General features: G+C 40.6%; 3 protein-coding genes across 12 annotated transcripts; 2 read left to right on the forward strand and 1 right to left on the reverse strand.

Moving 5' to 3' along the window:
- Window positions 1-29,956: 29,956 nt before the first annotated feature.
- PIGN (phosphatidylinositol glycan anchor biosynthesis class N) lies at window positions 29,957-136,871 on the reverse strand. 7 transcript variants are annotated; one of them, XM_055704642.1, is made up of 29 exons: window positions 136,775-136,871; window positions 120,819-121,078; window positions 116,760-116,881; window positions 115,495-115,593; window positions 110,594-110,700; window positions 104,513-104,637; window positions 103,152-103,282; window positions 99,224-99,340; window positions 94,484-94,524; window positions 92,497-92,556; window positions 91,328-91,420; window positions 89,403-89,458; window positions 75,147-75,225; window positions 72,695-72,877; window positions 69,258-69,394; window positions 68,130-68,229; window positions 67,908-68,000; window positions 66,427-66,518; window positions 60,822-60,933; window positions 54,759-54,867; window positions 51,013-51,115; window positions 48,442-48,544; window positions 46,831-46,917; window positions 44,186-44,241; window positions 43,638-43,713; window positions 42,254-42,327; window positions 39,300-39,342; window positions 37,602-37,654; window positions 29,957-30,360 (listed from the first exon to the last, which is right to left on the reverse strand). In XM_055704642.1, exons 2-29 carry the CDS (start codon window positions 121,043-121,045, stop codon window positions 30,237-30,239), a joined length of 2,802 nt encoding a protein of 933 aa, XP_055560617.1. In that variant the 5' UTR covers window positions 121,046-121,078; window positions 136,775-136,871; the 3' UTR covers window positions 29,957-30,236. The 7 variants fall into 7 exon arrangements, 6 of the variants coding, with proteins under 6 accessions (XP_055560617.1, XP_055560619.1, XP_055560622.1 ...); XM_055704643.1 differs by lacking the exons at window positions 29,957-30,360; window positions 136,775-136,871 and adding an exon at window positions 30,367-32,980; XM_055704644.1 differs by lacking the exons at window positions 39,300-39,342; window positions 136,775-136,871.
- Window positions 136,872-137,054: 183 nt separating this feature from the next.
- RELCH (RAB11 binding and LisH domain, coiled-coil and HEAT repeat containing) lies at window positions 137,055-216,049 on the forward strand. 4 transcript variants are annotated; one of them, XM_055703873.1, is made up of 29 exons: window positions 137,055-137,745; window positions 152,639-152,728; window positions 160,926-160,997; window positions 161,106-161,161; window positions 161,280-161,393; window positions 163,214-163,417; window positions 163,509-163,600; window positions 164,598-164,906; window positions 169,282-169,357; window positions 169,732-169,827; window positions 177,235-177,347; window positions 181,357-181,447; window positions 184,370-184,441; window positions 185,254-185,394; window positions 186,076-186,240; window positions 187,113-187,260; window positions 189,984-190,140; window positions 190,698-190,821; window positions 191,891-191,939; window positions 192,374-192,453; window positions 193,223-193,329; window positions 193,913-194,012; window positions 198,355-198,437; window positions 199,365-199,428; window positions 201,046-201,184; window positions 202,154-202,270; window positions 203,251-203,339; window positions 207,810-207,880; window positions 214,247-216,049. In XM_055703873.1, the coding sequence occupies exons 1-29, from the start codon at window positions 137,250-137,252 to the stop codon at window positions 214,365-214,367; spliced, it is 3,636 nt and encodes a 1,211-aa protein (XP_055559848.1). In that variant the 5' UTR covers window positions 137,055-137,249; the 3' UTR covers window positions 214,368-216,049. The 4 variants fall into 4 exon arrangements, with proteins under 4 accessions (XP_055559848.1, XP_055559849.1, XP_055559851.1 ...); XM_055703874.1 differs by lacking the exon at window positions 198,355-198,437 and adding an exon at window positions 199,100-199,182; XM_055703875.1 differs by lacking the exons at window positions 198,355-198,437; window positions 203,251-203,339; window positions 207,810-207,880; window positions 214,247-216,049 and having other exon boundaries at window positions 137,058-137,745.
- A 7,787-nt stretch (window positions 216,050-223,836) lies between these two features.
- Window positions 223,837-254,046, forward strand: TNFRSF11A (TNF receptor superfamily member 11a). The gene is made up of 10 exons (XM_055705478.1): window positions 223,837-224,192; window positions 236,696-236,777; window positions 237,233-237,358; window positions 237,911-238,054; window positions 239,175-239,268; window positions 239,640-239,734; window positions 240,607-240,714; window positions 242,628-242,680; window positions 244,257-245,085; window positions 249,264-254,046. Exons 1-10 carry the CDS (start codon window positions 224,133-224,135, stop codon window positions 249,641-249,643), a joined length of 1,971 nt encoding a protein of 656 aa, XP_055561453.1. The 5' UTR covers window positions 223,837-224,132; the 3' UTR covers window positions 249,644-254,046.
- The last annotated feature ends 21,847 nt before the right edge of the window (window positions 254,047-275,893 follow it).

Consider the following 275,893-nt stretch of genomic DNA (forward strand, 5'->3'; position numbering starts at 1 on the left):
TGTTTGCATAGGGTGCAGCAGTGGCGGCTAGCGTGAACAGAGAAACTCAGCTTGTTTGGCTCGTTTTAATAAATACAAGTAAAAGAAGTTTCAGCAATGCACAGGAAAGAAAGAGGTTCAGTCTTGGTCCAAATGTGAAGCAGAAAGTAAAATTACTGCTCTTCTACACGTCTTCTAATGATTCTGACTGATCCTCAGATCTGGACACTGACTCAGTTCCCAGCACATGTAGCTTTTTTTTCCTGCCAGTCCCACCAAAATATTTGCAGTCACAGGTTAAAGTACCTTTTATTGGTTTTATAGTGCCCTGTGTATTGCTGTAGAAGAAACAGGATTCGAGTCAGTAGCAACTACGTGTTGCTGAGCACAGAGCAAATTCCCAGGGTTTTTTATTGGATTTCTCTACCTGGTACTAGGCAAATAACCCAGGGGGATGAAAATTGCTGTAAAGTCCAAGAGGAGCAAAAGTTTCACAATATATAGCTGGCCCAGATCCAGCAGGCAGACTGGAGGGCTGCCAGGCTGCCATTCCTCAAGTAAAGACGGCTGGAATCTGTAAGTCGGGTCCCAGCAGTGTGAACAAGTTCAGGGCGATTAGCTGGCAGGTTGCTGCAGTGGGCTCCAGAGTGGGGAGGAAGGGTCACATAGGTCTGCTGAGTAGGTAGCAGAAGGGCAGGGAGGAAGAGCACACCGAAGAGAAGTGAAGAGAGAATCTCCATCTGATCAATGCACAGAAAAAACACCTTGCTTTGACAGAAAGAGGCATGAAGGGATATGCAAGTACTCAACTAAATGGTCCTATCTGCCACATGTGTAAGTGGTCACAACAGTACCTGGCTTAAAACAAGGGCTGGAAAACTATTAAAACAACAAGAGCCCCAACTTAAAATTTTATCCTATGCTGACATTTGGCTCTGTAGTTACAGAGGAAACACAGAAGAAGGATTTTGGTGGAAACTTTCTGCAACATATCTTGTGACTTGCATATTACCTGATTTTCTTTTGAAGGATGCTTTGTGGGGGAAGTGGGGGCAATCATCCTACAAAGCCTCATCAAGGGTAAGAAAGACCATGAAACTTGAGCAGCAACATACTCTGAGACAAAGTCATACAGAGATTTGAGAGCAGCCATAGATTCATTACCCTGAACAACTGAGGCATCCTGTCCACGCCGCAAAATATCACTGTTAAGAACTACACTGCCAGCAAGGACAGCCTACAATGGCTGTGGTGGAAGCTGCTTCCCCAACGTGCTACCTTTTCATAATGCTGCTTTGGGGTTGACCCAGAAATCATAGAATGGTTTTGGTTAGAACCAAAGAACTTAAAGATCATCTCGTTCCAATCCCCCTGCCATGGGCAGGGACACCTTCCACTAGACCAGGTTGCTCCAAGCTCCATCCAGCCTGGCCTTGAGCACTTCCAGGGATGGGGCAGCCACAACTTCTCTGGGAAACCTGCTCCAGTGCCTCAGTACTTTCACGGTAAAGAATTTCTTCCTAATACCTAATCTAAATCTACCTTATTTTAGTTTAAATCCATTACCCCTAGTCTTACTGCTACAGGCCTTACTAAATAGCCTGTCCCCATCTTTCTTATAAGCCCCCTTAAAGTATTGAAAGGTCTGTATAATGTCTCCCCAGAGCTTTCTCCAGGCTGAAAAACCCCAACTCTCTCAGTCTGTCTTCAGAGCACATCTTACCTTCACCTGCAGGCCACTCTAGGAACTACTATGAAATATAAGTTTATCAATTCTAGAGATATGGATGTCAAGCATGAGCATCTGGAATAAAGAAATTTGAGAGTGGACCCCTATAAACTGCATTATGAGATATAAACCACTTTGGCATTTCCTGAACAGGATGAAGAATCACAGCTGAACTCCTATGATGAGCAGTTCTGGGGAACGTGAAAGAAACATCTCAGGCCTGGGCAAGAAGGGAAGTGCTGTTTTTCTTCTGAGGTTTTTCTACAAACATTGCTGAGCGTCAACAGCATGGTAGGTGTAACTGAAAACAGGCTGGTTAAGTAGACCAGCTATTTACACTGGGATAACAGCAAGTTTATGCTTTCAATCTGTATAATGTTGCTGTGGATTTAAATCTCAGCAAACAGCACTCTCCCTGTGGACGGCCTCCCAGAGGTTGACTGAGCCACCTGTGGGGAAGCAGCCCCTCCCTTCACCACAGCATCTCTGGCTGTGAAAATGAGGCTAATAAGACTTGTAAAATATTCTGTGATCTCCAGAGGAAGCGTATAGTGTAACTCTGCACCGAAGAATTGTCAGCGAATAAAACATGGCTTTTCTGTCTCACTCGCACAAAGCCTCAGGCCTGTATATCAAGTTTGTATGTTCAGTACAAAGGGTAGCAAAATCAGGCACACCAGGCTCAATTGCTTTTTTATCCTTCAGCCCAAGGAGCCCCCAGGGTACGCATGATCCAGGGTTTTATAGCTCGGGGGTGTGGTGGCTGGGAAGAAGAGTACAGAGTGTGCTCTCATGCTCCACTTGGATCTGCTGGAAATCACCACTGCCTAAATCAGGCAGAGCTTGAGCCTCATCTGTGGCTCACGTTGCCCTCTCCAGAAGCCACCAGGTCTCCAGACAGCTGCCATCACACTGGAGACCAGCTGCCCGAAGGGCCAACCAGGGCTGCAGCACAGCAGCCTCCCCCCGGGGCTCCTGCCCTCCATCCTCACACCTCCTCTCTCTTGCTGCAGCCAGGAAAAGGGGCAGCAGCAAACAGAGGAGGTACAACCTTCCCCAAACACCATGTGGGGGAAACTCCACACTAGCTGTTTGGAGAGGAACACTTTTAGCCACCCTGTGTAGCAGACACCCAGAACAAGGAGACAGGAGCTTCTACCTACTGCCAATGCAGTGCAAATTGTAATGAGAGGTAACTGTAAACTGTGGAGTTTCCTACCACCTACAGGGAACTTCTAGTAGTAGAGAAGTGTGTGCGTGTTTCTGCATGAGTATGTGCATGCATATGCACGTGTGCATATGTAGTCTAGTGATGTTATTTACATATTCCCAGGAACATGTACAGTGACAGACTCCATTGGCCCTGCATGATTTATAACAAAGGAACAAATTAATCCCTACTTTGACATCACACAAGAGAGCAAGACAGAGTAACAAGGCAGCTCTGCCTAGCCGAGCTCCTAGAACAAGTTCATAAAACCCCAGCAAGTCAAAGCCTTGCTGATCAAACCAGAAGGTGGGAATTCCTTTGAAAGGTCTGAGCTCAGTGCCTGCAGCGCCGAGCTGCCCACAGAGACCAGGAATTGCTTTTCACTGATGAATTTCACAGAACCTATTCCTTGATAACAAGGGATACCAGCAGAGCACGAAAGGAACCATATTTTTTCTAATTTGTTAGCATCTTTGGAGAGGTTTGGGGAAGAGCATGTTAATGGTCTCATATAAGCACAGTTCCAGCCAAGGAGACCGTAAGACTCACAGCCTGCTTGGTGTGAGGAAAACTAGGTCTAAACCTAACCTGGATGTTCACTAATTCAAGTCACATTCTCACCAGTGATGCTGAAGTTCAAGTGTACCTCTTCCAAGTGCAATTGGATCAAGTTAGCATGGCACTTTATTATGCTGTCATGTTTTCACACCACTTGCTAAGAAGCAGATGCAATGGGGTGATGGTAAGCTTTGGTTAGGTTGAAACAAAGTAAATTCTAACTTGGAGACTTTAAAAGGCAAGAAGATATAAAAGAGAAGCAAGACTTCCTTGAGAAAGGGATGATGTATGGATATTGCAGTGTCAGGCTATGTAAACACAGCTGCAAATCTCCATGTAGAGTCAAGCTGCTTTATGGGGTGTTTATTATACATCTAGATGGATATCTCTTTATATGCTTATAGAAAACAAATATCCACATAAAACACCCTTCTGCAAATGCTACACAGGCTTCTTCATCGCAAAGAAATTGTAACAAGTGGGGTAAGGGAAATGTCTAATGTAATATTATGAAGCACTGAGATCTGAGTGATGACTACAGACTAGCCATCTCGATGAAATCAATGGCACTTACGTTTACATGCATTACAGTCTAACGTTAACACAGCACTCCACATTAGCAACAGCAAAATATCTGCTACAGTTCTGCAAGCATTGCCACTGTTGGGTCCTTTACGCAGCAGCCTGGGGCCATCAATCATCTGCCAACATGCCAGTCAATGCACAGGAAAGACAATTACTAAAGCGGGTTTCATTAGACATACAATAGATTTTGGCTATAAAAGAAATGTGGAGATAAAACTAAATAAAATCAGATGGTTTGGCAAGGGATCAGTCTGGTTTATCAAAACATTTATGGACACAATACCTCGGCTTGCTTTCTTGCATGTGGTCACCAGGGAAAGAAATGTGGCTGGGGGGATAGCGATAGGTAACAACTGCTATTCATGACAAGATCTGATACCAGACTTTCCAGCTTTTTACCAAGCTCTGTACAGATTGCTCCCAACTTGTAGCCAGCAACTTAGCAGACTATTGGTTCTCATGTTTATTTTCAGCCAGACCAGCACCTGCATCTCCAGCTACATCATCTTTTGTGCCAAAACAATGAGGAGGGCAGGAACAAGTAGCCAAGGAAGAAAGGCATATCTCCTTTACAGTGACTCTTCACAAAACTATGGCATGAGCTTTTCAACCAAGCTTGCTGTTCACTTTCCCCTGTACCTTGCATCACACCTATGAATTCCAGTATTGCCTGTACGTACCTTTCCTCTCCAGCTTCCATTTGGTTTGGGTTGGTTTCTTTCACAAGGGCTATATATCAGCCAGCAAAGGCTAAGCTAGAATGAAAAAAAGGAATTGGGCTGTCAAGAACTGCAGGTAGGGACTCACCTGCTGACAAAGATCCAACTGAGAAAAATGTTAACATCCAAAAGAGCCACTGAGGACCTCTCTACTCTAGGACCAGCACATTCTAAGTAAAGGGGATGCTTTTAGCAGATCTCTTGCTACCCCCTGGGCCCCATGGAATAGGAACAGTAGGACATGGAGGACTGAAGATGCAGTCGTGTCTGGCTCACTGGTGGACAACCTCATGTAGGTGGCCAACTATTGGTGCTAACCCAGCAACACATAGGTGTTTCACTGACCAGCTTCTTATCGTGCTACAAACTGCAGACACCAATCTATCACAGCATGTTTCTCCAGTATAGAGATAGTTGAAGAATTTGGAAAACAAAAGGGAAATTAGGGCACGCTGCCAAAATAGAAAGCTGAGGCGATTATCCATAACCATCTATTGGAGGAAACCGAAACAGCAGAGTATTTATGTAGGTATCTAGCATCTTTTGCATAACTATCAGAGACGATGGCATTTGTGGGTAACTGTTACTCTTTCTGCATTTGTTTTCTGTATTAAAAAAATCTAACTTGCTAATCACGTGGCTCTTCCTCACAGTCGACTTCTCACTGTGATGACTAACAAGACATGCCAACCACCACGACAGAGTTTCCCTTGAACTAATCCAGGCCCACACTTGACGTTTTCAGCATAGCTGCAGCAAGCAGCTCCATTTACAATTTCTAAACAGAAGTTGTGAGATGTAGTAACACAATTTTGCACTCATTATATATTTTGTTTAGGGGACTCATATAAACTGCCTCTATGTCAGCGGCACTTCACCAGCAGAGTGCTTCTCATGGAGACACCTTGCTCTAGCAAATGTATTCCACTCCTCCTAGCTCCAACAGACTTTATCAGATGAGATAGGAGTTACCTTACTTATTTATTTTTCCTCTGGGCAGGCTTAGTATCCAACAACCCAGAAACTCCTTCAAGGACAGTACAAGGCAGTTTGCATCGTGGACATCTCAGACATTCTCATACCATTCCAAGTGGGGAACGGCAACCAATTCCTCCCCCAGCAAAAATGAATGATGTAAGCTGTTTCCTGCTTTTCTCTCCCTCCGTGTTCTCCCTGTGTGGGCAGCTCTGGGGAGTATGTCAGAAGGTGCAAGTTGTCATGGGAGGAGGAGAAGTGGCATTTCTCACAGCTGAATTTTTGCCAACATGAGCTGAGGTTCGTGAACTCACTCAGCCTCTGGCCCAAGGCTAAGTTCAATTGTGTCTGAGGTCTGATGAAATGCTTTGCATTGCTCTAATATCAATTTTTATTTCAGCTGAGGTTTTTTTCCAAGGCAGGAAACAGTTCCTCTGCCTGACTGAAGAACAGGCTTTGAGCTGTGTTTGCCAATGTATCAGAGAAGGGATTTGCTTTGTTAATTTCCACAAATACCACGTCTGTTCTTCAGGCATAATAAATGTACAGAAAAAAAGCTTGATCCACCTAAGGAACACAGAAGTTCTCTTCATTGTGTCCATTTGAAGTGATCAATATCCTGAACTTTAGGATTTTGTAATTCATAGCTAAAATTTTAGTTTAAAAGATACTTCTGATAGTAGATGACTATTCTAGGAGACAAAAGTATAAGGAGATCTAAGGGCTAGAAACTTGGCTTAGAAACAAGATACAATTTATTTCATTAATCACAAACCATTGAGAGCAATTAGCTGCTAGACCAAACTACCACTGAATAATAAGAAAAAAGTCTTAATTTCTGGATTCATTTAATTAAAACTACATGTTCCTCTCTAAGGCACACTGTAGCTCAAATAGAAGTTACAGGACAGAAGAAGAAATTACTCAACAAAATGCTATGACCTGCATTATATAGGTCAGGCTGGATGATCTAATAGTCCCTTCTGGCCTTAAATCCTATGAATTATGAATCTAGGGTGCTCTCCTTAAAGAGTTTCAAAAAGCTTTGCCAACACCAGGGTGCAATCCACTGTCATATTGTGAGCCAGCTACAGCATCACTTCAGCATCCCAAAAGTCGTGTTATCTGGGTTTTATGGCCATCTCTAAAGGGATGAGCTCTACCCATTAGGGAATTAAATATTTCAGAGGAACAGCTACCAGACTTTACATGTGCAAGATTTCCCTTTTACAAAGCGAGAGCGAGGCAGAGAGGTGTTATAAGCTTCCCTGGTCCAAGGGCCTGCAGTCTTGCAGGACCTCTGCCTTCCATGCTGAAGCACCATGCTAACTTGAGACAAATGTCTTGATGTGACCATAGCAGAGGCAAGGTGACCTCAGCTAATAATATGGTGGTGAAATCGCCTCCAGTTTTTTTCCCCTAACTGAAAAACAAGCTGACCATCTGCCCCACCTTTCTGTATTGCAGGCAAAAGACAGGGAGCAAAGGTCTGAACACTCCCAGCTTAGATACTGCTAAAACAGCAATGTGGCAAGGCAGCACATGCTCATGTGAACACACTGACACCAGTATTAAAACATATATTGCTGTAGTGGAGGAATAAATTATGAAGAGGCAACTTTCAGCTATGCAGGAATGGCTTGTCTTAGTTGTAGACCAGTGCAGCTGTGGGTTGAACTTTGTTTTATGAAAACTCAGCTCAAGTTTTGGGAGACTTATCTGCCTTCACACAGTAACATGCCAAAGGCTGGCTCCAAAGCAGCCTGCCTCCAGGAGGAGATGGACACTTTTGTGAGGCAGGGAGCCTGAGCTAGCCAGCCAACCTGGCAGAGAAAGCCTTGTTGTTCCCTCAGCACCCTCCTACCACCAGCACAGCAAGATCCCCCCGGTACCCAGGCCCAGCCCATGCTCTGCAGCTTGACAGGTCTGGCTGGACCCAGGGTAACTTCAGCAGAGGAAAGGGAGTGCCTGCACACCACACTCCCTGGCACAGCAGATGTTCCAGGAGTGCAGCATGGTGTGCTGAGCCATGATCAGCAGCCCTGTCTAAAGCATCCAGCTCCCACCTGAACCACGCGATGCTACTGCAGGGCTCTGGGGAGAAGGATTCACCTCTGACAGTCAGTCAGGCCCAGGAAGCCCAAAGACCTCCAGTGAGGTAGTGTTAACATGCCTGAACCCAAATGGTTTCCAACATGGAAGCAAGAATAGTTACAGAGGCCTTTTCTGCCGGGCATACCTTTCAGATAAAGGAGGGCTGACTGCTCACATTTAAACTTTAATAGTGAAACAAGCGTGTCAACATCAAGGCTTGGAACAATTGTAACCATGCACATTTCTAAGGGAATCTAATCGCTGCAGTTATCAGAACTGCTGAGGCAAGGTTTGAGAGAGGAGAGCAGGGAATGATCCCAGGTCCCTGCTCTAACAGAGAGTGACCAGGCTGCTGCTCATGCCTAAGTGATTTGTGCAAAGCCCCTCAAGGCATCTCTCTCCATTGCAATCATCAAACCACAGATCACTTATATATAAAAGCAACCACAGAACGGGCCCAAGTGCTTTTCTGTCAAAGCCTGATCCAAACCTGCTGAAGAAGACATCACCATTAACTTCAACAGTTTTCCAATCAAGCCTATAAGAAGTGTTTTCTAATACACTACTGCATTGTCCTTCATGCCCTTTCTCTGCCTTAGCAATCACATGGCTTTACTATGCAGTTTTATTTTGACCTAAGGTAGCATTTTCAGTGGGCACTCCTCATGTGAGCAAATGAACAATTTAACAGGCTGTTGATTTGCTGTTGCTCTTGTTAAATAGAACAGAGAGAGCACCCTTGTTTTTGTAAAGCACCACTATAAAAACCACAGCCAACAAGAAAAAGTTAGGAACCTTTTGCTCCGATCGAAAAATTTAGCCTTAGGTCTGCTATGAACCTTTCTGTAATCAAGTGAAAAAGTGGGCGCAAAGACCTTTGCTTCCTTGCTAAGCCTTTTTATCTGTTTTTGCTGAGGACTCCTTGGTTCTGGAAAGGACTTCATCCCATTTCTTACCCGTGGCAGACTGCGCTAAGGCTATGTTACAGGATGTATGCAGGTATGAGGCAGGCAGGAGCTATAAGCACTAGAACATCGGCTGCATCTTCTGGGACAGGGTTTAATGGTTCCAAATCATTGTGCTGAGATTCTTCAAGACTTGGGAAAATAGATTAAACATGATAATAAAACATATACTGAAACAACTGTGCTTCTTTAAATGAGGAAGAAAACCACTCCCAGTTCAAAGGCATATCTTTGTCTTGGTTCCCCATGGTTCCCTGTGCAAAGAGGGGGGGTCATGACCAATATTCGTTCAGAGCAATGCGCTGAACTATGGATTCTGAAAGGCACAGCTACCACAATACTGGAGCTCTATAAATATCTTAAAATAAAAACACATGGACAGACACATATAGCTGAAGGACTTCATACTTCAGTGGGTATAACCACAAAATACCAAAATAATTAAATTCGTCCCTCAGAAGTCTTGAAAACAACTGGGTCAAGTTTCTCTATTTCATCCCCTCCTATTTTATAAAATAATTACAATCAATGAATACACCCAGTCTGTGGAAGCAGAATTCTGCAGCTCCCTCTCTTTTCTTTCTGCATCCAAAAAAGCGTGCGAAAGAAACAACAGCTAAGTCTGAGCACAGTTATGTCTGCAATACGCCACTGGCTTTCCTCCATACAGCTCCCTTTAAGTCAAACCAGCTGATTAGCTCCAAGATGCCCATCTCTGTAGAATCTTTTCCCACAGCCAACAAAAAAGGGGAATTGCTTTTGCGGTTGTCTGAACCAGAACAGTGCTTCTGGGATTGTTTCATGCTCTTTTCTGTGTAGAAGAGTCAACATAATAGTGCAACATGACAAGATGTTGATCCACAGTGCCAAGACAACTTGCACACTTTGCATTTTTCCTATTAGAGATGCATCAGTGATTCTGGAAGGGAAGAGGGGGAGAGGAAGAGAGAGAGAAATAGTACAGAACAGTGAAGTCCAGCCCCAAACGCCTTTGTGTCTTCACGTTTGCATAAAGATAGAGCATTACAAGATGATTTGTAGCATTCAAGTGTTGTAATAAATGTGGTCCTTTAATAAAAATATTTTACCAGGAAACAAACAAACAAACAAACAAACAAAACCAAAAAAGCCAACAGACCAGAAGATTACAAACTGCATAGCTTCCTCAACTGCAGACCTTATGCTAAGATGAGCAACAGGTAAACAATAAAAACAAAACCTTCTTTGAGATGCTTTCTCCGAGCTTGTCTGGGAAATATTCCCCCTAGATTGCAGTACCAAAAATCGTGAGTTCCATTTTTTTCTCAATACCAGGAATCAAGAAATGTTGAATTATGAAAGTTTTGAATGCATTTTCCAAACTTCATTGTTATTCTGAACTTAAGAGTTGATTTTAGACTAGTTTGTCCAGGCTGTTTTGATTTTTAAAATATTTAAAACCTCAAATAAATGGATATCCATGGAGTTGACGTTTCTGAAAACACATTAAGAACTACTACACTAAACACATGCTTCCCTACCAGGTAAGCCATTTGAGTTAGATTTTAAAAGACTGACCCATGAGCATGAAAGGGGCAACAACCTACTACCAATGCTGTCATCCAGCAAGTGGATCAAGAAAGAAAACTCTGTTCAAGAGAAAGGACAAGAAAATGCCCTGTCTGAACGTTGTGCAGGATGAACCTTTTCATCTTCTATACCAGGCTTTCACAAGGGAAAGAGGTTTTGTACTTTTTCTCTGTACCCTTCCAAATCAGGGCTCTCCCCAGAGCCAACGCAGGGAGCTGCAGCAACTGCAAATGGGCCTCATTTGCTGTGGTTCCCCTCCCACAACAGCCTTCTGGTTGGGTCCTCAGTCAGGACTCCCAGCCCTGCTCTAGCTCCCCCCTCCAACCCCAGGGTGCTGTAACAAAGGTCTTTGAGCCAACCTGAGCATCCGGGGTGACTATTCTGGACCCAAGCAACCAAGCAGCAAACCCATACTCGGGTTATCACCCACCATCCCAGGCTTCCTCCCTTGCAGCAGAGCATAAGGGCCACCACTGCCCTCCATCCCGTTTGCACCCCACAGGGGAGCAGGGACTCTAGAGAGGCTTTGCAGCCCATCCTATAGCATGACCCCAACCTCATAGAGAGCCCCCATGCCTTCTCACAACTCTTGAACCCTTTTAAACTGCAGTGACTGAGAAAGGGATTGCCCATTGCGGAGGAACCCCCTGCCCAGGACAGGCCTGTCTCCATGCTCCAGCATGCACAGATCCGTTCAGTCATAAGGAGAAAATCAGTTTGTTTTCAGCATCATTGTAAATGCATTGTGAGATTATGGGGAAGGAGGGCAATATGATTTCTAATGGAAATTAGCTTAATTTTAAGTTAGAAACATTAAAATAGGGTTACCCTCACAAAGTATTGGCATGTAACTGTTAGAAAAACTACTGCTCTGCTGTTTTAAACAGTCAGCTTAAAACCTCAAGGCTGATAAAAGAGTTTGCTCTCCATGCTCTTGTTTTCAAGTAGATAATAAAAAGAAGATATTTGGATTGACTTTCCTCCCCACCCCCCCATGCATCAAAAATGTTGCTAAATTGCATCATAGTATTACTAACCCATGAGCTGTACTGTAGATGTCTGCTCATAAAGGTCCACAAAACCCAACTGTTAGGTGACAACCTATGCCTAGGGCCCTGGCAAAGATTATTAGCTTTACCATTTAGTTGGCTTTCTGACAGAGAATTTTAATCCTGTGAATTATTTTTAGAAGGGTTACATCAAGCAAACATGCACATTTCAGAGCTTCTTTATCATCTATGAATCGAGCCTTGGCTGTAAATTATGTTCATCCCTACCTGAGAAGGGCAAACATATGTATCTATAGGGATATGCCAAATGAGTCCTTCAGACCCATCTTGACAATTAATCTCATGGATTTACATCCATTATAAAGATGCAGTAGAAAAAGAGCAGAAGGTCACAAGTTGCTTTCCAATATAAAGTCCTATTTTGGCCCCAGCCCAGCTTTACCAAACGGGACTGTTAGCCTGAAATCTGCCAGGCATGCTGAGCAAGTGACAGAAAGCATTTTTCAGCAAAAAGAAAATTAATCGGAGGCTTGTTTTTTGGAATACATCTCAGTGAAAAGTTACCCTCTGTTGTGGACTCTGACTTATGCACTGAACCAATCAACATTTTTGCACAGAAACTTTCCTACAAAAATAGGGTTTTTTCTGATAAAAACTTAAATATAGAAACTAAGCTAAGGAGAGCTACTTTTTCAGATAGAAATAACCTGTCAGCAAAGCATTTCCTCTTCAGCTTTGCCTTTCAGTTAAAAGTGTTTTTCCCAGCTACTTTATTGAAGATCATAAAATGAACTCTGAAAAGGCTGGGCTTTGGGGAAGGGCAAGGCTTTTTGTTATAATCTATCTGTCTATCTATCTATCTATCTATCTATCTATCTATCTATGTAAGAACAAAGTCAATAAGATAATTTCTCAGAGAAAAATTGTTTACACTTTTTACCAGCTTTTTTTCAGCAGAATTTCTGTGACTTTCTGGTTTTGCTGATGGTAATTAGCATTTTTATCACTTGGTTTCACTGGGGGCAGGGCTGGGAATAAGGGAGATGTACTTTAGGCATTTCCCATCTAATGCAAGGGCTTAATCGAAGTAACAAAGTTAGGAGCATCAGCTCTCTGCAGCCTCAGTAGAGGGCAGCCAGCTGTCCAGCCACCTCTCCATAGGGTTGCATCCATAGGACCACTAGGCAAGTCCTGCGGACACCTTTTGGGGGTGGAGAGACAGGGAAGTAAAGACTGTGTGTGCACACTCACACCCATCTTTATGTAAGGATGAAATAGGCTTCGCAAATACGGCAACTCCTTCCTCCTTGGGACAGCACATTAGCCCATGCCTTCTCTTTCAAGGCAGCAAAACACCATCATCTTAGCAGGGGACCACTGAGCCCTGAACACTGCAGGGCTGGAGAAGCAGCTCCTCAAGGCCACCAGCCAGGTGCTAGAGGTCCCTCACTTCTGTGGGCTTGCATCTGCCAAAGATAGTGATGTAGAAAAATTGCTGCAAAAGGTGGCAACATGCTGCCAAAAGAAGCATGGCAATGGGCACTGGATTTGCCCTTCATCGGCTACGGGAATCCCACCATCTCTTTCATCTCTTCTGTGGCTGGTTGAGGTGGAGTCCAAAAAAATCTAATAAAATGGGAGCCAAGCATCACACTGTGTTGGGAACTACATCCTCTGATCACCCTTTGGTCATGTTTATGCATTTAGGCTGTATGCAAAGTTTGTGGCAAGCTATCAATTATAAATCATAAAAGGAACTTGTATTGTTAACATTTCTCATAATATATTATTTATAGAGTCACACCACAGTGTTTTCCTAAGTAAAAGCATGCAGCCTGAAGCCAGGAATGAGGTAATTACTTGTAAAATAGAAATGTAAACTTAGTAACCTGAAAGGGGGTTGGGGGAAGAGAGAAGTATATGCTTTCTAACAGAGCCAGGTCCCAGGGGTAAGTCATAGGCACCAATAGGCAATCAAACAGGAAGAAGAGAAAGTTTTCCTATGAAGGAACACGGCAACCAGAATAGTTTCTCTAGTGGCCACCTTTAAAATCAGAAGAAGAGGTAGCAGAATATGCCAGCCCCAGGGCCAGCAGCTAATGAACCGCCCCCAAAAGCTAGGTGGGTTGCAGAAATAGCCAAAAATATATTAAAAGCTAAGTACAATATTAATAATTCTTTTCTTTTGTTAACTTTATTCTCACATCACACACCCACAGCCCTAAGTAAACATCCTTTATCCTTCAATCTCGTCTAGTGAAAATGCTGACTGTTGAGTAACGTAAAATAAGCAGGGCTTCCATTCCTACCAGGGTGGAATCAGAGGATTAGTGTGCTTTTGCAACAAACAATAGCTGAAAAAAATATTCCTGGAGTATCACAAAAGCAGGAGCACAGACCTCCGCTTAGCTGCTAGGGTAGAGAGGAAATCCCCTTCAACAGCAGCTGGACATGGGAGCCCCTCTGACACGCAGCAAGAGAGCAGGAAGGACCCTGAGCCCAAAGGGTATCCAGCAGATACACTAGCGGCTTTGAAAACCTTTCTGGCTCATGATAAAAGCCACATACCAAGCCCTCCGTACAGTAAGAGCCCACAACATGTACCTGAAGGAGCCCAGGCAGGAGAATGAACACTGGAACCTTCAGGAAGAGACTAACTAGCAGGGCCCCCAGCAATCCCACCTCCTGGGCTCAGGAGGCAGACCCTCATCCCCCAGCTGCTTCCCCTCATTCTCCATCTCCTCTGTCTAAACAGGCCACCTGAAACCCACAGTCCAGGGGCACCCCATTTGAGTGCCTCACAACCCAGGAGGGGTACAACAGACCTATTTTGGCCAGACTTGATTGAAAACCTACATGCAGCAAAGCACTGGCAGTGGGCACCAAGTGTTGCGTGCATGTAGGAGGGCTGCTTTGGCAGAGCGCTGAGAGCAGGGCTGTGGTTCCCATTCCCACATGCAAGTTGCCCCAAAGCAGTGACTTCCCCTCCCCATTAAAGCTCATCAACTGATGAAATTCAGCTCAGCATGCCCACTGTAGGTACCACTGTAGGAACTGACATCTAGTGAGGCCCTGGTCTGTAGAATGAATCCTGGTTTCCTTTACAGCTCCAAAGACAAATCTGCTGAGGTTTGGGATGGGGGTAGGGACGTGACATCAACATCCTGAAATGTTTAAATAAATGGAGGCAGCAGGGTTTTGAAGCACTGCTTGTTCGTCTAGAGGCTTTGCCAAAAACCCAAAACAAATCAAAACAAAACAAAAAATTCCCTAAAACCTACACACACACACAAAAGTGTGACCTTGCGACTTTTTTATAAAACTCTGCTACATCAGAAAGTTTGAACTATGAACAGCTGCTTTTACTGCCTACATCAGTGGAGCCGGGCCGGGCTGCCTAATCCTTGGGTAGCAGTGTTTATAAATACTGTTCAGACAGGCAGGTTGGATCAGATTTTCTCATGAGCTCATTCAGAGCGTTTGGCTTTCATGGGCAGGCACGTTGTTATCTCTTTTAACTGCCAGCTTTGAGAGCCAGCCACAGTTTTCAGAGTCAGTCCTGGGGAGGAGGAGGTTGCAAAGGAGAATAACTTTCATCACAAACCTGACATGGGTGAAGCTGTGACTGGATTGATGCCACTGGAGAACAGATCACTCGCTGTCAGGCAGAGGCCGGGCCATTTCCAACAGGTAGCAACAAACCTGCTGCAGAGCCCTGGGCTCTTCCCGGCAGGCGCAGGCCCCTTGGGACCGAACTGCCCCCGGGACACCCTGTTTTCACCCTGGGAGGGGGGGTGTAGCAGCAAAGGATATGGAGCTAACCACCTCCCACTGCACACCGGGGAGCATCCCAGCACCCTGGCAGCCAAGGAACGGGGTCTTCCTATTGCAACACTTTACTCTAGAAACACCAGTGGGGGAGGACAGTCAGGATGTGCGTATTTGAATGTGGGCTGCTCACCTTGCCATAGAAGCTGGGGTTGTTAGCACTGACGGACAGCAGTGCTTCCAGCTGGACCTCCTGGCACAGTGGTTCCTGGCCCTCGGGAGTTTTTATCCCAGCAGCACAGTCGGTCACCTCCATAGAGGGCTACATACCCTTAGGTAGACGGAAGCATCCTGCAAAGAAAGGATTTACCTGCCATAGAAACAATAAAATGAAGATGCAGTATCAGCAGAGCTTAAATATAGGAGGATGACTAATTAGAGCATAGTTGTAGATGGCCTGTGCCTGGCAAGAAAGTGTTAACCCAAACCTTCTCTGCCAGGACACACAGAAAATTTCTTTCAGTTTTGCTGCCTTTCTGTTGATTGTTACAGAGGTGTTCACTGCAAAGAGATAACAGCAAACACAAGGCGGCAGCCCTGGGGAGAAATTAATCCATCATAAGCAAAGCAGGAGAAGTCCTGCAAGAAGAGCAGATTAAAGAGTGTTTTGAACAACATGGCGCAAAGCCCGATGCCTGACACTACCTCAGTGCTTCCCCCTGTGCTGTCCTCACGCCGATTGTCATAACAGCCGTCATAGCCGTGGGCCACGAGCTGCCGTTCCTGTCAAAACACATTTCGTGGCAAACTTGCTGTGGGCATTTGACTGATGTGTCAGAAGAGCCCAGAGGAGCAGGAGGGAGGTGACATTATTGCTGCAGCGGAAGAAAAAGTGCAGATAACGAAAATTGCAACTGTGTCAACAGTGCTGCTGAAGAAAGACTTTTTCCTTCCCACGTTTCTATTCCTTTAAAAAGAAAAGCAAACCCCAAAGCACTGGCAGAAAGTGGGTTTTATGGGAGCCTACTGAAACGCGCATCCAGCGTGAAGCCATTTGAGCTCTGCTGCTGTTAAACCCAAGACACCCCTCAGCGAAGGATGCTGGGCAAAAGGGACTTTTCAGGCATTTTCTTGTGTGTCTTTCCCTAGGGTGATCTCACTTCATGGGTGGTGTCAGCCCAGCTGAGAAAAAAAGATAGAAAAAACCAGGAATTACAGCTGGGCATGTGCTGAGGAAGGGCCGGTACGTGGCAGCTGCCCAGCAAGGGGCCGAGCAGCAGGCCCAGCCCTGCCGGGAGCCTCTCGCAGCCACCAGGCCCACAGGGGACAGAAGCTCCTTTTCTTTCTCAGACTCCCTCAATCCTGAAAACAAACCAAAGCTCAGGTCTTCAGGGCACCCTGCTGACTTCAAGGGAGTTGGGAGTGAACAGTGGGGTGGGCTTAGTTTTGACCCATTTGGATTGCCAGGCGCAGAGGACTGCCTCCCCGGTGGCGGTATTTGCCAAAAGAGTGGTGATTTCTACCAGGGGGCACAGGCTGTCTTCAATCTGAAACCGCCAAGGGCTGTGATAAGGGAGGGGAAGGGTGGGCAGAGAGAGGCGATGGTTATTAGCTGGTGTCCTCAGGAGAGAAGCCTTGCTCCATCCCTCTCTGCCTCTTTCTTGAAGCCAATTTCAGCTGAATTCAAAGGCATTTCAGAGCTATAAATCTCAAAAATAACTGAATTTCTACAAGGCTGATGAGACATAGCAGTATGGAAGAATAAAAAATCCCAGGGAAAAGCAGGCGTCCAAGACTGGGTGCAACTGGCCGGTGGGTCAGCAAATGCCACTTGTCCAGCTGTCTCCTGCCTGGGCACCCAGGGGACAGGGGCACAGGCACAGCCTTGCCCAGGCTCCGCCAGGTCTTCTGCTAAGGGGATGTAACCTCAAACAATACAGGATGTTCCTGGGGAGGGGAAACAATTTCTAGAATTATTTTCTGTGACTGATTTCCTTGATGGGGGATTTCTGTACTATAGATACAGACTCAGCATCCAATTCTGCAGCTGCAGTTTGAAGGTGCGTAATCTAAGCTGAAAACAAGCTCCCTGTTTTCAGGGGTGATGGGGATCTGTCATCTACATTACACAATCACAAAGTTTTCTGCTCAGGGTTGCATACGGTTCTTCAGTGACTTCCAGCTACAGCTGCAGGCTTGATGCAGTAATATCTGGTAGCTGACCACACTGGTCCTTTGACCCTTAAAATTAATTCATCAAAAAATGACAGTAAGGTAATCACTTTCAGTTATAACTCAATAGATTTCAAACGATATCAGACAGAATGAATACTCATCAGTTCTCTTAGTCTATTGATGAGATTACAAGCAAAAAGTGGGGAAGAGAACAAAAATTCCTTCACCTTTGCTTGTGTATCACAAAGGAAAAAAGAAAATGAAGCAAAGCAAACAAACAGATGGAAGCCCTTCTTTCCAGAGCCCGTTTTACAGATTCCTGAAAAAAAACCCCAGCCTCACAGGGATCTCCATTAAAAGACAGATTCAGTTCCTGTCACTTCTGACATGACTTACAGAAGTAACGCAAATTTGGTTTGCTTGAGGTTCTCTAAGCGTAGCTGGTGTCAACAGTTCTTACTGAGCAGTAGGGCATTCTTCTTTGTGAAAAAATCAATAAATATTTAATTCATAAATGTAAGAGAGTTGATGAGCAAAATACACAACTAATAAAGATAAATGGCTTTCATACTTATGAAGACTTCTTATTAAAGAGTCAGTGGCAAAAGTGTCCCTGCTGGGCAAAAAGAACAAAATAAATTGTGGACTTTATACTGCAAACACAGCATTTAAAAAAAAAAAAAAAAAGAAAACAACGTAACAACGTTAATGCATCATTAAGGTTGAGCATTGAAATCTACAGAAGCCAGCACAAACATGAAGGAAAATTCCTGCAGCAATGTTAATTGGGACTTATTGCGGACTGTATTATTGATGATTGCATACATTCAGTTGCATAAACAAATTGCCAAAGCTGTACACAGCTGGAATGCAAATGAGGGATATGCAGCCATGTGGCTTCTCCTACACTGAAACCCTCCAGGTAATAAGTGCAGCAGCAGGTATAGCTTAAGGGTCACCTGCAGATAGACACACACACATGCATATATATCATGTGTAGAGACATAAAGCAAAAAAACTCCCCCAATCTACCAAATCTTCAAGATACATCTCTAGTTGTTTGTGTTTATTTATTTGCAGGCAAGTGAATGAAGACTGTGGCTAAAAATGTATTCCTTTAGTGCATGCATAATTTAATTTGCTTCATCTGTTGTATCTGCAAATGCTGAACCATGACAAGAATGTAACACTCCTGAAGTTGTAAAGTACTTCTGTTTAGTCATTTCTATGGGCAGATGAAAACTTTCTGTTATTTCATGTCCCGTATTGCCAATAAACCCGCAGCTGAGCTAACACGCCCCAATCCCTATGCCTGTTTTCCAAAGCACAATGTCCTTGGGACATATTCTCTAAATTGCCTACAAAGGCTTCTGAACGACACAAAACCAGCCCGCAAAAAGACTGCATCCACCGTGGCAAGCACATACTAGTGCTATGTTGGAAAGGCGAGCATCCGTCTTTGCTCCAGCAAGTATCATCGGACTGTACCAGCACCAGATGATCAAAACCTGGGGAAAGGCATTTAACTGATGCTGGTGTGTGTGTGTGCAGGTGTATTATTTGCATTACTGCAGTTCCCAGACCCCAATGGAGATTAGATTCCTGCTGCACACAGTACAAAGGTAGCGGTAGGAAATTGCCCCTCGTGTCCAGGTAGGCTATTAACCTTTCAGAGAAGGGGTAAAGTGTGGGTCATCTTCTCGATGATTCCCATTTCATGTGGAAAGTACTGGTGTGGACTGTACTTCCTATTGAACGCTGTGGATTGCCATGGGAATTCTGGTGTCATGATGTTTTGTTCAACCCAAAATCAAGTGCAAAAAAGTGATCACAGACACTTCATCACATTGCACAACGCGACAGAACCCAGAGCTGCCAATTTCCCCAGTAGTGCTTTCCACAACTAGGCAGTCTCTTCCCACTTTTTGTGCCTCCTCTTTTATCAGAAAAAAATAATGGAATTGCTCATACAGTGTTGCATCTTCATTGCTACTTTTGCTTCCAACTTCCCCAGCATCTGAGCATAGGGTGAAACAGACAGGGGAGACATTCTGCTTAGATGATTTAACTAATCTTATGCAAATGTACTTGGCAGTCTTGGTGCCCAACGTGCTTTCACCTACATAATGGCTAAGCCAGTGAAATGTTGCTTTTCCCAATATAATAGCATTTTTATGCATTATTCCTTAAAACTTTTTGTGCTCACACGCTGAAAAAACAGCTCCAGCTGAGGAATAACTGAAGTCAATGTACTTAGACTCTGTCCAGGTAATTATGCATCCTCCTCCCATGCTAGCTGAATAGAGTATGACAATAATAGGACACCATTAACATGTCTACTCCCCACCCCCCTTCTTACTTTTGGCATAGGGAATGGAAAACTGCAGTTAAACATTTATCATTACATCTATTCTGGCTTATATTAGACATACTGCTTGCCTGCATTATCTTGCATTTGAGAAGCAGGAAGGATTTTGCAGGCAAACCAAAACATAGAACAACTGGTTTAAAACAGAAAACAATAAACTTTCCTCTCCTGCTATTAATTTCTGTGATTGACTGATTTCTGAATTGCCTGAATCAAGAGGAAAAGAACAAAAAAGAAGACTATATATATAGCTTCTGTCAGTAACAGAAGCAAACCGAAACCAGTCCGTAATGGTAATGGAAGAGTTGTGAGCTCCTCTTCTACACCCCTCACCCATTCTCATGTTAATTTGCCGGTGATAAAATCCACCCCAGTGTACCTTTTCCTCAAGGAATTAGGATTGATTATGAAAATTAATGCTAGCTATTTTTCCCCTTTTCACAGCCAACCAGGTGTTGCTCCTGCCCACGCTTGTATGAGTTGACCAATATACAAGGAATTTTGTGTCAAGGTTGGGATTTCAAATCTGACACCACGGGAGCTGGAGGATTTAGCTGGAGGCAGGGCTATGGGTTGCATATGAGAAGACAGTCAGCTCATCACCTCAACCAGAATCATTAACTGGAAAAGCTGCAGCAATGTGGCACCCGTAATAGCATACCAGAAAGCTACAGCTCGCATATAGGTCCAGTATAACAAACTTGGCTTTAAAAAAGGAATGATAATAGACTTTAAAAAAATGTAAGCACTTAACTTTTGTAACAGCCAGTCTTTTAAATTACACTCTTGAGAGAGCATTTTGACTGTTGATCTATCTACAATTGACCTTCTGATCCATTGGCTTCCACAGGCTTTAGGAAATTCCTGGTGATTTCGGTGGTTGTTGGCTTATATCCAAGATTGATGCATTACAGAAGCATGAAATCTATTTTGATGCTTTAAACAGATACGGAGAAAGCTCCAGGCTCCCCTCCCCTCTGACTACAAAAATATGGCTACTTTCATAGTAGTTATATGTCATTCTGTTTGATCATAGCTCAGTGTCTTTAAAGTTATTTCCATTAGGAGGAGAAATTGCTGAGGGATTCAGGTATTTTTATGCAATCTTGTTGATTTTGCAAAGAAGCAAAGACGAAACAAAAACCTTGAAGATAGTTTGAACCAAATCAGAGATAATTTCTTTATAGTTTTCTAGTCTACACTCAAACCTGTAAAGAGACTTTACATTTCCAATTTACATTTACCTGTAAAGAGATCACATTTCCAATTTCTTTCTGTCTCCAGGACTTGCCAGATCTTTTTTTTTTTTTCCTGCTTGTTTCCTGGCTACTCTGGAAAATACACACTCCAGTAAAAGTATCTTATTCTTTAGATCTAAATTTGGGCCCTAGAAGAATCTTTTCATCATTGTTTTCTGTTTTTTTGTTAATTATCCAGAGTCTATACTTTCGGGAACCGATCCAATTTGTTTTTATTCCAAAAAAGATTATCATCTTCCTGCATGTCTCTTGAATGAAAGACACCATCACACAGACACGCTTTAATTAAGCTTCACCCAACCACCATGAACTTTAGACACATTTAAGAGAGATGGTATCAGCAAAGGTAAAATAAAGAAGAAAAAAAATATTATGGAGTGCTTGAATGAATGCCTCCTGAACAGAGTAGCCATTGCTTTCAGGCATCTGCTGGAGATGGAAGTGGTAACCTGAGGAGCATGTGTTTCTGACAGTGATGTAAGCCCAAATATTCTCCTTTAGAAGGGACAAAAGGAGAAAGCAGTGGAGTTCACTTCTAGCTCTAGTTTCCTAAATTTCACTCAGGCACACAAAAACATCCCCATGCTGTTACATGGAGTCCAAAACCAACTTCACCAGAACGACCCTGATTTGGACCTTCAGCTTTTTCTTAACACTTGTGGTTCAGAGCAGTTTTTTCCACCTCCAGCTACAGGAACTTCCAAATAGACTAAGAAAGTGGCTTATGGAGAAGCAAAGTTACTAACAGGATTCCTGGTGGGTACTGTGAGGCCAGCGTAAAATGAATGCTGGAGAAGAGTTGCAAGTTACTAGGAAATGAAAACACCGTTTCTTGGGATGTTGGGGTTTTTGGCTTTTTTTGGCCTAATTCCATTTCCAATTAAGCCATTTAGTGAAAGCAATATTTGGCCAAAACAGAATGAGATTTTCATGAAACAACAATAAAATATTTAGTATGTTTATGTTCCCCAAAATTAAAAACAGAACAATATGTTCTGAAATGGGCAGACTAGATTAGTCTTTTGCTGGACTACCTCTATTTTTGCCCTAAGTCTGAGGAATGCTAGAGCAACTGACAGCTGCCACTTCATCAACAGGAGCGGGGCATGCTCCATCCGTGACGAGCTCTTACCTGTTTACAGTCCTACTTACTGCTGCCATTCTGATTTAAGTGTTATACAAGAAAGTTTTTCCCTTTTATAAGCTCTTTTAGCCAGACTCTTGTCCTCCAGGTCACTTAAGCACATATTTAACTGAAGTGCATGAGCAGTTTTTTGAACTTAAGAGAGGACCTGACACTGCCCCACCACAATCGGCAGAACCACATTGTTTGAAGTTAAGCACATGCTTAAGCGCCCTGCTGGATTTTTGCCCAAACTGTCAAACTTTTACAGTTAATCATTTATCACCCTGCTTATGTGCTAGTAGTTATGCTTCAGTGTGCAAATATGTAAATTACTTTCATAAAGCTCCATACACCAAGCACAAATAATGCTTTCTCAGCCCTTTAAAGGAGTTCTCTGGCTGTGACATCTCAGATAGATCAAACAGCACTTAAAACTGCAAGAAAGTTACTTCTCCGTTAATTGAACAGAATCATTGCTGTGTTCCTCTTCTTAATAGCAAGGCGCATTCACAGACTTGCAAAATAAACAGATAAATAACACCATTTAGCTCTAACCTGACAAGTATCACACATTCTGCCTTTAGGAGCATGTACATCGATCTATCTTACACATACTGCCACTCCAAAACTGAGAAAGGGAGCAAGTGTCAAATGAATGATAAGAATATTTGCAGATTAAGTTCAATAACTGCCTACAACGAGGGTACTTGCAATGTATCACAAGGTAATTCTTCCAAACACAAGTGACCATTTTTCTTCCCCTCGCTATGCTTAATTGCTGTGAGCTATAGGGGAGTAACCTGCACTTACCTGTGCCCTGTTGCTTTGTATTCAGAAAGCTCACAGCTCCTGTGATTTTTCACAAAGAATTAAAATTGCCATGAGGAAAGATATAGTTACTGCTATTCAGTTCCAATACATTGTATTGAAACGGCAGACGGCAATGGTGCCTTGCTGAAATAGAGCCTTAAAACACAATTAGTTGCAGTTCTGTAGATTGGAGAGCCAGTTACTCTGCGCTCCTGCCCGCGGGGCCTTCCATGCATCCACTAATGAAAAGGCTGCTTTTCCCCAAATGTCAGGTAGTTTTGCAAGAAATGTGTACCAGGAAGAGAAAATGACAGAGCTCGTTCCCTTGCTCTGTAGAGCAATTTCTGTAGAAATTTATTCTCTGTCAAGGAAACTGCCTGAAAAAAAAAAATGCAGTCAGCCACTTTTTCTAAGAGGAAGCTTGAACACTTCTCAGATTGAGTCGTATTAAAATGAATTAATGTCGACAGCTGGTCTCCCAATCATTAACTGGAAAAACCCAACCCCCAAGTTTTAAGTATCATTAAAAAAAAAATAAAAAGTCCTAAACAAACAAAAGCAGCAAACTAAGCAGACAGGCTCCCCCAAATACACCAGCTGCCATCATGACCCACTGAACAGGACAAAACTCGTCCCCTGAACCATCCTGGGCTCAGGTGCTGACTCTGCAAATGCTCCCAAGCTTCTGCTGCAGAGCCAGGCTGGCAGGTCTGGTCCTGGGCCACCCAGGACACAGGCGGAGGAGCAAGGCTAGGAGGGACCCTCCAGGGGAACTGCCAAAAGCCACGCTCATGGAAAAAATCTTAGGCAGGGTTCACTGCATGACTGTTTTGGGACTGGCAGGGAAATAAAGCCCCAGGAAATGGAGGAGCTTGGAACGTTTTGGAAGGCTTGTGTTTGATTCAGGTCCTGGATAAAATTTGGCTGTCATCCCAAATGCTAGGAGATTTTCTTCACTATGTGACTCTTTAAAGATGACATGCACGTTTCCTTTCTACTTTTAGCCATAAATACCAATCAACTGCCAAGTTACATCAAAGGAAGTAAGTTTATAGTATTTTAAAGGAAATATAATGTGTTAATGTAGGTTAGAAGAGATACAGGAAGATACTACTTGTATGAAAAAATGCATGGCTGGGAAATGGATATTTTCCTTTCACAGCAGGTCAGATATAACAAGCTTCCTACCAAAAGGCCATGAGGGAATATACTCACTCATTTCTGGAGATCTAGCAAGATGGAGACACAAACATCCACGCAGCTAAATATAGCTCTGGATAGCAGTGCTTTGTACAGTAAGTTCTAATGTCTCTTAACTTAATATGGAAATTGATATAAAAATAAAATAACAGTATTTTCAGAGTGTGTCTCTACTTGTGTGCTCACCAGGACTCACGCCACCAAATTTGAGCCCCCGCTGAAATAACTCTGCAGTTTTTGTCTTGCACTGTCTCACAGGCCAAGAAGACAGAATAATCACGTCCAGCACAAAAGGCCACACATATTGAAATATATAACGGTTACCCCACGGAAAGTCAACATGAGAACTGAGAACTACACTTGTCCTTTAGCATTTCTATAAGAGTGATGAGCTAAGTTTAATTAGAGGAGTTCAGGTCTCGGTCAGAGATTTCCCCTGCCCTAAATGCCAGTGGTTCAATTTTGCAGTATTTGTTACTGGACATGTGCACTTTGGATCAGCTTGTGGTTGCTGAAGCTTGGGGTCAGGCTTGGGCAGGTACTGCTGGAGCAACACTGCAAATGGTCCCTGAGGAGGAAGAGGAGGCAGCAGAAACAGCAGAGAGCCATGCTACTGACACATGGCTTTCTTGTATTTCTCCTCCTATCTTGCTTCAAGGCAAAAAAGGTGGACGTGGGTGTGATTGCAGTTGCAGTGACTTAAATTCCCCAGGCCTGACTCTGCACTATCTTGTTCCTTGCTCAGCCACTGGCCCAAGCACAGGGTGTGCAGGACTTGGCAGCCTGTATGGTGGATCACAGGGCAATTCAGGTCAGGAAGGACCTCCTTGCAGTGGAGGTGACACCTCAAGAAGCAGGGCTGTAGATGGCAAAAAAATTCAGAGTGTTAGTGGGCTCCATCACTAGTTGTTTCCCATTGCAAACACATTCAGCTGGGGATCTTGGTGCAGTGCTTTTTCTCTCTGAGAATGCACTGGATGATACCCAGCCATTAACAGGTTTGTCAGCAGTCCTGATCTGAGTGAAAGGTGAACCCATATGTCAGCTTCACCTTATATAACATTAAAGGAAATAAAAAGAAAAAAGGCATTTGCTCTTACAACTCAGATGGAAAAGAAAATGCAAACAAAATAAGGTGTGTCGTCCTCTGTTTCCACTTGATATTATCTACCTTCAAAGTTAGAAAGTTATGAAGCTTGCTGCCAAGTAGAAGTCAATAAACAAACAAATGAATTAAATAAAATATCAACAAACTTGATTTCAAAGGTCACGGGAAGAGGGTAGTGCCATGCCTTCGGCCTTCTTCCTCTTTTCATTCCTCCTCAAATGCTAAAACTGTGTGTCCTGCCCCAGGACAAGGAGGGAGCCCTTGCAGGAACCAGTTGAATTCAAAGCCTCTTTAAGCTGATGAACTGAATTCAGCCCTGCCCGTCCTTATTAACACAACCAGTCCAGGAAAGACTAATTGAGGAGAGAGCTGTAAATAATTTGGGGATCACCAGCCACTGTGACAGTCAGTTCCAGCTCACCACAAGCCCTGTCTCATGAACAACTAGGGCTGACCTGGGGCTGTCCCCCACACACGTGGCAGCACTGCAAGATAGGTTCTCAAACCTCCCCCAGCCGTGGCAGCTCACAAAGTAGCCGCCCAAAGACAATACACAGGGGGGAAAAAGTTTCTTGACTTCAGGCTACATGAAGCCATGTGATGATGGAGAAAGGGGCACCTGGAGCTGCCCCACCCCTGTGACACAGAGCACACCCCAGAGCAGGTGCAACACAAAGATGTTCTCCTTTCCCCACCACAACTGTACTCCCCCCGAGTATTCTCTCCAGCTGGCTCCTGCTCACACACCTCACATCTATCAGGATGCAGCAACAAGCCTGGCACCCTCCATGCTCCCATCCTCTTTGCCAAAGGCATCCGAGAGAAGTACCCTCATCACCCCAAAGACACAGGAAAAGGGACTGCAGGATTCATGCATTTTGAAAAGCGATGAGCATCGTGCCCCTACCAGTTAGCTGGGGTGGTGGAGCTGAAACGTCTTTTGTGTTCTAGCTTGGCCAAACCAGACACTGCGGTTCAAAGGCAATGCTAGAGAGCAAGGTTTGGGTAAGACCATGAATGTTCATTCATATCTTTGTTCTCATTCAAGAACATGAAGGCTGTAGCAGCCTTACGACAGCCACAGCATGTACTGAAATTGCCAAAGCTTGTGAAATCTGAATTAATCTGTGAGGGGGAAGGGGAAGTCATTTAGTTTGAGTCACAAGAGGTCTTGATACAATCTAAGCTTCATCACCTTTGAAGAAACAGCTCACTCCCTGGATGGATGTCAAAAGGCTGCGGTGTACAGCCTTGATAACACAGTAGCAGAGAACGATTCTTAGTGCTGAACATTACAAGATTTTTGTATCATCTGCTCTTCAGTACGGCTTCTCCTGAATTACAGCACCTGATGGGCACTCCAGGTTAGCTCTTTGGGGGTCCCTGGCTCTGAAAGCAAGAAGATATAAGCTTTGCAGAGGTTTTTACACTATGAGTATAGCTAAAAAAAATTGTGCAGCCCATGGCATAAATAACAATATTGATCTACCTGCCTTTCCCTGCCTGAGATTTTCACTATCTGGAGCCTCACCTGGTCTAGCAGTCAGAGTCTGCAACTCTGCTACAGGCGCAAGAAGTTAGACAAGAGGGCTTGGGGTAACTCTGCCTTCTTGCCCTCAGCAGAAAACACAGGGGCTGGGTGATACCTGCACTGGCCTGCAAGGCTCTGCTGGCTCAGAGCCTCCCCCTTTTCTATGGTCCGTGTGCTGTCTGGACCTCGTGAGCAGACATAATGCTTGAAGACCCACAAGCAGAGGAAAGGAAAGCTTAAGCTTAACTCAACTGAGTACAAAATTTTATTCCTTACTTTAGCTCCTAAGGTTGGGCAGGACTTTTTATTGCTGATGACATTTGTTTCTGGAAAGGAAAGGAACATGCATCGTGGGAGGAAGAGCTGACTTTGTCACACACCCCATGGGGCTGCATAAAGTAGCTGAGTGGGAGAATTTTTGACACCTCCCTGTGCTGGAGTAAACCCAAAAGTTTTGGCCAAGACTCTGGCAAGAGCCTCCCCTGGGGAGACACGGGAATAGCACAGCCAATCCTGCCTCTCCATGAGAGCTGCTCTCCAGCACTCCTGCGGCCTCGGCTAGAAACTGAATTCACAAATGGCACAGAGGGACCAGCGGGGGAAAGAGAAAGGTCATCTAAGGTTGCTACCACTATGGCCCAACCAAAGCAAACAGCAAACCAGAACACACGTCTGCAGAGCAGCACTGGGGAAACAAGAATACATGCGTTGCAAGTGTTCTCCCATGCTCATTGTCCCCTTTCTGCTCTTACAAGAATGGATGCAAAAAACAAAGCCTAGACTGTAGAAAGACACTGCAGAAGCCATAAGCAGGAAGAGTAATTGATGCAGGTTGTACTTTGGGATGCCATTTCCACTTGCCTGCATACCAGAGTATGTGGATTATTCCTACTACCATAGATGAGCAGCACCAGCTGCAGTGGGGTGAGATGCTGTCTTACCACAGGGAGCTGGTAATAAAACATGAGGCTTGAGCTCCTCTGCATTCTCCTGGGCAGCCTGCAGCACCAGACAGTACATACCTCCAGTGTGTTCACTTAGTAGGTAGGACATCCACTTGGTCTCATCATAGATAACAAGCAGTTTTGACACACTTGTAGAAGATGTGCCTTCAGGGTGGCAGCCCTGTGGGCTCCACGTTCCTATTTTTTCAGTCAGTTCCTTCACATCACATCACACCAATGCCAGCTGTTCAGCTGCTCCCATCAGTGAATTTGCTCTACAAACAATAGTTTGCAAAGAAATCACTCTAGCAATGGAGGTTGGGATGCTCAACGGTACAGCTGCCTATAGTTGTGTGTACTGAAATTATTGTGGTTTAGACAGAGGTCTCAAGACATCAGCTAGTTAACACAAAGCTGATTATACAGGACCTGACAATGACACAGTACACCATCGATACTTGTAGACTGGGGTGGAGGTGGGGATCAATCACTCTCCACAGCAGAGAACCACTGGATCTAAGAACAAGTGCAGCAGATTCCCGTGCCTACGCACAGTTTCTGCTGTAGCAGCAACTTTCCACCTGCTCATAGCTGCTCCTTGCCTTGGCTGTACAGTATGACTACCAGCAGTGGACACATGCCCACCCTTCTGGCATGCAAGTCTGCGGGTATAGCCCTGTAACAAATGTGAAATATCTTCTGCGACTGAGACCAGCTGTGCTAGCAACATGCCCAGTAGGACCACCAGACCACTACCTAGTGGAAAAATGACTCCCTCTCCAGCACTCAGACACTCTCAAGAGGTACTCTAAAGCTGCACAGATGACTACAAGCCCATGATATGGTATTTTTCTAGCACTCAACAAGCAGATGGAGGTTTGTGACTGGTTTCTCTCAGCCAAACTTCCTGCGGAGGGATGACTAGTTTCCAGAGCGTTAAACAGACTTGTGACCACAGCCAAATGCCAGATGGCTGGAAAGAGTATTGGAACAGCCCTCATGATGAATGTCTAACCTTGGCTGGCAGCATCACGTACCGTATGTATCAGCTCCCAGATAGGAAGGCCTGTCTGCATGTTGGGTGTGAGTCACAGGGATATTACACAGCACAAGTTTTAGTGATGCTATCATACAACAGGGTAGAAAGAAGAAATTTTTTTCTTTCAGTCACTTCCTTCACTGTGCAAACGGTTCTACTTCAAAAGGCCCTTTTTATTGATGGTGTAGATGGAAAAAGCTGTTTCAAAGGCAGGACACCTAGCTCCGTGCAGGCCTTCGGCTGAGCAGGAAATACAATTTTTGTGTAATTCTGGAAAGAGATGACTTCAGGGAACGATGAAGCTTTGAGGTGTAGGTGGGTACTGTAATTTGTGCTACTTCATCAGCCGCGAGCTGGTGGTACGGAAGCTGCTGCTTGTTGTTGGAAGGGCTACAAAGTTACAAGTCTGTCTCAGAGCCTCATGCAATGGATTTAGTTACTAGGTCCCCCGGGGAGCACACAACAGCAGACAGAGCCTCTCAAGTACCCTGGCTCTTTGCTCTCACTTGTAATCGGCGTATAACCAGGGGATTTGTGTCTAGGTTTGATTCGTGGTGCAGCCATTACCCAGGCTGATGCTTGTAATCAGAAGCAGAACACAACTGGAAAGGCAAACAAGGAAATAAAAGGAAAAAAAGCCTCTGAGTGGCATCACTATGCAAACCACCAACTCCAGCTGCAGTTTCACGACCTCTTTATGCTGACCCAACTCTGGGCTGCCACTGACACAATCGGCTCTAGCCTTCCTGCCTGCCCTGAGCCAGATAAGGGAATCTGAATGCTATTTTATAGTTCTTTAATCAGGTTGCTTTTCATTGAGATCAATTACTTAAGCTGGTATACTGTTCAGCCCACCCAAGCACAGGAGGCAGGAGGAGAGGGTGGTCAGTAGCAGCAATTCGCACTGAGGTTACCTAAAAGCTGTTGTCTTACAGCACCAGCCTCCCAGCACACCAGTCTTAACCTGCCTCAGCATAGTCTCACATGCGCACCGACACAGCTTGCAAAAACCATGGCCAGTTTCAGAGATATTCAAATGTGTATGCCTCGTCAGCTACATACAAATCAGTAATCTGCCCAGACTGATTTCATTTGTGCTTTTAGTCTGCGAGATGCTTATATGAGACATGAAATGAAGCTAGGACTTTGCAGACTCCTAATGAGAGTGAGCATGTGTGAGACAAGCTGGCAGACAAATTATAACAAGAAAAAAAAACCCAAAGATAGTTGCCTAATTATTTTTAAAATAATTTTGTTGCTGCTTTTATTTTCAAGGAATACGTGCACTTGAAGAGTAAGGCTGAGGGTTTTTTAGCCCCACTGATGTCTAAGTGGCAATCTCCAAATGCAAATTTCAGTCATAGGACAGCATTTAATCTGTATAAGCAGAGCACTCTAACCCCTGGATGGGATTTTGGCACTCTTGTCCATTAACCTGTATTTACATTTCAGAGGTGGAGGTTAGTTCAGAGGAAGCCTGAGGATGGGAACAAGGCAGGAACATTTATCACTTTATCACGTGGAATGGTGCTTAGTCCTTCTGGAAAGTTCAAGTCTCCGTGTAGTTAGCAGCTGGGCCAGTCCATTCATCAGCATCATAAATATGGTCAATGACATCACCAGCACATAGTGGCTAATGCTGCAAGAAAGAGAGAGATAAAAGAAGTGAGAGAAAAATGCAAATTTGCAGAGTAAAAAAACCCTCTGACAAACAACCCCTTGAATATTTTTTTTTCTTTTTAACTAGGCCTAATTATTTGCCATTTTACATATGCTGTTCCTGAAAGACAACCATTATAGCAGCACTATCGTGTCAAAACCAAAGTCTGTGGCAAAATAAAATGGTGGGGTCAACAGAAAGCACAACTGGGCATACACGAAGTAAGAGGTACTGGGTGTATTTTTCATTCAAGGGGGTAATTCAATGTATGTGACTGAAACCATTGCAAAACTTCTGTCTGCTGTGGACTGATAATGCAGAAACTAGGGAGAACTCACCATCAGGTAGACATTTGTTGGTAGTAAGACAACTCAGATATGTCAGCTGAAGTGCAATTTTCTAGAGAAAACACTAGTCAGGTGATGAGCAGCTTTAAGAAAAAAAACCCAACTCTACTTTTTCACTCGACATTTCTAAAAATTGAGGATTTCTCTGCTGTAGTAACACATGGTTTCAAAGAGATTAAACAAATGAGTTCAAGAGTGGCTAATAAACACAACATAAAGATGCAGGTTCTGAGTTAGGAAGTCCTTAAGTCATTAATGATTAAAAGGATAATAAGCAGAGAGCTTGTTCTCCACTTGCTCAAATTGTGGTACCCCATGTCCACTAGTGTTAGAGATGGGCTATTTAGGGTCAGACTGAGATTTGACCTAGGATATACAGCACCCTGTGTTAAATGTCTGAATCAAACTGCTGTTAATGTAAGCCACTAGCCATTAAGAAATCAGAATTTTTCCAAATCCAGTGACATTTCAGGCTAGAGTTGCAGACGAAACACTGCTGCACCCGTGTCCATCGTGTATCCAGTGTGGCTGTTTGTTATTTTCCTGGGACTACTGAAAATATTGGCATTCTGACACGAGAGGTACCCGTATCTCCCCATGCACCAGTACTCACTGTTTCAAAGCAGATGGCTCTTTAGGACAAGTAGCGTAATTTCAGACCTATGAAGTCTGAATTTAGTCACAAAAAAGGATTGCAAAGAGCACCTGCCAGTTTAATGACCTAGAATTTCTGCCAGAGGACTCATTCAGATTGAAAGTTTAGCCATGGAACAACAGTAAAGCTCATAATGCTGACGCTATCAATCCTCACAACCCTGAGACTGTGAGAATCCTGGTGCTAGCCTACCACAGCTTAGCTCTGTGAAGTACAGAAGCACCAGCTCTTAACAAACCTGGGCCACAAACCAACGCGAGACAGTAAAAGTAATCCAAAAAGTTCACTAATGAGCAGGAGCTCTTCCACAGCTGGATACCAGCAACCAAAGGAGCTGAGGTCTAACCAAAACAGATGAAGAACACTGAAAGGGACTTGACTCAAGCTACATGATTTTTCTGTTTCTTAGTCTGACTAAACCTTCTCACAATACCTTGCTCAAAATACATCATTTTAAGAAATCAATTCTAATGTGAACAACTCATGGTTTAAAATATCTGACAGGAACCATCTTTCCTATGTGTCTTTCCTATAAGCATCTCCCCCCTCCAGCTCTAGCTAAGCAGAGCAGCATGCCCATGAGAGCCATATTCCTGCCCTGTTTCTGTGGGGAAGGTGTAAGATGACCCAGCGAGGACCTGAAGTCAGGCACAAAACCTACTTTCACCTGGTCAGTGCACTTCAGACTCCATAGTTCATGGCATATATACAATAACAAAGATAAAACAACTCCCTTAAGATCTGCCCTTGAAAGTCCAGCTGGGTGTGTTACAGGTTCAGTTTCAGTTCCCCATGGGAAAGAACATGTTGCCAACTGAAAGTCAAACCCTTGCTGCAGTTATCTTCATGGCATAACATGCCCCTGGGGACTGTACACACACCACAGGTACAGAAGTTTGTGTGGCTCTTAGGGAACAGCCACTCTGGTAAATGGGTGGATGGCTGAACGTCTCATGCATTACTGGCAACACCCCAGTTTTCCTCCTCACCAGGCACCAGAAATGTATTGTTTTTCATATAAGTAGCAACACCACTTTTCTTCTAGCTTTCAAAGAAAGCTTGAATGAGAAATCTGAAAATCAGAAGCCAGATCAAGACCCTGCCTTTATTCCTACAAACACCCTGAGACAGTCACCAGAGGATTAGCAACTTGCTACCATCAACATGGTCCTTAGGCATCTCAGTTCCTGTCTACGCCAAAAGGAGCTTTTCCAGATGTGGGTGCTAATCAATGATTTGGGGGGCATAGAGAGGGGCTTTCTCAAAGGAAAAAAGTCTCTACAAACTCTGCTTAGCCACCTACCAGTCGAGGAACAGGGTCTTCTGTACTACTGTAAAGAAGAGAGTGCTGCACACATTCCTGCATTGGTATAGCGCAAAAGGCTGAATAGTTACACTCCTTTATTAAAACATCAGATATTCGGAGTAAAGAAACAAAATATAAAAAAATAAAATGCGATAGGAGCACAATTAAAAACAACTTCAGTCTACATGTCACAATTACAAACAGCCAGCATCTCTGGGGCTATCAGCAACTGGTACTGCAGTACCTGTAGGCAGCTCTGCTTCGTAAATTAGTTCTCAGGCTGGGGCAATGCTGTAATTAAACAAAGCAAGCAAGACTCTTAGAGGTATATGCCACAACAGCAGTGGGAAAATCTTGATCCCTATACAGCCCAGAACTGTACCCTTGACTGGATCTGCAGTTACAGTGAAGTAGGCAATTCTCAAAACAAGCCTCCTCCATCAGAAGGCAAACCTGAGCTGACAAGAGAAAGGAGCGAGACTCTAGGTTCCAAGCAAGTTAGATCCATGTGGAGGAAGAAGAGACATCAAACAGATACAAGAGAAGAGCACAGTAGGGCACAGTGGAGCAATGCTTATAAAGGATGAGATAGGCAGGGACAGGTAACGGTAGAGAAGAGGTAGCTGGTGTAGAGGATGATGGATGATCTAAGGTGAGGCTGCACTGTTCAACAGAAAGGTGAGTGCCCTATATATAGGCCAAGGTTAACAGGCAAAGCTGGTGCTACAAAAATTTTTTATCAGGGACGAAGACACCTGTTTCAGTGGCGAGGAACCAAAAGGAGAACATATGAGGTACCACCATCTCCTGTCTTTGCTTGTGACAATGTACATTGGTGGGAAATACTAATCAAAGACAAGAAGAATCAAAGACCAGTAAAAAATGAGGGGTGGGGGTGGGGGTGGTAGGAGGAATCAATCTTGCTCCAAAACGTGGCTTTCTCTTAAGACAGCCTAATTTTTAAGATGGCAGGCAGACCTGATTAGAAGCTGAGAAGACAGGAAGATGGAGTAAGTTACCAAAGCAATTAAGAAACTTGAAATAAAACAAGTAGAACAAAAACTACTCGTGCAAGGACTTGGAAGAACACACTCCAGAAGAGCCCAAGGACCTTATTTCTATGTGACATGCGACTTTGAACTGTGGGATTGTTCCCAAGCATGCACTGAGACCCTGAATTTAGATTCTGAGTTTGAAGGCTCCTGCATTTCCAGCCAGGATCCCACATCCTCTCCCCTCTGTTTTACACAACACAAATCACAAAGCACATCACTCCTGGCTCCTGTTTTAGAAATTGTTGGCAAACACTGTTTTCCTCCTGGTTACAAATCTTGGTTTTAACAGTCAGACCTAGAAGCCTCAGAATCCCAAATGTGAAATTGATTCTGTTATCCTAAAACCTAGAAAAAATCAGTCTCCTATGCTTTATCTATGTCCCCTGAACTTTGAAACTGCAGGGTAGTTAAGACTGTATCTTTTATCTTCCAGAGACTGCTACAAAAAGAGAAAGGAAGTAGTACAGTATGTGTCTGTATAAAATGATATAATACTATCATAGAAAGAAGCTTCAGGGTTTATCTTGACTATCTGAATATACAGCTATTTACAAATTGCATATACTGTAGAGATACAGTAGGCTTTAAAGGCTATATCTCTCTATCTATAGAGATAAACGAACCTTTTAAGCCATAAAGAAATCATTTTAGTGACAAAGAAGCCAGAAAGCCAGCTATTCCATTTGTCTGTTATTCAAGAATAAAAGAATCTGTCAGAACAAACTTCTCATGATCATGTAATACATACTGATACATCAAAAATAGTAGGAAAACTGCATTATTATTTTTACAAAATGTAATGATGTATTCTTCTAGGGCATATGATGCAATTTAGGGTGACCTCAAGATATGCAGGTAGAGGGTAAGGTTAGCAGATCTCAGAAGCTTGCATAAGCCACTGCTTGACTTCTGCATTCACTGCAAGATTATTATCGTGTTATTGTATCAAAACAATGAAAAGCACTCTCTGAAAAACAAGTTCACATTGATTTTGGCATGACCATTAAAAGAAAAGGGGCTTTAAAACTTTATAAGAAGCCATAAATATTTATGGTAATTGATAATTCACTGAGAGGAGGGAATCAATGGTGCATTGATAATTTGCTGAATGTAGTAATACAGGACTGTATGTTGGATCTGATGTTGCTCAGCATTTCATTAATAATCTGGAAGAGTGGGAAAAGTAGAAATCTCTTTACATTCAAAGACAATACTTAAGCGGCGTGTTGAATTCAGCAGGGAGAATAAAGACATCACATTGGCAGACATGATGGCAGTAAAACGACATGTAACGTAGTTAAGGCATGGTAGAATGAGACATAAAAGCCAGGAGTTAGGGGTGAAATAAAAACAAAAAAATGAAATATGTTAGTTCAGTAAACAAACCCTATTTCCAGACAATGAGAGAGATCCATTAGGAAAAAAAAACATTACCACGAAAAAAGCAGTGAAGGTCTGGGTTTTATTGCAAGGGATTTAAAACCAGCTCTTACACGTGAAACTTCTGAGCACTGCTACTGGAAAACCCAAGTATCGCCTAATGAGAGTTTCCTACTGAACCTGCACATTCTTAGTAAGAGAGAGGACAGAAAAAAGTTTTGAAGTGTGGTAATTAGAATCCATAGAAAGCTATCACCACAAGAAAGAAATATACATCAGAAGCTTTGCAAATGTGGCACATATACCCCCAGACTCTTGACAGACTTTAGAGGAATTAATCTTCAAGGAGCAATTAAATAGCTGCTTTTGCACCTGTGATTTCAATGATGTGGTAACTAGTAATATAAAACAAACCCTGGTAATTGAGCGTGCACACACACTTCCTATCAGTGTCACCAAAAAAAAAAAAGAGAAAAGCTGTCCCTAAGGGTGCACCTATTCGTTCTGTGAAATCCTACACAGGTTTTGTTGAGATACAAACAGCTGGAAAAAACCAGAATCGTTATTTCCTTAACTGACTCAGTCTTCTTGGGAAAACTTTAGCAACACCTAAAATATATTTTCAGACCTTGCTTGTCAAAGGAACAGCAGACGACGCTGCAATGGGCATGCCACAGAGCTGTCACTGCAGTTGCAACAGGAGGACAGGAAAGAGCCATGTTAGTATCTCTCTCCCACTGGTTTTGGGAATCGCCCAAAACCCCATGAAGCTCATCTTCCCTTTCAGGAATAAACAAACAAAAAAATGCTCTGCTGTTGCTTGCTAATTTTGCCAGGCTTGGGGATCACACCATTAGAAATCTGCTCAGAGGAGAAGGTTCAGGTGCCAAAATATTGCTCATGATAGATAAAATAAGGACCACTGCAGCTCTGTTCCTATGGCTTCATCTATTTTCTTATGCAACCTAGTCATTTTATCTTACGTGCATATACACACATATACAGAAAACATATAAAGAGACTACAATAAAACAATGTAGGTGGCAAGGTGCTCAAAAGCGAAGTAATGACAGATTTAAGGCTGCCTGAGCATTATGCACCATCACGTTAAAAACTAATCACAAATTACTCTTGTGAAAGGATTTTTTCTGTGCTTTTTTCAGTGCTTTCTTCAGTGCTCAAAACACACATGGAGAGGCAGAATTACGGTTGTACATAATGAACTCCCCTAAACTCTTCAGGATAAGGCACATTTCCAGCTGAAATGAATCCAATGATCTATCACCATTGTAGATCTCTATGCTATGAAGATCATATATATCACAGAGGAAGTTTCTGGGTACTTGTAACAGTTTATATTTTTGCTTGCTAACTCCCAATTAGAAAGCTTCTTGCCCAGCTAAACAGAGCTTTTCTGAGGCCTTTAATATCCTTATTAACCTGCACAGGAACTCATGCCAAAGGATCAGGCCACCTGATTTATCGTAAACTGACCACAGCAAGGAAGTGTGATGTTAAAGTATCGCTTCCACCATTTGATCTAACTGTATCTCTCCCCATTAGGAACCTTCAAAATGTAGCTACAAGCAGGAATTTGAACCTGCAAAGAAAACAGACAGAATACATGTGTGCGTGTGTGTACATGCATGCATACACTGGAGGGAACAGCACAGCTCAGCAAAGCACAGAGTAAATATAGACTAAACAGAATATTAACAGTGGGTCACTATTCAACTTCTGTTTAAATAACAGTGTCAAGTGACCAGACTGGCTGGATTACTAACAACACATTCCCTGCTAAGCTTATTACAGCACATTATCTATTTCCACAACTCAGAGAATGTAAATCTGAAATGTGTATTCCTTGTATTTGTTATTTCTAGACTATTCACAAATAAGACTGCACCTACTCCATGATGTATGCTGCGGACGCCTGTATGGCTCATAAGGCAAAACAAATATTCTCATTTTAGCTGTGATTTCTATGTTTAAATGCTACAGATTTAGTCTTCCCTAAGTAGGGGAAGGATAAATGCACAGCTCTTGGTAGCTACTAACACATTTGCACAAAGTTCATTAATTCACAGGGGGCTGTATACAGGGGCTTAACTAGATTCAAGACAATTAACAATTTTGATAGATCACTATTTTAACAGCAATTACAACAAATTCAAATGCAAAAGAATAATTAAATTTTTTTGGTGTAATTAATGTTTTTTAGAAATCAAATCCTGCTAACTGTATTTCTTGCCATGCTAGATTCATTACTCCATGTTGTTCTGACACAGATTTTAAGACACAAGTTTTGGCTTAGGATGGATATACACATATACATGTGTGTGCACACATGTTGTGAGTACATGGAACATCAGTGAAACATTACAGAGCCTAACTGGAAAAAATTATAAGAGTAGGTAAACAACAACATTAACCTATGAGCTTTTTAAAAATGCAACGAAGGCAAAAAAATACTGTACCTTGTTCCAATATCCAGCCAGCTTCCATGATCTTTAACCAAAAAGAAAAAGTGCTAGGAGAGAAACCAACTTTCATTAGTACATCAGCATCGCACAATTTGAAACACAAAATTAAAAACCATGGTTTCAGGTTGTTTAATTGAAGTTTCTAGTTCTTCAAGTAGAACAAAGGCAAGACCTTTCTAGGAATGCTCATTTGGACCAAAGTAAAGAATAGTGTAGGAGCCAGAAACAGATTTAAGAAGTTTCAAACATAAACAGCTAAAGATGGACTAAGTTCTGTCAAGCTGGGCTTGCAGGAAACAGATGACCAGCAGAGAACATTTTCAATAAGAAAAACCAAGCCACCTTATTGTCTGAAATAATGGGAACCCAAATAACGCCTAGTGCCAAAGAGAAGGCTGCATATTGTTTTCATGGAATTCCAACACAAACTTCTTTGGGCAGCTTCGACAGTTCCGTACCCATAAAATGGGAATAATGTTGAGAGAAGACAGCACTTGTCTGTTAATGGATGTCCCAAATTCTAGCGGGTGGCCACACTGACTCACAACCACAAACCAATTCTCTTTTTTTTTTTTTCCTGACAACTTTCTCATCTCTTGATATATACACACAGCTCCTGCAAATCAAACGCCCTTGGTAATATTTTGTTTTGTACACCAAGTATGTATTTGCTAATTGTTTTAAAATATTTAGACCAAAATAGGAGAATACATGAGCTGTAAGAGATATGCTGGGGTTAGACTGACTTTATTAGTGAAATGTTATGAATGTGGTTTATTGGTTTTTTAATCCTCTTCCTGTGGAAGTTATCAAAAGAAACAACTGAAAACTATACCTTCTCCATTTCTCACTCTACAGACAAATTAGTCTTTATTTATTCACTGTTTCTCCTATCAGGTGAGATCCACAGATCACACCGTACAAGGAAATCACATTAGGAATGCTTACTCCAAAGGGATGAAACTAAAACAGAGTGTATGAAGTAAGAACACCAGCTCTACATGTTGCTTTGAAAAGGTTTGTTTACCTTGTGATACCCAGTGGCATTGCTTGCTGAATTGAAAACAGTTTGAGGGGGCAATGAAAATGTATTTTTGATCTGTAAAAATTATGTTGGGGTATCATTCAGCTTCGGGTTGTTTCAGCTAGTTTGGTCTGTGGACACAAGCCTTCTGAAAACAGCGATTCCTAACAGCTTACTACAAAGGGCACAAAGTGACTTTTCAGATGTTGTTGGTCTCCTGGATTCTGACAACTTTAACAGCACTGGAGGGTAACACATTTCTCCTTTTCCTCTCTTTTTCAAGGGAAGGTGGGGTGAATAAAATGTTCAAAATCCCTGAAAAATTAACTAAACCCTGCACATAGCTAAAACTGAGATTCTCATTTAAATTCTTCCCAGGAATTTGATCGGAAAGGACATGAAAAACTCAGAATCATAACTTACTGCTTCATTTTTTTCTCTTATTATTAAGAGAATATTGCTTCTTCAGAAGCATTAATTACATGAAATTCAAAGAGTAGCGATTGGAGGAGTTTTATGCTCTAAATTATGCTAGGATTTCAATCCAATTCACTGCCCTAGTTAGAAAAACTTTGAAGTCTGAACCAAATTCAGATCTCTCTAGATGGAATTAGGAGAACCCTCTGCTTCTTGATCTTACTTGAAGAGAATGTGCAACAACAACTTACCAAAGCCATAATGTCTGAAATCACAAGAACAATGAGGAGGAGGCTGCAAAGAAGAAGGGGGGGGGGGGGGGGAAACAACACCAGACCATCAACTTTTATTTATGGACATATTTACAAAGTTTATTAAAACCCCCATAAAGACATTAAAATAAGATATGATTTCTTGCACTTGCTTTTCAATCGTTTAGATACATTTCAACGTATTAGAGAACAGTTAAAATACACAACTAGGAAACCTGCCACTTGTAATCCCACCCTGAAATATGACATGAAAAAAGACATTTCACATTAACAGAGTTTCAATTTTGCAGCAGAGAAACCTAAAGCGAGTCACTTCTTGGAGAACAAGAGCATCTTACAAACAGCACCTGCCAATTCCTGATACTGGGAGCTCATGTGCCAGTTAGACCAATATATAAAGCTGGTTTAGAAGCTTCAAGATGGACTCAAGAGTGAGCAAAGCTGTGTGACACAGGCAGACAGATACCTGAGCCCATCAGTTCTATCCTGATAACCACTCTGCTGGGTAGGGAGGCTACTAAAGGAGGTGCTCGCCCCTGGCTTCCAGATCTCTGGGTGCCTGTAAGCTGCTCTGGGAACACCCAGCATTTTGATGGCATGCTCCCGAACCCACAGGCCTCTCCATCAGGTGGCAGGTTACTTCTGGGAAGTAGGCTGCAGCCAGTAAAAGGAACCAGAGTGCAGCTTGCAGAGCTATTTTTTCCCCCCATTAACCTAATCTTCTTTTCATTAAACTAAATCCTAAATTACATGAAAGCCATTGCTATAACTGGTTAAAACTAGTTTCTAAGTTAATGACACAGAAGCAATGTTGCAAACAGCTGACCCATTAACAGAAAAGTCTTTAACTAGAATACAGTTAATTTATCAGTACTACCATCATAAACCCATGAAGGTTTTTTTGGAAAAAGTCCTGCTGCTGCATTGCGCAAGCATGTACTGCGGGGACACCCATACCAATGCCTCCTGATGAGGAAGTTTCTGATATTACCTACTTCAACTATACTCCATTAGTAAATAAGGATGCAACAAACCAACTGTATCTCAGGTGCACTGAAAGGCTTCTCCACTTGCCTATGGCTCAGACAGGATGCTGCAAATCTTGTAGTGCCTAGGAGGCACTCAACCAGAGGGCTATTCTCACAGGTAAACTCCAAGAACATATTCTGACAGAACATTCCCCACAAACAGCAAAAAAAAAAAATACTTAAGTCTTCAATCTAGAAATGGAGAGTTTAGGACCAATTTGTCCAAATCACAAGAATCTACTTTTTGCCCTTCTGCACTGCAGGAAGCCTTTCACAGGAGAAGGACAACACTAATTTCAGAGCACATTTATACACTGCAAAGACAAGATTGTCCCTTGTGATGGCTTATTTTATTTAGCAGGGGCAGCAAGAGCAATAAACAGTGCAGCACAGACTTCAGGATGCGCTGACAATCAGAGCACAACCTCTCCAGGGATCCTGGGAGCATCTTGTGGTTTCTGCCTTGTTCCCAGGCTGATACTGTGGCAGCATCACTGCTATTGTTACCTCAGCACAGCTAAATGAAGGCGGCAGAAACACCAGCTTGAGTTTCAACCACAGCCTCATAAAAGCAGCACAGATGTACTCGTGTCCCCTGGTTTAAGAAGTTGATACCATTTCCCCACTCAGATGCACGTTCCATAAAAGCTTGCAATATCACCAGCACTGCCAAGGCAAGCATTCACAAGTTGGGAAATGCTGACCTTTATGATGTCCAAGCCCTAGAAATGGAAGTCACTAGCTGGTTTTCTGAGCAACCCCAATTCCTCAATGCAGCCCTGCTCTTGTATAAGCCTTAGCAAGGTGGACAAATACCCTCCCTTGGGGGTGCAGGGACAGCCCAAAGCATGCTGCACACAAGCCAAGGCAGAGAAGGTAAAAGGGATGGTGTCCCTTGTGCTGCTCCTCAAACAAGACAACAGATTTGGGGCTGCCCTGTCCCTTGCTAGTACTGGGTGGCAGTGTGTAAGGAGACAACAGGCAGGATGAAAGCAAACAGAAAGGCAGAGGGCAACACATGGAGCAAGGGCAGCTTCCTCCTGCTCAGTTGAGCAATATGCAGGACAGAGTCCCTGCGATCCTCCTGTCACCGACAGCAAGACTTTTGGTCTACCCCACACAACATCCCACAGTGACAGACTCAAAATCGTGTGGCTGACTGGGACCTGCTCTGTCTCAGCACCATCTATAATCTCACACGATGAGCAGAGGATTCAGTCATGTGCACTGGGTCTACTGAAAGGGGTAGGGAGCGGGGAGTGCTAACAGTTAAAAAAAATAAAAACCCTGAGACAGTGAAAAGCGTGAGGGCGTTTCAAATCTGGATACAGCAGCCTGCAAGGCTGGGCACCCATCCCACATCTTCTCTGAGAAGTCTTTAGAGATGTGGAAAGGACTGGCAGCCATCTAGTCCTACTGCAAAAAATCTGTAATACTGAAGACATGCAGGAACAACTGCAGTGGAAGGGCATCTAGCCTGGTTTTTTTTTTTTTTTCAAATGCTATTTGTGGTGAGGTCAGTGCTACAAAGCTATAAATTGGTTACATTATAAATGGGTTATTTTAAAAATAATATACTGTAGGTAAAGATGCAATATAAAACAAAAATCAGGCTTTAAATTCTGCTCATTTTTCTACATTATGAAGGAAAAAGTGCTCCTGTGTATTGTCAACAAAGAATATTAAATATCTGATTGTTTCAGACAGGGCCAATGCTTCCATTTATATTCATTTATCACTTAGAAAAGAAGTCCTGAGCTTGCAAAAAAACCTCAAAATTTAATAACAAAAGTAACAATTTGATCTACTTTTAAAAAAAATTTTGATTAAGATCTGACAACTCTGAGTTCTTGCAAAATACATTTGAAACCCTTACTAATACCAGAAACATAGCATTTACTGTACCTCTTAGAAGATAACTGTGTTGTGACTTGAACAGCTTCAAAAGCACACGATACCAGAACAAAGGGGATTACAACCTGTTCAAAACACAAGCTACATTTTGGTTTATAGCCATATTTACAAAACAACCTGGCAGGTTGTAGAAACATTTTCCTGCTTTTGAAATTAACACAGAATGTGTGTTTTACAAAAATAAAGTATTGGCAAGAAAGGGTAGAAACTCATTTTGCAGGAAGCACACTTACTAAATGAATAAAATCCCCCTTCCATGGTCATAGCTGAACTGCAGTGAAATAAGCCATGAGGCAACACAGAAAACTATAATTAAAACACATTAATGATCCTCACTTCATTTATCCAGTTTAGCACTAGTGATAAATGCTTCAACAAGGCTAGAAGACAGAACAATTCAGGTCCAGTATCTCAAGTGACATGTTGCAGAGCTCCAAGTGTAATGGGACAATGTCACCTCAACCACAGAAAAATCTGAATATAGAATATATTCATTAAAACAAGGATCATACTGCCCCCCCCCCAGGGCAAGTCAAGCAAATGTAAAAAATTCAGTAAATTAAGAACAAAACAAACAAACAAGTTAGAAACAGGAATGTTGCCTTTTTCTCTTTCCAAAGTTGACTTGTAATCCTTAAATTAGTAGTGTAAATGCATTGCTAAAACCTGGTTTCTCACATCCAGAAGGTCTGCATTATCAACTTATGTCCTGCAGTATAACACAGTATACCTGTAACTTAAATCTGCTTTCTCTGGGGCACAAGCAGAAAGGCAGAGGAAATACTGCTTATTTTAGCAATAATCCATAAATTCCACATCTCCCTTCCTGTTTGCCTCTTTACCCCTCTGGCAGACCCTTTACTCAAATCTTAGGAAAGAGCTCCTACACCTTGACTGCAAACAAGTGCAATCCAACCTTTGACAGATTATTAAAAAATATAAAAAATAACATTAATCATACAATGATAACCTAATCAGTAGAGCATTCAAAGCCTGTACTTAATGTAATGAAGATGGAGCTAATAGAATAAATATATCCTCAATGTTTCTGTAGATATTACACTATAGGGAAAGCTTATAATTTCAAAAATAATTTAAGTCTTTTCAACATTAAAAATTGGCATTTTAATACAATAAACTGATCTAATGCAGTTACATTATACTTCCATGCACTTCAGCTTCTCTCTTTTGGGAAGCAGAAGGATCTGTCTCTAGAAACACTACAATGGCTGAAAGCTTCACACATGGTTGGGTGGCTAATGAAGCTCAGATACATATATATGTTTTTGTAAATTGCAAAGGAACAACTGCGTGTGCGATACATTATTTATTAAACAGTTCTTTGAGCAAATTTCACTAAGGTAAGATTACTAACCTTCAGCACAAGCAAGCCTCCCATTATGAAGGGACTGAACACAGTCAAGAAACAATAGACAGAAGCAGGATCAAAACTAGAGAAACATGAAAAGAAATTACAACGTATCATTGAAATGGCATTTCCCATTAAAGAAACCACTGTAACACAGCGGGCGTATACACATTTTTAAACAAGGCTTCTAACTTTCTCTTCTCTCACTCAAATATTAAATTAGCAGGAACTGCATACCTCACTTTTCTTTCTCAACAGTTTTTCTCTGCTCCTGTCTTGCAAGATGCCACACTGCTGGTGAGCAGCCGAGCTCTCTCTGCTCATGCTGCCAATAACTTCTAATGGAAATTGAGACAACCTCGTAACCAACAAGCACAGGCTCTTAAGGAACATGTTACAGAGAGTGGAAACAAAGTCAGTTATCGTTATTCTACTGACTATTGCTTTAATTCTGCTGCTGTGATTTTTCTAACTAAATTCATGTTTAGTACACTAACTGCAGGAAGAACCCTGTGTTTTATACCCTGTATCTCAAATCAATGAATAAAATTTACCTGTTAACAGAAGCTATGTTTCCAGTGCCAAAAAAGGCTGTCACTATGAAGAAAACCTAGATGTATTTAAGGAAAATACATGACAGAAATGGTTGCAGTAAGACAAATGCCGCAGTTTCCCCCCTTCATTCCAATTTACTTTCCAAATCCTATCATGAAACTACAAGAAGCTGACCCGCTATTACAGCTTTACACTGCATTAAGAACCCTGAGGCATTGTCTAGCTCTACCCAAGATTTCACACACGACTACACCAATCTCTTAAGTTTTTAAAAGACAGAGACTGCCTGGATAAGATCTTAGAGCCTGTCCTGAGGTCCCACCAGAGAGGTGCAGCTTTTTTTTTCTTGGCCCCTCAGCAGCAAGATAGGAACATCCCTGGACCACAATCCCAGCTGCACATTTAAACACACATGCTCTTGCAGAAAGTAACAACAATGCATGTGTACTGCACACCAAAAGAGATGGCTTTATTGAGGGACTGACTGTGGAAGAGGTAATTGGCTATGAAAGAAGCCTAAAGGTTCCTAGGCTATCCCGCCCATAGGTTTGTTGTCCAAAGGTTATGGCAAGTCTATCCACTCCAACACGGGACTCCCAGGTTTTTTTCCTTACTTGAGGGAAGGAGGACAACACTTGCAGTACCTGTATAGCTGGAAGGTTTTGGATAAACCCTACCCTTTCCATCTAGGTACAACACTTGCTGCTCTATGGGCACATGAAAGATATTATTCTATGTCCTGAGCTCCTTGGGGCTCCCTGTAGCTCCCAACTCTTTGGACAAAAATGGTTTTTAACTGCTTTTTTTGCATCACGCAGAGGGTTAGTCAGTGATGATGGCTGCTGTTGCCAGAGCCCCCTCTGGTCCTTCCACTCCTGTTAGAGCTCCTGCATAAACAACTTGCTACCAACTGTTCAGCAGAATCATTGGGATTCCACATGCAATCTTTTGGAAGGATTAGGTCAGCATAACTAAAGAAATTATGCTTCCCAAGAGTATCACATCATTTCAAGTTTAGTAACACAGCAGTCTAACAGCACAGCGCAGTTCTGCCAGTTAAGGTTTATAAGAACAACAGTTCTGCCATAAAAGCAAACAAAAAAAGCCAGTAGCACATAGGTCTAATCAAAATGCTAAGCGTAAGCAACGCGAATCTTCTTCTGGAAGATCAGGGTATAAGGTCTCAGCACATGCTGACTCTGGGGCCCTGCATAGGAACCTAGAGACAATCTTAAGATATATAGCTGACAAGGTCATAGTTGCAATGTGACTGCTCTACCAGAAAAGGTTTCTCTTCTAATACTACTATTTCTAAATGTGAAATTGTGTATTTTTTCAGGAGCTGAACAAAATACATCGAAGTGTTTCAGATTAAGTTGAGATTAAAGTAATGCTACATTCAAGTGTTAGATTGAAGTGGTACTGTGTTGGAGTGTTAAAAAAATACAATTAGATCGTTTGATTTTTGTTTTGGCTAATTTTTAGCATCTGACAGACAGCAGCAGCTTTACCAAAAGTTAGCTTATTTTTTGGCAAAATAGCAAATGAAATAAATTTACTGCAAGGAGTCTCATCTGTTTTTCTAAAGGAAACACACAAACATTCAACTCCTGGCAAATTGTTCTGCCTCCTTCCTTAGCGCTGAACTGTCTTCTTAATGAGGGATCTGCCACACTTCCTCTGCTGCAGATTCCCAGCATCCAACAGCATTGTCCCAAATTCCAACAGCACAAACTCTGCGACTGTGTTCCACCCTCTCAGCTTTAGTTATTCTACAAACTACAATGCCTGCTTTTGCAGGAACCAGTATTGACAGACTCCCTCCCTAGCTCCAGCTACAGTAATCCACCTGCACTAGAAACCTGCATGTCCCAGACTGGGTCATAATTTCTCTCCCACTTGCATACCCATCACCCTTGCTGCCAAATACATCTCACTTAGCTGCAGTCCCATGATGGAGGAGAAAAATGACACCATCACTAAGTCTGTACAGTGTTATAAAAAATAATCAGCTGTAGTTTCAGTTATAGTAATGCAAAGTAACTGCTATGTTAATGAACAAACAACTCTTCCCTACAAGCCCATATAATTTCTAACAGCAGAAACCATGTGTGATATAAATAATTCTAAGTCAGATACTGGGAACACATTTCACTAAGAGTCTACTGGAACTCTCCTTATCTGCCTGGCCATGGCCAATGCTTGCCCCCTAACATAATCTTCCTAACACGCTGCCATACTTTAAAAATGAGAACATGAGAATAACTTCAGTCAGTATCACCTTTTCTAACTGATTTGTGAAGCTTGAATGAGTTCCCTCCAGCCAAAATGTAATACAACAAAACCAAACTGAAAACAGGACGTTTCAGAAGGAAGTCTACCTCAGCTGTAATGGTCATAAGAGACCAAATTTTGAAAAGGGGCCAAGGAACCAGATTCTAAAACAGTGCAGTTTATACTGAATTTTTTACTACTTTATCAAAAAAACATAATGTACAAGACCATTGCCTTTTGAGCAAAATTAGTCAAATCATCTTCACCAGCTCCCGCTTTCCAGTGGCTACCAGGCTACAAATTTTGATTGCAGGGCCTTTTGAAACAAACCCATCTTTTCCCTGGAATACAGCAACCGGCAAAAGGATACAAAGAAGTATGATCTGCGGACGTCATCTAGGTGGAGCTGTCGAAACCGAGTTATATCAGTGGCATAGGCAAAGTTGAAAACAGCAAGCTGGAAAGACAGCAGAAGAAATTAATACTGACTATCAACTGATTTACTTTGATAGAGCCACCATATTTTTACTGCCGTGAATGGGAAATAAACCTACTTCCCTATCAGCTGTTATTAGAGTAGTATTATGATGAGGACTGCAAACCTTTCCCATATTTTCATGATACTTTAATGAATCTGCTGGAATATTGTACAAGTGAGATGATCCAATGAACACTGGAGCTTCCACTGTTATCTACACTAAAAATGAACCTCTGTGCCTTAGACTTACCATCATCTTCTTTCATCATAAATATTCCTCCTACACACATGCACTTTCACTGCTCACATGAGCATGTGGATAAAGACCCACAGAAATACAAAGACTGTAATTATCCTCAGCTGACTTATGTAGCAAGTGAGAACACCAAGACATTCATCTCCTTCACTCAGTTCTCAGCACAGTATCACTTGACCTGAAGAGAAATTGTCTTCATGGAGTTTAAGAGGTCAATGAACTCCTTTTCACCAGGGAAAAGATCCAAGTAACAGACATTCAACACTGACAACATTAATTAAAAATAATCTTACAGAGAACTGAGCTGGATTTTGTAATACAACATTTACTTTGTGGCATATGTTAACGGGCATCCTAGAGACGATCTTTCTATCCGAAAAACGGGAAGCAGGGATAAGCGTTATTGTTCCTCTGGCCACCTCCATGCATCTGTACCAAGGTTCTCTGTGACCTGCACCACGGACAGCACATTTGGGAGAATCAGGAGCGAGCTGTGCAGCACACCTGCCTGGCTCTGAGCACCCAGGCAGCTCTGCAACCAGCACTTTGGATCTAACCGAATCAATGGCATAGCCAGTTTGTTAAACCCTTCACCTAATCTAAATGCTAAATAATAGCAGTGTGAGCAGCATGGGCTTTGAAAATTGCTGACAAGATACTAAATTTTAAGGGGAAAGAAGTTGCGGTGATGACAAAACTCCCTCTCCAGGCAAATCCGAGAAGGTGCTAGTTCCAAGCTAATCTCTGGCTTGTTGTTTCTCTAATCAGAACTAAAACTCTGTCCTTGAAGAAGGAATGGCAGGACAAAGTCAAACTTCAGATTTCTGGTATTTCCTATGGGTTATTTCAGAAATAAAATTATTTCTTTTCAGCCTCTCACTCATGGTTCTGCCATCAGAATAAAAAAAGTACAGTGACGTTGTATTTATTCTGAAAAGCTACCATGCCTTACGTTGAATTAGCACTACACTTGGTAACAGAGTTTTGTAGCCTACAGAACATACCGCTAAGTCAAACTGATTTCCTGCATTTCTAGAAATGGCTCTGATGTGAAATATCTTCAATAACATAAATGTCTCTTACAAGGTCATATTCCTATTTCATAAAATATCTGATACTGGCTTCCCAAACTTAAAGGAATGCAAAGTGTTGTTCTGTGAAAACCACTCAGAATATTTATTACACCCTCAAGGAAAAAAAGAGATAAAGTTGATCATTAACCTGATATAGCTATCTGGAGCTGTTACCTTTGATTTGCCTGAAAGACCATAGTGCTGAAGTGCTTCTTGCTCCATATTTATCCACACAAACATCAAACTAGACAGCACCAGTGGAAACAGAGCTTCATACCTGAAGAGTGCATAATAATCATAGTCAGTGCAGTCACTAACAACTATTTAACATCAAATACTGACATGCTTCTTTACTTTTTTCTTCACACAAATTATATAGTAAAGACTTAGTGGCATTCTCACCCTTCTCTCCCCATTTCTAAGGAGCACCCACAGTTGGCTGGCCAAAATTTGAAGTCATACAGTAATTACATAGTAAAAGTAGGAGAAACAGAGGCTGCATCAGCTTTGTCATGTTGCACACCCATTTTCTCACTTGATGGCTACCACAAAAATGGATGAGGGCCCTCTGTGTCATGATTAACTTTAACAAAACTGGGATAAAACTAAAAAGAAGCACGGGAAAAAAAAAGAATCATATTTGGCACCCATTTTCTGCAAAATGGAAAATTTTATAAGAGCTACTTGGAACTGAGGGGTTACAGTCCAGCCTAGGCAGTGACTTGTGTTTCTTTAGGTCCTAATCAAGCTCATTCTGGTGATCTCAGTCTAGTTCCAAGGAGAGAGGAATCTGTTAAATACAAAGAACGTTGCATTTCACTGAAGAGTCCTTTTCTTCATTATATAGCAATTCATTGCAATAGCAGCACCAAGGCACACTCTAACCAAGGCTGCTAAACTGTGCTAGCTACACCCCCTGTCTCAGAGGAGTACTTCTGGCTCCAACAGCACTCAGACAGAGCAAACTATGAGTGTACTTATGTGAGAGATTAAAACCCTTAGATAACTTAGGGGTGTAGATTGTCATTGAATAATACTAATTTTTCCTTGTCTCTACATCTCAGTTGCAATTCACAGTGCCTCTCAGTTTTGGGTTTTTTTTCCTTTCAGGGTAAAATTATAACATTGACACTGACTGTGACACTAATAGTGACAAGACTTTAAATTTTTGCCTTCCCCCCTCTCCCCGTGGACACACACTTACTTTACTTGTCTTAAACTGAGAAAACCATTGCAGTTAATCTTGGTAGTGTTTCTGTTGTGCCTCCCCAACAGTGTAGCTACAAAGCAGTTTCAAACTGGAATGATACATTTTGGATAGACATTTCTGCCTTAATTATCAGAATGACAAGCAGTTAAACACGAAGACAACAATGGTTGGGTTGTCTCTAATGAAAGGACCTGCAATTCTCACAACACTCTACACTTGCCTATAAATTTAATGTCTTCAACTGAGTCAGTGACAAATGGCTGTATGCAACCACGCTCTTCAGCTGGCATCAACACTTCCACTTAATTGCACCCAGAGAGGTGCTGTAATTATGTGTGCAACACAGTAAGTTATCATTACATGGTATAACAGAGCACTGAAGACAGAAACACTGGATACTCCTGGCATGGAGCGCCTTGTTTTTGCAATGATTGGTTGTTTTGGGGTTTGTTGGTTTTTTGGGGGTTTTTTTGTGTGTGTGTGGCTTTTGTTTGTTTTGTTTCGAAAGAATTGTTCCAAAATTTGTTGGGTGTCTCTGATCATTGTAGGAAGACAGTAGAGAGCTGTCAGTGTTTAAATGGTCTGGTCCAGGGCCAAAATACAAACAGGGAGGTTGCCAGCCTCAGAGAGAACAACATTCATACTTTATCCAATAGCCAGGACTAAGAAGGTTGAATGTAATAGTGTGTGTGTGGACAGAAGTAAAATTAAGATCAAAATCTTAGTGGGGAAGAGGGAAGGGGAGGCAGGATATTTAAAATAAAAATAAAAATTAAAAAATGTGCTTCATCCAAAATGAGAGTATCCGCAAGAGGCAGCGATTGCAAAATGTCTGCTGCAACATATTTTATACCACTAAATTTTCCAGTGTAATTAAATCCAGAGAATAAGTGGGAGGGGAGGCGGAAGGAATGGTTCCTATATTCCTCATTAAGTATGCTCTTAAGAGATACTGAGTGTAGGAAAAAAAATGGTTGGCTGACAGCATTTTCTTCATTTACAAGCTCTGAGGAGTTGTCTTTCATCCAAAAAGAAGCAAGCCCTACTGTTTATAAGGACTAGCATCCCTTTGAAAAAAATTATGTTCATGAAAATCTCTGTGAATAAATTTCCCCCTCATTTTAGGGCTACCTGTTTCCTGTCACATGGCATTTTAGCCATAACTAGATATCAGCGCTGAGCAGCTGGGAAAGAAGTTATTTCCTTTTGTTTGCAAGCAGAAAAGCAAATGCTGAAACAACATAAAACAAACTTAACCATTGTGTTACTCTGGTGCAAGATTGAATACAAACCCTTCCAGTCACAGTTTGGTCTAGCTGAAAGGAATGTGAAAAAACCAGTGTTTATAATACAAGGAGGAATATGGAAATACCCCATAAATTTTATTTAGGAAACTAAGCAAAGAGATAAATGGTGAGACTACAGTTGGAAGCACATTACACTTTTAACAAAAATGTTCATGAGATTCAGCAGTTTGATGTTTAGCCTTTGATTTCCATCTGTCAGACCAATCAAACAGAATAAGAGAGAAGTACCCTGTGCTGAGGAGCAGGTAGGTAGACATCAGGGAGAGCACTATGCTGAACAGTCGCTGGAAGAGAAACGTGGGGCTCAGTAATGGCAGCACCGAGGAAGAAACTGCAATAAAAAAAAAAGATCCATTGGTCACTACGTGCAAAACATTTCGACCTTAGTAACAAGACAACATTCTTCAAATCTTGACACTTTTTGTACAGAAACTCAATACCGGTCATATATGCCCTTCTGTTTTCAGAAGTCACTTTTGCTAAAGAAAACCCAATGTTTGGAATGCTTAATATTTATCAAAAGTAATTTCAGTTGTCTATCATTTTAATTCCCTGGCTTTCTACCTCACAGCCTTTACAATTTCTCATGAACTGATGTCAGTAAGTCCTTCAGAAGATGCAGAAGCACTACCCCAAAAAATAGTCAAGTTTGACTGTTTAATACTACTCTGAGAACCACTTACTATGGCCCTGATGACCTCTGGCCATCAGTTACCACAGTTACAGAGCCACTGCTCCATTGGATTAGATTAGGAAACCTGCAACATTTTGAGGTGTAACTGAAAACACTGCTAAGTAAAGTACAGAAACTATCAACTTATTAGCTTCTCTACTTGAAAGTTTTAAAACAGGAATGTTTAAGGAACTACAGGGGACCTATATGTGATGATTCGTGCCTCTTGACTTCAATGCGTAATGCATCTCTCTGACACAGGTGTGGGATTCTTAAGAGTTACATGCTGCTCCTTAGTGCAGTCCATTGCTCAACTGTCCGGTCAGCCCCAGTTAGTAGAGTCTGTGTTGCCCCTAAAGAGATGACTCCAGCTAGGAAACTTCTGCAGGTGAGGACAGGGCCCAACAGTTTGCAGGAGGTAAGGAAAATCGGAAAGAGAGGAAATGGGCTACTGGAAGAGGGAGTAAAGAGGAAGAAAAGCAGAGGAAAAGTGGCCAGTGCTTGAGGCGAAGAAAGGGAGAAGGAAAAGCATTGTTGTGAATTAGTCTTTAAACCCGATTTTTTTAATATGAATTTTGTATGTGTTTATAAAGAAGTGCGCTGACAAATAACATTGGTGTGATTCTTCGTTGTAGTATAGCGCCCTCATTACTGAATCATTCAAAGACTCCATCAACAGCAAGTCATAATTATTAATCACTCTATTAAGGAACAGAAATGAAACTATAATATATGGAAAGTGCTCACTTGTGCTTACTGTCACAGTAGAAATTAATATTTATAGTAAGCATATCATGCAAGAGAGATGAGTCTGTTTCTAAAATCCGTGGTTAGTATGTTTTACTTCCTGGCTTTCAGCCTTGGTCACTGCTACAATTACAGAACAAGTGACTTCGTTTCAAGGGTGCTCCAGCCTTTCAGCATCACCTGTAGCTTTCTCTACTTGAGGCTTGAGGGCCCAGCTCAAGCAGGAACTCCAGGGATGTCACTGCAAGTCAGAACGGCTAGAAAGCAATTCAGCATGGCAACTGGCCTCTGTGAATGACACTCAGCATATCAGAAGTTTATCACTTTCTGAGCGCAATCACAGATGAGAACAGATGAGTGGCTGGTAGGTAATAATTAGCCTTTCCCCTCCATCTCTGATGTGACACATCAGGTATTAACTATCAAAAGGCCTGCAGGTTTCTGGCTGACCTATACAAATTTCTATGTGTCCCTCCCACCCAGTTGTGACACTAAATTCCTCAAAATTTGGCAGGTTGCTATGATATGTTTTAAAGTTTAGATCAGTGGAAATCTAATAAACATTTATTTAGAAATATCTCTTAACATAAAGATGGTTCTGAAGAACATGGGAAGAAGCTGGACTAACTTTATGCCTCCTGGTTTTACCTCTACGTTTGTGCTTAACATCCAGTGCATGAACCACACTGTGTAACACCTAAAGCCAGCTGGACACAGGCCTGCAGAAACTTACCCATCACTAATTATCTATTATTGTCAATAATTATTTGTTATGATATATAAATACTGATAACTGTGTGTTTCTGGTTATATGAATACACACAGAAGTGCGTAATGAGAGTTCAGTAAGCAACAGTGCCATTCTTCCAGAACTAAGCAAAAAAAAGAGGAGTTTGACCACCTGTAATGCCACCAACTTGGAAAAGCTACAGTAAAGCTTGGTACCTTAGTTCTTATGGTGCCATATTTGTGGTACACACTAGTGACAAGGCAGATGCTGGTTGTGGTTATGGTAGTGACATGGCACTTCTCTCCAACAGGAGTACTGAGGAAATGTTTTTGGATGCCTTAGCTTTTTACTTGCTTAGTTCTGTGTTTAATTATTTAGAGCAACTTCAGCAAGTACATAAAGCTCCTACCCTGTATATCACATTCACTTAAAATGATTACTTCCAGTCTGAAAGACTTTGCTAAAATATTCAATACTACTGTGGCAGCAAGTAGACTTTCTGGGTATATACAGTTTACTTCACTGTTAGCTTTATTTTTCATCATAGAAACATCACCCACAGCAACGAGAATTTCTAATATACTTTTTCCTCATAACTTTAGACCTCTCTGACTGCCCAAATCATCTTAGATGAAAAATGTTTTTTTCTCACCCTTACACAGGAGAGAAAGATAACCTTTACCCTCAATTCCTGCTCCAGTAAGCCAAGCAGGACATCATTGATTTCATCGACTTTACAACTACAAAGAATTCATCACACAGAGATCCCCACTTAGCTTAGTAGCCTACAAAGAGTTTAGAAAAGCACGATGGAAAGTAAAATGCTCCGAAGACACCTGCATTACAAAGACAGCACTGCTCACACACGCACTGATCACAATCAGTTGTATTAATCTTGAATCCATTTCCTCAAACTGAAGCAGCATTCTAAAACTGACAAGACTGGCTTGAGTTAAAACGATGTCACCAGTCCAGGTCTGCACAAGACATCCAGCAACTAGATAAGAAGAGTCATAATTCTTCCATTAAGCTATGCTAGAAGTAAAGACCAGGAATTTAAACAAAGAGCTGCCATCAATCTTTGCATGGGATACGTTTAGCTCCAGAGCAAATCCCACGTTCCAGATCACTCAGGGATAAATAATGCTTAATATTTTCTAATGGAACCCTACAGAAATTATTTTACAGCTGAGATATGAAAGGTATTGGTTTACTGTATTCCACAAGCGCAGTAGTAATTACATTTGCTCTGTTTAATCATCCTAAGATTTTAATTCTAGTGTGGTGAACAATCCATAGATTTATGGATTGTTTTTTCCCTTTAATAATTAGGTTATAACACATATAAAACATAACATTAGCATTATTAGCTCACAGGTATTTTGCAAAGCAGCTCTGAAGAACACTGCCATACCCCAACGGTCTCTGCCATCAGCTGCAACTTCAAGTTTCTATTGAAATACAGCAACAACCTTTCCTCACTTCCCTATGCTTAACTGGATTGCTTGCAGGACATCTCACATCACCCTTATCTGGCTCCAAGTGAAACAAAAAGGGAATTTATACCACTACATCCCTAAAAGGGGTCTTCCAGAATACCCAAACCCAAAAGATAAAGCTACTTGTAAATCAAGGTTGTTTGCATTCTATTACAAACTTACTTTAGAAGACTTTCTCACACATTCCTCAAAAATCCTCACTTCGGAAAAAATAGTGAAGTCACTGAAGAACTATTAGTCAAATAAAAGACGTGTCATCACTCCCACCCATCCCCGAACCCCACAAACTATCAGCATACAAGTTCAGGAGGGAAGATGTTCTCACCTAGAGTCATCCAGCTAGTAATCTGATTCAATATAGGCAACCCCTGTTTGCTCTTCAGACTGTCATGGGTACTGCTCACAACATATGTTGAAAGCGCAATACTCAACATCTAGAAAGAAGAAATCAGACAATGAAACACAATGTATGGATCTCTGCCAGCTCATACTAAATATGTAAATATGCTTTAGAGTTGTATAAACACCTCATCTGAATCAACGTAAGAAAGGAAGTCTGATATGTAGTGTTGAGTGTTTTTAGTTTTTTACAATTTAGGCTTTTAAAAACTTCCTTCTATGCTTTTATTTTTATTATTCTTACTGTTTATTTGTGCTATTTTTAAACAGTTTAAACAAGTGCCCTGGATCACTGATTTGACATGACAGGCTCTTTGTCAAGAGTAACTACTAAAATGCTTGAGTAAACCACAGAAAACATATGTTGCACTGGTCCTCAAACAGCAGCCACCAAGAACTAGCAGAACCTCTGGCTTTGCTGCAGGATCAGGTACAGGGTGGAGGGGGAGTAGGTAAGGCAAGAGCTTTGCATGGGCAGAACAGCTCCTGTAAGAAAAGACAGCAGCAGCAGAGCAGACTGGAGGTGGATTTTGAGAGATGGAAAGAAATCGCAGTCTTAGCAGACTGTTCAAATGAAAATGTCTGAACCACCTCAAGCAAGGCCCTCTGCCTTGGAGAAGCAGTCCTTTTTTCTTGACTAATTCAAGAGACACCATTCAGACATCAAATGGGTGCAAAAAACCTTAGGAAAATTACCTTAGTTATTTTTGAAAGATTACAATTATCCAAGAAAATACTTGAGTCAAGCTTCCAATTACTGCTATTTATTCACAACTCCGCAGTTCCACTAAAAGGCAAATCAAGCATGCACAAGTACTTTGCCATTAGAAGACATAATTGCTGTTGTGGCTTTTTGAGTGCAAAGAAGCTACAATGTTCACATCCATCACTTTTTACCACATGAATAGCTGCCATTCCCCTGCCAGATGAAGTGATACCTAGCGGTACCTGCTCAGAGGATATACTTAGCAGTCAGCATCCTCTTTTGGCCCAGTTTCACAAGTGTTCAGTGTCTGCTGCTTCTATTTAATTTCAGGCCACAGGAACTTGTCACCGGTATTTCTGCGTGACATCAGTAAGATAGGTGAAAGCATTAAGCCTCCAAAAGCTCAGGGAATTGCTTCCTTCAGATCTCTGATCAGGTCTCTTTGTGATGCTTTTGTTGTATTCAGGCCAGAACTCTCCTCTTTGATACATCTTTTCAATGTCTTTAAGTATCATGAGCTCTGGTAATCCCTCCTGCTATCCCTTGGTCACTGGAGAAGTCACTCTGCACTCACCTTGTGTCGTCTCCCATAATACACCTTGTGCCTTGGAAGACTTGTGATGACCTGGGCACATTAGTAGACCCAAGTTACTTCTTAAAGATTTATGTTAATTTCCAGGGAAGGAAGGGCTCAGCATCTGCTTTCGAGACTCCCGTGTTCATAGTTTAATTAATGTTCAAACTGTTCTCAGCTTTCACCAACAACTCCAGGACTGTGGAAAAGCACAGAAGTAACTCGGGGATGCAAACTGAGGTCTTCAGCTAAGAATCTGTCTTCTTTCCCCCTTCACAACCTTCTTCGAAGTTAAAATCTCTTATTTGAAGAGATTGTTCTTAAAACACATTAAGAACAGGCCTCTGAGAAACACTCATCCATAGGTCACAGCTACAAGAGGAAACCAAGACTGACATCTGCAGTCCCAACACCTTTTCACCAGCAGCTTTGGCTGCCCTCCTAAGCATCTAATGTAGCCACCCATAGAGAGAACAGCAGGAGAACCAGCATCACAGGCTGGACCCTATACAAGGCTGGCTGAAAGCATTCTTCCTGTCTGCTACTTCCACTAATATGACATGGATTCCTACTGTTTATTTCTCCTCCAAATTCTGAGAGGAAAACTAATAATCTGACCACCTTGGATCCACACGAAGTTCAAGTCTCCTGGGCATAACGTGGTCCAACCCTATCAACCAATGGAAACCACGGTGTTTTCAGTAGTGCAGCAGAAACTGGGCTTCACCTACGAAACTGATAGCAAAGAGAAACTGGTGTTTGCTCCAGCAAAAACATTAAGTTGTACAGTAAGTACTGCATCAGTCTAGCTGATAGACTGATTACGTTCATCCTGTTTTCACTATTCCTGAAGCCTTAATAACTTCTTGAAGATCATCAGATTATTTAGGTTGGAAAAGACCTTTACGATCGTGGAGTTCAACCATTAAGCCAGCCCTGCCAAGTCCACCACTAAACCATGTCCCTAAGAACCACATCTACATGTCTTTTAAATATCTCCAGGGATGGTGACTTAACCACTGCCCTGGGCAGCCTGCTCCAATTCTTGACAACCCTCTCAGTGAAGAAATATTTCCTAATATTCAAACTAAACCTCCCTTGCCTCAACTTGAAGCCATTTCCTCTCATCCTATCACTTGTTACTTGGGAAAAGAGACCAATGCCCACCTCGCCAGAGGACAGAATTAGCATTAACCAAAAGACAATTCTCTCCTTGCCATAGCAAACAAAATACTGAAAAAAGTGTTATTCCTGATTTAATGATAACAAGAGAAAACCTGAGAAAGTTTTTACAGTTTTCAGAAACTGAGGGTGTTGATTAGTATTGCCTGCCTCAGGCAAACAGTACATGTATCAAAAATTCAAAATTAGGTCTAAACATAACTGAAGGTTTTGTAGCAGAAATGTAAATTCTGCTACAAGTTACTCAAGCTTGCATGTTTACTTTTTAAATTGTCTTTATTTATATACTTTTGCAAAAAAATCTTTTTTATCGTGCTGTTTGGTTGTCTGGGACTTTTTTGTTTCTTTAAGGCTAATGCCCATGTTGGAATATGTAGTGTGTAGGTACAAAATCAGTGAATAAATGAGTAGCCTGTAAATGGCCTCTCAGATCCATACAGGTATGTGGTTCGTACTCGTTTGCTAAGGTGTACACTCTGTCCCATCCGTGGAGAAACCAACACAAAAATACATAGTTCAGGATTGGATGAGAGGGAAATTACCTTTTCTGTGAGGGACTACATGCAAACTGGTAGCTTTTTTGCCTGCTCCAATGGTCTCTAATAATTCTGGTTTCTTTTTGACCAAAAGGAGAGCAATTAATGTAATGGAACAAGCTTTGTTCCTTACCAAGCATGATATCTTCTCTACAGGCTAATTCCCAGATGGAAAAGGAAGCTCACTTGGACAATAAAGAAAGTTATCTTCAGAAGAGAAAAAAAGATTCATCGGAAGGACAAAGAAAAGCCTAGGTGATGCTGAATCCTTCTTTTTCTGTGACTGAAATAGGAAGAAAACTGAAATGGGAAGTGTCATTATTCATATGCAATTCCAAAATAACTTGTGAAGAACGACTCAGGGAAATAAGAACTACTTGAACCTTTGGGATATATTATTTGATTTCCTGTATGAAAATGGATCTCATCCCAAATGACCAGATGCAAAAATTTGATGTGAACTGAAATAGAAGATTTAAAAGAGGGTTCTTGCACACAGACACTATCAAAACAAAGAGGAAAAGGATTTAAAAAAAAAAGAAGAAAAAAGAAATACAAGTCAAGGAATCCCAGTCAGAGATCAGAGAAGCTTGGCCAGATCAGTAGGCTAAGAGGTAACAAATTAGAAACACCAGCTAGTCCTCCATTGTGTAATTCAAAGGCTTTTAGCCAGAGCTGAACCTATAAATGACATTAGCAGAGTGGCTAAGGGAATCCCCAAGGCAAACCATAACTAAAGAGTGTGAGGAAAGGACACCACATTTTCCCTTCCATTTCAGTCAATGCTTGAGAGGAAAGTGGCACACAAAGACAACAGACCTGTAGCAAATTAACCTATCTCCTTATTCCCCAAAATGAAGAACCGTTAACCAGTCTTAGTTTCCTGCCTACAAAGGAACAATGTAAAGAAAGCTTACGTGGAGGGGAGCTGCAAAACCTGCTTTCAAGAAATCCCTTGTCAGATGTAAAGCAGGAACCTGACAGTGTGTGCTTGTGTATATGACTGTCAGTGCCCTGATCGCTGTCTGTCACTGCAAAATTGGTATGTTTCGTTTCATCTGACTAGAGGATTCATCTCACCCTTAAAACTGCCTGGGAGTTGTAAATCAAAACTGATGCACTCAAATTGCTCCAAACCAGCATCTCTTAAGATTACCCCCTTCCCTGTCCCCACTGAAAATTCCAACTCAAAAGAAAAAGCAAAAGGAGAATAAGAGACTTCCGTTGCCTAGAAATACTAGTCTTCTGACAAACATTTCCCTTTTGTATTCCTGTTTCAAACTAACTAAATGCAACCAACCTAATCTCAAAACAAGTTATTTATTTAGAAACACGTGTAATACCTCTGCAATGTTCTTTAATAATGTCCCCTACCAATCTTTTCCTGACTCAGAGCATGAATGGTGGATCCCATGTTTTCCATTCCCAAGTAAGCTTCCGAAATAAAAGTCTAATATGATGTCACTATGGCAAAATATTTTCTGATTAAGGAGCAATTTGAGGAGCTTTACGATCTTAAATGTTGGGAGAAAAACAAAGACCTTATTCCCTGAACAAGCAAGCAGAACATTTTCATCTAATTAAGTATCTCAGGACTCTGTGTGTGAATTTCCTGATTCTCTAAAGTTGGCTCAAGAATAATCCAGCATTACTTTTTGAATACAGACCTATTTCATTATTGTGATCATTTGTGAGCTTCTCCACAAAGTCACACCACCTGAGATGCTGCAGCAGTTGTGTGGTGAGCTGACGTTGCCCAGCTGCCCACCCAGCTGCTCTCTCACTCCCCCATCCAGTTCAAGTTGTTTTCAGGCATTCCAGTGAGAAATCTACTGCTGAGTATATGCTGGAAATACCTGTCCTGAATGCTTAGGAAAGGAACTGATACATCTTTTCCACGTGTAAGCTGGAAAAGTTAAGAGAAATCACCACCACGCTATACATGCATGCATGCTCAGGTATTCATTATTCTTTCAGCATTCATTATTCTTTCCCCTCCTCCTTTTAACCAATTTGAGCTCCATGCCTGAATCACTAATATAATGAATACATTGCTTGGCTCAATAAGAAATTCCAGCACTTACTAAGTCACAACCAATAAAGCCAGTCCCAAAATAAAACCATTATCTTGTAATAAGTTAAAAAAAAAAAAAAAAAAAAGAGGACGGCAGACATGCAAGGTATTATTAGAATCTTAAGAGCTCTCTAGAACTTAATTAGCACCTACTATGAAAAGATCTACCTACTTCATGAAGCTATAAAAATTCTCATCTTTCATCTGAAAGAAGATCTAACCAACAGAAAAGCAGCACAGTATCAATCTCACATTGTTATTCACAGAATCACAGAACGGTTGGGGTTGGAAGTGACTTCTGGAGATCATCTGGTCCAACCCCCTGCTAAAGCAGGTTGCACCGAATCATGTCCAGGTGGCTTTTGAATGTCTCCAGAGCAGGAGACCCCACAGTCTCTCTGGGCAGCCTGTACCACTGCTCTGTCACCCTCAAGGTAAAGAAGCTCTTTCTCACATTCAGAAGAACTTTCTTGTGTTGCAGCTTGTGCCTGTTGCCCCTTACCCTGTCACTGGGCACTACCACTGGAACAACCAGAAACTGGAAAGAACCCTCTGAACCAGCTAGCCTGTTCTTTAGCATGCATGTACAATTCCTGCAAACATCACTGGAAGTTACATACACAGACTGAACACAGGACAAACTAAGTAGAGCATCAAAATGTGTATGCATGTCTATGTCTCAATACACATAAATATGCACAGGATGAGTTTTTGGGAACATATGATGATGACATTTAAAAATGCGTATTACTATGAGCACATGGTCCTCCTGAAATGGTCAAGAGGAAAACTCTTAGGAACAATCATTTTCCTCTTGAAAATTGTGGCCTTAGTAGGAACACATTCTTAGAAAGTATGTAAAAATTTGCATGTAAAAACCCTCTAACATTCAGAATTACTGAAAAGTAGCAACTGACCTGATAAAAATGTACTTTCAGATCTTCATTATTTTTGTACTTATTTCCACTTTTACAAAGAGATGTCAATGAGAAGCAAGAGATCAAGAGAGTCAGCAAACCAGTTGCTATTCTGTAAAAACAAACAAAAGAACAATAAAATCCCAGGAAATATGAAAAGGTTCAAGAAACTTTCGTAGAAATGCTCTTCACAAAGATTAAATCATTACAGTGTCAAGACTTCATACATTAAGGAAAATTCAACATCTAGCTTTAGAAATCCAATCCAGAATCAAGTGTGGGTGGTTTTAGTTTGTTTTTGTTTTGTTTTGGGGTTTTTTTTGCGGGGTGTTAGTGGTGTTGGGTTTGTTTTGTTTTGTTTGTTTTATATAAGCTTGCCATCCACATATGCAGTTATGCTCTTTTCATGACAGTGGCAAAAAGAAAAAAGTCTCCATTTTGGCCAATTGTCTGATCTGTCGCCCATTATTTTTAGGTACTTTCAATGACCTCCAAATGATATTATGAACAAAACAGTAACAGTGAACAGTGATCTAAAGTTAGTGGCTTCAAGGTCCGTCAGGTTTTTCATCTAACAGGGTAATTGCATCACCACTGCTATCAAATACATAGCTTTGGTTAAATGCAACAGCAAGACTAACAAGAAGACTGTTACTCATCACAAACGCAGGAAAAGAATGCCTGCTTGGCATTATTGAGTAAATTGCTAATTATGACACTGTTCCAAAATAATAGACAAGATTCCCTGGAAGTTCAATACTAGTATCACCTCCAGTTGTCTCCCTTCAGTCATCAAGCAAGCAGAGGGACTGTAAAGGCATCAGCAGTTTTTGTGTGTATTTCTCTGCCACGCTACAACCTTGATATGGAAGCAGTCAAACCACCCAGTTCTTGCTTCCACTTGTCCCTTGGCACCGCCATTGAGAGACTACTAACAAAAATATCTATTTGTAACTACTCCACTCGTGTTTTCTCAGACATAACGCAAAAACGCGCCAATACCACATATTCAGTAAAATAAGGCTATATAAGTGTATCTCAATAGTAATTTTCAAGTAGTGACCTAACCAACATAGGAACACGGTTGCAGGCTACTCACAGAATGAAGGCTGGAAGGTATCTCTGGAGATCAGTCTAGTCCAACCACCTGCTCAGAGCAGGATGCTCAGGGCCATGTCTAACTGGGCATTGAGTAATTCCACTGACAGAGACTCCACAGCCTCTCTGGGGAACCCGTTCCAGTGCTTGACCTCCCTCATTATAAAGAAAGGTCTTTTCTTATATTTAAATGGAATTTCCTGTATCTGAACTTTTGCCCATTTCTTGTCTCTTCACTGGACACTGAGAAGAATGTGTTTTCTTTACTACTCTCCCCAAAAAATGTATACATTGATAAAATCCTCCTGAGTCTCCTCTAGAATAACCAGTTCCAGCTCACTCAATCTCTCCTCCAGGATAAGCAGCCCCAGCTCTTGCTTGCTCTTCTGTGACAGATGCTCTAATCCCTTACTCATGTTAGTGGCCATTCTCTGGACTCGGTCCAGTATGCCCACATCTCTTTTTCTGGACAGCCCAGAACCGGACACAGCACTTTCAGACGCATCTCATCAGGGCTGAGTAGAGAAAAATAATCACCTTCATCATCACCCTGGTAATGCCAAGGATACCACCAGCCTTTCCTGCAAGGGGCACATTGTTGGCTTATGGGCAAACCAGTTGGTCCCAGCCTGTCCTGGTGCATGGAAATTATTTCTGCTCAGGCATAGGACTTTGCACTTCCCTTTCTTGAACTTCATGACCTTCCCGTCTGCCCATTTCTCCAGCCTGTTGAGGTCCTCTTGAAGGGCTGCATGTCCACCAGCTGCATCAACGACTTCTCCCAGTTTTGTATCACCTACAAACTTCTTGAGGGTGCAATCTGTCCCATCATCTAGCCAGCAATGAAGACGTTAAAATAGTATTGGCCCCTGTACCAACCCCTGCTGTACACCACTAGTGACTGGTCTCCAGCTGGACCCTGTGCCACTGATTACAATCTTTTGAACTTGACAGTTGAGCCTGTTTCCAGTCTACCTCACTGTCCACTGATCTAGCCTTTACATCATCATTTTGTGTACGAAAATGTTATGGAAGACCATGGTGGTCTATCTCACTCCTTTCCCTGGGCTGCTCTATGCTCTCAGGAATCCCCATTAGGCCTTAGGCTGTGTGTTACGAGCTGGGCAGTAAAGCATCCCTGAACCGTACTAGTAACTAGCACGCCGAGGTGGGAAACTATCGTCTGTACGAGAAGCGTTCCTTATCTGCACACCACCAACACCTGACAACCTTGAACATCCCTTAACAAGTTTGAGAATGCTCTTTATTATGACTGTGAGTGGTACGATACCACTGTCAGTGGAATTTAAAAAAAACCCTCCATTAATTACCAACTCTGACTGCAGCCAGGACAGAAAGTTACTGATGACTAAAGCCAACCATGTTCGAACCTACAAGCAGCAGTTGTAAGTGAGGCCCTTTGAGTTCTCCTGCAGTGGGCTGCAAACAGCATCTGCCTCTAAGCGGGATGCCTCTCAGAGCTCACAAACTCCCAAGTCTGCGATACCAGGAGGACTGTCACCAGAAGCTGACAATAGAGCTTGAGCTGATTTTCCTGCCTCTCAAGGCTCAACCCTTTGGCCGTTGAGAAAGGCAAAGGCATTCGATATATTTCACTGAACCTGAGGGAAACTTTTAACAGGTATATATACCTTTGTACATATATCTCTATACTTCTATTCCTTTGTCTGTGTGCATGTGTGTATGAATTTAGTAACCTGATATTAAGTATAATAAAAGTATTACCATTGAATCCATAGTTAAACCACTTCTATAATTTAAGTAAATCCTATTTGATTCACTTTATAAATGATAAATAAGTAAATGATTAAGTGCTGCTAAAATCCTATGATCATCCTTAAATTGTGAATATTCCTTATATCTTTTAGGCATAAACTGCTGATCAAGGCTGAGATTAGGATTGGATCTAGCTGCACCTAAGCTCTGTCAAGAATTTAGAAAGCAAGGGGGTCTGCTCTGAACCTCATGACTCAATGGGAGGGTCTCCCTTGCCCTTTTACATCTTTACTCAGTGTAAATCATTCCAGCTTAATTTTAACTCGACTCTTCTTTGTGTGGTTTATCTATATACTAAGTAACAGAGTAAACGTTGCATTGAACTTTGTGAAGTCGCACTCCCACAAATTCCTATTAAAACCATTTTGCTCGTACCTTTGATGGATTTTCTAAGTGACTTAACCTAAACCACTTGTTCATGACAGAGAATGTATCAAAATCCTTGCTGAAGTCAAAATAAACAATATTCCCTGCTCTCCCCTCACTGGGCCAGTCTCCTTGTCTTAGAAAGCTACCAGGACGGCAAAGTATAATTTCCTCTTCATAAATTCAAGCTGACTACTCCCAATCACCTTCTTGTCCTTCATATTTAGAAATGGTTTGCTTCCACGATTAGTTGCTAAAGTAGCTTTCCAAGGATTGCGGTGAGGCTTACTGGCCTGTAGTCTCCTGGATCCTCTTGCCCTTCCTGAAAATAGCAATGACAACATCTGCTTTCTTCCAGTCCTCAGGATCCTCTCCCACCAGCCATTGACACAACTCTTCAGATTATCAGTGACACTGGTCAGCTCCCTCAGCATTCCTGAGTGTATCCCATCAGGGCCCACAGACTCATGCATATCCAATTCATTTAAGTGTTCCCTAACCTGATCCTCTTCCTCTAAGTTTATGTCTTCTTTGCTCCAGGCTTTCCCGCAGGTCTCAGCAGTCTGAAGGGTGGGATTCCTGATGGCCAGTCTCACCAGTAAAGATGGAAACAAACGAAAGCCTCAGTCCTTTATCACCAGGTTCCTGTCCCCATCAACAGCAGGGCTATATTTTCCCTAGTCTTCCTTTTGCTGCTGCACGCTGTATTGTTGCACTTTACATCCCATACCAGATTCAACTCCAAGAGAGCTTTGGATTTCCTAACCTATCCTGCATATTCAGACAGTGTCTCTATGTTGCTCCTGGGGCATCTGACCCTGCTTTCACCTCCTATATGCTTCCTTTTTATGACTGAGTTGAATCAGAGGCTCCCTGTTTGTACCATACAAGTTTTATTAATGTGATGAAGAAGCCTTGATGTGAAATACAGTGCCACAGCTCAAGAACAGATTTAATAAATGCATCCATTTCTCACTGGCACTCTAAACTCTTCCTCCTGTATCTTCTGTCCCAGCACCTCCTCATCTTCAATATCCTGAAGCGTCACATATACATATATTTTAATTGTTCCTTCAAAACTTTTTAGCGTCAGAAGTCCCTTGCCAAGATTCAGACAGGCACAAACTGTTCCAGAGGTACAATGTTTTATTAGAAAAACAAAGAGAAAGATGTGCAGCTTGGTTAAGGTGAATGTAAAGAAGTGTCAGGGAGGAAGATCTCAAGGTAATTTAATTCCATTTTTATTTCTAAGCTGTGCTAAAATGTTCTAAATAATAAAAAGAATGCAGTTTGGACCAGCAGAAATATATACACGTGCATATACAGTTGATATACAGCTGAGAGGCTGTAATACAGTCAAAGCAAGTATGTCCTAATATTTCTAACATGCCCAAGCATCAAGACTAAGAAGGGTTTTCAATAGCTAGATTTAAATCACAGTGGAAAATATTGAGGCAGAATGTCAACAATTTTGGAAATACTAGGGCTCATAATTCTACCAGCAATCATATATTACTGCTCAAATCCCAGATTTTACTGAGGATCAGGTACCCTGGCTCTGATGGGGCACACCAGGCAGCAGCAAGAGCCGTTGCAGTCTAGGTCAAGTCTCCCTCTGCAGTAACTACAATGAGAACACAAGCCCAGCGCCTTCAGGCTAACCACCCGGATTGCATCCAGATATCAGAGGATGCTTGTATAATGAAAGGGTAGCTCACAAGAGGAGAGGGACAGATGATAAAGATGCACATCAACAACTGTAGGAAATCAGACAAGCAACACCAGAAAATGCAGAACAGAGAAGTGGAAGTCGAAAAAGAAGAGACAAAAAGAGATGCCAAGGAAGAAGAGAGATCTGCCTGTTCTATTTGTTCTGTTTTCCTTAATATCTCTAGGTGCAAAGTGCTATTCAAAGGCAGACTATTTAAAGTTAGATGGAGGAATTCAGAAAGGTGCTGTCAAAGAAAACTGCTTTTGAATAAATGTTCTTATTCATACATGTCAGTGCTATTTAACATGTATTCAACCCAGTGACGCTCCTCCTTTAATTATGACCTTTATTTTCACGTAAAATTTGCAAATTTGTTATTCTGAGAAATGTCTCTCTCAAAAAGAAATTACAGAATAACACAAAGAGCAAACGGATGTGGCAAAAGAATTAAAAGTCACATTAGTGAATAACAGAGGTCTTTATAATCATGTTATTTAAATTCTGAATTTCAATACCTGTCCCAGCCAGACTTCAATAATACCAATTCCTCATATCTATACATCAAAAGGCAGCCTAAATTTTGAATATCAAAGAGGGAAATAAAAAAATTAAGGAACAAAATGAGATTCTTACACCAGAGGAATGTTTGGTTCTCTTCCTACAACAGGCATTAAAGGAAATATTGCCAGGAACACACAAAGAAGAGTCCAGATCAATGCTCTTGTCTAAAAGAAGAACAACAAACAAATGGGATTTTTTTTGGAGGTCACATGGACAGACAATTGTCTAATCAGAAAAAAATACTTCAGTGAATTACTAACAGCTACTAGCATCTCCCACAGGCAAAAAAAACCCTGCATCTATCAAGAGTAAAATTAACTGAAGAGCACAGGGCCATTGGTATTACACCACTTTAATAAAGAAAATCTCATTTACACAGCTGTCAAAATCCTATCAAAGACAACGAGAGTTAAAGCTAAGCTTATACTTAAAAGTACTTTTTCAAAGCCTGGCTTTCACAGATGTTGCAGTCACCAGGAAGATGATAAGTAACCTTATGGAGGAAAGGAATAAAACTAATCTCATCAGAAGTCTGCAGCAGCTAACTAACACCTGCTCTCTGGCAATATGGTAACATTTTCCAGTCTTTGAATCTGAATGCTATTTGATTTAACCACTGTAACTGTTTAAGTAGTTCTCTAAATTCTTTGCTAGGAGGAAAAAACCCAAACCTATCCCAGGTAGTTTATTCTAAACACATTAAAAGCTATATAACTTGAAGTTTTCAAGCTCAAGTCAGATTCAGATTCCTGAAAGGAAATTTTCAGTGCTACAAAACATCTTCTGTGTATAATTAGCTTTAAGACAAGTTACTTGATTACTCAAATAGAATTTTAAAAAAATTTAAACAAACAAATACAAGCCTCTATATGCAAGACTTAGCAATTTTACTCACTTTTTTTTTTTTTTTTAATTAAAATGTTAACGTTACCCCAGAACTCTAGGTTTTAGGTATCCTGTGAAATAAGAGATGTTTGAATAAACTAATGCAAGAAATGTCTCTTATATTAAAGGTTGTGCCACTTCACATCCATATCTACAAAAGTGAAGTTTTTTCCTAGGAAAAATAATACAGAAAGGTAACTCTGAGGAACAATGTGTGCCAGCTGATTGCAGACAATAATGAATTGAGAAGTGTTTTTCAGTTATCTTCAATTTTTTTTTCAATAAATGATCATATTACTTAAATGGTAGCACTTTCACCAACTATGCATGTCAACACTTACGTCACTGACAATTTGATAAATGACGTGCATTTCATATGATTTTAAGTCAATATTTTTTTAGTTATCAGTAACAACAGAAAACTGATAGCTAACTCATAGCTACCCCAAATTCTTAAGTCGTCATATTACTTATCTTGTATAAGAGATCTATCCATATCATATTAAACTGCCTTGCCTTGCTACATGATGCTTAAGACAGAGATTAGAATAAAGCATAAGTGAACAATAATCTAAAGCAGCATTCCAAAGAGACCAGCTCTAACATCCTAAGATGCAATCAGCTATTAGCCTTCATAAATGCTCTTTTTAAAAAAAGCAATACAGTACCTTTGCTTGAACCCACAGCTGCGTGACCACTGGCCAGCCAGCAAAGACAAGAAGACCAACAGTAAGTGTAGAGCGGTAGAAAAAGCTGAAGACCTGATACAAAAGAAAAAATCCAACAGAAGACTGAAAAATAAGCACGTTAATAAAGCTTAAAATTCCCCAAACAGGTTGAATGCTAGCAAATGAGATACCCTGTTGATACATTATGGATAAAATACTTACGAGTATTTCAATTCCCAGTGTACAAACCAAGAAGAATCCTATAGACCGACCAACATGAAGTGACAAGAGATTTGCGGCAAGGCCTTGAATAACTGGAAGTCTGTTCAAAATGATGGAACAAGATAATGATTATTTTAAAAAAACAGAAACGCAGGACTTTACCACTGAAGGGCAAGGAGGGGGTCAGAGCATAAGAAATGTTTCAGATGTGGCTGATCCTGCCTGCTGTTCCGAAATAAAGCGGGTGATGGCCTGAGGCTCCTTCTGCCCAGCTTTACTTGATATAAAACCTACAATAAAACCCTCCAGGTTCTTCCCTCCCATTTCTGGCACATCATTGCCATTATTTGGACAAGTGTCAGATTATTCTTTATCTAAATTGACTCTGAGTTTATGAACATTTTTGGTTATGCTGTGCTTAATGTCTGTCATAACTGATGAAACATTCAAAGCTTGTGAGAGGAAAAAATCCCCAGTTAGCTTTTCCAGTGTTTTACGAGGCAGCTCATTATCCAGCTGCAGTTGGTCCCACTTTCTCTGAATAATACAGAGTATGGTATCTACAGAATTGCCAGTAGATCAGGTAAGTTACAGGAAATCAGAAGGTTACAAGTATTTTTGGATTTGGAGTAAAAGGAGACCCAAACAAGACAGATTTGTCTCAGTATCAGAGCACAATCTTCAACATGATTAGCGCATGTTCTCCAAAAGCAGCTGGAGTTCAGCGTACCTGACACTTTGCAGGATCAGACTACTTCAAAATTACTGAAGCAAAGGAACAGTCTGTCCCATCTTACAAAAGAAGTCAGCTCCTACAGGTTTTTGCCCAAGATTTTAGCACCCTTTTGCTACAGTTCCAAGAGTACTAAAACATTTTGTCTAGGAAAGACATTAATTTATTTTCGCTAATAGAAAAAATACCTTCTAGAATAGGCAGCTGTATCAGTCAGGCTGGAAACTATGTCAAGTGAAATATAAACCAGAGTCCTCTGGAATGTCTTAGGAAGGTTAATAAAATTATATCTAAATCTTTCTCCCAAACTTATAGGAAAAAATTAATTATCAACAAAAAGGAAGCACAGACCTGGTTTTATAAAATTTTTTTTGTAAAATTTATTCTTTACTTACTCTTTCACAACTGCATACCATACTGGTACTGGCAAGAGACAGTATATGTAGTAAGTCCAAGGACATGTTTGAATCAACAGGAAAAAAGCTATTATCATTCCAACAAAGGCAAAACCGTAGAAAAGAACAGTAGATTCCTGAAAAACAAATGGTTGGACAAACATTCCTGAAACAGCAATAAAATGTTTCAAACTACACACTATTTTCCATTTGTTAGTTACACAGTAAAGCAAATGTTATTTTAACACAGCCACTCAAGCTGTCTTGTACCTATTTACACAACTCTGGCTGCTGTTTCCAGCCAGAGGAAAAAAATAAAAAACAACCAACAGTGGGATTTGAAGATCTAATTCTAAGTATGTCTCTACATAAGGTCCTGCAGTAAAATCTGCACAGGCAAGGCACACTTGTACAATCTGGAAGTCCAATGCACGCAGTGTTTTTTATGTTCAATGGGTACTTGAAATCCATTGGAAATCAGATATGCTAAGGGTCTTGGGAAAAAGAACTCAAATTTAGATTCTAAGAAAATACTTCGATGGTAACCTTTTGAGTTCAAGTTTACAGCATCAAAACATTTAATGAAAATTCCATTAGCACATGTTTCTCCCTCTTCCTCCAAACATTTGTAAAAGAACCAATTAAATTAAAAGATAAAGCATTAACTCCTATCGGGAAAATACAAATCTTCAGAATCTAGGGTCAGTTACTGAAGCAGACTTGCAATCAACCTTCCACAGGAAAGACGTCCTTACTCAAATAACCTACAATTCCAAAATACAAGAGAGGGCTATTGTTGCATAGCACTAAGAGGCTCCCAGCATAGCTAGGACTATTATTATATTTAATCCCAACCTACAACACCAGCTTTAGGCTTTTCTAAAAAGGAAAAATAGATAAATAAAGATATGAGATTAGAACATTCTCCCTACCATGTACTCAAAGAAATATGTTCTCAGACTGAGAAAACTTTAAGGAGGAACCTCAAAGAGAGAAAGGAAATATTTAAAATGGGCAATCTCAGCCAGGTAGGCTAGTCCTTAATCATCACGTAGCAGCAATCTCTTGTTTGTGCAAGGAGGAGTACTGAACAGTCACTCTGCATTTGCCTTTCACTTGGTCACTGAACTACTCTTCCTTATTTAGGGACATTCAATTATTAGAATTACTGCTAAGGGAAGATTATGTACAAATTTTAAACAAAGGCAGCTTCAGTGACTGAGCAGTCTTTAGTGTATTGTGTAGGTAATGACTGAAGACACGGCTCTATATGAACGTCTGTTTCTTTGAAGGAGTTATATAGACAGATATGTGACTATGTTAAATATGCTGAGAAGCAAAAGACATTCAATTCAAAAAGACATTCACATAAACAGGTTAACATTTTTTCTCCCCTCCTCATAACTGACATACAACTGCCTTGATCTAAACTGACAGCAAATGCAAGTTCCAAATGATTTTTTAAATAGAATTTATGCTGATACGCCATTAAAGAAAAAAAGTGTCACATACAAAGCTGACCTAATGCAATTTGTTTTTATTGGTTTTATTAGTTTTAAATTTTATATTTGCTGACATATAGAAAGAATGAATATGCATAGATATGATACGCACACAATATAATTTATCATTGAATGAGTAAGCACATACAATCAATATTTCATTCTGTATAGAGACATAAATATTAGAGTCCAATAAAGTTGGTCATGCACTCAAAACGGAAACCAGATTTGCATTTGCTGTGGTTGTTTAAAAATAGATTAAAAGGTTAGGCTGCTTGCTAAGCAAAACACCACACTACTCTAAAAGAAAAAGAATATTCATATGCAGGATAAGCAGCCAAAAACTTTTGAAGATGATAGATACAGGATATGCAGTTTCATTTTTCAGAGGCTCCTTTCAGATTTTATAAGGCTGTGCTTTGCAGAAGACTATTTGTCAATGGTAGATTGGTTTCTCAGCAAAATTCTTTAAGCAGCTCAAATATTAGGTATAATCCAAATAACTTCCATAGTTGAAGCACTAGCCTCACACCGCGATTCCCTAAGTATTTAGGAACACTAAAAAAGGTTTCTACAGAAAAAGGCCTCTTACTAAAACTGAGGAAAGAAAGTCTATAAACAAAGAACTAAGAAGCCCAATTATTTTTCTACCAGTGTGACTAGCATAAAATTTGTCTTCAACAAGCAAAATCAATATACCAAATGAGAATGTGATGTCAACTAAAAATGTGAAGATTTTGCTTAATTTTGTTACTAATATGCCTGATATTCCATCTACTTATTGTAACTATTTTGTCCATATCTAACACAACTTGTATCTTGGATTATTTCTTCTCAGTTATTTGATTAAAGAAAACGTAAATCATGTAGTACAGCACTTATGAATATTTTCCATTTCAATTTTGTTTGATCATTTAAGGCCAAGACTATCTCATTTCAGTGAGTAGTAAAAACCTCAAGATAGTATGATAGGAATTTTCTCAGATTAATATAGTGAAGCCAGTAAAGATACTAAGTGAGGGCTCACTCTCCTCTATATTACCAAATGAAACAATTCCTTTTATTCTGAAACAAATTCTTGAAGTTTGGGAGCTTTCCCACACACACACACACACACACCCCACAAGGCTTTAATCCTTCTCTATTGAAATGCTAGCTTTTTGCCTGTTCAGCTTTTTGAGGTATCTCTTTTCCTGATGAATGACTGAAAGTAAATGAATTTCCCATGGTTTTGTACTTTGTGAAAAATCAAGCCATGATATCTTGTCAAAAAGAGCTTCCTTCATCTTTGACATCTACTGTTGCACCCTTACAAATCACACAGAGCAAGAAAGCAAGCTGACCTGTGAAACCACAGCTCACCTTTCTATTAAAACAGGTTATATGCTTTAAAAATGCCATGATTGGACTGCACAGCTTCTGAAAACTGACTTCACCATGTCAAAGAGGACAGGAATAAAATAAATTACACGCTCATGTTTTGGGGGCCCTACAGTAAAGAACAAAAATCAAAATGGAACCTTGAAGTCTGTATTCTTCCAAATAAGTATTATTACAACAGACTGCTGACTTACTACAATTAATGCTGAAAACTGACTTCTGTTTAAAGACAGATCCTCTAATAGTTTTAAATCCTTGTGTATGCTTACACTTGCATTAGCATCTAGTAAAATGCAAAGCTATGGGAAGGAAGAAACTGAGAAAGCAGTATTGCATACTCAGACTTACACAGCTTAGGAATACTGATCCTAATAAATGGACCAAACAGTAACACTGTGTAGGATTACATTAGCTAGACAACTCCACAGCTTGCCAGTTTCTACATGTAGTCAAAAGAAGTGGAAAGTGTGCAATTTGTCCTGGACAGAGAGACTGAGCATACACGTAATGCTGAAAACTGATAGAAAAAAAATTCATTGCATTTTTGTGACCTACCTTATTATGAGTCTGGACAGTCTTGGTCAAATTGGTATGGGTCTTGATAATCACCAAAATCACATAAGTTGTCCAGCCCACAAAACTCGTTGCAATACTTAGACCCAGGAACAATCTATCATAAGTATGGTAATACGACAAGCCTTCCAGAGAAAGGTTAATCAGGGTTTTGCACAGAGATACCTAGAGGCAGACAGACAAAACATACAAGCAACAGTTTAGAACAGTGTAGAGCTCCATTCCGCAAACTGACCTAACAGGAGCTCAAGCAATTCCGCCACTCCAGGCACGCGCATCTTCTCTGCACTCAGGTATACTGGTGTGGCCAGCACCAACTGCTGGCAAACACACTGCTTTGGACTGCTGCTGGACATAAAGTCAGCCATCACTTGGCTCCTTCACCATCTTCCCTGGCCGTGACAGTGGTCAGATGGTGAAAGCTACACAGATAGCACACCTTGAACATGACTGCACACCACATTGTTTCCCACAAGCATTTGACCATCTTTATATATTTTTTTTAATATATATATATATATACACATATATAAATTACAGTATAAGTGACCCCCCAAAACCCCAGTCATGTGCTTCTGGAGGGTTACAACATTTACACAGGAAGACAGCTATGGATGCACCTGAAACGCTGTCACACTCCACAGCCTGAAACACCCTCTCTTGCTGGTGTTTGATGTCCTCCACTTCAGTACTACCTGATATCCCCAGCTTTCTGCCTAAGCACCAGAGGTGAATTAAGAGACTGAAGCAGAGCCCCAGTTTCATTCACAAAGCAGCTGCTTGGGGCTCAGGATGCAAATCATCTGGACACAAGAAGGGCTGTACGCAGTTTAATCACGGGTCCCCTTACTTAGTACCTCCACTGGGGAGACACCATGATAAAGACAGTGGGCTTTCCCATCATCAGTGTCTTTCCTTACACAGAGGTGGGCTGACCCCTGTGATTTACCCAAAAATGGGAAGCTCAGCTGTGTAATTTGTGGTCACAGAAGATTCTCTGGTGATTAAAAGATCTGTAAGGTAGAGTATAATAAGAAGTCGAACATGTGAGACAATGGTTCTTCATACGTCCAGGTATCTAGGTGGGACTTAGAAAAAAATAACAGAAAAAGATGTGTCAGCTACAGAAGAGAACAAAAGTCTGCCAATGAGCAAACTCATCCAAAATCACATCATTCCTGAGGATAACAATTATGCATATTTGCAATACAAAGAGCTGTGGAGTTGAGGAGGCAAAGACTCATCTATACTTCAACAGTTGGTAAGGCACCGACCTTTCTGCGTTGCGATATAGGAAGGTGAGGATAACCAGGGCACAAGCCCTCTGTTAGTGATCCAAGAGTGAACTTGAACACATAGGGCACTCAAGTGAACAAGGGGTAAAATCTATACATAACCAGCAACACAAACTTGCAGATTCTACTGCTGAAATGTATAAAATATCTCCTATAAGTAAATGTGTGACAGTCAAACAGTAGTATGAGGAGACTAAAAAGAAAACCTGCTCCCACAGCAAAACAGATCCATTGATTTGAACTGGGCTATTTCCAATTTACAATGAGGTAAATAAAAAGGCATGAGGTATAAAATAGACTCAGCTGTCCTGTGCATAAAATAGTAATTTATTACCTTGAGAAACATATTAGGGAAAAAGAAAAGCTGAACCCCAACATATAATGGAATTATTCTTTGATGCATCTGGCAGGTTAAATGCAATCAAACATATTCAACTTTTTCATGTAGTTTTTAACACAAAAGTCAGTGACCAAACTAAACCTGTTAAAATGAAAGACGACTTTGTATCATTTAGCTCTACAAATTATTTCTGTGAATGTCAGAATACAAGCACTGGTGAACTACACCCATCGAGTGCCCTGTTACGCAGTGAGTGGTAGCAAATGCTTAGGAAAGTAATACTGGAACTGGGAAGCACAGAACAATTTCACATATGACTTCCAGTCACTGACAAACTGAAATGTGAAATTAAAAACAAGAACAGCTGGTTCAGGTAAAAGAAGAAAATAAAGAATGGTCTAGCTGGTGGAGCAAGACATCGTACTTTTTTTCATGCCACTAGCAGCCTAAGAAGTGTGAACGTGAGCTACATTCCATAGTTTCTCTCTCAATTTACCCTTATCTACAGTGGAAAATAAAAACATAACGCTGTGTGTTAGTATACCATGGAACAGTAACAAGCAGTTTAAGAAGCATGAGAAAAAAATACAGCAAGCCAGTATTATTCATTAGAATTGATGTCAAAATGAAAAATTTTATATTTACAGTGGGATTTTATTTGTGTTAGAGATGTGCATCACTAGTAAGGAAAAAAGTTTTATTTTCCCATTTCATTTCAAGTCAACCAAATTAAATATTTACATATAATAGAAGTTTCTGTAAGAAGTTTCTAGAAGGCATATAGCAAAAACAGACTTACCGCTTGATCGTACTTCTGCTGCTGAATATATAGTCTTGCTTTCTTTAAAAAGTTGATCTGTTCAGAATCAGAAAGTGGTCTGCACAACAATATAAAGAGATAACATTTCTTTTCACAATCAGAAAAAAATAACTTTGTAATAAACAAATTACTCTGGAATGAAACATACAAAATATTCTGAAGTTTATTAGAGGTAATTAGGTAATTGGAACTAATCCATTCCTCTACATTTATCTTCACACTTCTGTCAACACTGCTGTTGTCTAACTTATCCCAAGATTGTTGCGTTAAGAGACATTTATGTAGGTGTTCCCATCTAATACTGCTGAAAGTCATCTCGCTTGTGCATTATTATTGACCATCACTCTGGACAAGAAGCACTGCACATAAAATAATTAAGCAATTTAACTGATTTGATAAATGACTGTAAGCAGTTCATAAGGCTGTCAGCATAGGATGAATTGTACAGGTTCCACACTAACAGTAAATGATGCCTAACAATCTTCTCTTAAAAAATAAGCTTGTCTCCTGTTCCACAGGGAGTTGTTAGCAGAGTCCCCAGAGCAGGGGATAATGCAGATACCTGGCTACACCAAGGTCAGTGATAAAAATCTCCTTCATATTAATGAATTTGATGATCAACCTAAAGAATTGCTACAATTCTTCCCTTACAGAAAGTAGCAACGCAGAGAAACAAGCCAGTCAACCAACCTCCACCAAAGGGAGAAGAAGGCATTTTTCCTGTACTATTTTGTTTTCCAAGGAAGACAGCACGCCAGGGGATCCCAGGCTTACCTTGGGCAAGTTATAAGCCACAACACAGTTACTGTCACTCTAGGCACCACAGGCAAACTATCAATAGGTCACAACTTTCTGATAGCTGATGAACAGCAGTTTTCCTTCACGCCTTCCACAACACCGCTGTAGCACAGCACCATCTGCTCAGCATCCCCAGCACATGATGCCTCCCCACCACCGCTTCCCTCACACACGCTCCTTCACATGCCTCATACACAACCATCAACTTCATGTCTCAGGCTGTGCCAAATCAGGACCAGCCCTGGGGTCACCTATTATTTAAAATCAAAAGGAATCACCTGAGCAGTCACTCAGGTGAACCACAGGGGCATGTCTTGATCTTAGGCAACTACAGCATGGAAATGCTCGTTCCTGCAGTTCCCAAACACTTGGGAACCACTTCTGCCTACAACCCAGAGGCAGCTGATACATCAACAATACAATCTTTTAAGCCCTGAAACATATTAAAAGGATTCTGTGCCTGAACAGCATGAATTTTTATTAATAACAACATCCTGGCGTATTTTGACACTGTTTCCTTGAGTTCAGAACACAGCAGTATTATAGAAAAGTCTTCTAAAACATAGGATAATAGCAGCGGCAATGTGTCTTTCTTTTGAAGAAGAGTACATGAAATAACAGTATTAAAAAATGTTTGATTCTCTTCAATCTAGAAAAGAATCAATGGATGGTATCTATAAACAGGTAGGAAGAGAGAGGTCCTGTCAAAAATGAAGGAAGAAAAAGATGATGACAAGGTAATGGTGTTTGATCACCTTAACTTTGGGTGATGAACAGAGGATTTTAAAAAACAGCTGAAAAATAACAGAGTGAATGTTGGTTGTTCCTGCGCTGTCATGACACGTCCCTATGAGAGGCAACCTTACAGCTCCACAGACCAAGGGCTACCAGCATGCAGCCAGCAAGTGCACCCCGAGGCTGGTGATGACTCAAATTAGAATCAATTCTTCAAGTAGGTGAACCAGAGCCAAGTACTGTCACCAGGAAACTTGTAACCCTCAAGTTTGCTAATTTTTTTGGCAGAGGAAAGGGATCAAAACACAAAACCAAAGTGGGAGTTTTCACCATGTTGTGGAGATCAATGAGGACAAAAAAGTATCTTAGTTTTGGGAATAAATACTAAGCAGCTTTATTTAGAACATAAATACACCCAAGATGTTCCTGTGCTCACTGTCCCATTTTTACTGTTTTACACATACTATTTTCTGTGGATTTTATTCTTGTCACACTCAAAGCAAATCTTTACCAGGCTAAAATTATCTTTTGCTTTATATCTTTAGTCATTTAGCTATAAACCCCTTAATTATCTTTTTACTCTCTATGAATCATTTTATTATTAATGAACAATAGGTTTTACCTATTCCTTCTTAGATGACAGCACCTGGGATCTCTGTACATGGATGGTATAACAGAATAAATGGGGTTTTTAAAGAGTAAGGCTTCAGTAAGTCAAATGCAGGAGGCAATTATTTCATCAAATGAGGTTACCATTAGCAGGTGCATTGTTAATTTTCAATAGCTAATACCGTACCACAAATTTTACCTTACTTCCTTATCCATGTTTTTCAAGATGCTGAATTTACAATTGGCTACAGATTGTTTTTGCAAAATTTATGAATTCCACCAGAAACTAATGACTGTTCATATCAAAATGCAAATGCCATCCTGAATGCAAGGGCTAATCATCATCTTAAGGTATTTCTTGTACCTGTATTAAGCAAAAAACCTCAAAGAAGTGAACAGAGAAATTTTTATACCTCACATCAGACTAGAAAAAAAGAGAGTTACCAAATACGCTGGTTATCTCTTGGTTAGGCAATGGGTATAGTTTGCCATAAGCAGTTTATCACCCACTGAGGACTAATTCACTTCCTAAAGCTGACACAGTAGACAGGAGATTTAAAAAGAGCCCCTTGCTAGGTGTAGCAGTAAGAGTAAAAAGACAAAGCTAAGCCATGAGAAGCAGAAAGTTGCCTAAAGAAAGAAACCAGGAACTTTAGAAATGGTGATTCTATAAAACCTACAAGACTCACCAAACAACAAAATCACAAGGAAAATTTCAGTCTGAGAAGCTGAAACTTGAACTATTCTTGGTACCACTTAAATTTTAACTTAAATTCATTAAAAAGTTATGAACACAAGACAGGTAGTGTTAGAAATGAATAAACTGATCAGTTATTTCCCTCTGGTTTAGTATGCAACATGCTAGAGGCAATACTAGTGTGGCACTTAATGCACACATCCATGCAATTAGTATTAATAGTAATGAAGTGAATCTACGTTATCAGAAAGATGCTGAACTCTATAAAGAAAACTAAGGTATGTATGTACAAGCTCTCCTCAGCTATCCATCACCAATCTACCAAATTCAGGATGAATACTCTTGACTAGTAAAATCACAAGTATTTTTCCATAGCACAAAAATACCTGTCCTGTTAATGAATAAACATACACAAAGAGAACTGTCAGAGTTCTGAACTCTGTCCACACAGTCATTTCTTGAAAGTACTGCAAAACACATGCACCGTAAAGTGTAGTACCCTGAGGTTTAACTTAAAAGAAAAAACAAGAGCTCTATGGTCACATATATTATAAACAGACATGCATTCACAGTATCATCAGAATTCCAAAGACTTAAGATTACAATTCCTCACAGAAAACGGTGGTGGTTCAAGTACAGTAATTTCTTTTTCCACGATGGCTATCAGAGATCAACTTTCTCATTCCAGACAGAAATCACAGCTTCATCCATGAATAAATATAATTAATTATGAAAAAAAAATAATTGGGCTAATCATGCAAGTGCTTGTTAACTATCCCTTCTGAGATGTTAGCTACCCTTGTCATAAGTATACCTGACAAAATTAATCTTTCCAGCACATCATTTACGCTTCATATAAGCTAAGCTATTTGACAGCACTAACAACAAGGCTGTGATGAAGTACGCTCACCACAACAATGTCAAGGGGACCTCTCCTTGGCCAACGAGACTTGTTTGTCATCACACTACATAAATTACCATCCCCAATGGCATAGGTAGCATGCTGTAGTCACACCATGAAATAAAAATCTTGGAACAGAAGGAGATGGCTTGCAAATAAATCTGTATCCACCACTGCTAATTTCTTAAATGTTATTATGCCTGGTTATTTGGGCAATGATTTATAGTCATTTTATCATACAGCAAATTTTCCAGAATTCTAGTATAAAAAGTAACCCTCTAGGACCTGTAGTAGTTTGATAGTTATTATTGCCACCTCATGCACATCTACACCCATCTATCACTGCCTGTTCACACATCACACAAGAAAAGTACTGTGCATCCTACAACCCTTTAGGAGTGGCAAGATTTGAAGAAGACACAGTGATGACTTTTCTATGACCCATATCCAACAGCAAATCAGAAGCAGCTGCTCAGATTTCAGTCTTCTGACTTTTCATATTGGCTGTCTTGGGGATGGGAAGAAAAGGAACAACTCCTGTCAATGCAAAACTAAAAAAGCTAGAGGTTCAAGGGATGTATATCCTTATCCTCATGACAGTCCCAAGATGAAGCAAGACCACCTGAATAAAGCCTGCTAGATTTTGTATGGATTACTTTCTCCAGAACACCACATAAAAGGCAGACCTTCTCACTTGCTTTGCTATAAAATTTTTAATTCCAAAATCGTTAGTAAAAGAGGCATCAGACTGCCACTGTACAAACAACTCCAGCAACTTCATCTGCCAAAAGGCTGAGCAATCACAGGTTCTTGTCCTCTTCTCCAGAAATAAGAACTCTGGCACCTTAGTGACTTGCAGCCTGAAAGAAATCCCCCAGGTCAACATTGCTCCTCTCGCCACGAAGCTCTTCCACTGGCATCATCCCCCAGAGCCCAGGGCTTTGCCACCAACCCACGTCCTCCCACCCCTTGGACACTGAAGGGGGCAGGCACCGGTGCCTCTGCTGTCACCACGGGAGAAAACTGCCAACAGCAGAAGCAGCTGAGCATGTTTAAACTCTGTTGTCACCCATCCCTCTGTGAGAGGGTCGTATGAGGCTGGAACGATGGCTTCCAGTCCAGCAACTCTGCAGTCAGCTGAAACGCTCAGTACTTCCAGGATGCACTACTACTGCTTTGATCCACATCACTGCTGCCAGCAAAATATCATCTTGAAAATGCAGATGTAAGACTGGCCTGATGTTTTTGCAGGGCTGCTACTCAGAAGTTACACCAGTAATCAAACAACACTTTTCCAAAACTTTTTTTCAGAGTAGAAACAGGTTTCAAAAACAAAGTCAGTCTCCCATGAGAGCTGCCTTCTTCAAACATTCCCAGCATACAACAGAAGCAGCACCTCAGGAAGCGCCAGGTGGGTAACAGCGAAGTAGACACACAGACCCTGCATTGAACACTATTCGTTTAGCAGAAATATGACTGCATGCTTCTTCCTGCTCCACACCAAATTTATCCCGGTTAGCAACCTATGAGTGCAGAGGCTCGGTATTAATCACAGCACAATCACAAACTAGCCCAATTTTGTCATTCTATCTTTTCTTCTGGAAGTTCAGTGCACAGCCTTGTAGGAGCAGAATGAAATGACAATCTAAAACCTTCCCAGTTCTCCATCAACAACAGAGAATCACCAGAAAGTGAATCTAAGTGATGTAAAGTCATGAGTTCATCCAGCAAAACGTGGCAAAATCCATCAAATAAATATTTCAAAAATCGGAGTCTGGAACCATGATGTTTACTTTCTGTTGAACTTGCTGGTGCAGTACAGAGTATGTGATGCTACTGGGGGCAACGATCAGGAAAAAATGTGTTACGGTTCTACAGACTTTATCACATTACATATTTACATGAACTTTAATAGACAAAGCTGATTTTTCCCATTTGCAAAACGTGTTCAATTCCAGTTCTTTAGATGCGCCTACTCAAAAGAAAGAATTTTTACTGCATCTGCCAAAGACAGACTGAAAACACATACTGCGAGATGTAAAGACAGTCCTTCGCATATGTTTTATTTTTTATCAGAGTGACATTTCAAAGATTGAACAATTTGGTGGGTAACTCAGTGATCCTTAACCTATTTAGATGGCCTGACTTTTAATTGTTTACAAAAATATTTTCAGGTAAGCTACTAAAACAGGCAAGTCCTACAAAACCCAATTTTCATAATTCATAAGCAAGATGCATGCAGTTTACAGATAAAAAAACATTACAGTGATGTTTTTAGTGTCCTAAAGCTGGTTTGGGGTTTTTTTGTGTGGTTTATTTTTTTTTTAATTTTATTTAAGAAAAGGTACTCCGCAAAAACCTACATTAAAGGTTTTATTATGTTTTCTTATAGCCCAGGACCCTCAATATTCCCTCTCCCAACCTGATCTACTCTTTTCTCCTGCTGTTCCACTGCCAGGAGTTTTCGTTCTGGAGTGTCTAGATTTCAGTGGGTTTCTGTGTTTCTGGATTTTCTGAATACCATGTTAGACTGTCAACCAGTCAATCTAGCTGTAGGGTTGTACTCTGTTATCTTTGCAATGTTTTTGCTTTTAAGAACCATTTAAAAGTGCCACTGCATGTATCGGGCACTCCAAAAGAAAGAAAAGGAGAAAGAAAGTTCCTGGTTTAAGTTCGAGGGGTTTTTTTTTTAAAGCACAATGAAATGAAGGGAGGGGACACACACATCTGCAGACCAAAGACAGCGAAAAGCATCTTTACTGACACATTGCAAAACCCCACACTAGTACATGTATGCTTTTGTACTCAGATTCACAGACATGCAAAGGAGGAAAACAGCAGGACATCAGTGAAACCACTGGAAGTGGTCTGACTGCTAATGGCCTAACCCTGGACTGTCAAGTCCTAGGAATTAAAATAGCATTTTAATTTTCAAAAATCAGTGTCCCTGATGCAGCATATTTGCATATTCAACAGCAAAGGGCCTTAGGATATTTATGTAAATCCTTTAGATAGCAGAGATGAGAGAGAAAGGAGGGGGGCAAGCTAACTGCCAGCTGCCAGTTCACTGAACAGAGAAACAATTAAGATAACTGGGCTGCACACAGCGGATTTTGCATGCAAACTACTATGGCACGAGCTGCAGACAACCAGAGGCCAGGAGGGAGGAGGTCAGCTCTGAAGCAGTCCCTCGATCCTGCTCAGAGGAACCGAGAAGCTAGGCGCAGGGATCTAGCAGGGGCTGGGGTTTTGCCTGAAGGGCCAGCAGGACACCATGCAGCAGCCTTGGAAAGGGAAACTGCTAAATAGGGAAGATGAAGATCCTGGAAGGAAAGGAAACGCACCATTTTAAAAGTCTGTTCTGTTTTAGTACTGCAGGAGGATGTGCTGACTCTAAACAATGACATACCTATGTAAGTTAACCCTCAACTCTGCAAAATGTGCGATGACTTATGTCATACATCGAGCCAGATCTGGATCTCTGCAGTGTTGTGACTACGTAATGTTATGCCACAGGTCCTCTTCTGCTCCACAATCCAACGTGCCAAACCTAAACCATAGTGACCATTTTGCAACCAGCTGCATCTGGAGCAGGCAGCTTGTGCTGTGTTTGGGCAGGGTACCTCACAGCGGGGCCCCACGGCCACTAAAACACATTTGGGCAGGCCCTCCGCACCCGTCCTGACCAGGAAACCATCGTCCATCAAGAAGTCAGTGGTCCACGTGACAGTTAACCTGAGTAGGTTAAAAGGCCTGGCCTGACCAGTGTGGCTTCAGGCTGTGCTACACAAATACCTTGGCTGCCGGACAAACCCTTGTAGTAAACCCTTTTGTACTACAAAAGCTTATAGTAACTGAGGAGCCTGCAAGCATCTCCCACTCCATACCAGCGATTATGCTGCCTACCCACCCTCGTATTTATCTAGAAGCACAGCAGGAAGTTCTCACGTGAACCTCCCTTCTGTTTAACAGTAGAAGTGATCACTAGAGTTGATTTCTTGCAAGAAAATCATATAACAGCTTGAATGACCAAAAAGAGGGAACCTCTCCACAGACAGGATCTGTGCAGCATCATGGGAAAACCCATCTGAGCTCCATCTGAGGCTGCACAAATGCAGGGTACCCAGCACCTGAAGGGACATACCATTTACTTGCTATCTATATTCTTATTTCTATCTGATTAAAACAGCTGGTTTATTAAGCTATTTGTTATTGGGCCTCTCTTATCAAGATCCAGAAGGGGCCACGCACTGCCTCTCTTACACCACGCTTCAGTGCAATCATCCTCTGCCCATGCCATCCCATCACCTGCCTGCATACCCCCACTCACCCTCACTGCATGAAGCCTACAAGTTCCAAGAAAAAGCCAAAGGGATTTATACAAGGAAATGGAGAAATATGCATAAAACTTCTGATACTTTATCTTAGACATTAGCCTCTTAGCTCCTTCTAAAGGCCTTACCTACTTGATAGTAAATCCAATTATGCCCAGTCATCCCACGCAGAAGTGTGGGGTAAGCCTTTTATGTACAGACTAAAGGCTCCTGAGCATGCTGCTGAAACTCAAGACCAGTGGGATGCCTGATTTCTAAGAGGATTGAATCCTCCCTGAGTAGCATTTAAGAGAGCGCTTCAGACAAAGCCCATTCAGTGAAAGAGAAAGTGACATTTTTGTCAAAGAACATGCATTTTATAGCACAGGCATTGATTTCTCCCTAAAGAGATAATAATCTACTATACAATCAGTTTTGTGTGGTTTGGTTGTTTTTGTTTATCGGTGTTTGGTTGGTTGGTTTTTTTAATATAAAGCCATTATTTCCATTTGAGCACTTTTGTCTCTACAGCACTGCATTTTGGCTTTTTGTTCACATGTATACATGCAGGTTCCTAAAGCCAAAGGTGGAGGGGAGAGGGCTGCCAGTCTGCCTCTCTGACACCACCAGGCTAAAGGTGCCCATGCTGGCCTGCTCGTACCAGCTGCCCCAGAAGCAGGCTGATGCCTAGATTCCCACCTGATGACACAGTGGGGACTGAAGAGGGGAAAGGAAAAAGCTGGCTGCCTTTCCAGGGTTCCACTAGAGATTGACAGAAGCTGCTGTCCCCTCATTCTTGACCACAGGATAAAGGGGCAGAAATGTCTTCCCAGATAAACCAGTGCTTTCGCTAAATCAAAGTTCCTCTGCAGACACAAAGTATTCTGACAAACGGACAGGGAAAGTAACCACTGTCAGAAATACCCTTCCTTACTGCAGTAGCTTCACTCTTTCCTCCTGACATTCAATCCTTAATGTTTGCTCTTCTAATGCATTATCACATGTATCACAAATATCTCGCATACTACCATTTATTTAAATAAATGCCATTTTATTTAAACAAAACAAGAACAGGATGCTTCAAAGGATATACTATGTTTGTTTGCTGACATCTTAAGGAATCCCACCCCACTTAAGGGTGGAAGAGCAATCACTTGTTTCACTTTGCTCCAAAATGTCAATTTTATGGAAATACCTATTATTTAAGTCTTGAAAGGCCATCAGACAGAGGGAACAATGTAGTGCTGTACCTCCAGTCATCAGAGAAAGGAAGAAAAGAGAGGTTCTTGTGCACATGGCATTTCTTTGAAGTTGCTGTACATCTTCAAAGACACTCTATGTTACGAAAGAGCCATTTTCTATCATCACGACAAATACATGATGCGTAATTATGTTGAAAGACTCAATCTACATGATTGATACTTCTTTGCACCAAATCCATGCAAACGTTTAAAGGAGTTATACCTCAATTCATATTGGAGGGCAAAGGGAGTTACATTTTCATACAGTGAGGGAAAGGCACATTTTTACTTAACAGCTGTACACTGCACATTAAAAATACAGTGACTTTCTACACAACTATGCAAGTTCCAGCTTGATTATACACCAAAAATAAGTATTTGAGATGACTAAAATGCAGCATTCGAACCATGAAGTTACTTTACAAATGCAGCATCAAGATGGTATGGGATTTTTCATATGAGAAGATACAAACTTGACTTTAAATAAGATACTTAAGCTGTTTCCTCCCAAAAAAACTCTTATTGATATAAACTTCAAGACATTCAATATAAAAGCACAGTTAGTGGAAAGCAAGCACTGATTATAATTCAGCTGCTCATCTCTGGGTTTTTTGTACATGGTGGCTCTTAAACTACTGCTCCCTCCTGCCATCCTACTGTGAGGCACCAGAAACTGAACAGCTGGAAGCACAGTCTTCCCTGAAAGTACCGTATACACCAGGCATACACAAAAGGACTCGTGTGCTTTTGTGTAATTTAATATCTTAAATCTCTTGTACCTGTTGAGATAATCAAATTGCATTAGCTGGTTAAGAGGATTTTAGTGCAACACTGATGTCCAATCTAGTCACCTTACTACACTGTCCTCCTGCTACTCCTTGTAGGATTACTTTCACAGCCCAGAGATGCCAGCTTTGGGAATGCTTTTACAACAGTAACATCTGGCCCCTTGGCATGCTACTCTTTGAACTGTGCCAGTTTGGCAGTTGCCTTAGGGTCCATCAAATGGTCAGAAAGCTAATAAGATAGTTCACTATTCTGGACATCAGTTTTCCTCAGTCAGCAACCTTCAGATTTGCACTCACTCCTCCTTCAAAGCATCTGGCATCTTGGTATCTGCTTTTCTTACACATAAAGGTCAAAGAATTGTGCCTATGTCTCAGAATCCTGCTAAGAAAAGCCTCTAATTTTGCTAAGTAAATAATTTTTGAAAACATGTCTTTCATGGCTGGGGAAAAAAAAAAAAGGTAGGAAGTGGAAGGAAATGGGAAGGAAACTAATTTCAGACAGCAAATCCCTTCAGGTATCCAACTGGAACTGCAGATAAGCATTCTAATCAAGTATTCGATATCAGTAAGGGCCACTGTTCTGCTCTCGTGCATTCATTCCCCTCAGAGCAGGTTGTGCACCTTGCCTTGCAGAATCAGCAGACACTTGCAGCTGAGTTCTTTCCAAAATGTATTCTCCACAGTTTCATAGGTAGTCTCAAGATATGCTTTTACATAGATTTGTTCCTTGATGAAGGCACTTTGACAAAATGAAAATGGCATTACTGGCAGCCAGACACATCCTTATTAATAGATAGAGCTCTCCAGATTCTAACCTGCATCAAACCTGGTCAAGCAGACACTATTGAAGTTTCTATCACACACCACAATGATCAGCTCCATCCTCGTCCTCATCATTACACACCTGACAGGTGGATTTCAGCAAAAGATGCAATTTAGATCCAAGGAGGAAAGGCAAATGACTAATGGCCTCCTTCATTTCCTGTCCATTGTGCCAGCCACACTTCTAGGGATGAGATTCCCCGTAGAAATCAGAAGCCTTATATCAATTCAACATACTTTCTCTGTTGCCAACATTGTGTAAATAAGGAGTCAAAATAGGCTTGTTAACTATACACATACATATGTATATGAACTAGCTTAATGCTTTCAGTGCAATATATTCAACATAAAACTTAAACACTGGTTTTTAAGTCATTACATCTGAAGGTTATGAACAGTTTTCTAGTCACTTGGTAACAAAATACCTGAAATACAAGCTTGGAAACAGGATTTCCCCCTCAGAATATTAAAACAAACTTTTAAATGGTATTTCTGGCTGAAAAATTAAGTTGAGGTTTTTGTTAATTGCAGTTTCTACAGAACATGTTATTTGTGAACATATTCTCCCCTCCCCAGATAAATACACCTTCAGTAGTAATTGTATCAACTTCTCTGGAACCAGAATGTCTCAGTCTGAAATTTTAGATTCAGGTTTCTTCTCGAACTGATAACCACATTTCTGTTACATAGACTTTATTATATTATATAATTTAAGTAATTTAAGAAAAGCAGTTCTTGTCTATATCTTTGTTAATTTTCAGGTTATCAAGATACTGAAATATACATAAAATCTATGATGTTCCAAAACAAATTTTTTTTTATTATTATTTCTATGTAACTTGATGGTCTCAAAGCAGTTCAGACGTGAATTACACTTCACTAACCTCCAATAAACTAGGAAGGAATAAAGCATTATGCTGGAGCACACATTTTCTGAGCTTCAAGTTACAGATTTCAGGCACCAGAGGGATTAAAAAGGATGTAAGTCCTTTATACAACTGAAATCAACGAACAGTGGTGGAAGAAGCTGTTTGTCTGAATGAAAGAGCAGTGGTGCCTAAGGGAAACACAACATAGAACTGTACTCGGCAGCAGCAGAGAGGGCCAATCATAGATTAACACAAATTAGTGGATAAACCTGCCCTTAAACCTCGGCTGACCAGTCGCAATAGCATATAGCAGAAATGCAATCTCCGTACCATTACCAATTACTCTGAAATGTAACACAGTATTCCAAGAGATCTCTTGCTCCATACACAGGAGCAAGCTGTCACCAACTCTGCCTTTTTAGCTTCTCCTGAAAAAGGTAAATAAAAGGGTATAGAAGGGTACAGTTACCTACCACCAATGAAAGTGTTACGGTAAAGCCAACAGAAGGGGATACATGCCTTTCCTTCAGTATCTCAGTCTAATTCAGGCAAAATTTGTTTGAAGAGCCAACGAGGGTGGCCTTACACTAATGTATCAGAACATGACCTGCAGCTGAAGCTCCGGCTTGTGACTGACACACATTCAGTCACCACCACGAGGAGGAGATACATCTGTAGACAGCTACCTCAGGTTTTCCTTCAGTTCCTGCAAACTGGGACACTAGGAAGTTACTCGTCTGCTTAAAAATAAGTTGGTGTTCCACCATTTCATCCCAGCTATCAGTTTCTGGCTAGACAATGCACCTTGGTAGCTTCCCAGACATGGGCCAAGGTTTGAAAGTCAAGGAGAGCTGTGGAGACTAATCAGAACTGGCCAAACTCCCCTCCCACCCAGCACACTGTAGTTGAGTATTTGCATTAATGTCTGACCAGCTGTTGTATGCGTCTTTTTCTGTTTTGTTAGAGTGAAGATGCAACATGCAAGCAGAGACACCTTTTGTACGGTAATTCACACATCCAAGGAATTATTTTGGTTTCATATCAAAACCTTTCCTGGAAGGACCATTAACCCAAAGTCTGATTCAGAAAACTTTTAAGAATACCTAAAGAAAGTGAAATAGATTTATTTTTGCAATGGACCATACCAAAGTAACAACATGTTCATACCAAGTTTTAATCATATTTTCAAAGTAATATGTCTCAGATATTTCCACATTTTATCATATGTTGGATTGTTTGAAAAGAAAGATTCAGTCTGTAAGGCAACAAATAACACTTAATTTAGCATTAAGAAAAAACACATCCTATTTTACAGAATCAATCTTTCTTGGGGAAAGGTAAAACTGAAGTAAGAGCTGTGAAATCAGACTAATAGTCTTTCCCACAGAATCAAAGATGACTGACCATCCCTTCTATATGGCATTTTCATTCCATACAGATCAGGAAATTCTTTGATAATGCACCTATCATTCTTAATCAGAATTTGATCTAACACACTCATTACGTGTCCAAGATTGACTTGACTTGTGTCTCAGACTGTCTTGGTCCTTTCCTTTTGAAGAAGCTAGTGGTATAAAAATCACACAGTAAATCTCTGTTCAGAAAAACAGCAATCTTGTTTAGCGATTAAACATACTTCTCAGGAAGAGTTTCGAGTATTTTTTACTACTGCTATGATTTAAAGACCTTAATTAACATCTTTCTACTTCCCAAAGGAAAACCGCTACTCTCTGTGAGAAAGCATTTTTGGAGCACTCCACAAACTGAAAGCAGAACTGAACAGTACAGGTGCACTCATAGCAAAGCTTTCAAAACCTTTAGGGCGAAAGAAAAAGGAAAAAGCAGCTTTAATTGGATAATACTGAAGGGTGAGCAGGTCAGTAACAGCTGCATACACTAGAACACAGAGCTGGCAGGTACAAAAGTCACTACAGAGACTCCTTCATAGCCCTGGAAACACTACTAGGTAGCACAAATTCTTAAGATTTTGATCTTCTTTTCTGGATGAAAGGCCTTTTGTTTGTTTTTAATTAGAACTTATATCACAGAAGAAACAATTTAGTTCAATGATTATATACATATAAACAAGAACAGATTTTATTTCCTGACCCTACAGGGACTTACATCTCCCAAGGAATTCAAAAGGAACATAGGAAAAAAGAAAAAGTGAAAACTATTACGCAGTCTCTATATAGCTATATTGTCAAAAAGCTTAGGCAGATAACCCTTAACTGAAAACTAAATGTAAGGAATAGATTTACTTTTTTTAAAAAAAAATCTACTTCTAAAGAGAATTTTTAAGTAGAACTTAACTGCATAGAGTTCTAGTGCAAAGTTTCACAGTCAGATAAACACCATAATTTAAAAAGACTGAATGGACTAATTTCTGTTGTTGTATCTCAGTGAAATACCAAAGTGGTAAGACAAATCAGGTAAAATATATATAGCTGTTAGACACTTACTTGAATGGTGTGAACAGAAATGACAGTGTGGTTTCCTTTTTCTGACTCATCTTAACCTGCATAAAAAACCCCACAACATTAAACCATTATATGCAAGTTGCAATAAGACTAAAAAATGTATCAGGAATTAAACTAAAAACTACAGAGAAGTTCTAAGACTTTGGAAAAGGAATGAAATCACGCTATTAATATACTGTCCAGGAAACTGGGTGTTATACTCCCATATGTGTAACTCCTCTGAGTTCATGGAAACCCAGACCTGCTCTAGAATAGGTAAAATAAACCACTCCCCAGCCACTGATTTTCATAGAAGGACTTCTACAGGTTGCAAGATAAAGGGAAGATATAGCCAGAAGTGCTACCAGATTTCAGTGACAACCTTCCTTGATAAAACCAGTATTATTTATGCCAGACAGGAACTAGTACACTGTGACAACACTGCTGAAGCAATGCTGTTAGATCGATTAACCTGCACATGGATAAAAATAGAAGGCTTTGATGCAGTCAGAGCCACTTTGCCCAAGGCCCATCAAAACATCTTTAAGGTCTTCTGCAGCAGCCTGACTTAAGTTTGACTGTCAGCCTAAAGTGCAAATAGGAATTTTCCAAGCACATTGCTCCCAAAACCTGACAGCTTGAAGTAGCAACCCACATGTCTCATCCTATCCATCCAAGGCAACGTCCTCTCCGGGGAGTGCAAACTGTGGTCAGGTCAGTCCATCACAGGAAAAGTAAAAAGCAACTCTGTGTGTAGCCAATGTGTTGCTACTGCTTCAGCAAAGAAACTTCATACACAATCATTCCAAAACAATGCCAGAAACAAACCAGCCATCAAGGAAATGGATAATTTAGCACTAAAAAATGACAGAATAAAAATAAGAAGGGGGGGGGCAGAACTTTGTTCAAATAATCCCCCAGGCACCAGTTAAATACTGAAAAAGACCTGAGTCACATCCTTAATTCTTAGAGCAGAAGTCTTCCAACTCTGGAGGTTCTATCAGCATGCTTCAACTTCACATTTAGCCCACCAGCCACTTTCCCCGCTACATATCAGTTTTCCACCACAGATTTGGAAGGAACCCTGCTCCTGACACTGCCAACCTGGTATCCACACATTTAGGAACCTGGCATTCAAGGGACAGAAGGTACTGAAAGTACTCATCTCTGGCAGGTGATCCCATGCCAGTTCATTGTTCCACTATCGTCACATGAATTTCCTGACAGGGCAACAGTTCTTGCATGGCTCAGCTTTCTGTCTGTGGAGAGGATGGCTCTCCCCCAGAGCATTTCTATGTCTTGCCAAAACTGTGATTTGGGGATTTTGGACTGTTTTGTATTCTACCGTCTAGTGAAACAGAATGTTTTTTTGATTGGACCGCATATGTGTTCTCATAATGTAATAATATCCAGCATTAGATGAATCAAGACAGAGAAACCAGAGATAAAAAACATACAAAGCAAACCAACAGCATTAGCTAAAAGTGAATTAGGCCACTAATTTAATTTCTTTAATGGACAGGTGCCTGTTACCTTTTTGATCTGTTAGTGTACTGATCCTGGCTTAGAGCCTTATCTCCCAGACCCTGTTGAAAGGTACTATCTCCCTTTTCAGTTATCAGCACTCAGATTCTACCTACATACTGCAAGTAGGTTTACATTAACAACAATAAACATCAGCATTTATGTTAAGAATCAAGAGAAGTTACTCATGCTTCTTACAAAAAAGGCATTTATATTAAAGTCTTTCAAACTCCTTCAGATAGGGCCCACAGCCAGTCAATTGACTTCACCCAGCATCCGTATTAATTTTTAGTCCTTTGAATTACAGCATGCTATACATAGCATTATGTCCTAGTATAATTACTTTACACATAGCAACAATTATTAGCCACAGAAATATTTTTCTTTACCCTATGTATAGTTACCTTAAATTGCTCAAGAATCTGAACAGCATTGGTAAACATGCTCTCCGCTTTGAAATGATCACTATTGTTCAGATACTCCAGAGGCAGAGTTCCCTGGAGAAGAAAAATACACACACACATATATAAAAAAATATAAATTTAAATGAAGACACAGGAATTTCTCTTAACAGAATCACAGGCCATATGAGCAGTAAGAATACGTCAAATGACTTCTGAAATAACTACTGTAACTCCTTTGAAAATACTCTTCTCAAATCATTTCTAAACATCACAGGAGCTGTTTACAATATCCCAGTTTGTACAGAAATGCAAAAAAAGTAAATAACAGAAGTTGTTATTAATCTATATACTACGTAGTAATACAACCTCAACCCCTAATCAGAAGCCATTTTGGAAATACCTAAAAGTCTTCTATCCAAAGCCTTGCCTGGGCTTGACTCGCCCACTACTCGTGATGGGAAAGCAAGCAGTTCCCACCACCCTGTGTTGGGCAGCTTTGCTCACATGAACAGCAGTGAGTGTAGGACAAGGGGATAGAACTTGGGGAAAGTGTCCAGAAGACATATTTCTGTAAGTGCTCTGTAAACGTGAAACCAGCAGCATGACAGCACACTAATAAAATGCTAACTGTCAATTAGATATTTATGAGAGAACCTTTGGACTATGTCATAATATAAGAAAGAAATTCAAAGAGAAAGCCATCTGACAAGTGAGGGCACTCACTGCTCACTAAATTAGAGGCACAAAATACCATCTGAAGAAAGTACGCCGATTTAAACAAGAAATAATTAAACATTAAACTGCAGGAACCAGCTTGTTTACAGACTCAGCTTTCATGATCAAAACCAAGTGTTATTCAAACCACATTATATTTTTACCATCCCTAAAAAACAAAGTAACAAAAAACTTTTATGCAGCTCAAGAGTATGAGGTTGCAGTTTATAAAAGGATCAGCTGCCTTTCCAACTGAAAGCACTATACAATATACAAAAAAGATTGAGTTTATACTCTAAACAGAAGACACATACACATAAAGCTAAAACTATAAGCAGTCTCCATACCCTATAGCACTTTTCCAAATCTATAATCTTTCCCCTCACATGCCTCAACACCTTTTCCCCTATGGTGAGCAGATTCCTGTAACATGGAAAAATGTTTGTACTCCTTACCACAGAATTCAGCGGGAAAGGCACACCGATAAGGGAAGCCATCAGTGGTGCTATATCAGCCTGTGTAAACAGAAGCATTCCCATTTTAATATAATTGCAGCCTCTAGAGCTAATAAATTTAGTTTAATTTTAATATATCTGCATCTGCAAAAGTAAATGGTATATAATACCATGAAGTTATAACATACAACTCTACTTTTTTTATTTTTTTATTTTTTTTTAGTTTCTAGTAGTCATCATGGCATGATTAGATTCAAAATGTGAGGCTACTACTGGTAAAACTTCAAAAATACATTTAGTTCAAAAAGCAAATAAAAACATCCACAGTATTTATTCACAGGAATTCAGTAGCTCCTTCACGGCACTCAGAGAGGCACACCACTTTTTATGATTATTTATACCACAAAAAGAATTAATTTCATATTTACAGTTTTAAGCAGTACACAAAATATACTACTCTTCACAGCACTCCTTATCCACAGTGCCAATTATTCACCTTCTCCCCTTCAGAGGGGGATTCTGCACTTTTGTGTCCAGTCAGCTCTCAGGAAGGGCCCTTCAATCTACACTAAGGCATCTCATAAAATAAAGTACCATTACCTTCTGCTTGTGATAATAAACACTGCCTCTTACCAGGTGTATATTTTCCTTTATTACAAAACTATGCACCAAAATTCTTTGGTTCTCCAGCATAAATCTGAAGAAACTACACTGAAACCACAGGCACTGCTCCAGCCTCAGATCTACTGTGCAGAAGCAGATGCCGAACCATTATTTGTAGAGGACAATGTATATGTAGTGTAACAGTAATCAGAAGTCTAGTTTGCTATTTTTACTCATAATCCCACAGGTACTACAGGATAAAAGCTCTGTCTTTGGGGACGCCATTACCCAGAACAAAGCAACACTTGAGGCTCTTCTATAGTGTCTTAAAATTACTTCTCCATAATTCCTGCCGCCCTTGAGAGGTACACTGATCTCTAATTTTGTACCAGGGCTTTTCTGAAAGCAGTTGATCCAGAACATTCCCAACTTTAAACTTCCAGCATAAATTTATTTCCCTTGTCTGAGCAGGTTTGGAGTCTGCTATTCACATATTGGGCTTCACAGGACAATAGGAAGTAAGAAGCAAACAAGCTTCAGGTGTACACATGTACGTGTTATCATCATGATTTTAAAAAAAAGCTTTGCTGATTTACTATCAAGGATTAAGTCATCCTTTTTTTTTTTTTTTTTTTCTTCCTTTACTGTACAAATTGTCTAAATTGTTAAGTGGTTGGGCCATAATCACAGACCCTGTGGGAAAAACACACAGTTTAACAGTATAGCAAGAATTAGTTTTGATTCAGTAATGACAGCAACTTCTGGAAAAAGTGACAAAATACAGACATTGAAATAGATGGCTCTTAAAAATTACACTGAACATTCACATGGCTATCTTAAGAGTAGCAAAAAGCATATAGAAGGTGCTCACAAACTTGGGAAACATGGTCATCAGACCATGCTTCCTCTGTGTTTCACTGGACACCTTCATCAAAGATAATTCGAAGGTGTAAACTCAGCTCCAGAACATTTTCAAATCAGAAAGAGGGAAAGCATCACAAGTTACTTCTAAAAGTTTGCAAGAACAAAACCCACTCTGAAAACATGCTAGATAAGTTATTTTTGGGTACCTGGCACTGAGTTTGAGTAGTGAGGAGCACCTGGCACAACATACCACACTCTTTATGATCACTAACCAAAAATGGTGTGATAATGTACCTTCAGGAGGAGAAGTTGTACGTAGCTGTCACAGGTGTTAACAAGCAATTTAAACTTTTTCATATTAGGTTGGGTATGGATGTGATTCCTATAACTCTCTAACACATTCCAGGAAAATGCTACATCACTGTGATAATTCATTTGAATTCCATAATTTATTTTAAATCACACAAGACTCAATTTAAGGTGAAAAATAATGTGCTATTAAATTAGGTATGTTTGCTACCTGATTGACATCCAGCCTCTTCAAGTTCTCCAGTTTCCATTCTGCAAGAAATAACAGAGCAAATGAACAGCTAACCTACACAGATTTGAAAGAGATAATTCAGTTGACATTTAACGTCTTGTTGCCATTTTCTGTAAAGTGTTGTTACTAAAGAAAATTATAATTTGGCTTTAGGATGCTAACTCAAGAAGGGTTATAGATGGAACTCAACAGGCAGAAACAATAAAATGCATTCATTTCAGTTCACATTTTCTTTTATCCATCAGAATAAATTACTGCCTGCAATTGTGACCCAGATCAGTTGAAGGAAGTCCAAGGTTTTTATTTTTTTAGCACAGTATAGGAAGTGATATATTACCTCCTGTGCCAACCAAAGGATTCAAAACTAGGTTTAGGAGAAGGGCTGTTGAATCTCTTCAATAGTTTTTAAAAAAGGTTAACCCAAGGTCCCAAATATACTGATACAGAGTGGTACAAACATACTTCAGGTCTGCCATAAGCAATACCTGCCAAGAGCGAACTCAAGGGAAAAGTTCAACAATTTGGCAGCCAGAACTACTACAATGAAAGCAGAGACAAACAAATATACAAGCCCCTAAAGCTATGGTGTATCATATAAAAAGCTGGTTCAAAACTGTATTTTCCCGCTCTCCACTAGCCTCTAAGGAAATAATGAGGAAATTGCCTGTTTTTTGTCTGGGGGTGGAGAGTTATTTAAAAACAGAGTTTAGCAGAGTTTGCACTTTGGGTTTTTTTATGTCTTTTCCTAATGTTTAAATTCACTGCCCCACTACCCACAAAGATAAGCAGGAAAAAAATACAACAAGAAAACCCCAAAGATCCAAAGAAGATGACACACAGGAAAACACAATAGGGGCTGAAACAAACTTGCTGCTACAGTACTTAACATCCTGTTGATGGCCTACCTAGGACAGATCTCACTCAGTACAGCAGTAAAATCATTGGGGGCACCTACCCTCAACTTAGGAACCAAACTTAACGTTAGCCACAGGGGTATAGCCACTTTCCTCAGTACACACGGAAAGCTAACCGGGGCGCTCACCACCCTGCTAACGCTGCTTGCCAGAACAACGCTGCTGAAACAGCACGGACCAAAGCAAGGGTCTGCCTAGCACTTCAGACCATCCACAGTGTAGCCATGTTACCCAAAATATCCTTTGGCTTCATGTGAAGTGGAAGTTTAAATACAGCAGAAACAGGCTTCATGAAAAATACAGGTAAACCATCATTCAGAGGCCTGGCTCAACATCAATTATTTTCTCCAAACAGGCGTTCAAATCCTAAGACCACACCACTCTTCCTCCACCTTTTGATACACGCTGTCTGTGCCAGCCCCAAACCCGTCTCAGCTGAAAACAGCCTGAGACAGGAAACATCCACATTTGCAGTATTGCACGTACCAAACGCGCTTTTAGCAAATTGTTCACACCACTGCTAACTCTGGGGGTCTGAGCGCAGGCCCACTGTTATTTGGTCCCAACAGAACCCTGAAGAGCAGCCACGTACCTTAACAGCAGCAAGACATATACTTACAGCAAGTTCCCATGGCAACACAGGGGCAGCATTATCAGCATTAATCATGAATTGTGTTAAACTCACACAAAAATGAACAAGTTTGCTTCCTTTTGCTTCCCAGAAAAGGAAACGGGTTTATATTTCTAGAGATATAGACTCTCACTCATATTTCTCTTATACAAAAGGAAAACAAACAATGCATTAAGTAACATTTTCCTATGAAAAGTGTTGGAAAACTGTCTATACACACACAATATGCTTGAAGTAGGAAGAAACTGTAGGTCTGCTAAAGAAACGTCTAGATTTGTCAGAAGCTTTTACATCCCCCTTTCCCTACGCTGATAAACCCAAAAGGCAGAGCTGAAAATGTCCACCTTGGACCAGGAGCTGCAGGACACCGAGCCCAGGAGCTCCCAGGGACTGGGATCCACCTGCAGACTGGCCAGCCCAGGCTGTACTCCCAGGAGTGACGTGCCTTGGGTGCACATGCTGCCCACACTGGTTTACAATTCCAGCTGACTATCTAGGTTTCTGATACAGTGCCTCACCACAGTTTTCCAGCTGCTCGATAGGCTTCTTTTCTTTATCCTGCAGCCCGCTGGGCAGTCAGATGTAAACAGATCAGGGGAAACAGCAGGGAAGCACCGGGTCAAGAAGAGGCTGAAGATGAGGCCACACGAACCAAAGAAAATCTCACATAAAACCTCACAGAAGCAGTAACACTGAGCTCCCTCAGCTCCAGCTCCAGCAAGGCAGGCTAAGCCCCCTCCATAACAGGAGTGTGCACAGATGGAAACAAGCACCCCACACCCTCCTGCTGCAGAAGGCCATGCCTTCACTTAAAAGCTTCTCTGGACTTGTGCCCCAAGGCCACCCAGCGGGGCCTGCGCTGAGGAGATGCAGAGCAGCTCCGTATTCTTTCTTTCCTAAGAAGGGTCAAGACAACAGTCAAATGGGTAATACTACGCTGCCCACAGATGCAGGGCTGCCATCGCAAATCTTTCCGAGATCATCGCATGGGCAGGCCCGAGGGAAGCTAGAGCACAGGTGAAGGAACTGATGAGAAGGCTGTCATCCCAGAGCAGACACTGTGCCTTTCTGGCCATCCAAGGAGCATATTAATATTTCCCTGACAATTTGGACAGACTAAGTCCTGCCTGGTGGCACCACCTTTGGGGGTATCAACCCTCAGCAGCAATGATGAGAAGAGAAACAATTCACTGGCTGCCTACAGCCTTCTTGCACTGAACAGAGCATAAGAGGTTTGTCAGCATTAGAAATATTCTGCTGTTTCCATGAACTTTCAACTCAGAGAAATTAGAAAGGATTGTCAGTAGGTGCAAGAACTTGAACATTGGTGCATGCAAACTCAAACAAATATAAGTCAGATACCCACATACATCAGTTTGGAAATCACTCTCCTGCACAGTCTCAGCTGCATTTGTATGGAGCATGAAAGGCAAATTCAAAGACCTTTTCAAGAGATCTCTTTTAAGCATCTTTTCTTTCATATGTTAGCTTTGTGAAAATATCTGGAATTACAGCTTAATAGAGTAGCTAAATTGTACTGACCTGCAAAAGTGCCAAGTTTCAACAACACTTTTTAATTTACTTTTCAGCTACACAGTCTACTAGAAGCTATAATGTACTACCACAGAGATAACAGTCACTTTTTAAGAAGATACTTATTACTCAAATAGAGATTCAAACTCCCAAGATACTCAGAGAGACTTAAACCTCCAACAGAGATTACCCCTAGCAATTAAGAACCTGTAAAGATAGTGTCTAAACAGACCAACAACATGCTTGACAGCCGGAAAGCTACAGTGCACAGGCAGAACAAAGGGAGGTGTTCCTGATTTTTGCTTTGGGGTGTTTGGTTTTTTTGTCTGGTTGTTGGTTTGGTTTTGTGGTGGTGTTTGTTTGGTTTTAAACCATCAGAAGGAAAATATGAAGGGAGCACAGAAGGGTGCAGACACAGTCTGAGTCTGTCTTTTAATAAAATACACATTTCCTAACAGATCACAGTCAAAAAGCTTGCTGTTTTGTGTACCTGGAAGTCAGCTCAGCACTCATCTTTTCTGAAATGCTCTCAAACCATTTCCATCATTACTTGAAGTCAAATGCCAAGGTTTGCACTAAAGCTGGTGAGAATCAAGGAAACCTGACAGCTGCAAAAATCAACTACTACAGATCAGCCCTTAGAGACATCAAGTGTCCTTACAAGTCTAGCAGATCAGTCATCACAGACACAAAATCAGTTGGTTTTACTCCATTTTCTATTTTTTATTCTACAATTAATTTTAATTTTTATCAGAGATATCATAGTTTTATAGCAGCAGTTAATCACAAAAGAGTAAAATATTAGCATGGTCTGTATCCGAGAAGTCCTGTTTGTTTAATCTGTTACCAAATACCTTCTCGAGAGCAAGGTGGGGTTAAAACCTCAGGGCTGAAGTAATTTTTGCTGTGCTGTCTTCTCTAATGTAGCTTGACAAATGATCCAATAAAATAGAAAGTCATTACCTCATTGATCCCGAGTAACAACCCAAGAGATTCAATGCATCTTAAACAGAGCAGGCTACAAGAATGGGGCACGTGAAAAAGGAAGAGCTTGCACACTTTAACCACACACGGTTCTAGAAATCCATTGACATTTCAGTAAGCCCGTATTTATAACATTATGTATTTGAAATATTAAAAATTAATTCTTTTTAAAAAAGTTTACTCTTCTTAAATAAATTATAAAGTGGAAAGATAACTCTAAAGAGTCAGTTTTTCATTAGAATTGTTTACATTTCCACAGCAGCTGCAAGGATGCAAGTGAGACAAGACAGCCCCTGGAAAGTCCCCATGGTTATAGTGCGAAACCAGTAAAGACTCTTAAGATACGTCAACTTATCACGTTTCTGTACAAATAGCTTTTAACCTCTAAGTCTTCCTAAGAAAGTGTGAATAGCCTCCTGTACCCAAAGAGAGAAGGTCTCCAATTCCACGATTAGAAAATAAAATCAACTCTGACATTATCTACCCAATTTTGCAATATCCTCCATAGGCATGCCCTGTCACCTTTTCTTTCCACACCATACGAAGCAAGTCATATTTACTGTAATGGAACAGAAGTCAGTGAAGATCAACAGGTGTAATGGTTAAACACCTCCCTTCCCACCAAAATCTTCTACTTAAGTGTTATGCTTTACCTACCTTGCAAAAAGTTGTCTTCAAAGAATTGGGATGTGACTTTCTGTGGATAATTCACGCCAGCACCCCAAACAATCAGTGGTGTTAAAGTTTCTGAGGGATGACCAGCTCCATGGGATCCTAAGATACATCACACCAAAAGAAGTGTAAAATTTAAGACATGAATATACAAACATGTACTACGTTCTTGTTAAAAATATACATACTAAAATCCTGTTACAGACAACCTATTTCAATTTATTTATATGCTTTTTTTACACTCCTAACAATAAAGGCTAAATTCAAGTTGCAAGTTGGGAAATCTGTACCATTTAAGTCAGGCCCACAAAGACATAGCTTTGTGTAATAAAAACCCCAAACCGGTAACATGAAAGCCTCAAGGTGTAGAGGACTTATCTGCTCAAAACACACACACATGCTTAACCAGAGCATCCCATGGAAACAAGGGATGTTTGGGGTAAAATTAGTCATGTGCCCAAAATACACGGAACTGATCTCTGAACCCCAAATAAGGATTAGACTTCCTTTTCAAAACCAGGAGACAATATGCATTGCAACTGTCATTCTTTCCCCAGTGATACAATTTTATTTTTAAGGTTTTAAAGCCTGGTAACACACCCCTTAAAAATTGATAAACCATTACTTCCTTCCCCAGGGAAATTAATTCCCTCCAAATTAACCTATCAGCAGCCAAAAGGAGGAAGCTTTAAAAATATAATGTCTCAAGAGGAGCTGCATTTAAGCAAAAACCACACAAGCTTCAAAGAAACGCTAGCCACTGAACTCCGTGGGTGAGGTACCACAGCAGTGAGATAACCCCGTCTCAAAGGGAATGACATTGTTATACAAACTCTACGTCAGTTACTGCACTGATTATACATTTTCCTTGTATTTGCATAGACACACACTCTTCCCTCTGTGTGTGTATATATTATAATAAATATGCAGGACAGAGAATAACACGTTGTTTTAAGGACATTTTTTTCTTAAACAAACCCAAACAAACCACAAACTGGAATTGGGTATAAAATTAGGAATAGCACTGAGGCTGTCCAACAATCACTATGGCAGACCTGAAAAGCCAGCTTTGCTTTCTTTAAACAGCCCTAAGCTTAAAAACATACAGGTCTGGGAATAAGATACCCGGTGTTCAGAAATCCCTTGAAAGGCACTCTCTGGGCTCAAAAGCAGCAACAACTGCTTTTCTTTGCAGAGCTTGGGAACAGAGCAGACTGAGACAGTGCTTCCTCCATCTTCCAGGCGTCAGCTACTTCTTTCTACTGCATGCAGGAGGAAAGAGCAATTTTTCATGAGCTCTCATTTTAGCAGAGCCACCAGTACCATCAGCATTTCACCGAGACTCTGCCTCCATGAATACCTAAAGGCAGATAAAGCTGACAGAGGCAGCTGTATCCACCCTCACCCTGGTATTCAGCCTGATCTGAACTATAAGGGGTGGTGGTGTGTGTGTGTAATTTGGTATTCAGCTAGGTCAGTTCTCCTGTTCCACCTCTCAGCACCCTCCAAACACACCTTTTCAGGGGAAAGGAGGGAAAGGATGCTGCTTAATTTCCTGTTCTCTGGTCCCACCTACCACACAGCAGGACTTGTGCCAGGATAGTAGCAGGAACAAGTGGCCAAGATGAGGGTGGGTGTGGGACCACTTATGTTGGTGGTCAGCAGTTCCACCCGAGATCAGCTTAAAGCAAAATCATGGAGTCAGACTGAGAAAGCAAGTGGGTTTATTGGTCTTTGCGGTTGTTGGCACAGTTTCTTTGATTATGTCAAGTTCAGAACATGTTCTCTTCCCCAGTAGGTTCTCCCAGCCGTTTTCATTTCTTATGTGTTTTAAAACTGGTGCACATCCCATTCTGCAAATAATTGCTGAAAGACTGCAGCAGTTGCTGATACTACAAGGTCAAATAAAAGCTACTGCACTAGCCTTCAGACTGCTGGCTACAGGCCTGAGCATTATCTCTGGGTTTGCTCCTGGACTCACTAAAGCCAACTTTAAAGTTATTAACACTTCTGGCAGAAGATCAAGCTTTTTCTTTGAGACAGAAAGCCAAGAGAAAACTATGACAGACCAGTGGTTCTCGAAGCCTGAAGAGTTACTCCTATCACCTTTTACTCCCCCTTCAAAGGATCCAGTACATGAGAACACCCCGACAGCTCACGCTGGAAACAAGGAAGATCAACAGCACCCTGGGATGTGTCAACAGGAGCACTGTCCAGCAAAGGGATTATCCTCCTCTACTTAGTACCTGCAAGACAACTTCTAGACACTGGATCCAGTTTTGGGCCCCTCCAGTACAGGAAAGATATGAACCATCTGGAATGAACTTGAGGGGGATGGAAATTGGTCAAAGGAGCACTTGTCTTGTGAGGAGAGGCTGAGGGACTGGGACTTGTTCAGCCTGGAGAAGAAAGGGCTTTGAGGAGTGCGTAACAGAGCATCGTGCCTGTACCCCTCTGCAAGGGAATTTGAAAGAGGACGGAGCCAGGGCCTCACTGCCGTTCGTAAATTGAAACAAAGGAGGTTCAGATTGCAGATAAAGAAAACCTTTTCCTCTCTGAGGGCAGGCAAGCAGCAGAGCAGGCTGCCCAAAGGGGCTGTGTAAAGCTCTACCCTTTGAGGTTTTAAAGGCCCTGCTGGATAAAGCCCAAGCAACTGTGTTTCATCCCAAATTTAATCCTGCTTTGGGTAGGTGGTCAGAGCTCCAGAGGTGTCTATCATATATATAAAAAATATGTACCTATAAGCACTCCTCACTTATAAAAAAATTATGAAATGATTACTTGAAACAGAAAAAAAAAATTGCCAGAATTAAAATTTTATTGCAAATGGCAGTCAGCTCAACAGTAAACAAAAACAGTAAACAAAAAAAAACCCAAACACCAGACTATTTTGCAAATGAGCAGATGGTAATTAGGCTCATTTTGAATAAATACATGAATATTTTTGTCATCTCTGATGACAGACAAAGTTTGCATCCCTAGCATTTAAAAAGTTTAGGATTTCACACACAGAATAAGAAGCTGAATTTTGCCAAGCCCATGCCTGAAGCATCCTTAGTTCAAAAGTATCAGTTAGGAGTTACAAACACATGCACAGCATTGGAAGAGGGACTTAACACTTTCATTGGCTGCACAAAAGGACAGGAGTGTTCTTAAAATTCTTGAAAAAAGAAGGAAAAAAGATGGTCTAAATTAGTTCACTGCTGTAAACTCATCTGCCCTGAATCTAGTTACACCAAAATTGTCCCAAGTCATTTGGCCACTGTGCTCATGCCCTTTGCAAATGCATTCTGTGGGTACCAGCCTTGCTGGCCACCTGACTCGCTCTCCTTTCCTGCACTCTCAGCTGCTCTGCCTAGTTTCCAGCACCAGTGTCCTCTAGAAAGAGCACACAGCAGTCCTATCCTTTCTGCTGGGCATAAAAGGCTAAAATAAGCAAAAAGATTCCCCCTCCAAAGTTTTTCACCAGCTCCTGAACAGATTTGCCACCTTTCCCAGGTGCTCCAGAGCACCAAAATGAAAACTGTATCTCCCACATGGGCTGGAACAAGACAAACTCTGCTGTTGGCAGCCAAATAACACAATCTCCTCTTCCTTGAGCTGGTTTTCTGCAGGAAGGCTCTGACAGAGGTAGTATTCAGGTCTTTTTATCGCTACTAGCAGCCACTAAGGGAGTTAAGCTTTACTCAATTTTCTTTTTTCTGTCCAGCTATGCAACTTAGCTGTCACAGGGCTGATGAGGGTCCCTGCAGCCAATTAACCATTTCCTAATTTGCGTGGGTTTTACATACAAGCAACACTTAAGATATCAAATCAAAGCAGGGGCTCCGAAGCTTCCAATGGGACAGAGCTTTAATTACACTCCAGATACTCACCTATAAACTCAGCTGACTCAAGATTTAAAAATACTCACCCCAATCTGTCATTCCATGATCAGAAGTTAAAATAAATGCAGTTTTCCCATCATTTCCATAAAAACTGTCAATCACTGAAGCAATTTCTTTTATACCCTCATCAACTTTTTTAATATTCTCCTTGTATTCCCTAGGAGAATATGAAAAAAAATGTTGTCAGATTCAAAGTGGCTCTCTCACTCGGTATAAAGCAAGTTATCAATAGTCATAGAATGCCCAGTCCTTTGGTTATAGACAGCTTTATCCTCTAGAGAACCTTAAGATAACAAAATGAATCCTAGATGTAAAATATCTCCTCCTCTAAGTCTTCTGTGAGATACTAAATTGCCACAGCACACTTCGAAGGTTCCTGAAACTACAGTCTCAAATGGATGTTTATTTTTATTTCAAATCTGACCTGTCCTTGGCTGAAGACTGTAATCATATACAGCTATCAGGCAAGTTAAGGAGAGTATCAAAACTAATGAACTCTGGAAAAACTTAAATGCCTTAAATTGTGAGTTTCAAAAATTTAAATTTAATTCAAAAATTAAGCCAGTAACTAGATAGCAAAGAAAGATCTCACCATGCACAGACTGTTTTGAGATGATTCTCAGAGCATTGTTGAACAGAGGCTAAACCAAAAATCTGTATTTTTTCTAGAAAAAGTGACCATGATAAACTTTCAGCCAACTAATTTTCTATTTATTGCTGGTGCTAAAGTCAGTTTAAGAAGTCTATCTTCAAAAAATCATAACAAAATGAATGACACATAAGGCAAGTATGAACTTTGGAATGATGTGGGAAATCAAAGGAAAGATTTTAAAAAGTATGCAAGGATCAAGAGAAAGACATCCTACATTAAAGCATACAAGGAAATGAAAAAAAGTTTTCAAATAACACACTTCAAGATGAATTGGTGATGAGTACTATTAATCTAAACTCTTCTCTTTGTTCAAGGAAAGCTAAAACATAATTCTGGAACTTGCAGCCACTATTCCTGAGCTTACTGAATTTATATTCAACCATACCATTTCAGCTACAAGGAATCCAAGAACTGTTTTCATTTTACATTTAAAACTCTAATTTCTTACATATCCTCTAGATTATATGTTGACTATAACTAAGACAATCTGCCAGAAATCAGACTTGAGTACAGGAGTATAACCAGAGCAAAAATCTGTCACATCTACAGGCGAGACCTGAAAAACAGAAAATCCCACAAAATTCAGAACATAGGTAATCATGGTGACATATATGACCTATTGTAGAAACCCTCAAGACTGCAAGTCTTGTTTCAGGCTCGATAAATAGCATTGATAAAGAAGTTACTGTATGCATTTAAAAGTCATGAGAAAGATATGCTTAATCTCTCAATTACCTCGAGTTTGGCCGATGAGCATGTCCATTTGTGTCTATGCCTAGCAAATGCAGGAATAGAACAACTTTCTCTTCATTCAGTGCAGAGAACAATGTTTGATTACTTCTGGAAGAATTAAAGAAGCTCTGTATGGAATAAGCCATTAAGATATTAAACTGTACACAATGGAAAAAGACAATGGGCAGCCTATTAAAACTGAAATGCAGCTGTTTTCATGTCAAAATACCAGTAGTTATCAGTTAACAAAAGAGAAAGATTAATTACTTCCCGATTTACTACTTAGGAGGATAACTACCATCAGTATAGTCAGTTCAAAGTTTCAACTTATCTAAGGCAACACTCTTGAAGTTGTAGGCTATTTTTGTTGGGGTTTGGGGGGGTTGTTTTGGTTTTCTTTGGATTTTTGAGTTTCTTTAGACAGAAATACCAGATAAATGCATATCACCCCTTCTTTGCCTCCTGTATAATCGCAACGATGAAGCACTCCTAAGCACCACTAGCACTTTACATTTCCATTGATTTATCAAATTCAAGCCAGAAGCAAAGGTCTCAACCTTGCTTTGGAAGCAGGTTCTGCAGGACTGAGCTGCAACTACAACTTGTTTGCAGAAACGAAATTAAACCAGAACAAGTCAAGATACGCTTTACAAATACATGAACTACAGACCATACATCTGCCTTGCACATGTCCTACTTAAGCATCCCTGAGGCAGATGCCAGGGGAGGATTTTTCCCTCAGATTGAATAAGTCTTGACATGGCTACTCTGTGTTAGACCAGCCACATTAGAGCAATGCAAAATGCAGGCAGACAGCTATTCCAACATGATCTCCTTAGTAACAGCACTGCTCAAGGGAACAAAGTTGGGTAGGGCTTTAGTTCAAAGAGCATCCAGAGAAGCCTTTAGTACACTAATATAAAGGAAAATGTCTTTGAATTTCACACAGGAGTCCAGGGAAAATGCTGGTAGAGCCAGCGAACCATTTCTGCCACCAAAGGGCAGAGCAGTCCACCAGATACCTGTGACAGCAATGGAGCTCTTAAAAACTAAAGCTCAAACCTTGCGTAAACAAAAGTCACTGTACCCAGAGGAAGACTAAACTGGCAGCAAGTGTATCACACTAAACTGTGTCAGGAAACCATGGCAGTACACAATCCCACCTTTTATTCCCCTTGAATATGCACAAGCCAAATGGACTAATGTTTGCACACTCACAGCTTCAGCTCTTGTCCAAACAAAATCATAACCAAAGTCCAGAGATATTTTAAACAAAGATACAAGAAAAAAAGTCTGATCACATTCAATAGCACTATAATTATTTTTATGGAGATTTCCATGTCCCACAGGGGTCTGTCCACCTGCACATATTTGACCACAGACTGAAGAAGCCTTCCAGAGCACACCAGTAATTTGCAGGATACAGTATAATTATGTTTTCTTATTTTTAATTAAATAAAAAGAAACAACATATCAAAACAGACGAACAGGAAAGTCCCGAAATTAAATCCTAAAATGTAGATAAACATTAGAAGATAGATATTTTTCTACTGTGGACTGATTAGCAAATGAAACTGTTGTAAAGAAGGCAAAGCCTGAGCTTTTCCTCTCCCACCCAAGGAGTCCCCACAACACCCCAAAACCACCCCACTCGCCCAGCCCCAGCCACCTCGTAACCCAGAGCAGCAGCAGCCAGAGGAGCTTGCCCAACCTGTGGCTAATTAAGAACGAGATGATAAAAGACAAGTGTAACTAAGATGTGGCATCTTTTCCCAAAGCAAATAGTAAACTTTATCCCATGGAACATTTTTTAAAACGGTTTACTAAAAAAACCCACAAATAGGAAGGTCACCACAAGGAGTTATCTTTCGCTGATAAAGGTGGTGAGCAGGACATCAAACAGCAGGGGCAAAACCCACTTGGCTTTGCTCTGGAGATTGCTGAACCATCTGCCCAGCACTATCCTTGTATCTCTTCATAACCAGCTAAAGGCCTCTTCTTTTTGGTACACAGTATTCAAAAAATTTGAGACCTGCTGCCACTCAACACTAGTTTGTTTCCAAGCCACCATTATATGTTAGCTATATCTTTCTCTCTCCATTTTTGTTTCCCTTTTATTTGCTCTATTTAGTAATATTACCTCCTTTGTATATTTAAGCTGAACGCCTCCAAGAAGTTTCAGAGACAGGAGTAAACAACAAAGAGGCTGAGAGAACTCAGTTTATCCAGTCTCAAGAAAAGACAGCTTAGGAGAGATCTCATTACTGTCTACAACCATCTGCTACTGGCAGGGTGAAGAGAAGATTGAACCAGAGGCCCTTGGTGATGCGAAAAGGGGAAACTCAGTTTGAAATGTGGGAAACTACAGTAAAATAGGCTTCTGAAAAAATTTTAAACCATGACTGTAGCCAGATACCAGAACAGGTGCTCAAGAAGTTGTTGAATTTCTGAATTTTTGCCCTTGAAGATGCTCAAAACTTGACTGGGCAGGCTGCTCTAACTGGACCTCCTTCATGCAGGTAGTTGGACTCAATGACCACTACAGCTTTCTTCCAACCTTCTTTTTCTATGATTCTGGCAACTTTTCTATGATTTTCTGGCAACTAATAACAAATAATTCCCTGGCTACAACTGATAAGCAATTTACTAAGATCAGCAATAAGTTTCCCATTAAAACATTCATAGTTACCTGTGAAGTTAATTATAATGTAATACTAACTAAAATACTACAAGAAAAGTTTGGTTACAACTATGTGAAATCTTTCAGTATCTTCTCACTCCTTGGATGGGAGAAAGCAATGGAGAAAAAAAAAAAAGACTACCTAGAAGGTCTAGCAAAATAATGATTTGCCAATGTCTGAACAAAATATGGACTCCATAGATGTTTAACATACATTGTTGGGGACTGTTTGTTCCCCCAAATAAAGCCCTCCATGGAAGCACAATCCTTTAGTAGATCTGATAAACGGTTGCTGATGCATGGATGTACAGGAAGAAAGAAACCAAATAAACTTTCTCCTTTCACAAAACTCCTTCATACATAAACCCTGGACAATTTAGTTAAATTGGTTGATTAAAGCTGATTTGTGCCGATGAAAAAGTTTAAATATTTATGCCACTTTATAGATGTAAAATAAATGTAAAAAGGCATGATAAACATATATATGCCAGGTTTATATCAACTGAGCATGCTCATGCACAAGACTCCTACACTAAGAATCTAAAATAAATCATTCAACCATTGTGCTGCCAGTTAGAGCGGAGCTATCCGTATTGAAATCCATTGGCAGAAATAAACATCACGTTGTGGCAGTGTCTGCAGAGCTTCAAAGTTTAACATCAGTTTTGGACTCCAGCCCCCAGCCTGCACAGAAGGGAGAGTCTGAACGGGGCCAAAGGAAGAATGAAGTACTGTGTTCAAAATGAAAAAAAGAAAAAGAAAAAAAAAAAAAAAAGCATGCCATCTGCACCTACATATCCATTTAAATCAGAAGGCATCAACTGATTATCTTGAGCATATCCTAACCTGTGGTCATAATAAGTTGTGGTTAGACCATTACTGGGACTTACCTCCAAGACTACTTAAGTTCCTAGAACTTTAATAATTTTACCCACCAAACAAAAAAAGAAAAAAGAAACCCAAACAACAAAGAGTTCTTCTTTATAAATATATATATGTCTTCTAATACTTAAAAAACCAGAAATGCATTAAAAAAATTAAAAAAGACCATATTTTTCCTGTTACTTAACCTAGACTCCCAGTATTTTGCTCCCTAATTTTTCTTTAGCACCGACTCAAAGTATGATCTAGGTAAAGGTTATTTAACTGAGGATCATTAGGCCACATCACACTAATTTACACTCAGCCCCTTAACTATTCTGAAGGCTTCTAAAAAACCCAAAACCAAAACAGAACCAAAAACCAGAAAAAAACCCATAATCAATCAGCTCCACACCCATCTGGATCTCCAAGCCACTCCCAAGCTATTACCACACATTAAAATCACTGACTTTTAACCCAGCTGCAGATATAAACCCCATCCAGCCTAGTTTATACTGAGTTTATTCTAAGTTCCCAAGAAAGAACTAGGATCACCTTGCACCACGAGCAGACATGACAGGAATTACCTAATATCACACACATGATATCTACTCATGATTTAAGCAATCTGCTTCTGATCCATACAAATAAAAACTCGTCAGTTTCCTATCTCCTGACCCACTGAGTTATCATTAGTTAGTGCTTTTTAAGAGAATGAGCAACTTCAGGGTGGCAGCACTAGTAGCACAAACATTAGTTAGCTATTCTCTGTTTTATCCCCATCTTTTTTGGGGCAGAGGAAGCGACAAGTGGCCTTCATGATGCTTGGGACCTGCTGACTTCACAGTAGAGAGGGAGTACATGTTAGTGTCTTTTACTTCCTTAAGAGGCAGAAAACCAGGGACCACCCTGCCCAATAGAGTTAAATGATATATTGTTAAATATTTGAGATAAAACTCCGAGGAAGAAAAAAAATGCAGGCAAAGCAGAATTTAGATTTCAGCAAATTGACATTGTTAGTTCTATATAAACTCACCAGTATAGCTGAGAGTTGTTTGGGTTATAATAGCAGAATGACTCAAGTTTCATGCTCCTGAAGCAACCATTGATGTGTAAGTGAAGAGATGATTAATGGAATAGGTGTTTTTACACCAGTCAATCAAGTCCTATCCATTCACAGTATGAAATTTAGACCGGCAAAATAAGCCTTTAAAATAATGGTGCTGGCTCCAAGGAAAAAAAAGTCATCAGTAATGACATATATATTAGATGTACCATTATAGTCTGAAAGAAGAAATGCCATTAGGTGTTTCGAAGTAAAAGAAATATAGTACCACCCTTATATACCTGTGCAGCTCCAAATGACAGCAGGTCAACCTTAAGACAACAGCTACTTAAGTGCAATTGACAACCTAATTTGATTTGCATTATTCGTGTACATTACAACACAAAACCTGGTAAACTCACACATTCAGGGAAAGCATAGCAGTTAAAAAAAGTACATCTTTTCACCTGCAAATCACTTTCTTAGAAAATAAGCAAACTAAAATGAACTTTTCCACCCTATGTCACTGTTCAAAGCAGATCCACGCCTGGCTTCCTAATATATATACTGATTTTGTTTATCGATTTATTTGGCTTTATATTTGGTTTAATCTGATTTATGCTAATGTTAATGCACAGAGAGCAGAGATCTTGTGGAAGAAGTTTTATTAAGTCCTAAACTCCATTAACATTGTTATGAGATCCAAAAAGTAGCTCACCTAATTGCTCCACTGATACAGATATTTATACACCAATACTCACTATCAGCACTTCTTAATCCAAGACAAGCGAGGTAGCATGGAATAATGTGAATAATCAGAAACTGTGTGCCTTGGACTATTAATACTCACAGTGACAGTGGCACAGAAAACAGCGGTCATGAGCCAGCACAGACCTGAGTCAGCTGAGCACAGCACCACATGAACAAGTTACATCGCTTCAGGGCCTAAGCTGCCTCCCACCCCAAAACCAGCCATAATTCCTCCAGCCGTCACAGCATAGACAGCATGACCCACAGCAGATAATGAGCCATCAGCTACGTGCATCAGAACCTGCCACACTGTGTAATTATGGCGGGTACAAGCCTGACAAATTTTAAGTCATTAATATTGTCTATTTCTTCCTCATAATGAAGACTTACCATTTCTGCCACGCCGTAATACTTGTTATAAAATCCTTAACTAATCATATTCAAGATTTTAAACGGTCTGTAGTACTCCTAGAGGGGTTTCAGATTATATGCAAATTTAAGATAAAGAAAAGCCAAGAATGTTTTCATGGGTACTTTATAAATGTTGGGGCTTTTATTAGCATTGAATGACAAATACTTCCTCTAAGCTTCCATTACACTAGTCATGGCAATTGATTCAAGCAATTTTTAATAATGACCCCAAGCAATGTGTCTTTCAAAAAATTTCTTACTTTCTAGTTCTATGATAAAGTTAACATCCAGCTGTGCTTTTTTATACACAGGTAGCATACAGAGATTCTCTGCTCACCTTAACATGATCAAAAACCCACATGTCAAGCTTGGCTGCATCTTGCGCTCCGAAGTCTTCACTTTCCGCTGCATAACAAAATGTATAAACATGATCCCCAGTAGCACCTGCAAAAAAATACAGATGGAATAGGAAACAGAGGGAAGTTTTCTTGCCTTTCTCATAGTCAAAAATACAGTAATATTAATGCACCGGAGTAGTAGAATGGCCTATCAAGAATGACAATCCTGAGAGAAGTCAAAGAAGTTCTCTCCTTATTTTAAACTTCCCCATAATTTATGTTTTTCTGAAGCCTGGATACCATTTTAACACATTTAGCTTATCAGCACCCCAGATGAATGGGGAACAATGTTATTCAGTATGCCCAGGTGAAGAAATAAAGTATGGAAAAAGCAGACAGGAGTAGAACAAATCCCAGTGAAAGCAAATTAAATAGAATTTAGTTTTGAAACAAGGAATTTCACTGAGCAACTTGTAACAGAGGAAGCTACACATTAAGAGCCTTGTTTGAACACGTGTTTTGGGGGGGGGGGGGGGTGGTGTCTTGTTTAAGAAAATGTATTTAGCTTTTGGTTGCCAAACTGAATCATACAAGATAATGCCCTATCAATGAGACCTTTTAAACAGGAAGATATCATACACGACACATAAGAAAGGCAACAGGAGGGATGTAACTTGGTTACTGTACATCAGTCCTAGAGGCACAGTATTGAAAGCCAAGCAGACAACTTCAGAAAGACAATATTCAAAGTCTGCACCTTTAAAACATGGATTCAAAATATAAAAGGGAAAACTACTGGACTATGTTCAGGCATCAAGTACAACACAAGGGCCACTGACATGAAAACACAGCATCTGGACAAGGCAATTCCATTCTGCACGCACTGTCAAGAGAGCAAAGCAGACAAGGGGGTGGGGCGGAGATGAAGACCCAGAAGAAAGTAAACTTCTGAAGTCCTGGAAAGATCTGAAGTTCAGCGGGGTTTAATGAAATAATTTAGTCAATGACTGAGCTGTTACAGCTCAGGGATTCTACTGTGACTATGTAAACTCCCAGAGGAGAAAATGTTCTTCAATCAGTTGATGGCTAGGGAGACTATAACCAATTTGCTGGATGTCGCAATTACATAACACAGTTTTGTAAGCTTCCAGGCTTGTGAATGAACTAACACCCCAGTATAAGGGAGCTGTTTAACCATGATTACGTCCAAACCCACACAAGGAATGCAGGTATTTCAGGCCAGGAAGATGAAAGCTGGCACAGATTTTCTGGTGCGACTCCCCACTGTCCCCCAGGAGATGTTACTACTACTTATAACCCAGAATACTCACTGCACTCTCACAGTCTGAAAGAAAAGCAAATATTTCCAGGCATTAAAAAGTGAATTCAGGAGTTCCAGCTGGTGGATATATGAGTTCAAAAGAAGAAATAAGCCCTGGCTATCACTGTCAGGATGACTGATGGTCTAAGAAGGTACGCTGCTGTGCTGTTTTTCTGCAGTGTCACAGCAAACCCAAGAAGACCTGTCTTTGAGAGGTGCCACAGCAAAGAAGCCAAATGAAAGCATGCAGTTTGCAGACCAGGCAAAGGAACATACCTACTATTTACCCTTTTCTAATTTCTACCAGAGCAAAAAGAAACCAACCCACCCAACCCTGCACTGCTATAAAAAGAAACAATGGCAAAATGAAGCCACACTATGAAAGTTTTAGAGCACCTGCATAGCCTGTAATTTTTTTTTTTTAATAAGAAACCCTACTTTGCAAACTGTTACAAAATATGATTTCTGTTGTATGAGAGGTGGTAGACAACAGTATTCCCAATACTTTAAGTCTGTGAATGAGGAAGCAAAGATGGGACAGAGAAGTAGAAGGAACCCAGAGATGAAAACCTTCAGAAGTGAGCACAGAGCTCTACTGGGTTTAGTGCTGCCATTAGGCTAAGGAAAATAACTGGAGGTGCCAGAAACTCATACACCAGATACAACCTATTCCTACTGCATACCCGTCTGGCACATCATCCCACCCTCAGAATCATTATTCAAATATTAGGATCAGGGACCAAGTTATCACCCTCTTACAGTAAGATTTACATCCCGTGGAAAGTAAAGCTCTCACTCTGGTAGTGAGGCAGGTCCCGTCTGACAAGTCTTTCATGGATCAAAGCCAAGACCAGCAGGAGACCTTTGCTAGCAAATTTTGCAGGCAAAAAAGCGGGGTGGGGGGAAAGAATGAAGGCCGAGAACAGTCAGACACCGAGCTGACAGAGTACAGGCATCAGAGAACTGTCATCAAACACAGCCAGCTGAGGAATGTGAGAAATTCTGCATTTTTCTTGGTGTGCTGTAGGAACAAGAGGAGACCAAGCCATCTGTCTGTCCAGAATAACCCTGGCAAAAGTTTGTCCTGTTGTTCCCATGGTCTTGACAATACCCTTCTTCATACTCAAGCTAAACCCTAGCCTTGCTGCTAGTTAAAATGACAGAGAAAGGGAACCTGTGGAACAAATGGCAACCTGGGTGCAATGGACTAATATCTACCTCCGTTAACAGAAGCAACAGCCTCAGCTCCTTTCTCAGCATGGCATTCAACACTGGATTATACTCCAGCCTACACCCATGACAAATGTGAACTGGACTGCTCACATCAAATCTCAAATTCTGGCAAGCCTCGAAGCAAACCTCAAAATTTTAAGGAGCATTCTGGAAAGAAAAGAGGCGTTTTCAAAGTACATTATTTTCAGTTAATTTCAATGTCATAATCTAAAAATATCGAAGAAAATAAGGTTAAAATTAGCACACTGAACTTGTGTAACTTAAGTAAGTTCAACTATTAGAAACTAACTCTTTTTAACCTTGCTTAAGACTTCAGTAAATTGCACACCAGTTCCAAAGGCACTTCGGACATTTTCTCAGACTAAAACGCTAATCACACAGTCACTGAGATGCCTGATAAATTTAGATTTCATGCATACCTATTTTGATATTGAAAGAGAACTGTGAGCATTTTATTTACCCTCTCTATAGAATCCTCAAACATTTCACTGAAATATTTCTTTTGTGACAAGAAAAAGACCTGAAGAACATAGACAATGACAGGATTTTTCTCTCCTTCCCAAAACCCAGCAAGTATTATATACTCTTTATGCATCATCTGATGGAAGCAGTGAAACAGTTAATACAGTTCTGAACATTTTGGCATGATAAACTTCTTTTTGGTCTTTGAGCATGCAGAGGCTGCTGAGCAACACCTGAAACATTTAAAGGGCCTCCAAGTTTATTTTTGTTTTGTTCTTGGAAGAATTGATAAAAGAAGAGCCTGTGACCTCACTAATTTACAACATGGAAAGAGCAACAGAAATTAAGCTATGCTCCCCTATCTCCTTTTTGGCTTTTTTTGTAAAAGCAAAGAACAAACACTTGATTCCATTCCCTTCTGTATTATAAAACTTCTCTTCTTTGGAAGAAGGGGGAACACCTTTTTCTACTGCAGGAAGTTAATCTACCTTTCCATCATGAGAAACTACGACTCATTTTCCCATACAGCATCTACTTCTTGGATACAGTGCTGCACCAAACCTTTCTCAGTTCTGGGGATTTCCCTCCCCCTGCAAAAGAAAGCTCCATTGTTGATGCTACTTAGAACAAACCATATCAAAACACACAACAAGAGTATGATGTTACCCTTGCACATCCCTCCAGATAACATCAAAGCTGATTCCAAGTCCTCTGCTTATCTTCTTACTCAAACAAAACTAGTAGAAGGACAGGGCTCTGGGAAATTCTTAAATTCCTCAAATATTTTCCCAAGAACATATCTCCAAAAATGTAAATAATCTGTGCAAGGGCAGTGTACTACCTTTCCCCTCTCCCCAGTCACCATCACAATATTCCCAAATACAAGCTGTAATCTGAGGTCATGGGAAATTATCAAGAGATATTTTTACATCTTACTACAAACTCACGAGGCTCAAGCAAAGAACAGAAAACGGGGGCACAGGGGAAGGACTATCAGGAGGAGGGGAGAAGTTCAGATTGGAGTTCAGAAAAAGTTCAAGAATCATCATGAGAAATATGATCTACACTTTTCCTAAACCAGTATAGATTCTACTCCTACCCTATCACATTTCTCTGATTCACCAGTGCCAATACTTAGAACAGAACAGCAGCTTATGCCCCTAGCTTGTCACCTTTTCACTTCAGACTGTTTTATTCCAAGATTATGGGAAAGCGTGTATATGCCCTCATTCTTCCAAGAACAAAACAAAAATAAACTTGGAGGCCCTTTAAATGTTTCAGGTGTTGCTCAGCAGCCTCTGCATGCTCAAAGACCAATTGCACTGGGGTGACAAGACTAACACACTGCACACGATAGGAAAAGACCTCATCTTCATGAATAGTACCAGGCAGTCCCTACTTGCATACAGTTCTTGTTTTTACACATCATTGTTCTGGAGTGGAAGCAGGATAACCCGCCAAATCTACTTCTCCAGCTCAGACACTCAAAAAGCATGGCTGCAGTTCTATCACCCAACTCACTGGGAGTTGCATGTAGAGGAAGAAAAACCCCAGCTGCAGGCTTGCAAACAAGAGCTTTAATTTAAACTTCAGCTAAAGAAAAAATATTAGGTCCTTTTAACCAACAGCACGCATCCTTCAGCACGCTGATAGAATTAGGTAAGTCCTGTTTAAATGGATGAGTAACAGATAGGGATAACCTCTTTAAAAGCGTGCTTCTTTCTCTCCAGCCAGTCTTGAATTCACAAACTAGGAATCAGGTATACGCAAACATACAAACTGGAAATACTTGAATCACCTTCTTCCTAAACTCAAAAATTTTAAGTGTCTTAATTTTACTACCTGATAACTATGCGTTACAAATTCACAAAATTTAAAGCTTACCTTTTGCAAACATTGGCAAAATATCTGGGCTTCCCCAGCTCCAAGTATATTTACTTTCATTGAAGACAGAGTCAAATTCCACTGGATTCTCCTTCCATCCTGTTAAACAAACACACCTGGATTTAAATGAGGTTGCCAGAAGATCTCATTGACTGCTAAGTGTGATAGTCCATGCAAAATGGTTTCTTTAGAGTTTTTGTTTGTTTGGTTTTTGGGGTTCTTTTTGGTTTTAAGCTTTCCTTACATTATTTCACAATGAACACCACTTTGCAAGTCTTGGTTTTACCTCCATTTCAAGCTGTTTGCAATTAGTCCCCCATCCATTAAGAAGCGAGCTGAAAACTTAGGCCAAACTCATTATGCAGGGATTCAAACAGACAAAACACACAGCTGGTTTACCTTCTAAACAGCTAAAATTATCCTGAATTCTAAAACCCCTATTGTCTGAACTCAGCTTTTAGCATTTTAAGCAGTAAATTACACACTCATATATCCTATGTCCAGCAGTCATGTTCCACCTCATCACAATAAAACCTTCAAGATCTTCCATTTCCATGACAAGGCAGCTGACAGAAAAATAGAGATGCTCTTAACAGCAATTCCTGCCAATGCTGCATTTGTAGCAGATGTTAGAAAGAAGAACCTTTTGATTAGGAACATGGATAAGACCAAGTAAATTCCTCTTACACCCACCCCCCCACCCCCCACCCCCCAAACCAACACACAGCATCACAAGTCTTTGGGCCTGGAAGCCTGGCCAGAGGAAGAGGACCACACAAAAGACCAAATCAGTAAAACAAAGGCTCATTCCACATTATTAACCACCAAGCACACAGGACACAGTGAGCTCTGGACAAAGAGCATACTTGGGTTATTTTGCTACTGATTCTCCAGCTTAATCTAGCAATGGTTCAGCTAAGACACTGCAGTTCACTTCTGTTTGCAGCATCTACTTAGCCATCTCCCATTACATCCCAAATGATAGTTAAAAACTCTGTTGCATGAAGATGTCAATCCATAAAATACTTCTGCTTTTACACTCAGGGTGCTAAATTCTACCATGTTACAACACACTAATTTGCATAAGCTATTTTCACAGCTATCAATAATGAGTGGGAAATTCATCCTAATTTTTTTTTCCCCCCATATAATCTCAGTATACAAACCACTATGCAGATATCTATAAGGAATTATCTAGAAACCCAGCACATCACCAGAACACCTTACTGTGGATGACAGTGTTCAAAGCTTTAGGACCAGCATACCTTTAGCAACTGCACTGACATCTTCATAAAATCCAGCTATAAGCGCAACATGCCCTGGCCTGGATTCTGTTGGGACCCGGGTGTGAGAGATTCCCCAGCTGCCATTATTCTCTAGAATACCCCTGAAAACAGGATACAAGGCAGTTAATGCTTATGACTTCTTGAAAGTACAATGAATTGCAGATAAAAAGTGTGACAGGTAGACGTGAGGCAGGAAATGCAAAAAACCCCACCACAACAAAACAACAGGCTAAACCAGATTTTCACTACCACCTGCTGTGCAGCAAAACAAGCGGAACATTAACCTGCAAGTAGTTCTATATTGTAATGCCCCACAGAGAACATTAGTATTGTGGCCCATCAGCACTACTAACAGATGAGTTTAGCTCGTGTTCTAATACACTTAAAATTAACATACCATTTTTTTCTGCTGCTTTCTGCTATAATTTTTTCTCTCCTAACAGATTGTTTCTGCATGGTGTTACTTTTCCTTCTTCTTTCCATTTAGCTTAAAAGTATCTAGTTCAATCTTCTTTACTCATTAAATATGCTCAATTATAATTAGGTCTTGTGAACATGCCTACCTTTATCTGTGCTGAATATTGGAAGCCAGCACCAAGAGAATTTAAAAACCACATAAATCTAAGGTGCAAATCATTTCAGCAACATGGAGAAAATTTAAGTAAACCTTGCATCTTTTGCAATCACACCAAAGTGAAGGAGAATGCCTTCTCACCACATACACAGAAATTGTCTAGGGATTATGCACATACAATAGTTATAGCAGATAAAAAGCAAAGAAAACAGAGGACAAAGCCCAAGGGTAAGAAACAGCCTCATAAACTACTCTCATCTGCTAAAGATATGAACAGCTGGAGCCTGTCGGAGAGCAAGTGGTGAGCATTACCATATGCTGTTTTCTTGTCTCCATCTTCTGAAATTCACTGCCCACTGCCAGAGCAAGGGGAGAAATAAAGAAAAAACACAACCCAAAACACGCCAGGACATACCTTATACTAATGTTTAGGAAAAAAGCAGCAGAATCTTCTGAACAAATTCAAAGCGTTTTTTAAGATACAAATTACTGGGAAACTGTATTTTTGTTGTCCATTATAAAAATACAGCAAATTTTGTAGCTTATATCAGATGTGTTTTAGCCCAAGTTCATGCTTTGTAACTTTAACAGAGATTTTATACAGCTGTTAATTACAAGATCTGTACACTCAGCTCTAAATATATTTCTCACTAATGAAGTAAGAATCAAACCACAACCTAAAATGTCAGGCTCCACTCTAAGCTTGCCAGATTCAGTTTGCTACTTGTTTGGGGTTTTTTAACTCACCCTAGATCTCACATTGTCAGGCCTACTTCAAAGCTCACAGGTGTATCTGGAATAGCCCAAATATTGCAGTGAAAAATATAAAAGGTGATATAACACTCTTACAAATTATTTCTAGCTCTCATCTCCATTAGGTTTTAAGACAAGTTGTACTTAAAAAAGCATTAATTTGAAAAGAGAATTTAAGTATTAAGATGATTTCTAATTTATTCTCAATGAAGACACTGATCAAAATGTATTTCTCCACCAGCGTTAGTGGAGGATTTAAGACAAAACCAAAACACTTTTGGCCCTCACACTTAATTGTCAAAGCAGGTAGGAAATTTTTTTAATTAGAGTTTGATTTCTATTGAGTTGGAAAGTAATCCTTTACCTTTTCTTTTGTGGGGCTATACTGCAGGATCTGAAGTCAGCAATAATACATACCAAGCAGAAAAAAATATAGCTAGATATTGTCATTTACCCGTTCAAAATTCACTTAGCTATTTTGCATTATTTCAAAGCCTTTTACTCAGAAGAACCATTAAAAAAAACTAATTTCCTTGAAAGTATAAACATTAGCTACCCATAATAACAATGATGAATATGAATATGATATAGTAATACAGCTGAAACATGACAGGCAATGAAGAAAACATCTTCCCCAAAATCAGCACCACCACCACAGCAATTCAGACCACCTACCATCCCTCACAACTATCACAACACTGCTGAAACAAATATTCTTGAAAAAAGTCTGTGTAAGAGAAGAGACTAGGTACTTAGCATACATCAGCCAGAAATCTGCTCTAAGCCTAATGGATATTTACTATTAATTTTACATACCTACTAAAACTTTGCCTTATTTATAGCACATTGCTACAAGAATGGTTCTTGCTCATTTAATGATAATCTTTCCTTGTTAACACCACAGTAGTTCCCAAAGTGCTCCACCTGGATGAGAAAAACTATAAAACAGTTAAGTGCCAACTGTTCAGTCCCTTAGGAATCAATGTGCAAAAAAATGAACTTTACATTAAACTGCATATACTTTGGGTTAATATTACTGAAAAAGGAAACCTCAAAAATTAACTTTGTGGAATAAAAAGTTTCCAGCAACCAACATCTCATCTTGTTGACCTGTTTATAAGTTTAACTGGCAGAAGTTGTGTAGCTCAAAGAGTTAGTGACAACGCACTAAGTCTTTTCCTTCAAAATTGCAGCAGTACATGTAATAGACCTGCAGACAGGCCCTGGGCTGCTTGACACTCCCACCTTTCAGAGGGTATGACATGCCGCGTTTTTTCTTTTCATCATCTCTCACTTACACACGTTCACACACTTATGTATTTATATGCGGAATGAAAGACAATGACAGAAATACAGATGGCACTTCAAACCTCTACTGGCATTGTATTTCACTAGGTGACCTACAAGCACCTTTGCTTGTTACGTGGGAGTTCCCCTCCATTCACTCAGGTCCTTTCAGTGCATGTGACCATGTTTTACTTCTACAGATTTTGAAATATGAGGTTTGTAATTCCAAAAACAAGGTAAAACAGAGACAGCAAAAGTGTAAACTTCCCAACACTGGCCAAGCTAACACATGGTTTAACTTTTTATTTCTAGATAGGTGTGATAACGCTGAATGGCTGAAACCGAAAACCTCGTATCACTTAATGGCAAAAATATCCATTAGTAGCTTCCTGGCCACTACCCACCGCTGCTTCTAGTGATGGGGCCATTACAGCATTCACACTTTGTTCATGGTGCAAGAGACCAACAGTTTTACTGCTAGAAGAATCTGCTCTGGAGGAAGTGTGAAGTCCACTGCTAAAAGACAACATGCAAAACTCACACTGATGTGGCAGACATCTGCCAGTGGCAGATAGCACCTTACAAAAACACTAACAACAGGGGAAGCGGGTACAAATAATCACATATAAACTGCCAAGTGCTGTAGCAAGGACTCCTCAGATTTCTGTAGCAGACTGCAAACACCCTAATGGCTTCAGATGATTGATTATCTGGGTTTGCTCTGACATTCAAGCCAGACCAGAGCTATTATACTAAAATACTCTTATTTAATACTGTCCACTTTTTTTAGTCTAAGAAATTATTTGTCTTATGATGAAATAATTATCTTGATATAAGGAAACAGGGAAGGTTGGTGAAAATTAGTTTTAAGCACTCAAGGATATGACTTTTAACATTCTTTTTTGACAGGATTAGTTTTTCACAATCTTACACCAAATCATTCCATTAAGCAATCAGACACACACTAGAGAGCACAACGAGGCAGCAGGGTCACGCGTGCAGGAAGGGTGGAACAAATACAAAGTGGCAGCCTGCTGTTAAATCCATTCAGGCCATCTTCTTTAATCACTCCTTAGAAGGCTTCATCAGTAGCTCAGAATTATAAAACAAGCACATTAATGAACTACTACTCCAAATCTGAACATCCAGGAAGCAGTTTAAATTAACGACTCTGTTAGGCTTCAGAATTGATACCATGCTGATGTGAATGGAGGAAGTTCACACTCCTCTCAATAACTGGCTAGCTGTAGTTTTCAGAGGACAACATCGATTGAATTTACTCTGTTCATGGTTGACCACCAACTCAAATTCAGGCATTTCTACAGCTGCTGTTGTTCCTCTTGTTCTCTTTCCAACATTATGTCTATAGAGCTGCCTCCAGAAGCAAAAACTTCTGGATCAGTAGTGTTTTCAGACTGACTTACCGCAGGTAAGGTGCTTGTGGTGTACCGTTGCTGTTTAATTCGTACAATGAATCTGCCCGCAGACCATCAGCAACAAAGAGTACAAGACGTTTTGCCGGAGGTGGCAGTGGAGTCCGCTGAGGAGTCATACCATGAACCAGGGGAGAGCTGAAGTAGATGTCAAAAATGGAGACCAAGAACACACAATGCACAAGGAGACCAGCGAGTATGAAGACTGGTATAGCCATGGTAACACCAGGGTGGCAAGGCAAAGTCCAACACTGAGAAGGAATGAGAAGAATAAAGTTAGGCAGATCAGATTTGCCAGAAACGGTATTTATTTCATTTGTAATAGAATGGGAGTACCGCAGTCACAGTCATTACCCAGGATCCATACCCAATCTCTGCTTTCAACAAGCTTTTTCCCAGCAGTTTTTGTCAAAAAAGTCACTGCATGACTAATTCAGACTTTCAGATAGTCATTATGTCTCCGCAACTCATCTCTAATATTTAGTGGGGTATCAGATGGCTTCAAAAGACCTTTGAATCAAGCCAGTTTGTCTCATATTCAGCAGGTTTTTGTTACCTACATCAGTGACAGAAGACTCTGACAATGTAACGTCTCTGTGAACATACTACCCTCTACCGGCTGATTGCCTGACAGTGCTGAGGTCTGTGTCAGCAAACGCAAGCCAAACACAGCTAGGGAAAGCCATCCTATAGCAGACATCCAACCCAAGTTGCTTTTCCTAAATTTACTATCAAGTCTGGGCTCATCGTATTCTGCCTAGAGACAGAAAATTTCTTTTAAAGGAATAAAGATGCTCTGCTGAGTGCAAAATACTATTCCTCTGTGACAAAACAAGTGACAAAAGCACAACAGCTGAAGAACTATGTTTCATGAGCAACGATACTCCCTTTCCGAATGCTTTTTTTACCCTGTCATCCTCTGAAGTCAGGTTAGATAAAAAAACATGCTTAATAACAGTGGAAATTTATGTGTCTGCCGTGTGTACTGAGGGCCTCGTATGATGTCTGCTGAAGGCAACACAAACACATATAGTAGGTAAGTGTGGGATGTGAGACAGAGAGGCTCAGTTCTGACAAAGTACTTAGTGCTGTCCAGGCTGCTGGATTAGTTATTTAAATATTAGCTAATTACCAACCTTAACAAAACACCTCCACTCACCAATTTAGCAACAGATGTTCCTAACAGACTGGAAGGTTCAGATATTCAATTACCTATGTAAACACACACTCTTTAGTTTCAGAACCTAGATAGCGCTTCTAAAGGACAATATATAAGTATATCCTGTTCCTTTGAGAATTCCAGTAGCCGGACAGAGACAGCCACCATGCAGTAAGACTATTATTCATATCAAATAAAGAAAGAAGGTTTCACTACAACATAACCTTAACTTTGATCAAAACTCTGAAAGATATTTTTTAAAATAAAAAATTTAAAGGGCCAGGAAAATCAAAGAACCCCCACACACACCCCTTACTAACCCAAAGAAAAGTTAGATCTGTATGCAACTTAACCATAACTTCCAATTCCACCCATTTTCCCTACAGATGCAACAAATCATAATCAGAAACATGAATATAGTAATTGCTCATTTTATAGATTTGGAGAGAAAAATCACATAACAAGATAGAGATAACTAAATACAACATTTCAAAGAGACACATAGTAGTCATACTTAAGTGATCAAAGAAAAACTTTTCATTAATAAGGAATTTACAAGCTTCTATGTCTACAAGTGAGATTCTAACACTTGCAGTATTTGTAAACATCAGTATTTTTATTTTTTATTTTTAAGCACCCAGGGTTCCTGCATGAATTTAAATACATGAAAACAGTCACAGAAATACCATTAAGTTCGATGCCAGACCTCATTTTATCTAATCAGTTTTATTTTCCATAGGGCTTTTTCTTTTGATGTTGTTGTGTTTGATGAGAGAATCCAAAATATTCATGCCTTGAACTGATGTGGCTAAACAACCTACTAAACAAAGCAGTTACTTCGATCAGATACTTGCTGTTGTATACTCCCAGTGCTCCAATTTATAGCTTAACATATTCTAAATTCTAATTAAAGTAGTAGTAACCTAATCTTTTTTCAGTACTAGCTATTTCTCTTTGCTTTAACTCTCTCCGGGCCTGAGCTCTTTCTTGCAGCAGAGTGCAATCAACACAATTCAAATTTAATGCCATCTTAGACCATAGTGATCTACAGAATTAATTTATTTTTTTAATCACACTTCCTTTTGCAACCACAGTTTGACTACACTACTCTAGACTATTCATCTGGGCACAACATATTCAACTGTCCATCACCATCAGATGATTTCAAGACAGGCAGCTCCCAGAGCACCTGCTTCTGCCACATCCCTCATAGCCCCTCCTACTGCCCCTAGCTTAGCTTACATTGCTCCTTTAACGCATGACTTTGTGCATCATCACTGTGACATAGAATTGTGAAGATTATCCTATCCTCAGGCTTACAAATACTTTCCCACAGGTATAAGTGCATCTCAGCTGAATGCCAGAATGGCACCTGGTACCCTTTCTGAACAGCAGTCTTGCTTTCAAACTACTAAACTATTGAGTAAGGTGTTGCAAACAGGCACTCGTCTGTGGTTAGGGAAGGCTCCAACTCAAAGAACAAAGTTTAAATACAGTCAACAGCAACTCCAGAGAGGTACCAGTGACCTTGTACACATCTTCATCTTGATCAAGTTACAACTAAACTTGGTCTTTGTCAGCCCAAAGTGCCTGAAGTTCACTTAAGACAGCTGATTTGTGAAATACATCCTCTTCAAACATCCGAAGTATCATCAAAGAACAAAGCATTTTGAGTAACTGATTTTCATTGGGAAAGGAAATTCTTTATCACTGTCTGTGTTTCTCTGGGACTTCCAATCCAAAGCACCCATTCTAGTCCTCCAAGACCAGGCTTTTTTGGACCCAACTTTCCACAGGCCCATCTATGCCCATCTCAGTGTTACTTTCTCTCAGCATATGCTATGCCACCTGGAGCACATCCCCATTTCTTCTCAGCCTGCAATACTGATACATATTTGACCATTGAGAAAGGCAAAAGAAAAGCAAGCTGGCACATGGATGACATTTTTTGCAGAGATCCCCCTTAAGAGATGAACAACGCAAGCGGGAGAGATCTGACAAAGCAGAGCAATGAGACTGTATCAGAAAAGAACGACTGTGCACTTAGTCCTATCAAACACAGATGATGCTCAGGGGAAGAGCAAGGCTTGGGTCCTCAAGTGCAGCATTAAGTTTCTGTTTTCACCCATGATGTGGAAACATTTGTTTGCTTAGAAGTTATGGCAACATGAATCAAAATGGGCAAGTTAGTTTTCCAGAAAGTTCTTCCTAGGGATGAAGACAGCCAGAGGGATCCCCTAGGCATGCTGCTTGTGACAGACACTGCAACCGCCGTATGTATGGACCAGGTTCCGAGGCACCCTACTGCAGACAGAACTGTAACAAATATAACACATTCAGTTGTTCAGATTAACTGAATTACAAAATTACTTATCAGAAGCCTGACAAATATTAACATCTGGAAACAGACAGACACAGATATTAATGAAGTATTCCCTTTTTTAGAAAGGCCTTCACTAGACTCCTCGGAATTTACAAGTACCCTGGTCTACGATACAGGTGGAAGACAGCTGAATGACAGGCTGAAATGGCCCCATTCCCATATAAAAAACAGTTTGCATTTTGAGAAAGAGCTTGTCTAAATGATCCATCACTGTGAAGAACCAGGTCTCAGCTGATAATGGTTTTTTTACCTGAATTGCTACCAACTGGTACCTCACACAGTTCTTTTAATGAAAAAAAGCCAGCAAGACAGGAAGTCAAAGAAATCAAAATCAGCTGGTTTATTCAGAAGTCTTTATCAGTTTGCACCTACGCAGGCAAGAAAAATGAGGGTGCAAAATAGGTTAAGGCTGACAGCACTAACAAAGCCAGATCACCAGCATTTTGCTATCAACATTTGATTGTAAACTTCTGGATTTCAAGTCTTAGAACGTATATCCTGCAAATCAGAGGACAACCCTCTTCCCTAATTTGGAATGCCAAAGTCACTTGAATTCACATTTGCAGGTATGTGAGCTTCTTAAACCTAGGAACCTTTCTTTTTATTGTGGAACAAGATAAGTTGTCCATTTATTTCTAGCTACTTGATATGAAGTCTTTAGTTCAATTATGTTGTTAAGGCATTATGTTATGATGTTAAGGCAACAAAGAAAAAGACATGTCTTCTTGGACCACCCACCCACCCCTCGGAACCCTACTATTGAAAGTTGATTTACCGTGGATCACTGAGCCATGAAAGGTAATTACCATGAATCACTGAGCCATGAAAGGTAAACCATCAAGGAAGACAGTGAAGGTAAAAGATGGACCTCTGGGATTTGTGAATAGACCTCTGTAGGAAAGGAGGATCCATGCTAAATAGCATTTATGCTGTGTAATTGCAGCTACAAACATTTGTGGCATGAACAGAAAAAGAAGATGGATCCCACTTCAGGTATAAATTGGAGAGTTGTGGTCATCTCTCCTCTGTTGCACTCTTGCATGAGGGGCCATTGACATGGAGAAGGAAAGCCAAATATTTATCTTGAAAATACCCTTTTCCTTACAAGATCTGGACACGATCTTTATGAGTCAGAAAAAGGAGATCTAGGAAAAACAAGAGATGTGGAAAAACTTCAGAGTAGATCTCCTGGGACACCTGGGGTTTTTCTCCCTATGGTATGCTCTAGCATTACACCCTTTTTTCCCCCCACCCGTTTCCAAGAAGAGTGGAATAATCAGTTGATCTGTGTTCTCAAAGATGCAATGTAAGGTCTCAGACTCCAAGTCCAAGGAGAGAACATCACTTAGCAGTCAATACAGCTCCCACACAACCGACACAAGAACAGCTGGAACTAGCTGACAGCACCTCTAAATTTGACAATGCACAGATCTTCACCCATCCAAGTCCTCTGCCATCCAGAGATCTCTTCCACTCCTCTTTTCCTCCCCTTTTGTGCTTTTGCATCACCGTTTGACAGGAGGGTTCAAAAGCCATTATGAATCTGCAGGTCCAATGGGGGAACCAGAGGCTGAACAGGGTCTCATAGATGTTCTGACAGGCCTGTCAGCATCAGGAGGAACTGCAAATGGAAGCATCAGTAGCAAACTCCTGGTGCCCAGAAGCCTTCTGACATGCTTTTCTGGCGGGAAGAGGAGAAAGTAGATAACCCAGTAAAATTTGAGCGCTCAGACATGCCTCAAGCCTATAGTGTCTACTCTCATGCCTTTTAGGCACAGAGCTAGCACTGGGTATGCACCTGCCCTAGTAGGAAACATGCTTATCTACACAGTATTTCTCTGTATCGCACATGAGATACAAAAATTAAATCCAGCTTCTATGGGATACCACACAAAGGAGAAGAGAGAAAAAAAACCCAACCCTGCCAAGTCCTTTAGTTTTCTCCCCTCCATTACAGAGGTCACCATAAGCAACTTTCTCCATAGAGCCTGGTGCTTGACAGTTCAAGGCAGAAACCTCACAAGGCATGCTAAAAGGAAGAAATAACAAGGATAAAAGGAGAAATGTGGATTAAGCACTAGCTTATAAGAAAAAGCAAAAGCCACAGCCTGTCAACAGAAGAAAAACAGAAGTACATTAAACACATACACTTTGGAGGACAAGGCGCCAGATCTAAGTATTTATTACTAGTGCAAAAACATCTCTGCCCTCGGGTGCCTGGCCATCCAAAAAGTGGATAAACAGACTGTCACTTGAAAATATATCTTACATCTTTCTGTCAAGAAAACTTAAGCCAAGGATATCACAGCATTTTTTGTGTCCTCTGATACTTTCCCAGGCAATCCCTTAACAAGTGACTTAGCGTGCTACCTTCTACAGTCCTTTTTTTCACAAAGCAAAATGTGAGCTTTGCCTAAATCCTGACTACATTATTCTACTATACTCTGTTAAGTCATTGCCTATCACACAAACAGGAGAGACAGAAGCTTCTAGTCTTGTATACAGAGGAGCATGTTGCAACCTATTTGCCACATGCCATTTCTTTACTGTCCATCCAAACATATCACTTGTTAAAATACAGTTCAGACAGCCAATTCACCTCCTCTACAGACTCAGTCCAATGAGTAAACTATGTATCAGATCCAGATCTACTCTTTCTATATTTTTTCTCTTTCTGTCACCACCTCCTAGACAAAATACAGAGCCAATAATGACACTGTCCAACCTCCAGCATGTCAGAATTTAAACTACCCCAATAAGGTATTTTTGGTTCAAACAGTTTGGAGCCAACAATACAAAGCTGGTATGGATTCTTAAATAAAGACCCTTTTTTGATCCTTAGCAGAAAAGTATTTAAGATCCACCAAGCTACTCGCTGCTTGTTAAATACAAGTTGTCCACGTGAACAGAGCAAATAGAAAATTAGCACTGCCCTGGCTGTGCCAGGGACTTGAGCAGACTTGACAGCTTCTCACTTTATTGGATGTTGTACACAAGCAGAGAAGAGAGCAAGCAGATGCAGGAGAGCAATTGTTCTGAGACAATGAGGCAGAACCCACGGACCTTTCTTGAAAGTCTAGGAGATTAAAGAAAGGAAAGCAGTAAGGGACCTCCTGATTGCAATTAATTATTTTTCCAGAATAAAGTGATTCACACAGATTAGAGAAGGGGTTTTTGGTTGGAGTTTGTTGGGGGTTTTTTTGTGGTTTTGTTTTTTTTTTTTTAGAATCCTCAGAGAGAAAGTTCAGCTCCCAGCTGGTCGCAGATGGGATGAAGAGACCCTTCTCTTTCTTTGTATTTTTTTTGTACTTGCACCTATCAAAACAATACAAAAAAATCTTGCTATTAGCTGCAAGTTCCTTACCAAAAGTCACGTCAGTCCGAGGACTAGAATACCCATGCTGTGATGGTGGCAGTGGATCAAGCCAGCTGTTAACAAACCAACCATCAGAGACAAGAGGCAGACAGTCTATTTCACATGAACTTTTCCTTTTTTTCAAGTTGATCCATAACTTGCTGACAAGACTTTTTTTTTTTTTTTACTTTTTTTGACTCATGCCACAGAAGCTACATCCATAGCCTCAAGCTGGATCAGGTCCCTGAGTGCTTAACAGGAAAGCTGACATAATTAAATGCAGTCCTCATTTTCCCAAAGTAATCTACATTTAAGCTGCATTCCCCCTGAAGTTATAATCTCTCAGCATTATTTATAAGGTAAAGAAAACTGTAATTGTACCGCAACACAATATAGTTCTTTGTGAAAAATGTAACATTTCCCTTTTATATTTTTCTCTCTTCACATATGCAATAAAACAAACACAAAATACTACATGCAATATGCCCCATTGGCAGAAGTATTTTTTTTTTTTAAGGATAACAGTGTCAAGACAGGGAGCTCAAAATACATTAGTAAGTTATTTTAGAGGGGCCATGCTTCACTAATACTGTCAAGCCTGTTGGTTAAGATGAAGAAAATCCATTGAAAATGCGTTTTCAAAAAGCATCAATGGCCTTGGTAAGTATATTTTACAGAAAAAAAAAAAAGAAATAAGACAGGAACATCTGCTCTATGTTTCTGGCTGACTAATAAGTTTTTCAACTAAACAGTGTTGTGTATTTTGTAATTTAAACTGTCAAAGTGGTGACTGTACCGTTTGTTCGTACATAAAAAATGATCCTTTTGCTTAGGGCAGGCGAGCAAAGTGGAAGCTGTGTGGTCTAACTGACTGTATTTCACATAGTATGGCAGCTATACATCATCTAAGATGGTACTAGCAGTCCCTGCCCTGTTCTTTTATTAATTTAGATTTTTAAAGAGTTACACTAGTCAAGAAATGCAATCAAGTAATTCCTGCCCATACTATTAACCGCACAAATTTATACAAGAGACTTATCAGCCAGTCTCAGAGTAACTTTCTCTCGTATCTTTACACAATACTTAAACATAGGAAACCCAAACCCATCATCCTGACTTCATCATATAATCGTAATATGAACAGAAGTGGCATAATAATAAAGTCCCTTTTCCTCTTTTCCAAAATTTAATTTTCTTTCTCTGTTGAGGCATACATGCTCTGCCAAACAATGAAACTGCAACTACAGTGTTTCCACTTGCTCTTGTACTGAAGAAGCTTTTGTAATTCAAACCATCTGTTTAAAATTATTTTCTGTTCTACATCTTCACTGAGCATCTTAGGGTTTATAATAACAAATGACATCTGTTTTAAATTTTACATGTGGTTCAGTAAGGCACATCCAAACCTGAGGCAAAGAGTTCAAAGAATATTTAATTTTCTTTTTAACATCACTTGATAATAAAAATTACCCTGCCTGCCTGGAAAAGTCTCTTTTGCCAAAACTTTTCAAGGAGAAATTTGACTATGGCCTGCAAGGTGCCAATAAAACATCATGTCCTAATATATGAATGTACTGCAAATCAGTTATCCCAATGTCAGCCTATGCAATTTCCTCTGAATTATCCTGTAAACATGGGAAATTGTATCCACAAGTTTCCCATGCATAAAAACATACTTGAGAACTGACCAACAGGACAACATTGGCAAAGAGAACAAGGATATTCTTGAAGAAACGATGACTGCTTTGAGGCATGAAAGAGAAAACAAGCATCACCCTTTGGTAACACTTGTTAGCTAAGCGGAAAAAACCCAAGAGTAGAAAATCAGCTCTATATCTGCTCAGTATGCAGGCAGATAGAAATTCAGAACATGGAAAAAGCAAAACCCAATAACAATAAAACCTGAGTGGCTTTGCTGCGAATCAGCTGTTTCACTGGGCCACAGCATTTGGGGGGCCTGCACCTGTTTTCAGGAGGTATCTGCAAATCCTCTTGGGTATTTCTTGACTTCTTGACTTCTGAGCAATTACCCCATCAGCAAGTCTTCTTCAGGTACCACTGTTCTACAGCTTAACATTGTGTTTTCATCTCAATACAGACTTTTTAATTTTTTTGTGCTGCCAAGAGTGTTTTGCATTACTCAGATTTCTCTATTCTTGCAAAAAATAATTTTTCCACCCCCCGTCATGGTTTTCCCTTGCTCGGTTTGGAGATCTTGTAGACAGATTTTTCATTTTGCAAGTTTTATGGGATAGTTTTGGAGAAAGAATGTCAGTCTGACAGTGTCTAACAGAACCCAGCCGACTGACATCCATGGTTGCTAGGGCCAAGGGATAAATGACACTTAAGCAAATGCACGTGCCTGGAAGACAGCTTGCCACAGCAGTCTTCTTGTCTCATTGGAGCCCTCCATAGCAATCCAAGGCTGAAGGCCCCCTGAGATATTTTTAAAGAGATGTGCAATAAGATTATGCAATAAAGCACATGCACCAGTACAAGCAGCACAGCTCTTCCCTTTAGCAATAAAAGGGACAAGGATCAAACTCTTTTAAAGTCATACAGAAAACATTAACATAGCACACACAGGGAAAAGGAGGGAAAGAACAACTTTCAGCTGCATCAAGCTTTGCAAAACCAGCTTGCACATGTATTCTGTATGCACGCAGAGAAGAAAGCACCCTGACAAAAAAAACCCAAAACACTAAACAGTCCTTAAAGTATGTTCCAGAGAAGCTGGTACGACTAAGGAAGTCTTAATAAAACGTAACTTCTGTCAGCTTTTAAGTCACGTTTTCTTACCAATATCAACCACTACAAATAAAGAAGAATGATGTCAAGCCACATCTGTTGGATCTTGCACATAAGCCTCTGAATGCCAATTTTCCAATAGCTTCAGACTGAAGGAAAAAACGGACTGCAAGACAACCTTCTAAGCACAAAGTAACACTTTAAATAAAAGGAATACAGAAGTCAAATGATCGATTTGTAGGTTCCCACCCTTTCCAAAGTTGGGGGGGGTTATTTGTTTTTGTTTTTTTTTAAAAAAGGACTTTGGAGCTTTTGAGTTCAAAAGTACTACTTAATTATGCTAGCCAGTTGAATATAATGTATAACTGAATACTATTTCACTGGCTAGCATAATCAATATTTTATATACATTTACCTACCAAACTTCAGCCCACAGCCAACAGTTCCACCTCGACACAGAGGCAAGTCACGTTTCCCACTGAGAAAAAAACCTCCTTTAAAGCCCGAGGCGAGCATACATAAGGAAAGCAACCCAAACCGGAGAGGCGTTACAGGACACAAGGCAGCGGCGAGCACCGCAGCCCTGCCCGGCGGGGGGCGGCGGCCCCGGTCCACCCCCGCGGAGGTCGGGCGCTCTCCAGGGTCCTGCAGCGCTCCCGGCCCCGCCCGTCGCGCCCCGGGAAACCCCACCCTGACCGTGCTGCTCCACCACGCACACCCCCAACTCCTTCAATCACCAAATGAAACAAAGGATTTAACTAAGAATTGCAACAGCCAAGCTGTAAAGTGCAGCAAAACGCTAAAAGGATGGATTGTATCACTTTCAAGACAGCACTCAAGGTCTCAAGTAGTAAGCATATACAATATCTGTCCCAAGGCTACTCTGAGGAGTAATAATCAATCTTTACACAAAGGAGTCACCTCCTCTTTAACTCCTCCACTACCAACCATAGTTGCAAGTTGTTCACATCGAAAGGCACTTTCCTAAACGTGCATAAGACATCAAACCCACTCAAATTATCAGTTTCTGCAGCCTGCAATACTTACACTCGCTTTAGAATACTTCTTTTTGCTCCTAGAGCGATCTCTACTCACAAAGAATTAACATTCATTATCATCTTGATATATCAACTTGTAAATGCCCCCTACTGAAACGCTGTAAGCTTACATTTGTTTTTAAGGCAAAACCAAGCAACTTTTCATTTTCTATAAGTCACCTTTATTTGTCAGTTGCTGACTGGCTCTAATAATTAATAGAGACAATAAATGGTTTCTGGAAACAACCTGTATTCTGCCTCTTTGCAATATGGGGCACTACTGATTTAAAATGAAAGCTCCCCATCACCCAAACTTTTTTGGCAAAAAACCAGCAGTAGCTTCATTGTAGAAAAAAAACCAACAAACAAAAACAAAAAAAAAACACACAACGCAGAGAACAAGACAAAAACTGTTGGACAGAGACCCAGAGGGGACAGATGGGCAACATCTCCCCACTTCTCAAATTACATCATCTTCCCAAACTGGAGAATCATTTGTAGTTTCCTGATCTCTCTTGCTGGCAAGAAGGGAGCAATAAAACACTGGTAGGTAGAAGATTCCAAAGATATTATAATTACTGTTATGAGACAGACACCAAATACAGTTTCATATCAAGCACACAAAGGCAAAGCTTACCTATGTTAGTATATGCTAGTTTTGAGATGACAGAAAAAAGTCTGTTATGCACTTCTGTGTAGCAGTTATTCACCTGTACCCTACCATCTGTAGACACCTGCTTGTAATTAAAAGTATGTTATCTGAAATATTTCAGACCAGAAAGACAAATATATTTTATCAGGTATTTTATAAAAAAATGGCTCCTGTGGTAGTAGCAGTTCAAAGAATACAAGGTCTTCACAGTCACAAATACTGCAAGAAAAACACAGCCAGTAACAGCTCCAGAGGGCTGTTCTGCCCTCCTCTGCTCCTGCTGCTTACCCTCTTGCCAAACTTATTCCTTGGGCTGGCACAGCCATCTGTACAACTGCATAGTCAAGCAGACTGGAAAATGAATGCAAATGAAAGTAAACTCAAGCGAATAAAAAAAAAAAAAAAAAAAAAGGAAGGAAGAGTAAAGATAACTTTGCTGTAGTTTAGTTCCCCAATCTAATTCCCAAAACAAACCTCTGTGTTGGCACCAGGACAGGACTGCATCTCCTCCTGACAACAGTGTTAACTCAGCATGTTCAAAGCAAGCCCTAAGACTCCTACTTTGTTCTCAGAAGCCTGCATGTCACACTAGCTGTATTCCTTTTAACACCATAGTTTACTGCATGACCTCCCCCACAGGCAGTCTTAAGTCTCTCTTATCATATTTCCCCCTTATATTTGAACATGACTGAAAAGCAGCAGGCTTTATATGGAAAATATAAGGGTGGGTTTGTTTTTTTTTTTAAAAAAAAAACTGTGCAAATACTAAACTGGAAGAGGAATAAGGTGAAGCAGGCAACCCTCAAAAACACAGGGCAGCAGCATGAAGTCTGCACAGCAATATCTCTGCAAGTTGGCCCATGCTTCTGCAGTGACAGGAATAACTGAGACCTTTTCAATTATCAAGCCTTAATCGCCTTGACCTCCACAAAGCTTCAATAAAAGAGACCTTAAATTCAGGCAAAACAGCTTTTTGTTTGAATTTAGTCCTTCAGACCTCAGAATTCAAGAATGACTTGAAAATTATCATTTTCATACTTCAGTGCACCGTTTCCCTTCCCCATCTACACTGTACTTCACCCTGGTGAGGCATGGTAAAGCACACCATAGAGTGACAGCTTTCTGTGTAGCCTACACTTTCCAGGCAATACACTCTATCTTCTAGACCAGGGTGAAGAAAGCCCAAGCAATTCAGTACTCTAGTGTTTGTAGAGCCATAAAAGGTCGTATCTCTTATTCTCAAATTATGTCTCCTCACTCAACTGTTAACAGTATTTTCTCCTATCTATTCATTCTCACAAAACCATAATACACACATCATGAAGCTTGAACAAGTTTTCTAAAATACTCCTTGGGCTCTGAGTGTGTTTGCTCGCTGTATTTTTGATGGCAGGCTTTCAAATACTCACTGTTCACAGTAATGCCTCAAAACAATTTTAGAGGTAGAAAAACACAGCCAAACTTCAATTCAAAGCGATTTTGGGGGGTTGTTTTGTTTAATTCAGGTCCTCATCTGACTTCATAGGACATTATCACATTTTTGGTGAGGCTGAAAATATTTTCAAGAACCCCTTCACAGTGCTGCACTACATTTATTTCAAATCCCAATTTAACAAACACTTCCCAAAATCGGTTTCTCCAGGTAAAGCTAGCCTATACTTAACAGACAAATAACTACTGATACAAGCTATTCTCATTTAGAAACTATGCCCTTAAAACTGCAAGGGACAGATAGAGTTTCAGAGAAATGGCAGAGATCTTTAAGCACAAACTACCAATATTATGAGTCTCAACATCTGCATTATTCAGCTCCTGCAGAATATAAAAGCATTTTTGAGGTTACAGTGTTTACAAAATATTGAAATTATTTTTTTTGTAAGGTCTGAAAATAAACTTAACAATCATAACTTCTGTAAAGTTTCTTTTGAAAGGGGCTAAAAGTTAGTCTTAAACATACACAGACAAAGATTCTTTCAGGCAGCTCAATTTTAGAAGACTACTTCAGCAAGAGTTGGCAGAACTCACATATCTGCATTATTTTAAAGTAGAGATCAGTTTTGTTTCAGATTTTCCATTATTTTGTTCCCTTTGCCTTGATTGGGACTCCAATCAGATAAAAAAAGCTACTCTGCTTCACTGCAGGACTCACTAGAACACAATAATACATTTCAAGTATTCAGCACAGAAAAACTTGATATGGGCCTAATGAGGTTAATTTTGTTTTTAAACAATAATCTTATCTGTAGAAGCTGAAACACAAAAACCCTTATAGTGTGACTTAAATAAAGCATTCACTCAGTGTGAGAGCAATTGACACCACACCAGAGTAGCACAGAAAGAAAACATAATTTACACTCACACGACCCCACCAAACAGCAGAGAGGGAACCTGAAACTGGTCATATGTTTGAGTTCATTAAACTCTGAAGCACTAAGTCAAGATTTAACACTCCTACCAAAATCAACACAGTAAAAGCAATGACTGAATTTTTGCTACTTATTTTCCATCTCCAGAAGTGAAAGTTTAAAAGTTGATGAAAAAACATGCATAGACTGAAAAAATTATTTATATACCTCCAGCTCAAAAAAATTCTGAAGATCTTTTTTCTACAAGCCACTTCTATTTTGGGTACTAAGCTTGACAGACCTGTTTTTAGCCATCAAGCCTTCCAAGATGTATTTAGGCATACTGTTCTTCAGTGCTTTAAAAGTTAGAAGAAACACTAACTCCAGTAAGAGACAAAGCAGCTTGAACAACTTGCCTCTCAGAATGACTACTGAATAATTTAAGAAAAAAATTAGTTTGTAGCTGTCAGCCTTAACTAGGCCTATATATTGCTTTATTTCTAGAACTCATGCATCTTTTTCTGCCTTGCACATCCTCCAAGATACTATACTTTTATCAGGTTTTCTTCTCAGGTGCCTCAAAATAACATCCCTTCGGTATACCATAAGAAACTACTTTTAAGCATATTTTTAAAAGCACATTTTTCTCCAGCTCTGGAGAATTTTTTAATTTTAAATTTTAAAATTTTAGTTTAATTTAAATTTAAATTTTAAAAGCACATTTTTCAGCTCTGGAACACACATTTTAGCCGTGTTAACTTTATCCCAGCCATCCATAAATTATTTTGAGTGACAGCTGTAAATATTTCAGTTAGTTTCATAAACCCCAACAAACCTCTTTTGAAATACCAAAACAGAGAAAAACATTTACATTATTTCAGGCGAAGAACATTGAAAAAAATAGTCCTTACTGTAACTGCACACAGAAGTCGGCAAAAATGAGTCTCTCAAAATTAAGAAAGGCAGAATCTAGGGTTTGAACGACCTTTAAACTTTAAGCCACATGTAACCGCTACCGATCGCCACTAGGGGCCGCTACAGGACACCCGTAAGCATTTCCCTCCATTTTAAGGGAAGCGGCAGAACACCAGCCCATCAACTCTTAACAAACTCATGCTAAACATGCTTTAACTCCCCAGAAATGAAAGTACACAAGATTTCTTCAAGGGTTCCTAATCCCACCGGAGCAGCAACAGTAAGATTTTTTTACTCGCATTTTTATTGGGGTCTGAGTCAAATTTTAAAGCATTTTCAATATAATGCCATTTTACCTTATGCTACAACCAGTTCACACTCCACTAGTTACTCTATTTTTGTGTATCAGTAACATAAACCAGTACGTTAACGAAAGAATTCAAATTTTATTGTAGGACAGAATGCAAAATTGAATACACTATTTACAAATTTACACAAATTAACAAGAGACGGAAAGCCAGTCTTTTATAGCATACTATCATGATATGAACAGAATAGTTTGTCGTCATAGTACTGAATATTGCTTCTAGACTTCTGTATTACCGCAACATGTTGCCACTATTTTATTGCCAAGATTTCAGCAATATTCTGCTCTCAGTAAAGCAAATAACTCCTAGTGAATCAACTTGATGCAAACAGCGCTCCTATTAATAGGAACGGGGCACGATTTACATATATATATAAAAAACCAGAACAGAAACCAATGCTGATCTTGTTCTTCATCATGTCTAGTAAGCTGAACTTCCTTGGTTAGCTAACAGTGCCTATTGCTACACTCAAGATTCAATTTGAGTTTCTTGCCAGGTAACACACAAGGTTAACAGCTTCACATCGTCTTTTTAGCAGCAGTAACTCATGACCACCCGTGCCCCCACACTTCCCAGTTTCAGGCCTACCAGGCACACTTCCTGCTGGACTATGGCTCACCCCTGCCGGGGGCACGGAGCCCAGGCCGCCCAAGCACCGGCCCGGCCCGGGACACCCCGCTCAGCGCTGCCCTCTCCAGGCAACCCCACACCGGCCCAACCAACCAACCCAGGGTGACGGGGAGCTGGGCCCTACCCGGGCGCTGCAGCCGAGTCCCACACCCCACCACCGCCCTTACGCCACCGGGCGGACCACCGCTGCCAGGCCACTAGCCCAGCCAAAGCTCTCCGGAGGCCAGAGGGGCAGGCCTGCGCCTGCACCTGCCCCCACAAGCAGAAACCGGATGCCGAGAAACCCACCCGGCCGCAGCCCACCCCCACCGGGGCACCCGCGGCCCGCGCTCAGTGCGCAGGCGCCAAGACTCACTCCTCTCCTCTGCCGCGAGCCCAATGGCTTCCGCTTCCGCCTGTCCCTTCCCGCTCCTCGGCCACACCCCTGCCCTGGCGCCACACGCGAGCCCCGCCCCTCGCAAGGCACCTCCTGCTCCCTCGGGCCCCGCCCCGAGACCCCGCCCGTCTCTCGCGTGCAGGGGGCGGGCGCGAGGCCTGGACGGGAAGGGGCTGAGTGCTGGGGCGCTGCTCGGGGTTGGCGGGGGGAACTCTCGCGAGAGTTGGGACCCGGAAGCGGTAGTGAGGCTGGTGGGAGGCGGCTGAGGAGGCGGCGGTGACGGTGGTGGGAGGGAGTCGCTGTTGCTGCCGGCGGCAGCGCCCGCAGCGGCGAGGGGGGCTGGCAACGGCCCTGGCCCCGGCCCTGGCACTGGCCCTGTCAGAGGTGGCTGCGCCGGTGGCGGTTCCGCGCAGGCTTTGCCGAGGTAGCGCCTCGGCAGTGGTCGCGCCGTAAGATGGCGGCGGCGGGCGGCGGCAGCAGCGTGAACCCCTTCCTCAGCGACTCTGAAGAGGACGAGCCCGAGGAGTCCAGGCCCGGCGGCGGCGGCAGCAGCAGCAGCAACGAGCCGGGCGGGCCGGCATACCCGCAGCAGCAGCAGGAGGCGGCGGCAGCCGCGGGGAGCCCCGAGGAGCTGCCGGGTTTGCGTGCGGCGGCGCCGGGCGATGCCGGCGGCGGTGCGGGGGCGGGCGGCGGGGTCGGCGCGGGGGAGCCGCCGCGGCTGTCGATGGACGCGATAGCAGCGCAGCTTCTGCGGGACCAGTTCTTGCTGACGGCGCTGGAGCTGCATACGGAGCTGCTGGAGAGCGGCCGGGAGCTGCCCCGGCTCCGCGATTTCTTCTCCAACCCCGGCAACTTCGAGCGGCAGAGCGGCACGCCGCCCGCCGGCGGGGCCCTGGGCGGCAGCGCGCTGGGGGGAGCAGGCGGCAGGGAGCCCGGCTCCGGGCAGCTCAGTAAGTGGCTCGGGGGAGGGAGTGTCGGGCCGGGGGCGGCGGGCGGTGCGGGCCGGGGGCCTGGGGAGGAGCGGCAGCCGCCGCTGGAGCTGGGCAGGGGCGCCTCACGGCGCAGCCCTCGCCGGTGCGTGTCGGTAGGGCATTTGGGCGGGCGGGGAGAGCGTCTGGCGTCGCTTTTTGTTTGCTGTCCCCTGCGTGTGGGCCTGGGGGGTGCGTGGGAGCGGGGCAGCCGGGGGCTGGGGAGATGGGGTGCTAGGACAGATGTTACCTTGGTCCCGCTCACGTACCTTATGGAGCCTCAGCCTTCCTGTGAAGGTCACGTGTGTGCCAAACGTGGGAGAAACATCAGGGGTGGAAATTTCAGCCTTACTTTTTAGTTGTGTTGGGGTTTCTTGTGCCTTCTTCAGTGCCTACGGTCAAGAGAGATGTTGTGTGCTGTTAGGAGAAAGAGCTGGGTGTTAAGGCATGGCTGCTAAATGTAAAAGTCTGAAAACTGGCAAAAACGGGCTGTCAGGAGCCAGCGTGTTATTTCTGCTGATGCACTGGAATGGTTATGTCATCCAGGGATGGGTCTGAGTTTCGTAGGTCATGCACAATTAACACAATGTTTCCTATAATTAGTGCTGGCATGTTTACTAAGTGTCTGCAGGCTTTGGCTAACCATTTTGGGATTTGGAGTTGGGGAGCAGTACATATACTGAGTTAGTATAGCTTTTGGGAGAAAAAGTGGTACAGATATTAGGAAAATAGTCACGTAGCTGGCCCTAAGAGCTTTTGAGTTTTAGTATCAGATGACTTACAGTAAAATCACTTGTGTGTCTTATCAACGTTAATGTCAAGAAATGTAGAGTTCTGAAGAGGAGGCAGCTTGTGGAAGTGGCATTGAGACAGAGAAGCTGGCCAGCCACCTGACTTTTGAGGATTTAATGAACTAATGGGAAGGTATTGAAATGAAAGTTGTTGTGGTTAGTGGACAGTTGAAAGACTATTTATGTGTATTCTAAGACACCTAAAGTTATTTTGTAAGCAGTCCCGTATTTTTGTTTGTTTTAAAAAATGTTTCTAGTGTTGCGAAGCCATGCAGTTAGACTTAAAATTTGGAAAGAACTAGTAGTATCTAGATGGCTGGGATAATAGACTGTATCTAAGCTTTCTACTTGTTATTGGTTTTCAACATCTTTTAAAAATGGTATGGATTTTTTTTTTAATAATTCATGCTGTTTTATTTATATTCTGGTTATCTTGGTTATGAACGCCTAGAATTTCATACTTGGTTTTGTCCAGCTGAGATCTTCGGTGTGGCCATCTTTATGATAAGATTGGTGAATGTTGCAAAAACTCGTTCTTCAAGGCTTCAAACTGATACAAATTTCTGTTTCATTAAAAGCAGCTTCCTTGGGGATTCCAATCAATTCATCTGATTGATTAAACATTCTCTTTTCTTTGTTAACATGATAAATTGTTTCCACTTATTGATAATGTGTGTACTCCAGTAGAATTAAAAAACTGCAACCTGTGTAACTGGTGTTGTGCATGCAAAAAAAATGGCCAATGTATGCTTCTGTGAGAGCATAGTAATGATTATTGTCCTGACTTGCTGAATGATAGATAGTGATGGGACATCACTGTTAAAAAAAAGGGGGGAGGAGGCAGTGGGAAGAGATGTGTGAGGGGGCACTAGAACTTATTTTGGAGCAGTTTAACAATGTCATGTGTTAAATATCATGCTAGACGTTAGGTTAAAGGTTAAGTGTCGTGAAATCTGATGTGTACAAGGTTAGAGAATGCTTTTCAAAGGATTTTTTTGTCTCAACAAGGATTCAAAAGGCAGTTCACGTTGAGTGACATTGAAAGGTGACAGATCGAGAACAATGAAAAAAAGATTTTTTCTATAGCTCAAGTAGATTTATATTTTTTTTTAACTTACTGCCGTCAGACTTTCTTGCAGTCTGGAGTCTAGCACTGAACTATCAATTGTGACAGTGCTGTTCAGCCTGCTTCTGGTTAATGTCAGCAAGAGATGATGGTCTTATGCCTCTGAATTTATGCTAATTTCCAAATGTTAAAAAACAGATTGCAGAAGACTCTTGATAGGCTGACAATTATATGGTCTTTGAAAGAATTCATCTCTTTTTCCCTCTTAAGCATCTGGTATTGTTGGATTTAGGTAGAAGACTAAGGCACCGGTCAGATGGAAAAGTAAGTTTGGATAGTTTCTGAAGGTGGTTAAAAAGTTCAGTTTTGTTGAGAGGTCCAGTCTGTTGTGCTCACATTTGTAGATCCTCACATGAAGACTTGTGGAGAAATATATATGAGTAGTTCAGGTACCTTCTCTCGCTTTTATGTGCCAGAAGGTATCTGAGAATAAACCAATAGGTTTCTTCATAGAAACTATTGATGTAGAAAGTAGCAGAGTTTGGAATGATTGTCACTTCAAGGTCAGTAGAATGTTATGCTTCAGTGAATAAAAATTCTTAATGTGGTCAGATTAAAAAAGAAGCAGCTTTTTATTTCTGTTGATACCTAAAGTCAGAATTTCTTCTTGGCACGAGCTTTGTACCTGCTCTTCCCTGTCCCAAAGTTAGATGAATTTCTGTGGGTTTTACACTGAGGTTTTTAATAATCTGAGTGGATGGAGAAAAAGTATGACTGTCAATTCTTATTGAATGTGAAGTATGTTTGGAATGCCGCCTGAGGATTTCCACAGAGCAATAGAAAGCTTTCATACTCTGCATTCCTATACAGAATGGGAGAATTTCAGTGCAAGTGTTCATTGGCACTTCTCAGAATCCTTTTAGGCAAGCTAAACTATGAGTGCATGCTGCTATTTCTTTTTTTTTTTTGTCTTTCTCTTTATAGACTGCTATGAAGAGATTCAAATGAAGTTTCATAGGATTTAAAACAACTAGCATCATGTGGTCAGCTAGTGACTTAGAAGCTGGTTTGTCTTTGAACCATGTTTCAGAGCACTTGGTTACAAAAGCAAACGATAGATGGCTAGGATTTCTTAGTTTTTTGCAAAAACACCCATCCATTTTCCAGCAGTGGTAATGTCACTCCTGCGAACAGAGATTAAGATATACTGTAATGTAAAATATGGAAATGTATATTGTATCTAGCAACTTTGCTCTTCTAGCCTGAAGCAAATTCTTATTGTGGAGTCAGCACTGTGCCTTTAGATGCACAGAGCTTGTGTAGTCATCCTTCATGTTCAGTATCTCTGCTAGATCTTCACAAACTTCTATGACAGCTTCTTCCATTGGTTTCAATAGCAGTGCCCTCCACATCTGCGAGACCATTTTGGTATGGTTTGGAAGTCTCTCCTTCATACAGTGTTCCATATCTTTTACAAGGCTTTGGTTAGGACCTACATATTAAACTTGAATTTGTGTCCCCTTGCGTATCATCTTTGCATAAGAAAGTACAATACAAATTGAGACACTTGAAATTTAGAAATAAAACTGGCTCAAATGTCTCATCCTCGTTCCTGAACCTCAGATGTTTTCCTGTATATACGTATGACTAGAATTCAAGCTTGGACATTGTGGGTGAAGAAACCTTTTTGGTTTTGGGTTGTTTTTTGGGGGTTTTTTTTATGTCTTTGATTGCTATGCTTGGCAAATGCCTTTACTGAAGGGAGCAGCTTACACATAACTAGCTTTAGTCTTAAAATGTGCCTTCATGGCTACAAAAGTTCAACATTCTCAAAGATTTAAATAGCTTTAATGAAAATCATAAAGAAGGGGCTTGAATATTTAAGTTGCATTTACATTTTTCAGGAGTTGATTTGTTTCTAGTTATTTCCAAAATAAGTTGCTTATAACTTTCTGGGAACTTGATTCCAGTTATATTAAGCTAATCTGTGAGTACAAAAATATAATAAATTGTTGCTACTTCTTCATAGTAAGCTCCTGGCTTTGCTTACACTGTGAGATAATTTTTGTTTGTTTCAGATATTGTGAAGTATCTCTGGTTTTGTTTGTAACCTTTCAAATTCAGAAAAGCCATGTGGGAAGACTGTATTGATTATGCCTTTGTGATAAAGGGGTGTCTTGGTGACAGCTCTCAATCCTGAGTTGCAGACACTGTAGCTATATGTAGGCCCTTGTCATGACCAGTCTTTCACCAGATTTTTGTTTTGTTTGAATATATAGCAGAACAGAGCTACCTCAATAAATATCATTCTAAGAAATATAGGAAACTGGAAGACAGATAACCTCTGTTGTTGTAATGGCTAGTTCTTTCTTTGTTAGGTGTTTTGTTGTCAGTTCAACTCTTTTGTTTGCTGCTTTTTAAAGGTAAGCAAAAAATGTATACTTGTCTTGGCTGCCTTTCCAGATGTTGTGACATGGAATGACAACTTGCGCGTAAGACACTGGTTTTACTACCCAGTTTGGGAAAGGTGCTCCTCTTAGTAAGGACAGGATGGAAAGGTGCAGTTAAATAGGTAATCAATGCTGCTGGTGTCGGCAGATGGGAAAGACTGAATATTGTCTCGTTAAAAGTACAGAAAACAGTTAGAAAGTAATAGGTTTGTATGTAATGCTGAAGGGCAGCTGAGTTCCTTGCAGACCTGACAGAAAACACTAATGCCTGGATGAGACCTGAGAGGTTTCATAGTGCTCTGATGTTGGCTTTACTGATAGAGAAGCCACGTGAACTTTCTTCAGTTGTGACTGCTGTAAACCCTTCTCCGTTTCACTGACGGGTATTTCTGAAAAGTTTTCAGTGAGATGTGCTTCATAGCTTAAGAGTGTTTTAAAGACTTCTGCAACTGTTGGAGTTGTCAGATGAATGAAACCAGGTCTGCTGGAAGCTGTTTCTGATGGATAAGTGGATAGCTTAAGCTTTGGCTGCTATCTGTGTTGGGGTGATTTGGGATATAATGGTAGATACTTCGGAAGACAGGTTAGACCCCCCCCTGTAAGGGTATAACTACACAAAGAAATAACAAGATAAGGTAGCATGAGGTAAGCATGACGTTGATGGGCAAAGGAGGACAGACTAGTAGCCACTACTACTAGGCAGGCAAATATCAAGTTATTACTGAGTACCAAGTGTACCATAGTTTACCTTGTAATGTTACTTGCATGTTGTTGTTCTCCTAGAATGTTTGCAGATATGCTATGGGAATTTAGCTGCCTTTTAGTCCTGACTTGCTGTTCTGCCCCTGGGCTAGTTACTGTTACTTTTCTATGTTGGGGAAGGCAGAAGTGAAACTGTATATAGGCATTGCAGTTACTATGGGTGAGTTCAACCATGGCTTGGTTGAAAGCTTCAGCAAAGCAAGCAGGCTTTATGCTGAAGCACACATTTCCTTCTGACGGTATTGCTGTTAGGAAAAGGAGAAGTTTTTTTGAGGGAAGGGAGACAAAAAGGAAAACAGCAATAAGGTTAGCTAGAGCTTTGCATTTCAGAATCAACCACTGAAAGCTTCTTTAAGCTCCCCTGTTTATAATTTCAGTTCCATATATGTTATACTGAGTTTCCTATTGCTTTTATTCCTCTGAAAATGATCTTTTTTTTTGACTGGAGATGTGACTTGTAAAATTTCCAGCAAGCACTCTCTCAGCTGAGCAGAATTTACATGAGCTTCATTACCCGATATAAGAAGATTTGTCTGGTGTTTGCAAGGAAGTTGTGATCAAGAAGGTATTGGTATCAGCTGTGTTGGAAGCTGTGCAGGCCATCATCTCTGTTAATTTAAAATTTGTAAATACTGGACTTCTGTGTTATATAAACCCAGAATTACTGGAAGTGTGGGAAAAAAATCTTCTTCAGGAAGTTCTCATACTTTCAAACTAAGATTTGTTACAAATTCTGAATTAGGTAGCTATGTATATGGAACTATTTAAAATATATCATGAGAAGTCTTTTTCCTGTCAGTATATAAAGACAGGTCGTAAAACCATATGCTGTTGTATGTTCAAAGTTATAACTCTTTATCTTCAATGTATTGTCTTTGATTTTCTAGTGTATTGTAAAGATTCAGGTTTGAGAAACTGAGTTGAACTCTCCTTGAGCATAAGCTAAAACTTTGAGTGATTCAGTAAAGGTTGTAGGCCTTGTATTTTTATTTATGATGCATGTGCCTGAGACATAGCACGAAGTATATTGACTTTGTTGGATGAAAAATTAAACAAAAAAATAATTTAAAGTTTGGGGCGGGTGTGAGGGAGGTGTTGGTGGGTTTTTTTTTTAAGACCAAGCTGAAAAAGCCTTTGAGAAATACCGAACTCTTTACCCTGGTGCGCTGTAGGGGAGAAGCAATTTACTTCCTCCCTTCCTGCAATATAATGCTGCATGATGGTGACGCAACTGATTGGTTTGCTGTTGAATTAAAGGAAATACTCTTACGTAAAAACTCCCAGAATAAGAATTTTGTATTTACATAACACCTACTTTTTCATCGTGGTTTGAAATTGGAGGGGAAAGTGTGCTATCAGCTGGTTTGTTTGTTGTTTGACAAAACTGTTGTAGTAAGAGAAATTATGGCAAAAACTGTCACAGAATTACAGCATGATTGAGGTGGGAAGGGGCCTTTGGAGGTGTCTGGTCCAATCCCCCTGCTGAAGCAGGGTCACCTACAGCTGGATGCCCAGGACTGTGTCCAGGTGGCTTTTAAGTATCTCCAGGGATGGAGACTCCACAACCCCTCTGAGCAACCTGTGCCGGTGCTCTGTCACCCTCACAGTAGAAAAAGCGTTTCCTGACATTCAGAGGGAGCACCCTGTGTTCCAGTTTGTGCCCGTTGCCTCTGGGCCTGTCAGAGGGCACCACTGAGAAGAGCCTGGCTCCGTTCTCTTTGTGCTCTCTCTTCAGGTATCCATACACATTCATGACATGTCCCCTGAGCCTGCTCTTCTCCAGGCTCAGCAGCCCCAGCTTTCTCAGCTTCTGCTTATGGGAGAGATGCTATGGTCTCCAGTTGCTAGTTTTAATTTTTTTTCCTTTTAGTAATTTTTTAATTCTTTACAGAATCCATGTGGACACACATTGTTAAAACTTAATGTCATGGTTTAAACCCAGCTGGCAGCTAGGCACCGCACAGCCACTTGCTCGCTGCCCCCCACAGCAGGATGGGGGAGAGAATCAGAAGAGTGGAAACCAGAAAACTCATGGGTTGAGATAAAGGCAGTTTAATGAGACAGAAAAGAAAGAAAATAATAATAATGAGGATAACAATGATAATAATTATAAAAGAATTAGAATACACAAAACAAGTGGTGCACAATGCAGTTGCTTGCTATTCGCTGACTGATGCCCAGCCAGTTCACAAGCAGCAACCCCCGGCCAGCTTTTCCCCAGTTTATATACTGAGCATGATATCATATGGTACAGAATATCCCTTTGGCCAATTTGGGCCAACTGTCCTGGCTGTGTCCCCTTCCAGCTTGTTGTGCCCCTCCAGCCTTCTCACTGGCAGGGCCTGAGAAGCTGGAAAGGCCTTGACTTCATATAAACACTACTTAGCAACAGCTAAGAACATCAGTGTGTTATCAACATTATGCTCATCCTAAATCCAAAAGACAGCACTGTACCAGTGACTAGTAAGAAAATTAACTCTATCCCAGCCAAAATCAGGACACTTAACTGGAAAATTTAATGCTATCCTGAGATAAATATAGAAATCATAGAAAGAGGAGCAGACTAGAATTGAAATATGAAGAAAACTGAGAGAATACAATGCCTCAGAATTAAGATGGGTATTATCTATACACTTTTAAGTAGTCCCTCAGCAAAGACAGCCATTTAAGGATTAGATTGATACAATTTTGCTTGATGTCAGGGAGTATAAAAGAAAGCTGGATTACTGTGGAAAATGGAAAGATCCTTGTAATGAAAGTTAATTGATACATTTTGGGAAATGCAGTGCTGCATCTTCAAGCATATGGAGTGACTTTGATGGCATTGATGCTTTCTGATTTCTGCTGAAGCCAGCTGGAGTCTTGAGCTGGAAGATGTACCTCTATACCATGTTTCTCCCTTAACTTTTTTTATTTTGGGAAGCTCTGGTAGCTCAAGCACACTGCAGCAGATATGTATGGAGCAAGGCTGGGTTTGATGCTTTCCCCAAGGTCGTGTACCCCTGGACCTCAGCATTCACTGCAGTAACATTCAAATGCCTTTGTGTAGGACTGGCTAATCTGGATACTGCCTGAGGCTGTCTATGCAGTAAGCCCCCCACAAAAGCAGTGTGTTGTTGGTATGGCTTTTCATGGTATCGGCTCAGGTGCATCTGTATTTTAACACACAGTCACTGAATTGGGTTATTTCTATACTAGGATGCAAGATCTGTTTTCTACATGTACTTTAATCTTTCTCATGAGCATCTGCTGTGTTCCTGTCATGGGACAGAAGGTTATCTTTTTGCTGCGATGTATCTGCAAAGTATTTGTTTTACATATCTGGTGATTGTTGGGGTTTGGGTTTTTTCCTTTTTTCCCCTGCTGTTCTTGGCCAGCAAGCATAGGTTAGTTTTCTCCAAGTAGCTTTAGGGTTTTTACCCTCATATACTTTCTATGAATTTTCATAGCTTGTTAGTAATATGAAGTAGACAAATGTATTGATCATCTGTTTTCAATCTGATTTGGATTGCCCGCCATGGACTGGTATTATCTGGTAGTCTTGAATGCCCGTTCTAGGTAATTGGTAAGTGGATTGTTCTGACAGCTTAAAAGTTAATGTTACTCTTAACTTAGTTTCCTTTTCATTTGATGATGCTCTGAGGACTACTTTTCAGAACCTGCCAACTTTGAAAATTCAGCAGGTCTCATTGGGTAAGAATATCTGGGGGAGAGCAAAAGAGGCACTTGCAGTTGCTAAACAAGGTCTGCTTACAGCTGTTTCTTCCTGCATATAACCATACAATTCATGTAAAGCCTGGCTTAAACTGGGAAAGATTTTGTCCTAGTATATGGAATATCTGGTGGAAAGCTGCTCTGATCTTGTTTGGGAGGGATTCACTTTGCACTGCTTCTTACTCCATATGGATATTAATCAAAACCAGATTTCCAGTAGCCAATTATTTGATGAGTTTAAAATGTGGTTAGCCAGCTATTTCGCTCCTCAGCTTAAAATACAGCAACAGTCTTGTTTCAGGGTTACAGGTATTTTTCGGTACAAGTAAACACTTAGTTAGAGATGCAAAATGAATTTGTTTTGTAGAAGGGTAGTATCATTATTACTTCTCCTTGAATGTCAAGGAAAAAGATAGAGTGCTTGGGCTTTGTATGCACCATTTGGTTAATTGTTAGTACATGATGATGGTTTCCTGTGATCTTGGTGAAAATACGACAACTAACTGGCTGCTTTACCAACTAATAGTTTTTAAAATCAGTGTAGATGTTATGCTTATGTGAAGATCATTTAATAATTTTTTTTGTATAAGACTGAAACTTATTTCTGCTTAATTCATGTACTGTAAAACTATGGTGAATGTGATCCCTCTTGGTGTCCCTTTAGGTAAGCTGATAAAAATAAACTGCTTTTACCATCAGAATGAATGAAACTTAACCGTATGTCAGTAGAAGGGATTTATCAGGGTTTTTTTAGATTATTTTACATTTTCCTCCTTATATAGTTAAAGCTGAATATGCCTAGGGAACAGAAGCTGTCAGCAGAAATCTGCATGTTATACAGGTGACAGTTCTAGGAATAATAAAAGAATTAAACCTTTCTTCTGGAGTGAAGCAATATTTTAAAAGATTTTATAAGTTAATAAGCAAAACATGGTGATGAACTTGATTTCTAACTTCACAAATGAAATTAAAAACATTGCATTTTCCAAAAAATTGATTAAAAAGCTTCTTAGCTTTTTGTATATAATATGAATCTTAACTTTCTGATTTTTTTAATGCTCTTCCAGTGGTAGAGGTCAGAGACAAGAACTATACGTAGTCTCTCCTTTGCTATTCCAGTCTGTCTCCTGGCATTTCACTAGTATGAACTACAAAAAGCCTAAGCCTATTTCACTTGTTTTCTGTGCACCTATGGCACCCTCTTCTTCCATATTGCAGTGATGCCTTTCTGGAGTTGTTTACACCTGATTGTCAAAATTGTTCTTGTGGTGTTTTACAATTTCTGAGACATGAAATGGACAGCATTATTTTTTCACTATTCACTATGAAAGCTTTTACAGAAAGGAATTGCTGATTAAAAAGAAAAATGTTTTAATTCAGAAATGCTAGAGAAGGTATAAAATCCATGCACAGAAGACTGTTGATAAGAATGTGCATGTCATGACATCAAAATACCTTCCCACTGGTGTGTCACATCGAGGTTTTTTTCTAGAAAAGGAACAGAATTCAGCCAAAGTATACTTCCTTTTCGGCGGTTTCCCCATGCAAGATTCTGCTTTGTTATTCCTTGCCAAATAACTCAAACCTAAGATTTATGATTTTTATTGATAAAAATAAAAGTGAAGAAATATACATTGTTTTCTGTAAAAAAATAGCATTTTTCTTTTCCCCTTTCAGTTCAGAAAGTAGTTCTCTTTTCTGAAGACTTTAGTTGAAATACTTCCACTCATTGTACTGGAGTACAACCATTTGTGCTTCAGAAAGATGGTGGTTTCACATTCCTCGGGTGAGCTACATGGCTGAGCACAGCCCTTCCGTTGCCAGTTACTGTCCTTCAAACGGCCCTGCTCATTCTCCTGGTGAATGAGGCTGTTGCATTGCCACCAGGGAGGTACCATTTTCACCCTCTGATCTTTTGCTGAGCAGGTACATCCATTATGGAAGCATAACGTTGGAGGTTATGTTATTCCATAATTGTCTGGATTGTGGCATTAGTCTTAGGAGATAAACCTCTGCTGATGACTGCCTATGAAGACAGTGGTAAGGAGTAAGGCAACAGATATAGTTACCCCCACAGTGGCATTTTAGGTAGGTGAAGTGATGGGGGGGCTGCCACTGTTCAGCTTTGGGCAGCCTTCAGCACAGCCCTGCCAGGCAGCACATGTGTGCCATGACTCTACTGTTGATATATCTGGCAGGTTTGCCAACCCTCACCTTCCTGGGTGATATTTTCAGTCAACTGTCTCATTTAGCTTTCTCTTCTCACCTTGTTATCCCATGGCTGATACCTTAGTACGCTCTGCCAGAAATCCCTCTTTGCTGTTTAAGCTCACTGTCTCAGTTCCTGTGCAGCGCTTAACTGTTCCTTGAGAAATGTCAATATGTTGTGCAGTAATGGCTCCAGAATTCATCTCGCCTAGTCCCAGCAGGGCAAGATTCAGGTCACTAGAGCTGCTGTGGCAGCTGATAGAAGCAGCAGGTCCCTTTATCCATTTTCCTCTCAGCCTTGGCTCCACAGCAGCTGTGCCTTGGGGCAGAGACTCTGGTGTAGCCCAGGCACGGGCCGTGTGGCACTACAAGCTTTGCAGTATGAGTGCAAGGGGGGGAGCTGCCATTTGGACCTCACCGCGCCTGGCTGAGGTGGAAGCTCATCTTTCCATGTGGGCAGCAGAAACAAATAGCTGCACCAGCACTGAAGGCAGAGGGAGCAGTTCCCACGTAGCTTCCTTCCCTGCTGCTTGAAATCCCTGCTTCAGTGGGAGCTGTGGCAGTGCAACAGTGTCTGTGACTGGGCTTTCTGCCTTCCCCATAGCTGGGACTTGGCAGAGTATAACCTTAGCACCGATGATTCATTGATGCCTGTTGACCCTGTCTGGCCAGGAGACATCTCAGCTGAAGTGCTTCAGCATGGGTGGCTCTTACCTTGGCAGCAGGAGCCACTTCTGCAGCTGTACCACATATTTTAAAGGCAGTAGCCTATAGCAAAGTAGTAGTAGAAGCCTTGTTACATTATTCCAGCTAACCATTTAGTTGAGTTGTGTTATGGAAGGTATGATTTCCCAGCTTGAGTTCTGCAGTATTTATCATCTAGTGGGACACTCAACTAGAAGATGCTGTTCAGCCTGCGTGCATATACAGTTGTCTCTGTTACAGTTCCATTGTGTTTATTTGGAGAGCTGTACGCAGTTCTCTGCGTAGGTTCAGGTTCCACCTATGCGCTACATAAAGACAGTTCTCATTTTTAACCTTATCTTCAGATTTAACACTGTGGACATAATGACTTCTAGCACCCAAAATGGCTTGGTTTAGTAATGACAGCATGCTTGGGGGATGGTGATAACTGGGGCAGGTACCTTTGTAATGGGAAGGAGGATCAGCATTATTGAGAGAGGGAAATACTGGCAGCAAGAAACAGACCACGAGGCTGGTGTTCCTCAGCACATTTTTGTTTGGTTTAATCAATCTCAATCCAGGTATTTGTGTCTCTTTATAATGCAAACCTGTATGTAGTGTGTCAGATGTTTGCTGTTATCATGAACATTGTAATGATAAGGAGAAATCTGAATGATGAATGTACAAGTTTCAACCCTATGAACTGCTGCTGTGCATGTAGATGTTGTGCTTGAGGCAGTTTCTGGGCGTTAATATCATAAACCCCCTTGGTTTTACTTAGTTTCTGTAAGGACCGTTAAGGTTGTAAAACTGATGGATGTTCACTGGTTAGGGTCTGTGAAGTGTTGGATTTATAGCTGCTGGTACGATTTTACATGGCTTCTGTTGTGTACATCCTGATACAGACTTTGATTACCCCAAGCTTTTTTTGAGACAACTGTTTTTTTTTCAAGAAGTTTCTGATTGCTTTGGCAAATAAGCTTGCGGTTTATGGCTGGGTTTGTTTTATCAGTTGTGGGGGGAGAGCATTTGCCTCTAAAATATGCCACTAATCACATGAAAAAAGTTTTGGTGTTTATGGATTTGATGCTTCAACAATTATGATGTGGTTGACTTCACCTGAAAAATTTGGGCTTTGTTTCTCTAATGTTACCTGCTTCATAAAAGAAATATAAAAATGATCTGCAAACATGGCAAGACTGCAGGAAGAAACAGTTGTTTTCTGCTTTTGCTATGGTAATGCCATATACGAGACTGGGTCACTTTTATTAAACATCAGCTTTTCATTGAGATCTCTGTTTGAATGTTGTCTGTTTCTTTAACTTTAGTCTTGAATTTGATTTCAAAAAATGATGTTACAGCTCCCAATGAAATAAATTTGAGCAATACTTACTGAACACGATGTCAGGTGTTTTGAAAATTCAGCTCTGAAGGCTTTCACGCTGTGCATGTAAAATTCATGTTTAGTTTTGAACTTAACCACTCTAAATGTGGTTTCCCATGTATAAAATCTGGTTTATTTTCACAACAGTCCATTTTGCAAAGATGCTGTAAAAATAAGAGTTTGTACTAAGCTGCTAAGTGCTATAGAATAGCCTAGAGAGACTTATTAAATCAGATTAATGTCTGGAAAAAATGCAGTAGGTAAGACCAGAACCTGCAAATGAACAGTGAGTTTTAAAACTAAGTACCGAGTAGAGACTCATTGAGGAGCAACAGTCTGTTTCATTGCCTGGATGACCAAACATAGTTACGGGGGAAAAAGAATGTGATTAAATATAAACTGTATACTATCATATACTTGATGTCCATAAAACAGGCAAGTTAGGGTTTCCAGGCACTTTAATTTTGGTACTGTGTAACTGAGCTAGAGTCAGCTAGCTAGAATTTAGTACTGTGTGGCTTTTCAGGTGAGTGTAGATGCTTTCATCAGTCTCAGTCCAGGTGTTCTTATGTGGCCTGTATGTAGAGAGGATGTCACAATACCTTAAGGGAGAGCTTTGGCTGAAATGTACAAAAAAGGAACTCGTTAATAGATTAATTTTTTTTCCCCCACATAATGCAGAATTGGGAGGGGATTTAAATACTTTCTGTGATGTTAGTCAGAACAGAATTTGATTGACAAGTGATGAAATTGCTTCTATTTCCACCAACAGTTACAAGGCTTTTTGACAGCCCTATGGAATTTGTTCTTTGTTAATATGACAACAGCTCTAATTAAAATTATTTCTGAAGTCCTGCATAGAAATTAATTTCAAAAGGAGGGGATAGATACTAAGTTACTTAATATAATTTCAGCATGTGTTAGGAAGGTGTTCTATGTACTTTGGGCTCTGTCATTGGGTAACTTTTTTGCACATTTTTCTAACAAAAGGTGAATGTGTGCTTCAACAGACCTGAATTTATAATAATTGCATTTTTAATTTTTTTTCCCCTTCCTGAAATGAAAGGTATCAAGGTCAGATCAAAAACTTACGCTGGTTACTGAATTTATTGAATATTTTTTTTTGTTGTTAACAACTTAATTCTGGAGTGTGAAAATGATACCTGCAATAGCATAAGCTGTACTTAATTTGCTTTAGTTTTGTGAAGTAATGCATTCCTTAGTAAACAATGTATTAAATGGGTATGTACTGATGTTGATAGCTAGATCAGGAAATATGTAGAAGTATTTGGTCATGTTAACATCAATTAAAATACTAAAAAAGGGAAAAGGAGTTTGCATATTTGAGGTACTTTACAGGTTGCTGTAAAATGGGAACAGAACTGCCTGATTTTTTTTTTGCAGAACAGTTTGTATCTGTCTGGTTTCTTGTGCGTGCTCACCAACATCCACCACCGTGTCTAAGCAAAGGTCTTCAGCTCTTGTTGAAAAGCAAAGTGCTCCACTGCCACTGCTCCTCATCTGCTGTGGACAGGGTAGAAATGCTGCCTTTTGTGGGGAGCAAGGGTGAATTTTTTAGTGTCTATTCACTGAACTTGCTGAATGCTGTGTTTTTTTCAGTACTCTTGACATACTTTTTACTTAAAAGGGGCAGACTTACAAAATGCAGTAGAATTTCAGTCTTGCAGAACACTTAACTTAGACTTTGATTAACAGTTTCTGAAATTACATGTTTTGACTTTATCAAAGCCAGTCAACTCTTCAGGATTTTTTCTGATTTTTTTTTTTTTTTCTTTTTTTTTTTGTCCCCCTTAAGATCGTACCGGAAGCATCAGTACTCTTGATTCCTTAGATTTTGCAAGATACTCTGATGATGGCAATAGGGAAACAGATGAAAGAGTAGCAGGTAAGTGTTTTGTATGATTTAGGAATCATAGATTGCTAACTTCACAGTTTCACTTGTTTCTAGCATAAGTATATTTAAATGAACATTGCTGAAGCTAAGATTTCACTGTGGTTGTTTAACTAGTCACTTAACAATATAATTGTGTTTCAGACACTTTGAATATTTACATCAGTAATAGCAGGCAGGTATACTTCTGCATGATTCCAGATGCCACCAAGGTAGAAGCAAGCAGTATACTTGAAGATTGTGCCCAGTTTTTGACAATAGAACGGTATCTTGGTATTGCTTACTGACTACTACTGTTAAGTTGAAACATATGCTAAAATATTCTGTGTAGCAGTCTGTGACTTCTACATGGGTGATAGCTTTCTGATTTAAAGATCTTTATCAAGTCACCTCGTAATTATAGCTTATGTGTACATCAAATGAGCATTACCAAACCCAGAGTAAATTTGAGATTTTCTTAGTTCCATAAAGAGTCTTTGCTACACATCTTAATTGTAGAGCAGAGCTTTTTCTCTCTCCCATTTGACTTCTTGATTATAGAAGATTCTTTCAAAGATGTGACAGTGGTTTTTTACTCTTGCCATTGTTCTGAACTTAGGAACCTGTGGCATTTATAATTTCAGGATTTATGATTACCTCACTAAAGGCAGAGACTGCTTTTCTCTTATATTTGAGATTCTTGTTATAATCTCTTTTGTATGTGAGCCATGTTTCTCTAATCCAGGCTTTTTTCTAAATTCAGAGATTGTTATTCACAGCTGCTGTAGAGAAACCCATAAAAGCTCTCTAGAAACTGCCACATAAAACTGTTCAGTTCTTGTCAGTTAATGGTGTTTAATATCATGAGCACATGAAGGTTGTCCATGCTGTGACCTTTGTTCACATAGTTCAGCTTTATGAAACCTGAGGTGATGCAAGCTGCTATGTCTCTGTTCCATGCTGTTGTCTCTGCTCTGAACCACCATGGTTCATCCTAGCAGAAACACTGTCATGTTCTTATGCAAAGAAAAGGCTGGTGAAACACAGTTCTGAAAAGGATCTTGATTCTAAAATTTCCTCTCTTGATCAGTCTGAAATGGCAATCAGTATTGACCCAGAGAGAAGAAACAAAAGTGTTGGGAAAAGTCTGTTTTTCTTACCCGGTCAGTGTTTCTGAGGTTACAAGGACTGGATTAAATTCATGAACATGAAGGAGATTCAGGTATTTTGGTACTCTGGTATGGAACTATAGGTACTTACTGTTCTTCAATTTATATGGAAACTTCTGGATTCTTGTTACTATGTAATTGCTGTCTTTTTCAATATACGTAGTCGGTTTCAAGGAGGCAATAGTTGTAAATACACAGCTAATCTTCTAAGAAACATGTGTTTAAGGAACCCCAAGTATTTCTGAATTGTGTCCTGGAGGAAACAAGCAAATTCTGAAAATTTTAATTTTTTCATCATCTTGGTAGACTTTTCCTGTTTCTAGTCAATCTTTCTTGGCAGTAGTATTACTGAGAGAGCTAGTCTGATCTTTGCTTGGAGCTGTCTTAAGGAACTGAGTTGGATTAAAGATGCCTATAGAAAATAAAGACCAGTCAGAATTGACATCCAGTAGAACCATTAATCTTCTGATGGAACATTAATGACAAAATATGGATTACTTGCAGTATGAAATGAATATATTCTAAAATTAAATACTACATTCAATTAAGTAAATCCAAAAATAAATACAGGTTTTTGAAGATTACAGTATATTAATTGACCACTGTCATATGTAATAGACAAACAAATCATATGGCATGATATTTACATTAAATTTCTGTGTTCCTTTAGAGTTTTTTCGAAAAGTTGTTAAAGTGATGTAAGAACTTGAACAAAGCAAGACCAGATAATATTTCTGGATGTTTGTAAATACTTGAAGTTTTCCAGAATATCCTATTTCTACTCTTAAAATTCTGGTTCAGTTAGAGTTGCTTAAAATCTTTTGCCTCAATTCTGTTTAAAACCATCTACCTGAGAATAAACTTCATAAAACTGATAAGTATTTAATTTGCACATTAAAAAAAGTCAGTAGAGGTTTTAAAACCTTTTCATATCCAGTTCCTCCTTTGAACAAACTTTGGCTTATAATTTCTGCTTTTGAAGTAGTTCTTAGCTGCAAATGCTCTTTGAAACGTAACTGTAGTCCATCCTGCTTATTTCTTCTCAGTCTTTCAGCAAAGAGCTTTGATGCTTCGGAGATAAATTTGTAATCTTTGTGAAAGCATGAGGCCATGATCTGATAGTTGTATTTTTCTTTTGATAGTTCTCAGAGTGCAGTTTGAATAGTTTCTTTTTATAAATGCCTTTCTCATGCTCTTATCTTTGTTTTTTACTGTTTGGACAGAATCCATGATTTCCATATCAATTCCCTAGTCAAATGAAGGATAGGAAATAGATGCACATCAGTCACTAAAAGAAGCTGGTCCCAAGTCAGAAGGTCTTTAAAACTGAAGTTATAACACATACAGTTACAAATACTTTTATGCCATGGCAATGTTAGAAAGTACCAAATCAAAAACTGCATGTATACCATCCAAAGCCATCATATTTTGTTGTTATGGATGGTGTTAGACTTCGCTGCTATATTTTTTTTATTTTACCAATCCAGAAATCCCTGGAAATAACTAGAAAGACTCATTTGAAATTAATTTCAGTATTTCAGATCTCTTAGCCCAGTTCAGTCCATCTGGTGTTACAATCAAAATCTGGCCTGGAAGCAAACGTGTTTTGAAGAGTTGGTGTGAACTTGTCACTTGTGAAATCTGGTCTAAGGAAGCTAAGTCAGTCTCTTCTATAATATTATCAGCTTGATTGAAAAGGTGCAAGTCATAAAAGCCAGTCAGGTTGTCAATGAGCATGACAAACCTAACTGCAATTCAGAAAACATGTTTTCTCCTGTATCTCCTGATCTTAACGTAAATGTAGAGCGCTGTGTAACTAGTCGTATAATACATATATAATCTGTAAAGTTTCAAAAAATAAATGTGTCCTTAAAGCTTGCAATTTGCTAGATGGAAACAACTTGTTCTATAAGACTAATAAGTCTTGCATCTGAATTCATGTATTACATGCTGAAACAAAACAGTTGGCGCTAAGAGAAATTCAGTACTGAAGGATTTATTAGGCTTAGTAAACATCTAAATACTCATTTTCATAAAAAGAAGAGCGAAAAACCTGTTCTATTCCTGTGGAATAGGGATATGCCTAACTTGAAGTCAACTACCCACAACATTTGGTTGGTAAATAGGTCATCTGACATTCAATCTAAGGAACTGAATCTTCTGCCACATCTTAAATTGACTGTGTGCGCAAGTATGTTTGTGATCTAAACCCCCTACTTTCCATAATTCAAAATACTTAGTATTGCGAACCTGCCTTTGACACCTACTGTTCTGAGAACCTGGTAATTTTAAAAACGCAATGTTGAGTTTTCAATGATCATAAAATTCTCATAACCATTTAAATAATTTGTGTTCTTAGGTCTCCCTGCATTAGCATTGATTTCTGGCTAGACTATGTATCTCTGATTAGCAGAATAAAATACTGTCCCTGTCAGGATTTTAAGGGAAGAGACAAGTTCAAAAAACATTTGATTATTTTTGAGGATTTCATCTATCTAGGCTTAGGTTGACAGTTTTCTGCTTTTTATAGAGCCTTTTTGTTTATGTGTTTTAATAAGTACTATTACTTTTGTGCAATCAAAATCAGAGGAGAGTCTTAAAAAAACAACAAACAAAATACCAAAACACAACAGACATTTGTAATACAACAACCACTTGCTAACATTTCTTCATCCTGGAAGTGAATCTGGTTTTGTCTTCTCATCTCCTGTCTTAACCCCTATTAAGCAGTTGTTAGCCTCCATAATTTCCTTCCAGGTCAGTAGTCTTCAAGGGTTGAACCTGAAGATGAGTGTGCTGTAGTTCAGGTCTTCTTTGTAGCTGGTCCTGTCTCATTAACTTAAAGGCTTTAATGAGGCTAATGAGTCAAGTGTTGGCTTCCAACTATTAGAATGATAACAAGTTTTCTGTTAGTTTGCTCATAAACTCTCTTGCTGATCATAATTTTTGTAGCTTGATAGTCATCTCTCGTGCTGTAGTACAACTTTCTGGTTCAGGTCTATTTGCGTTACGTCCTGAAGTGTTTCACGCTGACTAACTATGGTCACTTCTTCTTAGGGCTTGTGTCAGGGAAGTGGGAATGGGGAAACATCAGGTCTTGAAGTATGTTGTGACAGTAGCTTTGTTGCAACTGTAGTCAGAGAATTTAAATTTCTTCCCATTGACTCAAAAATGTATGCAACAAATCCATCAAACGTAATGAGATGTCATACGTGTTTTAGAGGGCATAATTTAGGACATTTGGTACTTTACAAGGAGGAAGAAATTGAGATGACAGTTAAGAAACAAATAAAAATTGTCAGTTATATCTGAATATGAGGAAAGGTAGGTAAGCACAGTGGCCCTTGATACTTCAAAGGAGAATTGCTTTTAATAGAAAATGTCAAAATGTCATATAGTGGCTTCACAACATAGAACTACCTTTCTGCTCTTGTCTGAAGTACACAAAAGTCTGACAAGATAATTCAGATGTAGAATGTAAAATTCTAGTATACTTGAAAAAAATACTTCTTATACAAAAGCAAGGACTGAAAATTTTTAGAATTACTGTTTATTTCTTCAGCTTTTTGGCTTTGACCCAACAAGACTGCTGTTCACGTGGATATTGAACAAGCAGAGATCTCAAATTGCAATTTGTAATCTTTATAGCTAACTTCTTAATCTATGGTTCAGTAATTTATGAAGTCATTAATAAATGTGAGTGAATAGAATAAGTTCCCTGAAAAACCTTCATTTTTAAATTTCAAAGCTGAGCAAACAAGCTACCCACTCCTCATATACACCTTAAATGATAAGTGCATTAGATTAGCTGCATGAAAACTGAAACATTTAAGAATTGATAATCTGAAAATCTTGGTCTGACGCTTAGTTACTTGCTTGAAATGTGCAGCTCTTTTAAGTAAGTCTAAGGAATTTTTTTTTTTTTTTTTTTTTCAGAATGGTAGCTGTAGTGATTTGAGCTCTTTATAAAAAGAAAAAGCAAGAGACTTTACTTAAATTTGAAAGTTTTCTCCCCTAAGGCAAAACAGATTGTTCAGAAATGCCTTTTCCTTGCAGGAAGATTACTGAACCTCAGAGTTCTAAGTTTCTGTTCTTTGCTTTGCTGATGTAAAGAAGAATCAATTTGGTTCTTCCCTTTCCTAGGCTGTCTGCAGCAAAACTTTTCTGTGGATCATTCTTAAGGCGTGTCAGCTCCTTTCACCAAGTTCTATGAGTTATACATGTTATCAGTTCAGTCAAGCATGCAGTTAAACTTCAGCTGGCTTTATCAATGCTTTTGAAGGCTTAACTTCTCTAAGTTACAAAAGCTTTACAACAGGAGACTGGGAGAGAGAGAGATCAGGTCACTTATTTTAAAAGTCAGTACTTGATAATGGTTATAAGGAAAGGATCGCTTTTTTATTTCAGAGAATGTTGTGTATCATCAACAGATGGGGATTTCTGGTCTTGATTTCATTAGTACACGTGTTGAGTTAAAAATCATTATGTATTCTGGCAGAAGATTGCATTTTAGTATAGCCTCTAAAGTAAAAAGCTTTTAATCGTAACTTAAAATTTGGGTGAAATCATGTTGTAGCTATTTACAAGTATTTATGCTTTTATAAAATAAACCTGCAAACAAACTTCTTCAAATAAAAGCTAAATTTGTGACTGACTCAGATACATCAAGGTTTCTGTGGTGGCAATTACAATGGTGGCGTTAGTAAGGCTAGGAGATGAGGTGTAACTGTAACAATGCTGTGTTGTAGTAGAATTATGTAGCTGTTGTGACATGCTGCAAGGTGACAACTTCTCAGATATACTGTGTCCAGAATCTTCCACTGTATACAGAGAAACATGCAGCAGAGTAATCTACTTTTAAGGTTGAATGGATAAAGTCCTAATGGCTTCTAAGAATTTTCAGCATCATGACAGTTCACTAAAAAGTAATTCTTGCCGTCTGACATGGGTTTGTCTGACATGAGTTTTTTGGCTTTCTATGCCTTCAGACATGTCTTATTCCTATTTTCCTTAATGGGATTCCTGAGTTTTTCTAGTTTGTGTTGTTTTTCTAACCTTTTTTCATTATTTATATCATTCTAGTGCAGGGCACTCCTGATCTGCAACTGTTCTGGTCTCTGAAAGTATTTTACAAGAATAAAATGTTAACATACAGTCATTTGCATCAGAAGAATTACTTAATTTGAATTCTTTACAATTTTCAAAACCTAAAAAATTAGTAGCTTACAACTTAGAATCCTAACTGTGAATTAGTAACTCAAACGCAAGGAAGTGCTAAAATGATTAGATATTTTACTACAAGAGCATTTTCTAACTTTGTTGCACAGAAGTATTTGCAGATCAGCATTGCTGAATACTAGAGAGATTTTACATATTTTCTTCATTGTATCCTCAGTTGCGCTTTTGTATTGCTGCAGTAAAATTCTGTGCATCAAACAAGTTACTTTCATGTAGCCAATGTGGTGTACCCTAGTTTTTATGAATAAATGCAAACTGAGTGAATCTGTTTTTCCATGCATGCTGATTATCAAAAGATTCTTTGTAACAGATGTGCAAAAGAGGAAACTGTTTTATGTGCAGTCTTCAGTAGCATTTCTTACAAGCAAGAGCCAATGCAGTGGTTCTGCCATGCATTGTCCTCTGTGTAAATATTTCAAAATGCCACGTTAAACTGTTTCCAGTGATGATTAAAAATCACATTAACATTTTCTTATTAAAAGCAGCTACAACATTTTTACTTTTGCATGGGAATAAAGTAAACATTAGATAATCTATTTAGAATAGTTTAACAGTTCAGTATGGTAGCTTTTCTGTGGTTGTCTCTTCTGGTTAAGTACAAGAATCGTTCCTTCTGGTGACTGTATATGTAACTGTGATTAGATTAATCTGAGAATTAATGAAATGCGTGTAATTATCTGGTAATTCCTTAAATAGGTGCCCTTAGATGCTCTAACTGTAAGTGGCTATAGCTATAGAAAGAATAATTACTATATGTTTTGTAAAGGTACAGGGTTTTAAAATTTGAAGCCACAGTATACATACGACCTCAACACCAAAGCACATGAAATTTGAGTGTGAACAAAGCACTGCTGGCCCTTTTTGGAGCAAACATTGGAACATGAGAAGCACATAACAGTGACCAGGGACATGGGGAGGTAGAGCAGCTAGAGTAGGTGGTAACAGCAGCTAGAATTACATGTTCTTTGATCTCCAAAGCTGACTTTAAATCATTAAAAGTGTTGTATAGTCTAGAATCACTGGAAACTTTTAAGAAAAATGGAGCAAAGACTTCTGTTTCAAGCTTCTCTCTAAGTACTATAGTAGAGCTGCTTATTTTGCTTTTTTTTTTTGTCTTGTGCATCTCTTAAATGCATTCAACTAAATTCAAAATAATAATCAACTCTAGGGTATACTCAAAACTCCACTATTTTAAAATAGAGATTTAAAATGAAATTATCCTTAGCAGTAAAATAAAGCATGTTTCAAGCTCTGCCATTTAAACTACTAAAATTTCAGTTTTTAAAAACAATCTGTAGTCTCAATGGGACCATACATTCACTTCATGGTTTAAGTTTTGCTACATGGAGACAGCTTCCTCTGCTGCTAGCATGTATTTGCTTCATTTAGATCTGTCGTATGTTGCCCACATACTCTCTTTGCCCTAAGAAATCAAAATATTTGACAGTATCCACTGATTGTGAGAGTGGGGAAGAAATAACAAGCGTTTCCCAGTAATGTGTAAAGTTAAAAGCAAGCAAAAAACAGAAAAGGAGACCCCGAAACCCTCCAGCGAGTCCTTGTCAGACAGCTTGAAATTTTGCTTTAGGTAACTTAAGGCAAATGAAACTATGGAAAATGTTCACCAGTTTGCTTTCAGACCAACTCTGCTGCATGTGTTCATAAGTTCCATAAAGATTGCATGCTTTCAGTTTAATACAAACTGTATATTTTTTTTCACACCCATCCTTGCTTTTTATATTTTATTTTTGTTTCCCTTGCCTTGGTTGGATGCCTGTGTGTGTTTAATCCAAATCCCTGTCCAGTCCTGGAGTTTGAACTACGGAAAGCCAAGGAGACCATACAGGCCCTCCGAGCCAACCTGACTCAGGCTGCAGGTGGTGTACATAAACCTTTTCTTAAGTCTCTACTTTGAACAATGTAGAAGTAGCTGAGCTTATCCTGTGTGAAAGAGTAAAATTTAGTTACTTTTTTTTCCTCCCCAGAAAATGAAGTTCCTTTGCAGGAACGAAAAAATTATAAATCAAGTCCTGAAATTCAGGTAGGTGGCTGGTGATAACTGAGCTTTGCATGGACTTTAAGAAAGATATGCTTTCATAGCTGGAAGGAGGATGAATCAACGATGTAGTGTATTGTTTTGGTTTGTTTTTTTTTTCCAGGAGCCAATCAGACCTCTTGAGAAAAGAGCTCTAAACTTCCTAGTTAATGAATTTTTATTGAAGAATAGTTACAAGCTCACATCAATAACATTTTCAGATGAAAATCATGATCAGGTAAAGTTTTCTTGTGGGATTTTTACATTGCTACTTTCCCTATTGTGATTCTGTCATAAGCTGAAGTGAACTTAAATGGTATTTCTTGTGCACGTTGTTCACTTCTTACATATGAGTATTCTAAGAGTCAAATGGGTTAGCATTTGCATATATGAAGCAGGGTTTGCAAACACAGCACTTTGAGGATTATTTTCCCAAAATTTATAGGAAGGAGGCAGAATGCAGAATTCTTTGAAGGAAGCAAAACAAGAAGAAAAATATTGTGAGTTATAGGTACTTAGAGACTTTCCTGGATTCTGATGGACACCTTTTCATTTACACTTCAGGATCTGGATATAGTAAAACTTCGAATGTAATATTTTCCTTAAATCATGGTTAGTTGATTTGTGCAGGATGTACAATATACTCATTGGTTGTCATCTCCTGAGCAAATATATGCGTATGAGTTTACTTAATCATACTGTGGCATTAAACACAGTATTAGAGAAGCTCTTGGTAATAAGGTGTTACCTTAGATATTTCCAAACATATCTGTGCTTTGATGCATTTTTCTTAAGATGATCAGTTTTCTGTCTCTGTCAAGTTGCATTTCATGGGAAAAAAGTTCTTCAAATGTTACATTCTCACTGTTTCTAGGTGAATAAAACAACCAGTAACATCAACAGGCAATATAATATATTCAGCACAAAACTGGAATATTACCAGAAGAATTAAATATTGAATATCAACCAGTTCTATCTATAACTAGTCTTCCTATGTTTTTCCTACAATTTGTGTCATAATCTGTAAAGAAAATGGGTTGTTAAATAAAATTTCTGAATCATCCACTTAAGATTTGACTTCAACAATGCTAGGTTTCATACAAATACTTGTGTGGATACAGCCCTGAAAAGAGGAATAATTTAGCCTTACCTTTTATATATTCTTAACTGAAGATCTTTTATGTCATGAGATAAATTAGCAAGAAACCTTGGTAAAATTCTTAATTCTAAGAAGTATAAACATAGTACAATTAACATATAGAATGCACTTTTTTTTTCTAGATTATTCATATAATTCTTTCAGAATAGAATCTTTCTTCAAATACGTGTTTGTAACCAGACTGGGAAAATTACAGGGAAAATTGTGAACAGTGTGGGGAGGGGCAGGGGGGAATTAAAATATTTACTGTCGTTCAAGAGACAATCGCAATTTCTGTACAACAGTGCACATGCTTATTTATATATACAGACATGAAATAATCTTGTAATAATATAGGATGGTAACATGTCAATGAGAAAAGGAAGGAGATACAGTGATGGTTTGAGACAGGAGGCCCGAGTTTTGTTTACACCTCTACATAATTAATACAGTTATGCCTACATTTCACTGAGAACATGCACCCTGTCTATTGGTCATCTACAGAGCTATTTGCTTCTGGAAAATTACACCAGTACTTGTGAATGAGACTGAAACAAAACAATACCCTTATCAGTAGAAAGCCTTCTGTCAGCTGCACTGGCTTCTGCTAGAATTTGTTTAGCTTTATATCTGATTGTCAAAAGTGTTTATGTACTAGAAAAAAGGAAATCTGTGATCTGTGTGTTTTTGGAAGTTTTAGTGTATTACCTAGAGCTGCCTTTAGGGTGGAAATGTGTTGGGTCTTGAAACAGATCCTTTTTGTACTTTTGTTTCCTGCTATCTGACTTAAGCTTTCATGTCCTTTACTGCAGTGCAATCTTGACACGATTGTTTTGCTGTTGTGTGACCTGCAGTTAAATGTGGAAGAGAAATGAAAATGAAGTATATTGTATGCTTTAGTTTCTTCTATTCCTTTGAAGGACTTTGAACTTTGGGATGATGTAGGATTGAACATTCCAAAACCTCCTGACCTGTTACAACTCTATCGTGACTTTGGAAACCATCATGTTACTGCAAGAGATGTGGTAGATGTGTCAGTTGGTGTGGAAGATGATGAGCTAGAGACTGCTACTCCTGTACTTGGGAGCGTCCCCGTATTTGAAACAACGCCACAGTCAATAGAAGTAAGAGTTTGTATAGAAGGAGCGTTTCAGCTGTTTGCAGTACTACTTAACTTTATTGTACTAAACTGTTTTGTTTCTATCTTGTATTTAGCAATGTTTAATAGTGCAAAAATTAGAAGATCAAATTAGTGTGTTAAACAATGAGAAATGGTGTTTGATGGAACAAATCCAAAGACTTGAGAGGTATGTACTTATCAATCTGCTTGACTGCTGATAAATGTTGGAATAACTTGTCAATGTTTTTCTAGCATATATGTGAAAACATACAGCCTATAAAATTACTAGGAGTTCTTCAAAGCAGGGCAGTGTTTCCTTTGTAATATGTGGTATTTGATTTAGAAAAAGGAAGAGATTTCAAACTAATTCCCTTTTATTACCTACATCACTTAATTTTGTAATCTGTTTTGTTCTTTCAGTGTAACTTCTTAATTTATTTATTTGAAAACAGAATTAGTTATGATGGGTTTTGTATAGGTTTTCTCTTCAGTCAACTTTATTTCCCTCCTCATTACAATGGTGTGGAGAGCTTCAAACACTGTTAGAAAGATGTTTGTTTGAATGACTCCAACACAGTTTTTCTTTCTGCAGAACAAGACTAGTAGAAATGACAGTATCTTTAGTAACCACAAAAAACAGAGACTTTAAAAGTTTGGTCAAAGTATATCATTCTGTAAGCTGTAAGGTGCCATTCCTCTTACATGTACAGATTCCTCATAGTGAACCAATACAACATATGGGCAAGTGCATAATTTTTAAGTGGCTTTATTGACTTGCTTATTTACCAATTCAAAACCAGGTGGGATAGTATGTAATAATTCACCACTACAGTATTTTAAGTTTTGCATCCCACATAGTTCTTTCTCGTGACAATTTGTGTCTCGGTGCTCATATTTCAGCCAGAAACAGATAACACTATCATTACTTATTTTATTGATTCACTCACTGAGTGCAACTTTTTTCCTACTACTAATTATTGACTAAAGGACTCCATTAAGCCAGTGCTCATTTGAATAGCTTGTGTGATAGAAGTTACTTTATTAAAAGAATTTTTGAGCATACTGGAATTGAAGAGGGAGCTCTTCAGTATGTTGTCTTTGTTTCTGTATTGCAGTCTTGTGATTCCAACAACCTTTTCATGAAAACTACAAAAATATTTCATATTTTGCTTTTCCTCTTTTAGTGAAATAGATTTGCTCAAGAATGAAAACTTTGCTGTGTCAACAGTTTATGGTGTAGCTCCCCATCCTTCTTTAAAACAAGTGCCTCTCACAGTCTCAGAGGACAATGGACGGTACTTGGATATCAAGAGCTCTGAGAATGACAATAAGCATGGAAACACTGAGGAAACGAGCTTTTCTTTATCGGTTGAGGTGGATTCAAGGACTTCTAAAGACGATAAGTTAAATTCTGTGCCCTGTAAAGAAACACAGAAGCTGTCCTCTTGTGCTCCGTCAACTAAAGCTGCAGTCTACTTCGATAAACCTAATAGGTTGGTGATAAGTTTTAAACTGGAATGCTTTTATTAGGAATTCTTGTAAAATGGATAGATATTTTTCTAACAGTGGAATTCTGCAGAATGCATAGATCATTTGTGTTTTGAATGCAAATAAAAGATTTAACATATCTTTAGGTGCAGTGCTGATATTTTCTAATATCTGCTGATGTTCCTAATCTTTTTAGGAAGGAGTGCATTTGACAAACCTATAGTTTTAGTATTAAATTCAAGGGTTTCTTTTCACCTCCTACTTGTTTCTAAAACCAGCCCTGTTATTTGCAACAACAACAAAAAAAGCTAAAATCAAAATGGGGAATGGGAAGATAGGATATGTGCACTCTCTTTTAAATTTTAATTTCATAACAAAATCTCTCCCAACTGCTTTTCAAGCAAACCACAAAATTTTACTTCTCCTATGTTGATATGTATAACTCCCTTAGAGTATGTAAGAATGCTGTATGAGGGGTTTTTTTTTAGTAATCAGAAAGTGTATCCGATGACATTCTGATTTTTGAGTTTTGTATTTGGGACAAGTCTCACTGGCTGACTATTATTCTTTTAATTAAGATAGGGTATTTGTGATGTGTTATTACATGAAGACTGAGTTTGTGTGTCTGAGTGTTCTTTGATCTATACAGTCTTTTTAAGGATTATAGGAAAGAGCAGAAGTAACATGTTCATTAAGTAACAGATAAACCACTGTGTAGCCATTAAGAGTAACACAGACCACAAACTTAATAAGGGTCTGTACAACTTCTAAAATTAGCATTGTGGACATATATGCCCAAGTAGCTCACCTTATGGTCTTACCATTCGTATTCCTAGGTAGCCATTCAGCTTTATATTTTTTCTGTTCCCTTAGCATTCTTGTGCTGATGTTGATACGGTAATGTTTCTAGAACGGTCTTCCATCAGAAAATACCAAGTAGAAGTTTGTGTGATACTCTGTGCAGATGGAAAATCAGTACAAACTGGAGGGGGCAGGGAGGAGAAGAAGAAGAAATAAAAAGGAGTTGCTACCTCTGCTAGTAATTAACTTTTCTTGCAAACCCTAAGTATTCTGTTTTCTCTGGGTTTCCTGGACTTCATGCACTGAGTCTTAGGGGCAGGGGCACTTTTTCAGCAATATCTTAACTTTAGAATTGAACAGGAGGAAAGATTTCTGATTTCTGAATACCATACGGTAGAGTCTTACTACAAATCTCACCTTTTCATGTGGAGTGTACTAGTGCTAAACAGGAAAGTAATACAACTTAGATATTTTTTTTCTGGAACTTTTGCGGTGACTCCATTTAAGCTTTCCAGATTTTTATCTTTTTAATACTTTCATATCCAAGCTGAGTATCTGGACTATGTAATAATCAAAACATATAGCTGATTGCTATAAGCTTGTCTACCTACCTTCATGTGTGGTTTGTTGCAAGTTTCTTTTTGCTTGGAGTAATTGCGAGTGTTGGGAGGCATTAAGTGCATGAATATTGGATTGATGGTTTGGGGATAGTGAGGATGGGTATCAAAATAGGATGAGATCACTGATTGAGGAAGGAATTAAGAGTATCTCCAGTAGGATTTCTGAAAGCAGTCCCTAGAAAAACAGAATTTATTTGCTGCTCACAGCTCTTAGGTAACTGCACGTGGATTTATTTGAAAAGTAGTTGAATAAAGCCTTGAATCTCCATTGAGTTTACCTTAGAAGTCCCTTCAAAAGCAGTTCGCTGCAGAAATAAGTAGTGCATGTGTAATAAGTAGCTAGTTCTTTGGGCTTAACATGTCAGTGAAGGGTCAAAGGAAACCATATTTGATACAGTGTTTTATCGATCCATATCGCTAAATTTGCTTCCTGGATTATGCATCTGGTTTGTAATTACACAGTACATTTTTTTTTTTCATTAAGAACTCTATTACTTGTTAAGTATTTGAGATCTGTGAGAGAAGTGCTGGATATTTATTTCAGTCCAGGGCTAGTTACTTGTAGAAGACAATTACTATAATTTATTCAGAATGTATTGAAAGGTATTAAGACCTAAGACTCTATCTTGAAAGGCAGGATTGTTACTATTGCACTTAGGGAGTGGATTCTTGGCATAAATCTTGCCCAGATGGGAAGAGAGGATGGAAAAATAAGTGAGCCTGCTTTGTGTGACTGCACTCAGAGCAGCTGTGTGTGCATGTCTGCAAACGAGGACATGGCCATCATTGGAAAACTGCCTCGTCTAACAGATTGCAGTAGAAAGTACTAGCAGCAGTTTTATTTAAACTGCACCACATGTATTTATTCAACTAATTTTAGGTGTTTGGTAGTTTGCACGAAATACAAGGTGTTTTCTGTATATAGCAGTCACTCCTGGCTTTTTCAGTAGACTGACTCTTATCCCAGTGTTATATGGAACAGAATAGCAGTGTTTGGGTTTTCTATTCATCATACTTTATTGTATTTGAACATCTTCAATACTGGCATCTGTTGGTCCTTGACAAGACTTTCCACTGACTTGTGTGCAACAGGCCTGGGTCTGTCGTCATTTCTGCCCAGCATAGCTATCAAGAATTTTACTAGGCTTCATCAAAGGGAAGGAGGTTTCTTTACTCTGAATATAGCCAGCAATCGTAATAGGATCCAAGCTGCCCAGAGTTCGCTGTTAATTAACCCATTGGGAAATTCAGTGACACATTGTCATACTTAGTTTTGAGTCTCTGCAAAATGGGGATAAAACTTTGCCCTTATGTAGGATTTTAATTAAGGTTTCAAACAGGGAAGGATCTGATGTTCTGCATCGCAGACACTGAGGTGAAGGACAGCCTGGGCAAAGGGCTGGCCCAAACCCTGCCATTCTCTTAATGTTAAGCTGCTGCTTTGCAATATTTGCTCCTGTTCCCCCAGTGTAAATAAACCTTAAAGGCTTGAGTAGATCCTCTAAATCTGTCATTCAAGAATAATTTTACAGAATAAGGGTTAACATTGTTAAACAGAGGTGCTTTATAACTCACTGCCAGCTGAGTCATTTAGTAACTTTATTTTAAAGTAAAACCTTGCACAAAATCAAGCTGACTGGAATTAAACCAACCTTATTTCATTAAAATCTAAATCGTGTTTTAAAAGCCCGTGCTGTCAAGAAAGAAACTGGATTTAAAGTAGTAAACATAAATTCTTATTTATCATACTTTGTAAACAGAAGAGGAAGACTACTCTGCTATGTTCATCTTCTATCATCCTGGATTGGTTTAAACAATTATAAATAGGAACTTAGATTCTTAATGTGCCTTCTTTGGTTAGAAAATGGTGAATGATTATGTATTTACTATTATAAACGGTGTAGTTTTTCAGTCTATTAGATAAAAATACGTATGTCCATACAAATAATTGCACATGCATAGGATTTTGTGTGCTCAGGTGCACAAAATACCATCTTTGAGTTGGAAGGTGATACCACTTTCCACGTAAGAAATAGGACTTGCCTCTAATGCCATTAGAGGATTCAAACAGCAGATGATGATACAGGATGAGATGGTTTCTGTGCTTGTTTTGGAAGACAAATGGGGTTTTTTCCCTCTTTCAGCATAGTGGATGAGGCAGTGTTAGATTAGTATCTAAATACAGGCCTCATATAAGGCAGAGGGAATTGTTATGGGGAAAATAAGATGCTGCTGCTTGTCTCTTTTATGTAACGGTCAGCCTAGTAATTGTTTTCTGAGAACATTTCTGCTAAATTATCCACCTTGGACAAGGTTGTTTTGAGACTCTTATCAGGGTTTATATGTATGCTTAAGGCTTTGAGTAGTTTGGCTGTGTTGGCTGGTGCTGTGCATGGCTATGAGGCAGTGACACACATCTAGATTAGGGATTAAGCCACAATTTAGGGTTAGTTTTGAGGTTCTCGCTATAGGTTTGAATGCAACATTTAGATCCCGAAGTGGCAGTTGAGCAATCTGTATTTAATCCTAAAACTTGTATTTATACAATGCGCAGAATTAGAGCATTAAGCAAAAATACTGTTTCTTGTGATTTCTGCACACCCCCCCCCCACACACACACCAGTTTGCATAATTATATGCTTCCTCTTGTATTGCTAAAGCTTCCTTTTCTTTATGCTTTAGTCCTATTTTTGTCTGTGCAGCAGTATGAAACATGTTACATTTTTTTGTAAGTGAAAGTAACTTCTTAACTAGGACACCCACTTTTTTCTTGCTACAAACTAAACACCCTAAAAGTCAAAGATAATTTTAAACAAAAACTTCTGCAGTATGCTTCACTTAAAACATGCTTTCTGAATGTCATTTTTTCTAGCTGGTAAAGCCAGAGTGAACGGACTTGTTCAGTCACATTCTGATCTATGCTTTTTTCCCCCCCTCTCCTTTTTTGACGGTGTTTCAGGAAATTGTCACCAGCTTTCCATCAGGCACTACTGTCATTCTGTCGGATGTCAGCAGACAGCCGTTTGGGATCAGAGGTATATTTCCCAGTTGACCTAAACTAGAAGATCCTTTATTCTGCATGGCAGCAATAGTTAAACAAGCAAGAACTGCTTTGAAACAAGACTTACACGGAGAAATTAATTTGCATGAAACTTAAGGATGTGCTTTCAGATTTTAGCTTAAATATGAAACCTAGTGATAAATATGTAATTACTGGGAAGTTTTGAGTCTCTACAAGTGGATTCATGCTTTTGAAGATACTGCCAGATAAGGCTTAATGTGTGTGAGTAATTTAAGTATTTTCTGGTAAGTGATCAGCCTGCTGCAATTCTTACTATTCTTTTGAAAGGATATTTTTCTGTTCCTCTGCTTCATTTGAAAAAAGCAAACAAATAACTTTGTTTTCTAGGTATCTCGGATTGCAGACAGTGAAAAAAGTGTCATGTTAATGTTGGGACGCTGCCTGCCTCATATTGTTCCTAATGTGCTGCTTGCAAAGCGAGAGGTGAGGAACCCTGAAACTTTTCTTTTTATTCTTACCAGGATGTTTTCTTGTTCATTTTGAAGATGATATGTCTAATTTCATGAAAGTCTGTTACTTGCAATTATGTTCTTACTTTTGTGCATGCATCTCTGCTCCTAGAAAATGGTTTTACACCTCTGTCAGGTGAGTTCAGTAAAGCTGCATGGTATCCTAATAATTCTTCCTTTGCTTAAGGCACCCATTAGCATTCAGCAGCACTAACTGTTACTGTAGGTCCATCTGTTTGTGGTAGCACAAATGTTTTTGTTAGAGAAGACCATGGTTAATTTGTGTTATAAATAGCAGAGGATATAAGTTCAAACATCAAATTTGGTTGATTTTATCTATCGGTTTTTATAAGGATTAATCTTCAGGTTCTCTTTCAGCACTATGTACTTCAACAAAAAAATTATTTTACCATCTTTTTCTAGAAGGCTCCATGTATTAGCCGAGACAGGTTCATCAAAAAGACCCCTTCATAAGAAAACTAGCAATCTTGCTGATATGTTGTCCTTAAATTTTAAATGAAGCTAAATAAAATTATGAAAATGTAATGTTTATTTTGAATGTAAATGAAGATGGTATTTTGCATAATCATTCATACTATATAGAGTGTAAAAAGGAAGACTGATTGAAGATGAAAAAAAATACTGTTTTTATATTGCTTTGTTGTAAATATTGCACATTACCAAATGTGTAAAAAATTTAAATAAGAAAACATAGCAAACAAAAATCCAGCAGCCTTATAGTTGACACCAAACTAAAGGGTTTGAAGTAGCATAGCTCATTGAGTAAATTTAAGTCCTTGTTGAGGGGACCTACAGTATGGTAGACTTAGTAGTGCGTTTTGCATAAGTTCATTCTAAAGCTTTGAAAAATCCTCAAGAAATTCGTACTGATCCTATAATCTTGAATTTTATAGCATACAAGTAATTATCAGCTGTTCACATGGCGAGTTTGAGATGTACCATGTTTTGAAAGACTCAGACTTAATAAAAAGGTTGGGGTTTTTTCTGAGGGTTGAGGGGTGTTAACTGGGTGCTTTGGAAATGGTTCTGTTGATAGTCTTTCAGAATAATTCTGTGAATGTTCCTGGATCAGTGCTTAATTTCTGATTTTTTATTTATTTCTTTCCTTCCCTCTGCTTGGCAGGATGTAGTATTTTGGCTTCTTTTCACAGCTTGTAGCATAATCTGTGTAACGAATTTAATATTTTGGTGACCTTTTAGGCTATTCCCTACTTACTTGGTTTTACAGTTGAAGTTATATTTGATTACATATATTTTTGCCTTAAATGATTCATCTGTTTCAATTTGAAAAATCCACAAGTGAGGATTGTGTAACTGGATTGCATGGGTTGCTTAATGTTCCAAGAATTGAAATTTGCTTTAAAAATAGCTTTTCTTAGTTACCACCTGTTGTTACAACTATTGTAATGTTCTTTCAGATGTAGTTGTGGAATTTGAAGGAAAACTTGGGTATACCATCTGTTAGTATCTATTAATATCAATATTATGACGAGCTAACCTAATAAACTCTCTTCAGCAAGGTACTGTTTTGGGTCTTGTCCAAAACCAACTTTACCATGAGAGAGTCTTAGCACAGTTTTACAGAGAATGGTGTAACATACACCAAAAGATCACTAATTTAAGAAATGTTCATAACAGCTTCAGGTTATAATGTGAAGTGATCACCAGCCTGCTCTGAAAAGGTAGTGGTAATATTTAAAGTCTTACACTGTCTGTGTGTGTGACACATAAGAATTAAACACAATTCTGTGATGATGCCCTAAAGGACCTATCTTTGTTCTTTAAGCCTCCATTATATTGAAATTGGTTGCAAAATCTTAAACTGAAAATGTTGTGCCACATGTTTTCATTTTGGAGAAACTGAGTTTGTGGAGATTGACAGTCTCTTAGTAGATACTGTCCTTTATCAGAGATTCAGAAGCCATTTCAGCAATGATTTTAACCCTGTTAAGGTCAATAGCAGCCTGCTTTATTTGGTCATAAGTGGTCCTGTAAATACTATAGTTGACATCTGAGTGACCAGTTAGTGTCAGAATGTCTGACACATTTCTGAAATAGATGTTATTTTTGTGTATTAGTGCAGTTTTCATTATTCTTCAATGTCTGTACTTTAGGGTCTGATGGAAGATAAGAAAGAAGGAAAAACAGTATTGAGTAGGGTAACTGAGGAGATAGTTGTTTCTAAAGAGAGCACTTCAACTGGGTAAAATCAATAATTTGTAATATAGATTAAATTCCTGAAATAATAATTTAAAATACAATATGTTAACATACAAATTTAATTTTGTTTTTACTCCAAGTGTCAAGGTTATCCTAACTGCTTGAAAACATGTATATCAATGTTTAGATTTGTATCTGAAAATACACTTAGAAACAAAAGAGATACTGCAAGCCAAATAGTTATTGGAATGAACAGTAACAAAATGCTAAAAACCTGTTCTTCAAATAAAAAAGCCCTTTGGCTGGGTACACAATCTATGATAATGCTTTTTGCAGATAACCAACTTGAGTTCATAAAATCTGCATTGGAATCTGCTTCCTCAGTTTTGCTTTTACCACTTAAAACTAAAACACATTTAAGGCTAAAAATGATAAAATCAGTTACCTTCCATTTGTAAAGACGTACACCATAAAAAGATTCTTTTGGCTAAACTGTTAATTGGAGAAAAGCAATCTTTTAAAGTTTTTGCAATAACTGCTCAGGCAGAACTGGTTTCTCACCCTTTCTAAGATGTAAAAATGAGTATCTTTTTGTCAGGTAACAGGTGTAACCTTGTTTGTATGTACAACTTCAACCTTTAATGGAGTTTGGGCCAGAGTAAACTTTTCTACTTAATATCAGGATCTTGTTAATCTTGTTCTTAACCAAGAAACACTTTTCCTTAATTATTTATACCTTTCATCGCACCTATTATTCCAAGGTTAGTTTCTGTAACTTTCATTTATGTTATGCAAACTTAGCAAAACCATGGTAGTAATGTGCACAGTTAAATTTTTATACTGAGAAACTATTATTGATACAGTGTTCAATATGTTAAGAATAAAGTTTTTCTTTTTTTCCGTTGTAAAGCTAAAGCAGAGAAAATGCTGAATCTGCAGACTCTGAATGGCTGCCATTCTTGACTCAGCTAAAAGAAAGTAATGTAGATTTCAAGTTGTTCACGTTCACGTGTAGTAACTATACATAGGCATCACCGAGGCACTTTTGTTCTCTGGCACTTTTTGTATGTAGCTGTCTCTTAAAACACAGTAGAGCTGAATATCTTACTACAGATTTTCATCTCAGTCATTCTTTAAAAGCCTTAAAGTATTGGCTTTGTTAAAAAATGTGAAAGAATGCTGTGTCAGAGCTTGGCAGTACATTTAAGTGGATGTTTCCAGTAACTGTGTCAAGCAGATGTCTTTGTGGTTGGAAATGGATAAAGGTATATAGGTTTGAATTCCTGGGCACGAAAACTGTCAGCTATCGGTATCTTTAAATGACTGTTTCTGTTTCACAGAACAGGGAAGAATAGAAAAATTTAAATGAACAATTAAAATGCTTTCTGTTACTCTGTAAAACATAGATTGTGGTAGGCTTCTATAGATTCTTTTGAAAAGATAGGGGTAGTGTTGACCACAGCCTGTTTGCTGTTCACTTCTGGTTTGTGTAGGGTGTTGGTTTCGGTTGGGGGGGCGAGGTGGGGCTGTTTTTGTTTGGGAGTTTTTCTTTGGAGACACCTGCATGGACAGTTATGCAGTAGAACAGAGAGAAGATGGGCCGCTTCAGTTCAGCACGAAGCATTAGGTCAGCCTCATCGCCTTGCCTGTTGTTCACCTGTACATAGCTTATGTCACAGTAAAAACAAAATAACTTTTTTCTCTCTATTCTACATCTGGGTAGCTCACAGATGAAGTGCCTCAGATATGAACTTGCCTTTTCAGTAGTAGAGGTGAGACCTCTAACACCTGATGTTTTATTTCGTCAAGTTGCAAGTGCTGACAATGTTACAGTGTTAGTCTGCTTGGCATCCAACAGGAAAACACTATCGCACTCCTGAAAATCGGTGCTGGTATTGTTGACTAACAGCAATGTAAACTAGTTGGTTTTCCTAAGCCAGAGGCAAAAAAGACTCGGGAATGAACAGGACGTTTAGGAAGGATCCCAAATTAAATAGAGAGTGAGTTATTGGTTTTTTAAAAACTTTTGTTCTTGCTCTATGACTGTCAGCACAAGTGGTATTCCTTCCCAAGGAAGGCAGAGTGTTTCAGATAGCACTGGAAGTCCTCTCCTTGATTATTAATATTGTCTCCATAACAATGATATCAATTTTCCTCTTGAATTTAAACAGCCAAATGCTAATATTACTGGATCTTATTGGAAAATTACCACTTTCTACAGCACTTCTGTGCTGTTTTTGAGAATGAAAAATCGGAGATTTATTAAACAAGTCTATAGTTCTAAGGCATGGCCTTTAGCCACAGGAAAGGCATGAGGTTGAACCTGTTTTTGTTCTTAATCATCCTGGATATCCCGAGAAGAATCTGTCCCCTTTAAAGTCTTTGGCAGACTTCACTTGACCTGTTTTGTCCATCTATGAGACCAGTTTTGTCCTTCTGGTCCCACAGAAAGTCCCCTTCACCTCCAGTTTTACTTTCCTGTCCATTAAGTGTATAGGGAGCACATAAAACACTGTTCAAGACTTCTCACTGTTTCTCCACTCCCCTTAATAGAAGGAACTGTAGAAGCACTGATGCAGCGATGCAGAGAACACTCTTCTCCCATAGTATGCATGAAAGAATGTGACCAATGGACAAGAGAATACAGCTAATTCCGTCAGCTGTAATAACCAGCTTTCTGCAAGGTAAAGAACCAGCCTTGTATCTGCCCCACGTCAACAGTGTTAGGTTACTCATTAGCCTTACACACAAGGTAGTAGTAGTATCTAGGTAAACGTTCAGAGCTACTTTCCTTTCATACAGACTTAGCTGGAAAAAGACAACTTTTTAACTTTCTTAAATCTGAAAAGAAGCATTAAAAAAAAAATAAAGCTCATGGCACTGTTTTCAAATCTAGCAGTAGGTTTGGAGTGAGTAGTTGATATTTTTGAGTAAGTACTCAAACATACTAGGAAAGTGAAGTCAGTGTTATGTTTCAACAGATCAAACAAAAACCCTCGATCATAAAAAACCATAGATGGCCCATTTCATGGGGTATATTATTTTAAAAAAAACAACTCTCTAAGGAGTACTTAAGAATAACTGCAAGAGCGAGCAGTTGGATAATGTGAACTTAGAGTAGATTTCAAAAAGTTAGAACCTGGTGAAGTAACACTTTTTATTTATTTGAAGGTTTTTCTGTGAGCTGTATTCTTTTTGGTGAAGTACTTCTGCTATGCATCTACAAATTGCAATCTGATTCTGCCTTTAAAAAAGCTGTATAATTAGGGATATTTAGAGTGGTAGAGGTTTTTTTTATTTTTATATAATAGTTTTTAAAAAATTTTTGAGTTAAAACAGTGTTCCCAGGAGAGAAGACACTTCTGTGAAGTATGAAGAAAAGAGTAAAATAGGCTAAGCCCTCCACCTTCTCAGAACTTTTAAGTGGGCAAAACCTCAATGTTAACTATCTGAAAAATAAAATTCAACATGCAAATTGTAGATGAAAAGGAGCTTTCATCTGAAAGAAGATATTTAGCTATTTGTGTGATGAATTTGTTAAGTTTCTTTAATACAGGTTTTCCATTCACATTATTTTACATTATGCTACACTTATTTAAAAACAAACCCCAAAACTGTCTCACGTCAAAATATTGAGAAGTAGAAATGTCCAAATTGTTCGAACTTGTTTCTTATTTCTCCTTCTGTGCTATCAGATTTTTATGTGGTGGGTAGGGTATTTCCACATTCATTCTACTGTCTTGTCATATATTCCCTAATCTGTACCATAATTGGGTTAAATATTGCCAAAATATCTGTCAGAATCTTAAAATACATTTTAGGATGTCTCAGTCCATATTCAGGGGGGGAAAATAGTACACTGAGTAGAATTCTTGTAGAATGAAAACAAAAGCATATTGGGAGTTGACTGTTTTAGGCAGCGCTCTGAAATAGAGTATTGTTCTATGTTTAAAATAAACTTAGCACTTGCTGTTCAGGAAAACGCAAATTGAACAGTGAGGGTGTCTTTACTGTTGTTTCCAAACGTCCACCTTATTTAAGAGGCTTACTCACAAGAATATCATGAATAGGTCACTTCGAATCTCTGCAAGAAATTGGCACCTCCCTGCAAAGTTATTACAAATAACTATAGATTTTTCCAGGTTTTGTATAGTCTTTCCTAGTAACTCCAGAAGTGTTTCCCACTGTCATCTGCTTGTTTGTCACAAAGCTTGTCTCATGAAAGGGGCTTGAAAGTATGTCGCAGGTGGGAGAGAAAGTCTCCAGGTTGGTTGCCCATGTGTTCTCTGCAGACACCCAGGTTTGTCTTGTTCTTTTCCCCTGACCTCCCAAGTGTGATGTTTCTGTCCCCAGGATATTAAACCACTTAGAAATTGTATGGGTTCCAAATTCAGTTGGAGTGAAGGCTTGTGTCAATAAGGTCAAGGAAAGGGACTTCCAGTCCATGTGTTAGAAATGTTTGTTTCTTCTGGGAATGAATACCATAAGCTTTGAAGGCATATTTAGGAAGGAGGAGGTCCTCACTGTTGTGAACAGCAGTGTATGTTCTTTCAGTTAATGTTTTACACAGTATTTGCTTGGTAGTTTGTTCTTTAAGGAAATTGAATTGCTCTAAAAAGAAAATTCAGCTTCAGGTATTGCCTCTTTATTAGAAAAAAAAAAAGTTTTTTAAAACCATATCGTTCTCAGTCAACGCAAAATACAGGATACCTGGCTGCAGTCACCTTTACCGATACATGTTTCTCAGTTCAAACTTGTGCACAAAACTGTGTGCATGCTAAATTGGAAATTTTAATCTTTAACTCTGTGGCATCAGAAATAGCTTTTTCTTCAGGAGCTTTGTTCCATAGATATCTGTAGAGCTTGTTTCAGTTCAGTAGGTAGCGAAGAAAATTTAAACCATGGTTGTCCCCTAATTCTGGTTACAGGTGACCTGCGTATGTTATTTGTAATCTTTGCAGAGTTTTTTGTTTTATGTGCTGGTTCTCTCCCCTGATCCTTCCTAGCAGGAAAATAATTCTAACTTTTGTAGTCCTTCGCTTTTTTCAGGTCATTTAATAAGAGATCAAGATCCTAAAACATCCTCTCTGTTTTGATGTTATGTGGCTAGATTTAACTTCTTAGGTTCTTTTGCCATTAATGAATATATGCCCAAAGCATTTTTACCTTGTTTGATTTTCCGCTACCCACAACTTTTTAGGAATTGATCCCACTCATACTGTGTACAGCCTGCCTCCATCCTGAACCCAAAGAGAGAGATCAGCTTCTACACATACTGTTCAATTTGATCAAACGACCAGATGATGAGCAAAGGTGTGTTTGCGTTTGTGTTGCGGGACAAGAAGGAACTTTTTTCTTTGTCAAAGAAGTAGAACTGATAGAAACTGGCTATTATTGCATGATTTTAACCAAGTTTCACTTTAGCTGATAATTTGCTGGTATAGCGTTGACAAATGTATGTGGACTTCGGGATTTTCCATTTCCATGACTTGTACTTTCTAGTTACTAGAATGTAAGAATGCATTTGGTAAGCTATAGTGTAACATTCCAGTTCCATTTTGGTTAAAGATGAATTGAAATGCTTCATTAAAATGAGCTTTAAGATGATAATTCTTAGCAATGACTGATACAGAAATGAGAGCAGCTTTTTTTAAACCTCTGTCAGTGTATCTTAGTGATCTCTGTGTTTTTAAGTTAGTGTTCAGTTGGGGAAAATAGCATGAGGAAATGGTACTCTTCCTACTTATTGTTCAGTACTATGGTAGCAATAAAAAATTCAGAAGACTGAAGCAGTGATTTCGTTCTGGCAAGCCTTAAGATCTTTGTTTTATTTTAGGACTTTGAGACAAAGTCTTAAAAGTCTAAAACAAAGTCTAAAAATACTTTTTATTTTGTTTTATAAAATTAGTTCTTCCTTAGTACTCAGGAAATCTGACTTTGTACGTTTCTTGATAAGAATATCCTTAAGGTTGAAAGACAGTACCCTAGCTGGTATGTTTCCTTCTCTGACTGTGGAAAGATTTTTCATATTTTATCTGTAGCTCTGCCATTATTTTCATTAGAGATGTTTTGTAAAGCATCTGTATCTATCGTTGCTCTATTCTGTCTTCAGGCAAAGTAAGCTTTATGAAATAGGTGGAAAGCATTTCTCCTGATGATTCTCTGAACGGAAGTCATTCTAAATTCTTCTGGTGTCTTTCTAAATAGTTCCCATGGTAAAATTTAGAGATGAGGTACAATTGTAAGGCACGGCTTTGGAGACAAAAAAAAGTGCATAAATAAAAGGAACTTGTAGCACAGTGGCACCATGCAGATTGAAATCAAAATAAGATGCAGTCCTGTTTTGTGCGATATGAAGAAAGCAAAGACATTCAGCTTAGTCACCAGAACAATGGTATTATCTCATATGTTGTTTACCTACTGCTATACGGTACATGCCTAATTATACATTAAAGTAGCAGTTGATAACAAGTTGGCTTTTTAAATTTGGTAAATGCAAGAGGCTGAAATGTGACATTGTGTTTCTAATAATGAACCCATTAAAATAAGTATTTTATTTAAAGCATTTCACCTTTTAAAGTATGTTAACAATCGTACAGGCTTTCCGCATAATACTTGTTGCCCATGTGAAAGGCTTTTTGGTGCACGCAGATAAGCATGTTGCTATAGACTTGTATACTAACATTATGTTTAACAAGGCCACTTTTATATTCAAGGCTTTGCTTCTTAAGATACTGTTCAACTTTTCAGAACGTTTACCAGATTTTCTTCTGCAAAGAAACAAATATGTGTTAGCTTTACTTAAACTTCTTTCTGGGCAGTTATGTTGATTTTGGAAGCTAAGGAGCCATGAAGAAGTCAGATTAACATTGGGGTCCTTTAGGACAAGGTTAAAACATAGTTCAGAATGTGAACTCTTGAAGATTTCCAAGCAAAGTACCCAGAAGCAGCCCTCTTAATGAAAAGAAGCTAAAATACATTAAGCTTAGTGTATCTAGTATGCCTTTTCGTTGGTGTTGTGATATCACTTCTTAGAGAACACACATAACTTGCTGATACATTAAGAAAAACTCTAGAAGTTTTTAAATACAACCTTCAGGAGCAACTTGAACCTTGAACTGTGTAATATAAGATTGAATTGCATACCAGTGCATCAGTCACTTTCTAAAACCTCTGCAAAGAGCTTAGAAGTGTTAAATTATGTCTGTTCTCTTAACTTCTGCCTTGTTCCTCTAGTCTGCTTCTTGGTTTCGCTGTGGTTTCTGTACTGGTGAAGCAAACTAGTGCTCTGCTGAATCATACTGATTTGCTTTGCGTTCCTGCCTGAGTGGTCATAAGTGTATAACCTGGGAAGAGCTCTTTGAGGAAAGCATTCCAAGGATCTTGTTAACAAAAGAGATCATTATGACAATAAGTAGAAAAAAGTTTTTCCCATATCCAGCCTTGACTGCAATTTTTGCAGCAACTTAGTGTTAACATCTTTTGTTTCAATGACCTGTTGAGATCCTTACAACCTTTCCTTCCACTGAAATACTGACTCTTGTCATATAATTTTAAGATGGTTACAATAAAATATTCAAAACGTTAATTTTTAATATTTTTGCAATACCTTAAAGTTCCCTATTTTATAGGCAAGTCAAAAGGAAATCCAAGTTAATTTTGAGATTTCATGGAACTGTTTTGAGAAGGGAAGGTTTAATTTTTTTTAAAAAGTATATATTTTGGCTTTCCCAGTTTCTGATGCAGAAGACTTCAAGCAATTACTGTGTTCTGCTATTCACTTTTTTAATATCTTATAAAAGTATATTCTGTTGCCCTGTTCTGTGATTAGGTGCAGCATGTAGAACCCAAGACAGCTATTCAGATAACCATTTTCTTTGTTGTAGAACTCGGAACTGCCACAGGCTTTTGGCTCCGTATTGCTATCACATATCAGCTGTTGATTGCTTGATTCTCACCTAATCACTGCATTTTTGTTTTCCCCCAACCTTTTTACCTTGAGCAAAGGTCTAGTTCTTTGTACATGGTAGAGAGGAAAAAAATATCTTTCTGATAGACTATTTCTCCTTGAGAAGATTCTGAAAGTGAATGAGGGGTTTTTGGGGTTCTGTTTGTTGGGTTTTTTTAATGGGAATGTATTGTATAACTGATTAAGAAATAACCAGCAGAATCGCTGCCTTTCAACCTTAAGGGCATACTATTAGCTGCAGTAAATAATTAGGAGTTCAGACATGACACTAAAATGGTAACAAATTAATTCTGGCTTACTTTGCACAAAATAATAATGAATAAATTCTTAGTGGTGTCCTAATCTTACTGTGAAGGTGATAAAATGAAAGTCTTATGTCCAGTTACAGTTACAGTGTTACAGTTTCAAACTGGTTATTTGTAGATACAGGCACTGCAGTAAATAGAACTAGTGAATTGCATGGAAAGTTGCTATCATTCCAATCCTATTAACAGGAAAAATAGAAGTGAAAAATCTTTAAAAGATAAACACTCATTAAGTAAGCAACAAATGACAATTAAGTACAGTTTTATTGAAATTCTAAAAACATCTCTGTGTCTATGAAATTGGTGGAACCAGTGACTTCTTGCAGACTTTGAGGAAAGTTAAAAAAGGCAAGAATATAAATAAAAATTACTCAGGTGATTGCAGATACTACTGATTGTTTAATTGCTTCCCTTTGATAATGGGCTTTGGAAGATTTATGACAAGACTGAAGTCCAGTATTTTGGGAGAGATGAAAGAAGCTTGCATGTTAGAATGTTGTGAAACCATGTCATAAAAGAAGTTACTTCTGAACAAAGTTCATTAAATCTCACGAATGCCTATAAATACAAGCAGAATGTGTACTGGACTAAAATACTGATAGTATGATAGTATTAAGTAATCTAGATCCTTTTACTGCATGATGAATCATAGTATTCAGTAAGAATTAAATGAGAGGTTTAGTCAGAGATTCCTGATCTCAGACATTAGGAAATCGGACATTCACAAATCAGAGATTCTCAGGGTCTGGTTCATGGAGTTTAGGATTTGCAAGTTTCTGGAAAAGGCATATTAAATAGAAAACAAGGTAAGTTGAGTTGGAAGGGATCTTTAAAGGTCGTCTAGTCCAATCGCCCCTGCAATGAACAGGGACAATAGTGCAGCTTTCAATTTAAGATTTAGCCTTTAAGTCAGTGTGTATGGTGTGGAATTTTGACTGTAGACAATTACCTAGTGCCTGACAGCATCTATTTTTCCTAACTTAATATGTTTTACATATGATAGAACTTGACTTATAAAGAGATTAAAGCTTTGCGTTTATGTTTTCAGACAGATGATACTGACTGGGTGTGTGGCATTTGCCCGACATGTTGGACCAACACGTGTAGAAGCTGAGCTTTTACCACAGTGTTGGGAACAGGTAACTGATTAAGTTGTGCTTTACACTGCAAAATAAGTTAGAAATTCATAAATTTTGAGTTGTATTTGTTTGAGGGGGAAGTTGGTTTTGGTTTTCTTTTTCAATGAATGGCAGTTTAAAGTGTTTTTCAGAGAACTATTTGGATGTTCTTTGTCCTCACTATATAAATACTTCTATATAACTTTAAAAAGAGCTCAGAAGCATAAAATTTGTCAAAGGCTATCTGGAGATTCTAGTTGCCTGCATACACCTCTAGATGTTTGTTATGTTGAAATGTAGATATGTGTGTGTCCATCATCAATGTTGCCTAACCTGTTGCCAGGTAGGTGCCTTTATACTTTGTACTGCAATTTCCAGACTGTTGGAAATCCATTTTCATTCACTGATTTTTATATTGTATAAGTCTCTGGAGCAGCATCCACACTTCAGTTAGTTTAAATTCTTAAACAGACAGAAAATTAAAGATCGAAGTAGTCAGAAATAAGACCCCCATAGATGGGCATGATTTTATACCTGTAAGATCAGCCTGAAGTTTGCATGTGACTTCTAGAATCACGATGACCTTTTCCACAGGTATCCTAAATTAATAGATACAACTGAACGACCAAACTGAAATGCTCTTACTGAGGTATAGAAACAGAACAATGTGAGTACAGGTGAAAATGCATGGTGTTTTCCTACCATAATGAAGAAAAGGGAGCTCGTCATTGCCTAAAAATCAGTAACTAAGCCATGACAGATTGGTAATGCTTACTTTCATGGCACAGTCTTTCTGGTCTGATAATTGTCAGCTGTTTCTTGCATAATGCAACCATCTGTGTTTCACAATAAAGTCCAAGCTTTAATAGTCTTAATACTTTCTGACAGTAGAAGTACATAGTATATGCAGCATTTGTGCTTATATGTGTGACTGATATATCTATTGATTAAATGAAGGGCTCATGGCAATAGTTGAACAGAAAATAAACCACATCTTGTTTTCTAGGCCTTCTCATGAAATCTAAACTGTTTAACAAAAAGTCTCACCTCAGTAAGACCACATCTTTATCATACTAGTTTCTTGCTAATTGCTGATGCAAGCAAGAAACAATTCCAACTGTAACAGTACAGCATATCAGGCTGCCAAGCCATATGTCATCATGCACTTATTTAACGCAGTTTGCTAGATTTTGTTGGCAGTACTGAAACCAGGTCATTTTATTCTCCAGCAAAATACCAGCTGAATCTCATTGTCACAAGATGGAATTTGTAGAAGGAACTCAAAAATACACATAATTTTCTGCCTTTTCTCAGTAGATGCTTTAATCATGAAAGCATTCATGCAGTTGGTCTCCAACCAGAGTCTATTTACAGATGCAGAGGATTGGGAACTCAGAAGATTCAGCATTTTCATCCACACATTGTGGAGTGCAGAGTTATAAAGCTAGTCTATATGATCTTTCTACCTGCTCTTTGCAGGTAAAATTCAGTAGCTGACTCACTGGTGTTTAGATCAATGATCTGTGAATGCTGGAAGTTCCCTCAGAACTAGTGACCAGTTTATTTGCTTTCAAAATTGTACTGCTGCTTATTAAAGACAAAAGGAAAATAAGTGGTAGTAAACATTTTACAGTTAAGTTTCCAAGGGCTAATAATCTTCCCTGAATGCAAACCTTTCAGAAATTTGAGTCCTTTTTTCCTCCAATGTGTTAGTATATCTTTGCAGTATCGGGGGTGATATTTATATTGCCTTGCTGGTCTACCTAAAGTTGAAACTAGCCTTTGCTGTTTCCCTCAGGTAGGCAGAGCTCCAGAAAGGAAAGTGTATCTCTCTCACCAGTAGGGAATTTGCATTTGGAAAGATGGCACATAAGTCAAAGATACTATAGGTATTAAAGCAGCCTGTTGCGTGCCCGTAATGGTTCTCATCTATGAAACCTCCATACTTAAAAATACCACAGGTGCCCTACTGATGAATAAAAAATAATGATAAACACACTCAAAGAACATTCTTCCATGCCTGAGACCGAGACAAAGAAGGCAGTGAGTTGCTTGGTCTTTTCCATGGTAAGATGGTGTCTTACCAAGGCTATACACTGCATAGCAAGAGAGAAATAGTTGCACCACGCACATACCCTATTTTATCTGACAGGATCAAACTGTTCATATTTCTCTCTCACCTTTTTACCCTAAATATTTTTTATATTCCCGAAGTATATTGAAACATATATTGAGACTTCTTTGTACAAGCGTTACACTGGCCGTTAAAGCTGACCTCACCAGGATGCAAACTGGGTTCCAAAGTGTCAATATCAAATTTGTAAGGCAGAATTTTCAAACGGACTATGAGTGGTAATGGGGAGGTAGCACAGGATCAAGAGGTTCGTGGGAATAGGAGATGTTTTCAGTCACATTTTAGAGGCGTGACATGTTTGAGAGCAGAACTTCAGTATCATGCAGATACTTTTTAGCGTAGTGTGTGGGTCTTTTGACTGATTGCTCAGCAAGACTTTAGGCAGCTATGCTACACTGGTTGGCTCAGAGCACTAGAGGGCACTTGAGTAGTTCTTGGAGAACCAGCACTCCTGGAGGGACAAAATATTTCTTGACATGCCAGCTCTGAAGTTACTCATATTCTTCAGAGTACAGCAGCCCATACACTGTTTTCCACACTTCTTTTACTGCATATACATATACGCTTCTCTAATTCTTCTCTGACTATAAGCTCTATTTTGTAGGACAACTAGAGAAGGCTGTATCTGCCTAGCCTTTATACCTCAGCGCAAGAATCTGGGGCTGCTTAGTACCCATATGCAACTTCTACAGGCACAGTCAATGTTTATCTAAGAGGTGCAGATGTATCCCTCGGTTGGAGTTCATTTGAACCACATTTTGAATACTGGTTACTGCAAAGTAAATAGCCATTCTGTTTCTCTTTACCAGATCAACCACAAATACCCAGAGAGACGGCTACTGGTAGCAGAATCCTGTGGAGCTTTAGCACCTTACCTTCCAGTAAGCTTAACAGTGTATTAATACTGACTCTAAATATTTTGCTAGTGAAAGCAATGTGAAAATCTGTTGCATAAACATCCTTTATCATTTTAAATGTTCCCAAGTGCATTTGTTAGTCATAAACAGTCACATTGTCTATCACATGTGTGAGTTTCAATAAATCACATTAAAGCATTCATGGCTTATTATAAAGGAATACAGGTCCACATAGCTATAAAATGCCTCTAAAAACAATATCTTCTGAAAAAATCATCTTTGTTTCAGTGAAGCTGAAGTAAAGCTAGTTAGGACTAATTAAGGAAATAATCACTGAAAAAATACTTGGCAATAATTTTTTGATCTAATGATGATCCAGTAATTCTTCGGACACTGTGGAATGTTACATGAAGAGTGCTGCCAGTCAGAAGAAGCAGCAGATTTAAGTCAGTGGCAAACTAGAATATGAAGCTTCAGAGAAAGAGGGGAAAAAAAGACAAATTAAAAACTCACTTCTCCAATTTAGTAATGCAGTTATTAAAGATTCTGGTTTAAGTCTAGGCCTGTAGTAGTTTTTTGCTGTTAGTTATTTGTGGTTCCATAAGTTCTGTGATTAGTAGGACAAAAAGGCTCTCTGGTGAGGCTACTGACATTTTAAATACATACATCTTCTGTTGTGAAAACTGAATGTGTAATATTCATAAAGGGATCTATAGTTGGAGGAACTAATTTTGTTTGTGAGCACTAATACAGTGTAAACTACTTATATAAATTGATATAAACCTGCATGTCTTGTTTCATTTGATTTAACAAGTATGTTTCTTGTTTACAAACAGAAAGAAATTCGTAGTTCGTTAGTACTTTCCATGCTGCAGCAAATGCTAATGGAAGATAAGGCAGATCTGGTACGAGAAGCTGTGATCAAAAGCCTTGGCATCATTATGGGATATATTGATGATCCAGACAAATATCAACAGGTATAATTTAGTTTGGGATCTGTATGTATAAAATGTCTTCTATAGTTATTTCATTAATAGGGGGATAGATAGTTTCATGTATTATTAAATCCTTCCAGATACTTTTAAAAATGTTGATGGTTTATATCAATATGGATTTTTAATGTATCACCAATACAAAAAAGAAAAAATATACTTAGAAGTATAACTAGAATCTCAGGTGTAAGCCTTATACAGAAGCATCTCTAATAATTCATAGTTTGCCTTCAAGAACATACCACTTCATTGCCCACCTGATACTCTTAGCCGATATGATATCATCACTTGCCAACAGAGATTTGTCTCCTGCAACAAAGCCAACTTGTAGTTCAATTTAATACTGCCTAGTAATGTTTCAGGTAAGTGAAAATTATGAACTTGTAATCCTGTCTTTGAGTTCTTGAAGGCAGAGTGGTAAAATGTGTTTGTATTGATTCTGATGACTGTAGAGAAATACTAGCGGGGTCATTGAACCACCCACTGTTTGCCTTTGTAAATGTGGTGGGAGTATCTGTTGAAAGGGCTCCGTGTACTACCTTGTTTTATTTTTGTTAGTGTAGCATTTTAAAAGCGGATCATAATCTTTTTCTATTCTGCACAGTTTGTGTGGGAAACTTTAGCATAAACTCTAGGAAAATTACGTTATTTCTTGTCTTCTACCAGGGCTTTGAACTGCTGCTTTCAGCTTTAGGAGACCCTTCAGAACGTGTAGTTTGTGCAACACATCAGGTATTTTTACCTGCTTATGCTGCCTGGACAACAGAACTGGGAAATTTACAATTCCATCTTATACCTACACTGCTTAATAAAATTGAAAAATTGCTCAGGGTATGTGTTCAGCTGTTTGGCAAATTGTCTTTGTATCTTTATTATATATGCAGGCTTTTTTAAAAAATACGAAAATGTAAATAATTACTACTTCTATGGGGGAAAAATTTTAGGAGATTCTTCTTGTACTTCCATAACTTTTACTTGTCCTTTGAAAAAGGGGGGAAGAACACAAAACCCCTCAAAAGAAACATATTCTAATTTAATGATGTTTTGCTTTGTAGCACAGTAATCAAAGTGCAGTTCAGTAAATGCTTGCTTGGAGCTGTGACCTGATACGTGTTATTCTGAGTGTATTTGCCCTATATTTAAACTTTTTAAGTATCACATGGCGTAGTTTTTAATGATGTGCAATATCAAAAACCGAACATATCAAAACAAACCAAAAAAAGAAGTAGAATTAAATGGTTTAGTTAGGTCGTTTGCAATTATGAGCCAGTTTGTGTGCACGCTTCATTTGGTAGATACCGTATTTTCCAAAACTTTACAGATATTTCGTAACAATCTAACACACTTAACCAAGATGCTTTCAGAGTACGGGTGACGAGTTTATTCAGTTTTTGGATTCACTGGTCTATGAGACCAAGGATTCACATTTCTAAAATATGCTTTAAAATGTACTTTCAGAATATTGGTATATTCATTGTTATGAACTACTAAATGCCAAAGGCTATATTGCTTGAATCTTTTGAGTAGAAGTGACTTAAGGGGATTTTGATGGTCACACAAAGTAAGCTTGTGGTTTGGATAAATTACTATGTAATTAATCTTTGTGTAGAAGCTCATCACAGATGTGTTGATCTCTTGCCAGGGAATAAATGCCTAAGCAACAGATCATCCAAACCAAAAATTTTAAATGTCCTGTTTTTCAGGAAGGAGAACATGGCTTGGATGAACATAAGCTCCACATGTATCTGTCTGCTCTGCAGTCGTTGATTCCTTCACTGTTTGCACTGGTGCTACAGAATGCACCTTTCACAAGCAAGGCTAAACTTCAGGGAGAAGTACCACAAATAGAAGGTAAATGATTAATTTCTGGTATGGGGAATTTTTATAAACTTAAATATAATTCACTGACCAATCTCAAATCCATATTAACTGCAAGAGAATAATTTTAGGAAGTAGTCCATAGTCTATGGTTACTTGGGATTTGTGTGTATTTAAGGTTACGGCATAAATACAAGTTGCAGAATATATGTGTAAACTTTAGATTTTTATAGCACACTGTCTGTACAATAATAATTTAAGTTTATTGTCCCCAAGCCTTTTTTCCCTAATCTACCTGTTCTTTATCTTGTATTTCATATATAGCAAGTAAAGAGAAAAGAGTTCCAGGAACCTCTGTCGTGTTGTGAATTTTCTTTCTTTAATGTTGCTGAGTTGACAGAGAGAATAATTTATTTTTTTAAAGGCAGATTCCAGTATATGAAAATTTGTTTTGATTTGTCATAACGTTTTTCTTTGTTCTGTTTTTCCCTTTTGGGGAAAACATTTTTACACTTCGTTTCCTCCCTCTGCTGCTACTTCATTCCTATGAAGGAAATCAGTCTGACATGAAGCCTTAGCAGATATTTAACTAAGTACAAGTATTGACTTATTGATGCAGAAGGATATGTAAGTCATGAATATTTATGAAATGCTTGCCAGTAAAGGAGAACAATTTTTTTCTGTATTTACTTAGCAGTGTTACAGGCAAAATGGTTACTTCATGCCCTGACATGGCTTTATGTAATCCACCGAGAGTCTTGCAATGAAATACTTTTTTTCCTAATATACATCATAAATTGTGAAAGGGAAAAAAAAAAAAAAAGTGTTGCCTTCTGATTTGCCTCTTAAATGTTTTTTCATATTGGTCTCCTTAGCAAGTCCTTAAGTAATGGTTCCTTTTTCCACTCATTCCTATGCTTGAGAGACCTTATTATCACCAAAAAAGTTTTTATTTCACCTCTAGTTATTTCTCTCTACATCTTAGAAGAAGCTTTTGAGAAAGCAAAGCAATCCTTAGGACTTCCTAAAGGTTTCTGAAGAATTTGTTTCCACTAATAGCTAATAATGGTTCAAGAAGGGCTGGCTTCAGTTTCAGTTAATATTCTCACAAAGAACAAATTTTATGAAGTGGGAAAAACACAGCCTAGAGCAGGAGCTTCACCATCTGCTATGTATCTATGTAGTAGCAGACTGAATGACCTCATAGTGAAGTTATACTTGGATCAGCAATCCTAACCTGTAGAATGTTTTCTCCTGTTACGAACACTTTTTAAAGATATTGGTAATACCTGGCACATGATGATAATAGTGCTGTGTGTGGAGATATAAATAAAGGGTAAAAACTTTAAAGGAGAATTTGGAAAGTAGCTAATGGTACGTTACTGTATGATATAAATGTGAAAATGTTAAGCATGGTGTGGTAAAAATCATCCAGCTGACTTGAGTCATTTGAAGATGAGCACTTTTTCCCTGGGCGGCTACTACTAAAATAAGGAATTTCAAAAACTTCAGTCTTCAGCCTTGTCTGACAGTTTCTTCTTCCATAAAAGTGGAAGAAAAAAAATCTTACGTACTTTTCACTAGTCTGGTAGTGTTGCAGGAGGTGCAGGCTTGCTTTTTTGAATTTTGTAGTAGGAAAGGTGATGTTCTTGTTGCTTAACTTTATTGCTGAATGTGCTTGGCATGAATTGCAAATAATAAAAGCAATGTTGGTGTGGCAGACTTTCAATCCCCACATATTTTAATGGTCTAGAATTTTTTTGTGGTCTTTTTACATGTGAATTACTCTCTTCTGGTAATTCAGATAATTAAGAAGCTGGGAAAGGGAGTGGGGACTGTCAAAATCTACTTCATATATGAAAGTTGGAACAGTCGAATAGTGTAGCAACAAGTGTCAGGAAACCTTGTCTGCAAGTCACTACTGTAAATCTGCAGTGTGGTCTTTGAGATCATAGAATGTTTTGGATTCAAAGGGACTTGTAAACGTCATCTAGTTCAAACCTTCTGCAGTGAGCAGGGACATCTTTGACTAATCAGGTTGCTCACAGCCCTGTCCAACCTGACCTTGAATGCTTCCAGGGATGGAGCATCTACAAACTCTCCGGGCATCCTGTTCAAGTATTTCACCACCCCCACTGTAAAATTTTTTTTCCTTCTATATCTAGTCTGAATCTACCCTCTTTTAGTTTAAAACCATTACCCCATGTCCTGTTGCAACAGGTCCTACTAAAAAGTGGGCTGCAGTAAGGTCTCCCTAGAGCTTTTTCTTCTCCAGGCTGAACAACCCTGATTCTCTCAGCCTGTCCTCAATAGAGAGGTGTTCCATCTGGAACATCATCCAGCCAATTCCTTATCCCCCAAAACGTCCATCCATCAAATTCATATTTCTCCAGTTTAGAGCTGTGGGTGACTGTGTCAGAGACCTTACAGAAGTCCAGGTAAGTGGCATCCATCCCCTGATATAGTCACTTCATCACACAATGCCACTAGGTTGGTCAGGCAAGATTTGCCGTTGATGAAGCTATGCTGGTGATAATCCCGTCATCTCCCTGGGACAGCATTTTCTCTTTTTATAGTGAGGGTTATGTAACCTTTTCAGAGGTGGGTTTAACTCAATGGTTTTTAAAAGGCAATTTGATAACCTTACACAGAAGGCACTAGAGATATTCAGACTTTCTTAGCTACCTTACTGACATCACCTCCAAGGTATTTTCATCTTTTTTTTGTTCATGATCGCTTGTCTTCTGCTGTTACAGTCACTAGATTTCCCCGACCCGTATCACCTCTTCAGGATGTGGCCATCATCATTGGAAGCCGTGAACAATTAGCAGTGTTGTTGCAACTGTATGACTATCAGCTGGAACATGAGGGTACCACAGGCTGGGAGACTTTGCTATGGGTAGTCAATCAGCTGTAAGTTAATTTTTATCTTATGATTCCTAATTTTAAAATGCCTCAACATTAATTGTTCTTAATATGATTATGTTTAACAATTATGAAACATAAGAATTTTTATTATGATTGTGTTTAGGAATTATTAAAGAGGAGAAGACTGAAATTTTTTAGGCGTTTTAATTTTCATACTGAGTTGACTTTGATTTTATTCAGAAAATATCAGCCTTCTAGCAGAATGTGTCGGTAACTACTTCCTGCAAAAAAATTTTTTTCATCTTTGCGCTGGTATACTTAATTCTCTGTTGAACTTAATATTGTATTCTGAGTATCTTATGAAATATATTGTTCTGCAGTAACAGATGTTTGACAATACAAGTCAGGCTTCTCTGGCACTTACACCCTTTCTTTCTTCAAGGGTCAAGAATTGTGCAGAACGTAGATAATTTTAGTGGAACCAATACTGCTCTGTGTGTCTATATATATTAATATAAACAGTAAATCTATGCAAATATAACTGGAGAAAAACAAAAGATCAGAGTACTGTTTAATATACTTTTGCTTACTGATTTTTTTAGGCTACCACAGCTTATAGAAATAGTTGGCAAGATCAATGTAGCATCAACTGCCTGTGTCCATGAGTTCTCCAGATTTTTCTGGAGATTTTGTAGGACATTTGGGAAAATTTTTACAAACACTAAGGTAAGATACTATCTTAAATATTCTGTGCAATAGTACCTTGATAATATATATTCTCCATATTTACGGTGTGTCTGAATACCCACACTTTGTGTGACCATTTGTATTTGCAGGTCACACTGATGCTTTTCCATAAGTACATTTAAACCTGCTGATTTTAAACCTCTGTTTGCATCCTTTTGATTTCTGTTTTTGACTGTTTTGGAATAACTTCTCATCTTGCCAAACAAGGAAGGATTTGAAATTTTTTAACTGTATTCTTCATATTTTTTTTGTGAATGGCATAGAGCGTGGGACAGGTCATCCTAATTCCTAGCGATTTAACAATTTTCTTTCTTCGGAAGAGCATACTATTCAATGTCTGGTGTACATAAGTACAGCCTGTACTTGATTTGACATGTAAAATTTATGCTTTCCCTGTCCAAAATATTTTCTATAGATGAAATCTAAACATTTTTATCAAGGAAGAACATCATATTTCTCTACAAAATAATTTCTGAATATAATTAAAAATATTTTAAAAGCAGATTATGAAACACAGAGGATTATCTGAAGATAAAATAACAAATGTTAGCATTATGTGCTGCCTCTAAAGAGGAGATTAAAACTAGTTTCTGGTCTTTGAAAACCCCTTCTGTAAGTCATCTTTAGAACCCTTGCTTCTATAGAATTGTTATGGTACTGATTATCACAGCTTTATTTTGGAAGAGAGCACTTCATGGACAGCAGAGATGTAAAACAAAAGCTTTTGGTTTTTTTACACATAGCTTTGTAAAACCATAAACCCTAAAATCCAACTAAGCATGCTGCCAAGAGGCTTCAGCTTTCAGTATCATGAGTGCTAAATACTGCTACCTCAGTGTGGGTACTCAATAGAAATTTTTACTCTTATGTCACACTTTCAATTTTTGTAAAAGCTGGATATGCTTTTTAAATTTTTCTTTCTTTTTTTCCCTTAAAAATATCCTTTTCCTGTTTTGGTAGTGGTTTTGGTTTTATTCTTAATTTTTTTCTAAGTTAATTGACACTGGTAACAAGTTTTCTTACATGGGATTCATCATCCTTTATATAGGTAAAACCACAGTTCCAGGAAATCTTAAGACTGTCTGAGGAAAACATAGGTAAGTAGCTTTTCACTCAAAGGAATAAAAGTGGATCTTAACTGCAACTGAAAAAAAATTATCAATCTCATGTTCAAATAGCATTCCAGTCTGTAGTTCTCAAATTTGTCATCTTTCTGAAATATTGAAAATCTGATGTTAATCTGGGTGGAACACTCTGAAGTTGTACATTTTGTGTGTGAAGTACAAATAAAATCTCAAATCCAAATACCACTTGAGGATTATTTTACAGCATGTGCATGTATATATACATACATATGTATCCAAATTCTTCGTGTATATCTAAAAAGTTAATACATCTGTAATACTTGTAATACACATGTCTACCTTATATGTATTACAATATTTATAATATACAGCGTATATATATTACACACACGTATAGAGACATATATGTATATAAAAAACCTAAATACTTCACTGTGTTTCATTAGATTCCACAGCAGGTAATGGAGTGCTAACAAAAGCCACAGTTCCCATCTATGCAACAGGGGTCCTTACATGTTATATTCAGGTAGGTTTGGTTTTTTATTTCTTTATAATAATAAGTAAAACTTTTTTAAAACAAATATATTTTTTCTTTGAAAACTTAGTGCTGTAGTGCTTTGAATATAGGTACTAAGTCAGCAGCTGTAAACAGTAAAAAGCAAAGTTTTCTGGTCCGGTTGTCTACTACATTCAGATCATTTAGTGCCTTGTGCCTCTATGAAAAATATTAATATTATTCCGTAAATAGGTTCTTGGCCATTTAGCTGTGACCCATGCAGCCATAATTTAATTCAATAAAATTTACTGAAACAGATAAGCAGGTAAATTGACATTTTGAACATCGTTGGAGTCTTACAATTGTAGTGTTACCTAGTACTGAATTAAACACTCCATAAACACTAAAACAAATCCTCCAGTAACCAGCAGTGATGGACCGGAATGTACGCAGCTTGCAGGAAAAATTAATAAATACTTCATCTCAGGAATGTTTAGTCAACTGTGAGTAATCAAAAACTGTTAGGAGCCATGAAAGTGCTTAAGTACTCTTCTTAAAGTTTCTTTAGTAAAACAATTTGGGTAATTTATGCGTGAGGATGTGCTTAGTTGATAAAATACAGAAATAGTCTCTTCTTGTGTTTGCTTTGTACGTTCTTGTTCTTAAACCACATTTTTGAAGCTCATAAGAAGATTGTTAAAGACTAAATCTAGTTTGACCTTGTCTCTTTCATAGCTGTAGGTCATCACAACTGCACCAATACTTCTGCTACATTCAACACTGTATGCTCTTCTTTCAGGAAGAAGACCGCAAGCTGTTAGTTGGATTCTTAGAAGACGTAATGACCATGCTTTCACTATCCCATGCTCCTCTTGATAGCCTGAAAGCTTCCTTTGTGGAGCTGGGGTAAAGAATATACCTTGGAGTTGACTAGATCTGAATACATTAGAAGTTTTTATTAAGGGCTACTAATCTGGCTGTAATTGTAATAACAGTCATGCTTTGGGTGAATAAAGGGTATACTTACTTTTACCCTTAGTGTTTCACAAAGTTTAAACTTTTAATATCTAGATTAAATAAGTTGTGGTAAAAAAATTCTGAAGTGTGAAAAAGAAACACCAAAAAATAAACAAAAAACCTCACAAAAATCACTCATTGAGAATAAAATGGAAATTAATTTTGTATTTTCCATGCTATTATGTTGTGATCTAGATAAGTATTTGCGTTAAGTTCAGTGTCATATTTTATTGGAAATTCTATTCTTAATTTTTTTTACGTGAATTTCAAAATGCAACGTATTTTCTAGACAGCAAAATGTTGCATGTCCTTTAGAATGAGGTGAATGTTATGTATCCTTCATTGTTGACTAATGGATTTTTGAGACTATACTTTGTAGGCAAAGAACATTTTCAGTGTTTGGGGGTTGGGTTTTTTTGGGGATTGGTTTTTGTGTTTGGGTTTTTTTGATTGCCCAACTGTTTTCTTTTAGTGCAAACCCAGCTTACCATGAGCTGCTGTTAACAGTCTTATGGTATGGAGTTGTGCATACTTCTGCTCTTGTTCGATGTACAGCTGCTAGAATGTTTGAGGTAAGTATTATCCAAACTTTTTTTAAACCTTTTTAAAGCTTTATTTTTGTAAGTTTATTTTTGTAAGCAGTGATTCAGATAACATTGATACATCCTGAAATATTACAAATGGCTTAAATAAGTTGTGTACTGTGTGATGGAGCAGGAGGTTGTTGTGCAGTTGTTTCTGTATCTGTTCTATGTTCAGAAGCTCATCTTCGGTTCAGCAATTTGTCGTTAGCCACTTGCAAGATGTTCCTGTAGTAACTGTGTATGTGTTCTTTAATCTGCTGCTGACTTCATTGTTGCATTCTCATTGTTGCATGCTGAAAAATATTTTCCAATTATGAAAACACTCTTCATTGCTAAACTGTGTTCAAACCATAATTAAATACATTGTCAAATGTGTTTGCTTAGGTCTGTAGATAAACATAAATAAGCAAATCTGAGTTGTAACTTCTGCTGTTTAACACATCATCAGTAGCCTAATTCACGAGTTAATGGTTTTCAATACTTTTGTGTATACTTGCACAATGTACTTGCCTTGTAGTTAAAACTAGTTTCCATTGTTTCCAAATATGGCAGTAAAAACATACACTTAACTGATTTTGTAGTTTTTGTGAAAATTAAAATAACTTAGGATGACTTTACTTGCCACATGGTGACAGGTTCATCTTTCTCTTAACATCTATAAATTTGTTCAGGGTGAAACATTTAACTAGTAAGTTTGCTTTTCTTTCCACATCATGCCCTTGTTTCATCCAGTGTTAATTAAAAAAGGCATCTACAAAAACTGGGACATGCAGACATACTCCACTTACTCCGTTTGCTGAACAAAGAGATTACTTTTTTTTAAAATTACATGTTAGAAAGATGTATTTCTAATCACGCTATCACAGTACTTCTTTTTGTTTGGTTTCTGAGGTTTCTTTTTCTATTTCTTTGACATTTGAGTCATTAGGATAGCTTTTCAGTGAATCTCTAGCTGAACCTGCTACCTTTGAGATTTGTTTTTGCAAATGGACACAGACTGCCTTGCAGAAAAGGGCACTTACCATAACCATTAGTGTTCTTTACTGCAACTGTGCAAGTCATTGCAGACAAAGCACTAAACAACCACTTTAAGACATAACCTGAGACTTTAGTTGAAAACATCCAACATTGTCTCATTGTCTCTTTCCACCCCCTTGCCCCACCCCCCACCCCTCCTTTTTTTTTTTTTTTTTTTTTTTTTTTTTTGCATCCTGTCACTTTAAAAATGACATGGCAATTTTTTGGTCACCCTTCAAATATTTTTGAGTTGCTGTTTGGGTTTGAGTTGGGTTTTTTCTTTACCAATAAGATTGTTTATATTTCATATCTGTAATAATAAGCATTTTAAATCCTTTTTTATAAGCATTACCCAAACATGTGAAAGACCTCTGTTACAACTGGCTGTTGTTTTGGTTGCAGTTTCTTTTCAAATTCAACTGCACATTGATTATTTTTAGGCAGTCCTGCATGCTATTTGACTGCTTGTTTCCTAGCATACTTCAGTTTTTACTAAAGCATGGACAACTTTGTTGCAGACTTTTCTTGCTTGAAAATAGTATCATATTGCCACTTGATAGCCGTTGCGTGTGTATTTATATGTGGCAGTATGTAAATTTTGGAAGTCACCTGTGTAAAGAGGTGGTAATAGTTGGGTTTGCTTTTGGAAGATTCATTCCTTCGTTCAAGGGATTTCTGGCATCTTGGAGACTGCTGAATGGCAAAGCCCAGTGATTAGATAATAAAATAAAGAGTACATCACCTGCAGGACAGCTGTATGAGAACTATAAAGATTCCAAACAGCGCAGTAGTCTGTACAGCAGCACAGAGACTGCCGTGATTTGGACCTGCCAGGCTGCATTACCAAACCTTTACAGTCTGTGAAAGGTTGGAAGGATGCAGAAGTGATTTGGAGCCGTTCTACCCCTTCTCTCCTTCAGGGGCAAGAAGCTTTGTGGTACCATTTTTAAGGTGTAGCATGCGTAAGTAGTGATCACACACTGATTTAGAGGAATCAAAACAGGATAAAAATCTGTGTTGTCTTTCTTACTGTGGCCTTACGTGCTGCTACATGGCTTTGCCCATCCAGCTGTTGCTGTTGTCCCTGCGTGAATGTTCTTAGTCAATACTTTCCCATCTGAATGTTAATGCAAATGGATTTCCTGCTGGTTTGAACATGAAGCGCATAGCTGAGTTGTAAGTTTTGTTGGTCTGTTTAGGTCCAAGGCTGGGAACAGTTACTTTTAGAATGACACTTGAACTGTAAAGCACATTTTATTTTCTGTAAGGCAGAACGATGCTGATTACCATGCTTTAACATAATTAGTAGTGTGGCAGCCGACACAGTCATGAAGCTGAGATCATTCTAAATTGATTGCTAATTATTCAAATCCAAAGCATTTTTTTCAAAGCACTACATCACCTCTAGTCATTTCTTAAAAGATTGGTAAAGAAAACTCAAGTCCCTATTTGTTCAGAATTGAAACTAGTAAGCAAGAAGTAAGCATTTTCTATTTTGATCAATGGGAACATAGGTACGTCTGTGTATGAGAGAAAAATCATCATAGTCAAGCAGTGAGCTGGTCCTTAACAGCTGTTTTTAAAGAGTACCCATAAACTCAACACATCAGCACTCTAAATTGTTGCCACTGTAAATAATCATATAATGTATTAACGTTAAAATGTAGTAGTTGAACTGACGTTCCTAATACTTTCTCAATAACAAGTATAGGAAGTTGCATCTTTCTCCCTCCAGATGCTTTGCAGGAATAATGCATATGTTCTTACAAAGCTTAACAGTTCTCTCCCCATTCTTCCTTCTCTAGTTATTATCTGTAAGGCCACAATATGTTCAGTGCATATGTGCACCTGTGCATGCACATGCATGCAGAAGTATTGCTTCATAAAAGTTACTGCTTTGTATAGAAGGCTTCTGGAAAGTCGGGTTCCTTCCAATCTTTCACAATTTACTTTGTTTTCTATTCAGAGTTGGTAGAGCAGGAATGCTCAAACAAATAGCACAATATAAAACCTTCTCTAGTTGGAGAGTGTAAATATTGCCTACTCTTAGTGCTGTATGATACACACTGACAGCTACTGTTTACCCCATGCCCTGTGGATCTTAGGTGTTCTCTTGTTATTCTGCTGGGGGGAAAAAGCATAGAATTTGATTTGTGTTGATGATGTAATTTGAGTAATTAGAATACAGCTAAATATTTAAAAAAAAATTTAAATTCAAATTTCTTACAGAAATAAGCTTTTTATGTTTATCTCCTAGGACCAGCAAATACACACAGGCTTCCTTACATGAGATACAAAATGAAAATATCAAGGCTTTCCCTTTTTTATTAATGCAGACAAAAAAACCTGTTTTGCCGAATATGAAGAAAGTGTGCAACTTGTCATTTTCCAAAATTAGTAGGCTTTCATATGTAGAAAACATGGAAAAGGCATCTGCTACCTATGCAGCAAATGCATGCTTATGTACACCTACGTACACAATGTAAAAAAAAAAAAAAACAAAAAAAAAAAACCACCTGAGAATTCAAACAATTTCCACATATTCATGGGTAATACATTTCACTGTGCTGGGATGTATTGCAATAAATATACCTCTTCCTTAGTTTGTAAAAAGGCTTGGTGAGATACATTTCATGGATAATCCCAAGGATTTTCCATTTTCTACCTGCATAGACCAGCAAGGGAAACTTGGGAAGTTTTGCATACATACTGCTTGGATGGCAGTTAAATATAAAATAGTCCTGAATGACTTTGAGGAGAGCTTAGTGGCATCTGGGAAGGTGCTGTTGTCATGTTGTAAAAAGTCTGCAAGGTATCACTCAGTGTGGGAAAACTACACACATTTGGCCTAGCTGAAGACATCTATTTTGTATGTGACAGCCACCTACTATAATAAATACCATTCCATTGAGTTAGGAAGAGTATTTAGATTAAACTGTCAAACTCAAATTGGCATTGCTTTAGTATTTAATTACACATCATTATATGTAAGTATAATGCATAATTATTTTAGTATTTGAATTATAATACAGAATTACTTCCTAAAATTTTGAGAGTTCAGGTTTTAAAATAGCTGAAAGTAGAGAAAACATCCTCATAGTCAGGTTTGTGCTGATTGCCAGACCACTTCAGCTTTCTTCATGCCTTTGCAAATATGAAGCACTAGTGTAACAGTATTTGCTTAGCTTCTAATTTTGGTTTGCTTTTTGTGTTTTTTCTTTCTCTCTCTTGGTTGTGCCGTTCCTCTTCCCATGATACTGTGCTCGCTCTTTCCGTGCATCACCTGTGATACCCCCCTGCTCTGACCATTCAGCTGTTGGTGAAGGGGGTACATGAAACTCTGGTAGCTCAGAGAGTTGTTCCAGCTCTCATTACTCTCTCCAGTGACCCTGAAATGTAAGTTTTCTGACTGTCTTATGTACATAGCATCCCTCTTAATACTTAGGAAGAAATAACCATCAGTTCTGTTTCTTATTCTAGCTCAACAAAAATTGAATTACTTTTAACCAAACGTAACTTCTTAATCATTTAATTGTAAATAAATAGGTTTACTGCAACACCTAAAACTAAACTGGATAAAACCACTGGATGAACTTTAAATAGATAACTTAATGTAATTTAATTTTTTTGCTGTTTTATATTTAATCATATTCTCAGTTTGAAATGTGCTTTCATCATTTCTAGTAGAAAGCTGGATATTAATAAGTTCTGTAAAGCTATCAGCTTTACTACTGCAAAATTAAGTACCATCTGCATTACTGAAATGCAAAACAGTTTGGGCTGTATCTAATTTCTGATAGGTGACCGTAGTACTTAATTTTCTGGATGTTCCTGATGTGATATTTCTTTCAAGCGAAGGAGGGATGCTTTGCTAATTTCACTAACAGGTTGTTACTAATAAACGCTACAGCATGAATAGTGTCTTAATTGTTTCAATGTCTTGTGTGGGTGACTAAACCAAGAAAAACCCCCCGTCTGCCTGCCCATCCTCAGTCACAGCTAACCCAGTTCTTCAAGTTTACCAAACCGTTTTTTATTGCATGTTGACTGGTTTACAGCTGACTCTTCGAGGCATGAGTGAAGCATTAGTTGACAAGCGGGTTGCTCCGGCCCTTGTTACCTTGTCCAGTGATCCTGAATTGTGAGTTTCAGATTGAGACCTTGAGTTAATCCTGTCTGTCTTTTTCCTGGTCTGCTGGTTTTGTTTTGTCATTGCTAGAACTAATGTAACTTAAAGTACTAATTTTAAAATTTTGCTTTATTTTTAATTAATTTTCTTCTTAATGTTTAATACATCTTAAAGACTCTATTTTTCTGTTCTAGTTCAGTAAGGATTGCAACAATTCCTGCTTTTGGGACCATCATGGAAACTGTTACTCAGAGAGAGGTAAGACACCTGTTATCAGGCTGTTGGTTTTGTAGCATAAATAGTGGATGTTTTTTTGTAAGTCCAGAAATCCAGTAATTTATTAATTAATGTGGAGAAAAAAAACAGCTTATAAATAATTTCTTCCTTTGTTATACCCTCTTCCAAAATGCTTTCCAGTTTCACAATGGTCTCTTGGGTTTTTTTGGAAACAAACCAACCCTCTTTTAACCAATGAAAACATTTCCTTCTAAATATCAAACCAAACATAAACAAAGACAAATGTGTATGTAGAGGGGGAGGCCTGGGCTAGAAGATGGGAAATCCCGTGCTCAAAATGTTCTTTAAAACATTCTCCAATGCAGTGGAGAAATCCAAGTCCCGTTATTCCAAATAAAATAGCATTACTTTAAAATGGTGACCAAAACGTCATGGTGGGATTCAGTGAGCTCTACACAAGTGTATTGTACCATTTGAGATACTCTGGGGTATCATGCTTGGCTTCTAACTACTTTAGAAGGGCACAAGTCTATTGTAGTTCCTGTCATATCTGCTGGTTTAGCCTGTGATGTCTAAGATTGCATTAAAAGTCATCACAGTAACATAACTGAAATAATCCTCGAGGATAATATAGCTATGCAGTTCCTCCTTGTTTTTAAATTACGAACCTCGTTAACAGATCAGAAGTCTGAGAAATACACCTAGGATTCTGCTGTAAGCAGTAGAAATACTGTCTTTTGTCTAACAGCTGCACAATCAAATCTCTTCTTAGTCCTTGCAGCTTTTTGCAGAGCTTGCATTCTTCCTGTAATTTCAACATATTCTAAAAGAATGTGTTTGAGGAAATGTGAGTAAGTCAGTGATGACTCACAAGTACTTGGAAGATGGATAAGTTACAATTTTGCAGCTTGGAATGCATGCCTATAATCAGTTTGGGAAGAATACTGCTTTGTTACCCCACAAAAATTACTGTATCCATTGCACTAATTATAATAAGCCTTAGAGTACAGAGGTGATATCACCTTCCAAAATTTAATAAAAAATGTTATTTTTACAACTTTGATGAATGCATATTGAATACTTATGTGATCTTACATGTATTTGTATTTCCAGCTTTTCTAGCCTTTAGTTGAAGAAATCTTTTTAATTCAATGATTTTATGATTACTTTTGCATCTCTGTCCTTTGCAGAAACTTTTTGAGCATACTAATATTGCAAAAAAAAATCATATATTTTTATAAATATATAATTTTTATATTTATAAATATATATTTTTATAATGAGAATTCAGTTCTCATTAAACAGGAAAACTCCAAAGATATTAATAGTATGAGGGAAATTTTAATAGCAGGTAAAAAATTTGAGTATCAAAACCGAGGAAACCTCAGGGAGGAAGGACAAGCTATATGTAAGCACTTGTTTATAGTTAAAGATAGATCAAATTAAAACACTGTTAACAGTCTTTAGAATGTTGAGCTGCATTGAAGAGTTTGGAACATCCTGTTAGAGAAAAACCTGTAAATTAACAGGTCCAGGATTTATTATCTTAAATATTATAGACATAGTCCAAACTGACCGTAACAGTTTCTAGCATCTTCATTCTTTGGTATACTTTTTATTTCTCTGGAAATATTTAAGCTTCTGGAAAGAGTGAAAATGCAGCTGGCATCTTTCCTGGAGGACCCTCAATATCAAGACCAACATTCTCTACATACAGAAATAATAAAAACATTTGGAAGAGTTGGACCTAATGCTGAGCCCAGATTTCGAGATGAATGTAAGTTGCATCAGCAGGAAGATGCAGTCTTCCTCTTTCTGTCCTAAAGCCAATAGTATGCTGATTATACTGATTTATTTTTTTTCTTTACGAGAAGTTTGAAGACTGTTGTTTCAGTTTGATATGTCGCAGTATTTAAGACTTTGCTCGTATAATTTTCAATTTGCCTACCATTGGTGTGTATATAGAACACCAGGACATGGTGATGAATGATTCCAGAGCTTGAGGGGAGTGGTCTTTGCTGCAGAGCAAATTTGAAGTGGATTTTTGGTTTTTTGGTGGTGTTTGTTGGGTTTTTTTAAAATTACTTGATATGTAAAATGCTTTCCTCCCCCCTCCTCCCCCATTCCATCACCCTGTGCTGGCATATAAATTTCAAGCATTCCACATGTCTTAAATGGAAGTGCATCCCCAATTAACAAAACAGCTTTTTTTTTTTGTTTTTTCATGGCCCTGAAATGTAAAGTGCATAGAGTGAAGCTGATTGTTAGGACTGTCTTAAAGATACTTGTAAACAAAACACGGAGCTACCATGCCTCCCAACTGCAGGCATCTAGTTTAGCAGGTTAAAATCGTTAAGTAGGCTTCCTCTATAGTCAGTGAAGATTTGTCGTGACATGCATGTCTCTGTCACTAGCTTATCAGCTGTATTTATAGAAAAGAAGCATGTTTTAGACAGCTTTTTGCAGCGGGACAGTAATAATGTTGCAAAGTATTTTCTGTAAATTGTTACTATTTTGAGATGTATGTTTTTATTTTAGGCGGTGTTACCAGAGTTTTATTTCAAGTTTGAGTTGATCAGTTAAATCCACAAGGGCAGTCCCCTCAAAAGCCATGAATTGCAGTTCTTATTCTACACTGATGTGTGATGCTTCAGATGCCTGCGGTTGCCATTTAGCACCGGTTTAATACTAAGCAACTCTATGGAAAGCAATTTCAAATTACTTATTCCAGTATTTATTTTTACAGTTGTTATTCCACACTTGCACAAGTTAGCCTTGGTCAACAACCAGCAGTCTGTGGATTCAAAGAGACTGGATATCGCTACCCACCTGTTTGAAGCCTACAGTGCTCTTTCCTGTTGTTGTATCCTTTTTGTAGGGGAAGTTTAGCTGTTAATGCTCTGGTGGGGGGAGAAGGTTAATAGTTGAGACTAAGTTTGTCCTTGAGTGTGTGATGTAAAACATGATCTGCCGAGTATAAAGAAGAGGTTTTCATAGAAGGTGGATGTGGTGGGTTGACCCTGGCTGGATGCCAGGTGCCCACCAAGCTGCTCTATCATTCCCCTCCTCAGCAGGGGAAGGGGAAGAGGGGTAATAAGATGGAAAAAATACTTGTGTGCCAAGGTAAAGGCAGTTAAATAAAGCAAAAACTATGTGCGGAAGCAAAGGAAAACAGAAGATGTTATTGTCCACTTCCCATCAGCAGGCAATGTCCAGCCCCTTCCCAGGAAGCAGAACTTCAGTATGTGAGCAGTTGGTCCAGAAGACAAATGTTGCAATGATGAATGACCCGCTGCCTCCGCCTTTCTTTTAGCTTTTATTGCTGAGCAGGTGTTCTATGGTATGGAGTATCTCTTTGGTCAGTGTCCCCTCCCAAGACCTTGCCCACCTACAGCCTGCTGGGTGAGGGGGAATGTTGAAGAGGCAGCCTTGATGCTGTGCGAGCGCTGCTCAGCACCAGCCGAAGCACTGGTGTGTTACCACCACCTCTCTGGTTACCGATACAAGCAGAGCACTGTGAGGGCTGCTGGGGGGAAAATTAACTCCATCTCAGTCAGACCCAATACAGTGGAACTGATAGTAAGCTACAAAAACAACCCCCTTGGTCTTAACCAGTAAATTGAGAAAATATGAACAGAATGGTATGGGTATATGAAGTCTGTGAAGTTAAATATTTAACATCTTTTTTATTAGTTGTGAAGGGCCTGATGCTGTTCTTTTTCTTGGGTTTTGCTGCTGTAGCTTGTCCCTGTGTTCAGTAGAATAACAGTATCAGAAGACAGAAAACAAACTGTATAATTTCAGAAGACAATCCTTATAATACCTTAACAACCTGGTCTTTAGTTATTTCGGAGGATTTAATGGTCAATCACTTTTTACCAGGACTTAAGTGTTTACGAACTGACATGGAACATCTCTCACCAGAGCATGAGGTGAGTGGCTATGTTTACTAATTACGAAACACAGGTGGCAGCAAAAGTTGAAGTGTAATGGTATTTAAAACCAAAAGTTGAGGAGAGGTACTCATGAGTGATATCAAAACATAGCTTTGAGGGTTTTTTTGATAAGGAATAGGTTCACATGATTTTAAAAGAACTTACTATTTTTAAATTGTATTTCTAAGCCAAGGACCTCTGCAGAGAAATGTTCAACTATCAGAAATGCATGTAGGAACACTGATCTTTGTAGACTGAAGAAAAAGGAAATGTTTTTACCGTGTGTTTTTTCATCAAAACAAAAGCATACTAAAATCAGTGGCCACAGTATGTCCAAGGAAATGCAGATGAAAATTGGTGTACTACTGGAGAGAAATGATAGGCAAGGATGAGGAAAGTATAGTCCTGAAATATATGGGATGCACTTCATATCTGGAGTACTGTGTCTAGTTCTGGGCTCCCCAGTACAGAAGCATGGACCTGCTGGAGAGAGTGCAGCGAAGGACTGCAAAGATGATGAAGGGACTGGAGCACCTCTCATAGGAGGAGAGGCTGAGAGAGCTGGTACTATTCAGCTTGGAGAAGAGAAGGCTCAGGAGTGATCTTATGAGTGTATATGAAGAGTGTATATGAATACCTGAAGAGAGGGTGCAAAGAGGACAAAGCCAGGCTCTTCTCGGTGGTGCCCAGAGGCAACAGGCACAAACTGAAACACAGCAGGCTCCCTCTGAATATCGGGAAATGCTTTCTGTACTGTGAGGGTGACTGAGTACTGGTACAGATTTCCCACAGAGGCTGTGGAGTCTCCATCCATGGAGATATTTAAAAGCCATCTGGACATGGTCCTGGGCAACAGAGATTGAAACACATAGATATTAAGTCAGTTGCAGAAAATGAGACACATGATTTAGTTGCAAGTTGAGAAAATCTTGAAAGTACAAACACTTCAAGTGATGGAGGACAAGATTCAGTCAAAAGGTGCAAAGGAACATCTTTCTCATTTTTGAAGGTTCATACTGCACTTTCATGGGTTACTTTGTACTAGAGAAAAGTAACTGCTTTTCCTTGTGTCTGCAGAAGTGACTTAAATTGAGACAACTATATTCTCTAGGAGTTCTAAGTTTTTGGTAACAAAGTCCCTTCTTCCAGTTATATTTTCAAGTCTAATAGCCTAGAGTCTCATGCTTTTATTTTCTGTATTTTATTATATTATTTTATATAATTTACAGTATGTGGAACTGGAGGTGAATTAATTTGAGGAACTTTCGGCCCTAAAAGGAACACATCTGACTTCAGAGGGCTGAGTCAGAAGGGACAGTAGTGACCTGAGCATCAGTCAAATGCGACAGAATTGTACTTCCTTACCGCAGGCAGCACTGGAGGAGATCTGGCAATGATACTCTGTGTTCAGCGAGAGCTGGGAGATGTATTGTGTTTTGAGAAGTAATATATCTGAAAGCTGCAGTAGGCAAAAGTTGGATTTAGTTTAATTTTCTTTGTTCTATCATATTCACTAATGGGATAATTGATAAAAATACTGATACTTAATTTTTTTATAGTAGTTAGTGCAACTTCTAAGGTTTAAGGCTTAGTCAGTACAAAAGATGCCTTGAATTAGAACAGAAGAGCTTATTTGATTGACTTTGAGTCTTGTGGCCAGAGAAGGAAATGAGGGCTTAAATAGAATTAAAAAGAAATAAGTAAAGACAGTTCTCAATCCTCCTTTACCACATTCTGTATCACTGTGATTAATTGACTTTGGGCGTGATGCCAAGTACTTTGTTTTTTAGCCAGAGAGAAACATAAATTTAAAAATATTTACTCCTGTGCCAGTGGGTTAGAAAACTCACTACAGCTTTTACTACAGAACTGGAAATGCAGTGCTTAATCAGCTCCTTGCTACAATGGGATGTTTGCAGGCACCGTGAGAGAGACCTCTGAGGCCCACCTAGTGCCTGTATTTCAAGCTTTCTTTCTTAAAATTATGTTTTCTGAAGTAAATGTAATTTACTGTTTCAAATGTAGACATTTGCATAAACAGAATTAACCCATTTCTCATTATTTTGGTCACTGTGGTGTTATTCACAATTCAAGTGGAATATCAGTTACAAAACCACATTTTCTCATTCACAAGCCTTAGCTGTTGTGGCTTTAACATCAGTACAAAGTTAATGCTCATCTTGGAAATGTAACATTTGTGGAATTGGCTTGTGATTCTGTCAGACAGCATTTACCACTTATCCCTCATATTTGCTTTCCTTTCATTCATATAAACAAAAGTGCAAGTTGGGGTGTTCAAGCCAGGCCTCTCATATTTAAAATAGACGTTTCACCTCGTGCAGACATTTCAGATACGTTGCCAGCATCTCTGTCAGGTCCCTTCTTCTCCCTTCTCCATTTGCTTTCCATTTCCTTCTATTTCTTGTCCAAATAATTGGATTTTGAGTTACATGATAGTGAGATATGATCAATACTTAATAAAAATATTTTTTCCATTTGCAGGATTGTTTATAATACCTAAGCACCTGTTATGTCTCTTAAATGTCTCTAAATACAGTTATATCTCTAAAATGTGTCTCTTAAAGGAGGTCTAAATGATGTCATTATCAGTCCTGTGACCAAACAAAGAGCACCGAAAGGAATAAGTGTAAGAATAAGTATCATAATGTAAAATTGCTATATGATACTATATTTATAGTTTTCCCCTGTTTTACCCTAAACTTTAAGACAAATTAATTTGGAGAAGAGGGAAGATTTGCTCCACATCATCCAAAAATTATGCAGCCTTCCTGGAAGGAGCTGTGCAGTGGATGGGAACTCCATCCCAGTATTCAAATGATTCCGAGTCCTTGCTGAATTATTATTCCCCTTGATCAAGATGTTATATTATCAATATTTGGAACATCTAGTTTCAGATAAACATAAAAAAATGTGTAAGTGTTCCAATGCACAGGTGGAAATGCTAAGTAACAAAAATCATGGTTGCTGGGCTTAGAAAATTCAGTTTTCTTTTGATACAGAAAGAAAATATTGCTTTTTCACTGGAATTCTGAACACATTTGTCTTGTACCTCTGTACTCTTTGCGTTTAAGTACTTGCATAATATTTTATGCAAATAAAGGACAGCAAATTTAGCAGTCAGAGCTGTAGTCCTGTTAGACCCATACACAGGTTTGGGTTTGAATGCTGCTTTCTGAAACATTCAAGGGTATATAACACCTGCTATCCAAATTGTTTCAAACATTGAAGTATTAGATTTGGAGAAATAGAGTGTCAGTGGCACAGATCTGCAGACCAGGACACATCTTATTAGTGTAATAAATGGTTTCAAAGGATATTTTGTGCTGCAGCTGTCTAATAATAATAAATACCTTTTTAATGTGTATAAATACATGCAAAATTAGTTATCACTTGGTAGTAACTGTTAGCAACTGATCTGTATTTTAGAGATTGAAATTAGCTTATTTTCCTTTATTATATATATTCATGTTTTGGTAAGACACTGCTAATTTTAGTTGCTTGCAGCGCTGATATTTTAAGTTTAATGTCTCAAAGAAAGTGCTTAGCTTTCTCTTAAACTGTAAGTAAGCACAGAAAGTTTCCATTTATGCAGTGGGTACATATATATACATGTTTATAGTTTCACACTGTGCATTGCAACTATTTTGCCAAAGTGTTTCAGATGCTTCTGTCTCAATGAGTTTTAACAGTACTGTTGTGGGCAGGGCAGGGAGTTCTGTACCTGTCCAATGAATTGTATGATTTCTTTCAAAGCCTGCTATTTGGAACAATTTCTTTATTTTTTGATATGCTGGAGAAATGTAAAATACCAGTGGGGGGTGGGGGGGGGTTTAATCTTAAATATTCTGCTGAAACCTTTAACACTGCAATTGCTTAAGTAAAGGAAAAAACCCTTGATTCATAGGAACCTTGGAAGACAGCAATGAAATGATACCAAGTTTGCTTTAGCACTTCTTTTCCATTAAGATATCTCGGGATGCTATCACACTTTTATTTCCTTGCTTTTTCTTTCATACGTAATGTTGGTAAAGATACAAATTTTAAAAGGTACTTGAAAACTCTTTAAAGGAAAACAGAGGTAAGATGAATTTATGTCAAAGTTTATTGCTAATAAATAAAAGCATTGTTTGAAAAAGGGAAGGTAAGGAGGTGTGTCACAGAATTGAGTTTGCTTTAGCTCTATTTTTTAAAAACAGGGGAAGCAGGAGGGATTCTTTAGCTCCTTAACTATTTCAAAAGCATTTTCTTCCTTAAAGTATTTTGAATGGCTTTGTTGCTTCTAGCCACAAGACATTAGCAGATAGCTGGAATTTAATTGCACTTGAAAAACAGAGAAACCTTTTAAACAGTTCTGCTAATGTCAGAATTAGTTGCAGAGTAGATTTTGTATGAAGCGTCATCATAAAAGAAGAAATGTCATTTATATCTCTTCTGTCTGTGTCTTAGGTTATTTTAAGCTCCATGATAAAAGAGTGTGAACAGAAAGTGGAAAACAAGACCGTCCAAGAACCACAGGGGTAAGATTACCACTTCTCTTTTATTTTCTGTGCCTCCAGAGTAATGTTCTGAAGAGTCATTCCATAATGACGTCTAAGGCTTGTGACCAGAAATCCTGCACTGACATATTCTGTATTTGAAAAGAGATTTTAGAAATTTTAATTGAGTTTGTGGTTGCTGCTTTCTCCAGTGTAAAACAGGACAATGCTTTTTTTTTTTTTTTTTTTTTTTTTAATCATAGCAATGACATTGATGTTTTCCCATGTTACTTTGTTCTTAATTTTTTATTCATTTAAAGCAGTAATTGAATTTCTATCCTGGATCTGAGAAACCAGGGGGTGCATGGGCTAAGTGCTTAGAGCAGTGCACTTTGCAACCCTGTCTCGGGGGGGTGGACTGCAGGCTGAAGGAATTATTCTGACTGTGGTAATGACCTGCTCCAGGCTGCTGTCTTTGCTTGCATGTGACTAGTTCATACAAGAATAGTTTCTCCGGTGTATAAACTGACCTACCTGTGTGAATATGCTGTTTAGTAAATACACTGGCTTTGGGAAAATGTCATCTATGTTGTACTTCAGTAAAACGCCCATTCTACAAATGCACAGTAAGCCCAGCACTCCAGTGAGGCATCAGACACATGGTGTATATGCATCAATTTGCCTCATGTGGTAGATGTGGTACATCTCTGTGTGTCCCTCTACTGATAACAAAACACAGGCTGACAGACCCACAGATTTGGAAAGGTAAGCATTGTTATGATGACCTCTGTGTGTCCTTTTGCCCGCATGTTGCCTGGAATGGCATACCAGCACGTAACTTCTCATGGATTATTATATAACTTAATAAATCCCTGGAAGTATTGCCAGGAAGAGTTGGAGAAGAAACAGTAGGTATCTGAAAAAAAAACAACCAAACTTGTTTATATTGTGCTTCCATATCTGTAACAAGTTGATAAATTTACAACTTGAAAGAGCTCAGGCAAAATCCTGGAAGCAACCAGTCATTTGAGAATGACTGAAATGGTGTGGAAAAAAATCAGTCCGTCATGCACCAAATAAAGTATCTCACATCTTACTAGTGGTGTTTAGCCTGTTTACTGGTGTAGTTGATAATGGAGTGTAGCAAGAACTGAATCTACTTGCGATATGAGCATCAGGTCAATTTTAAAAGTGTACTAGAAGTGAACTTTAGACTTTGGAAGTGAAGTAATTTTAAAACTAAAAATGTCCAAGTTCTTCACAATCCATAGCGTATCTGTTCTAGTAAGGTAGTTGGTTCTGTCTAGTCATATAGAAGTCCTGCCTAATGCAGAAGAAATACAAAACCTTTAAGATCTGAAGATTGGAGTCAGTCACTTTCTTTGCTCTTTCCTGTTTCATGTACCAATATTATGAAGTAGGAACTGTACTAAGTGTGTTCCAATTGAGTGGCAGTTTTCATGATGAAATAGGTATTTCTTTGACAAATCGGTTATTCACAGAATAAGAACAGGTTTATTAATCATTCTGTGGGCATATTCCGTGTTTGCAACATAAATGGCTGGTCAGTCAAGAGCTAAAAAATGCATTCATGCTGTTGTTTTCTCCCAGGGCTTCACTACGTAGCTTTCTCAAGCTTTGTACTTTTTGCCCTTAGCCTTTCTGCCTTCTCTTAAATGGAGCTTTCTGGCATGCATACCTGGGTGTTGGCCCCAACAGTCACGCTCCGAATGGTCATCCCCTTCCTGTGTCCTTCAGATTCTCCAGCAGCTGTGTGTTTGGGTTTTATTTTTAAAGAATGGTGAATGCTTAGGTTGCCTCTTCAGCTGTATTAAAGGTTGGCGCTTCAAGCCAGCTATTTCCTCAGAAAAAAACGTACCAATAATGATTCTTGGCAAGATAGAAACATGCTAGTTGCCCCAGTAGGCTCATCCTGCTATTTGCAAGTAAGCATTGGTTTTATCAGGGTCTGCCCTGCACTATGTACCTTGCACAGCAGGCTCCCAATAGGTAATTGTGGTAAGGCAGAAGTAACAGCCAGGCCCTTTGCAGATCTGATGCTAAGCAATTGCTCTCACCAAACAGCCTGTGCAAGGACATCCCTCCACATAAGCAATGACAGTATTTTGATTAACACGTTGGTTTATTAGAATCAGTTGCATACATGGGCATTTTAATATTTTTGCAAATATTTCCCCTGCCTGGATTTTATGGACTCTTTTTTATTATTATTATTATTTTAATCTATAGACTAACCAATATTATTTTTCCATTTTCATTTTAATTCTTTGTGCAATGAAAAAGCTACCACCTCAGACTTTGACTACGTAAAGAAAATAATAAAAGCAGTGTATGTATCTAAATATGTAAGATAAGACTTTTAGATCTGATAAATGTTTTTTGAAGTAGATTTATCACTTCTTGAGCAACTTCTTGACAGCCTTTCAGGAGAGATCTTTAGAAAATACGAAACTGATTGCTTCTTAGGCAAACATTCTTTTCTCTCCCAGAATGCAGCACATGTACACAGTATTTAACTGGTCTCTTTAAAGAACATAATTAACCCTAACCTGAAGTTTGTTATCCTATCTGCATTAACTGAACTGTGAAGCCTATGGTTATGAAAGAAAATACCTTGGCTGAGCTCTTCCTAGTTCCTAAGTGTTGCTCTTCAGTTGGACAGAATTTTTAAATTTTTTTTATTTAGATGCGTGCTTTTGCCTCTCAAATGTTTTAACCTATTTAGTTCATGAAAGCTGTTCATTGTGTGGCTAGAGTTTGAGCGATCAACTTTTATTTCATGTAGTGTTTAGACTCTCCATGCTTTAGCTTTTATCAGTGCAGACATGTTAAGCTAAATGTAAGAAGTCTGTATTACTTGCAATCCCTCTTGTGAAAATGTTTTAAAATCAGTTAGTCGTATTAAGCCATTGCAGAAACAGATAAATGCAAATGTGATACAACAGCCAGTGTATTTTCTTTTAGAATACAACTGCTGAAAACTAAGATTTTTAAAGGAGAAGTTTTCAATGTGTTTTGTCATTCTTTAATTAGCCTTCCCCTTGTTCAAAATCAGGCTGTGGTTGCAACTTTTTACTGTACAAAATTAACATGAAATATTTCTACTACTGAAGAATTGACCTTTTCAGACACATAAATATCTCCTTTTTCTTGCTAAGCCCTTGCCAATTTCAGTTCCTATTTTCAGTGTTAAATATATATTTGATGAAGGATTTAAATGCAAATAGGAGATAAATTATGGATTTTTGTTAACCGTATAAGACTGCATGCACAAAACCAAAACTGAATGTAAAAGCAATTATAAGATTCTGTTGGTTATCTCGTCTTTGCCCCTAACTGTTAGAAAAGGCTGGTCAAATAATATGGTGTCACAGAAATAGTTTTTAAAAATCAATGAAACTGTCTTTTTAAATATTGGATAACCATTCTGTTAAACGTTTTCTTTAGCAATTAACAAGGTGTTTCAATCATGGGTAACAACTTGCATTACAAACCAATTTTTATAAAATGTCCAGCATGAATGTTTGTTTTGGCATACAGCTTCCCCATAAATCAGGCAGAACTCCGTGTAGTGTTAGTTCATCTAGACACTGGTTAAAAATTTTGTTTACATATTTTTGTTTATTTGTGGGTTGGTTTTTGTTTTGTTTTTTAAATAGTGAGTATATGCAAGGACTTTTCTGTAGGACTGCTTGCTTTAAACAAGATATATTGTTGCTTGTTGGGTTCTCTGATTACTTTTTAAAGACATGAGAATGAAACTTTGGTTTCATATTGCTTTTATTATTATGTTTGAATGTTCAATTTCTATAGTAATGGAAGTACTTTTGGGGTATATTTAAACTTTAAATATGTTGAGTGTATTGCGTTATCTTTCTATTTACAGTAATGTAATATTAGAAAACATGAACTTCTAGACACTCCAGTCCTCAATTTTTAATTTTTAACATTAGATGACTGATATCCCCCCCCCCCCCCAAACTGTTTCGAATGTTAATTAAACATTTCATGGTCTTTTCAACCTTTTTCAGGATCTTTAGAATAGTGACAGCACAGTTTGTGTAAAACTAGAGGTTTGTAACCCGTTGTTAGGCTTTCTTTTCTGAAGTGAGCAATTTTATTTTCTAACATGGCTAATGCTTGGAATGTACTGTATTTCCCAAATCATTTTCCATAGTTACACACAACTCTAGGATACATCATAGGCAGGAATAGCTTCTTGTCATTAGCCAACTGATAGCAAGTATAAACTGTTATTTACATAATGTATATGCCTATGCCCTTGCTTTATCATGAAATTAAGGGGAATTGCACAAGACAGCCATCTTACAGTAGTACTATCTTACCTGCTAACTGGAAATATGTGATTCCTTAGTTGACTCTGTAATCAAGCCAAAGATGTCTGGCTATGTGACTATGCCTTAAATAGTTCACTGTAAAAGTTTATAAATTATTTCAAAACAGCTATAAATCTTCACTGCTGGCTGCTAATTAGAATAAAAGATTATTATCTTTAAAATGTTGATTTTAATCAGATTGTCTAAAAAGAGAGATAACCAGAGAACAATTTTCAAAATTTTAAACTACTAAAAATTCAGACTACATACTTTCAATGAAATGATGCTTAAAAACTGAATATTTAGATAATGAGGAACTTTACAGAGCTTTCAGAAAATACCAACTAATAATATTTAAAATGAGATGATTGATTTGAATAACTTGTTCCATTAATGGGGGATGTACTGAAAATAATACTTAAGAGTATGCTTTGTGATACTCTTTAGGTATGCTACGTGAGGCAAACCGAAGGGCTTTTCAAGGATCTAGGTCGATTAGGCACTGTGGAAATGCAGAAGACAGGGAATCGCTTCAGCTTAAAAAGTGGAAGGAATGGGGTATACATTTGAGGTGATATAGTTACGATATGATTAAGCAATCTCTAAAACCACAGTACAGCTTTAGTGAGAGCCTGCCTTTTTGCTTTTTCAAGTATTCTGTTTAAAAAGAACCAGAATTCATAACCACTAAGCACCTTTTTTGTGGTGTGAAATGGGGAAAAGTACTGAACGCATCCCTGCTGCCTTTGAAGAGACCATTCAAATTCTGTTGGAGCAATTTGGAGTTAACTTCAAGTTGACCTCTTGATGCAAAACTGTCTGACAGAACAGTTCCTAACCTTGCAGGCTGAAAAGTTCAGTTCCTGGAAGCTAGCCTGTGCCAGTGAGGCAGATCTTGTCATGTTAGGTATAGTTTTGAAATGCAGAGTTCACACTGAGCTCACAAGGGAGAATTTCACTGGTAATGTGTTGTAAAATTGGGCCTGTCTAATGTTGAAAAATGTTTGCCATTTAACTACAAGTATAGGAAGAATGGAATGTTTATTAATATTCCTTCTGTCATACATTTGCCTCGTTCCACTCTGGCTTGAGACCAGTTACCTATTATGCTAAATAGTTACATATATCTGAAGTTGAGGTCACTGATATGTTGTAAATAAATAATTCTTTTAAAATCAGTTAATTTTACAGCATTGGGATAATTTTTTAACATGTTCAAAGTCATATCCTGCAGGTTCAGCATTGGTTGGGTTGGTCCTTCTAGTTCGGTTTGTGGGGAAATTGTGGGCTCTCCATTGTCTCCTGTAGTATGTATGGAGTAGGAACACTCAAGCAAAGGCAGTAGGAGTCACATTCACAACAAGCAGGAAGAGAGCTCTTTACCTAGCGAGGGGCACACCTAGTAGGACTCAGTGCCACAAGGTAGGGTTTACAAGTGGGTCAAAAGAAAGCTGAACAAGTAATGTAAAATAAAAGATTCATTGGGAGTTACTAGAATGACAGCCCACATTGATTTTGGACTCTGCTCAGGTGGAAATAGTTGGAAAACAAAAGAGCTGGAAATTTAAGGAGAGAGGTCACTGTTTTGTACTTAATCTTGCTTTTATTTTTGCCTGCATCTCTGCTAATGATCACTGTCAGAGGCAGGATACTTGGACTAGACAGATCCTTGGTCTGAACTAGTGCTGCTGTTGTTATACTAAATAAACGTAAGAATTGACATTTCTGGTGAGCAGGTAAAGCCAATCTTTCACAGAGGTATTTTTCACTAGAGCAATTGCCAGTGCTAATGCAATGACTTGCAAAGGTAGTAAAAAGTAGTGTGCATAAAAAATATTTTCTCTAATTTTCTCTAGGATGGCGAGGACATGATAATTGTTTTAACAGTGTATATTTGTGCTTGCTGGTGTAATGGTTTTTCAGTTCTTCTTGGTGGACTGAACTTGATGGACTGAATGTTGAAACCTCTAAAATGCAAAACGTTCAGTTGCTTATTAAATAACATGGTGTTCTTTGTAGTCTTACGTCAGTAAATTTCTTATTTTCCTAGCTCAATGTCGATTGCAGCAAGCCTTGTGAGTGAAGATACAAAGACCAAGTTTTTGAACAAAATGGGCCAGCTGACTACATCAGGTGCAATGTTGGCTAATGTGTTTCAGAGGAAGAAGTAAGATAGGAGAAGGAACTCTCAGCTAACACTAAGATGGACCTCACAGAGACTGGTTCCTGTACTTGAAGTACTTGCCTTTTAATTTCTTCTGTCTTATGTTCTTGTAGTATTATTTTATTCTAACCTCCAAAGATATTTGCACTGCTTTTGAATATCGCTGTGTTGTATCTGTTAATTTTGGGTTAACTGTGGTTGATATAAAACTGAAATCATAGTCTGTATCAAGTCCCTGTTCTGTGTTCTTGTCTTTCCAGCATATTTTTTTTTATATAGTGGAAGGGTTGTTTTGGTTTTTTTTTTTATTTTCTGACAGGATATCAGCAAATATCTGTATTATACATGGAGCTATTATGACGGTACTTAAAATAATGTAAATTTGAAGTCATTGTCATGAAGTAATAAAAGTGGAGATTACTTATGTATTTAAATTATGAGAGAGTAATGCAGATTTTTTTATTATGTTTCTAAAAAGAAGAGGAAGAGCCACCAGCATTTGTCTGTGCTTCTAGGGTTGTTTTTGTAAGTATTGTGCATCTTGAATCCAGAGGAATTGCAGTATCTAATGTATGAGACTGCTTGCACTGCATCAGTCTGCAGGGAATGCTCATATTTCAGATGCTTTATGCTGACATTGTAAATCCTGTACAAAGTCCTTCAGATAGAATTCTCACGTCCACTGTGTTTTGTTGAGGGATGTTTTCCTTTGTTGGGATGTTTGTTTTATTTTAAAGCACTTTAACAACCAGTCTACACATCCAGAGGCACATCCCCTAAGGAAAAACATAATAAATTAATAAATGTTAATAAATATATAAACTACTACACACAGGTCCCAGTAGAGTTCTGCAGGCAGAAGAAACTTCTGCAGAAGGAAGAGTGCTTTCATTTTGTGCTCGGTGTGCAGTTCTGTGTACTGTGAAAGCAAAAATGAAGATACTTTGTTGTTTAGATTGAATCTCAGTTCAAATTTAATTTCAGGGTATTTAAAATTGTTTTAAGAGAGTTTGACATGCCGTTTCTTTAAAATGTTCAGTAGACTGCACACATACTTTAAAAAAATGACATTACAAGGAACATTAAACAACTACCAAATATTTTTGTTAGTAAGGAAGCATTAACAACTAAACATTTTTATTCTTTTACAGCACTTTTTTTGTGTGTGTGTTCTTTATGTCAATGTAAGCTTCTGAAAGCAAACTCAAGTGCATGCATGAACTGGTATGAGGTAGTAAAATACAAAAGCTCAGGCACTCTGACACGGTACCATTCAGTTGGAAGTATTAACATCTTTGAGGACAGGGGAAGCAAAAGGAATGAGGGAAGAAAGTATTTACTTCTGAAAGAGAATATGGATGGAGTAGCACTTCAGGTATTGCCCTTAGAAATAATGGAGCTAATTTGAGGCTTCCAGCTGCTCCGTGTCTATGCCTGTTGGCTCTGCACATACAGTTGCCTGCCATGTTTGTGTTGTGACAGGGCCTGCTGCACACTTGCACACTGTCAGTCCCTTTGCACTGATGAAACATTTTTCTTGAGGTTACAGACAGCTCCCTGGCGTAGTGTTGCTTGTTACCATGAAAGTATACTTTTAGCAGACTGACTGTGAAATGGAGACATTCCTGAGGAATGGGAAGTGGTGATGTTCCTCTCTATTGTTCTGTTGTCAATAAAAAGTTTTGTATACCTGCCTTGTCTTTTTACTTCTAGTCTTCTCCAGAAAATATTATTGTATCAAAACACCTGTTACAGGAGAGAGGTCTAATGCACACAAATTCTTCAGCCTTAACTTCTTTTACATAGCAGATGATAGACTGAAGTTGCTAAATTTCCTATCTTGATATGCCTCTTTCACTCTGTCTTCTAGTCATGTGGCTTTATTGCCATTTTCATGCAGGATTCCTATGCCACCCTTTTTTTTTTTTGCCTTGTTCTTTTTTTTTTTTTTTGCCTTGTTCTTTTCTCTTTTCTGTGTCTGTTCCAGTAGTTGCAGTTGCAGAGATAGCTCTGTAGTCCTGAGACCAAAATGACTTTATGGTTAAACTTCTACTTTCCAAAGCAGGGCGGCTGGCTGCCTGTGAGAGAGGCTCCTAGCCTGGACTGAACTTCAGCCATCTAATCCGCACATCTAATCGCCAAACATGCTAATCGGCACAAGGCAAAACACTGTGACAGCAGTTTAACTATGCAGGATTGTGGGGTGAGACTCTTTAATTTGTCAGTAGAAATGGAGCATCTTTTGCTCTTTAGTTCATTAGTGTAAATGTAGCATCTTTTGCCCTGCTAGGTGCGGTCTCTCCAGCCTCTTGCAAGGTTAAGCTTTTGCTAGCCAGCATTTTACTTGATACCAGTTGATCCAAGGAGGAATTTGAGTGAGAATCCCAGGAAGACCAGTACAGTAACTACTGAGGTGAAAAAATTTCTGTGTAGGCAACAAACCTTATGCGGGTTGTTCTCAGGACTTCTGCCTCCTAAATTTCAGGTCTCTGTTAGTGTATGTTGGTTGCAGGCGTTTGAGAAAATGTTTATTGGTTTACTGTGTATTGACAGTTTTTCAAGAAGATTGCAAGAAGTTGTTCTCTGTGGGTTTGGGGGTTGTTTGGGTTTTTTCTTCTCTTTCTTCCTAGCTATGGCACTGTAGCATTCAGGGTTGGGATGGAATTTTTTTAAAAGAATTACCAGGATATTTTAAATTTTTTCCATTATACAAAACAAGTTCAGTGAAATTTTTGAGAGAAAAATGTTCCATTAAAAGAAGGCAGTTGGATATCCAGCAGGGAAAGCAACTCATCCCCGAAGGGTTATCTTCAATCACTTATGACTTTGCCAAAGTAAGGTTTCTGTAAAATTACCGGTGTTGGCTTTATTATTCTGGCTGAACCTCTACAACTTGTTGGCTTTAAATGGGGGATAGATTGACGGTCTCCTGTGGCCTCTAATGAAATTTCAGAATCTTTATTTAAAAGGTTCTTGTGCTCTTAAGCAAAGGTGATCAGTGGGCTGAAGGTACGTGGCTGCTTTGAGTAAGTGTTCACAATCTAAACGTGGCTGCTTTGAGTAAGTGTTCACAATCTAAATATGTTTTCTGTAGATTAAACTTAAGGCTGACTCAGGGCAAAATGTATGCATAGTATCAAAGAGATTGTGTTCTGAAACTGTAAATGAGGCAAATTACTCTTTTCCTGTCTTCTAACCAAGGTGAATAAAGGGAGCTTCTTAAGAAAAGCTGCACATTCTTCTGTCAGTCTCTTCCCACTCCTATTTCACACCAAGAAGAGAAAAAAGGCTGCACGTAAAAGCGTATTCTGGTAGGAGAGCTAAAAGCAGTATTTGAATGAATTCAGGGCTAAAGAAACTGATTTTAGCAAATTTAAACTTTAAGATTGAAAGATAAAAATTATCCATGACAAAAAACTGTTGTGAAGAACAAGGAGGAGTTTTTGTAATATACTGTAGGAATTCATTGCTACATATGGATGATAAGATGATTCAAAATGGTGCAGAAAAAGCAGAAGTGTGGGATATTTCTGTTCTGTCTGTGACAGCGTTAATGACATTTTTCTGTTCCAGGAGTAAGTGGCTCTACATTTCAGTGCAGTTTCTAAAGGTGGGTATCATGCATTCAAAATGTTTGAAGTAATTTCCCGTGTGAAACATAATGATGTTGATGTCTAAGTAAACCACAGAGTACCAGCAAAACTTCATGGAGCAGAAATTCATTACAGTGCTGGTACAGCAAGCTGATTAGCATGGCACTGATCCTAAGTAGAATCACAGAATTTCTTGATGTGAATTACAGGCTGAATTACAGGATTGCAGTATGGACTTCATACAAGACTTCAAGGAAACTGCTTTGGTGGTTTACTGAATGCATTTGGCTAGCATTTGTAGCAAACACATTCAAATACGTAGCTAATCTGTTTCAGACTATAAAATTGGTCAACAAAGGCATGGAGGAGTGCTGTTGTTGGATAAGTAGGCTAATCAGGTCCTGGATGTTAGTACTGTACAGTAATATATCATGTGTTAACTCATCTTAATGAGTAACCATGAATGAGTAATCATTTTCCAGAGAAGCACCGTCTGAAGTGTTCTGCCTTTAGGTTTAATGCTGGTCAGGTTTCGTGCTTACAGGTAAGCTGTAAGAAAAGATGATTCTGCTTGTAGGGTTTATAACAGGCGAGTCAGCGGTAAACAGCCTGTATCTTTGGAGGTATCTGCACTGCATGCTGAGCTTCAACCTCCATACTTCCAATGTAATGGAAAACTTCCTTAGACTGAAGATTTCTAGTTGCTAGAAACTTGGAACATGAGCAGTTGTACTGTACAAGTCAGTGACTTCAAAAGGTGTTGGCATAAAGGGCCAACGCCATGGCAGTGGTCTGCCTGGGTCCTTTCCCAGCCACTGGTATTGCATGTGCTCCTCACCGCATCCCTCGTTCGCTGTATTGCAGGCCGGTCTGTACCCCAACCTCCAATTTTCCATCCCACAGAGGCAGATACCTTTCTATTCTACCATGTAAATACGGTGCGCATACAAATAGGGCTGTTTGCAGCGTATTTGGATGTTGCCATTCCCCAGATTTTACTGTGATTGTGGTCCTGTGCTGCTGCTTTTTGTCCTGTACTTCAACGGAGATTTTTCCCATTCTCTAAAACCTGAGCAACCTCTTCAGCTTCAGTTGCAGCTGAGGTGGAGGCACTGCAATGGAGCCCTGCTGAAGTTACCACAGCTGTAGCGAAGCACGTGCCTCGTGGGATGTTGTGTGTCATTCTGCCACACGTGTAACACCTTCCCTTTAAATATGCTGCAAGGGGATGGGGAAGTGGGGACAGGGAAGAAGCAGCTGTAGCATTTAGTGGGCAATAAAGTTCCATTTAGATGTGATCCTTTGCCGGGGGATGAATGCACTTTATTGATCTAACTATGAGTCATCTCAATATTCTGCTGAGTTTTCAGAGGACTTCAAGATGATTGTGTGTGCTGTTAGATAAAACAATAGGGTGGCTCTGTGGAACTGGTATTGGAGTGTTACATGGTGTTTCAAAGGAGTTACGGTGTCAGTCCTCCTGCTGTGAGGGGGTGGTGGGTGTTTGCCAGCCTTACAGGCTCATCTCCAGGCAGGAAAGAGCTTGAGGTGTATCCTGGGCAGCGCAGGCTCCCCAGTTCGTGCCGGTATTGCTCTTGCCCTAAGGATGAACATATGACTGAAGTCTTGGAGGTCATCAGGTTGCTATCTCTTACAAGCATGAACAAATATTCAGTTAAAAATTCACCATGACTGTATTTCCTTCCAGAAGTCTGCAGGCGTTGTTACTGCCACGGTGGCTGGTGATAACCTATCGGTTCAGCGTCTGCTTGCACGTACTTCAAATATTCAGCACATTAGCGGTGGCTGGTTGTGAGCTTTTTTCTTTTGAATGGTGCAAACTTCACATTCTTGACAGATATTCAGCACTGGTATGTTTTTGCGGGATTGTAAAAGGTGTGTTGTGTAAACCACACCAACGTGACTAAGGAGCTTCATTATATTTGCTCTGTCATGAAAAATAGTGCGTCTGAAAATCTCAAAGAGATCAGGCAGTAGTCCGATATGGAAACGTGCATTCACAGGAAGAAAACAGTTTGAAGTTGATAGCATAGTTTTGTGCATTAATTTTATTTTTAAATAATAGATTATTTTAAATGGATTAATTTTAATAGCTAGAGACCTCAAATAAAATCAGAGCCCCTTGTACTAAAAGTGTGCAGGTCCTTTTCTACTTTTTTTTCTCTTTAGCCCAGTGTAGAAAGCACCATGTACTGGATCATATGTTAGGGCCCTCCCCCCGTGGCAGGTGACAAGCTGCCTCCAACTGTCCCTTCTCCTTGGCCCCGTGACGGATTCTGTGCATGGGTTGCTGGTACTCCAGAAGTTGTGCTGAGACCCACCTGCCCCCCCGGCGCATCCCCCCGATTTTCCAGGGCTTTTTCCTAGAGCTCTAATGTTGCACATGCACTGGGCTTCTCGCTCACCTGCTGGGAGACAGGTGCTCTTATCTACTAAGCCTGTATTTAATTCAGAGTCAGAAACCACAACCAACCTCTATGATATTTAGTGGAAGAAAAACATTAACGTTCATACATCAAACCCCTTCATCTCATCCCGTATCCCTTGGCAGGATGGGAGAGGCAGGGGAATGGAAGGTCCTTCACAGCCTTCCCGTGTGCTGGGAAAAGGCATCCTGGGGTCCAACCACATGCCTTTCAGTTTTGCTTCTCTGGCCAAGTTTCCTTCGTGTCGTTTCAAAGACCCAGGTTTAACATGCAGCCTCCTAGTTGTCCTTTCCAGGAAAATGGGGCATCGCAAGTGGTTGGGGTCCTGTGGCAGAGGGGAGTTCAGTGGCGTGGAGAATGTGAAGGAATAGTTGGGGCCGTGAGCATGAGCTTGCAGGTGCTGTGCAGATGCCCAGTCAACTGGTGTATCCCCCAAACCATTCCTTACCTTTGCTTGTTGGGTTGAAAGTTTTGGAAAGATGGGAGTCAAATTCAGGGATTGCCTGGGAGTTAGTCGCCATTTATGCAAGCTCCTGGAAAAGAGACATTTTTACACTGATGCTGAAGTGGTTTCATTTTCAGTTACAAAACTTGCAGCATTTCATTGACTACTGTACTACTTTTAAAATATTATTTAATATGTAATTTCCACTTTTCTCTCTCTAGGAAGGAGGTCAGAAGAGATCCACGCTGACTGCAGGCCTGCTAAATGGTCAGCCAAGCTCCCAGTTTGTTTTCTATGACAGGCTTCACCAAGGAAGGAATCCTGATACTTTCCAGGGGACAGTTTAAGTTCTGTGGCACCTCTGAGGCTGCACAAAGTTTTCCATCTCTCCTCTTTAGAAGGAGCATCCCAAAGACCAGTCCAGCTCAGCCTCGTATGCTGCAGTGCTGAACAGAAGCAAGGCATTCAAAAGCCACCATAAGTTTGAAACTTTCCGATTTCAACCATTTTGATTTTATTCAAAATAGGCGCTTTGCAAAGGTAGCTGAAAAATTAGTGTTCTCTAATAGGAAAAAAAAAACCTTTTCTGTAGATGAAAAGAGATAAACCAGTTTTGGTGTAAATGTTTAGTTTTTCTTGTGCTACACAGAATGATATACGCGATAAATGTGAGAACATTGACAGCATTTTCTTCTATATGTTCCCCAGCTCATATTTTCTAGCGCTCACATTTCGGTTTCTAACAATCTACTGCAATACATAATTAAGACTATAAAGCACCCAGTAGTGGCTTCTGCGGGTTTTGGCTCAGAAACGTAAGATTTAACTTGGAGGAAAACGTCTGAGTTTTCAAAAAGAGCCTGTTTTCACATAGTGGTAGAAAATAAGAGAAATTTCAGCCCAAACAAGAAATACTTCAGGCAGGATATAAGGGGTGGGAATGCAAAAGTGATCGAGCTAGCGTGCAGTACTGAACTGTTTGGGGCTCTTCTGAGCTGAACAGGACTTGGCCTTACCCAATGCCTTCAAAGCCTTTACTCAACACCTTCAGAACGAGCTGATAATACATCTAACTGCTCATGACAGTATGAGTTTGCTCCCATAAACGTGTGGTTCAAATGAGCAGCTGGTAAATAAACACAGCCTATAGCCTTGGTATTGTGCTAAATGTGAAAAGGGGAAGAGACTTAGCAGACTGTTCTGTTCAAAAAGAAACGTTTCCTTGTACGTTAAATACCGGCATTTTAAAACACTCCAGCCTGCGCAGGGCTGCAAGTTTTCAGCCGTGGGTGGACTTGCCTCTGGCAGAAGGATCTCCACCCAGCGCTGCCACGCCATCCCACCGGGACCGACAGGGAATAACACCGCTGCCAGCAGCCAGGCACGTATGTCACCCACACCTCACGCCTTACCTTGCAAAGCCCTGGGTGAAGTCAGCTTTGCACATGTTGCCTACCAAGCAGGCTGAGTGCTGCAGCCATCCCTCCCCACCCCCCCTCAAATCGATGTCTGTTCGATACTAGAGCTGTAGCTTGTCCAGCCCGAGCGTGGCGAGACCCCCCAGCTCCTCTGGCCGGTCAACAGGACTCTGACACTGCAATTGCAAGCTCTGTGGCTTGCTAAAACCCATCAGCGTGTCCCTTGCCCTAGGTCTTCATGAGGTGAGCAGGCAGCAGGAGCAGCCGCTGGCCCCAGGGCAGGCACATCAGGCGGTGTCGTTTTGCCCCATGGCCTGTTGTGGAGCATCAAACCCGTGTTGGGACCACCAGCGCTCCAGCAGCCATGTCATGTTGGAGACCAGGCAGGGGAATGGGCACGGAGACCTGCCTGAGCACAGTTCGGGCAGGGCCCAACACTCGCAGAGAACGTTGAAGGTTTAAATGTTGAAAGGAACTTTAGGAAGATTAAAAAGGTCTGGCTTAATGGCCTCTGGGAACTATGTAGAGGTGAAGTGAATGTCATAGCTTCGTTTTACCACACAGCAGCTCCTAGCAGGGAGGAGAGAAACCTGGCAGGCCTTTCTGTCCCGAACGCTCCCTGGCTCTGAGGGTCGCTCTTCTGGGCAGAAAACAGACCATAGCAGCACAGGTGAAGGGTTATACCTGGTCAAGGGTTAAATCTAAATACACAAGCGAAAGAACAACTTCCTTATTTGCTCAGTCAGAAGCACGCTCGGCTTGGCGGCCTGTGAGCGCAGGGAGGCAGGGAAGGTGGTGCAACCGCACGGCTGGCTCTGCCGGATCTCAGCCCCCCGAAATCGGCGCTGCCCTGCCCTGCCCTGCCCCACTACAGAGCATCCACGGTCCCTCTGTGGGGCGAGGGGCACCACGGGCCGTGCCTGGGTGTGAAGGGCGTGCTGCCAGCCAGCGTGGTTGCAGCGGGGTCAGTGGTGTTGGCAACGAGTCTTTTGGGGGTCAAGAGGCCACTTTACCCTGTCCCAGGTCAGGCCACAGGAACTGGCCCCATGCATGGCGGGGGGTGGGGGGGGGTGGGGGTGGGTTAGGACAGCTCTGGAAGCGCATCTTCTGTTTTTCTTTTCCTTGGCAGCAATCCCACCCACCAGCTCCCACCATAAGCCAAAGCAAAGTACTTGGCGGGCGTGGGGGTGGGGTGGGGGCTCGAGCTGTGCCCAAATGCTGAGGCTGGCACCCACAGGGCTCTTGCGTGGGAGTAGGGATGGGGTAGGGGTCGGGGTGGGACAGGACAGGACGGGCCCGCAGGAGGGTGGCGCAGGAGGGTGGGTGTCCTAGGGCAGATGGGCGTGCGGTGGGAGGCTCCTGACAGCACGGGCGATGTCCAGCGGTGGTGGGGAGAAGGTGCTGGCTCTGGGGCAGGTGTGCAGCCAGGGCTGGTGCTGGGAAGGGAGGGCGCAGAGGGTGGGAGGCAGGTGGACGGGTGGCCCTGCCGAGAAGAGAAGGGCCGGGGAAGCAGTTCCCATGGGCAGGAGGAGGGACGTGGGCATGGTGACTAAACTTCTTGTAAAAGGGGGTGGAGAAAGGAAAGGGAGGGACAAGAAGAAGGGAAAAAAAAAAAACACAACTGCATGTCAAGTCTGAGGAAATGCTGTGGGAACTACAGCCAGGCGCTATTTTTTTTTTTTTTCTCTCTCTCTTCTTCTCTTTTCTCCCCTCGTGTAGCTGAGAGGAAGGAAAGGAAGAACGAGAAGTAGCTAGTGCAAATGTGCCTCGCTCTGCTGCTGGGGCGTGGGGGCTCGGCTGGAAGGATCTAGTTTCTCTTTGGTGGCAGGAAAAGAAGCCACAGGAGGAGGCAGAGACGGACACCCAGACATGCCTGTCCCGTCAGGCTGCTGGCTCCTTCTCCTTTCCCTCACTGCTGCTGGCAAACAGGTAAGGCTGCGCTGCCAGGGCTGAGCCGGAGGAGGGTGAAGGCGGGCGTCGCATCCCACCCGGGGAGGTTGGTTTCTTTGCCTGTCGCTCGAGGAGGTGGCGAAGTCAGAGCCCGTGGCATCGTGCACCACCGGCACTGGCAGCGCGGGGTTTAGAAGAACAGCTTTGCCTGCCTATTGGTTTTGGTTTTTTTTTTTCTTTCTGGTTGTTTGGTTTTTGGTTTTTCCTTGCAACTCACCCCGTCTCACAAAGCTTCTCTCAGTTCTTTAAAATCAAAATAACCCAAACCCAAAGCTCCAAAGGAAGCCAGAGAATCTGCAGGGAAAACAGCCTGCTTCTGCCCAGGGCAGGGTGTGAGAAGCCAGAAAATATTTGCACTGAGGTTGTTGAGGGATATAATTTGCATGTAGAGTAAAAATAAGGCAGACTCCACCCTACCGAACAGATTTATTCAAGAGAGCGTGAGCACACTTGTCCCTCAGACCGTGCGATGAGCGCGTATGTTCTTCACAGCCCAGCTACAGCTTCTCAGCCTGCCCTGGAGGGGTGCTGTCCCTCCGCTCCGACCACTCCGCCACCCCAAGTGCGGGCAGCCCCTGAGTGGCCCTGGGAGGCGGGACGGCATCGTGACCCCATGTCCACGGGTGGAAGACTGAGGCCCAGAACAGCTACGTGACTCGCTTGGAAGTTTGTACGCTGCTCGTGACAGAGTCAGGAACCAGACCCAGTCCCAGGTCAGCTGCGCCAGCAGGGCAGCCCTTTCCTCTCAAGGGGAAAGATCTGAGCGAGGTTGGCTCTGTGGTTGTTTGCAAACAGAGCGTGCTCTTTTTGCAGCTTCATGTAATGCCAGGTGGCTAAGGGTCAGTGTGTTTTACAGTTCGATCATTGCTGGTCTTCCCCTATTTTCAGAAAGAACTTTTTCTGCAGTCAGCTCTTGCTGACCCTTGTGAATGGCATAAACCAGGTTTCCTCCAGTGGTTTAAATTTGCAGAATCGTGCTTTGCTTTTTCTAATTACACAGCTTAAAAATTATTCTCCTCTCTTTGGGTTATTTAGACCCTTGTAGACTGGCAGGCTGTTTGCAAATCCCATGTACAGGCACTTTATTTCCTCCATTAATCAGTGCTTGGCAGCCTCACTACCATTTGTATTTATTTCATTTGAACTGCTAATATTTCTCTGTGTCTCATTATTCTTGATTAGTTGTGTCATTTTAAGGGCTTCCTTCAACAGAGTGCTATAACTGGGCTACAGCTGGGTTCCCTGAGGGCAAGGTGCAGCTTCAAGAAAGATAAAAAATACAAAACAAAAACCCTCTGCTGTCTACAGCTTACAATTTAATGTCTGACCGCACAGTCCTGAAAGCCTTTCCTCTGGATCCTTGGTCCTAAATATGTTGCCTAAAACCACACAGGCCTTTTTTCCCCCTCTAAAACATATGTTTCACTCTGTCCAGCCTTGGTCCTCAGGCTTCTTTTAAATTAGTGCTTTCCAGGTGTCCTCCATACATATATGAATAAGCCTGTGTATTTCAAAAGTGATTTTTACATCACAGCTTTCAGGCGGTTTGTCCCATTCCTCAGTATCCTCTGTCTGTTCCCTCCCCCTGTCGGAGTTCAGGACTGTGATCAGTGCAGCATGATGAGCAGACCTCAATGTTCTTCATACCTTTGCTTCAGGTCACTAACCATTACATATTGGCTTCCTTCTGGAGCCTTTTGGGTTTGGGCTAGTTGTTCCCTTTGGAATATCCTCATTGCCTGGAACCTGCGCGACTCTTGGCCAAACCTTGGCAATTCAAATTTCCATGCTATAGCTCCCAGCACATTTTGGGTACCCTGATGTAGGAGCCAGGAGGAGCTCCTCATTAATTCTCACCTCCCAATTCATAGCCTCTCAGGGGATGCAAAACAGGGAACTTGTATTTATTTGGGGCTGTTGTGTAAAGTCTTTCCACTGTATTCAACACGTGCTTAATTCTGAGCCTGTAAGTGGTTGCACAGGGTGCGACTTTCCATAGCCAATGCTTTGGACGTGTAGCAGTACAAAATAGTAGCTCTAGGAAAGTTACAGTGTAAGTTTACATAGGATAAGCCATGCTTTGACGAAGAGCCTGTTGAACCTGGAGAACCTGTGAGTCAAGAATGTGATAGCAAGGCAAACCTGGAGAGACAGTGCTCCCAGCCAGCCTTTCAGGTTCTCCCTTTCTTGGCTGATTTGAACAGTGGTTTCTTATGAGAGTGCTGTTTTCTGGTGGAAGGAATTATGAGAGTAAGTGTGGTAGGGCTGAAGTTGTCAGATGCACTTGTGTTAGTTTAGAGTCAATAGTATGATGGGGTAGTGATAGGGTAGTGGTATTTGCAATGTATTTCCTGCAAAGAATGAGAAACACTTGGACATGTAAATTAATGAGTACTCATAATTCTGCTGAGAATAACCATGGTTATCATCGTCATTTTCACCAAAGAGGAAACAGGAACAGAGAATTCGTGACTTGCTGTAGGTCACACACCAAGTATGGAGCAGAACTGCTGGGAGCAGAGCTCAGCCCTCCTTGTCTTGTGCTTCAGCCGCAAGATGATCTTTCCTTGGAAATTAGGGCCGAGAGCCTGTCAGAGGACGTGGTATTTTGCTTTCTGAGGCATGATCTGCTCAGCTTCTTTGTATGGAATCACTATATCCCTTTTTTTGCTTGTCATCGGTGAAGGGCATAAGTGTTTCTGTCAGGTGGGAGTTAAAGCCTGTGAGAATGTGCATTTGTAAATATGCAATAAAGCAGTTGCCTGGTTTAATGTCAAAGGACTCTTCTTCCCTTGTGTGGCAATGGGTTGGGGTTTTCCCGTAATACTTACTTCATAGGGAAAGTTTTCTCACTGCAAGCATCTGGAATTCTTTGTAATACAGAAAAATTTTGGCCAAAAAATAGATTATTTTTAAACTTCCTATAATACACAGTCTTTATGGAGAGAGGGGGAAAAAAGAGCATAAAAATGTCCATGATGTGCTATATCATGGGTTCTTCCTGGTCCGGTATTCCTGCTCTGATCAGGGCCACAGGAATCACTCAGTAGAGCAAAACTTCTACAGTATGTAATCTGAACTCCTGGATTTATTCTGTTATACAGCATAGGTTTCAAAGTTATTGTAATTCAGTTGGTTCACTTGTCAAAATGCCCTGGCGGGAACAGTATCTGCAAGAGAAACTGGAAAGTTTCTCATTGCTTTGCAGTTTCCCCCAGAACATGTGAAAAATCTTACAGCACCTCGTATAAAAGGAATATAATGCATATAACCTGAACCAATCTACAGTTTAAGAAACCTCTGCTTCTTCTTTTTGCATGTTAAGCATCATCTTCCTGATGCAAATTTTTCTTTCCCACAAACGGGACCAAAACAAACCTTCACCACATTTCACAAGTCAGTAGAATTCAAAGCTTATCAGCCATCTCGAGGGTACTGACCTATGTCATTTACGGCACAGGGCTTTCTTCATACTGTGCTGGAGGAAAAAAAAATGCAGGTCAAACAGAAACAGATCCTTAGGGCCACAGTTAATCTCTCTAAGTGCCTGTTACTGTCATCCCAAGCACCCTCAGACTCAGAAAAGTGGGTTCTAATTTGACCGCTTTGCAAGAACCAGTGCAGACATTAAACAGACATTAAAAGGGATGCGTGTGTAACAACAGTACAGAAAATCATTAACACCTCAAAGTGGTGCCCTCTGGCATTTATACTTTTAACACTGTTTAAAGGTATATTTGAGTCGCTTTGCTATGTTTATCCATCTGTCCTTTGGAGTTCAACTGGTGGAAGACCCTGCTGTACTAGGTACACGTGTAGACTCAACAGAAAAGTAACGCGTGTTGCAAGGCTGTCCTCCTCCTGCTCTTCCCTGCCAGCTTGCTCTCTGTATGAGGTGTTTGCAGGAACCAGATCCAGGAGGGTTCCTGCCACCACATGCTGTGAGCACAGAATCCACACCTCCTTCCATCCAGTGCCCTGCGCTGCAAGGGGCTGCTCTGCAGCGCGAGGGCTGCTGGACACTTGGAGGAGGCGGTTGCTTCAGATGCTGGTTTAGCTTACTGGAGGCAGGCAGTGGGGAGAAGAGGGAAACAGGGGCGGCTGGTTCATCACATCAGCTGCAACTGCGCACTTCTTGTACAGACTGCCCCCTTCCTTTCAATGGAAACTCAACTTGCCAGGCAGTGCTGGCTTCTGCTGCAGCTGCTCACCCCCTGGTTTAAAGGATGCATTGGTTAGCATTGCCTGCATGGAGAAGCAGCTGCTCTGAGAATGGTTCATTATTACTGATGGAAAGCAAAAGGGCAAATATTTGTGTGTTATAAATGCAATATAAAAATTAAGGGCTGTTTAACTAGGTTGCACTATGGACTTGGGTAGGCCTCAGTCTGTACAACGCAATAGCCTACCTGCAAGAACTTGCCCCTTTTTATTATTCTTCTTTGAAAATGGTCAAAAGTTTATGTAGTAGAAGAAAGACTGTTGTTGGACCTCCATGAGCAGCAACGGCTGAAAGCTGCCAGGTGGGCTACAGGGGGGAATCCTGGGCTGCAGGCTGTGCTGGCACCCAGGGCAGACTGCCATTGTGTCTTCTCCACAGCAGCAGGCTTTGGCGTGACAGTTCAGCTCTGGGGAAATGCAAGTTTCCTGATTTTTCTGTGTTTGTGTGTCACCGCAGTGTGCAATCATATTTGTGATGTGGTGTCTCACAGAGAGCTTAGCACCACACCAGAGGAACGACACTGACTTACGCCCAGTGCTCCAGGACATCCTGGCTTTTGTCCCATACCTGTGCAGCCACCTCAACTGCTCTTCACAGTGCTTCCCATGGTTACCTGGTTTGTTTGCCTTCTCAGGGCGTGAGTTCTCTGAGCAGAGGGCTTGGCTTTCTTTGGAGTTTGTACAGCACTTGGGATGTCGTGGCTGCAAACAAAGCCAAAGAGTCGTTAATCACTGCAGGACAGAGCCCCATCCCTTTCCCACCAAAGTCACAGGAGAGGCCTGCACAGGCCCGGGGAGGGAGGGGATATGTCCCCCCCTAGCCCAGCTGCCATCACACAGGCTGCAGCATCCAGCCCTTACCCTTATTCCCAGGGTCCTTTTCTGGCCACAACCCCACCAGCATCCTCAAGGTGGAAGCACATTCCCTGCACTATTTGGCCAAATGTGTTCGTGGTGGCTCCCCATGAAGTCCCCGAAGGAGAGGCTGGAGCAGGGGCTGCGGCAGAGGATGGCAGCACCATGGGCAGGCAGAGGGCTGAGACCCTCAGCTGCCTCTCGGCTCTGCGGAACCCGCTGGCTGCTCCCCTCTTAAAATCTAGATAAAAGAGACCAGGAAAGGCAGTGTTCAGTAGAAGAGCCAAGCTGGCTGGTTTAATCCACCCTGCAAGAACCAATTAGCCAAGGAGGGGGAAGAAAAAAAAAAATGAGGTCACTCACCCTCACCACTTTGCGGCTACTCCAAAAGAAAAAAAAAAAGTATATAGGATCTGTTCAAGAATGACAAAGAACAACATTTGTGACTGCAGATGGGTCCAGAATATATTTAGTCAGTGGTCAAAATTGAGGGAAACGAAAAAAAGTCTTGTATGGAAAAAAAAATACTGTGAGGCTTTGTTAGGCAACCCATTAATCTGGAATACAGATAGGGAAAAATGTGCTACTAGGTTCATATGAAATCCTAAAAATTGCTTATGTAGCATGCAAGGGAATCTATTTTGAGCATGTTATTTTGCCACAGCGAATACTTTTGCCTTACAAGCATCATGTTCTTCAGTAACTTTTCATCGTTCAGTAGCAAGGATAAGATGATTCCTTGAATCTATTCTCACAGGAAGAAAAATTCTCCCCTGCAATACCATGTGAAGTAAAACAGGCTGGTTATGGAAATGATCCAAAGCCTATTCAAATCAGGGAGGAATATTTCCACTGACTTGACTGGCCTACAGTCCCCAGCAGAGCTGGTGCGTTGTGGTGACACCTAAAGAGTAAATGAACGAATTTTTAGTCCAATCCTGAACCCTTTAATAAAGGAAGCAATTGCTTCATGTTGGAAAAGGTGCAGATCTGATCATGCAGTTCTTACTATAACTCACACCAAGGCAGAATGGTCTGTGGGTGTTGTATGCACCCCCTCTATATGGCCATCATCCAAGGTACGGGCTACAGCCCTACCACTGCCCTTTGTATTTCTGCCTGCAGAAAATTCAGCGTTTGTTCCATGTGCAATGCTACAATCCAAAAGAATGAAGCCAAAGCAGAGCATCAGGCAGTGAAAGCAGGCTTCCCCTCTTCTCTACAAGCTTTCTCATCCTCCCCAGCAGCTCAGCTAGGACTGCAGGGTCTCACACCATAAGAGACTAATACCTTATGTTCCACTTTGGAAGCATGCTGGAAGGAAAGGGTACATAAACATACAGATTTTTGAGCATAGGAAGTCCTCGCTGAACTCCTAATCTGGCATCCAGAAATATCCCGGCCCAAGAAATCTCTCATGGTCATTTCTTCGTTAAGATTGTCTTCAGTTGATGAAGCATAGAAAAATAATCTGCTGAACTAAAATGCAAGAGGAGCATGGTCCCTATAAATGACGGTGTTTTTAGTGCCTTTTTTATTATTATTATTTTAATTAAGCATGAATAGCTGTGGAGTTATTCATATCAAGTCGTTAAGACTGTACCGGGGGCGGCAAGACTGCTAAACTTTCCTATGGAGTACTGCTGTTGCACCTGTTTAATCTACAAGAGATTTGCCTTTGCAGGCCTTTGTGCAAGCACATCTAAGTATTGGTTTTTGTAATGTTGTTATTCTGCAGGTTTTATTTCTGCTTGTTATGGACTGTTGTCTTGCTGTCAAGCCTTTTTGTTAAATATTTTGGTTTGGTTAGCTTTTGGGTTTTGCTCTCTGATTCATCTTTAAAATATTCTACCTAGTAGCTATTAGTCTTTGGATGGCTGTGGCAGTGAGGACATGCAGGTTAAAGCACGAGGTTTTGCACCAAAGTGCCAGCAACACGCACACGCTACTGACTGCTCAGTCACCGAAAATGTTAGATGTACCCTTCTGGCTGTTGTATGAAGATGACTTTATCTCTGAATGATGAATGCTGTGCACGTGATCGCAAGTTTTCAGTCCGCAGAAGAAAGCTGGCTGATTCACAGGTTCAGTCAGCAGCTGTTTCAGCCCTGCCATCTATCACCTCCGTCATCTCCCATCTGATATACCTGAGGTTCCTCTCCGCTTTACCCCCACCACCCCGCTGCCAGAGCGGTCAGTGTGGCACTTCTCCTTCACATAGTCCGCTGGCTAGAAATAACTCTGCTGGGTTTGGCAGAGCAGCACCAGTTGCTCAGGTGTTGGCTTTTTGCTGCGTGCTAAAACGGAGGGGCAAGGAGAATGGTCAGGATGGGGCATTTACCACTGCTTGCCCGCTTCCTGGCTGCAAGTTACACTGTTCTCTTGACCTCTTTATTATTGGTTTTATCCCTCGTGTTCTTTCTGGCCTCTTTAGGTATTTAGGCTCTAGCAGGGTTTCAAGGACCTATTTTTAAGAGTGAAAAAATATTTAGTTTTTAGCTGTTGCCATTTCCCGGCTGTATTTTACCACGTGGTGGTAGTTCTGTGATGTGGTTTACTGGTCACTGGAAAGTTGACATCACCAAAAGCATTTCATTCACAATCTGAGATTTTTGTGATGGATTGCAGACCTGCAAGCAAATAACTGGAATTGTAAAGCTGTGACTTTTGTCATGCTTTGATTGAGTTTTTATCAACAGTGAATACTGTCTATGAAGGAACTGTTGCATTCAGTATCCATGTGATTATGATTAAATCTTTAACATAAGACTCCTCTTTCCCCTTATAAACTCACAATTGTAAAAATTTCCAGAGCCGTTCATTGTGCACATTGCTGTTATGCACCTCAGTAGAGTGCCTGGGAGCACCAGCCATGGAGCAGTGCCCATCAAGAGCCAGATTCTATTTTTATTCCTAAATAACGTTTTAGGCAAGCCCCTGAAACTGGCAACAAGCTGAAGAAATCGAAGATTTCTTAGCAATACTTCTGACCCAAAGCAGGTGGGAAGCTGGAAGGATGTAGGGCCAAAATTGGTACCTGTGAGAGCAGAGGGAGTGGCTCATATTTGAAGGAGAAAAAGCAGCAGATGACGGCAAAGGCCGTCCTAGCTGGATACCGGGGTGCTGTGCTTGCATGGGCTGCTTCAGATCAGGAAATGTTGGTCAAACCTCGCTCCTCTTGATGAAGGCAAATAAAGCCCCAAATCCACAGGAATATTACAGCTGTACAGGAGGCAAGTCTAAGGACCTCAAAAGGAAGCGGTTTGAATAAACTCAGGCTCCAGAGTATAAAGAACCAGTAGTGTGGGAGGTAGGACAGACCGTAGCTGTCTCTCCCATAGGTACTTTGGTTCTGTAATACTAAATGAAAAAAAATGTGCTTTGCTCAGTGAAATTAAGACAGATGACTTGAATACTTTCCAGAAACAACTACACTGAGGAACAAGGTGTCATCTTAAGATAGTTACCCCTTGATGTGTCCCTTTACATCTAAATTTTTGCAAAACGAAGATTATCACTGCTGAGCAATCCTCATTGAGGCCTCAGGTTCTTGTTCAGAAGTGACATGGGAAAAAGGCTGTGGAAACCCCCAAGCTTGTTATTCCAGATTTTTTCTTTTAAAGGAAAGAGGCCCATGCAACTCTATCTTCTCTAAAATGTCTGTCTGAATATTCATCTGAGCGAGAAAGTAATTTTAGCATCCATGACACACAGCTTCTGCTGCCATCCGATTGCTCAACGGCACCGAGAATAAATATTTCCTTAAGCCTGAAGACAGGAATCTGAATACTGCTGGTTCCCCTTCAGAAGCACCTGTGTGCGTGTGCGTGTGTTTTTTTCAAGCTCTGAGTAACACAGTGGTGCTTTGTAGCTCTGAGTCATCGAAGCTCTCCCACCCTACAAGCACACTCTTGCTTAGCGTCCTTTTCAACAAATAGGCAAAAAACAAAAGAAGCTGAAAAAGCTGTCTGCAGCTTGACACCAAAACACAGTCCTCCTGCAAACCTTGACATGAGCATGCCTGTTTTCACAAAGAAGTCAGTGGTGTTACTCATGTGCTTAAAGGTGAGCAGGTGCTGGCGTGCTTTACTGCGCTGGTTCCACCAAGCCCAGAGGAGGTTTGTCTTTCGTCCCCTGGACTCTTCCCCTGTCAGATATACGTGTTCTGAGGTAATGTTAATCAAGCAGGAAAGGTGACGATTTTTTTAGGGACTGGTGCAAATCTGTGTGCTTTGCACACCTTTTAAGTCACAAATTTAATTTACGTGGTATACCTAGAGCTTTTTGAAGCACTCATTTATGCACAGTGGTGGGATTTAATGGGCAGCGTCATCAACAGAAAGACCATTAAAGAAATGACCAGGCTGGGTTTCATCTTTTTTCTTCTTTTGATCATTTAATCACTTCAGAGGAGGTTCACACCTTCTCATTCATCAAGGTCCCTTCTATCTCTAGATAAGAGCTTGGTGATGTCCAGATCACTCTGACCCACTGGCCGGCACCCGATGAGAGGAAGGATGTTCCAGGGGTTACAGGGTGAACTTGAGACTTGGTTTGGTTTCCTGTCACCTCTGTAAAGCCAGCCAGCCTCCGGGTGCGAGTTCCTCATCTGCAAAATGCATTGCACTTCCCCGTCTCCGAAGGACACAGTGGTGGGAATGCATTGGTGGTGGTGGTGGTGGTGAAGTGTCAGGTCATCGTGCTGCCAGCAGCACGACTGCTGCTCAGCTCCCAAAGGAAGCTGACGTACATTTTGATGATGACAAGCGCAATCCCCTGGCAGAGGGTTAAACATGGGATAACCCGACTTCAAAAGGGCTGTGTTAGCAAAAAGGCCCAAGTTTGGCTCCCACCCTAAGAAAACCCCAGGTTGCTTTTGTTTCCCTTTCTGTCCTCTCTCCCTCCAGCTCTCCTGCTTGGTAGGTCCAGCCAGTCCATACCAGGCCAAAATCTCTTGCCTTCACGAGGAGGCTGGGCTCACGTGAGGCACTCATGTGGGCACGTGTCTTTACACCATTGAGCATAAATGAAAGGAGGGAGTATTGCAGCTCTGTGAATGCGTTGGCTTATGTGGAAAGGGGAAGGATATGGTCCCAGAAGAGACTGCTTATTGACATAGGGCATGGATTTATGCAACTGCAGCTGTGAGTTATACTGTAACAATAGCCCTCTTTATACAGTAAAGCATGGAGGTATGAAATAATTTCCAAAAGTGGCTGAGCAATTGGCTGGCTCCCCTAGCCCCAGCACGAGGGGATTGCTGCTTCTCCTCAGGCTGAGTTGCAATTCTCAGAAATTATTCCAGACCCTTAAGCTGAATGCTCTTTAGCAAATTTGCATATCCTTCCTTAAAAAGGATGACTTTGCCCTTGTTTGACACTTCAGTAATTTTTTAGCCTTGTTTTCTAAAGAGGAACTATCAAAATGGAGCAAACGAGGAAGAAGAGGACATTCTGTGACAAAAAGCGAGTGACTGGACCTGTTGGCCTTATCAGTTTTATTGCCTTTTTGGATGGCTGGGAATAGGGAATCAGTTGCTCAAGACCTCCTTTCTGCTGCTCAGTCCCACAACATCACCTCAACCCTGTGCTGGCCATCTTAGTGTTTTAGCAGATGCCAAGTGAAGTGCATTACAGAAAATGAGCTCTTTCGATTACAGAAGTGTTTTCAGCTTTTACCCTGGGACACTGAGTATTGTCACTGTTAGCTGCCAGGCTGGCCTGACTTTCCATTTCCTAGATTGCCTCTTGCCACACCAGCACCGATCGTTACACTGTGCCCCTCCTGGGAGGCACTGTGCAAACACAAAATGCAATGTTTGTTCCAAAAAACATACAATCTGATCACGAGAAAGGTGCTGCTAATGAAGGCAAAGAAAAAGACAAGGGAATAATGACACAACAGAATATTTCTTGCAAGATCAGACTCTTAATTTGATCTGAGATTGTGGTAATGATAAAAAATGGCTACAAGTTGTTTATAACCTGCAAAAAATACAGAAACGCAAGACCTCTGACTTGAGGTACTTATTCTGTTCCAGACACAGTTAGCGCAGTTTTGATAAACACATTGGTGTGTATCCCATGGCTCAAACTCCAAGGCAAAAGGTGCTGTTTTAAGAAAAAGATTTTCTGTCATCTTTGCGTTACAAGATCCTTCCGAGCATTAGAAGATGACAAGGTGCTTAGGGAAAAGTATTTTCTATTTAAAGAGATTGCTATTGCTGAAACTAAAAAAAAGGAGGAAAGAGGAGAAGTAAAGACTTGGGGGAAACAAGGGGAGAACACTAAGCAGAGGAATGGAAACCAGTATCAGGAGGCACAGGGCTATCATATGCTGTTAAATGGCAAAAGCTCCCGTTAACCAGCAGCAGAAGCTTTATTGCAGCTTTTCCCAAGTACAGGCCAAATTTTATATCATCTTCTCTATCGCAAGATCAACGACTGGTTTTAAGGTGGTGTGTTTGTTTGGAAAACCGCTGCCACAAGACTCCTGGGCAGCCGAAGTGTGATCAGCAAGGGGCTGAGCGTGGGGCTGGCTGGCCAGGATCCCCAGCACAAGCCGTGCCCTGAAGCCTGGCCAAGGCAGCCGTGTGTGCTGGGCTGCGGGCAGGACCACGCTGTCTACAGGCAGCCAGGAGCAGGGAGGGGATGCAAAGGCCCGTCAGAGCTAGAGGCAGCACTGCTACCTGCTTTGCAGATGCCCTCTCATGTAGCAGTTTCAGGTCGTTTGGGGGTGGTGGTTTGTTTTAGTTTTGTTTTGTTTTTTTTGAGAAGCAAAAAGCTGTTGGCGTAATTGTATCATCTCTCTGGATGGCTGCCTCAGTTCCATGACACCCCCTCTGCAGGACACAGTGAGAGCCATAAAAAGCTACAAAATTAAAGTTCAATATTTTCCGGGGCTAGCTGGGAGTATTGTGTATCCCAGTGGGAAGCTGGGAACTTTTTTTTTAGGAGTATAAGTTGTTCACTTTACGTTTGCTTAATACTATACGTTAAAACTGTCGGTTGCCCAGGTCTTGGTCTGAGGAAGAAACTACAGAAGTATCTCTATGCCAATTCTTTTTCTGTACAATTGTTTTCAAGTCATAGAATTCAAATAATATAGCACTGTAAGAAAAGGTTATATAGCAGGCCAAAAGTTCATGACAAATTACAGGATTGTGTTATTTATTTATCACCTGGCTGTGGTACGAGTCTCTGTGTGTACAGCAACAAGTACACATTCTTAGTGAGTCTACAAACCACCTTTGAAGTAATAAATGTTGTGTAATTTTTACTGCTTAGCTATCCAAAATGCTATACAGAAGAGAAGATTTCCTCCTTTCTGCAGGACTGTGACTAGGTAGTCCTGAAGGTGTCCAGGTATATTGGTTCTCATGTCCTCTCTCTCCTTCTCTGCTCCAGTTGTCACTACAAATCACTCCACCGTGTGAAAGCGAACAACACTATGAATACTCTGGACGGTGCTGCACAAAGTGTGAGCCAGGTATGTGAGCCCTGGGCTGTACCGGCTTCACAAAAGCTCATTAGAAACAGTTTTGTGGGTCAGTAAGGCAGCTTGCTTTTGCAACTCTGCTAATCTATTGGCACATACCCTTGAAGGTGCATGATTTCAGGCTTAAAAGCGCCTTCAAGTGCAGGAGTCGTCCTGCTGACCTCAGCAAAAGCCTTAGCAGCTATTTTGTTGGGTTAGCACTCAACTGCTGTGGGAGGCAGAAAGCAGCTTGATTCTCATGTGCGTAGACAGGACTGCTTCCAGGCTGTAAGCTTCATGGATGTGTTGGTGCCATGCTAAAAGCGGGCCAGACTGAGGAACTGAAAAGGTGGCAGGAATAAATGATTGTCCACAGCAGTACAGCAGTATTAGTCCAACATGTTATTTTCCCAAAGCTCTTTAGACAGTTGGTTTGCAAGATCTACTTGTCCTTCTCTCATTCACAGGAAAATATATGTCTGCTAGATGCACTGATACTTCTGATAGTGTGTGCCAACCGTGTGGCCCAAACGAGTATATGGATGTCTGGAATGAAGAAGATAAATGCTTACTACATAAAATATGTGATCAAGGTGAGTTGTTTTTACTGAGGAACCTTTTAATCCAAATTAGTGAAGCACGAAGTTGGAAAAGTGGATCTAGAGAAGTTGCTTTGTTCAGGTGCCCAGCACTGGAGGCTGGGCTTGCAGAAGAGCCTGGCAGAGAGGGAGGTCGCCAGACAGCAGAGATTCTGTGCTGTGCTGAGCACCAGGACCATGGTCTCTGTGCTGCTCATAATGATTATCTTCACTGGAGCCATTCACTCCTGTCAGTTGCATCTTAAAGGTTGTCCTTTTTCCCAGCGTACTGTGCATTGACTTCCCCTAACACGTTTGTCTCACCCTGGCAAAAGCTCTGTTTATTTTCTACAGCACCTACAAGGAAAAATACTGCTCAGGAGTGCAACCGGTGAGGAGCCCCATGCTGGTCAAGTGTCTCCCATGCTTCTTGAAAAAGAACATTTCCTCTAGCATAAATTGTTTTGCATCTGGCATTGAAGCAAAGCAAATAAGTAGAGCAGGAGGTTCAGAAACTTGAAGCTTACTATCAGAGAGATTTTTACTCCCATCTGCTTTCTCTTTAAGGGAAAGCTTTGAGAGAAGTGAACCCTGGGAACAGCACATTCCAGCGTCAGTGTGCTTGTACGATGGGCTACCACTGGAACGAAGACTGTGACTGCTGTCAACGAAATACTGTGTGTGCTCCAGGGTTCGGAGTTGAGCATCCTGGTAAGATACAGAAATGGGACGTACAAAGTGAAAAGTCCAGCTCAGGCCAACAGGATGAGGCCAGCATTGTGTGAGTTGTGACATTACAGAGGATACTTTGGACTCTCAGATGACTGTCAACAGAAGATGTGTATCTGAGTTGCTGTTACTACTGCATATAACCTTCCTGGACTATTTGCATTCTGAAGGCTTCTGCCTCTATCTTTTAAATAGTATCTTGGATCAAGTGACTTTTGCAAGATATCACGTGAACGTAGCAAGAGTTGCAAGGTGTTCAGTGCATTTCTGATGTTTGCTGAGGTGTCTAGCTGTGAGTCACTAGGTCATACATGGCTCCAGTATTCAGAGAAGCAGTCCATTGGGAATTGTTCCTGAGGTCAGATTTGAAATACATTTTTGTCCAATGACTTTGCCATTTTATAATGTTATAAGCAAGTTAAAAAAGATTAACACATTTCAGTAGTGCAAGTATTCTGTTTTAGATGACTTCTACTGCAAAGATTTATTACAGACATTTAATTTAGTCTTGTCTGATCAAACACAAGATGCAGGTGTTTTGTGGGTGGAAAATAGAAGACAGTGAAGTTCAGAGTTGTAATAAACACTGGGAATAGCTGTGCCAAGCATGAGGAACCCCCAGAATGCAGCACATAATAGAATAATGAAGGATGAAATGCTCCATGGGCCTGGAGCACAGTGCTGTTTTTCCTCCAGTCTAGCAAACCCTGATACAGCATTTTATTTACTGTGGCTTCATAGAAGTGACAATGCCAGTTAGCGTCGCTGTCTGTGATAGCTTCAATATGAGGAAATTAATGAAAAGAGGAGGATATTATAGCTGTGTGTTATTTTACAATAACTGCAAATGGCTCCTGGTCATTTCTTCTTTTGATCATGTAGAGAAGTGCTCATGTGGGACTAGCGTACTTCTTTCTGCTTACATGTGACTGTCATTGCTGCTTTAATGTAATCTAAGATCTTTCTCTCTTCAGGCAAGCTTTTGGGGGGATTGGGGGAGGGGTGTGGAGCAGGGGTATGGGGAGCATAATCACCTTATCCTCATCTGAAAGGAACATGTGGAAACTCAGCTATGAAGTTTTTCTTCCTTTACTACACACAGTGCAACAAGACAAGGACACAATGTGCATACCATGTCCCAGAGGCTACTTCTCAAAGGTCGCTTCATCCACCGACGAGTGTAAATCCTGGACCAAGTAAGTCCCTGTCTATGGTAAAAGGACCCCACTAGCCAGAAGGCAGGGAGAAGCTTGGGCGAAAGCATTTTTCAGTGAGGTGTTTCAGGCTCTCTGCAGAGTGCACGGAGTATCTCTGTTGGCTGTGCAGCGATAAAGGCATTCTCACACTGAAGCTTGAAATCTCCTTGGGGGGAGCAAAAGAGAGCGGTAACAACAGAACTGCTGAGCTGACACAGCTGAAAATAAAGAAGGTATCTGAGGCTCTTGAGTGTGGAGAAATGCAGGAGAAATGTTGTATGTTACAACAGAAAGTACTACTCTGCATAAGTGTAGGAGTCACAACAAGCTTCCTCTTTGAGAGCCTAGCCTCTTTTGTCTTTCTCTTTTAGCTGTACAGCTCTAGGAATGGCAGAAAATGTGCCTGGAACTGACAAGTCAGATGCAGTTTGCGCAGAACGGAAGATGCCTGAGCCATCAGAAGATGGTATGTGTCCTTGCACAGATTATCTGTTAAAAAGTAGCAGGGAGGAGGAAGAATGTGTTTACTAGGGATTTTGGCTGGTTTAACTTCATTCCCATTGTGGGCGACTCTAGGGGGAGCAGCTGTAGACCAAGACAACTCTTGGAAAATCCCACCTCTAAAGATTACTTTAACGCTGGCAGCTCTAGGGCCCATGTCCACTGCTAAGCAGAGCTTTACACCTTCCCACGGAAACTGCATGGCAAGCAGCACTGCTGTGATACCCATGACCTCCATCACAGTTACAGCTCTCTCGTTTTTTCAGCCTGCTGATTTCCATACACTCACTAATCTGTATAAAGGCTAGCAGCTTGTCTACATTGCTATTTTATGGCTATGGATGTAGTCTCAGCTGAATGTAGCTCTTCCTTCTCGCCCACTGCCCACTTCCTTCTCCAGTATGGGTATGATACCAGGGAGGCTGCTTGCCTGGCATGCGGTCATCATTCATAACCTGAGATAATGGACAAATTTTGCCAGCTGGATTCTCTAGTGTCCATGAGACGTATGTCCTCCAACCCCTGAGGGAGAGCAGGCACAGCCCGTGGGATGCTGGCAGCTTGCGAGGGGACTTTCAGAGGGGCATCACTGGATCACACCTCTCTGAGACGCCAAGACTCTGGTTTTTATGGAGATGGCTTGGTACCAGGTGCCTTCAGTATGGCTGCTTGTTACAGAATAGCATGGGTGCTAGAGCTGTTGTCCTGATTATAGAAACTGAGAATCAAACAGGAGAAAAACCCTCTCCTGTCAAAAGTGGGTAAAATGAACAAGGATTGTCATACTGCTGACTACACGCTGCATGTTGATGGCACTATCTTTTTTACATCCTGCAGGAGCAAACAGGATCTTATACGTGTTGATTGTCATCTTGTTTTTTGTGGCACTAATTGGCATTGTCATCTTCATCGTATACTACAAGAATAAGGGAAAAAAGCTGACAGGTACATGATAGCTAATGATATTCATGAATGTGACAACTGCGTGGTACTCTGTGCACTCTGATTTCATGGATAACCACCAGGTTAAGAAACTCAGGAGTTATTCTGGAAGTTCTGTGCTATCCCTATGTTCTTCCATATGGGTATGCTTTAACAGCGCAAATCCAGGCTTCAAATTTCTTTCCCCTAGGCAGGCAGCATATTACACACATGCATAATGCATATCACTTGGTATCCTTCCGCAGCCCGGACCACGGGGTGACCACTTTTGGGGTGGATGCAGCAGCTGTGGATGAAGGAGGGCTGGTGCTTGGGCCCTTTATAGCAGCACAGCTGCTCTGCACCGTCTGGCCCTTTGGCCCTTGGCGGAAGGGAAGCAGGGACACACACAGGGGGCTTTTGCCACCTCCTGTCTCCTTCCTCCCACTTTCTCTCCTCCCCTGAAACCTGCATCTGGACAGGTTAAGATACGGATTTCAAGACAAAGGCCTGATGTGTATTTGAAAACATGATGGAGGCAATTTTTTTTTACCTGAAGGCCAAAATTCTGACGTGTGAAGGAAGAAATACTAGAAGGAAATAGAATAAACAGTAAAAGTAGAAAATTAGAAAAATTATAGCAAAGGCATACTGTATAACAGTGGAGTACTAAATATATTATTAATACAACAGAAATACCTTCAACAGTTACTCAATTCTGTGTTAAAGCCCTAGATAGCCTTAATTAAGGACATACCCATGTTGTTCTGTTCGTTTTTTATTTTCTCCCCTCTAAACATGGAAAGCCTTTGCTAGTGTACTTTTTCCGTCATCACCTTTCCAAGCCCTAGCAATTTATGAAATGTTTTGGATGCTGCGGAGGGGAAGACAGCAACCCTCTCTTGTAAAGTATGTTTCAGCCTGTGTTTTAGAAATGGGCTGCCTCTGCCACACTAAACATGGGTTGTGCTAAATCTGGAATTCCTGGGATGGGCTGGAGGAAACGGTGACTCTCCTTGCAAACCAAATACTTACGATGCAAAGCAGGTTAGGGGGGAATGCTCTTTATTTGACATTTCTATTGCCCTGCTGCTCTGCAGTGACAGTCCTTCATTGCCTTTGCATGTTAAATCCTACTGTTAAAGGCCCAGAGACTTGCAGGCTCAGGAAGAAGCTCTGCCAGCTTGCAGTGGGGACTGATGGTAAATGTGCAGGCTGAACATCAGAGCAAGAGAGTCATTGCTGGGAACTGGCGGTGGCTACATAGCTGATCTATCTTCAGACATACAAAACCAGGATAAGCTTCAAATGTACGTGAGACCTGAGCCCTACAAAATCTCCTGAAAGTATAAAGACAAAACAGGAATTGCTAACTCCGTTAAGTGGCAGTCTTTACCATAAAGCATTGCTGGACTTAAAGCTTTTCCTTGGGACATACTCTGATTAAGTGCATTTCCCCATTAAGTACACCCTGATTAAGTGGAATACGCTGTGTTTGAGCCTACCATCCCATGGTTTCAGTGGCTTACCCTCTTCTCTCTAGGCTCCTCACTCCTGTCTGAGAACGGCCTTTGGGCCATCCACGTGACTTCTCTTGAAACAGACCGTATGGCTGCAAGCGGGACGGTATTGGGCCAGTCATAGCTTGGTGTGACATATGACCAGGAAAGAAACCCCATTTGATGTGGAACACAGTTTAACCATGGTCTATTTTAGGAGCTTGGAAACATTTGTTCCACAGAAATACATCCCTGTTCCAGTTACAATGAATCCTCAGCTAGACCAACACTGGGACACTTGAACAGTCAGTAAAAACAGTCTCGCTGGTTTCTATTTAATTTGATATTGCGGATTGTGAATGACTGTGGGTGTTTAGGTCTGTGGCTAACTTCAGTGCCTGCTATATGTTACAGCCTCTCTTTATATTTTCCCTACAGCAGATCTACAGAATTGGGCTAACGAAGTGTGCAGCCAAATAAAAGGAACAAAGGTAAAGTCAAAGACACTAGCATTTTCTCATTGTTTTACATTTCCTCATGGCATTCCTGACATCCCTCCTGAAGCAGACTCCTCATTAATGTTTGGCTAGAAAATAAGTTTTGAGTTCCTCAACAAATGTTCGCAACTTTGGCTTTTTCAGTCTGGTTTTCTGTAAATCTGAGACATATGAAATCACTGTTCTCAAATAGCTTCTGAACCTGCTCTCTGGTTTCAGCCAGTTTTAACAGTGGTAAAAGCCTCCATGATGATTAAATAATTATGATGAGAAAGTTAAACATGAGCCCACCGGTTGCTGAACGCCTGAGACTGCCTAGGAGAAAGCCTTACTAAATCATAAGAGCAGGAAAACTTTCAGCTGAATTTGCACCTTTTTACATACCAGAGTGCTCACAGGGGAGAAACCTGGCTTTGGGGCAATGCCAAGAATGCCAGACATGCAAGGCATTAAGCACAGAGCCTTCACATGTGAAAGAAGTAAGAGGTTTTGCTCTGGAAGAACACCAGATCCCATGCTTGAAACACTCAAATAGGGACACAGGTTCAAGTTAATGTGCAGTGCCTGCTGCACACTGTGGACATGGGCTGAAGTGTCCCAGGTGTCTGTTCTCCCTGCTACCCTATCTAGCTTAGCTGTTGAAAGACTCAAATTCCATTGCTGCAAAACAAACATACCAAACCAACCCACCTTTTTTGAGCAGGCAGTTCTTTTGTCTCGTAAGTGTTCATGCAACTTCCCGCATCAGCAGCTGCTGAGATCCTCCAGGACAGAGGAGTGAATCAACAGCAGCTACAGGCTTGCAGCATTTACACTCTCTCTTCTGTCCTGGAAGGTCCGAACAGATTCTGGAAGTGAAAGATACCAGTTCCCAAATACCCATCTACAGCACAGCTTGCATGAACTGAAAGTAAACCCTTGAAGTATTTCCCAGTCTTAATTTTTTTGGAGCTGCAACCAAAAATTTAGCTTTACTTTGACAAGTACTGGCAACATGGCATCATGGGCTTTGCATTTGTTGTCTTAACATTTTCCAGGTTAAAGCAGCCTTACCCATGGGACTTCCTTTTTCTGTCTTGTCTTGAGCCCTCTGAATCAACCCAGTTCTCCAGTTCTCTTCAGTCATTAATGATAAAAAAGATTCTGTTCCCAGTAAGGCCTTCACAGGTGAACAGCCCTTCAGACAAGTGGGGGGGGTTCCAAACCCTTACAAGCAGTTAGGTAGGTCTTACTGATGGTCCATAAGGAATAGCAGAATCCAGCAACTCTTCTAGATTTATAAACTCTTAAGTGCCCTCTTAAGAACTAGTAATAGTCATCTCCCAAAATTAAATACTATTGCCACCCAGGCCACCAGACTTTTGTCTGAGCACCGCTGAACCCAGCATCGTTGGTCACAGTTTCACAGCAGAACAGAATTACACTTCAGGACTCCAATACAGCAGTGCTGCTCAACCTCAGCAGCTCCATACTGAGGAAGAAGTGAGATCTGCCTGTTTCTTCTTTGTCTGGAAAATAACCTTCTGCTGATCTACTTATTAAACAAGCTTTTATTTTTAATTTCTTCCAGGAGCCCCCCAGAGATGCTTTTGTTACCGTGAACATCACAAATGCTGCTGTCCCTGAAGTCATGGGTCTCCTGGGCCCCACTGGCTCGCCTGCCCCTGGAAACTCGTGCTGCACCAGTGGTCACGCTCCTTGCAGGAACGGGAGCCCCAGCACAGCACCGTGTGAGGCAGGAGGGAACCTCGAAGGGTTTTCTGTGGTAACTGAGACTGATGATGACCACTTCCCACCAGTTCCCATGGAAGATGAATACATGGATAAGGATCTCAATACTGCTGATTCTTTATTGAGTCGGACTGCCAGTAAAACCATTTCATCATTTTCAGAACCAATGGAGGCAGGGGAGAATGACAGCCTAAATCAGTATTTTTCAGGGATTGGGAGCACAGAGGACATATCAGTCTCTCAAGGCTTTCACCCTTCCTCCAGCACAGATGGGGCACACCCCACCATGGACAAACTTCTTCAGAAATCTTGCCAACATGCCCACAGTTGCCTGAAGGAAACAGGCAACAAAGACACAGATAATTTTGCAACAAACTATGACTTGGAGAAGATCTGTGTGAGGTGTGGCATTTCGTACAGGGAATCTCCCAGAAAGTGGAGCAAACCCTGTTGTGCTGTGGCTGACAGTGCTTCCACCTCCCCAGAGACTGGATCCTATGCACAGTGCACGTGTGGCTTGAATTTTCTCTCTGCGGGTCAGAGCACTCTAGCAAGTGATCATAGTATGGAAAGTGCATCTTCAGATAGTTCCAACATGAAGTACCAGAACACAAACAGAAGCACTTCAGGGACAAGCAGCAGCACTTCAGACTTTCCTCCAGCATCTGGTAAGCCCATTAGGCCTGACCCATACACAGTCATACGTCATTGTTCTCTGTGCTAGCTCAGTATTATTTGGAGAGTGTGATTTAGGAGGAGAGAAGAACAAAATGATGCTTTTTCACTTAATTGCTCTGAAGCTAATCTGAAAAACAAAACTGAAATAGTAACGACATTTGGTTTGCAGTGAAGTCTGCAAGTAGTATGAGCACTGTGAGGGACCATTGTCCTGCCCTGATCTAACCAGCAATGCAGAACCCATCTTCTGGCTGTCACTGTAGAGGCCAGGCGGTTCTGTTAATGAAGTATTTTGGTGACAGCAGGTGTCTGTACTGGAGAAAACTTGGGAGGAGGAGAGTGTAGGGACCTAGAGACTGAGTCAAGAAAGGTTGCACAACGCTCCAACAGACAAATTTCCATTCAACAGTCTGAAGGCACATTTTTGCCATTAGGTTTAAGTCCAGTTACATTTATATGGTGGTCAGTGAAACTTCAGCTGGAGCTGTAACCTGGTGGCCACAACTGGGTCTAAGAGATTATGTTCAATTTTCTGCTTTTAGCTCTTTCTCTTTGCTTTAATTTGCTAGGACCTAAGCACTCACCTAAAAATAATTTCATACAGACATTGTTTCTCCATACACAAGTGCTCTGTCCTCTAAACAACTCTGAAACACTGTCGCCAATTTACTAATTGACTACCAATTTACTAATTGAGTATACATAACGAAATTGTCAAATAAAAGCAGGGGGGAAAATCGCTGAAGCAAAACTAGCAGAAGGGAAGTGATGAGCCTTTTCTGGATGAAATCTCCCTCCCTCAGACTTTTTTTCAGTATAAAAGTCTGCAATCCGCCTGTCATGTGTTATTAGTCACTTTAGATTATAATCTCTTAAAGTCAGATGCTCTATTTTTATTTATGCCAATGCACTGCCAAGTGTAATGAGACCTTAATTTTGACTGGGACATCTAAGTATTACTGTAATACACACAGCAGTCATAAGCAGTTGCCCTTCTTTGAAACCATGTGTTGCCTTAAAGTTTCTTACGGAGACATTCTTGTCAGTCTGCCAAAGCCCAAAAGCAACACTTTTGAAGGCCCTTCCTCTCTCAACATGCATGCCCTGTGGGAATCTGGGAGTGTGTAGTGCTCATCTTTCTAAGAGCAGATACTCTTTCTGCTGCTTCAGTTTCCTGAAATCCTGACACAGTTTCACTGCCTGGTCTGTACAAAATTCGGCAGTAGTAAAGACAACATAGATGATCTTTTTATTGTTGGAAGGTGACTCTGAGGTACAACTGAAAGTCAAGTCGTGTTTGGAAGTGCAGAAGTACTGCTGTTCTTTCTAAATCTGACATGAAGAGGAAGAGAAAATGCTACAGAACAGGGCAAACAGAAGAGCTTGGATTTAAGCAATGTGCTAGGAAGTGCCATCTTAGATCTGCAGAATAACTCTTGATACGGGATTTTAATTGTGTCTGTGCCTTCGGGTATGTGCATGCTATAGTGCCATCTGGTGAAACCTGAGCACAGATACCGTGTTCCTGATTTGCTGTTTTATAAGGCAAAACTGCCGGAAGGTACTGACTGAGCTATGGGTAGTACGTAAATGTGGGTTAGTTAATCTGTAGGCAATGTGGCTTGCTGGCAGAGGTATTTTTTCCATCCACAGAATGTCCATGGCCCACTGGTAATGCCTGGTTGCAGAAGCGTGAGACAGGGCTTAGCCATAGATTCCACACTGAAGCACCCCGGCCATGCTGGGGGTGCGCTTGGAGCTGCAACAGCATCAGCCATTTTGCTGGGCCTTGTGAAATGCCCAGATGGAACAAATGTTTATGCAAAACAACTTTCTGTAAACCTTCTCAAAGCAACTGAAGCTACCAGGCTTTGCGCACAGTCATGCTAAGACAGAAAGGTACAAGAGGGTGGATGACAAATGGGAAGAAAGGCCATGGGTGATTCTGTGAAGTTGTGGTTTTAGTTCCCTAACACTCAAAATGACAACAGAAATTGCAAACTCTGTCTCTCCTATGAAACAACCGCAGAAGACCAAAGTAAATCTCTGGACAGGTGCCACTGACAGGGCCAGTCACCAGAGGTGGAGGTAAGCCTTCAAGTGCTCTTTCAAAACCCACAAGCCTGGAGGCAGTCAGAACATGAAGCGTTGGTTCATGACCACCTCAAGTCGTGTAGGTCTACAGAATAAGCATGAGTGCTGGAAAACCTAGGTGACTCATGATTAGGAACAGTTTTGCAGAGCCTTTCAACTTCAGATTCCAAACCAGCCCAGTTTTGGCAGCAACAAACAGTTCTTACCACCTAGAGGCCATTAAATGGCTCAGAGAAAATTAATTGCCTGTGTTGTTCCAGTTCCTAATTAATAATTACCACAAAAATTAATCTGTCATTGTAATTAATATCATCAGGTAGCCTGAAGAGATCAAAAGGCTGAACCATTTCAGAGAACGATGCCTTCACTTATCCTCTGAAGGTGCCTCTGATACTTTCCAGGCTGGAAGCACATTTCTTAGTGCAAGTCCAGGAAACTCTTGTGTCAATCTTCTGTGCTTTTGGGCCTCAACTATCCTTTTGTTTCACCACAGTGTCTTCAGAAAGCAGTGAAGATTTTCCAGCCACATACAACTAAATATTATAAGTGTGTTAATCTACCCTCCCCCCCCTTTTTTTTCCTCTCCCCACTGTCACATACATTTCTAAATGCTCGATATCACACTGAGCATTGGTAAACTTCTCTGCAGTACCTTTTGTGAGTGACAGGCAATCTGTATAAAGGCAAACAGTTATTTTTGTACTCCCCTTATGCCTAAGAGATTTGTTGATGGCAAACAGCCGAACTGAATCGAACACAGGGGAAGAAACTGGCAGGGAAACAACACCCACAGAGAAAACTCTTACTGACACCTCACATTAATCAACAACACTTGCAAAGAAAGCAAAGAGTTAGCAATACAGTGGTTTAGCTGAAATAAATAGGATTGCTTGAGGGGGGGCTATTAGAGGGACACTGCAGTGCTACCCAGACTCGGTTACAAGCAAGCACAGGTCCTAACTCGGCACAGCTGGAGCCCAATGTGCATTGCTGATGTGCAAACATCACCCGTGGCTGCTAGAAAAACAGCATTTCTCTGGTCTGGGCCATGCTTGGCTGCAATGAAAACGGGAATGTCTGAAGTGTTGAAGAACTTAATAAGGAAAGGCACAAAATGTCTAAAAGGTGTCAGATCAGTCTGCAAGTAATGATTAAGTAAGCACAGCAGGAAAAACATTTCTTAGGAAGCGTGTTCATAGGCTAGGAAGATTTTTTCTTTTTACTTGGTTGATTCGGTTTGTTTAATTTTCAAACTCTAACAAGTTTGTTAGTTTGTTGTTGAAAGTTTGCTCTCAGTTGTTTTCTTTCTGCTCTGAGGGAAGTTTATTAACCCCTAGAGCCTGGTCCTGCTGTCACTTGAGTCAGCGACGCAGTCCTTGAATGGCAGAAAGATTGAATTTGCACTGCAAAATCTCTAACCACAGGCAGACTGACTTAAACCGTAACTCCATTAGGTTGCTCTAATACAGACTCAGTCTCTTCACCGGAGTCAGTGTATATCCAAGTAAATCCGTGAGGCACTGAGCTCTGTGTGATTTTGACACCACGTGAGTGCACATCTGACATTAAGTCTTTCAGTATTTGTTCAATAAGCCTGCTACCTAGCCCACACAGTAGGATTGATTGTTTACCAAAGGGGAAAAAAGCCCCAGTGTGATGACTGGGAATAAAAAATAAAAAAAGAACCTCATAGTTGGAAACAGTGACCATTTCCTCACAAACTGCAGGCAGAGGCAGTTTGGGTGCAGCTTGTGCATCAGGCAGCACAGGTACCATGAGATTGTCGCGCTCTCCTTTGCTTCCCAGAACACGATTGAGAGAGAAAATGTTTCCAAGCCTTCTAGACAGGCTCCCTGTGAATGACAGGCTTCGTCCTGAGGAGGCAAAAATGGAAATAATGAAAAGGTCCAGTGGAAGGCATTGATTATAAAATCATTCTCGTGTCACAGGGAAAAAAATAATGGAACAAGAGTAAAGCCATCACAGTGGATTAAGTCCACTGCACTAAGCATCCATCTCGTGAGGGGAAAATATTAATCACGTGTGTCTTCTTTTCTCCCCCCTCCTTCCCCAGGAAATGTGACTGGAAACAGTAACTCCACCTTTATCTCAAGTGGACAAGTAATGAATTTCAAGGGCGACATCATTGTTGTCTACCTTAGCCAAAACTCCCAGGAGGGGGCCACGGCCTCGGGGCTGAGCGAGGAGAACGTGGGCAGCCCGGTGCAGGAGGAGAACCTCAGCCGCTGTGAGACCTTTGCTGGCAACACCCAGCACTACAAGGAGAAGTGTGCGGAGCTGCAGGGTGCCTGCCCGCTGGCGGGGAGCGGGGCACCGCGGTGGCCTGCCAGACCCCTGGCCCAGGAGCAGGGCTCACCCTGCTGTGCCCAGGCCTCGCAGCCAGTGCAGGAGGAAGGGAAGCTGGGACACTTCTCAGAGAAAGTGTTGAACTGAGGCGAGCCGGTGTCCTTGCTGCGGGCCGGGGCGCCGACAGGCAGCCTGCGAGGAGGCCTGGGGCGGCTGTGGGACTCTTGAAGTCGCAGGTGTCGTGACAAATTCAGAGACTGTTGCTGTCCCTGGTTGTCTCTGGGGAAATTTTACAGCTGGAAAGGACCCTTGTGGCACACATGCTGGTGGTGGTGCTCTCACTGAGGAGGTTACTGGTGGGGAGAGGCGCATGTGTGAGGCCGGGTGTGCTGCCCCCATCGCAGAAGCAGCGGCAGGGCTCTCTCCTCTCCCTCACGGGGCAGTGGGCTCCCCACCTGCCCCCCACTCCCTGGCACCTCTCCCCAGCAAGCCGCAGAGGAGAGCTGAGGAAGTCCTTCAGGCTGGGGACTTTGTGAGGAGGAGAGCATTGCTGCTGGGTGTGCAGGGTGCTCCCAGAGAGGGAACAACATGGCAGAGGACCACACTGAGAGGGGGACCCCTGAGCTCTGCCTTGGGGGTTTCCTTTTGTGACTAAGCTGCACCCATTTTGCTGGGTCTTGGGCTTCCTCAGTGCCTCTGGTGGTGGAAGGGATGGAAGGAAAGGTAATGGAAGGAAGTGGTGCCACCTCTGCTGCTGAGCTTAGTGCCACTGCCGACCTTTGCCTCCCTGTGGTGATCAGGCAGGTGGCACCAGCCCTTCCCATCTTTCCCCAAGTGAGCAGACACTCCAGTCTCAAACCAGCACCAGACTAAAGATCCTGGTCTGCCCCTTATTAGCTTATGGGTATGAACAGGTGTAATGGTGCTCCAAGCACACAATAACAGGCAAAATAAAGCTGATATGCCTTAAAAGCATATCAGATTAATCCTGAGCAAACAGCATTTATTGTTTTGGACCCTGATTCACCTCTGCCTTATTGCACCTCACTAGAGAAGGTCAAACCTCTTAAGATGAGTGACATGTGCCCAGCATGCTGCTGCACGAATAACGTCACTGAAATTTAAGACGCAGAGCTGCTAGCAGGTAGAGGAAGAGTCTATGATAACCCACTGTGGACGTTTCCTGAGTGACAGGTGAGGGAGGGGTTACCCAAAGATGGAGAACGTGGTCAGGGTCAAACACATACATGTTCCTTCACCTGCCCAAACAATTTTGTCATTCCCTTCAATATTTTCATTAGTAAGAAGAGCTTTACTTAGGTAGCATGAAGCTATTTCCAGAGCTCGGCCTGTCTGAGCTGAAATCAAAGTGTAGCCACTGTCACGCTGAGAGCTGATAAGCAATGGGACCAAAGGTTCAGATTTAAAGAATGATGGTAGCTGTAGTTAGAAGGGAGTCTCAGCTACTCAGCTGGCTTTGGTTCAGGTCACATACCCTGCAGACTCCTCCAGTAGTCACTGCGGAAAGAAAGGTGAAGGGAACAGAATCTCAAGCAACTCCCAAGAGGAAAAGATAATATTTTAAATGATTTCTTGACAAGGGGTAATTTTCTGACATTCTCCTGCACATGTGAGCACTGCAGGAGGCTATCTTCAGTCTGAGCCTTCAGGAGGGTCAGTGCTGTGTTACCTGCCAGACAGCAAAGGGATCTCTTATCTAGTGTGATCTCATCTGTCCAGATGGAAAAGGTCTCTGGCAGGGAGGGCTCCTCCCTGCGGAGGTTTTAAAGCTGAGGGGTTCACTGTGTAGCTACTCTGTTTGCAACAGTAATGCTGTGTGGGTGAAGAGCACCTATAAAGCTGACAAGGTGACCACTGTGTCATGATGAGCTTCTCATCCACAAAACAAAAGAATGGGCTTAGCCACCTTCACCTCTCAGGAGAATAATTCTGCTTTATTTATATTCTGTGATGTAAAGTACAGTACAAACGTGCAAGACTCTCTTTTGAGTGCCTGGCATAAAGGGTGCATGAACAGCCAGTCTCCATTTCACCTTTGCATAGCCTTCAGAAAACTAGACCATCCTAACCTAGACTCATCCAGGCAGGCAGGTGGTCCCATTCAGTGACAGCCCAAGCTACCTCTGCCTCTTTGAAGGTGTGTAACTGAGGATCTCTTATCTGTGGTATTTTGTCGTTCCTGCTCCTGTCCTTTACAACCTCTTTCCAGCCTCTTCTGGCCTATTTCTCTATCCTCTAGACATTGGTGCAATAGGGACAAGGAAGCAGAGCCACCATCACCTTCATGCAAGGTGGTGCAGATATTTTCTCCCTTCATCTTCATTTTTTCAGTCATATTTTCTTGGAAAGCATTCAACTAGGACCTCAGCCCCACTGGGGAGCATTCAACAGCCCCATTTACAAGGCAGGAGGAACTGAATTTTTATGCTTAGCTCTGAGTAAATACCTGTCTGCCAGTCTGCTGTTTTCTCCTTCTCCTTCTGCAGCTTCTTTCTTTCCATGATTTGTGTCCGCCACCAGAGAGCAGACTTAAAATCCTGATTTCAGAGAAGACAATGGACATTTACTATGTGTCCTCAGTAAGGACACGCTTTTCACTTTCTGAATTTCAGGATCCTACTGAGAAAAGATTGAAACTAGAATCATCAGCAAGCGTGAAGAAATGGGTCATAATGATCTCAGTGCTGTGGCTGCTCCCTCATGGGAAATGCGATGCACCAGCAGATGAGATTCTTTTCCTTCCTCCAGAATCTACCCAAAAGCAAAGAAACCATATCACATTCATCAGCATGCTGCATGTTCCCTGGGTCTGTGCCCAGCTGCTCAGACATGAACCCCAAAGGGACTTCTTTATTCTCATGATTTCATTTGTCATCAGTTTGGAGCTGGGGCTGGTTTTTTTTAATATCTGTTTGTACAACAGGGCCCTGTGCATTGGGCACTAATTTGGAGGCTTCTGGCTGCTATTGTATTACACATAATTAATGATAATAAAAGTCTTAAAGATCTACTTAAGAAAAAGTGAAGATTTTATTTGAATTAACAGAGAAAATCAAATACATTATTGTATGCCTATACTTACTTTGACCAAAAAAATAATCAAATGTGAATATAAAGACATTCCTGGTTAGGCTTTTGTAACATTTTTTATATGTAGAATTGTTTCAACAAAAAGTGCTTCTCTTCCTCAGTATGCCACAATAATGCACAAGCACCTTCACATGCACGCATGGAACCGAACAGGAACAATCATAGATCCGGTGTGGTCATGCTTTACTGCTGAGAACTGGGCATTGATTCCAATTCATTCCTGAAGTCTCCTCCTGCACAGTATGTGCTTTTACAAGTCTTTCAGCCTAAGGAATCACAACATGCTTTACTCATGACGTATATACTAGGTGCTTTTGAAACTCAGCTACTTCAAGGCCGGGAGGACAGCAGTAATTCTGCATATAACCACAGAAAAATGAGGAGCAATTTTTTGCACAAGGGCACTGGAGCAGCCTTTCCTATCCCCATGGAAAACAATATGGCATTAAAAACCAATATAGACAATAACTGCTGTTAATCTGTGTACTTTGTTACATGTTCACACAGAGACTGGAAATCACCATGCAAAGCATACAGCATACCTGGGAATAGCATCACTTTAAAATGTCATAATTTCTACTTGTCCATTCGGGTTCCCTTCCTTTTATCATATCAATGGTATCTAAGCAATTATACCCCTGTGTCTATTATAAAACAGAACCCTGCCAAAGGATGTCTTTGTGCTAATCAGGTATTTTATACATAGATATATATGTCTCCATTCAAATTAGGCAACAGTGCCCCCTCACCACCACTGTTAAAAACCATCTACAGCTGTCAGATACTTCACTTCTGCCAGCACATGATACTGGACATGGTAAAACGGCTGCAAATTCTTCATGTTTAGAAGTTATTTCTGGAGTATGTAATATATACTATTAATAGACACTTAATAACAGTCACTGGAAAACTGGAAGTATATTTAAGTTGTCTGGGGTTTCTTGCAAGGAATGCTGAATGACTCCAAACCTCATAAGCTATTTTTTCAAACCTCCTTCCAAATGGCTGTTGCCTTTTTCAGTCCATCAGGAATACTTTGATGCTGACCTGAAAGCGACGTGGTAGGGCAACACGCTGGCAGCACTGCTTTACAGCACTCTGTCTTGGAGATGCGGGTACCCAAGAGCTCTGCCTGGCGATATTTGACCTGTGAGGATTCCCAGCCCCTGCTCCCCACAACGCTAAAAGCCAACAATTCATGTTCACCTTGGCTGAGTTGCAGTGCTATCTCTGGAAAAATCAAACTGGTAATTTTGTGGCAGTCCCAGTCACTGCTGAAGCCAGGGGCATGCGATCCTAGGTGCTGATGGGAATGAGTCCCATTTCAGACAGGAAGATTGTCATGAAATGTGTTTCTCCTCTTTTCCTCTTGCCTGGTGCTATCCTGATTTCCAGAATGAAGAGTGATTCCTACTATACAATAAAGGTTTTCTCTCAGAGCTCTGCCGTTGGAGTCTATTCTGCCTTTGTGCTGCGGTGTTAATCACCTTGTTGAGTGGGAAGGTTGAAGCAGAAAACAAAACACATACAAACAGCTCCTTAACATCCCAATTTACTTAACCCAATTCCATGGTAAAAGGTACTACTTTACATATGATTGCTGAATCCATGTTAGCAAAATATTGTAAGGGGAATTAAAAAGCAGCATTCCCCCCAGCAAATCCAGAGGCAGAATGTCTGGGTTTAGTGGTGCTGCTGATCCCATGTGATGTCCTTACCTGAGGAGATGGTGCAGGAGAAAATCCTCTCTCTCCTTTTTTCCTATTCTTGTAGGGGGTTTTATACCTTCTTATTTCCTTCCCACTTTCACCATGTATGGGATAATAATAATACTTGAGCTGAATATGTTATTCAAACCCATTCTATCCAGCAATCAAGGCTGCAATCCTAGATGGGCAATGTGCAGTTTTTACATGTACCTTCAAAGGCCTCTTTGAAGGTTTGTACCTTTGGGGTACATGAGGATCCCCCCCTTTGACAAACCCTAACATGTACCTGCATTTGCCATTGCTCTCACTTCAGTAAGTGTAGTTGCTCGTTCTTTCCTTCTGCAAGGCATCAAAGTTGGTTGTAGCCACCAAGTGATTTGTCATCTCTGCAGCAAGATTTGCTAGCCCTCTGGTCTTGCCTTCAGGCCGCCCAGCACCCTTGTCACATTTTCAAACTTCTGTTGTGTTTTTTTCTGTAAAACGTGAGCATACATGAGCGTGAACATAGGGGAAAATGCATTGTTACTGTTGTCTCTGGCTTATGAACAAGGCAATGGCAGCATACAGAAAGCATTAAGGAAATATGTTGTGGTAGATAAGTGTGCCAGAGTGTTCAATCATTTGTGTTTTATCACTGCTTTTCTTCTTCTTCTTTTGGTTAGCTGGCTTATGGTTTCTTTATTTTGGCTGAGGATTACCACAGCCCTTCTGGCTCATTCCTTAGCCTGCCTGACCATTTGATTGATCCTTGGGCATTGCAGTAGCTTTTTCTTGCATCGAAGTCAACAGGTCTGTTGCATCATGTTTCTATTGACAGTCTCAGATTTCTGTACATTATTTGCAGATGAACATGCACAAAATCGCTCCTGAATTCAGCTTCCCAGGAAACTGTTAGAAAGGTTCCCAAGGAAAGCAAAGGAGCTCAGGAGTGTTGGGGACCACCTGTACAAGCTGGACATATACAAATGAATGGCACTTGGCAGAATGCCTCTGAGGCTGCCAAGAAGGTTGGCCTCACTGCAAAGCCATACTTTAACATCTTTGACAGGTCATGGAGTCCAGGGAAAGTCCCAGGTGACTGGAAAAGGTCAAATATTACACCCATCTACAAAAAGGGGGAAAAAAAGATTTGGGAAATTACAGATGAGTCAGCCTCACTTGAGTCCCTTGAAAAATTATGGAACAGGTCCTCATGGAAGCTATTTCCAGGCATGAAGGAGAAGGCAGCAACTGGGAGAAGCCAACACATACCTTAGCTAACTCAATGCTCTCACACTGTCAGCAGCTCATTGTTTGCTTTGACATTGCTTCCATAGAGTCTCGGGAGGCTGACCTTACTATCAAGGTAAAGAAGGCACGAAGGAAAATCGTCGAGTCTTCCTCTGTCATTTGTCACTAACTTCCAACCCTACTCAGCAGTGGACATACCTTTTCCTTGGCCTGCTTGTTAATGTACATACAGTATGTAAGTACTTTCTTGCTACTCTTGACATCTCTTGACAGTTTGGGCTCCAGCTGGGCTTTAGTCTTCCTCTCTGCATCTCTGCATACCCGAGCAGTATTTCTATATTCTGCTTTGGAAGCCTATTCCCTTTTCCATCTCTCTCATGTTCCTTTTTTGCATCTGTTCTCTCAGCAGCTCACTGTTTAACTAGGCTGGTTTCTTGCTATGCTGGTTCCTTTTCCTGCTTAGGTGGATGGACTGTGCTTGAAGAAGGCTGTCTCTGAAAGTCTCCCAATACTGAACAGCTTTGGCTTCCAAGCCAGACTCTTTTGGGATACTGCTCTTATGAAGTTCTGGGGCTTTATTCTGCTACTTACCTTCTTCACACTCCTTAGGATGTTAAACTCTACGGTCTTATCACTGCAGCCAAGGCTGCCATTGTCAGTCTTTCAGATGGTCTCAAGAAGATCTTGTCTGTTTCTCTTCCCCTATCAGGTTGTCCACAGCAGCCTACCACAAGCACTCCCTTGATGGTGACATCTCTGATTTTGACCCAAAGGCACTCAGCTGACCTGTCCTCTTGCCCATGTCCTCAAATCGCTTTTTTACATAGAGCATAACCCCTCCTCCTCTTCCACCTTTTCTGTCCTTCCTCAAAAGCTTGGAAGCTGTCACTTTTGTCTAATAGAGCTTTTATTTTGCCTCAACCAGTTTCTAAAATGACAGAAAAAAACCCCACCTTTCAGCGAGTTATGCGTTTGTCTGGTTATAGGTCTGAAAGTTTTATCTTGTGCCTGGAGATGGGCCTTCAGATTTCCCACGTGTAGGAAGGAGAGGGTGAGAGGCAAGGGCTGGAGAGGAGGCTGAAAGAGAGATGGTCCATCTTCTCACTGCCCTGTGGGGATGGTGAGAGGAGACAGCAACTTGCTGCTGAAGATGCCCCCTGCCCCTGTGGTGGAGGCAAGCCGGGCAGCAGAATCCCAGAGGCTTTGCCATCCCCGGTGCTTGGTACCAGGTGTTACCCAGTGAGACCTGGTCCTCTCTCTCCTGCAGGGGAAGAAGTAGCCAGCAAGTGAGCCAGGGTTTCTGTGAGATGACATCAGCCCTGTGTGTGTCTTAAAAAAATCAGTCTATACAAAATGAAGTTAAATTGGCCATAGGCAGCACATGAGGACTAACCATTTCAAATGCAGAAACCGCTGCCCTAATAGGCTGTTCCTATTGATCTTCACTGGATTTTAATGGCAGGCTATTTAAATGAAATCTCAATTATTTGAAGCACCTTAAATAAGGATTTAGAAGGTGGTTTTCAGCATGCAAGCCTGCCATTACAGATCTCAATTACTTAGCCTTTATGAAGCAGCTTGCTTGCTTTATTCTGTCTGGTTTTGATCAGTTCTGACATTTATTTCACTCTCTTTTAGTGTTGTAGGCACTTCTAAAGCACACAAGTTCTTGCTCCCTGTGGGAAATACAGAACACTTTCCCCAAGGACATTTGCTTTTTGAATCATTTCAGTTCCTCATTGGGTCTTTCGCAAGCTTAGCTGGTGATAAATGAGCTAGACAACAGATGGTAGAGCTCATGGTATAACACAGAAAATTTTTCTTTAATAGGGGTGTCCACTTAAAAATGCAGCTGCCTGCTGGTGCACAGCCAGATTTCCTTCTGAGAACACCCTTTGAATGTATCGAAGAATGGGATGTATGCAAGTGGCTCTAATGATCATCTCAGCAGGCTGCTCATAAATGTTTCCTGCAACCCCCGTTCTTTTCATCCTCACTCTGTGGATCCAACTTGTCTGCTGAGTGGGCAACACTTCATGGATACATTAGAAGCCTGTCCAGTTCATTGTCTTCACTTAGAAAAATAATCATTGCAAGGCTTTTGTCCCCTTTGTCTGAAAGGATGCTCTGAGTATGGTAAAGGGAGGCATGTAAAAACAAATCCACTTCAATGCTTACTTAGGTTTTGTCACTCAGGCTGCCCTACTATATTTAAATGCTGAAACACTTTTAAGTCTGTTCTCATCAAAGTCATGTTTTTTGTCAGGTCCCTTTCGGGTCTACCACACTATACTTTCATCTACTCTGTTACAGATGGTACTTTATTGATGAAAAATACTAGAAATTAGTTAAGTATTTTTTGTTCTTCCTTAGGAGGAGGTGGAACATGAGAAAAAAAGACTTAAGATTTCTGTCTGATTAACTATTTTAAAAAGTCCTGAAGACTTGTTTGCTTTTGGATCTCCATGTTTTGCTTACTTTGACAGTAAACGCTCTTCTCTTCCATGCCACCATTTTGTTCCCTCACAGCATATTTTTTTTTTTCTGGAGATGGCTGGAGGGCAGGATTGCTCTAAATTGAAGATGGAGTCTATTTCTAATTAGAAATCTCATATGGTTCCTTTACTGGATGGATAGACACACAAAGCTTTGCCCTGCTTTATTGTAACCACAATATGCCTGCTTAAGGGACTGCAATGCCACTGACCCAATCGCAGCAACGTCTTTACTTCGCATCTGAATGACAGCAGCTGACTATGTTTCAAACAGCAAAGACATGCTTGGGTTGGGGTTCAGATTCTTTTTTTTTCTCTCTCTCTAGTTTTCTTTCCCTCTCCTAAGATTATCATTCCTTTTCTTGGTGTAAATACAAAGGTCATGGTTTTTAGTATGGTGGGTGACTCATTCTCATGTTCAAGCAATGTGACTAAAATGGAAACTTAAAAGTCCCAGTGTGGTGTGTATTCCCTGCAACCAGCGTGCATGAAAAATGCCTTTGTGAATGCCAACTATTCTGAGCAGTGCCAGTATCATGTATGATTGCTTATGGACTTCTGACTGTGTGAGAGATCAAAAAAAATGCTTTTCTCCTAAATGTGCTGCAGAGAAATAAGCAGATTACTTTTTGCCATTGGGTAGATCATGGAACATCTTTAACAGCTGTGTATATGTGTATACATAGGAGATTAGACTATGCTTAACATTTAGATCACGCCTCAAGTTCAGAGTCAGCCAAGCAATCCCTCCTGAAGCACACTGTGGTGATACTTATGGCTTTGGCCATCCTTGTAGTGCGTGAAGGTGACTGATTCTTAAGACACAGGGGCAGAAAAGGCAGTACCTTGTTGCTGGCTCACTGAGCCCAGTCTTTGCATTTGGATCAGTCCACCTGGGAGCCAGCCATTTGAAAATGACCTAAATCTGGAGCTGCTGCTGCCACCAGAGGTGCCGGTCCAGCTCACTCTTGGCTGCCCCTGCCCTGTCACGAGAGATTTCTACGCTAGCCCTGGCACCTTTCTGTTTCTCCAGCCTCCACCTGTAAAACAGAGTTACATTGGTTTCTGAGGCAGGAGAACGGCATCAAGAGGAAAACCCCCAAACCACAGAAAAACTCCAACTCCTTTGACGTCAGCATAACATATACACCCTTCTGTGCAGCTGTGAGGTTTACTGCTGTTCTCACATGTTAGATAGGCACGCATCAGAAACGTACTGCTTCCCTTTGCACTGCCCGGTGCCTCTGCAGGCCTTGTGTGCCCACTGGCAGCTGCCTGCCTTCCCCTGCCCGCCTGCTGGCACCTGCCTGCCTTCCCCTGCCCGCCTGCTGGGAGCTGCCTGCCTTCTGCCCACCTGCCTGCCTTCCCCTGCCCAACCACCAGCACCTGCCTGACACCTCCTACCCACCTGCCTGCCTTCTTCTGCCCTCCCACCTGCCTTCTCCTGGCCTCCTGTCTGCCTTCTGCTTGCCTGCATGCCTTCTTCTGCCTGCCGGTTAACAGCTGCCTGCCTCCTCCTGTCTGCCTGCCTTCTCCTGCCAGTCTGCTGGGAGCTGCCTGTCTCCTCCTGCCTGCCCGCTTTGCCCTGGCCACCTGCCTACCTTGTCCTGGTCGCCTGCCTGCCTTCTCCTGCTTGCCTGCTGGGAGCTGTCTGCCTTCTCCTGCCCACCCACCAGCACTTGCGTGCCTTCTCCTGCCCGCCTGCCTGCCATCTTCTGCCCGCCTACCTGCCTTCTCCTGGCCTCCTGCCTGCCTTCCTCTGCTTGCCTGCCGCCTTCTGCCTGCCTGTTGACAGCTGCCTGGCTTCTCCTGCCAGTCTGCTGGGAGCTGCCTGGCTTCTCCTGCCCTCCTGCCTGCCGCCTTCTGCCCTCCTGCCTGCCCGCCTGCCTGCCTTCTGCCCTCCTGCCTGGCTTCGCCTGCCTTCCCTGTCCGCCCGCCCGCCTCTGCCCTCCCGGCAGCTGCAGGCGGTGCCGCTAGGTGGCGCCCCAGGGAAAGGCCTGCACGGAGGGAGCGCGGCGGCCTGTGCGCGGCGGCCTGTGCGCGGCGGCCTGTGCGCGGCGGCCTGTGCGCGGCGGCCTGTGCGCGGCGGCCTGTGCGCGGCGGCCTGTGCGCGGCGGCCTGTGCGCGGCGGCCTGTGCGCGGCGGCCTGTGCGCGGCGGCCTGTGCGCGGCGGCCTGTGCGCGGCGGCCTGTGCGCGGCGGCAGGCGGGGAGCGGGGCTGGGCCGCTCGGTGTCCGACCCCTCTCTCCGAAGGCTCCCGGCCTCCCAGCCTAGCTCTTTAATATCGCCTCGGCAAGCGGGCGCAGAGGCAGAGCTCGCTCTCTGCGCAGCGAGCCAGCGAGGTGCTGCCAGCTGAGCCGCCAGCCCTCCGGTCTGACGCCACCTCCTGCCCTCGCCCCCCGCAGCACCCGCCTCGCCTGGCCCCCAGAGCCACCAAGGCCGAGGGTCCTGCAGAGCCACAGCAAGGCAGAACACCCTGCGGAACCCGACCTGCCCTTGCCGGTAGTCTGAAGGTGGAAACACTGCGGCATCCTACAGCAACACTCCTACGTGCCACTATCTCTATTGCTAAATAATTCTTCTGAATGTCTAAATTAGGTCACCGCTGCCACAGTTCAAGCCTGCGTTCTTGTTTTCAGGCCACTGTATACACAGAGAATATATTATTCCCATATTCTTCAATTACACCTTTTTAATCTGCTTCACCCATTGACCGATCTCTTAGTGAAATGTTTCAGTTTTGTCCCATAAGCCCAAAAGGCTGCTGTCACTGAGCTTAACAAAGGTCTGTAAATAGGGTAACTGGAATTCTTCAAGGAAGTGTAAAGAATATGGACACAAAATGGAAAATTTATCTAAATCCTTGAGGCTGCTTTGAAATCCTTAGCCAATGAGGATAAACAGACACAAATAATGTAACTGAAATCAGAATAGGAGGAATAATAGCTTATGAACAGATGCTGATGGTCTTAAAATGAGATCTTATCAGCTGCCAAAGTCAGTGGGACCTTGGGCCACACACACACACTGCACATAATTATGTATTTTATCAAATGGATAAACTCAGGAGCTCAGCGAGCTGGGCTGCAGCCAGCACTGTGTGCCGCTCGCTCACTAACATGCTTTGCAAGAACAGACATTCAATTAGTAGAAAACAAAACCTAAAGAGGAAATGATTGGTTTTATCAGTCCTGTGCCAGCTAGAAATGAAACCTTTGAAGTCAAAGACTGTTTTGAGCTAGTATTAAAGCTTTCTTATCTGACTCTTGTACTGGGGCAAGAGTTGCCTCCATTTGAAATCCTTTCCTAAAAGCCTTCTCATTTCTGAGCTTCCTTAGAGACTAGAAATTCTGGGGAAAAAACCCTTCTTAACAGAGAAAAAGAGTCTGTGAAATTTACTGTATTGAAAATTATGACATGGAAGTAGGTTTTGCCTGTTGAATCTAACCTGGACATACTTCCCTGAAGTGAGAACTGCGTTCTGTATAAAAAACTCAACACAAAGAGAACAATTCTATTTATAACTACTATAACCTCTGTACTTTTGAGTCTGAATGATGACATTTACTGTACTAAAGATGGAATACACTTGTGTGTATTTTCCCACTGCCATTTCTATAAAGTGCAATGTATGGATAAAAATTAGCTTATATGTGAAGAGTACACATATACCCCAGAAAGGAACGCATTAATGTAAGATTATTGATTTATAAACAAAGGCTGTGTATTGAGACAAAAAATTGCATGGAAATGTAACACAGCTACTATAAAAAGTAACGTTTTTAAAGTAAATATTGGCAACCTAGTAATATCCTGATAGACTTGCATTGCACTAGTAGCTATCACACACTGTTAAAAAACAGAATATTTGTATTCAGATATTCTATGTGTCTATGTGTTCAGATCTATGTATATATGTATCAATGTGTTCAGATAAGCAGGACTTGGTTTTGAGTATGACAGCTTTTAACAAAGCAGAGGCTTTACATACTGTTGGTTAAAGAGTGAACGCTGTGATGCAGTGCTGATAAGTAATATAACAGCATACATAGCACTGAACTCTAAAGAACATGCATGCATTCTGAAGCAACTTTTTCTCTGTTGTCCTAGTCTCGGCTTGGGATAGAGTTAATTTTCTTCTTAATAGCTGGTACAGTGCTGTGGTTTTTTGATTTAGTATGAAAACAGTGTTGATAACACACTGATGGTTTAGTTGTTGCTAAATTTTTTACTCTAAATCAAGGGCTTTTCAAGTTTCCCATGCTCTGCCAGTGAGCAGATGCACAAGAAGCTGGGAGGGAGCAGAGCCAGGACAGCTGACCCGAACTAGCCAAAGGAATATGCCACAACATGAAACATCATGCTCGGTGTATGAACTGGGGGGAGCTGGCTGGGGCCTGCTGATTGCTGCTTGGGAACTGGCTGGGCATCAGTTAGTGGGTGGCGAGCAATTGTATTGTGCATCACTTCCCCCCCACCCCCCTTTGGGTTTTAGTTCTCTCTCTTTCTCTCTCCTTTTCCTTATAATAATAATAATTATTATAATATTTTATTTTATTTCAATTATTGAATTGTTCTTGTCTCAACCCACAAGTTTTACCTTTTTTCCAATTCTTCTCCCCATCCCACTGCGGGGGTGAGGGAGCAGCTGTGTGGTACTTAGCTGCTGGCCTGGGTTAAACCACAACATCTGTTTTCCCCAAGGTTACATGCATATAGATTTACAAAGGCACCAGAGATATTTCCTTGCTGAAGATCTTTTCTCATTTCCTAACTCCTTGACACCCAGGGTGAGGTATTTGATGTCTCATGGGAAGCTATTGAGCCTCAAATGCTTAATGGCCATGGAGGATTCTGGCAGAATAGAAGGAGAAATGGTGAGACAGAGGGAGAGGCATCAGATACCCCCAGTGTTATAGAGGAAAAGGTGAGATACCTGATGGATGAAGAGATGAAAGGCTGAGGATTGCCGGCTACACAGGCCAAGGAATTAGTTATTGGAGAAAGAAGCAAAGAGGGAAGGAAGTCAGCCCAAATACAGTGGATTATATGGTCAAGTCACATGCAGCAGCATGCCTCAGAGTCAGAAAGGGCAAAGAGAACCAGCCCAGGAAGGTGGAGAGTCAGGGGTGTGGCCAGAAGGGCTCCTCTGGCTCCAGCAAAGCTGTCACAGCCTTTGGCGGTTGCTCAGGCCCCTGTTTGACATGGCCCTCAGGATCAGTGCTGCTGGAGAAGGACTAGCATTTCTGAAGTCTGCCTGCCAAAAGAGGAGAAACTTCACTGGAGGGTGCAGTAGCAACACATCCTCTCAGCTGCATGGCTGTGCCCAGCAGAGGGTCTCCAGGTGTGTCCTCCACGGGGCAGGAGCACACTGGGCAGCACACGTAAATGTGCGGCCTGGTTACACCACGCTTGGTTTGAGCGCATGTTCTCACTTCCCCTTCTTACCTACACAGCAAGCCACCTTTAAACCAACCATCAGCATCTAAATCACTCACCAAACCAGTCACACCTTGCAGCATTTAGTGGCTCCCTTGCTCTGGCAGAGGAGCATGGGGGATCTCCACGTAGGCACTGCCTGAGATACCACCACACTCCTCCTCTGATGCGCTGGCTGTTTTGTTCAGAGCCCATACAGCGATCACTGCAGACTGCTACACTTAGTTGTATAAAAAGAAATCGTTAGGAGGGTTTTTTTAGTTCTGTGCTGATGCCTGGTAGGTTAAAAGAGAAAAAATCAGTTGGCTTTATGTTCAAGTCAGTTCTATAAAAACTGGGTCCCATCACAGCAAGCCTTTTGCCCCTGTAGGCTGAAGCAGAGGCTTAATGTCCCGAATAATCAGGGTGTGACCAAAGGTGGGTACAGTGTTCAAAGTACCGTGTATGGCACTATAAAGAAAAAAGCCTAATCTTGGGTGTATAGCCTTGAGAGAGAGCTCATACAGAGGTCTTAAACCCTCATCCCAGTAGGGTACTACCTTGTCTGCTGAGGTTTGAGTAGATTTAGATCATCTTCTGTCTGTCCCCATACTAGTTTTCAAGTCAGCTGTCAAAATTCATGGTTCTTTTTACAAAAGGTGTTGCCATAGACCTCAGCAGATATAAATGAAGTAATCATGGCTCCACTACGGAGAAAAGAATCAATGTCGCTTTTCAGATTAACAGTGAAAAAGACATGTGTCTGCAAAGAGCACTGTCTTTTCCTTCCCTAAACAGGTGTCTGATTAGAGCAGCTTATCCCCTATTAAGGCTGACAGTACCAAAGTTGTTAGGTGCAATGCACACAGCCAAGCCCAACGCACATGCAAGCAGCCCAAACACGACATTCCCTTTTGAAACCATTAGGTGTTCTGCACCTAGCAGCCCTGCTTAAGTGACTGGATCACATAGGAATTTTGGCACATGTCAAGAGAAATGCTCTTGTAAAGGCCTCACAAAATTGAAGCCTGTATTTTACTTTCTGAGTAAAAGTCATGTTTCCTCACCCAAAATTTTTGCTCCTCCACCAAACACCTGCTTTACTAACAGCCCTTCTACCCCTCCTGCCCACAGCAGGAACTATGCCCTCACCTGTCTACAGCTGCCTCAGTGGCTACATTAACGTGCCAATTTGGTGGTGGTGAGGGAATCACCTCCAGCAGTTCTACAGGAGAAAAAAGATGGGTTTGGGCTGTCAAAAGGGGACTTCTTCACAGGTAAAAAGCCAACTGACTTTGAGACATTTCTGTCTGGCTTAAGATTGCTTCTCTGTTTTCCGTTTAACACCTAGTGATGCTCACTGTTTATCATATATACATCACTGTGTAACACATAGTGATGTGTTGCGTATGTACATCACTGTTTAACATAAAGCAATGCACTACTGTTATCATTGCCTCTCCCAAAACAGTGACTGCTCCTCTGTGCCAAGCTGATGTGGTGTGACCCCGTTCCTCTACCTACCCTCTCATTTCAAACACTGCCCAGCTAATAGTGTCTCAATTGCCTGGCAGTGGAGGTGAGCTTGCTGCAGCACTGTTGAAAAGTCCTGGCCATACGTTGTCCATTGGGTGGGAAAAGTTTGTAAATTTTCTAAAGCATCTAACAAGGTCACTGTGTTTTCAGAAGGTCTCGCTGCTTAGTCCCATTTGCATCTACATGGAAAGAGCTAAATTCTCTGTCAGTTAATTTAGGTGAACTCTGAGGGCTCTCAGAGAACCCACACAACTTGTAATCCTGCTTGGACCTCATTATGTTTTTGATATTCATACTTCCTCTGTAGATTAAGGTTTTGCAACTCTGACCTATATTCACAGAGCCAGAAGCTGCAGCTCTTTATTTTCATATACTTGTTACCACCCCTCTGTTGATGGCTTTCGACCCCATAATGGAGTGGAGCACGTATCCCAATTCCTAGCTGCCAGACCTCATACATCTTGCTACGTGGCCACATTCATTCAGGTTTCAAGCCAAAGTTTCAGCCAGTGATGTAGGATGACCAAGGATCCAGCACATGGCCCTTCAAGCAACTGCGATGTAGGTACAAAATAGGAACGGGTGTCCAGGCAGTAACCTCTTAGACTGCTTTCACAGCAATCTCAGGGATTTGAATTGCACAGTCTGTGTAACAGTATTTCCTTTTTTTATGTTGTGCACTTCCCAGCTTTTAATTTGCTGAATATTCCCTATTTGTATTACAAAGAAGGAAAAGGAGAAGCTGCTGTTCTCTCTTCTCCAGGTCATTTCTCATTTCCCATGCTTGCCCTCAGGTCCCCTCCTAGTTTTCTGCTTCCTGAAGAATACAGTCTCGCTCCTTTGATTGGAAAGGTTTCTTATTTGCTATTTTTATGAAATTCCTCCAAACCCTTGCAATACCTTTCTGAAATCTTTTGAGCAGTAAACACGCAATATTATACCTGAGTCTGCCCAGTGCTTGGTCATTTGAAATGGTCTTAAGATACTTATTTTTTTTTAAACTTGCAGCCCATTCTTTAAACTTCCCAATATCTTGTGAGCATTTTTGATTGCATATTGAGCAATGATTTTCACTGAGCTGTGCATTGCCACCTGGGTCGCTTTATGAAATTGAGATAGTTAATTTAGAGCCCTTAAGGTACTTGAAAATGCTCTCACAACTCCTCCAATGTGTATTACTTTACATTTACTGAGACTGAATTTCATTTCTGTTCATCTAACTAGTGCACGTCTCTGAAGATAAATAGCGAAGAATTCCAACAGGGCAATTTGCTGGGAAAAATATGGCCTTACATTAGTTACCAACTAGCCTATTTAATGAGGAAAACATTCTAAGGAAAACAAGCCTCTGTGAAGACTCCATTCCAGGAGCATGCTGAGGTGAAAAGGTGGGGACCTTCTGGTTTAGACACTCAAAATTCATATGTAAGCAATATAATAAGGCAGCGCCCTTTCTGGTCGGGAAGACAATGTTGCCAGGATTAATGAATGATGCCTTTCATTTGCAGAGCTGGGGCTCATTAGCTATTGTAACACCCTGATCTTACAGGTATTTTTAATGAAATGCATCAGATGGAGCAGTAGTGCTGGCTTCCTTCTGTAAATGTCTGTAGTTTTGAGTCAAATAAGAAATGATGGCTTTTCCCTAGCTATCTAGAGAAAATTTCTGTGTAGGAATAATCCTGGTGAAGGATAGCCAGACAGCATGCGGATCCAGCTTTTCATGCAGATTTATTAACACAGCTTTTCCTGCGAGCCAGAAAAAAAGTCAGACAGACATTTAGGGCATAAACATGTCTTTCTGGCAGTCTTGGATGGTTCACTTTCAAATCTGGGAACACCCACTCCTCCCTACTGTCTAGAGCAAAGAGGTCACTGGGCTGTTTCAGTGCACTTTAATGACTTTCTACAGGGATGACAACCCACCATACGCAGCTTGAAAGCTGCTCGCCTTCTAACAGATTATCTAATTATTCTGAAAAGCACCAAAATAATCAGTAAATGACAACTGTGCACCATTTTCTGATCTGTTTTGTGGCACCACAGTACATTACATCACCAAGGCGTGGTGTCACTTGTGCCATGAAAGTGGTATTTAGGATGTGGGTGTGTTCAGGCTCGCAGTGATTCTGGTTACCACAGTCTTTTCACCTCATATATCTGGGGAGGACAACTTGTAGCTCCCTCCTTTTGTTTTTTTTTTAAGGGGGGAGTGGTAGGAAGATGGGGATGGGATGGGATGGGATGGGATGGGATGGGATGGGATGGGATGGGATGGGATGGGATGGGATGGGATGGGATGGGATGGGATGGGATGGGATGGGATGGGATGGCTGACTGTGAAAATAGCTCCAATACAAATACTGAGCATCCCCCTTTGAGCATCGCAAATATTGTTAATACCGTCTGTCCAGTAATCCTGCTGCAAGCACATGTAACGGGGTAATGCACCCAGATGTTTACAGAGCCTAATGCTAGGGTATCTTCCTGCCGTGGTCACCTTTGTCATTCACTGCCCCACAATGCTGTTGTACCTTTTGCACCTGCCTCTACAGAAAAGCTATTTTAGAGCCTGCCAAATTCAGTAATGCTGATCTATTTCTTATCCCTCTCCCTGTAATATCTAGTTGCCGTAGTTACCTCATGTATCTAAGGCAACCAGATGTTACAGACGAAAGCACTGAAATATCATCAACAAGTGCAAAAATTAAGTGTTGTAACTACTTTGCCTGAGTTTAGCCACTCGGGGCTGTTTCCCTCTCAGCTCTGTAATTTGCCACCTCCTCTGATCGAACCTATTGGCCTGTGTGGGGCTGCTGACATCCCAGCGTCTGGGGGTGGGAGGGGGTGATTCCCCGCTCCCCTTCCCCTGGAGCAATGGCTGGGGGGGTGCTTGGCCTCTCTGTCAAGGAGGTACTTCAGGGGCCCCAACATACTGAGGGTGCAGCAGTGGGAAGCAAGGGAGGTTTACAGTTAGCACAGAGCTGGAAATAATGACCTGATTTTATTCAGTTTGGGAAAAATTCACGAGCAGAATGAGGAGGATTTATCTCATGATCCATTTTTCTGGAGTAAGAAAATGCTTGCAAGTCAGTCAGACGGTTTCCACTTTCTAAGTACTGACCCATGGAGAACCCAGTGACTTCTAAAACGTCAACAATATTGCTATTTTCAGGGCTAAGTTTGTCAAACTCAAAATACTAGGCAGCTAGTCCCTGTTTCCACCTGATTAAGGATACTGCTGAGCTGGCAAAGAGAAAAGTAAAATGTTTCTTACGTTTCATTATTTTCCTTTGTAAAATGGCAGTTGCTCCATGTTGCCCCAAAAGCTGGAAGACCAGAATGAGTCTCCCCGTAGATGCAGTGCAGCACACAGGAGGCATCGAAAAGGCAGGAAGCCCGAGCTGCAATAAATAAGACTGACAGTAACTACACATGTCCCAAAATAACTGTTCTAGGATAACTACTCCGGGTGGGCAATATTTACAACCTGTAAGCCAGTTCCAAAGGGAATTGATTTCCCAAGTGTTATGGCTGCGTGCAGATCATAGAACTTTTAAAGACTTGTGTGCAGGAATGGTTATGTCTCCCCTCCCTGCCCTTCCATGGGGCCATGTGATGGACAGAGAGGCGCTTGCATGCCAGGTCACATAGGAGAGGAACGTGCGCTTTGCCACACCATGGGTGGGAGCTGTGCCACCAGACTGCAGAGGTGTCCCCAGAAACCTTCAAAGGGCTTTTTAGAGCACGCAACCCTCCCAAACAATTTTCCTTCAGCTGCAGCATTGCATAGGTGTCTCTGCTCCCAGGCAGCATACGCAGGCAGGGCTGCTGCTTAGCTGCTGCCAGCTGTGCCTGGAGGAGGAGGGTGGGTGCTGTGCCACACAGGTACCCCAGGACAGAGGAACACTCCCCTGAAGAGTGCAAGACTGGGGCAGGCTGGATGAGGTTCGTCAGCTCTAAGCTTTGACAGCTTTTTGTGTGCCTAAATTAGTTTTGTTTCAAACATGGAAAAGAAAAATAAGTCAGGCTGGAAAAAAATTGTTTTTTTAAAAAAATATATTGTCATGGAAAAGGAAGGGTTAAACAGATGGAAAACTGCTAAGCTAACCATGGATGTATTACAGGGGAAAGTAAAATTAATTCTGTAAGGTGCTGCCTTTATTCCGTCATGAGTTTCATCTTACAGCTGTTGTCTTTTCAGTCTTTCATTTTTTCAAAGGCTCTGATTTCCATGTGAGGGCCCAGGGAGGGCTCCTAAGCAATTAATTTCACATGGTAAAAGCACCTTCATCTCAAGGTTGTAAAAGCACAAATTAGACATAACACCCTTCTAAGACACCTTTCTCAGGATCGAAGGAAGCAGGTGTTTAATGTTACATTAATTTTAAACCGGTAATTAGTGTAACTTGAATCCTGGACCTCTTCCAGTTTAATTCATTATGTTCCTCCAAACAAAACTCCCCTGCTGACTTTACGTGAATGCAGCAGGCCAGGTCTTCAGCTCCCCAAGCTTTTTTCTTATGCTGTTCAGGGTGCAGGAGGTGAGGTGTCCAGGAGCTGCCATACGGGTTTCTATACGGCCTCTCTAGCTGAGGTGCGGCTGACACAGCCCGCGCTGGCTGCTCCTTGGCCATTAAAGTGATGCTGGTGGCCCGCAGGTGGCTGCTGTAAGAGAGAGCTGCCTTTAGCTCCTCTCGTCGCTCGGTGAACTCCAAGATCTGAGATCATCAGAAGCTACTTAATGAGATTTCTGCTGCGTGCCTGCCTTGCTCTCGAGCTGATGGGTGCCCTTTGGGCTGCCTGAGTTTGATAGAGGCTTTTTCATTTCCTGCTCTAACTGGTGTGACTGTGCTGGTGACTGGGCTGCTCCTGCCAGAATGGGAACTACAGCTGTTGACAGGGAGGAGGTATTGCAAGCACCTTTTATTTTACCTGTTGCAGGGAAGTAAAACACCAGTATGAGCACTGGGTAAAGCAAGTTGGATTGTTATCACAAATGGCATAGGAAATTGCTCTGGTTTGCCCTCTTGGAAGCAAATTAATATCACTAGGAAGTATTTTATGTTGGAAGATGTGAAGTGCATTGGCTCAGCCTGGGGTGAGGCAGGGAAGAGGATGCAAACAAACCATACTTTGACTAGCTGTTAATAACCACGGTGCTTCTCAAGTGACTCTTAGTAAGCAATGCTAACAGCAAAGAGTATTTTTCACTTTGTATGTGTGTTTCCTGCATGGGAAGCTGGGAGAAGTTACCAGGGGAGCTCTGGAGGAGCAGCACCTGCTGGAGCACTGGCTGTGGCATTGCTCACAGCGCAGTTGCAAAGCCTGTCAGTGTGGGTCAAACCTGCCTCTGGCTTTGGGTTGTAGCTAAATATGAGCTGCTGCTGTTTAGCAGAATATATCTGGGATGTGAGCGGAACTAGAGGGGAATAAGGGGGCGGTGGGGGCAAGACTTTGTGTGTTTTAGCCAGGATTTGAACTCAGCTGAGTACTCAGTTGGTCAGAAAGACACAAAAATGCCGTTGTGCAAAACCGGTGTCAGAACTCTCCTCTTCCCAGGAGAAAGCCGTAAGGTCAAGGTGAGGGGAGGCAGGGGCCTGGGGGAGTGTTGTGGAAGGAGATCATGGTGCTGGAACAGGCCGGGTGATCTGCAGTCCGACACAGGGCAGAAAACACGAGGTACCAGCACTTACTGGGTATTTACTGAACTCGGTAGGGTGTAAGTTAGGCCTGCATGAGCAATTAGTGCTGATTAGCAGTTCCCTCTGCTGGCTGAGCTAATGAAGTTATTCTTTCGGTTCTACAGGCATATTTCTGGCACTACAAAGGTGCAGTTAAGCTGAACGACATGGTATCTCCACAAGTAAATTAACAAGGATGGCTACACACAGAACTGCCACAGGGGAACTGTGCAACAAGTAATAAAAACATGGTTTGCTCTACTGCTGTCAGACTCTGGTAATAAAAAGAGCAGAGCAGCTACAGACTCTTGTTCTAGGAGTGATTCTGACAAGCCCTTCCCTGGACAATTTGGAGCCATTGCTGATGGTACTTTGCATTGGGTTGGTTGCTGCATTTTTTTGCAGGTTTTTTTCTGGCAGGGGAGGGGGTTGTATGTGCTGTTTGTTATGGGGCTTTAAGCAAGGACATAACTCTACCCATTATTTAAATTTTATAAAATATTACTTTAAGAGACTCTCCATTTTTTTAAATGGAAAAAAATACTCCCTTCTTTTTTTCTTCGAGGAACAATGAAGCAGACTATTAATTTGTCTTCTACATCTCTTAGACAAAATGGAGATGTGGTGACTTCCCACCCACATCATTAACAAGTTATGAGCCAATTGCTATAGACCTCTGAAGGCTTAAGTCACCTGGAAATAAGAAATGAAGTCAGGTTGTCAACATCCAAGCCATGTTTCCTTCTGTCCAAATGGCTCTTCCTGATGTGGTTCCTCAGGGAAGGAAAGCCCACTGCAAAGTTGCTGTCTGCTTGCAGACTTAAACAACTTTAGCTGGAGTCACAGCTCAGACAATGCTCCTATGAAAACATTTTTACAGATGAATGTACTTTTCTTGCCTTCTATGGATTTCTTTCTTCCCAACTGCCCCTCCCCCTCCCTTTTTTTTTTTTTTTTTTTTTTTTGAACGTGGCCTTTGAATGAGAAGCCCCAGCTTCTCTTTACATTTTTGCCATTAATTTGCCAGGTGCTCTTGGACACCTCTGTCTGCTTCTGCTCTCTGTGGAACGCAGTTAATGTTAACTCACCTGTCACAAAGTACTTTACAAATAAACATAAGGAAGGCTACAAAATTGTTAAGCAGTTGTTTTCATTTCCAGGGGACCTGGCTCGACTCCGGGGTCTCAGGCAGCCAAAGGCTTTCCATAAGGAGATTCCTGTGGGCTCCTGCACAGAGCAATGCCACTGCCCCTCGCCATCCAGCCAGGAGATGGGCTCATGGCAAAATGACTGCCGCCTTCCTCCTGCCAGAGAAATCCTGCTCTGCTCTGTCCTGGGCTGCAAACTGAAATATGTGTTTCCTGTGCCGTGGCTTGAGCCCCTCAGAAAAACTTCAGCTACATCCAAAGTAATAATGGAACACAACCATCCCAGGCTAAGACCAGGCTTACTGTGGGAATGACTGGATGCTGCCAGAAAGAGTGGCCGCTGTGGGAGGCGAGGACAGCCAAGCTAAACAACCGCCGTCTGGTCCCACATCCTCCTCCTCCTTGGGAGCAGCAGCCCTCCCACCGCTTGCCATGAGGCCGGGATTGGGGTGTCCTGCTCATCAGCCCTGCTAGCCAAGGGGTGAGGGACCCCTTCCACACCCAGCTCTGCCGGTGCCAAGGCTTCAGGCTTCAGCTCGCCTCGACAACCTGTGATGCTCAAGTGCACCCGGCTGCATGTACTATAAATCACTTTCACTTTCTTACTTGAACCACGGAGATTTGCATACAGAAAGCCCCATTAGCCTCTACCGAAGGATGTTAGATTGCTGGTGTTAAACAACCAGATGCAGACAGTCAGGTTGTGAGCTGAACATGTTTCCCACCCAAAAGTGAAATATTTGGTGGTGTCATCGGAAGTTTTTACTAACACATTAACAATACTTGTACTGCTTTTCTTGCTGTCTTTCAACAGTACGTTAAAATTTCTGTAATGGCAGGAAGTTTAATTTTAGGAAAGGTAAAGTGTCATCCTATTCTTAATTTTAAATATTTTTGTATAAGGTATTAAGCATTATTTATAGAGGCATTATTTCACCATTACCGAATAAAATTAATTTGATTTGTGCTACTAATAATATTAACCAACCAGACCATAATGGTAATAGAACTGCTAATGTAACTGTTTCTTTCCCCTTTGTGGTAAAGACTAGGTCATAGTTAATTACCTCCAAGTAACTCCTGACTTACTGTAGCACAATCAGTGTTCAGCTTACCCATTGCTTTACATGCTGGCTGATTTGAACCATTAAAATGTAACCCTCCTGATTTAAATGGGTTAGGAGCTTTAAGGATAGGGGAGAAAACAGAGACCAAGTGGAGCAAGCACTGGTAGAAGCACTTGAAGTTCTTGACGTGTGCCTTCTTTCCAGCATGTACCCATGCTTTATATATGTCAGTCACAGGGGAAATTCAGAAGTCCCCATGTGAAGACTCAGAAGTGTTGGTATGCAGATGGTGAAACACTCGTATGGAGTCTTCCACTCCCAGCATTTTACATGAGAAATGCCAGTACTCACACTGCAAATATGGCATGCTATTGTATGCTATTGCAAGCCATTTCAACCACTGAGTGTATGTTTGGGGTATATGGATGCATGGAACGTAGGCTAAAGGAAGCACTTTCTCTTAATTAAACAATGTTTAAATTAGTTGCTCCTTGGGATTTGCTGCTGAATTAACTCTTATGCCGTAAAAGGGATTTTCAGTTCTTTAGGACAGGACAGAGCTGACTGAGATGCTTGCGGTCAGAAAATGCTCAAATGCACACAGAGAGGCTCGGGAGGAAATAAGCTGGGGGAAACAGCCTAGGAAAAGGGATTCATCGGCAGCAGCAAGGAGGAAGTGGTTTTGTTTTAAGCCTTTTCCACCTTTTTCCATTTAGTTGCATACTGCTGGTGGGCTGGGAGGCCCCTGAACAGCAAACCCAGAGGTGGCCAAGGAGCATGCAAAGTCCAGCTGAAAACCACTGTGGAGTGATGCAGCGATAAGGCCTTGCAGGCATGCTCGGAGCAGTCCTGCCCCACGCTGGAGACAGAGGTGACCACCCCACCAGGGTGACAGAGGGTTTGGGTCTGGAAACCGGAGGGGAAGGAGAGAGCGGGCAGGTGGGAGATGCTAGGCCAAGAAAGATGAGAGGAAGGATTCGTAATAAGGTGCAGTAAGAAACTTGCATTGGGTTTCAGAAACTGACACGTGCTGTCAATAAACATGTGTGTTTTAGAGAGAAAAGGATTGAAAATTCATTCCAAAGACCTTAAAAAAAATAAAAATATTTTGGAGCAAAGCTGTATTTAATTTGGTTATAATCCGCTGAATTGAGATATATTTCAAGTTGACTGAAGGCTCCTAAGCACAGCTGACAGAGGAAACCTGATCATTTTTGGCAGAGGGAAGAAAAACTGTCTGTTAGAACTAAGTTCTCTCAGCTGGCACGTTTATCACCAGAGATCAATGAAAACCAGAGGATAAATAAAAGCAGATTTTGAAAACGAACAGATAGACATTTAGGCGCCAAAAATCTTTTTTTTATTTTCTGGGTCTCTTTTTTTTATTTTTTTGCCTTGGAGAAAATTAAATTGAAACCTATTTTATTGACAAGCCTGTACCTTATTTGCACATTGCAGGACTGATAAACAAGTAGCTGGAGTTGTATAGGCTCAGATCTGCTGCCCCATCAGACCTATTATTTTGGCCCATTAAATGCAGACATGGGAACGTGGTGTGTCTTTCAAGGTGGGACACAATGTTCTGCTTTAACAGGAAGCACGTGGCGCAGTTCTTAACTGCATAGCAGAGGTTAGACGGGACTAAAATTACCAAGCGGCATGCTGATGATTTTATAAAAGTTAACTATATTTTCCCAGGGTGACTTGGTAATTCTAAGCGAAAGAGAGAGTAAACAGTATGTTTGTCTTTCATAACAGACCCTGGAAATATACTTGGGACAGGGGCAAAGCTCCAGAGATACAGGGGGCAGAGTGTCCCACGTAGACACAGCTATGCTGTCCCAGGACCTTATGCAATGTAGGAGCATCCTTGATTAGTGTCCTTGCATGCATTTTCTTGTACATCTTCCTTTCTTTAGATTCAAATGTAATGGAAGAGTTGAGCTTCTTTTCAATGTCTGCCCCACCTGACCTCTCTCCTCTGTGCTCTTTTTCCAATATTAAACAGCACAGCGTTTTATTTCCATTCCCTTCAATATTATTGCCATATGTTGTCCATCTTCCACCTCTCTAACTGCTTCCACTTAGCCTTTCCCCCTGAGTTTGACTCTGGATTCATTTCTTTCTCTCTCTGCCTTCTCCTGTGCCCGTGCTCTGAGCAACACCATCCCTGTCACCATCCAAAGGGCCAGCTCCTTGAGTTGGTCTCTGTTAGATACTGCCACCTACACTTTCTGAACAGCTAATAGAATGAACACCGTCAGGTTTTCTTTGATGCCACTTTTCCCACTTCAATGTAGTTTACTGACGGTGTGCACAAGGCTATTTTATTAACTGCTTTCACTAGCTACCTTAAAGCACCCTGCTTTTTGACGGTGCTGATGAAAAGAAAAGGGCTAAGCCACCAGGGTGCTGAGACCAGGACATCGCACACAGATCAGTATTATTTCATAGGTTCCATGCATTTTCCTATTTATTGTCCAGTGCATTTAGCCTTATATCTGTGCTGTAAACTGGCCATCCTTTTGTTCTGGATTTATGCTGAGTCCAATGGGATCCACACCCTTAACTGAGATCCCAAAGGGATTTTGTAATCAAATATTTAAGAAGAGTAAGAGCAGTTGAAATCTATCCATTACAAACCCTTGTTACAGCTTTAAAGTAAGACTTTAATATAGATTTCAAACATGGAAGTCTTTTATTCGTTGGTTATTCCACTGTGTTTTGTGTATAAATGTTTGCTTTCATATGAATTATTTATAATCTCGGTAGGTTTGGATTTATATTTTCTTTAGAGCAATGGCAAAGCAAGAAAAAATATGATCAGTGTGGAAAGGTAGAATGTGTTCCTGTAATACACTATATTTGAACTATAGCCTGTACAACAGCTGCCTCCAGTAGATAGATAAATCATTATGCAGGGAAAAAATTACAACAGTTGTGTATGCCTCATTTCTAATCAAAACTCCACAAAATCCAGCAAGGGAGGGGAAATTCCAG

Source organism: Falco cherrug, chromosome 3, assembly GCF_023634085.1.
Source record: "Falco cherrug isolate bFalChe1 chromosome 3, bFalChe1.pri, whole genome shotgun sequence".
In the NCBI taxonomy this organism is placed as follows: Eukaryota; Metazoa; Chordata; class Aves; order Falconiformes; family Falconidae; genus Falco; species Falco cherrug.

Excerpts from the sequence above, each read along its gene's own strand:
- PIGN (XM_055704642.1), bottom strand. The coding sequence starts at position 121,045 with ATGGCTATACCAGTCTTCATACTCGCTGGTCTCCTTGTGCATTGTGTG. Across the intron at positions 91,421-92,496 it reads CTTTCCCGCTGAATTCTGTG|GGAACTCTGCCTCTGGAGTA; the intron begins GTAAGGAGTACA and ends TTTCTTCTCCAG. Across the intron at positions 48,545-51,012 it reads TACCTGCTCCTCAGCACAGG|GTATGAAGCTCTGTTTCCAC; the intron begins GTACTTCTCTCT and ends TGCACTCTTCAG.
- RELCH (XM_055703873.1), top strand. The coding sequence starts at position 137,250 with ATGGCGGCGGCGGGCGGCGGCAGCAGCGTGAACCCCTTCCTCAGCGAC. Across the intron at positions 186,241-187,112 it reads AAATTGAAAAATTGCTCAGG|GAAGGAGAACATGGCTTGGA; the intron begins GTATGTGTTCAG and ends CCTGTTTTTCAG. Across the intron at positions 190,141-190,697 it reads CTATGGGTAGTCAATCAGCT|GCTACCACAGCTTATAGAAA; the intron begins GTAAGTTAATTT and ends TGATTTTTTTAG.
- TNFRSF11A (XM_055705478.1), top strand. The coding sequence starts at position 224,133 with ATGCCTGTCCCGTCAGGCTGCTGGCTCCTTCTCCTTTCCCTCACTGCT. Across the intron at positions 224,193-236,695 it reads TCACTGCTGCTGGCAAACAG|TTGTCACTACAAATCACTCC; the intron begins GTAAGGCTGCGC and ends TCTCTGCTCCAG. Across the intron at positions 236,778-237,232 it reads CTGCACAAAGTGTGAGCCAG|GAAAATATATGTCTGCTAGA; the intron begins GTATGTGAGCCC and ends TCTCATTCACAG.